Genomic DNA, 288358 nt, shown 5'->3' with positions numbered 1-288358 from the left:
AGAAGCTTTCATTTCTTCTTGAGCACTATTGGTTTATTAAACAAAATCCATAAAGTATCTAGAGAACTTGTATATAAAATGATCATCTACAATATGTTCTTATCAATGGGTTTATAACTTAGAAATCAAGGAAACATTTAGCACATAGGATACTTAAAAGGCTAACACATAAGATATTAATGAAATATAACAACAGAGGGAGTGACACTCTTAGGAGATTTACTAAATACCTATGATTGAGCAAGATAAAATTTACAGATGGAAACTTCATCATCTATGAGTAAAATCTAGATTTATGCCACTTTCTTAGGAGATCTATTAAATGTCTATGGTTGAGTAAGATGAAATTTACTGATGAAAATTATTGATGGAGACTTCATTGTCTATGAGTGAAATCTAGATTCACAGAATGGACAGTAAAAGCTTTAAGTAGAAATTATGTGGCTACCCATTCCTAAATAGATTTTATTCCATTAGAAGACTAATTTCTTCTTGGGCATTATTAATTTATTAAGTAAAAATCAAACAATATGAGGAAATAGTATCTAAACATGTGCAATATGTCCTCCATTATTAATGTCGATAGCCATTCTACAATGACATGTGTGTTAGTGTTAATGTTTATCTTTTCAGGTTAAATTTGACAACCATTTGCATTTTAAAATAAGGATATTTATTATAAACAAAGTATATTTTTGAAAATAGTCTAACAAAGATTACATAAAATATTTTTTTAAATTATAAACTTTAGAGATATAAATAATCATTTTTTAAGAAATTAAAATAAAAAATTTAAGCGAATGCAAAATAAATAAATGGAAATACATGAAAGTATAAATATTTTTACATGTAGTAAATTAATTTTAATCATTTTATAATAGATATATATCAATGTTTCTTTAAATAGATTTTTTTTTAATACATCTATACTAGTAGTTATGAATTATGAATCTTGAAACCAAGAAATTAAAAACAACAAAGGTAAGAGATGAGAATCAAGATGAAATTAATTTCATTTGTTGTTATGTATTCATTTCCTCGAGATGAATACATTGAAGATGCATGAGAATGACCTATGAAAAAAATAAAAAATAAGAAATTAACAATACAACTCCATTATTATTTTTCATAAAAGAGAGAATGTTGAGAAAGTGGTGGAATCATAGATACGAAAACTTGTCCAAAAGATTGGAACCAACCCTCTACAAAGAAAGAGAAAGATAAGAAATAGAAGAATGAAAATTCTATATCTAATCAATAGTTGCTTCTTGTCCACTTGAATCTTCATCCATTGCTAAAGAAAAGCTTCTCTCCTCTCTATGGGTGGAAAGATTCACTAAATGGATGTTGAAACAATTTTTTTATTTGAGTAATTGAGAAAAAAAATTAGATAGAGGAACTAGAAGGAATTGAAGCACATGGGAGTAATTCTCATGTTTTTAGGTTGGAAAGAGAAATGTATGGACTCAAGCAGGTTTATGTATGATGTTCACATATTGGAAATTACTTGAAAAGTGTGGACTTCATCAAGTGTGAGGAAAATTTGAACCTATACTATATTCAAATGAAGGGCTAAATTCTCATGTTATTGTTGTATGTTGATGAATTATTTCTCACTGGGTCATAGGAGCTCATAACACACTACAACCAGGAGCTTGCAAGAAAGTCAAGTTGAAGATGCACTACTTTTTGGGTTAGAGTTACGGTAGAAAGAGGGGGAGATCTTCCTTGGACAAGGAAAATACTTAATTAATACCTTGAAGAAATTCAAGATGGAGAATTGTAAGCCCATGTTCACACCACTTGTGACCAACTAGAAGAAGATTGATGCTTCCACATTAGAGGGAATGAGCCCAACTTTATACAAATATCTGATAGGATCTTTTATGGATCTAATCAAAATTAAGCTAGACATTTGTTTCACAGTGAACTCTCTTAGTTTATGGTGAAAGCTAAATGTGTGCATGAGATAGATTCAAGATATGTTTTGATATATCTTTGAAGCACAATTTCTTATGAGTTAAAGTATGTTTAGTGGGATGGAGTAAAGTTCAAGGGGTTTTATGATGTAGATTGGGAAAGTAGTACAATTGACAATACGAGCACTTCAAGGTGTAATTTTAGTTTGCAATCAGGAGCAATCTTTTGGTACAAAAGGAAAGAGAAATCAATTGCACTAAGTTCTCCAAGGGATGAGAATATAGCATTAAAAATATTTTCTGGACATGAGCCTTGATAACAAAAATAGTGAGAACAAACTTTATTATGAACAACTTTGTGATTATAAATGATTAAAACAAGTAAATTTTATATAGCTGGAAAATAAAGTTGTAGATTTGGCATTAAATTTTAGAATAAAAAATTATAAGAGAAGATCTACTAGCCATTGGCAATGTATCCCCTTTATTTTGGAAAAGAATGATTTATGTCTTCAACATAAAGAACATAACCCCTTTTTTTTGGAAAAGAATGATTTATGTCTTCAACATAAAGAACGTAGCCCCTTTACTTTGGAAAATAGTGATTTATGTCTTCAACATAAAGAAACATGGAAAAGGTGTAGTAGTTAGTGAATTTATTAGGAAATCAGACATTGTGGATAGTAAAAGAGATAAAAAATTAAAAACCTTCATGCAATAGCAACTTGATCACATGTATTGCATGCTACTAACTATCCAAAAATGAAATGAGCATGATTATTGTTCTTCCATCATTTTCCTTGAGAGGAAGAAAATGAGCTATACATAACCATCTATATTCATCCTTAGGCCACGCAAAAGCTTCATCCTTCTCATTGGACATTTGGGATAATTTCCAGGCAACTAGGTTGAATTATTGGAAGCCCATATGTCTTTATTTCACATAGGAGAGACTTCTCTTTTTGAAGGGTCTGGTACTATGAAATCTAGAAATTAGTTTTTCTACAAAGAAAAAGCTTCTTAAACCAGCTATATAAATTAATTTTTTTGATTCAATAAGATAATAAATGTTATTGTGAGATTGCTTGGCCAAGAGAAATAAGATAGCAAATCTGAAAGGCTTAATGTGGGACAAGATTGTGAGCAATTTCAAGATGTTGGGAAATAATTTAATAACCATCATCACTGGTGGTCCATCTCAAACATGGTGAGAGAAACTCAAGTGTGAGGCCAATATATCACAAGTGGTACATTGTACTAGTCAAATAGTTGTAAGTATACTACTTTTGCCAATGCATCTTGGTGTAGATAAGGCACCTGAAGTGTTCAAAAAATGAAACAACAAAGACATGGGGTCTACTATAATCTAAAAATATGCACTTGCATTAAACTATTCAATAGAATAAATATTTTGAAAAAAAATCACCTAAGTTGATGTGGACTACTAACCAATAGAAGTATGTGATTTCAATGAAGAGATAAGTCATCAAATTTATTTAATATAAATGTGCAATATGCATAGATGTTGAATACAATAGTCGGTAGAAGTATATTATTCTAGTCAACAAATCAATCTTTAGTTTTATTTTCATGTAACTTAGCTTCATAGAAACATATATGGCGAGAGTGCAAAATTAATATTAAGACTTCCAAAAGTTTGCAAAGGCTGAAATGTTACATTCTTGTTGAATTTTTATAATGAGAATAATATAAGCTATTGCAGACACTTTTTGATTCTCCATCACTTTGGCTTCTAGTTAGAGTAAGATTACAAACAAACAACTGCATTAAAGCTATGGCTAGAGTCAAAGGAATATACTTCAACAACATCCATTCACTTATCTTAATCAGATAGTTTAAGATGAGAAATAACAAGATTAAGTTGGTGGAAAATTACAAAATATCATAAAACCATCTAGCTTTATTCTATATATAAGGATCTAGATCATTGGATTTTGGAGACTACCAAGAATAAGTTGGAGAAAAAACACAAAATCTCATAAGACTTATGAAAATGATAATTTTTCAGTATTCAGTTGTGTTGAATATAATAGTATCTAGTATGTTCAATATACGACATTATAGATCATAGGTAGAAAATTAAATAAATAACATTGAGACACTTTTAAACAATAGTAGAGATGTGACGTAACAATGTAAATGATGTTTTAATGAGGAAAGACTTTGTTACTTACTTTGATTAGAGAGACATGGTTTGTAGTCAAGCTTCCTCATTCTTGCATAGGATTGTGTATGGATGGTTGTGCATTTTCCTAAGCCTCTCAAAGGTGAACGCTAGTTGGAGATGGAGGCCACTTAAGCCTTTCACTCTAATAAAGTTGTGAATGTTAACCCTTGTCTCTTTGTTTTCCCAATGTTAAACATAGCTTTTTGTAGAGTTAGGCCTTGAGATTTGTGTATTGTCATTCCCCATGCCATTCTAATTGGCAGTTTTCTTATACTATCTAGAGATACTAGGGTTATTGGCAACATCTTGGGGTCAACCTCATTCCATGGTGCAATAATGTAGTTGTATTCTAGTACCACTACATAGAATGGTAGATTAGGAGGCTTTGAGCCACATCTATAAACAATCTTGACTACCTCACCCAGTGCTCCATTTACAAGTCCTGCTTGTGTCCATATGTTTTTTGTTAGCATAATCTATTGGCCTTTGCAAAGTTACACTTGTGTTTCTAGTTATTCATCATCTGTGCTATTATTTTTTGTAGACCTGTCCTCATTGCTACACTTCGCACTAATAGGCAATTCATTTCTTTCAACATCATTTTGTTATTTTGTTTGACTAAGTCATTAGTGAAGAATAAGTGTGTTGCATTATCAAATTCCTCTCTTTTAGGTGATGTTATTCATACATAGGCATGTTTCATCAGGAGTTCCCAATCCTATTGTGTTGGTTCTACATTCTTATGTTTTGCAATGCCTGCCTAAATTATATTTCTTATCTCGATTCTCCTTGTTGGCAGTACAATGTTTGTGGGCTAACAATTATTGTAAACTTTTACCAAAGTAATCATGGTCCTGTATAGGCAGTGTATATGGGCCTATCCATTACATGGGGCAATTGTGCAAGGTATTCAACTAAGATTATGGAGAGGCCACCAAAGCAAAGGTGGTGGTTACAAGGAAATGCTTGGCATGATCTATTATCTATTTTCAACAATAATCTTAGACCTATAAAGCTGATTTCATCAATCAAGATATATCTTATGTTCTTTAGCTCTTCTTAAAAGGTTGTTAATGCATGTCCCTATAGTGGTTGTATTTCTTTGATAGGAATGCATGAATGTATTGTAGTCGCTTGTATGTTGAATGCAACAATGCTCGTTGGAGAAAGCATAAGTAATTGGGTGGACTCTTGTTGTGCATTACCATTTAGTACAGGTCTTATACAACCAATCATATAAGATTTTCCTATTCTTTCAGTGCCTCGAATGATCATTTACAATGGTATGCTACAGGCATCTTCATTATGACTAATAATTGTATTTAGTGCTAACTATAGCTGGCTAGATAATGCATATACATGAATCACATTACATAATGTTTTGTTTATGGGCAACAAGCTCTTTTTGGTAAGCTCTATAAACTTTGTTGCTATTTGGTGGAGATTGAGAGCAATCATAGTTTGGTCCCATTTGTTGTTGTTGTTGAATCACATCTTCCAAGCATTTCAAGATCATTCAAAGTACTAGAAATGTTGGTCCCATTTTTTATAGCATTTTCCATTCATTAATTTCTAGAGTAGTACCATTGTTATCATTTTTGTCCTCATCATCTTCTACATCTTCATTTATTATTGCCTCTGTAGTAAGACGTTCGATGTGCCAAACTATGTAGCTTTTTACATTTATTTGCTTCCAATTTCTTCCAATCACATCCTTTTCAAGGCCTATGTCTTATTCAATGTGGTGGAAATCTTTATATAGTAGAAATTTTGTCGAACAAAATATTTGAAACTACTCAGAGTCCTATTCTAGAGCATTTAAAAAATAGGGATACACACAAACAATGGCTTGTAGTGGTCTTCTTTTCCACTGGTTTTCTTTTTGTTTTGAATAGTAAGCAAATGACCTTGCAAATTTGAGTAATGTCAATGCCTCTAGCTCAGGTGGTCATTTGATGTAGTTTTGTATGTAGAAGCCATGTCTTGTTATAGCTCTCTTTATTTGGTCGAGTACCTTTCTGCCTACATTAAGGGAGGTGAAAGGGTGACTACACTCTACAAGAGGCAATTTTTGTAGCATTTGGTATGTTTCTTGCATGCCCCAACGTCTCAATCAACAAGTATCTCTGTCATGAATTTTATATATGTAGTTAGAGATAGATTACCTGTGTCTTGCATTGCACATATTCTTGATAACATGTTTGTACATGTTTTTGATGTTCTCTCTACCTTTGCAACATATTTTGCTATCTACTTGAGCACTAATTCTCTTGAAGTAATAGGTTGGTAGTCTATTTTGGCTCTCTAGATTTGGAACATTTGTTGGTTATGTATGTTTAGTTTGTCATCATTCTGTGCAGGCTCATACTTCTTATTTCTAATATTGTCAAATGCTAGTGTAGATGTGCTTTGTTCGTTCTAGGGAGCCTTATAATGACATTGCATAACTATCCCTTTTTTGCAAAGACATGTTGTTTCACTATATTTTGTGTACCTTTGGACATGATTAACAACCTCCTTATAGTCATCAAAAGGATCTATGTAGAATATTTTTTTTGTATCTAGCAAACATGGATTTTCATATGGTGATTGATATATTGTATCATTTCTTTCATTTGCCTTGCGGGGATTCCATGCAATTCCATATGCATCAAAGAATGCTCATGCTTTTTCAATTTATGTATCTTGATTTCAATTAAGTTTATCAACATTTGGTGCATTAGGGAGCCAAATGAACTCATGTATGTGTTTGGTACCTCTAATATGCCACTTTTTCCTATACTAATAATCCTTTGCACCTAATAGATTTTGAATTACTTCTCAAAAGATCTCAAATATTTTGTGTAAGTAAAGTGACATGGTGTGTGGGTTGTTTACAACATTTTCTAAGCACTAATTGTTTGATAATGTACTTGGTGAGGTCTTACCAATGAAGATTTGTTGGAGATCTAGCCATTTTGTATCTGTTGCACTTAGTGTGAAGAATAGCAAAGAAGGACCTAACTGGTGAATAAGGGTCTCTAGTTATGAGCACCACTTGTTCCAATATGGTCTAATTCCTCAAATAGAGGAACCAAAGTGCATAATCTCATCTACAAGTTATGTATTGGTACATTTTGTAGATGTGCTCAAAGCATTTCTATACTTGTCAATATATTCTCCTCCACATTATTTTTTATGAATATAGTTGCAATGCCTTGTGTGTGATGGTGTAGCATAAGATTGTGGATGAAGTATCTAAAACATGGATGCCTTTAAAAACTTTGGTCATGGAAGTGAACCAGGTGTAATACATACTCATGGAGTTCTATGTGCTTTAGTCATGGCTACATGTGTTGTATGGATTCAATTGGGAAGAGTGTAGGAAATGACATATCAAGTATCCCTTCAATATTATATTCATTTATTGGGGATGATTATATTTCAGGCCAACTGATAGTAGAGTCTGTGAGGTCATCATGCTATAATGTGTGATGTATTATTTCAACCTTACAACGTGCATTTGGCATCTTAGTAATGAACAATGATGTGTGAACCCTACTATCTCTAGGTTGGTCTTCATTTGTATCCATCTCGCTTTCTAGACCTTTGATGCCATCTACAGCTTCAATGGTGGTTAACATGGTGGACACATCTATGCTCTATTTTGGTAATGCAAGTAAGCTTCATCCATCTATACTTACATTGGCATAGTATGGATCATATTCAATTTTATAGAGTAATATATCCCTAACATGGCTCCTACTTACGTAGTAGTCATAACATTGTGTTTGGCTGTATTTTTCAGCACAATGAGTAAGTCCAATTTTGGAATTTGATGGGGAAGGACCATCATAATACTCTTGATGTCTTGTCTAAAGTGAATGGTGTGTCCTTGGTACTTGTATTGCCCACAAAACACTTGTATCACCTATATAACTAGGTTGACCCTAGCATTGAGAATTTCTTTTATTTGTGTTAATCTCTTCAAAACATCTGGTTGCTCATCTGGGTCCATGTTGTTCAACATTTTACTCTGCTCTCTCTAGAACATCTTTTTCATGTAGATCACAATGTAAATTTTTGGAGGGACATTCTTGGGTAGCTTTCATTGCAGAGTATGCATCTTTGTAGGATGGATAGTTTATCTATTCTCTGTTTGAATCTCCACATTGCAATTGTACTATCTTCATATTTACTTTATGCACCCTAGAAACCCACTGGCATCTTTGAAGTAGTACACGGTTGAGCAAGGAATGGTGGAAAAGGTGCTTGGTTGGTGGTATTTTCATTAGGCTATTTTGCATTTTCCAATTCCTTGTAGCATGCATGGTAATGCTTTTTCCTTATACTTTCTTTTCTCTATTGTGTTTGAATATCCAAGGAGTGGTATTGAATACATTCTCTTTTATTTGTACATTTGTGGGTCAATACATCATCTTCATGGAGGACATAATAGTCTCAATCTTTCCTTTGTGCTTCCTCTAGCGTGGATTGAATTTGAGGTCATTGTGTGCCTTCATACCTCAACAGTAGCTCCAATGTAGTATATGGTTCAACAAAGGATGATAGAAGATTTCTTTGGTTGTTTGTACCATTGATAGTTTGTTGTACATTTTCTTGTTCCATGCAATGTGTACACCTATGAACTAATATGTTGCCTTTATGTAGAACATAATATTCTTGATATTTCCTTCATCGATCTTCTATTGTAGGTTTAATTTTTTAACTCCATGACTTCTTTTCATTGTTGGACATGTTCATTTTTCCTACACTACAACAAATCCAATGTCATGATTCTTAAAAATCATGTGTAATGCATAAGAGATCAAAATGATTACAACATTATTATGTGTTATTTGTTATGAAAAGCACATGAAAATGTAATAGAATATTGACATTGGTGCATAAATGAAAAATTCAAATTTTAAAATATGTGCAATATGTAAGAGATCAAAACAATTACAACATAATCATGTGTTATTTCGTATGAAAATCACACAAAAATGTAATTGCGTATTGACATTAGTGTAGAAATGACAACTTAAAATTTTAATAGCCTCAGGTATTGATTATGTAATCTTTAAAGAAATAGAGAAAAGGTTATAACAAGATTAATTTGAACAGTCATTGTTAAATATGTAAATTCAACCGGCTACAAATGTGTTGTAGGTGTATGTATTGCCGCAGTATCAAGTTATGAATAAGAATATATGTCAATAATTTTCTAATATTAATCTTATTGAGATCAAGGTTTAAGATTGCATTACCCTCTTAAAACATACTGCAGTTCTCAGCTAGAAACTGAGAAATGTGTTCATGGTTAGTGGTTGTTTAATTATGTTAATTATAACAATAGCAATACATTCTATTTGGCATGAAATTATTTTAATGAAAAGTATATATAATTTTTTAGATTATGGTAAAAATAGGTTTTGAAGGGGCCTCAAAACCCTATAACAAAAATAGAAATGATATAACATGAAGCACAACTAGGTTTTATAAGGACCTGAAACCTATTGTATATAGAATTATTGAACAGGTCTCACAAAGAAACCTTAGTAGGCCCTCTTCCACTAGATTGTTCTCTAACAATCAACATCGATGCTTTCATATAGAAATTCTCTAGTGTGGCACAATAATTTATTTCCTTCATTTCATTAATAAAACATCTACTATAGCATATTGCCCCACACACCTTGAACTCACAGAAAACTAAAACTATGAACAATAAATGAATAAATATAAAAGACACAAAATCTGATGATTTTCTTGGAAGGTTGTAACATGGTCTACTATTAAATCAAGATCCAAAATATTCTCACCTATGGTAAATCTAAAATGCACATAAAAGCACATTTTCACCTCAATACTTGTTTTGAGGGTTATTATGAGTTTCTATGAGTTTTTGTAGCTAAATCACCCATAAGGTTGTCATAAACATTTTACAGCCCTATGAGGCCTTACCTGATCAGTCATAGTATAGATAAAATATTTGCATTATGACACTTCTGATTTGGTGTTTTGATATACTTTCAAGACTATAAGGTTATGTTATTTTAATATATGGATTTTTGATGATCCACACTTATGTATGCACATTAAGACCTAAATGATATAATTAATGATTTTGTTCATGTACTAACCTTTTTCAATTGCTTTGATAGAAGTTGAATTTGCAAAAATGCTTGTAATGTATAAGTGGGGATATGTTACTTGTTTTTTGATATTTGGGAATTGGATATTTTGACATTATTCAAGACTTAGTAGGACAATGGCTTATTTTAACTATGGATTTTGACATTTACAATAGTGTCCTGCATCTATGATATGTACTATGAACCTAATATTGTGAATAGAATAATCGAACACATATGGATGCAACTTTATGACATGATAGAATTAGATTATGATACAATGATTATGATTTAATGTGATATGCAGATAAATGTTAATTTGATAATGATGATTATAATTTAATGAGATATGCAGATAAAATGTTAATTTGATAATGATGATTATAATTTAATGTGATATGTAGATAAGTGTTGATTTGATTATGATGGTTTATGATATGTAGATCTTGGTATTTTAACATTTTGAATAACTTATTTGAAATGATTAGGAAAGGAAATTTAATTGAAGTATGTAAGTAAGATTACAAAACAATTGAAATGATATGCATTATGATATATATTTATATGACCTCCTTGGACTACTAATGCTCAAGTTTAATGTGTAGGAAGTGGAACCATAAAAATTTTGGGGGGAAACAAGATTCAAAACCTATGTGAATATAGTTTAACCAACACGAATCTTTGGAATATTCAAAAGCCTCGTTGTGAAAGTATTTTTCTTCGTAAATGTAAGTTTGCTTGTATGTGGAAATATTTAATCACAAAGATGCATTAGGAACATGTTGTGGTGACATGGAGAGTTTTTTTATGTGTCACTTGACACTGGTGCATTTTGTGTGTAATGACATTTCATTTAGGGTTTTGGTCATGGTGAAATTTTTCCCTAAACCTAATTACCTAGTTAATGAATAAGTAAACCCACTTGCCAAGGGGTGGGATGAGTCACAATCAAAGAAAATTAGAATGTGGACTTGGATTGGGTTTTGTGGGGTCATTAGGTAGTCCCAAAGTGCCTTTTATGTAAAAATGAGCTACCCATATGATAGTATAACATGTTAGGGACCTAATTTTGACCATGATGTTGACTAGATAGCCTAGGGGCCCCTTTACCCATGAATTCTTCCACCAATTTGAAAGCGAACTTGTCACATATGTTCTCTTCCAAATTCCTACCAAGTCAAATTTAGAAAATTTAGAGGGAGACAAGTAGAAGAGATGGTGTCTTAGTGTCTTTGCTAAAAAAAGATAGTAGGGAGAACTTATTAGAGAGTCTTGGACAAATTAGTGGGGTGTTCACCCACTCTCTAAGTTTAGAGATAGTTAGGATTTGGAGAAGGATAAAGGGACCTCTACAAAAAATATCATTTCCTTAGCTTGGACCAAGGTTGGTGTTTCAAACCATGTACATTTTTTTCCTTTTAGTATTGCATAGTAAACCTACAAGCATGGAGCATTTGTTATAGGATATTGCATTGTATTTTGAATCTTTGGATGGTAAATTTTGGTATTTTGCTGTGTCATTGTGAATCTTTGTACTATGTTGTGGTGGTATGAATGTGCATTATGTTTCATGAAACTTCTTGGTTTTTTCTTTCTTAATCCTTTTGGTTTTGATTTGAATGTCAAGTGTTGTTATGGGTGTGAGGGCTTCACTCACCCTTTGGGAAGGGAAGAGAAGTCTAGGGTGAAGGGCTTAGTTGGGCTTGAAATATAGTTGAGAACCTTGGAGTATAGGCTCCATTGGATTTCATATTCATTCATATCTTGCTTTGGGGGTGATAAGGGAAATGATGGTGTAGAAAGGAAGAGTATGGAGTATGGGTATTCAAGGATGCTATGGTTAATGGTAGTATGTTGGAGGATTTTTGGAAAGCCCCAAAAGGTCATGAAAATTATTTATTGTAGATATGTGATGATATGGAAAGTCTCCTTTTTGAAAGCACACCTTCACCCTATGTTCAATGGTTCCAATGGTGAATTAATCTGCAAGCCATGGGAGGGATTGTTTTGTGTTATGTGATATGTTCTATGCATTGGCAAGTGTTGTGTGTGTGTATCTCATTTGGACTTATTTCCCTTGCTTGGTGGGTGGCTTCATGGAAGCATAGGATGGGAGGTGAGTGTTTTTTTTGCAGGGTTTAAGGAAATCGTTCCTATGAAGAGGTTAGAGTTTTACTCTTGGCCATGTTGAAAACCAAGTGTGAAAAGGGACAAAACTTCCCATGTTATCTCATAATGTGTTGTGATGTGAAGTCTCCATTGTTGTTTTAATATGATGTAAAAAGAGATCTCCTTATCATTGTATACTACTGAGGTTGTGTAAGGTGAAGTTTTAGGAAATTGTATAGAGTTGTCTTTGTAAGAAATATTCATAGTGAAGAAGTAAAGAAAAGCATGTTAAAGTTAGATGATCAAACTTTTGCATATATGAAGATTTGTGCATTTAGTTTAAAGAAAAATCTCATGGGGTCCTCACATAGGGAAATCCTTGTAACAATTATTTAAGGTATATTGAGTAAAATCTTTGTAAGCTTTGCATTTGATGATTGATGAATTATGAATAAATTTTCTAAGATTGTATTTGTGCACAAGGTTGTATGGGAAGGATTCATTTGTTTCTATGAGTAATCACTTCCATATATGGTTCCAATCATCCTCAAATCTAATTGTTCTATGTATAGTTGTTTTCTTTTCAGATGTGTTAATAACCACCTTTTTGAAACATTTAAATTAGAAATTGTTCATTGAATTGTCCAAACTTGAAATATATTGCATCATTAGAAATATTTTAAAATTAGGTAGAACAAATGATAACACCAACTTTATCACTAAAATAATACCTTGACTTCATAGTTGGAATGGGTGAAAGTAAATCCTTAAATGACATAGTAGAAATCTATAATGGAAAAGTTGTTGTAGGTGCACTTTATCCTCTTTGGAAAATGTATGGGAGTAGAAATAAAATCACTCCCTATTACAGATCAATATTTTATTTAGAAAGCATATACCCTAAATCTTCTCAATAAGATATAATTAAAAATAGAATACCTTAGAGAAAAAAGGAAATGACATAATAATATGCTAACCTAGGTACCTAAACTATGTTAGATTTACATTAGAACTATGATTATATATGGCTCCTTGGGTGCAGGCACGTATGCATATAAAAGTCCTACATATATGTACAAGACATGAAGAACAAAATAATAATAATAATATAATGAATAACAAAATCCCAAATGTTAGCTCAAAATAAAATAATATAGCGAAACAATATTCATATATATACAACACAATTAGAAAAGTGGAAATGACCACTCACCCACTAAGGACTTCACATATTCCTAAGCACTTTTCAAAATATGGGAGATCATCCCAAAATCTGCCCATCCTAACATACCACCCTCCTTTCCAAACATGTGAAGCCAATGGATTTGAAAATTGACCACTTTTCCCTCCCTAAATGCATGGCATTGATATTAGAAAAGGACATTAAAAGGTGTTGGGGTGGGATAGGTTAGTAACTCCCCAAACTCAAATTTTTATGAAAGCTCACTTTCTTGTCAACAACTAGGTGACTTGTCCTTGTCTCATCTAGAGCCTATGTAAAGGGGTAATGATGGGGACCCTTATTCTAACATATAAAAGATCCCTTTTTCCTAGGCATCATATCATGTTGTATCACTTGCAAATGAGAAAAAGGTTTGAGTTTTAAACTAACTCCCTACCACATAACACCTAGGGAGGAGGAGATAGGTGTTGGGAAGTGGAGGAGTAGTTGGGTATTGGGAAATGGCCATGTTAGATTATAAGTTACCTTGAAAATCCATGTAAATTAAAGCTTTCAATTAGGTTCTTAAGGAGGGTGATGATGGGACCAAGGCCACATCACCTTGGAAGGGATAAAGGTGGGCACATGACCCCATGCATAGGAATTCACTTGGGAGGGAACAAAGAGTTGAGGATAATAAAGATTAATAGCGAACATGTGTAGTTCATGACCAAAGTCAATATTAAGGACATGGGATTAGTTGATTAGAAACTTAGACAAGTAATGATAGGAGTTTAGTGGTAAGTTAAAAGATTATGCTTTAGGTGGAGTACTAGCTTGGGTAGGATTAAGGTAGCTTAAATGTGTAGGTGTTTAGATTATTTATGGAATTAAAATATTATATTTAAATTATGTGTCAATGGTGTTTGAGAGATAGCATTGAGGTGTGAGTAAGTAATATCCAGTCAATTTATATTAGGTAGAATTATTTTGGGAAGGCATCTTAGGTAATTAATTATTAAGTGGTAATGTTAGAATCATGTTAATATTAAAGCCATATGGTAATAGTAAGATTTATAACTTAGGACATGTGTTAGTGGTAAGATGATTTAGGAATATATGTTATTTTTTATTTAATAATTAATTATATGTAAATTAGTAAATTTAAAAGAATAATAACAATGAATAATAATAAATAAATAAAATAAATTAAAATTGATAAATTAATTAATTAATAATAAAGACCATTAAGATAACAATTCCTTCTTTTAAGATTTAATAATTGATATTGTTTATGGCAACATAATTACATCAATCCTAAGACAAGTTATAACAGTCAATTTAAATAATTGGTATAGAATAACCTTATTCCATTTTGTATAGTGGAGGTTGGTTGGGAAATTCTTTTAAGGAGCTATGCTTCTTATATTTTGTTTTACATAGATAAATAAGTTCTTAGTATACAACCTAAGGGAACAATTAGTAATGAAGAAATCAAGTATATGAGCATACATATACATTCAAATTAGTTAGGAATAGTGGATTAATGGTTTAATAATTATATGGTGATATGTTGTAGTGATCGTTAACATTCTAGCTTATATATTTAACTACTTATTTTATTTATCATCATAATTGTAAATTTTGTTTGACATGCAAAATTTGATTTATTATTATACTATACAACATGGACAACCATTAAGAAGTTTTATAAGGAAAACAATATACGTATATGTAGTACATCATATGAAGTGATGAAGGCAATGATGTAGGAGATACTCATCTAGATTCCTTGTGTTGGTGTAAATAAGTATTTACTTAATACACTTTACTTAAGTTTACTTAGGTAAATGCATTATTTTATTATTTCTTAATTTGACACCTAGGAGTTTGTGTACTCTGATGAGTTGTCATGTTGACAACACTAGAGTTTGTATAATTAATTGAGTTGTCATGTAGAGAACACAATTATTCACACTCCTATTTTAGCACATGGTGTCTACAACATAATTTTAGATGCTACACCTTTGTAGGCTTATCCTTTCATCATTGCACTTACTCCTATGCTTAATGGAGGATAATCCACTTCTGGTGGACATGTGCCTTGTTGTAAGACTTATCAACATGTTGATTCCTAGGCATTCTAGAAGCATTCCAAAGGCCTTTATATTCAAGCACTCCTAGTGTACTTGTACATGATAGAACATTGAATTACAATAAATCAATTTTGGATATTATTATTCTGATCATAACTTTTTGGTCTATTCTTGTGCTTCTGCTTGAGTTCCTTGATCTTGGGTGATTTTTGCCCTAATGAAAATTCTTACATGGTAATTGGGCATAGGGAATTTCTCTTTACATAACCATTCAAGACCATTTTCTTGCTTCATCTCTTTGAGGACACCTTGACCTAGATCTAGTGTATCTCAATCATTAGAGCATTTAGAGCCAAAACAAACCTCACCACTACATTTAAAATGTTGATTTGGTGAAAATCAACTATAAATTTGCCTACCCTAGGCCATAGTCAAATTTGAGGCATTTTTTTTTTGCAAACTAACACTCAAAGGCCTGATTTGCAAGTATGGTATGATCTATTAGATTTTCAATTTATTTTAATTTAGATTGGTATTTTATTTTTTCCCTGCAAATTTTCAAAATGTTTTGGCCACTAGGCCTGCAAAGAATTTTTTTGCAAGAACTGGGCAGTGGCCCCCGTAGGGAATATTCCTTTGATCAACAAATTGTAAATTTGATAGCGGCTTTTCCAAATTTGGTGGCAACTAAACATATTCCAGCCAACAAACAACAACCAACACCTTTACTCATGGCATGCATTTAATTCTAACCATTTACATCAGCCATAGAGAAGCAGCCACTACATATCTTACCGTAGGCTGTCTTCTTTACCATTACCCCTTGCATACTTTATTTTTAACACTATTAAGTTTCCCCACCACAATAATGTGGGATTAAACACAAACTTCTCCACCACCATTTTTTTCTCCCCTAGTCGTCTGATCACCAGTCTAACCCTCGTCAATCCAAACCTTTAGCGCAGTACTGATAGTGGCATCTTAAAAATTTTGGTACTAAAGATCCACTCTCGACCACCAGCTATTGACCATCATTAGCACATCTTTGGAACTCGTGACACCAATCATCGTTCATTATTTAGGCCCTAGTGGCTCTTCTCATTAGTGCTTGATAGAACTTCCTGACCAATGGTGATAGCACCAGTTGTGCTCCTAGCCAAGTGGCTACAATACCTCTCGAAATGTAGCATTAGTACAAGTCCTAGCATCCATGTGGCCAAGCCCAGCCACCTTAGCAGGCTCGCTTACTCATAGTACACATCAGCTGTCAACCTTGCAAATAACTTGGCAACACGTCAGCATCCCAGTTAGCAGTACAATCATCTGCCAACTCACCTGCCACACGGAATAGCCATACTTGACACATCATCTCACCACATGTATTGTCCATACCTACCACGCATACTAGTGATGTCATTTCTATACAACTGACATCATCAAGGGGGCCAATTTTTTGTAGACATCAGCATTTTATGAGCCTAAATTTGATAGCCATCTGACCATCATTTTTAGGCCAAATAACACTACTGTGATGGTCATTTGACCATCAAATTTAACACAACATTTTTTTGCCCAAAACCCTCTCTAGATGTAGTTTGGATTTGATAGTCCAACTTTGGGAGGCCATCACTCAATCATCTGGACTCCAAAGCATGTGCAATTTTTTTATTCTGGGTAGAATTTCTTGAACTTTTTAGTGGTGCTATTCTTTTCTAATTTTGGTACACATATTTGTTAGAAATCATATTTTTGGTGACTATACTTATCCAATCTTGCATTTTGCATCTTCAAATGCTCCATACAGGCTCATCTGGACACATTTTCAAGTTCCATTTTTTTGAAAATGTGTAAAAAAAATTCTACTTTCCAGATCTGCAATTAGATTATAGGGTTGTGTGGACAAACATACTAGTTTTAGACTTAGGGCATTTTTTGCATTGTCTTGCTTTGATTACTTTTCAAAATAGGTGTACATCTGAGCTATAGTGCTTAGTGATAGATTTGAGTCTCAAAAGGCTGTTGTAAACAACAAAATTAGAAGTCCACTTTGTACATTTTTGACAAGTGACCTATTGTACATGCACTATCTATAAAGCACCAAATCATACATTAGGGGGAGTTGATTGGTTTTTCATTTTTTTCATTTTAGGGGGTTTATTGATTAGTACATCATGGATGAGGAAGATTTAATTATCTTGACAACACAAAACTATAAGTAGTGGAGTCAATTGGTTCTCACTTATCTTAATTAGCATAATGCATTACCATATGTGAAAGGACTTTCATACAATGGTGACATTGGTTCCATCATTTGTCATGCTCTCTTTCTACATATGGATATGGAGGTTATGGATTCACTTGATGACATGAAGTCAACTGATTTATATGATATTTGGATCCATCTTTGGGAGATGTATGGAGATCCACATATTCATCCATTCCCAAAAGATCTTTTACCTCCAGCTATAGCTGCATCCTCTCCAGATGAGATCACACCTCCTAATACTCTTGTTGCTACTATTGATCTAGTTCCAGCCATAGATGCTTTTGATTTAGTGTAACACAAAATACCATGTCTTCCTACTTTAGCTTCATGGGATGAATTCCTTCTAGACATTGAAGGTTTGTTCATGGAGTCTCACATTGAAGATGTGAGAGACATCATCAATGATATTCGTCTTCTCTTTGTTGAGACAAATACTTCATTCATTGCCATAGTGATAGGTTCATGTACTTCAGCACAACAAGGTACACCTTGTTTTCTAGCTCCAACATCAACAAATGACTTCTTAGCAGATATTTCAAGTTTTTTTGTGGAGTAATACATAGCAAATTTGAGAAACATCTCTGATGATCTACATATTCTCTTTGATGAAGCAGACTCTTCTTCAATTGTCACAAGGGCTCACTCTGACCCTCTTGTTCATTCTCTACATGATCAGTCTTCACAGGTTGATATGATTGTGGATCCTTATGTGCAATAGTTGCAAGAGGTCTCTTTATCATTTGAGGAGACAAATTGTTGTTTGAGACATGTTCTACATCCATCCTTGCTAGATCTGACATTGTTCTTTTCAATAACATTGGAAGGTGTGACTATCAACATTGACACAGGGATAGTCGAGTAGGTTTCATAGGCACCATTCATCTTCAGGATTCTTTCTACACATAGGGAAAGCATCTCACCTATACCTCTACCATTGTTTCTTCTAAAGGGGAGGAACATTATTGAATAGTCATGGATTAGCTTCTACATTGGAGTAGCTATCATTGATCAGCATTCTACATTTAAGGGGGGTACTACCTTGTCTCCTTCTTCTTCTCTTTTATGGGGGGGACTTTTCCCTCTTATGGGGTTTTGTCCTTCTACTTCTCTTTTGTATATACTTGATGTATGTTGTAATTGTGGGGGGGGGGGGGGTGTGTGTCTTGATTACTCCATCCATCCATGTATTTTTTTTTTCATCTCTCTTTTTGGGGGAGGGCTTTTCCTATGAGGTTTTCCCTCTTTCTCCACTTTATGAGAGATTGCATTGCATTTGTACATGGGTACCTAACATGGCCTAATAGCTGAGACCCATCTTGCATATTTATCCTAGCTTTTGTGAGCTTAAGTGCATTCCCCTAAGTTGCACTTAAGGGGGAGTGTTGGTGTAAATAAGTATTTACTTATTACACTTTACTTAAGTTTACTTAGGTTAATGCATTATTTTATTATTTCTTAGTTTGACACCTAGGAGTTTGCGTACTCTTATGAATTTCCATGTTGATAACACTGGAGTAAGCAACTCTAATTCAGCACATGGTGTCTACAACACTAGAGTTTGCATAATTAACTGAGTTGTCATGTAGAGAACACAGTTATTCACACTCCTATTTTAGCACATGGTGTCTACAACATAATTTTATGTGCTACACCTTTGTAGGCTTATCCTCTCATCATCACACTTACTCTTGTTCTTAATGGAGGATAATCCACTTATGGTGGACATGTGCCTTGTTGTAAGACTTATCAGTATGCTGATTCTTAGGCATTCTAGAGGCCTTTATATTCAGGCAATGGATATTGTTATTCTAATCATACCTTTTTGGTCTATTCTTGTGCTTGTGCTTGAGTTCCTTGATCTTGGGTGATTTTTTCCCTAAGGAAAATTCTTACACCTTGTAATAAGGTTGTTGGGGGTAGTGACCTAGGGGTATGGCTTGTGCGATGTAGATATAATTTATAGTATAATGTTAGCAAATTCTTTTGGAACTAGGCATTTAGTTAGGAATAGGTGACAATTAAATTAATAAGGTATGTTAGTAAATGGAATTAGTAGGATGATTAGGGAATGCATGATATTAATTTGGGGTCATTAAGATAATTAGGAAAGCTCTTAGTAAAAAGGATAAATAGAATTTTAGAGTGGCGAGACCTATTGATAGTAGTTAATAGGATAAATTGGTTTGTAGTGAATAGACTTTGAACTATAGGATATTTTTAGTAATTATAAAATAACTATTTTATATATAGGTATTAGTGGATTGATAGGCATATGAATTAGTAATGGTTAATTAATTGGTAATTAAGTAATGTTTTCTAGTTAGAACACATAAATTTATTAATTGGAGGAATATGCTATGAGTCAAATTTCTTAAGCACATCTTCATATTATCTTATTTATTTTTCATTAAATGGTATGTTTCCTGATAATAAGAAAGAACCACTAAATCATAACACATCATAGAATTAATGATAAATGGTTTAATTACCTAATTATAAAACATCTTCACAAAAACAACTATAGAACCATTATAACCACACCAATGTGGAAATTGTGTTTCACAATCACATAATTAATGACTCGCTTCGAGGATAGGATGTGAATTTTGATATGATAACATTACCTAGATAGTTTAATAGAACATTCAAACAAGTCAAGATTGATACACATTACTTATAGTTCACCTTTTTTTAAAAAAATGGTTGTGTTTTGCCTTGTTATATTTAGCACATGACATTGCAAAGGAAAAAAAGTTAAACTTTATCATATTGAAAGACCTTATGAAAGTAGAGAAATGAAACACAAAATCATATGCAGAGGGAGTGAATGACAACTGATGTGGAATGAATAATAGCTATTATTTAAATGTAGCTATAACCTATGGTAACAAAACTAAATTTTTCCTTCAATATAAAGGAGCCAATTTATTATTTGCTAAATCAGTCAAAGAAACAATTGCAACAACATAAACAATAGGAAAACCTTTAGGGCCCATTTGGTTCATGGAATAAGCAAAATTGGGTTTTGATTCATATTTAGGATTTGTCAAAATCAAGTTTTGTTTGTCAAAATTGGGTTTTGGGAAGCTAGTTGGTCCCATTTGGTTCACCTAGAAGATGAGTGGGAAGACACATCTTCTATGGTTGGTTTTTGGAATTGAAAGTGGAGTTCACAAAAGCTTGTCCTTAAAGGCCAAATTCTACATCATAGTCACAATTTGACACAAAATAAAGAGTGCAACATTGCATCCCACAAAAAATTAGATCCCAAAAGAACACATAGCCATTGATCACACACCATGCTCATGCAAATTTCATGTTCATGTCACAATTTCACACTACCCAAAAGGATTCAGATGTCATGGACAATACTTGTAGAATAAATTCAAATCGTCATAGATGAGACCTAGATAATTCTCATCGTTAAAGTAGAAGCACTAGTAGCCAGATTTATAATTACCCAATTCCATTCTTGATGTAATATTACTACTCATTTTGAATGTCTTCTCTAGAAGGAGCATATCCATGGGAAAGTCTAAGCTTTTCCAAACCACTTGTTCAGAATTCTTCTGCAACACCAAGTTTCCTATGTTGAGAAATAGGGTTTCCTTAATGCTGAGGCCTTTGGTGTTAGTCATTAAAATGGGATCTCAACTACATCTGAGACATGTTCATCATCTTTTATAAAATAGAGAGAGGAATCACATTCATTGACAATGGATTTATCTATGTTGGCATAGATGTACAGACATAAACCCTAGATAGAAAATGAAATGAACATAGTCATCCCATCTTGCAGAGTTCATCGTTCAATGTTAGACTACCCAATAATGTACATTGAACTTGAAAAATTGATCCATTTTAGTTTCATTCCAATCTTCAAAATGTTAAACCTAGAATTCAATTCCCAATTCCACCTATCTAGATGGAAGTGTGGCAACCTCATTTTGGGGAAAAATTAGAATTCCACAATTCTAATTCCAATTTATCATGTTTTCAATCCAAACGGTGAATTTGAAAAAAATGGGTTATTACTATTCTAATTCCAATCTAATTCCACAAAATAAACAAGCCCTTACTTACATAAAAAATAGACATTAGTATGTGCCATAAAGAAAATAACCTTATTCGTTCAAGAAAACTTTGTTTCTATTTTTTTATAGGTGAAATGAATAGGCAATCTATGTGTGATATTAGATTTAAAAATAATAATTAATTTTTCCTCTTATTTGATCGATATGCATTTTGTTACTCTTTTACGAACTATGTTGACTACCTATAGACATTGCTACAATTGTAGAATGCTTATTAGCAAAACAAATCTCCATTTGATTCACAAATATTTAGTACTTGAAGTTGTGGATGAGGATCTAATGTAGTGGTCAAGTCACAACATTAAGTTATTTATCTCATAGCTTTTTCATGTCTATTTCTACTCTTTACAAAGAGTATGGCTTAGTCTGATTTCTCTGATAACATGTAGCCACACATAATAGAGTTCAAACAGAATGAAACAAACATTGTATTCACATATCTACTTTGTATGTTATATTTTATGGAGTTTATAGTGAAAATAGAAGTGTTGATGAGACTCTATTTTTTAGTCCAGTTATAGAATGCCAATGTACAATGATGGATATAAAGCATGAAATGACTAACACTTGGCTACTACACAATTTCCAAAATAGAGGGTCAAACAATTTATGTACAATTGTCGTACAACTATGGATATAAAAGTGACATGTAACATGGAAAAAATTATCCTTGGATATGGCTATTTGTACTCAAGTTTTCAATATTTTTCATAATGTTGTCACTCTCAGCTACAAAATCTACAAGTTCAATTTGCTCAATAGTTTCCTTAAGTCAATCTGTCTTATTGTATATCCCTTTCTTACAAATTAGGCTAAATAAATAATCTTTTCTTAGAGGATCTCTTATAACTTGATAAACATAATTGTCATCTTCTCCTGAAGAATCAATAGAACATAGTTCTTTAGCAGACATCAAGCAGTTGAGTAGCAACCTCATCGAATGCAATGGCCCACATTGTATATGTGTGATCCTTGATCTTCATTTGTAGTGGATACCTATAATCATACTCAAAATGAGTTATATCACACTTTGTACACATACACTTCCCATCTATTTCCTCAGCGAGTTTTTTATTACACTAACATTCTCTAAGTTTGCAAGGGCAAGCTGGATAGTAAGGGTTGTCTTCCTTTATAGTTGTGAGAGTGGTCTTCACTATGTAGTAAAGGGGTTCAATCATGCACTCTATTCTTTCATGGATATCCAAAATTGTTACCCTTGCTACAGACCCCCTTAGAATGATTGTTCCAGGAATAAAAATATTGTAAGCTCCCTCCAATTTTACTGTACCAATTCGTGGTCTCTTGGGCCTCTTCAATGTTTGGTTCTACTGCTAATGTGGTAGCAGTCGATGTCATAACCACCTTTCCATTATAGACTAATTTGACTATTCATTACTACAATCATAGTTTCCCGATGTTGTTTATACTACTGATATATTTGATTACCCTCCTCCCTTGCAGTATCCCCCATAGAGTGACATATATATTGGTGCTAGAATTATCTAGTAGTCCTATGGTATGACATGTCACCTCTATGTTATCTCTTCGTCTTAGGGTCGATGATGGCCCCATGAATGTGATAACTCCAATGATGTCAATGATCGTGTTGTCACTCATATTTGTAATATTGATGATATGTGTAAAATGGAATTGATTCATCGGGATGGTAGGGTCATCTTTGAGGGAATAAATCATAGATTTCATTGACAATATGATTTCTACTCCACTATTCAACTTATTATACATCATATTTGTTGGCTTTACATTTCCACCTGAAAATAGTGTACATTGCACCTTTTTGTATATTCCCTCTTATCACCTTTATTTGTAACACAAGATGTTATAACCCATCTTTTCTGGTATGGATTTAGGTCTTTGATAGTGGTAGGAATGGTTGGCCTTTGGGTTGATATTAGTGGGCTTTGTATACCAAAACATACTCTCTGGCACTTTGTTGAGGTTAAATGTGAGGCATTGTCACTACGTATCATAGGTTCTACCTCACCTTTTAGTTCTTTTTTTATGGCCCTGTCATGGCCAATAAGTCTGTGATTTGTTTCAATAATTTGAATGCTCCCAAGGTTAGGTACCTTTCAAATTTAACATTTTAGTGCACAGTGAGTATAATAAGTGCATAATGATGAGGTTCAATTTCACTCACCTTGATTTAGTTATTTTTGGGCTACTATACATATTTAGTTGTTGTATCTTTAACTTGGGAATACCCTTAATAGAGGAGTAGTTATGAGGTATGTGAAATTGTAAAATGATAATATTCATTCTAATGTATGTGTAGCATATTAATGTGTAACTTAAATGTGAGAACACCTCAACAAGCTAAAGACATCGTTAACATCAAAACTAAAGACATCACTAATGTTAAACTGGAAGATTACAAAAAGGTGAGGCTGCTAACTAAGTCTCTTAAAAATATGCATACTCAAGCTTTCAATACTTACAATAGGAAAAACAAAATGGAATCTAACTACAAAAATCTTCTAATCTTTTTTATACATAAGATTCTTAAGTAATATTATAATATTTATTCTGATAATAGAGGAGTAGTCATGAGCTACATGGAAATGTAATATCATAATATTCAATCTAATGTATATGATGCATGGTAATGTGTAAATTAAATGTAATATCACCTCAACAAGCTGGAGACATCATTAATGTTAAAGTAGGAGATAAGGAAAGAGTAAAGTTATTGAGTAAGTCTATTACATAAAAGATGAAGACATCAATAATGTCAAACTAGAAGATTAGAAGAAGGTGAAGTTGTTAACTGAGTCTCATAGAAGTATACATACTAAAGCTTTCAATACTTCTAACAAAAAAAAAAAACTAGAATATGACTACACAATTCTTCTAATCTTTTTTGTACATAAGATTCTTAGGTAATATTATAATCTTTATTCTGATAATAGATGAGCAGTCATGATAGATTAGAAGAAAGTAAAGCTACTAACTAAGTCTCTTAGAAATATGCATACTCAAGCTTTGAATACTTGTAACAGGAAAGACAAAATGGAATCCAACTACATAATTCCTCTGATCATTTTTTGTACATAAGATTCTTAGGTAATATTATAATCTTTGTTCTGATAATAGAGGAGTAGTCATGAGGTAAGCGAAATTATAATATCATGATATTCAATCGGATGTATGTGAAGCATAGTAATGTATAACTTAAATGTAATATCACCTCAACAAGCTAAAGACAACATTAATGTCAAAGTGGGAGATAAGGAATAAGAAAATTTGTTGAGTAAGTCTATTATAAATATGGATATGCAAGCCTCTAATACTTATCATCAAAGAAAAGCTAAAGACGTCACTAATACCAAACTAGAAGATTAGGAAAAAATAAAGATGTTAATCTTCATTCTGATGATAGAGGAGCGGTCATAAGGTATGTGGAATTCATAATATTCAATCTGATGTATGTGAAGCATAGTAATGTGTAACTTAAATGTAATATAACCTCAACAAGTTGAAGACATAATTAATGTCAAAGTGAGAGATAAGGAAAGAGTATAGTTGCTAAGTAAGTCTATTATGACTATGCATACTCAAGATTCTAATACTTCTTTCAGGAAGACAAGATGGGTTGTGATTTATACAATTTTTTTAGGTTTTTCATACATAAGACTTTGATACATAATATCAAATATACAGATAGTTCAAAAAACTAAGATAAAAATTTCACATACAAAATCCATTGAAGGCTTATGCAACAAGATTCTGAAGAAGATAGTTGTTGTTTAGTATAATTTAGGATACTATTAGTGCTATACAAAAGCCTTTGAAGGCCATAAAGCTATAGTTCATAAAACTTAGATAATAATCCCATATACAAAATACATTGAAGGCATACACAATAAGACTATTAAGAATATTTTGATTTTTTAGTTTAATGTAGGATGCTCTTAGTGTTATACAAGATCTTTCAAAGGCTTACATAACAAGATTTCCAACCAACTCTCAGTGTTATACAAGAGCCTTCAAAGGCTTACATAATAAGATTTCCAACCAAACATTTGTTGTAATGCAACATTCAAGGTCATAGTGTTCCAACCAAACATATCCTACCTAGTGTAACACATGATACTCTTATTAGTAATGATCTTTGCTATACAAAAACCAAGGTCATAGTATTTTCAGCATAAGAAAATCATGCCACTTTTTTGAATGAAAAAAATGTTTGTTTCTTTTGATCTTTTCTATACAATATTCTTTGGAGGCTTATACAACAAGATTCCTATCCTAACCAAATATTTGTTGTTTAGTATCACCTAAAATACTCTTATTAGTGATGGGATTTTGAATACAAGAATTAAAGATCATAGCTTTTTCATCATCACAAAAGCATGTCACTACTTTTTAGAGCTAGACATATGTACAATAGTAGAGCATTATTTTTTGCCAGCATAATTTTTGCACTTAAAAACAACAACATTATTTAGTAACCATCAAAAACCATATTTGGCCTAATTGTCCTTTTGTGGCCACTTTGTTTCCATATATCTCATAAAATGTGCTTTGCATAAGGTTGAGTTCTCCATCCCATAAAATTGACTTTGGCCTATTTCTCAAGTTGTTTTGCAAAATGCTACAAGTCTCTTGTACATTACATATGTTGCAATGACTACTTGCTCTACCTTTTCAATACTACAGTTGTGTACAACAGTTTTCATAGTGCATGCCCACAATGGATCTGTGACAATTGCATCACAATTTTTAATGATGTTTTCATAAACAACCTCAATATCATTAATGTAGATTGTAGAGCCAACATCAAAAGTTGATTTTGCCTCTGAGGATGTAGTATTTATTGCCTGCTCAACATTTGGGACACTATCATTGCCTGTTGTGGGGACAATGATAATGTTGCCCTTGTCATATAGGTCATTTTCTCCATTGATTATGTTGATAGCAACAATGGCATCCTCATTATGTTTTCCCACCATCAGCTACTATCACAAACACAAGGCACACAAGTTAAGTTCATGTGAATGTTTGTAAAGTAGATCACAAGAGTTTATGCCAATATCTTATTGACTAATGATTGGCATGACAAATGACGTTCCCAAATGCAAAAGCCCTAATTCTTTTCAATAAACTTTATAGAAAAAGAATTACATTTGAATAGGGTCTATATAATAAATGATATGTATATAATGGTTCAACAATATATGTTCACCCATGTCCATTTTCAATGCAATATCTATCATAGAAATACCTAACCAACACCATTAATTTACATTAGGAAAATAAGTAAGAATTTTAAAAATTAGAAAGTATTATAACCGTTAAGAATCCCCAAATATGAAAAGGCCAAACCAGTGATGATGTAACATGAGCTAATCACCACAGAACCTATGAATTCCCCTTTGCCATTTGATAAGGTGTCTCAATAGGACAAAGATATCTTGATGTTGAGGAGAAAAAATGAAAATATAAGTTAAAGATGACCTATTAATTCAAAGACATGCAATACCTATAATAGAAATACCTAACCAACACCATCAATTTAGATGAGGAGAAAAAGTAAGAATTTTAAAAATTAGAAAGCATTATGACCATTAAGAATCATGTCATCATTAGTTTTCTGATAAATAAAAAAGGTCAAATCAATCACAATGCAACTTGAACTAATAGCCACAGAACTTGTAAATTCCCCTTTACTATTAAAAGATATATTAAAGATGACCTATAAAATGAAAACTAGTACTAAAGAAAGAGGTGTAAAGATGATTCATGCATGGGTTTGTTCTCTTGAAAGGGAGATTAAACATGAACTACAAAGTGAAATCTAGTGCTAAAGTAAAATGTGTGAGGATGATTCATGTGTAGGTCTATTTTGATAATCCTAGAAGGGTCAAGCGTAAACATGTTGAGTGAAGCCAAGGATGATAACAATGACTATAATTCAAATGAAACTACAATATAACCCATATGCAACAAGAGACATTGGAAGCACATGAAATGAATGACATATTGAGTTAGATACCAACACATCAAAGTAGACCTAAAATGACCCATAAACAATATTGACACATAAGAATGAACTTGAACTAACCTTAACACAAGAGAAAATTAAGAATTACCTCAAACAATTACCCTCTATTCTAATAAGATCAGTTGTGCAAGATGAGAAAAATGATATGTAACTGTGCAAAGAAAAAATACATTAATTGATGGGTAATCTTATTGATCATGAAGCAACATTCATTTGTAATAAGCTTGACCAAAGCACATGAAGTGAATGGGCTATTGAATTACCTACTAGTACATTAGAATAGACCTAAATTGACCCACAAACAATAATGATACATTAGAATAGACCTAAAATGACCTTAATAGGAGATAATTTGAAAGTGCATTAAGTGAATGGCCTATTGGATTACGTACCAACACATCAGAATATACCCAAAATGATATGTAAACAATAATGGCACATTAGAATAGGCCTGAATTAACTGTCAAATAAATTTAGACTCCTACTTGGCTCTTAATAATGAGAGGCCTCAGAAGCAAAAATTTCTATGAATGTCCTATTGAATTAGATACTAGCACATCAGAGTAGACCTGAATTAATCTGTAAATAATAATGGCACACATCAGAATAGATCTGAAATGACATAAATAAGAGATAATTTGAAAGCACATGAAGTGAATGGCCTATTGAATTAGGTACTAGCACATCAAAATAGTCCCAAAATGATCTATAAATAGTAATGACACATCAAAATAGGCTTGAATTAAGCATCAAATGATTTCAGCCTCCTAGTTGGCTCTTAATAATGAGAGGGCTTAGAAGCACAACCTTTTGTGAATGGACTATGGAATTAGATACTAGCACATTAGAATAGATCTGAATTGACTTGTAAATAATAATGGAACATTTGAATAGACCTAAAATAACCATCAAAAAATTTTAGTCTCCTACTTGGCTCTCAATAATGAGAGGGCTCTAAAGCACAACTAACTTGGACACACAGCTTTAGTCACTACATCGACAAGACCTGGGTGCATAAATAATTTACCTCAAAAATTGGAGGACTTGATTGCACAATTTATTTTAAGGATTTAACTACACATAGTGATATATCTTTAGGGAATGCTTGACCAAGTGACACCAATTAGGGAAACCCCAACATGGTTAATAGGGCCTTATAAATCTTGCCAAACAGAATTGATAGATGGCCATTTAAAAACTCTTTAAACATTGGTCAGGTTAGAAAATACCTAACAATCATTGCGCATCATGGGCCATCGTGGCTATATATGTTTGATTTAGCTTACTATTTTATCTTTGTATAATTTCATTTAGATAATCATTAAGTTCATTTTAATTGAGCAGTTTCCTATGGCTCTATCAACATGCTAAGGCATAATAATAATGCCATAGTCATCAACAAATAAAAATTGATGTATATGAAAGAGATCAGCAGTCCAAAGATACAAGAATTATGTTTAATGATGTATAGTATGTAGATGTAAGGTATAAATGATAATTATATTTTTTATAGAGGAATTCAATGCATGATAGTATGTTTTATTATTGTGAATTTGATAGAAGAATTCATAGTGGAGATTACTGGTCTTCCAATGGGTGGGATAAAATTTAGAAATGAGACAAGTATTTCAAATGCAACTTTCAAGAAATTTCTAAAAATTGATAATGAGGAGAAAAGGCTAGTGAAGAATGGGGATTTTTATGACCTAGACCAACTCAAGACTATATGGCAAGATGTCTTGTCCCACATTCATGAATACTTCATTCTTGATGGAAGATAAAAAAAGGGTACATAAATTTCATTTCGTATTTTTATACCATTTCTAGTATAAAGATAGGATGTCTTTCCCTCTGTATTTGAAGTTTTCTCTGCTGCATAGTCTTTAGGCCCATTGGAAGGAGTCTAGACCTATGCTTCATGTGGGGCTTATTCTTTTAATTAGAAATTAATGTAAGAGTAATATTGTGAAAACATCTCCTTTAATGGAGAAGAAACATAAATCACTTGGTAATGAGCATCATTAGAAGGTGAGTGCTAAGAAAATATAGGTTAAATTTGAGGAGGGTTTTAGTGATAGCAAGGGTTCTACGGAGATTAATATAGAAATGGGGGATTTGAACTCTAATCTGGATGGTTATTCTAGTAGCAGGGGAATTTCTGAGGTTAAGTTTGAGGAAAAGAGTAGTAAAGATAGGAATATGGAGTCAAAATCTCTTATTGAAGCTTCAAAATAAAATGAGGGGAACAAGAATGTTCAACCTACTCCCATTAAAAATGAGCTTTCTGATACTAAGAGTCTATAGGATATTGAAATTAAGAAGAATGAAGAAGGTAAAGCCCTTGTTATTAAAGATCAAGACCAGAATAAAGAGAATCTTAAGGAGATACTGGAACACAAGGGTACTACATCATAAAAATTAGATCTATCGCAAGGAAAACTAGGACATGACTAATGATTTTGGTAAAAAATTTGGTGAAGAGATCAGAGATGAAATTAAACTATCCTTACTTCATAAAGCCAAGATGAAATCAGATGCTACCCTCCAAGTGGACCCTTGGCTCTACAATGAAATAACTATTCTTAAGAGGAAAATGTGTGAAATGCAAAAAGATTTGGAAGAAAAAAGAACTAAGAGAACCCAACTAGAAAATTCAGTTGGGAATATTCTAGAGAAACTGAGAGAGTATGAAATGGAATTGTAGGTAGTTGGTCAAAGATAGTGGGAAAAAAATGAAGATGGTTACTTCCAACGTATGTGTCGTGGCTACTAGTTTAGGTAAAAAGAGCAGTGAGGATATCATGTCTCCTAAGGCTATGGTGGCAAAGATCTCTGGTGAACTAAGTAAAAGAACAAGATAGAGTACCAAGAAGGTGGTTGGAGAGGTTCTTGGTTCTATTGTGGAAGAGATCATTTAGAGTACAATGGAGGCTAGCAAGGAATTAGCAAAGGTTAAAGAGCTAATCTAGTTGTTGGTCTAGTTTGTTGGTTTTTGGTCTATGGTTACTGTGTTGGTTCTATTTTTTGTTGTTACTATCTTTTCCTACTTTTTATAGGGGACTCCAAGTTCCAGGTCCTTGTAAAACCTAGTTTTTTTGATGTATTATTTTGAACTTCAAGTTTCAAGTCCTTCTAAAGCCTAGTGATACTTCTCATATATCTTTTATTTCTGTAAGGGGTTTTAGGTCCCCTCAAAACTTGTTTTTGCCTTAATCTAAAACAATTGGATTTTTTGATCTTTGTATGTAGAAATAATGTTAAAGAATTGAGAAGCCAATAAAGAAAATTGTAAAAAGGCCAATGAGGCATAAATCTAGTGAGGCACAAGTCTAGTCTAGGAGTACATTTGTCATTGAGACAACATCTGTAATATACACCCATATATTTCTTTTCTATTCAATTTTCTAAACTCTTTTAGGCCTATTTCATGCATGTGCTAGTTTTTGCGATGTTTTATTTATAGTTATGTGACATTGTTTTATGACTCAGATTACAAATATATCTATAAAGAATTACTTGTTAGTTGATTATAGTTCACATGTTATTTGATGATTATGATTACTAGTGTATTAATGATGCTTTTAATGATTCTTAGTTAATTTGATTGCTCTCATGATGATGTCATATGGTAGGTCTCCAAATGATGATTATTATATATCTATACCTAATGCATTGTTATATCTGAGCATTGGATCATTTGAATCATGATTTATTATGGTACTTACCCTATACTTGCATTTGTATGGTGTGCATGTTTATTTTATTTTTCTATTGTATGTGTCTAATGTGGTTAAGGGAGAGAGAGTCGTAGTCACCTACTAGTTGGGATCTACATGATGTACCATTCTCTATCATTGATCGTTTAACTTAGATATGTATGCATATGTACATGCTCATCTTTTATGTAGGTTGCAACTACTTTCCATCTACTTCTATGAATTGCCAGGATGAACGTGCCCTATCACAAAAACTCAATGGTAAGAATGAGAACATAATGATCAGATACAATCCCAGTCATAGCATAAATACTTGTCCTAGAAGGAGGACTCGTATTTGGCTCTCTACTTTTTTCTAAACCCTAAGTTGTTCTGTGTGTATGTTGCTTGACTTTTTCTTTGGTTAGTTTTCCTTATGCATTTCATAGGGTTTGACTTTGTGATTTTCTTAGTAGATGCTTATTTATGATTTTTTGGATCACTCTTTGGTATTTGGATTATTAAATATTATTTGATTTAAAAAGCAAAAAATACTAAAATAAGATGGTATTTAATTCATTAGAATTATTTGAATAAATGATTAATTGGAAAGATTTAATTTAAAATTGTAATTTAGAGAACTAAATAAAAAGAATTTAAATATCAAATATTAAACATTCTCCCTCTAACTGATGAAAATAGAGAAATTATTAGGAGGAAAAGGGGTAGGCTTGCTCAGACGAGTGGTAATATAAAACTCTTCAAGATGGCCTGGATCAAAATGCCTAATTACTTCAAGGGCGTTCAAACTTTTATGGAGACAAATAAATAATCTTTCTCATGGACATGTTAAAACTAGCTTCGTGGAATGTTAGGAGTCTGGGAACTTCTGATCGAAAGTATATTGTTAAGAGATTCCTAAAGTAGGAAAAAATATTGATATCATGTTGATTCAAGAGGTCAAAGCAGTGAGATTTGCACTTGAAATAGCTCTCAAATGCATATGGAAGGATGCAACTGCCTTCACAACTAAGTACCCAAAAGGGAAGGGGGCGGGGGGGGTGTTGCTGCCATTCTAATATGCCCTAAATGGAGGAAGAAAATCATTAACTTGGGGAATTCACCCTATAACAAAGCCTCTTAGGTAGGTTTTAAGACTGCTAACTTTGAATATGGCATCTATTCAATTTATGCCCCTAATGACCATTATGATAGGATCAAGTTATGGAAATGTTTAACTTCTCTACCGAATATCCCATGGATATTAGTAGGAGACTTTAATATGGTAGAGAGGCCTCAAGATAAGTATGGAGTCCTTAAATTTGATTAGAAAGGGAATGAACAATACTTTTGGTTTAGAATGATAAACAAACTCAATCTCATTGACCCCCTTGCTGATTTGAGACATCATTCCTGGGGCATTTGGTTCACCTAGTTCAACTACTAGAGATGAGACAAGAGGATATACTCAAGACTTAATAGAGTTTATTTTGACAAGAATTTTTTCAGTTGCACCAAGCCCTCTGATTAAAACCTTTTCCAGTTCCTTCCTTTCTCTTTGATCATCACACTATTCTTGTTGAAATTTTCAAACTTGGTGCCCCATAGTCTAGTTTAAAAACCCCCAAAGTGATTTTCTCTTAATGCCTCTTTATTGGAAGACCAAGATGTTCTAGTTGCTACCAAAATTATACAGTAGTATAATTCAATCATTTGCAGACACAAAAACCCATATCAAAATGGAATCAAATTGTTAACACCTGGCAAAAACTATTTAAAACCATGGGGGAAAAAATCCAAGGATGGTAGAGCTTTGGAATTCTCTCTGATCAACTCATGGCAAGAGGTTGAATCTTCCCTTCAAAGCCATCCCTCTAACCCTTAAATTCTTGAGGATGTTACTAAAACTAAGCACAACCTCAGGGTACTCCAAACTAAGAAGATTTAGGGAGCTAGAGTCCACTCTAGAGCTAATTGGTTAAAGATGGGGGATAGAGGTTCAACTTTTTGCTTCAAAGTATTGAAAGTTAAGCAAGAAGAGGACAAAATTGAGTGTGTATATGAGAATGGTGACACATTTGTAGATCCAAATGAGCATCCTTTGTGACTTCACCATATTTTACAAAATATTGTTCTCCTCAAAAGATGTTGGTGATAATATGGCTAGAGCTAGGAGTAAGATCCAATCTATTATCCCTAAGAAATTGGCTAAGTTGGATTCCTCTCAACTGGAAGCACTGATCTCCCTTGTGGAGATCAAAGATGCCATATGTACCTTGAGCAAAGAGAAAGCACTAGTACTGGATGGGCTTATTGTGGAGTTTTTAAAGACCAACATAGATTAAACTAGCCCCACCCTTCAAGAATTATATTTTTTTTCCCAAGAAGAAGGCACATTGGGTCAAGACATCAATGCAAGCCTTAGAACATTAATTCATAAGGGAGGGGATAAAACCCTTATTAAAAATTGGAGACCAATTACTCTTTTGAATGTGACTTATAAAATCCTTGCAAAGGCCTTGACTTCTAGGTTAATGCACATCCTCCCTGAGATTATTAGTCAAACTCAGACATGATTTGTCAAAGGAAGATATATTTTGGAGAACCTCCTTACTTGTTGGGAAACCATGGACTGGGCTAGATGTTTAGAATAAGATATTGATATGCCACTTATTGACAATTAGAAGACATATGATAGAATTGAGTGGAACTTCTTTTTCTTGATGTTGAGGGCTCTAGGGTTTCTAGATACTTTTATTCATATGGTAGGTATACTCTGGAAGGATGCTAATGCTACAGTTGAGGTGAATGGAATCAAACCAAAATATTTTTCACTCTCAAGATCTATTAGGCAGGGTTTTCCCTTGGCTCCAACATTGTTTGTGATAGCCGCAAAATCCTTGCACTACATTCTTAGAGACAGTTCTCTATCCCCCAAAGTTTCAAGTCCCTTCTTATCAAATGGGAGTGAAATTTCCAACATCTAGTTTGTAGATGACACTAGCATTTTGTTTAAACTAGAAGAGACAAATATGGAGCACTTGATGGATGAATTAGATCTTTTTTGTGTTGCTTCAAGGGGCAAAATTTCCATCTCTAAGTCCATCCTCTTGGGAGGGGACACCAAGAAGCCTCCTTGGTGTAGCAAGTTTGGTAACAATTAGGTCAAAGAGAGAATCAGTGGTAAACTCAACAAATGGAACACTATGTACTTATCAATAGCAAAGAGAATCCAAGTCTACTAGAAAATCATTTCTTCTTACTCAATATACTTCTCCTTGACATGGCTCTTTAATGTCAGTCAATTTAATTTTTTGCAAAAAATCATTTGATATTCCTTTGATCTAATGGGAAGGGAACATGTAAAACCAATACTGTAAGATGGGAGTGGTGTACTAAAAGAAAAGAACTTGGTGGCCCAAGTTTGAAAGATTTGAGAACCCAAGGCATTTTCCTAGAAGTTAAATGGATTGCAAAAGAAACACAAGAGGATGAACCTTGGAAAATCTTGATCAAACATAACTTAAGTAGGGGACACCCATGTGGGGCTAAAAGTTGGAATAACTAAAATACTCTAGATTTCCTAACCTTGGAATATAAAATTGTGGTGGGAGGCTCTAATGTGTTTAAATCTCTATGGAAGATTTGGGAAAAAGTGAGACCCTTGCTTGGTATTATTTAGAGATTAAAGACTGGTAACATCTAGTGTGGTTCCAGTTCCATTTGGTGGAACTTGAAAATTAATTCTAAGCCTCTCGCTTTGGTGTAAGGATTTTCAATGAAGAAATGGGTTAAGGCTTTATTAAGACTTTTAATGATATTCTCAGCAATGGAAGTCTAGTGGAATGGCATGAGTTAAAAGATGGATTATCATTACAAGATTCTCATAGGAGAACATACAAAATGATTAGGAGTGCTCTTGAATCATTTGGGCTCATATTTGAATCTTTATCTGCTGATTCTTGTTCCTTTCAGTTGAGGCAGCTGACTCCTCCCTCCTACACCTTATTATATCAAAGTATATCTACTCCATCTTCTCCTCTAGTTTTGTAATCCTTGACCATCTCAATACCTGTTGGAATCTTTCCATCTCCCATGACAACTTGAAGAAGCTTCTTAACTAGATTTGGACCAGACCTATTGAACTAAAGATCATCTATTTTCTCTAGAGATTGCTTCTTCACAAGCTTCCCTTCAAAAAGCCTAGAGGTGAACCCAACCTCTATTATATTTGCTCTTAGCCAAAATGTGTGCTATGTGTGCTCCATGTGTTCTTTCACTATCCATTTGCCCAAGAAGTTTGGTAGTTGTTTGGGCTTTTTTTTTTACTATAATTTTTTTGTTGAAAACATTATATTTGGGAAAATCTATCCTAACAACAAAGAAATTAATTTGTTATGTCTATTCTCTCTTCATTTATTCTCTGGTCTCTTGGGAAATTTAGGAATAATAATGGTTTCTAGGGCAAAGATAGAATCCTTACTGAGTCTCTAAGGATACTCCTAGCTGTTGATATTGTTGCGTAGGTTACTACTATTTTCAAGCCTAAGGAGGAGTAGTTCAAGAAATTTATACAAGAAGGCAAAGGATTGTTGACCAAGAAAGATTTGCACTATAGCTTTACCTCAATTAAGAAAAAGGAAGGATGCAATTCATGAGATGATTTTAATATTCCCCTATCACAACTTATCAGAAGTATCAGAGAAGAAGGCAACTGGTGAACTAGTCAAACATCTGACAGGGAAGCTCTCCCCATGTCTTTTATGCCTTCCCCTATGTGTTTCACCACTTTAGACTCCAGTGGGGAAGAGGAGGAGGATTAACTTATATGCTAAACTATGATTTTGTATTTACAGTCTGATAGTGATATTGTATAAACTTTTTGTCTCAGTCAAGTGGTTGTGTTATTTTTTGTTTTGTGACGTTGCAGTAGGGTGGTTGGTTATTTTGTAAAGCCTTTATTTTCTATAATGATATGCTCCTTGTAAACCTCTTTTAATACTTGATATGCAATAGTAAATAATAAATAATGAATTTTTTTTGTGTGAATATTTAATTAATATTAATTAAAATTAGAATTGTACTTAAATAATAAATTCAAATTATCTTTATTGATTAAACAATAAATAATTACTTTTGACATGCTTGCATAAAAAATCAAGTGGGAAAATAAAATAAAAGAATGTAATTAATTAAAAAGTGAGCTAAATATGCATGAAAGGATTAATTAAATTAAATAATCATATTTTAGGGCTTTTAGAAATAGAAACCTTAAAAGGAGTTAGGGCTCTATATTAGAGGTTTTTTTATTCATTATTTCACACATAGGTTTTAGGGAGCAAAACTTAGAATTGGAGCAAAAGAATTGTTGAGAATTTCATAGGATTTGGATTTACATGCATTCATAGATTGTCTTAGATTTTAGCTAATGTTTTGAGGTAGGCTTTGAAAACCCATTGTATTAGTGAAAGATCTGTCTACTTTGTACTTTCATAGGTGATTGCATAAAGCTTATTTATTACTGTATTGATTTTTTGATAAGGAATTACGTTGTAGTTTTTGAAAATGAAAATTTATTAATTAAGAAAACTTGATTGAGAAAAACTATAGAAAAACCTAAAAAATTATTATGAGTGTATCCTTTTAAAACCATTTCTAATATAAGAGAAAATTCAATTATAGGAAATTGGAAGAAAATGAAAAATTGAACAACTAGAGTTTCAACTTTAAATTTGCCATCAGAACCATGTGATTATCATTATTTTCTAAATAAGGATAAATATTCTTCTAATATCTAAATTAATTTAGTTGCAATTTAAGTTGAAGAAATAAAAGATTAATTGAGAGGAAAGCATGTTGTAACTAAACTTATACATGCATAACAAATATGCTAAAGATAGAAAATTAAGTATATTATGCTTGCATGATTTGAGAGATCAAGGGCATGTGATAATACTAATTGTATATTTATTTTTATTTTATAAAAATATAATTTAATTTTCACATTTATATTTAAAAATAAAAATAAAAATAAATTATTATTTATTAATCCAATTTTTTAAAAAAATTAACTAATATTTTTTTTTTTTTTAAATTATCTATTAGTTTCTAAAATTAAAGATTACTATTTATTTGTAAAGTTTATGTTAGTATTAATAATATCTTAACTCTAGTTAAACTATTAGTAGCATATAAGCAATTATATATTTACTAATGCAAATGAGGAGTTAATAAATAAGTATTTGTAATTTTATTATATTCTAAGAGAAGTTATGGTGGAGTTCATTATATAATCACCTAGTTAAAAATATTTATTATTATGAAAGAAATTATAAATAATTTAATTACAATTGTAATTTCAAGCTTGAGTTATTTGTAGTTGCATTATGAATTTAAAAAAGAAAAAGAAAATATTAATATTAGACTTAAACTGAAGTCAAATTAATATTTAAAAAAATTAACTTGATATTAATTTTTAATCTAACAATATAAGTCATTTATGATTTAAGATTATTTAGATTAATAACATGATTATATTGTATGACATTTTATACGCACAAAGAGATTTGACATTTAAATATTTATTCATTTAAATAAGTATATTAACTTAACAATTTATGTAAACATGTATGTTCTTACCTTATTGCTAAACACTTTCTTGTGTCTCAATCTAAACATAGAAAACGATAAAATTAAACCATCTGGCTTAAAAACTATATATATATATATATATATATATATATATACATATACATATACATATACATATACATATACATATACATATACATATTATTTTTTTGTTATATTCTCTTTATAGTCTTGTGATGTTTTTTTTTTTGATGGTTTTCTTTGTGGATTATTTAGTTGAAAAAGTTAGGATGTGCACCAAAGACATATTTAAGTTTTCTTTTATGATGATCATTTGACTGTATGTGATGATGCATTTTATGATTGAAGCTAAAATTTATTTTATGAGTTATATTTTGATGAGCTCATTAATAAGAACTTGGGGATTGAGAACCAATGTTATTTTTTGGTGGCCTATCATGGAATCAAATTTGATCTTTATTACTTTTGTGGTATGGAACACAATTGTGATTTGTGAGTTTTTAAATTTGGATAAAGAATTATGTTACAACTTTGGAAAAGGAAAACTTATCGATCAACAAAACTTGAATGAGGAGAACTGTAGAAAAATGTAGAAAATTATGATGACTATATTCTTTTAAACCCTTTCTAAAATAGGAAAAAAAAAAAAAAAAAAAGAAGAAAATAACAATTGAACAACTAGGGTTTCAACTTTAAATTTGCTATTAGAACCATGTGATTATCATTAATTTTCTAAATAAAGATAAATATTCTTCTTATATATAAAAATTTTAAGTTGCAAAATTTATTGGAAAAATAAAATTGAGAGGAAAGTATGTTGTAACTAAACTTATACATGCATGTGAAAAGAAATATACTAAAGATAGATAACTAAGTATATTATGTTTGCATGATTTGAGAGATCAAAGGCATGTGAAAATACTAATTGCATGCTTATTTTTATTTAATAAAAATATGATATAATTTTTATATTTATATTAAAAAATAAAAAGTATTATTTTTATTAAAAAAATCGGTAAACGACCAAGTCCTTGATTAATTTTATTAATTCAAATAAATAAAGTACATCAACTTTACTATGTTTAAATGGACACTGGTAGGAAAGAACAGAGAAGAAAACCTCCAGTCTAACCCGAGATAAACATCCTTTATTATTACATCTTAAAAGGGGCATACCCTAGTCAAAACACATCTAATAAATACATTTTCGTTAATTGCAACATGAAAAGGGGCATACCCCTAACAATTAAAATCAGATTTGGCTACATTTTATCAATATATTTATCAAGCTCCACTTGAGCTGGAATCGAGTGTTGCCTATGTGCTGACATACCACCCAAACAAAGCATTCATCCCTCCTTCCAAGCTTTATCAATCAACATGGTTAGAAAAGTTTATAAAAAAAAAAGATAATGGCAGCCTTGCCAGGTCTCCAAGATATTCTGATTTCCTATATTAGATGATAAATATCTACCAATATTATAAAAGTCATAATACTTCTCCTAACAGATTAAATATCCACAATAATAGAATATTACCAAAATAAGTCCTACAATAAAGAACAAGAAAAGAATACGCACAAAAAATATACCACTATACACTCAAAGATCTTAACAAAATGATCCGAGCAAAGGTTAAGATAGAAACTAAGAGGAAACTCAGGGCTCCATCATATAAATTCACCATTCTAATTTAATCATGCAAACTAACAAACCACATTCTAATTACACAATAAAGAATGAATGAAGATATTAAAACCAGAAAAATAAAAAATATTGTTAGTTATTAATTTTGAAATTTGAAAAAAAAATTTAAATATATTTGAAAGAAAAATATTATTTATTAATTTGAAAAGTTAAATAAATATTACTCATTTATTTGTAAAGTGGATGTTAATATTAATGATTTATTAAGTCTAGTTATACTATTAGTTGCATATATGTGGTATTCCTTTTTATTAATGCAAGTGGGAAATTAATAAATAATTATTTGTAATTTTGTTATATTCTAAGAGAAGGTATGATGGCGTTCACTAGATATAATCATCTAGTTAAGAATATTTATTATTATGAGAGAATTTATAAATATATTTTAATTTAAAATTATAATTTCAAGTTTAAGTTAATTACAGTTGCATTGTAAATTAAAAGAAAGTAAATGTTAATATTGGACTTAAATTGAAGTCAAATTAATATTTTAAAAATGAAATTGATATTAAATTTTAATCTAAAATTTAAGTTGTTTATGATTTAAGATTATTTATAATAATAACACAATAATATTGCATGTCATTTTATATCCACAAATAGATTTGACATTTAAACACTTATTTTTTAAAATAAGTATATTAACTTAACGATCTATGGAAACATGTATATTCTTACTTTATTGATAAGACCATTCTTGAGGCTCAATTTAAACAGAGAAAATGATAAAATTAAATCACATGGCTTAAAAACTATGTGTTTTCTTATATTCTCTTTATAGTCTTGTGATGTTTATTTTTGTGATTGTTTAGTTGCCCAAGTTAGGATGTGCACTAGAAGCATCTTTGAGTTATCTTTTATGATGATTATTTTGACTTTATGTCATGATGTATTTTATAATTCAAATTAAGATTCATTTTACGAGTTAAAATTTGATGATCATTTATGAGAACTTGGATTTTGAGAACTAATCTTATTTTTAAATTACCCGTCATGGAACCATATTTGATCTTTATTACTTTTGTGGTATGAGACACAATTGTGATTTGTAATTTTTTGCGAAGGTAGCTCAAGTCTCCTCTCTAGATTTTCATTTGCCTCTAGTATTGTTTTATTTGTCGGATGTATTTATTGTTGACGATTTACTTTCATTGGCAGATGTTGATGTTCAGTTAGTTATTATACTTTGACATGTAGCTTTGACTTGAAGTGGTTATCTATCATTGACTTCATCTCTTAATTCAAGGATACTTGATTTATACATGGTATATGTATGTTGACTTTGGTATGTGGTGTTGGTATTGGATTGAGTGTCTTTTTTATTTTGTTATCTTTTCTTTATTAGAAGTTTGTTACGGTTGATTTATGAGATTATGTATTTTTTATTTCTTTATGATCATGAACATTGTACTTAAGATTTAAACTAATTAATATAAACTTCTTAAATGTGATTCAATGTGAAGGAACCGTTGAGGAATGAAATCCATGTTGTGTTTGTATATGTGTGATTGATGTGTATGAGTGTATTACTTCCATATTATTACTTTGATGTTGATTAAACATTAAAAATAATATTTTGGTAAACATTGTAACATGTTAGGTTTATTTCTCTTGGGTTCCCAAGTGAGGCATTACATTTGGCATCAGAGCCTGAGTTTCAACATTGGAAACTCTAGGTAGTTTGTGCACCATCACTTGAACAATTAGCAAAACGATTAAACAAAAAACATATATTGACATCAAACTTGGATCCAAACAATTGAACAAACAACTTTGAAATGAATAGAATTTTATAACATGAAACTTGAAAACTTATAACACTTTTTGATGAATTCTGAAATGTCATTCTTGTATTTGGGTGTTGGATGAGATATGGTTTCTAGGTCTAGCTTTATTTCAGTAATTGTTAAAGAGATTAATGTTGGATCAATATGGTTTTCGATTTATTCTTAAACCAAAATCATATTGTTCTTAGTGACTAAAAGTGTATAGCTTATTTGTACTAGTTTCTTATATGACCCTTTTGTATGACATTGTCGATAGTACGCTTTGACTTTTAGTTACACTAGTCATATTTATAGACTTCCAGGAGTAAGCCTAAGTCTAGGGGGTGGATATAATTCCCACCCATATGCTTCTTTTCTATTTGGTTTTCCAAACTCTTTTAGTCCTATTTCATGCATGTGTTAGTTTCTGAAATATTTGACTTATAGTTATATGAAATTATTTCATGACTTCAATTACATAGATATCAATAAAGAATTACTTAGTTGATTGTAGTTCACATGTTATTTGATGATTATGATTACTCTCATATTAATGATGCTTTAATGATTCTTAGTTAGTAAATATGATTACTCTCATGATGATGTTATATGATAGGTCACCAAATGATGATTATTTTATATTTATAGTGATGCATTTTTATATTTAAGCATTTGATGATTCTAATTATAATTTATTATAACACTTACCCCATACTTGCATGTGTGTGGTGTATATCTCTATTTTACTTTTTTGTCTAATGCGATTAAGGGAGAGAGTTGTAGTAACCTGTTAGTAGGGATCTACATGATGTACTACTCCCTATCATTTCCTATTTAGTATTTTAGATATATATATGCACATGTACATGATCATCTTTTATGTAGGTTGCAGACATTGGCTATCAACTTTCCTAAATTGCCAGGATGAGCATGCTCTATCACAATAACACAATGGTAAGTATGAGAAAATAATGATAAGATCTAATCCCAGCCATAGCATAAATACTTGTCCTGCAAGGAGGACTTGTATCTAATTGTCTACCCTTTTTAAACCCATGAGGCTTTTTGTGTGTATGTTGTTTGACTTTTGCTTTGGTTAGTTTTCCTTATGCATTCATGCGGTTTGACTTTGTGATTTTCTTGGCAGAATTCTTATTTATAATTTTTGGGATCAATCTTTGATATCTAAATTATTAAATTAGTTTTAAAAGGAAAAAAATTAAAATACGACGATATTTAATTCGTTAGAATTATTTTAGAATTATTTGAATATATGGCTAATTTAAAATATTTAATTTAACATTTTAAATAGAAAACTAAATTTAAAAATTTAAAATTTAAAATTATTTTAGTGTGAATATTTAATTAATATTGATTAAAGTTAGAGTTGCATTTAGATAATGAACTCTAATTATCTTTATTGATTAAATAATAAATAATTTCTTTTGATGTACTTGCATTGAATTATAAATTGAAAAAAAAAAAAAAAAGAGTTCATTTAATTAAAAAGTGAGTTAAATATGCATGAAATTATTAATTAAAATAAAATTATTACATTTTAGGGCTTTTAGAAACAGAAATCCTAAAGGGAGTTAGGGCACTATATTACAGGTTTTTCGGTTCATTATTTCACACATGGGTTTTAGGGAGCAAAATTTGGAATCAGAGCAAAAGAATTGTTGAAAGTCTTAGAGGGTTGGGATTTGCATTTATTCACAACTTGTCTTAGATATCAGTTGTTGTTTTGAGGTAGGGTTTGAAAACCCATTGTAATATTTCATTGAAAGATTTGTCTACTTTATGTCTTCCTAGGTGCTTTATTAATTTATTGTATTGATTTTTGGATAAAAAATTATGTTGTAGATTTTCAAAAGGAAAACTTATTGATCAAGAAAGTTTAACTAAGGAAATCTGTTGAAATTTTTTAAAAACTATTATAATTGTATTCTTTTAAAACCCTTTCTAATATAGGGAGAATTCAATTATAAAAAATTAGAAGAAAATAACAAATTGAACAACTAGAGTTTCAAAATTAAATGTTTCATTAGAACCATGTGATTATCATGAATTTTCTAAATAAAGATAAATATTCTTCTTATATCTAAAATTATTTAGTTGCAAAATTTATTGGAAAAAAAAAAGATTGATTGAGAAGAAAGTGTGTTGTAACTAAATTTAATATGTTTGTGATGATAATTATGTCATACTAAGTGAGCACAATGTAGCATTCAATGTGTGTTATGTATCATGCTCTAAATATTTGACAGTGAAGAGTCCTAGATTTAGAAATATGAAGAGACTTTTGGTTGTGATATGAAGAGTCTCTCAAAAAATTTCTCTTTGTATGTGTGATGCATTGCATCAAGTGGAAAGATTTTTTTTATTTTTTTTCTCTAGTGTGGCATGGTTATTCCCTTCAAGTTGAAGGGTTTTCCTAGGATAAGTTAGTGTCTTTTGTGCCTATTTTTTATTATACTTTTACCTTATTGTTGTTTAAAGCATTAGTTTTGGTCTAAACATTAACATTTGTAAGTGGGATGGATTCACCTTTCATTGTGAAGTGGGAAGAACCTTGACCAATTTTAAAAATTGTTGTTAAATCTCAAATGATGCAACCCTCTAAGATTATATTTAGAAAAGAAATAAATGTTATGTGATATTGAAATTGTATTCTTTATTTTTGCAATAGTTGGAACTACTAATATTTTATTAATGAGATATTGTTTCACATAGTAAGCTGTGGATAATGTGAAGCACCAAATGAAAGTGGGGTTTTGGGACTAAATTAAGTTATAAGTTTCTAAATTTGCTGTTATGTTTTTTTCTTCTATTTCCTATGCCTCTATATCAATAAATTATTGAAAAAAATTGTAAAAAAATTGTGATGACATAATGACAATGAAGGGGGGTTCTCATCAATAATCTTATAAAAGGGCAAAAATACTAAAGAGTTCAAAATCTTTTATATAGTTTTTTCCAGGAGCTTGTATCTATCATTTTTATGGATTGTGAGAATCTTTCTTATAAAATCAATGAATAATTCCATTTACAATTCATCCCCAACTGCAGAAGAGAACGAAAATCAAAGTATATATGAATAAGTTGCATAACATTGTTCCTAATTGCCAACTGATATAATACATGTAACTTCTAAATATCAACGCGCCAAATTATTAATTTGATTCATTTCTTCTGGAGATTGCAGAACAACCAGTGCTACATAGACAGTACTATACGAGTCCACTATTTTTAATAGTTGTATTCTTTTCTCCATTTTCAGCAATCTTCGTAGATGGAATGCAAGGGGAGATTCTCTATATGGCCATTCTACTGTCGATTGCATCATACATTTCTTTCTCTTCAAGTTCTTATGCTCTCATTAATAATAAAACCTTTAATTCCTCTCATTATGCTCTCATTAGTGTTAAAACCTTTCAACAAACCCAATTATGCATGCATTTTCAAGGTGATAATTGGGTTTGTTGAAAGGTTTTAACTACTTCCAAGAAAATGCAATTTTATAAAAGCCAAAATTAAAACATTTTTCAGCACCCTTCCTACATACAAAAAATTAGAAGCTTCTGAATAGGAGCATCCATCAGGGCATAATGCAGGGGGGTTTAATCAAGTACTATAATCGATAATTTCAGAAAGTTGCAAGCATTATTTATTAATTGATTGTTTTCTTATACTCTTGACTTGTTGAGAATGACTCTTTTGCTTTGTCAGGTGGGTTGGTGCTGAATCGCACCTAACTATTGTAGTTGCTAGAGAAGAGTGAGAAGTATGCCTTCATATTTACTTCTTGATATGCACTTTCTTATACTACATAGTCCTGTAATGCAAAGACCACCTTTGAACGGCAATGGTTCGTCCATATAGAACCTTCTACAATATAAGTTGTTTCAGGTTTCTACATGAGATTGTAGTTGCTTCAAGATAATTGTTTTTTATTTCTTAATATTCTTCATATTTAAAGTCTTTAGCATGTTATGTAAGGCATGATCCTTTAATAATAATATTGTAATATTTAGTTATAACGGTCAATTTAAGTAAGTTAGGATAGACTTAATACAAATTGTATTCTCTTAGTTGTCTTCTATTTTTCTTAGTAGTGACATCTTTTCTAATCTCTTCAAGGAGACTTCTCTGAAAATTCTTATTGCAGTTACTGATTATTAATCTCCTATCTTAAATGATTATTAAATTGTCAAAAATAAATTCACAAATAATATCAAAAAATAACACAACTGCAACTTCACTTATAAAAGATGGAAAGAAATAAGCAACACAAAGAACACAATATTTTCAGACAAATTGTCCTTGGAAAAACTCCTAAGGGAAAACCAGTTCTACAGATAGGGAATTATATTAACTTCACCAAATCAAAAGATACAAAATGTCTTGCCTCTCACTAACAGAACTTAGACAACCTCCTAATTTTTTCTGCTGATATTCCTTCGCTATTATCCCCAATACTATCACTGCGCCCTTGCTAACATTCCACGATAGTTTGCTATTACTACAAACTCATTTGCTAACACTACAAATGCTTCTACAAACTTCGTGTTCTCCAATGTCCCCCTCTGACCCTTGTTTATACTATTGTTGAAAAATCAACGATCGAGATTGATTCTAAATCGACAGTCAAGATTAAAACAACTTAACAACCCTAACCAAATTGGTTTCTAGTTTTTTCTAAAAGTGGTCAATTAATAAACAAATATGTGTTCCAACTCTAACCAATTTGTTAGTAAAACAATTACTTGTCAATTAATCACATATGGACGAACAGTTGTCCAAGTTATCCATCTTATGAAGTAAAAATTAGAAAATCATGTGACTTAAGGCATAGGCAACCCAAATCCAAGCCACCAATCTGAATATGCATCAATAATGAAAGATCAATAGGCAAAGACAACCCATAACCAAGTCATAAATGCAATCTGTAAATATAGATCGCTTACAACACTACATAACTTGTAGACCCAACAAGTCATCATACATATCCAAACCAAATACTGATAACCATATCATCATGAGACCAGTCATAAATATGAAATGAGTATACAATGACATCAAATCTTAAATCTCCAAAAATACAATGTCATAAACTCACAATGCTACCATAGTTAATATATATCATAAACTATTCAAATCAATATATCACCAAATAAATCATGTCAAACCTACACCCAATCTGAACTGATGAACACGACATTCCAAGAGCTTTCTATTGATTACTCAAAATTCAAAATCCAACTCTATATACCCAAATTATGCCCTAATTTGTCCTCAAAATAAATAACACCTAACTTTAGGGCTCTTAAAACCTAACAAGATATCCAAATCATAGAACCACACCTACACCAAGTTGTAGTGCTTTGAATTAACTTTCCAATACCTGTAAGAAGTCTAAAATCTGATATCTTGAGAGAAAGTTATGGTCATTTTACTAAGACAGTCTTTTTACCATTTTCACTATGATTTTTTTTTATGGCAAAAATTCTAACAGGATTAAATTTGACGGCCATCATGGGCTGAAACTAAAAAACTCTTGCATTTCCTTTAAACATGGCCAAACTACGATATATTATAAATCAAAATTTATAGAAACATCATCCTAGATCTAATAGTGAGGTCTGCTTTTACCCAGGAGGTGATTTCTACAAGCTCCCCCTAAAACCCTCATTTAAATGAAACATCCAAAAAATATTTTTGTCCAACAATTTCACATGCCCAAAATCTACTAATATCTCATCCTAACAACAAACCTAAAACTCTTAAATCTGCAATAAACAATTCATATATATTGCCCTTTCTTTTATCCTCTCATGCATTCCCATGGATTCAATCTAGGGTTACAATAATAAAATCATAGCTCTAATACCACTTGTAAGGAAACTTGCAACAAAGAGAATATAGTTGTTTCCACATAACCCATAATAGATCTTAAATAAATAAGCAATTGAAATCCACATGCAAAATAATAGACAATATACCCATAAAAAATTGTGACACAAGATATACCCTAGGAAACTCTCATTGAGGGAAAAACCCAACCTCTAAAAACATCCACCACCACGTATTATTCAGCAAAAAACACCATTACAATACAACCATGGAAGCCTTCAAAGTCATAGCCACCACCAAGCAATTTATGTGAACAAGCATGAATCCACGCATCACATGCTATGCTTCCAACCTTCACAAATGCTCCCTTAGCTAACCTATCAAGCCTTGTCCTACTTGTCTTGCTTGACTCTTACCTTTTTCCCTTTTGTCTTCTCATACCAACAACTACCCTTGTGGCTGCTTATATGGTAGTAAGTCTCACAAAAATACTAAGTGGTATTACATAAATCATGTGCTAAAACTATGTTCTAACTAACCCATTGACTCCACATTTAATATTATAAATTTAATTATTCTCTCCAATATTAAATAATTACATGAAATATTATCACAATGTTACAATACAACTCATCAAGTATATCCAATAGGAATCTTTACATGTTGCACGTCCATATAGGTTTGACATTACATAATAAAATAAAATAATACAATATAACAATATTATGCAATGTGTGCAACACCCATTATCTCAACATCTACAGTCTAATCTAACTTGGTCTGAGTATCTCTTGGAATATGACAATATGCCAAACTCCCAAATATTCTGAAGTGACCAACATCTAGCTTCTTCCCTGTGAAAGATTCCTCTAGTGTCATCTTCCCTAGTGCCTTGTGTGGAACCCTATTCTGAATGTAGACTGATGTACTACATGCCTCTACTCATAAATAACGAGGCATGTCCTGGTCATGTAGCATAGCCCTTGCCACCTCTAATATAGAACAATTCTTCCTCTCAACAACTCCATTCTATTGTGGATTGTAAGGAACAATCCACTCTCTTGATTCCTTCCTTGGTACAAAACTCTTAGAAGTTATTTCCTTTGTACTTGCCTCCATTGTCTAACTAAAGAACCTTTATCCTCCTCCCTGTTGAGTTCTCCATAAGAGCCTTGAACTCTTGGAACTAGCTGAAAACCTCATCCTTGGTCTTCTAGAAGTATATCCAAGTCTTCTTGAAGAAATCATTGATAAAAGTAACATAGTACTCATATCCTTTGAGAGACTTTGTTGACATCGGTCCACATACATCTTAATATACTAGATCAAGAAAACCTTTAAATCTGGTGTCACTTATAAAAAATGCTTTCACAAACTTCCCCAACATGCATCATTTACATACATCATTAAGCTTTGTGCTCACCTCTAGAACACCTATCACTGTCTCACTAAGCAATTTGAGTGCTCTATAATGAATATGGCCCATCCTCCTATGCCATAGCTCTTCAAGATCTTTAAGACTATTGTTGCTCATGAGTGCCTTAGGAGTATCAAACTGTAACCTATAAAGGCGACTACTCCTAACTCCAATAGTTATGGGTGATTTTCAATCCTTGTGCTTAATCAACATGTGTCCCTCTAAAGAGTACATTATACCCACTATCCTGAATAATAGATACAGAAATAAAATTCATACCTAAGCCTGGCACATGCAACACATCATGGACTGGAATTATCTTTCCATTCTCCCTCTAAAACTGAATAGTCCCTTTCCCAACTGAGTTGAGTTTGGACAAGTTTTCCATAGAAATCTAGATATTGGTGTTCTCCTCCTTATAACTAGAGAAGTACTCTCTAACTCCTATCATATGAAATGATGCCCCACTATCTATATACCAGATAGTTTGTGAGGTTGAGCTCACCATAAAAACTATAAGTGCAAATGCATCTTCTATTATATTGGAGAGTTCATCTGCACTTGCTAAAGTTGCCACCTGCTTCTTTGCATTCTTCCTTTCTAGGCAATCACTAACATCGTGACCATACTCGTGACATCCAAAGCACTTGACCTTAGAAAGGTTCTTCTTCTTCTTCTTCTCACTTTATGAATTCGATCCTTTGTTAGACCCCTTCTTTGCTTTCCCTTTTCTCACTAGGGCAATGTTTTCCTATTCCACCTCACTTTTTTGACTCTTGTTGGCCCCATTGACAAGACTTAGTCTAAACTCCTCCTGAGTGAAATCAATCCATAGTCAATCCCAACTCGGTAAGGTATCTTGTCCACTGACAACTTGAACAGAGACACTCCATTTCTTAGAAAACTCATTTAGGGCTATTCTCACTAGCTCATCATCACAGGGACTATCTCCAAAAATTGCTAACTCATCCTTGACAAGTCTAAGCCTAGTGAGGTAACTTGTAACGTCTTCTCCCTGGTTTATTTGGGTTTTCTTCAGCTTTTCTCCAAGAATCATCTTCCTATTGGTGGTAGCATTCTGATACAAATTCATAATGGCATCTCACATCTTCTTCATTGTATCTAGCTCCTAGATATGTGGAACAATATGATCCTTGACACCATCAAGGATTATTCTCCTTGCCTTGGCATCTTCCTTTTTGTATGCTGCAAGTTGTGTAGCATTTGTAGATACAACTACAACAATGGTAACATAATCCTTGATACCATTCTCTTCCAACAATAAAGATTAAAACAACTTAACAACCCTAACCAAGTCGGTATCTAGTTGCTTCTAAAAGTGGTCAATTAATTAACAAATATTTTTCCCAACTCTAACCAATTTTTTAGTAAAATAATTACTTGCTAATCCATCACATATGGACGAACAAATGTCCAAGCTACCAAAACTAACAACTTCTGCTCCTTTATTAAATAATGAAGATATTTGATAATTATTTCGTCTTTACTTTCATAATATATTATCAGAGCTATGGCATTATTTCTTATAGTTCTAAAGATGATTTTTTGGGAAGTCTCATGATAGTTTTTCTCGTCAAATATTGGTGGGATTTTTACTTGAAAAGCTAGAGAAGGTTTTTCATAATATCTTAACAATTTTTATAGTAAACTTAGTGGGTTCCTTAGCAGAAATTTTGGGATGAATTGTTAAACAAAAATTGTTGTCCCTTTTTGTTCTCAGAATTGCATTTTTTTTGGCACATAAAATTTGTACCACCTCTGTTTCAAATCATGTCCCTTCTCTTATTTTTTTAAGGGCCCACAACAAGGTGTTTGGTCATGAGTAACCATATTCTAAATTTTTTGACAAATTTTGTAAATCAAAGCTTTATTGGCTCTTCAAGACCACGTGACCACTTCTACAGGTATTTTAGCAAGTCTAATTTTCAAAAATTGTGGCTTGTTTCTCTACATTTTAGGGCTTCAACAGTTTCTTTTAGTCAACGGTAGGATTTCCTCATACTTTCTCAAGCATTTTCTTACAAAATCGAAGATTCAATAATGTTTCTGAAACTTTGTGATGACTTTCAATGGTATTTTTCCCAATTTTAACTAGAAAATCATGATTTTCCTAATTAAAACCAGAACAAGTATGATGAACATAGTTGTGAACCAGTTACGCTTGTTATGTCAAAATGAAATGCTTCAGATTCCTTTAAGCAAGTCTTCTACAAAGATTTGGAAACACTTGTGAGAACTGCACAAGGTAAGGCATTTATCCTGAAGAACATCATTTTTTTTTATCGTGAGGGATGATGTCTTTGCAGAATCAGTTGATGAAAATCAGAGGCATGACCAATGAACTACTATTGGTCACACAATGGAAGAAAACATTATGGTCAGAAATTATAATGCTGAAAAGCTTGCAATAGTCTTACAAGTTTTTCATAGAAATACTTAACATCACATTTACATATGTTATTTAAAGCTCAATGGCATCCAAAAAAACCTCAAACAATAGGAAAAATGGAAACAATAGATTAGTAGTAGCAGAAAATCACTAATTGCAAAATAGGTCTCTGTAGCCAAGAGAAAGGCAAACAGTCTCAAATAAAGGTGAAATAAAGGTCAAGGATAGAATGAAGACAATCCTAGGAATTTACAATCTATCACATGCCATTATAGTGGTAAAATTGGCCACATAAAGAGGTCCTACAAAAAGAGATTTGGCAATTGGTTATTCAACTAGGGAGGATCTAATGAGCACATGCTTATATTGGAGTTAATCTTTTGCTTAAAACCTTAGCAATTACAACAACAATAATGGCAAGTATGCAACATCTCCAAAAATAGGAACGCAAATGTATGTGGAGTCCCTTTTGGTATCAAACCATAGAGAACTGCTTGTATTTACTATATGAATGTAATCTCACGAAATGATAAAAGGATCTTATAGCATTTGCTAGTACCAAACAATTGAACACCAATCCCTACTTGCGGATTTTGAAAGGATCAAGCTACTAAAGACACCAACCCCAACAATTGTGCACCAACTTAGCAAGGTACAAAATTCTCTTTGTTCAGGAGGTGCTGACCTTATTCGCATTTTGAAAGAATGCTTCTTCAATGGATGAGGGCCATTTAGCTTTGCTCCTAAAAATTTGCTCATTGGGATGATATAAATTTTTACTTCATATTTTGCACTTTAATCTTTTTCACAAACATCTCCTTGCATCAAAAATAGATTATCTCTAGATTTATTCTTATGATGGAATATTTTTCCACATTTATCCAACTCTTGCAACACCCCCTTTGCTCACAAAAACACTTCTCTATATACCCCTTTTGGATGCCAAAAATCATTGCAATAAATCTAGAGGCCAATCAACCTTTTTAAAGTTTACACATTATTTGATCAGCCAAACACATTATTCAATGTTTTCATTCAAATAAAATCAAACTTGATCGTGCCACATTAACTGATTGGGGATTGCCAATATCTCGCACCAAAAACCACACCAAGCATCACAATTTATCTTGAAGGCAAGGAGAGTATTTGACACTTGAAATTTTGTGCCTTGTCAACCAGTAGGGGGTCAAGAGTCATCCATGCTTCATCCACATAATGAAAAACTTGCTAAAATAAACACCCAAAAGCCTTTATGTGAATTTTGAAAGAGTGAACAAAGCTACACCAAAACTAAGAAATTGTTAAGCATTAATCGTGTAGGCCAACCACCCTGAAAGCCAAGTCATTCAAGAGCCTATGGTTGGCTCCTCCTCTTCCCTTGTACCAGAAGCTCAATCCAGCACACACCAAATGCCAAATCTAATTGTTAGAGGGCAAATAATTGGTAGGAGCTTGACCCTTCACCATACCACATACCAAACATTCAATTTGCAAATGTTAGACATCATGTCCAATCATTGATGAGGGGTTAGACCAAATTGGGGGTCGAGGGTCAAGGGTTAAATCTCCCTTGTCTTTCTTTTCAAAAAAAATGAATTCAACAAACAAAAAATGGGAACTACGATCAGCTATGGGTATAGAAAATTTTGGTGGTCAAGGTTCAACCTTACCCCATATCAAATGCCAAAAACTGAAAAACTCTCTTCAACATTGAATCACTTTGACACCAAGGACACTTCGACAAGTTTTTTGCAAACTCATCCTTGCAACAATACATCAACCACTTCTAATATCAATGCCAACAACACCAAGCACCTTTGACATCAATACATTAATAGTAAACAATCGTTTACATCAATGGCAACATTTCCAATAGGATCTCCACCAAAGGCTTATGTCACAGAATATTTTCTAAGCAAGAATCAACCTTCAATTCTTTTTGAGCAACAGATCATTTATAGTTTTTGGGTTTGAAAAGTTTCTACAAAATCTAATCAACCAATACTGAAATAATGATTTTGATCTTGCTAAAAATCGATCTCCTTCAAATCTGGGTTGAATGTTATTGCTCAAGAAGTCTGAAATGAATTATGGTAATTATAATTTATCTCTCATCTAAATCAAGATTGCTACAAGAGCAGACTTTGGTAATTGTGTGTCTTCTATCTACAAACTTGTTCCTATTTTATACATAGACCTAGGATCTTGTCTTTCAATAAGACACATCCCTTCAAGGTCGGCCATCCATGAAACAATCCCTTTTCATAACAAATCAATGACCTTTATCATTTAACTAATAGTTAATTAGAAATCAACTACAATAGTTATTTTAAGAGGCATATAAGTATACCTAGTAAAATGCCGATCATTTAGAGTGAGAAGTATTTATCATGAGACAAGTATAAGGGAACTTATATGCATATCGGATCTATCTAATCAGGAATATCAAAACATTGATATAATCAAGTTATAAGGATTTAACGCTCCCTCTTAACTTGATAATATAAATGAGAGAAACATATCTAGCAACATTGTTTAAGCATAGAATTGTACTCTATATCTATCTGATTCTTCCATGCATATAGTATCATGATACACATGATAGTTATATTACTAAACCTGTAATATGGATTCTCACTAACACTTGTGATAACAATATTATATGTAATGCAATACACAGGATAAAATCTTGAGAATGATAAACTTCTTCCTTTATCCAAATTGTGACCCAAAGGTATTGGTAGGCCTATATTACAATATGTTCTTGAGTTCAAATCTACTAGTTCATAGGATAAAATATAGAGAATGATTGAATTCTTCCTTTATCCAAGTTGTGACTCATAGGCATAGAAATGTCTATATCACAATGTGATCTTGAACTCATCCAAATCCAATAGTAGTTCTCTAGTGTTCAGTGTATTATCTAAGAGATTATCATCTCTCATAATGTCTTTTATAAAGTGTTCATTATCTCAAAGATCGTCACCTCTTAAATAATGAATACAAATGGTGGAGCCCATAACAGTCAATAGCCCGACAATAATAATTTTAACTCAAAATTATTTCATTAATAATTAAAGAGTACAAATGTAGTATAATTCAACCATACCAAGTTTTTTTCCTAAAGCGATCTATCTTCACTCGAGAGAGGTTTGGTAAGAATATCTAATATTTGATATGTAGTGCAAATGTATTCTAATTTTACAATATTCCTATCTACTACATCTCTTACATAATGGTAAGGAATTTTGATATGCTTGGACTTGTCATGAAAAATTGGATTCACAAAAAGCTTGATGGAACTCTAATTATCACAATGAATAATAGTAGGATTCATGTGTTGACCAAATAATCCCACAAGTAGCTTTCTAAGCCAAACTGCCTCCCAAGAGGCCATTGTTGTGGCAATATATTTAGCTTCTATGGAACTTTGTGCTACTAATGTCTACTTTCTACATATCCAAGATATCATTATTGAGCCTAAACTAAAACAACATCCTAAAGTGCTTTCCCTATCAGTAACACTTCCAACCCAATTTGAATCTGTGTACCCATGTAAGTCCAAGTCAACCTTCTCGTACTTAAGCCCAAGGTTAAGAGTGCCTTGTAAGTATCTTATGATGTGTTTGACTACAACTAAGTGAATATCATTTGGCTCACACATAAACTGACTTGAAGCATTAATAGCTCAACAAATATCAGGTCTTGTATTTATCAAATGCATAAGCGACCCAATCATCTATTTGTAAAGAGTAGAATCTAGGAGGGTGATTCTACTACTACTTCCTTAAGTTTATGTAGATTAGTCTCCATAGGTATGTAGATCCACATTCCAAATCTCTTCAAGATGTCTAATGTATACTTTCCTTGATTAAGTATGCTGTTGTCAAAGTTTCGCCATGCTTCTAGCCCTAGGAATTAATAAAAGATTCCTCAATCTTTCATTTCAAATTCTTTGATTAGATCTTTTTTGCATTGATCTATAAGATGATCATCACCTATTATTAGTAAATCAACACATAGTATCAAAATTATCATATCATCTTTATCCTTTTTATAACAGAGATTTGGATCAGCTTCATTCTTGGACAATCCTAAATTAGAGAGATACTTATTAATTCTTTCATATCATGCCCTTAGAGTTTGTTTAAGCCCATAGAGAGCTTTCTTGAGCTTGCAAACAAAAAGACTTTAGGGTTATGAGTTTCAAATCTTTCAAGTTGTTCCAAATATAACTCTTCTGTAATATTTCCATTAAGAAATGTTGTTTTCACATCTATCTAATGTACTTTCCATCCCTTTGATGCTACAATAGCTAGAACTGCCCTATAGAAGTGCATTTGGCAATTGGAGCAAAGGTTTCTTCATAATCAATTCCCTCCTAAAAGAATCTCCTGGCTACAAATTTGGCTTTATATTTTACAATGCTACCACCGTTAGCACTATGCTTGATTTTAAATATCCACTTAGATAAGATAAGACAAGAGGCTTCTACCCAAAAATAATATTATAAATTTTGATCAATTATCATAGCTCTTGCTACTTCTATAATTATTCTATTTTTCCTTTTTTCTACCTCGTTTTGTTGTGGGTTAAAAGAAATAGGAAAGCCATGCAAATCATATTAGATAGGGTTAAAAATGAAATAGTACATATGTTAATGAAACATAAAGCAACATTTAATATGATGAATGCATTATTAAATGCATATGAGGTTAACAATGCAACTAGAACCCTTGCACCAAAAAGGCAACTAAATCTGCTTGTCAATTCACAAGTCCCAAGATCGAAACCTAGCTCTAATACCATGTAAAGTTTCTACAAATTCTGATCAACCAATACTGAAATAATCATTTTGAACTTGCTGAAAATCAATCTCCCTCAAGTCAGGGCTGAATGTTATTGTTCGAGAATTCTAAAATGAATTCTGGAAATTGGGTTGAATGTTATTGTTTAGGAAGTCTGAAATGAATTTTGGAAATTATAATTTATCTCTGATCTAAATCATCAAGGAGCAAATTGCTAGAAGAGTAGACTTTGGTAATTGTGTCTTCTATGCACAAACTTGTTCCTATTTTATACATAGACCAAGGGTCTTGTCTTTCCATAAGACATGTCCCTTATAGGTCGGCCCTCCATGAAACAATCCCTTTTCATAACAAATCGGCGGTCTTTATCATTTAACTAATAGTGAATTAGAAATCAACTACAATAGTTATTCTAAGAGGCATATAAGTATACCTAGTGAAACACCGATCATTTAGAGTGAGATGCATTTATCAAGAGGCAAGAATAAGGGAACTTATATGCATATCGGATTTGTCTTATCGGGAATATCAGAACATTGATATAATCAAGTTAGAAGGATTTAACAGGGATTAGCTTACTGTAATTAAAAAATTGAACATTAAATGAGGGTATTAAAATAATATTCTAATATTCAATTAAGTCATTAGAATGGACTTCAAGAATATTCCTAATTCTTTTAGCTATCTTCTGCTTCTCTTAGCAGTTAATCTTGTCCTTAGGTCTTTTCTAATCTTTTATACACAGAATCTTTAGCTCTTTTGTTAAATAACAAAGATCATATCAAATATCGAATATCTTGATAGTTATTCTCTGTCATTATTTTCCATTATCTGTGCACCAATACTGTAACTCTATTTTGACATTATGATAGTGTCATCTTTGGCTATCAAAATTCAATCTCAAATACATAATATTATAAACTCATGCTAAAAATTTCATGAAATAGAGTGATGTTTATCATGCTTTTGAGTTTAAGTATACGTTTCACTGGAACTGACACAATTTCAGTCAAATAAATGTTCCTATCAATCTGAAAACTACGAGTACGTCTACAATGAAAAAATTCCATCAAGAGAAAAAAAATGCTACTACATCATCTAAGATTTCAGTTCTACTATTTTTATGTTACCAAACTGGAATCAAGAGCAGGCTAAGTTGTATCACTGGAGTGTATGCAATTGCAAAAGATAACCTCTATTGAGATATTCATCCTGCAGTTTTCTATCAGATCCAAATGAGTGGAAATTTCTTTTATAGAATTGGCATGGAGATTTTCCTTATTTCAATTTCTGTTTTGTTATCTGTAGACCTATCAAACTATCAAATGGTATGCTTGATTAAGGAATGTGTTATTGTATCAGTAAATTGGTTTTGAGCAGTCTTGGAAATTTGTGAATTAAAATCATCTTATGTCAAAAAAAATTGACCCTGATTGAATGGCTTCGCAGCTTCAAACATTATGCTCAAAATGTATAATCATCTATTAGGCTAATTTCATACATATAGCAGTTGGAAGGCCTGCTGTCACATTCCAAATCTGTGTTTTCTTTAATTTGCATACTGTATTGGTTGGAATGTGTATCTAAATAACACCATTCAGCTGCTGAAATAGCTACACAGATATGTCATTGAGGGCCATCAATCCTGTTCTTTAGCATCATTGAACCCTTTCATCGTTACACATATAAGCGGATGAGTTAGTATATAACCATTAATATTTTAAATAAACATGAAAATATATAGCTAACCAACCTATATCAAATATTCATGCATTTGACTGCTTCCTCATTTTTTTTAATAGCATATCAAATCCACAATAGTAACACACAATTGAAATTGCCAAAACTATGACTATGGCATTCATAATAGTTTTGCCATTTCTAGATTAGGAACTAGCGTATGTTGAGACTTATTTTTTCTCATTTATTCGACACAATAGTGCAATAATGTCCATTATACAGTCAGCATAAAGCACCAGGATGAAATTCTTCTATGGATAATAATCAAACAAACACAAAAAATACATGTCTGTACAGAATAGAAAAAGTTTGATGAGAGAAGATTCTGCATACATGTACAAAACTGGCATGCTTAAGCATGTAAGATTGGGCTTTTTCCTGTGATGGTGAACTTGCATCTACCAAATGCCTTTAGAAAGAATGAGCAAAAATCATCTCAACTATCATGTATGTCTGTATATTTTAATTGAAAACTGAGATCAATGCTTGCATGCTCTTTAACAGTGAAGTAAGAATCATGTAGTATACATGCAGAGTTATAAGATTTAGAGTAAGCATTCCTTGAAACCCTTATGCAAGGCTTCGCTATCCAAATCTTTTCCAATAAAGATGATCTTATTTGTCCTTTTCTCTTCAGGTCCCCACATTCGATCAGGAGAACCATGGAAGATATCATGGACGCCCTGAACAAAAAATTTTTAAAAATTCTCGATTAAGAAGATTAGATAACTGAACACAGTGAAACCATCTCTATTTCAGAACAACAAGACTAGTAATTTGAATCTTATTCTTAGATAATAAATGCAAACATAGATTCAAATACATCAACACATCAAAACAGAGCCCAGAATTTTAACACTATCTACCAATACTAAAATCATGGCTAAACCAAGAAATATAGGCAGCACAAATTGTTTCTAGATTGTTGCATGCCATTGCCAAGGGATGACCTATTAGAACCAATCATCATAAACTCAAATCTGTTTTATATGCAATGCAGGAGAAGGAAAGGAAATGAAAGGTCCTTTTATAGTTCACGATACCAGCCATATGTTTTTGGTCTACATATGGTGACAGCAATTCGGGACTACCCCGTACGCCTTGCAGGTGGCACCAAACTGTGCTATACACAATGCGTACATATACACTACCCCCCAATGGGATTTGAGCTTGTGACCTCTCTTTCAAGAGTACAAGTTCTTCACCACTAGGTCAACTCAGGCTGTACAGGTAACTATGTACTTTACAAAGACTATTCATACGTTATTGACTTTACTTCCTATAAAAGTCAATGTTATATTCATCTAAGTATGTTCTCAGTGAATGATCAGCTCAATGGTCCCCAGCATCCCCAAGTCACAATATAAAAGCAAAGGGAAGAATCCATAAAATAGCTCTAAACTCAATCACAATCATTGCAATACGACTTGGACTCAGCAGAAAAATTGGCAAGATTTTTTTTTACTGCTCAGTTTTCAAGATTTTATAGTAAAACTTTCTGTTTTCTTTTGCAGACTCGACTGACCGACAGTCAAATCATAAGTCTGCTGAAACTTTATAAGTTTTAGTTATAAGAGTTAAAGATGCAGACTTGCTCACTCCCACAAACTGGAACAAAAAGTGCACATTGAGACATGCTGAATCTCAACAGTCTGCTCATAACTTATGAAAAATTAAAACTGAAAAACATTCAACAAGCTAGCCAAAATCTAAGAAGATGACTCAGACCAGTTTTTCTTTTACTTTCAGGATTTGAGCCTGGATACTCGATAGTGAGAAAGGGAGATCCTTGATTTCAAAGATAACACTCACCTGAAATACATATCGTTCCTTGAAGCCATCAACAGAAAGCACACCCTTCATTCTGTAGATATCATCACTGCGATCTAGTAATAATTGTCCCAACCACATATTCGTCTGCAAAATTGAGAAAAATAACTAGTCACAAGCATGGAAATTTTATATTAATGCTTCTTTTGCAAATTTTCAGTACTTTCTACTATAAGATGAATACGACACATTGTGATAAATTCATTCAGCATGGTTAAATAGTGTCATAAGGTACCATACAATGTCTATAATTATGGTGCAACAATATTCCCCATTTTAATCTACTTGGTAAATCTTCTGTAAGCTCCAGTAGAGTCTACTTAAAAACAAAAAAAATATAGTCACTCCAACCTGGGTGATTTTGTGAATCCTGCATTACAATCAAGATACATCATAGGTTCAAGAACAAGGATCCCTTCCACATACAAGTTTTATAGACTTAGCAACCCTCATATGCAGCATCTGCTCGCCAACTATGTGGCATTAGCATGTATTTAAATATGAACATCACTGAGAAGTAGGGTATCCATCTATGGGCTCCATTGCTACTTCTTGGTTTGCTACCCTGATAAATTATTAGCTCTTTTTAATTACATATAAGCTTTAAATCACAACCAACAAATTTTTGAGCATAGATTGTCGATAACAATGGTCACAGTGCTCATTAGATTAACATTATAGATGCATATTTTAATTTGAGTGTATTGCAGTTGGAAAGAAGTTGTACTGTCAAACTTTATAGCTTCTTTACAAAGAGACATGCCTTGAGAAAACTTGTGCAGAGACAAAAAAGAAATTTAGATAGCACAAGAAATTCAATCTCAAGTCACGCTCCTAAATAACAAACTTTTTCACAACAATTGCACCCTAATTGGAAAACAGATAACAGCAATACAGTTTTTAGAGGTTCAAACTTCATCTTTTAGACAACTCCAATTGCTATTAGACTTTACTCATTTATTGCAAGCCAACTCAACCTCAATATTTGAAACATAAGAGTTGATAAGGAGTTCCAAACATGACAATCCTTTTTGGATCATCTTTCTTTTTCCTGCAACATAAACATGTAGTTAGTTAAATCCTTTCCTTTAAAATTGCACCGTGCATCATGCTCCATTTGGCATAAATTCTAAAATGGTTTGTCGCCAACTAGAGTTTTATTTTTATGAAGAATAGTTGTTATACTTGTTTTGGCAATACATAGCCTATGTCAAAATAGTGAGAGCCAACTACCTTGCAAGCATGCATTGGTCTTATGAGATTTTGTGTGCGACTTAAGCAAAATTCAATTTAGTGTGTGTAAAGACATTATTAGGACATGCACAAAAAAGAATGTTTTCTCAAGGCAATGTGTAATTGCCTCTACGTTGTTTATCAAATGGGGATGCTAATCTTATAACAAGTTTTGTCAGTCCTTCCTGATCACTGTTATGACACTTCTACCCCATTCATATAATTATGTCTAATATATAGATTTCCCTTGAAAAATAAAAGCAAAACTAGGAAAAAGGAGTAAAAGAATAAAATGATCTCCAAAAAATAACAAATGATGAAAAAGTCAACCACCCTTTAAAATTAAACAAGAGGTGAATGGTGAAATAAGCCTTGAAACACAATAAAAGCCCTTTTATTAAGGGAGATACTAGGAAGAGTCTTATATACTTGTATATCATGTAAAATACTTTGTAAAGAATGTGTCAAAATGTAACTATATGTTTTATTAAAGGGTGTGATGGTCGGATGCTACCCTCAAAATATTTTACGAACCTGTAGGGAAAACTTGGAAAGTTATGATGTAGGTCACTCAAGGAAGAAGGTCGTTTCGTGGGCTATGTACATAAGAGGATCGTACAATGCATGTCGAACTCAGGGTATAACATACACCTATGATTCTCCTAGCTAGGACTGTCATGCACCAGCAAAAATGCATGTACACATGCTGTGTCAGATTACACATATTCCTTCCAAAGTGTGTCATAGCTAAGCAGGCCTAAAGCAGTGAGATCTTCTTGGGGCGAGTGTGGCCATTTCTAGAGTTGTCACAAAAAAGTACTACTTGACATTTTTTTGAATCTAAGTTTTCAATGCTGATGATAATAAACATTAAATATAACTTGTTCTACTAATTTCAATATTGAATTCCATACTTTTAATTGTTGATTTATTTACATATTCAATTGTTATTTCTTTTAAAAGAGTATAACCAAAAAAATATTATATGGTGTTGAAAAAAAGGTTCAATTTTAGCCTAGGCAATTGGAATTTGATAACTATTATGATCCCTTTCCCTAATTTCTATTATCTACGTTGTCGTTACAGTCGCAAGCATAGGTACGAGAACGATAAAGGTAAATTGTTTATGCACTTGGGTGCATGAGTTTGTGGACACACACATATGTATGCATGTGTCCAAAAAAATTAAAGAAGAATTAAAAAATGTTGAAGTAAATACATTTGATAGTATGCTATTTCTACTACTATTATATAGAACAATGTAATAATTTAAATAGGTAAGTTATCTACTACTATTTATCATAAAAAATAATATTGTCTAAATATTAAAACACTACAAATTATAATAATGTTGATAACATCAAAATTTTAAAAATAAAACAACACTACAAATATCACCATATAAATAAAACAATTAATACTAACATATAAAAAATTATTATCTAAACATATAAAAATACAATATGAATAAATAATATTTACCACTATAAATATTATTCAACGAACATATAAACCCTAGTTCGATGTGTGGGACATATAAACCCTAGTTCGATGTGTGGGCATATATACACTATAGCTTACGAAGTTGGTCGGCGGTCAAGCCTAGTCAAATTCATGAATTTCTCATAAGGGTTGTGGTTATGAAAAGAGTGCTTTGTGATTATCATAAATGATCTACACCATCCTATCTTCACAGAGGAGCTGATTGTGGCAGAAGAGGCCTCCGGATTCAACCACAATGGCCTTCTCAATGTCCCATGCAACATCAATCATTTCAAGAAAATGTTAAGGATTCGACCCCATTTAATTTCATCTAAGTATTTCTACGGAGTGTTGCAGCCTTCATTTTCAAGATTATTCAAAAAGCTGAAACAGGTATATGAGTTGGACGAATTTTAGTCGAATTTCAACAAACCTTTTATGCTATTTTGGAGTTCGCCAAATTTCGAATCTCATGCCCGAAATTCAGCGAACCCTGTGACTAAGCTTTTTGGCGCTCAACACTTGGGTATGCATGTGTACGCTCAGAGGCATACCTGGGCATGCCCAAACACTAGTACATACCAAGAGGTCCCCACAGGTGGACACGGTGCCGGTGTGAAATGCCCTAAGGGCGTACTAGGCAACATAGTCTATGACTAATGCAATTCTGTCACATCTATCAGCACCAGAAGCACATTGTCCTTAGCTAGCAGGACCTATCAGCAATACATATGGAGGGCGTTGCCTCTCCCATATATGGTCAAAATCGTGTGAAAGAGTGATCTCTCTTGATTTTTCTTAGTCTCCTTAAGACCATCAATTAAAATTCCTGCATCAACTTGCACAGTAAACAATCATTAAGCTGAACTTCCAACCCAAAAAAGAAGAATTGATGTTCCCTAAAAATGTCCAATCACCTATTGATTTTTTTCTGATCTAATTATTTGAGGAAAGAATCTAACTCAAGGAAGATATATAGAAGACTACAGTTCCATAGACACCTTAATAATACCCAAGGGCTATGTCATGTCATTTTGCCCCTCACATGCTGAGAAATCCAAGGTGTACTACAGATACAGCAGATTATATCATGTCTTCCGATCCTTTATTTTCAACTAGAAGGGTATATTTTCCTAATACTGTCGCCTAACTCCTAAATGCACATCTCCCATAATAAAGCCAAATTTTCTAAATTATGTTGGAAACAAATAGCTGAATTTACAGTCAAAATCTGTTGGAATGGCCACTTGAACACAATAATGAGGCCAGATTTTTCTCTAGGCACTCCCACAAGCTGATGCTAACCCGGATCTAAATAGAAACCCTCAACAATTGAAGCAAAAAACTCTCCCAAGGCTATGCAATTAATGCTCCTATGACATTTGCATCATGTAATAATATGCTTAGCACAATGATAGGATATGCCAAGATCTAGAATCCCAAAGACTAGCACAAGCAAGAGAGACAAAATGATATGATCAATTAATTGACTGAATTTGATAATCAAATGATAATGAATGTGTACAATGTAGATGTGCCTGAATATTGAGTTAATGCATAATAGCTAGGAGAAAAGCATGAGATAACCTATCAGTCACACTAGGTGGCATCACATCCACCAAAGGTAGATCATCCTCCATTGGACAATGAAGTCTGTGCAAACATTTGCAACAATTAGAGTATAATAATGTGATAAGTGCACTAAAGGTGGATCTCACACATAAAGTGGAAATGAGATAAGAACTATCACCACCTAAAGTGAAATTTGCCTACAGCATGTGCTAGAATAAAATGCAAACTCCAAGGTGTCTACAAACCAAACTCCTATGTAATGCATTATCCTAAGTAATGCTTAAGTAAATTGTAATTAGGAATATTTAATTACACCAACACTAAAGATTGTGATTGTGTTTATAATTTTAACTATATTCTTTTTACATCAACATTTTGAGTCATATTATCTCCTTTCGCTCCCCATCCTTATGATGAATCATAGAGTATGATTTGAGATGTCGATGTAAAAAGGAAGACATGGTTAAAACCAGAAGCTCAATCACAAAATTATGGATTGTGGAAAGCTTATGTCTTCAAGTGAAGCCTAATTTAGAAGCTCTTTAACTAGATTTAATATTACAAGTCTTGACAAAATAAATATGTAAATATTATTTTAATACCCTCCCTTAATGGTTTACAAACATATCCTCAATTGAAAAATACTGCAACTGTATTGATTCATCTTCAACAAGTTTATGGATGTAATGACAATTAAGCTCAACATGCCTAGTCTTCTCATGGACGACAATATTTTTTGCAAGTTTGAGCACTACTTGATTGTTACAAAAGATAGGTGAAGGAACTGCTTGAGGCGTGTGCATATTAGAAAGCATTTTTCAAAGCCAAACTGTCTCACCAGCTTCTTTAATAGTTTCCTGATATTCAGCTTCATTTGAGGAAAGAGCTATTGCCTGTTGCTTATTGCTAGTCCATGTGCCTGCACCTCTACTGGAACTGATGAAATACCAAGATGTAGACTTCTTGTCATCAACAAAAGCTTCCCAGTATGAATCTATGAAACCAATAAGTCTAGGATCATTTCTTTTGTTGAATAGAATCCCAAAATCAAAAGTGCCCTTCACATATTGTAGCACATGCTTCGTTGTAATCTAGTTTTCAACTTTAGGCACAGTTATGAAGCGAGAGGTGTAACTCATGTCAAAACTAAGGTCAGGTCTAGTGGCAATGAGATACATGAGACTGCCCACCACAGTTGCCAGAAATGTGGCATTTGCTTGCCGTTTCGCATTTCGATGGCAGCAACACGTTTCAACGCAAGAAACGCTCGTTTCTCAAGCAAAAAATTGAAATTATATTTGTAACTTTTCCAATAATATCTGTGATTGAGAGAGTGCACATGAGTTTAGAAATTCTGTCAATTAATGGAACATTTTGTTTCATGCTGAATTGTGACTTGTGTTAATTAATGAAATAATTTTTTTTAAGGAGAACTCCATTCGATTTTAGCAGTGTAATGTAATTTGGATGCAATCTTTTTGGAAGACTTTTATTTCAATAAAATATTTAATTTTGTATTTCATATTTAAGACTGAATATAGTTTTTTATTAATTAATTTAATATATAAATACAATTATGATAACTGATATATATATATATATATATACACGCATATGTTTCTTATAGGCAACTTTTGAATATTGCATTCTCGTCAGGTTGCCATTGTCGTCTCGTTTCTTGTTTCTTGTTTCTGGTAACATAGCTGCCCACTAGTTAACTAAACATGGATTCACCCACTAGAGGTGAATTTGATTTGGTAATCTCTGCGAGTGTGGATGTAGGTTTGCAATATTGCATCCAAAATGTGTCTAATAGACACCTTGCATCCAAAAAGTATCACTAAGGAATGCATTCTCGACATTCATTTGATGGGCTTTCCATCTAAACTGAGCTGAATTGGAAATTACAAGCCAAATGGTATTCATTTTGGCCATGGAAGCAAAAGTATCCTCATTATTAGTGCCCTCTTTCTATGAGAACCCCCTAGCAACTAGTCAAGCCTTGTACTTAACTTGATACAGCCATTTGCAGCCAATAGGCTTCTTCCTAGATGAAAGATTAGGAATGACCCAAGTTTTGTTCTTCAAAAGACTACAATGTTTTGCTTTCACAGTTTGTTCCCACTCAGGTATACCTTTAACCTCTGAGTAAGATTGAAGCTCATAAACACTGGTAACTGAATATTAGCCATAACAACGAAGTTTACTATATTCTATTGTTTGCTCTGGTTTCTACACAATCTACCCTCAATGAGCTCATGTCATGAGCCTTAATAATAATAAATAATAGATAATGACTATAAGATATAAACTAATTTAGTATCGATTCAAAGGAAAGAGCCTCCATTGTGGTACACAATATATTCCAATCATTTCATTTGTAATTTATATTTACTTTATTTACTAATTGTATGTGTAATCAAATAATACTCATAATATCTTACTCCAATCTAATTGTAATAATCATTATTAAAGTTAATACTAGTCATTCTTTATTAAATTAATAATGAACCGAATAACAAATGTAATAATAATAAACTTCAATGATTTGAATAAGTGATCGTCACTTTTTCTAATCATTGATCTTATTTAATCAACACTTCATTCCCAGATAAGGGCCATGGCAAAAGTATATAATGAATAATGTGCTGACTAAGGAAGGCATCGAATTCCATTACCTTGAATACAAAAGCTAAACTAAACAATATTCGAAAGCACAAATAACGATCAATAAGAATCGAATGGGGAAGGAACAATAAATAAATTGTATGTCAGTACAGATCCATTGAGCATTACAGAAAGAAGTTTAAAAGGAGAATTTCTTAGCAATATGACCCAAAATAAGTGGAAATATAAAAAATTCGAACATAATTTTTTTGCAGGGAATACCCTTGAACATTGGGCAAATAAAACTAAGAGAAAATGCCACAAGGAAAGGAAGAATCCATGACCAATGCACGTATATTAGAAAACACTCCTAGGTGTCATCGAGCACTTTAGAAAGCCACAAATGGGCAAAACATTCAATAAACTGTAGAGGAATTAAATGCAGAGTTAAATGTCCCATTACAGAAAGTAAGACACTGTAGTACTGCCACTGTGGGATTTGAAAAGACAACAAGGAACCAGCACATGAGACTCAGAGAATTCTGATTCTATCGGTCTGTAAGTAATCAAGAAATCAAATTTGACTTGGCAGGTGGAAGTCACATTCACCCAATCAAATGGGTCACATTAGTTATAATCGTACCCATATCACTTGCATAGTATATATTAAATTGAAGTTTATGATTTATAAATTATAATTTAGTTCACAATGATAATTTAATTACTGATTTATCCATTAGGAAGTAAAGATATTCCTTATTACCTATAAACTATAGCTTTCCAATAACATTGCAAATTGGATAATTGTGCACTTACAAATTTAAGTTTAATATAACATTGTCTTAGAATTGATAATTAGCGTTAATAACTATGACAAGATCATAGAACTCCTTTAATTCTGATTTCGTAAGGGAAAGAGTAATCTGATCACGTTGAGGCACTTGAATCCCAATATGGGCAAGAGCCATGAGGGAGCCTTGGGTAGACTGTTTCTTTCTTCGAGCAGCAGTAATTCTACCATCCATTATGCAATTTTGGAGCCTGTATGTTGCTAGTCAATTCAAATATGGAGAAAGACTTATTCTTCCTCAATATATGTGGGTGGTGCCCTTCACCAAGGGATGCCACTTTTTCATAATCATATATATTATTATTATATAATTATATAATAATTATTATATTTATGTAAAATAATATAATTACTAATATAATAATTATAATTTCAATTAATATTATATAAAATTAATATTGTATTGACAATAATCATATTATCACAACCTCTATGTCATTCTAAACGAATCCGACCATAGCTATAGTGACATCAACACTCCCTCTTAGCAAGGGAGGAATCCACTTAGGTTATGTCACAATGAATAGCCAAATAAAATGGATTTTGTAATAATGGAGTGATATTGGATAACTCACAGTAAAATAATTGATTAATTTGTTTATTTATTAATGTCTCTTATTTGACACATTGTTGTGAATTGGATATGTAAGCCTCCTAAAGCTAACTTCAACACTCCCTCTAGCTAGGGAGGCTTCCATATAAGGTTAAATCATAATAAATTTATCATTAAGGTTTACCATAAACATCATAATGAATTTATCTCCATTTGACATATCCTCGGATATCACCACATGTGAGATGATCATTTTGGATGTATTTACCACATGGTATGTCTTTAGATATCACCTTATGTGATATTCACCATAGTGGATTTAGAAAGTTACCTTTAGGGCATGTCCTTGTATACCACCATTTGTGCTTTCCACCACAATGGATTTTCAAATATCTACCATATGTCCTTGGATACCACTGTTTGCACTATCCTCCATAATCAATTTATGATTATACCATTATGGCATGCCCTTGAGTACCACCACATGTGCTACCCACCATAATGGATTTAAAAGGTTACCTTTTAGGCATATCCTTGGATACCACCATATGCAACATCCACCTTAAAGGCTTCTACGATATCTACCATTATGTCCTTCGATACCATTGTATGTGCTATATTCCATGATGAATTTATGGTATCTACCATTACAACATGTCCTCAGGTACCACCACATGTGCTACCAACCATAATAGATTTTAAAATATCTACGTGTGTAATGAATATCTATCACTTTATGAGATATCTATCTTATTGTTGTGAGATCATCACCTCACAAAGATATTCATATCACAGGTAAAAGGAAGTTCACCACAGATTCTCTCACATGTTGTTGTCATGATGGAACACACATGACATCCACCATGAACCATGTCAAAGGACCATAACTATTGCCAGAGGGTGAAACAAAGGCTTCCACCTCAAGCTTCTCTCTCATACATAAGAATGCATTACAAGGAATTGCATCTTGAACTTCTCCCTTGCAGAGAAGAACTCATTAAGGAATTGTACCTCAAATGTCTCCTCACAAGAAGAACTCATGACATAGATGTCAACCTTTTTTTGACCTTTTCATCTAGGATTGCTTCTGATGAAATGTAAAATTCCCTTTGAATCTGATATCAACCTTCTAACCTCCTTGTCCAAGTTTGCCTCTGATGAACTGTCAGACTCCCTCTGAATCTGATATCAACCTTCTAACTATCTCACCCAAGGTTGTCTTTGATGAATTGTTAGAGTTCCTTTGAATCTGGTATCAACCTTCAAACAATAAAAGAAGAATGGTCAGTAAAAACATGTTCAACTCAAGAAGAAGGGGAAGCAAAATCTAGTGCAGATTCAAATACAACTTTAAGGGCTTCGACCCTACAGAGTCTCCAAAGCCCAATTCAAGAGCAACAACTACTACAAATGATCACCTACTCAACTCTTGTCAAGTATCAACTTTCTCATAACATAAGCACCCACTCAAATAAGTTGGGCATCAACTCAAACAATTCTCAAAGCTCCAACCTGAAATAAATCTTTACCAGATTCAGCACCTTCTGCATATCTTTCTTATCAATGATCTTTAACTGAAAATATCCTTTCCTTCGTCTTTGACAACATTGTAATATATATTCATGAATTCCTCATAATGTTATATTTATTCATGTATTCATCATAATGGTATTTTCTACAGTTGTGCCTACCTTTCAAATGAAGAGAATATTTATAATGAGCACTGTAGGAAGTTTGTTTGTCGAGGTTACAAATTGTCATCTAACTGCCACACCAAACATAAACCTCTATCCATAATGAAAACTATTTTACTCATCGATACTAAATTGTTTAGAGAATTCGGAAGAAGTTTATATACTGATCATTACTGCTGGCCATTGTAACTTTCCAAATTCTGATTAATTCCAAGAATTAACATAAACAGAGATGGAAGTATATTTTCCTTTCAAGCACCTGGCACTAATCGGACAGATTACTGTCAACAGAATCATGAGTCATCATTTATAATTAGACAAATAACAGTTCACTCATGCATGCATATCTGTTATTCATTTTAAAAATTCAAAATGATATTGAAGGAGACTGTCGATACCAATTTTTTTGTAACCTTGCATATTATTGAATACTTCTATATAGAAGAAGAAACAAATGTATTATGCTTATTGGAAGATTGTCATTACCTTCTAAAACAAATTCCCCTTCTACCACAGTGATTTTGTCAGAGTTTTTTGTCCACACATAGAGTTTACTAAAATTGATGACGTCACATATGTTGTTTGCCTCTTAGTTGTTGATATTTGATAGCTTTAGTCGGATAAACCTCTATACAATTATATATGAGATAATTTATTTATATGTGTTTATAATAATTCAGATGTAAGGGTATTGTCTCACACACTCACACACACACACACATACACATTTGTTATTATTAATTATCTGATTAACAAATAGACATGCCCCTTGAAGGGACATGTCTATTCATGGCTTATGCTCAATATAAATATAAAAGGTTACTACATTTGAAAAACACATACCAAACATTATGGCAATGCTTAATACATTTGCAGTGATCCTCAGAAAAATAACATGGTATCAAAGCTTGGATGCAAATAAAAGGGAGATTGGGCATGATAATGTGGGAGCCAATGAATATTGGTTTACATGTATGCAAATTGGAGAAGCACAGCTGGCAACGTATGAAGAAGGGAGAAGCATCATTGGAAAAATCTGAAGAAACACACCAATCAAATTATCTAGGAAGACAAGAAAAACTGGCAGGAGATATAATGAAAGCAAAAGAATTATCAACAAGGAGGATAGTCTTAAAGAAATATAATGCTTGCCTAAATATAATACGACAACATGGACATTGAGTTTCAGTTGCAAGTGCATCAACCAAGACATCAGAAAGTAGTTAATGAGATAATGAAGGGAGCAGAGAAAGTTCACCAGGTTCGAATTGGGATTTCTGTTGTGGCCTCCATTCTGAAACATATGGACAACATCTCTGCCAGTTTGTAGTGAATGCCTTGAGATTTTGTGCTTCATGTTTGGTGTGGTCAAACACATTAAATGGCAAGTCAGCCATTTAGTCCCAGAATAGCTGAATCATCTGGTTGTTTCATTGTAAAAGGATCCATTTTTTGTATTACATGAACGAAGTCTACCAATCTCTCCAGGTTAAATCCGTCTTAGACTGCGTATGAATCTCAATTAGAATATAGATGGGCCTGACTGCTAATAAGTTCTATTTGCTTGAGAAAAATGCAAAATGTTACATACCCTTGTCAGCAACAATCGAGATTTGCAAATAAACGGGTCACCCATTCATAGACCTACACCATTAGCTCTCCAATATGGTGACTGTCGACCAACAATAACATGTCAAGATATGCAATAAGAGCGAATTAGGGAAAGATACTCAGAGGGCATACTTCTGGGAAGTCTTTAAAAGCGGACCCTCTATCGATATCGGAAGGAGCACATGACCCTCAAGGAGGTACTACTCCATAATGCGGTGGCTGGCCATATATGTTGGGCTATAGTATGATCTATGATTATCTTTTCCTGTGAACAAAATAGCAACTGGAGATGAAGAACGGGATTTAGAAAGCCCATTTCTAGATTAAAGAAGGGCGGTTAGACAATCCATGGAATGCCATCTGCAAGCAAAGTATAAAGGAAGAACCTGCATACCCTAGTCAAATACGGTGGAGATTAATTGAGCCTGATTTGAAGAGACACAAAGACCCGCGCCTTCTTGGCTATCGTGCATTCCATTGTTTCCAAATACACATGCTTGCTGATCAAATGAAGAGGCATGGACATCTACATCAAGGCACCAAAATTTCCATTCAAGGCTTGCATGGGTAAATTGCCATCTCTTCCAAACTCAGCATGTTGGGAATGCTTTTTACTCCAACCACTACTTTGTGATCATCGGGTCTGCAAGGTTGTCCAATACAATGAACATGTTGAACTTTTGAATGATCAAGCATGACAAGGGAATTAAGACTTGTTTTCTCCCTTTCATGAAACAAACACTAACCCACCACAAGAGATTAGTGATATTCGTCAATTAAGCATTAGAGAATCCACCAAATAAGTCAATAATGTTACCAGGGTTGGAGATAAGTATTAATTGGTTATTTCTTGTGAATACATGTGAATATAGATTGGGAAATTCATCACCTTAGATTATTATGTAGTATTAGTAAGGAAATTATATATTGAAAACATAGATTAAAGTATATCTATAGAAGATGGAATCTAAGCATATATGTTCAATGTATATATTTAAATTACACATTTATTATTTTGAAATATTTGTCAAAACAAAAGGATAAATATAATATTTAATAAATACTCGAATTTGACAAAATGATTAGATATTTAATTTATCTATTGGAATGATCTTATTATGCAGAATTTTCCTGAGAATTATGTTAGTCTCCCTCTTATTTTATCATTTCAATATGTACTATAAGAGCTATTTGCCTTGATCTTATCCTCTGAGTATTTTTTTTGTAGGAAAAGGGAGATTGATATCAGATTCAGAGGGAGTCTGACAATTCTTCAAAGATAAAGGAGCTCAAAAGATTGATGATTCGGAGGGAGTCTGACACATCCATATGAAAGAATGGATTAAGGATATGTTTCAGCTGATCTTTGAAGATTCTTGACCAAATCAGAATCAAAGGGAGTTTTGACTTCATGTAAACTTTTGGTGTCATGCGTGTGATTGCATGATTTAATGGGCCTACCCCCTATGTACATCATGAGGAAGTGACAACTTCCAAATGACCATCACTTGTATTTGTATAAGTTATTGAAAGGTGACGATCTTACAATAACTTAATTTTCTATTGTGATGGATATCTTACGATGTCTATGCAAATCATGATAGATTATACTTTGCAAGGTGGATGTTTATGCGGTAAGCATTATGAGAATGTGTATGCACATACCTTGTAAGCATTTTTTGAGTACATGGTGAATGTTATGCAAATTGATGTTCTAGAGGGCTATTACATGAAGTACATGGTGAATATCATGCAACTTGATGTTCAAGAGGCCATTACTCACAGTACTTGGTGAATATCTTGCATTTCAACATTCTGGAAGGCCATTTCTCAAAGAGTATTTGGTGAATATCATGCGTTGATATTCTGGGAGACCAATACTCATGATATCAGATGTGATATCAAAACTCATGATATTAGATGTGATATCAAACCTTATTTGAGTACTTGGTGAATATAATTTGTTGATATTTTGGGATACCAATACTCATGATATTAGATGTGATATCAAACCTTATTTGAGTACTTGGTGAATATCATGTGTTGATATTTTAGAAGACCAATACTCATGATGTCAAATGTGATATCAAAATGTTACTTAGCGTATTTGGTGAATATCATATGTTGATATTCTAGAAGACCAATACTCATGATATCAAAATGGTGGATATCTTCTAATCAAAGATATCCTTAAAATTTGTCAGTCCTAATGTTACCAATGGTGTAATATATGTCTTGTGCATATCCTCCCTAGCTAAGAGGGAGTGTTGATATTTGATAGTTTGAGTCAGATAAATCTATATATCCTTGTATATGAGATACAATTTACATATATGTGTTTATTATATTTGAGATATAAGGTTATTGTTATATGAGAGAAATATATATATATATATATATATATATATATATATATGATTAACTTTGTTATTATATTAATTATCTGATTAACAAATAGACATGTACCATGAAGGGACATGTTTATTCATGGCCTATGCTCAATATAAATATAAGAGGTTGCTGCATTTGAAAAACACATAACAAACATTATGGCAATGCTTAGTACATTTGCAGCAATCCTCTGAAAAGTAACATTAGTCTATCTGGTTAACACATCTAATGGACACCTTAGAATTGCCCAAAAACTAAACCAACTGCTAATAGGAATTTAGTCAAATAATTTGCATCCAACTCTTAATTTCTCCATTAAATGTTTAAACCCTTTTATGGCTTCGGAAATAAAATGTTTGTTTGTTTTTATGTCTTTGCATAGATTTGAAACCACATAACATGAACAAGAAGGAATTTATAATAATATGCAAACTGAAGATTGAACTACTGTAGAAATAATATTAATTTTCAACTAATAAAATCAAATACATAGCAAACTTTTCAACTCACTAATTACTCCAACATTATAACATAATTTTCCAGTAATGACTTCCCATCTTGCTACTACAATAATATGAATAGTGTCGCGCTATAGTGTTGCTACATTAAAATCATCCCTACACAATGGCGTAACCATTGGACAAGAAGCACGAATGATATAAGCAAACACCCAATCTGCCTGTAGCTAGAAATGCACCCAATGTACCTATTAATGAAGCTGATAGCAATGAATTCCAAAGGCAAAACCCCGAGGGAATGATGTCCAGAATGTCACAAGAGAGGATAGACATCCTTTAATGCCAAGAACAGATCTGCAACTCACACATCAATTTTCTTCTCATATTCCACTTCCGAATGAAGCCACTAACGCTCCCTTTTATTCTTTCTCCAAGAGTAGATTCAACTCACATGAGCAATGTGGGATAAAAAATGTGCAATATAAAACATATTAAAATAATCACTTATGTCTCTCTTAGGCACTCCTTTTTGATTTGCACACATTGCCATGAAATTTAATATTAAAGGAACACTTTAATATTTTACAACTAAATTAGATGTTACTTTAATAATACTTTAGGCATAAAAATATATTAGCTATCGGACTTTGAATAGCATGACTGATAGCTCATTGGAAAGCTCTCGTTGAGTAGTATCAAATTCAATCATCAAAACTAGCCTCCCCTATGTCTTGCTGACTTACTAAAAATAATAAGTATGCCTCAAACTAAGTAAATCAGCTCCGTTTCGTCCAAACTAGAGGTGACTAAGCCAAAATACTCTAAGATCCCTTTAAACCCTTCGTTAGCCCTCGAGAACATGTAGAACTAGGTTAACGCACACACACTTGGTCGATTGCTAAAGTGGGGACATTACAGTCCACCCCCCTTGAAATTGTTGGTCCTCAAGCAATCTCAGTCCAACCTACTAAATAACCTGCTCACTCTCCCATGTAGCATCCTCCTCCAGCAAGTCTTTCCATCTAACCAAATACTCCTTCACTATCCTGGTTTTGAGTTTCCTTTCTTAGGTGTGCAGAATAGCCTTAGGTACTAACACGCGCTTCCCTCCTCATCCAAAGGGGGTAAATCTATAGGAGCTACATTCTGACAGATGGCTTTCTTAAGCCTCGACACATGAAATACACAGTGCACCCACCTGCCCTCTGGAAGCTCAAGCTTATAGGCAACTTCTCCCACTCTGCGAATCACCATGTAGGGACCATAAAATCTAGGCTTCAGCTTCTCTGCTCCACTCCTCTTGAGCAATGACTGCCTATATGGTTGTAGCTTCAAATACACCATATCCTCTACCTCAAAACTGCGCTCTACCCTATACTAATAAGCATACAACTTCTGCTGATTTTGAGCTTGTTGTATGTTCTCCTTGAGCGCTCTCAGGATATCTTGACAATCCTGCAACAGGACTTTGGCTTTGGGCACTCGGTTGTTCCCCAAAACTAAATCCATGAGGTTGGGTGCTTCATACCCATACAATGTCATAAATGGAGTCATCCTGATGGTCATGTGATATGTGGTATTGCAACAATACTCCCCCATGTATAACCACGACCCACGCTCTATGTTGTGCAGTCGCATAGTTCTGCAAATAGCCTTCCACACATTTATTTACTATTTTTGTTTGCCCATCTGTCAAAGGGTGGTAACTCATACTAGGTGTAAGATCTGTACTGCACAACCTGAACAACTCCTGCCAAAAGGCACTCATGAGCTTGCTATCCCTGTCACTAACAATAACTCTTGGTATCCCATGCAACCTAAAGACCTCTCTGAAGAATAAATCTACAACCTGTGCTTCTGTATAAGTAAAAGGAATAGCAAAGAAGTGGGCGAACTTTGTTAATCTATCTATCACCACATAAATACAATCTCTTCCCTGCACTTGTGGTAAACCAGTGATGAAATCCATAGAAATACTTTCCCATTTCCTGTCTAGAATGGGCAAGGGTTGTAGTAAACCTACAGGAAATGTGTGCTCTCCCTTATTCTACTGACAAACTGTACACTCCCTAACATACTTTTGAACATCATCCTTGAGCCCTCTCCATGAGAACTACTCTCGGATCTGCCTATAGGTCTTGAAGACCCCTGGATGCCCAGTTGTAAGTGCATCATGAAATGCTCTCAGAATCTCCTCTCTAAACGTGATATAGGGATCAAATAAACTTGTCCTGAAATCTGATCAACACATCCAACACCGCATACCTGTCATCCTGAATGGTGCATGTAACTATCCCAGAAGCCCAATCACCTCCTACATACTCCACTACAATTTGATCTCTCCAATTCCCTTGAAACCTCCGCTAGAGCACATAAGTGAGGTCTCTGAGATAAAGCATCAGCAACCACATTTTTCTTACCTTTGACAAACTCTATATCAAAGTCATAAGCCTGCAATTTAGTAACTCATTTTTGCTACCAATCATTAAGATCATGCTCGCTCATGAAGTATTTAATACTATTGTGATCAGTTATGGCCAACATTTCCCTATCGTAGATAGAATTACTCATCTCAACTCCTCGATACTTCCTACTCTCAAATGTAATGGGGTCTCTCCTTTATCAATACTGCTCCTATCCCATCTCCTAAAGCATCACATTGAAGCTCAAATGGCTTCGTGAAATCAAGTAGAGCTAGAACTAGACAAGATGACATCACCTGTTTGAAGTGGTCAAAACATTTTTGCACTGCCTCTGTCCATGTGAAAGCTCCTTTCTTGGTAAGATTCGTCAAAGGTGCGGCAATCTATGAGAATCCCCTAATGAACCTCCTGTAAAAACCACATAAACCAAAGAGCCCCTTAAGCTGTGTGAGGTTTGTAGGAGTATGCCAATCCACAATAGCTCTAATCTTTTCAGGATCAACCCAAACACCATAGGCACTAATGTTATGCCCAAGGTAAAGGAGCTTGGTCATGCCAAACTCGCATTTTGATTCCTTGGCATATAATGACTCTCTATCCAAAATAGATAACACCTCCAAATGTTGCAGGTGCTCCTCCCAAGTCTTACTGAAGACCAAGATGTCATCAAAGAAGATCAAGACGAATCTCCTTAATTGCCCCCTGAACGCTTGGTTCATACAACTTTGAAATGTGGTAGGTGCATTGGTTAACCCAAATGGCATAACCATAAACTCAAAGTGGACATAGTGACATCGAAAGGTTGTCTTCTCGATGTCCTCTACCCTCATCCTAATCTGGTGGTATCCGGATCGTAAATCGATTTTGGTGAAGAAGCGTACACCATGCAACTCATCAATCATAGGAATGGGATACCTGTTTTTAATTGTTTTTTTATTTAGTGCCCTGTAATCGATGCGTGTGTGCATCGTCCCATCCTTCTTCTTCACTAGAACTACTACTAAAGTAAAAGGGCTTTTGCTAGACCTGATGTGCCCCATCTCTAATAGCTCCTTAATTGCCTTCTCTATCTCATCCTTGTGTTTCTTAGGATGACGACAGGGGGTAATCATGACCGGTTTGGCTCCCTCCTCGAGCTCAATAACATGCTCTATTCCCCTGTCAGGAGGAACCGCATGTGATATATCGCCAAATACTTTGGCATGCCTGTCAAGTATCTCCTAGATATCCGGTGGATGACTCTTTACCTAAGGCTCCAGTGGGGCTGGCGTAATGAAACACTCTGCTGCCCACTCTATGTCATTATGCCGAAAAAGTCTCTACATTCTCCTTAGGGAGACTACTCTTCAACTCCCATCCGAAAGTCGTCTGATTACAACAGTTCTTCCCTCATGCTGGAATCTCATATCTAGTTTTGCTAGGTTGAGTGTGAACTCAACTAGTGAGGCCATCCATGTCATGCCAAGGATGACATCATAGTCTCCCATGTCTACTACATAGAACTCATCCTCCAACTCATAGTCATCTCCAAACCAAATGTGAAGATTAGATATCTTTCGAGTGCATAATAATTTGTTACCATTAGCTACCATGACTCTAAACCCAACTTGCTCCTCAATCTATAAACCTCTCGTGGCTACCAACCATGCATCTATGAAGTTATGTGTAGCCCCAATGTCAATGAGAGAGATCACTTTTTGCGGCTAGATAGTACCCTTGACCCTAAATGTGATCACCTTTTGAGACATTGTCAATTGTGCCAACAACCTATCTTCCATAGGAATGATGTTCTCCTCTGGTGTGCTACTCTCAACCGAATCAGAGTGTTGATCCTCCCTCTCTAACTATGACTCCTCCGCTGAAAAATACTCCATTTGATTTGCCTTAGCCTTGAGAGGGCACTTATGATATAAGTCCCAAGGCTCTCTACACCGAAAACACAACTTCCTCCTTAACTCATTCAAGGTGTCATTATCCAACTTCCTATTATCCCCTTTTGGTTGTGCATCCTGGTAAAAAGGTTTTTTGTCCTTATCCTTATCCTTCTTCATATGTGAATCCCTCAACTGAAATCTGCTCTTAAAAGAGGTGCTAAGTCACGAGCCTTCTTAGTGGCCTCCTGTAATGTAGTCGAGTCATGCCCTTTGACCCAACCCCTCAAGGGATCTGAGAGTCCATCCATAAATAGCACTACTAATCTCCTCTCTAAAATATCTGTAACTAACACAACTAACCTCTGAAATTCACTGATGTATGTCTCAACTGATCCCCACTACTTGAGTTGTGTCAACTCTTTAAACTGTAACACAAGATCTTTGGTATCAAATCTCTCTATGAGTCTCTCAATGAACTCCTCGTAAGATGAGATTTGATTATGCCCCAAGGTTATCATGCCATGGTGCCACCACTCATGTGCTAGGCCATCCAAATGAATAACCGCATACTTGATAGCCTCCTCCTCAGGCATCGAATTCAGCTGAAAGTATGTATCTACCTTCTACACCCAAGCTCGTGCAGTCATCTTCCATGAGGCATCATAATAAGGTAAAGAAAGTTTCCCAACTTCCTTTCTCAGCTCAAAGTTTTGATTTCTCCCTCCTACTCTAGGCATGTGTCTCATCCTCAATTCCATATAATCTCTAAGGGAAATATCCACCTGAAACTCCAGTCCACTAGCCTCCCAGTCCCTCCTAAACTGACCCTATAACTTAGTAATTTGTGGTTCGTTTACTGGTTGAACCAGATCTCTGGGTGGGAAGGTGGATAGAAGAGGTCTCGAGCTCGCTGTCCAAGCTAGGCATGCAACATGTCTAAAGTTATCAGCCTCATTCCCATTGTTGTCATGTCCGTTATTATTACCATTAATATTATTCTCAGGACCATTGTTGCCTCAGCCTCCGTTATTATCATTGCCCCCATTTCCATTGTTTGCATCACCTGGATTAATATTAATGCCCATCTGTCTAGCCATAAGCTGCAACATCATATCCATTCGCCTATTCTGCTCCTGTTGCATATGCTGCCACTCCTCTAACATACCCAGTAACCGTCTAAACATTACCTCCTCTTGATTTGGACTAGCATTCCTACCTCCGCCTAGTCTTGTATTCCTGTCATCTCAGTCACCCATACTGGCAATCTTGTTCAAAGAATATCTCCTCTGTGTCTGTATGACTGGATTCTATGTCCACCTGCATGGATAAACTAGACTACTCGCTCTGTGAGTCTGAATCTTTGTTGTCTTGCTCTGGTATGGCGAAAGTTAATGGTCTCTATCGCATGCTCAAACATACATTCTAAAACTATTATATTTCAGACTTTAGTGTTTTGACATTTCATCAAACACTTTTCCTTTATCCGACTGTTCCAAATTCCCTGTAAGGCTTCCACAAGATGGCAGACCTTAAAGTTCTGATACCACTATAATGGACACCCTAGAATTGCCCAAAAACTGAACCAACTGCTGATAAGAATTTAGTGAAATAATTTGCATCCAACTCTTAATTTCTCCGTTAAATGTTTAAACCCTTTTATGGCTCCGAAATTAAAATGTTTGTTTGCTTTTATGTATTTGCATAGATTTGAAACCACATAACATGAACAAGAAGGAATTTATAATAATATGCAAACTGAAGATTGAACTACTGCTGAAATAATATTAATTTTCAACTAATAAAATCAAATGCATAGCAAACTTTTCAACTCGCTAATTACTCTAGCATTATAACATAATTTTCCAGTAATAACTTCTCATCTTGCTACTACAGTAATATGAATAGTGCCACACTGCAGTACTACTACAGTAAAATCTGCCTTCAATCAATCCAAGAGCCTCATAAAATCATCCCTTCACAATGGTATAAGCATCGAACAAGAAGTGTGAATGATATAAGCAAACACCCAATCTGCCTATAGCTAGAAAGGCACCCAATCTGCCTATTAATGAAGCTGATAGGAATGAATTCCAAAGGCCAAACATGCATCTAAGCCGACATTGTTTCCCCAAACTGTTAATTGACAATCCAAGCTTGTTCCTGCTCTAATACCAGGTTAATTTTTGACTGTATGTTTCTATTCAACTCATATATGGAGGAAGACTTATTCTTCCTTGATATATGTGGGTGATGCCCCTTCACCAAGGGACACCACTTTTTCTAAATCAAATATTTTATTATTATATAATTATACAAAAATTATAAATTATATATTTACATATTACAATGAAATAATTATTATACTATTATATAATATAATATTAGGTTTTCAATTAATATAATATACAATATAACTGTTGTATTGACAACAATTAAATTATCACCTCCATGTCATTCTGAAGGAATCTGACCATAGCTACAATAACATCAACAGTCCCTCTTAGCTAGGGAGGAATCTAGTTAGGTTGTGTCACAATGACTATCCTTGAATAGGTAGATTAAATAGATTTTTTAATAATGGAGTGATATTGGATAAGTCATAATAAAATAATTCATTAATTTATTAATGTCTCAAATAATACTTTATTGAGACATCATTGTGAATTGGATATGTAAGCTTCCTAAAGCTAAGTTCAACAAGCTAATGTCCATATCTTTTGGTACTTGTTGATTGTAAGTAACAGTGTATTGTTATTCTAGGCCTAAATTGCAAACTTCTATTTGAGATATTCCTTTAGAGTGCACCTTCATAGGGTATTTGGATGAATATTGACAATGTGAAAATCATTCTTGGAGGTTGCAGCCTTGGATGCTAGCACCCTCCTATGCCTAGTTGACACAGTGAAGCAAGGATTGGTTTAATGCTCAACCCATGATCAACATTGTCTTACATTATTAGAGTAAGATAGCTAGTTATTTGGTTGGAAGTGATTGAGAAGAAGTTGAAGTCAAGTTCGTATCCTTTGAATGAATACTGTAAGTCCCTTTGGGATAACCAGAATATCACATCATTAAAACTGAATGGAAGTCGACATAAAGAAGGAACCTTGAAGCTGTCTCATTTGATCATACAATTCATCTAGATTGTTTAGCATATGAGCATCTGTATTCAAGCGATAGCTGAGGATTTGGTGTTTCATCTTGGAATACTAAATATCCGATTTTGTATGTTGTGGTGGAACAAAACTCACATCAGAAATAAATGGTCGCATGGACTTATAAACTTGATGCTAGTATATTTCAATTCCAGACTTGGCTCACCTATAGCCCTAATCAACAGGCTAAGTGTGAAGAATTTTGTTCTGTGAAGACTTATGCTGGCAGAATGGTAGCTTTTTTCTCTATTGCGGAGCTCCAAGAAGTTTGCTCACATTTAAAATAAAGTTCAAAAATTCAAGCTTTTCCTTAAGACATCACAGACACACCTTGGGAGAGGTACCAAGCTCTGATAATGGAAAATAAGAAAGATTTGGGAAAATGCAGCACAGTCCGTAGGGAAATTAGATTCAGTGCTGGGGGGCCATTGTCCCAAAACATGGGAGCACATCTCCTCATGTAATATAGTCATGTATCCTGATTCAGATATTTCTGTAACCTATTTTGAAATGATGTCTCCATCCTTGTAAGTAAGTTTGTTACCATTCCTCTTTACCTGTCCTGCCCACTCTTCTTCTCCCCTCAGTCTTTAATGGCCTACTGTTGACTACGACATGATATCATGGTATTTAATATGTCAGAGTGCAAATACTTATTATGAATACTGTCTCCCAAAACTATCCTAGTATCTCTAAGGACCTATTTGCTGTGTCTGTGTCTTCTTTTCTATTTCTGAAAGACTCTATCATTTTCAATTTTCAAAACTATGCTGATAATAAACTCGTTATCAGCTTGTGTGGGCTTAAGTAGTTACATACAAGAGGAATCTATTAGATCTAAAAATAGAGGTGCCCTAATTGTAGTCAGCACACATAATATCAGAGGCAACGTACAGCCAAGTTACACCAGCTTCTGTATGTGAAGCATTTAGGTAGATTACATACCTTCCAAAGCACTTCAACTAATGTGAAGTCAATGTTTGTTTAGTCTCTGGCATGTGATGTGATATTTATTTAGTTCTAGAGATGATTAAATAATTTGACAATCAAAATAAAATTAAAAATCAGTTGCAAATTTTGTATGATTTGCTCCCATGCAACAATGCCAAAGTAAGATAGATAACCTTATTAAGATCTAAAGATCCATCACAGACAATTGCAACAGAAGAAACTCCAGGATCATGTACATGGTCATGTTCATGATGGTGACCATTGCTTTCATGTCCATGCTCATGATGGTGACTCTGGCTTTCATGTCCATGCTCATGATGATCTGCAAAACAAAAAGGGCAATTCCACCAATAGTTTAATTCACTTTGCCCTTGAAAGGAAAACAAAAGCATGGGAATATAAAAGAATGAATATCAAAGTAACACAGGATTGGTCACAGCACTTACACTTTATGTTTCAACATCAATAAATACACCAATATTCAAAAACTGAGGTTTGAACACCAAGATTATCTAAAATAATTTGTTTTCCTATTGGGCACTTTTCATCAAAAAATTAAACAGAAAAAAAAAATCAGAAGATAGCCATGCAGCTTAATCAGAGGGAAGAAAAACAAAAAATATCATATATATAGAGTAGTTTCTGAATAATAACTCATGAACATAGAAAGGACTTCAAAAGTGCAAAGCAGAAGGAATTATTCAACCTCCAAACTACTGATCACAAATGGTAGCAGTATCAATCATGACACTTCAGCTTATTAAAGATTTTGATCCAAACTTTAAAATTATGGATGAAACCCAGTAATTTAAGACTATTGTCTACTCATCTTTTGTAATGACCAACAAATCAATCTTCATCATAGGAGATCGGAATGAATAGAAATCATCAAATAAAACCATATTATGACAGTGTTCTGGTGAGCATAACTGGTCAGAAATGATCATTGATCTTAGACAAAGATGCAATACTTTTGTTATGCAAGGCGGAAGCCAGGTGGATGGATCAGAAAATGAGGAATATTTGCAGCCTAAAATTTGATTGGACGATTTGCATATTGTTCAGTACAAAGATCTCTATTTCAACAAACAAGAAAAGCAATCTGGATGACAGAAGTCAGACTCTTTGGTTCATCACAACATGCATTACCTCACCATAGGTTTCTGCATCAGATATTAACTCTGTATCAAAAAGATATGTATATGCATCTCACAATGCAAAATCCAAATCAATCTAGCAATTACAGTTATATATTCAGAGTGCGTCAATCAACACACACTGTACAATGTTCACAATTAACAGGCTCATAGCTATACACTAAATGAAGTAGAAAGTTATCTAATTTGCATACTAACATTCTCATTACACTATCATCTTCTGTTAGTGTGCTTAGTTCAAGACATCAAATAAGTTCAGCATTAATCACATCAAAATATTCAGTACATCAAAGAAGCTCAGCATTAATCACACAAAAATATTCTCACTGTAGCCGGTGTATATATGTGCAGTCCAGTACATTTTATGGAGATGTAACAGCAATAGAATTTGACACCGCTGAAAACTAAAATTTGGATAGAATCAGTAACTGATGATCCTTGAGCGTGTCCTTGAAATTTGTAGAATGGTTATTCACACAACATACAGAGTGCTATAACATAGATTCAATAATATCAAATGGAACATTCATTACAAGTACTAGCATACCAAGATGGTGAGAGAATATTATTCCTTTAAGGCCCATTTGGTTGCTGGAATAGGACTGGAATAGGAAGAGAAAATTAGAATATGTTTTATATTCGTTGTTTGGTACACTCAATCAGAATTGGGAATCGGAAGACATATTCCAATTTTGCCCCTAAAATGAGCATATGTCTATGCCAAAAAATATATGTTATTAGAATAGGTCATTTCTATTCCCAATCTGATTTTTTTTTTTTTTTAATTTAAATTTATTTTTTGTAACATTTTTTTATTATATCTATTTGTTTAAAAAAATGAAATAAATTATATTTCTCATTAACTTCAATGAATAAAAAAAATGAAAATAGATTAATTTTTTTACCATTATTGAAAAATTTAACCAAAAAATAATAAATTAAAACAAAAAAATTATGGGAAATATTTTTAAAAACACAAAACTTAACCTTATTCCTATTCCATTTTTGTACAACCAAACAATGGATTAACATATTCCCAATCGAACTCTAAGTGAACCAAACAGGATCCGAATTTCCCTTTTCTATTCCCATTCCCCATTTTTATTCCCATTCCATTTTTCTATTCTAATTTTTAATTCCTATGCCAACAACCAAATGGGCCCTTATTGATTATCAAAAACATGAGTACATCATTCATAATTCTAAGTTCTTATATAATGGTCCATTGGTTGGGAAAACCAACGGACGCATCCCCTCGCTTCTTAACAACCCACCTAACAAAGCTTAACTAATGCTAAGTACTTTATTATGTACTACATTTATCCCCCACCCTCCCCCCCCCACCACCCCAAAAAAAAAAAGTTGTCTTCCAAACGACTACCCAACAAAACAAAAAAACCTAGATTTCAAGTAGAGGGTTGGGAAGCCATCCCTATACTTGGGGCCGCTTGAAGTCGCTAAAGATCTCATTCAACTGTGTTTTGTTTGGCATGAACTCCCTGTAGAACACGCAAAGCGTCCATCTTTTTTGCCTCTGTTGTTATGATTCTGTATTCCAAGGCATCCTTTTCTACCTTCCACTTGTCTAGGAGAGCAACCTTTTCAATCTTCCACTCCTTAGCCAACCGCATTGCCAAGTCTTTTCCTTACTGGAGTTCTAAGCATGTCCTTCGGTATGCAACTTCCATGTCTGCCAGTGTCTGTATGAGAAGCAATTGCTCTTGAGCTAGAGGTATGGTGTAGCATTTTGTCCACTCTGCAGATATTTCCCCCAACCATTTCTACCCTCTATTTCTACGTAGCAATATATGGTTCCTCCGCAACCTCTAGTCATGGTTTCCTTCCATTCGTATTGCCACAAGCCACGTTCCTGTTCTATTAATTGTATACTATCCACCTCCCTTCGACTGTTGTCATGTCTGTGGAGTATGACAGCTGTGGAAACAACCCATAATTCCAATGGCTTGCGTAGAGTCAAAGGTGTGTGTATAGTTGAATGTGTGCGTACAGTTGAATGTGTGCATACGCTTACCCTCCTTCCTTGTGTACAGCGGAATGTGTGTGACTTGTATATGGTTGGATGTACACGTACACCTAAGACACGTTGGCAACTGACCTCCTTTCCTCCTACCCTACGGACTGTACCTTCCCCCTATCTACGAGCTTAGTCTTTTGCCAGTATATGTTGAACCCCGACCTTCTCTACTCGTATTCCACTATACCCTCGCATATGAGCTTTGGCTCCAATCTCCCCCTCGGCTCTTTGTGTATGTACAGTGCCAAACTTCCCTCCTCTGCCACTCACTCTAGTTGCTCCTGTACACCTCCTCTTCCTCCAACATATGGCCCTCTCCTCTCAATGTAGGGCCTCCTCACCGGCTGGATGTACGACCTCATTCCCAATACAATGTACAGCCTCTTTCCACGCTGAACGTACAGCCCCTTGTATGTGCTTTGTCTCCTTCCATACAATTGTGTTATTTTTGTGCTGCGTAACTTCCCTTGGTATAGCTGCTTGGGTGTAGTCATTTCTTTTGTTCTGCTGTCCTCCTCTATTTATTTTAATCCCTGAAGCGTTTGCTTGCACATGGTGTGACCATTTTGTGCCTCTGTTACTTCTTTTTGGGTGGTTGTCCTTTATTTCTCTTTTTATAACCTTCCTCTTGACTTCCTCCTCGTCATCTTTTATATTTATGAACTAGGCAAGAGCAGGTTCCTTTCTTTCCTTATATGGTTTTAATTTAGATTCATTAACAAGATCTTTTATTGGAGTATTCTCCAGAGTTGATAATTTGATGGCTCTATTTTCTTTTACTTTATAGCCTTTCGGGTACCTTTCTTCTAGCTCCATGTCTTCAATTTGTAACATGTTACATTCCAATTAGAATACTTGTTCTTGTTGATGCTCTCTGCTAGCATCCACTTCGAACATAGGATGCAAAGCCAAATATGTATCGAGCTTATGAATCCACATGCGAGTTGTAACTCTCCCAATTCTGTCAAAGTGCTCCAAAGTCATCTTACTGGCAACTTGTAACTCATTTTGTCGAAGTCGTTGTCTCTCAGGTCTCGACCTCACTCTGGAATGCTCTCGTTTCCAAGTCAGGAATCTATCAAAATTCAAATGATCTTTAATCGCCTGTGGTAAAGCATCACACTCTGTAAAGTGTGCCAGCACATCATCAGCAAAAGGAGTGACCTCTAGCTCAATACTGACCACATCCATCTCAGGTCTTAGAAACGTAGGCCTCTGCAGCCTATCATGAGCGCTAGTATGTATGTCAGCTCTGTCAGCAAATCCACCACAATCCTCAACTCGAACCCGATCTGCATCTCTATACCCAACACCATCTCGGGTTCTATCCTCAACTCGAGATATATGAGACCCAACAAACACATCTCGAGCTCTCTCCCTACTCTGTCCTTGAGGTAGTATTAGACAACTGTGGCAATACATTTGTCATCTGTTGTTGCCCGAATGCAATATTCATAAATGCTTGTTGGGCATCTCTATCAACCTCAGCATTTGTGGGTCGTAGTCTAGTGCCACTAGAACCACTCGAACTACCATCCGAACCAAACTGAATCTCAGGTTCTCCTTCTCTGGGAGGAGAATTACGTCCTCCTTGGGTATAGTGCATACCCAGCACAAACCTCCTATCATCAGCCATGATAGAAATATCAAATCAAAAACTAACCGCACTACAAACCAAGAACTGACCAAACTAAGCCCAATTCCTACAAGCTAGTAGGAAACCACTCTGATACCACTATAAAGACACAAACTAGTCTTTGGCTGTGATACTGAGTGTGACTAATTTCTTTGATTTATAACATCTTTTGCTAAGATCCCTTTTATGATTGTTCGATTTTGAATTAAGGAATTGCTTAAAAGAAAATAACATCATCAATCTGAAATTCACATCATAAGAAATTGAAATGTAATGCCCCGCCAAGGGATCCAAAGAATTTCACTAAGTTTACCAAACAATTTTTTTTTTAAACATGAAAGTAAAACCATTCATAACATTCGCGGAAGCAATAGTAACATTCAACTGAAAGTAAACATAACATACATAGAGATCACATTCTTTAAAGATCCCTTAACGTTGAATTACATCTAACATAACTAATCATCTAACATCACATACTTATGAAATAATAATGATACATCCAATGTTCTTAAACAATAGACAAGTATCCTTCTATAATTACATTTTAATTTGGCTCAATCATCCACTGTACATGTTACAAGTATGAAAAGCTTAAAAGAATAAACATCCATGTAAATAAAGTACATCATCATCTAATATTAATCCATGATGCAATTAAAGTACATGATACATCATCATAGAAGATATAAACATCCTTCATAAAAGATAACCATATATCACAAACATAATTAACTAAGTGCACGGTTCCTCCCAACCGTAAATAGCATCATTAGACCATCATGGATCCTAGCCATCCCTCCGTGCGTAACATTCCAAAGCACCGAAGAGATCATCGGTATTATCATAGTAGGAATGTCACTCCTAAAAACATCCTACTAACATGTAAAGTAAAGCATAGGATACCATCATCTAACATATGCAAATCATCAATATAAGAAACATACCAATAAATACATCCATCATAAGATATATCATCTATCATAATGCTGCAAAAACAGAATGAAGATAAATACCAACCAAGAATACTCCACCCACGGTGTCTTGGACGGATCTCAAATGATAAGAGTGGAAAATACACTACCACCCGACCACGTGGAACCTAAGTGGTCTACTCCCACCGTGCTGAGGAGATAATCTCAAGTCCCAAGCAGGCTATCAAAACCACAAAGCATAAATCTCTAATAGTCTAGGAATCTTAAAAGTATACTAACTCAAAGGTTCCATCACACAAAACTGACATCTAATTCCCAGAGGCACACAATGACATGTAGGAAACCTACTCTGCAAGCGGGAAATTGTCATCGCAATTATCATGTACAAGTTACCCTGGCAGTTAGCTAAACTCCACAGGTCCATACTGATCTCATGCGGCCACTAGTATCCTCTCATACTGACGAGGCATACTACGGAATGCACGGTCGCAACCATGCGTTCTCACTACTCCCATCCTAGCCTGTACAAGCACTCAAGGCATGGGCGAGAACATCAAAACAATTATCTTTTTAGGTTTATTTAATCCCCATTTAGTGTGTAAATGTTATCACTTATTAACCAAACTTACAATGAGTTACCCTGGTAGCCACTTAGGGCCCCGGCCCCCATTGCAAGCCACTTCCCAACTCTACAAGTAGATTACCTACCCTAAACTCATGGAATCATAAAATCACCACAGTCCTAAACAAGCGACTGTAAAGAAAATCCAAAAGATAATCCATAAAAAAGAATCATCAAATATCCCCAATATAAGCATCAAATATCCATAATAAGAATCATCAAATCTCCAAGATAAGAATCATCAAACCTCCATGAGCATCTGGAAAAGCATCCATAGAAAATCATGACCACAACAGTTTTCTATTGGCAACTGAAGGCATCACTGATAATCATAATAATCATTGGTTCTCAATAACCATCTCAAAATAAATCACAATATCTATTGGTTCTCAACAAGCAACCAAGAATATCTCAAAATCATACTGATCGAAGACTTCAAAATGGTTGAGTCAAACATGTCACAACATGACATCATCAATAAATAAATCCACATTTCAGTCTCATCATGGTGACTAGAAAATAATCCAAGGATAACTGATCGATGACTCAAAAATGATTAGCTCAGGTGTCTCATATATCTCAGCTTCAAACATGAAGACTGATGAACAATAACAATCAGTAATACAAACATTTCATAGAGCACACGATCACATTACCATGGTTGGGCTTATAAAGATCGAGACCAAATAAAATCAACATACCATCACATCTCATAACCCCCGAGCCTCTGGTAACAACCTAAGACTGGTTAACACTAGTCAACCCAAAAACCCAAAACAAGAAGCATAAAGAATACACAATGCAAACACATGTTGTAGTTTTGCTAAAATCATTAAGTGTAGAAGTTTCCAGTTTTCTGTTTGCAAGTATACTTTCAAGTGTCTTAAGTTTCATCATTTGACCTACAAGTCAACCCATTTGTTCCCCGATAGCATTATTCTTCATTATTAAGAATTACATCCTAAGAATATCTCAAAGATATATGTTCACTAAACTGATCATCTTTGACTTTTAATTAAATTGTTCTCTTTATTAAACCATAATCCATATTCTAGTTGATTAACTCTTCTTTTAAGGTTACTTCAACTTCCAACATAAATCAAAGGATCATTATTCGTTATATTATAAGAGGACCAATTATCATTCTTCGAATAAGAGATTATAACTTTATTAAAATGATCAATTGAATCAATCAATTCTCATAGGTTCACAATTCCATAACTTCTATCATTCTAATAGTTTTCAATTCAATATTACTAAGTCTCACCATTAAAATATCTAAGGTCATTATTCAAGTCATAAGACTTATCAACTTCGATGTAAATACTTCACAACTTTGCTAGAGGAATCGATATTAGCATATCAATTAAAACTCTATTACATAACTTTGATTATTAATTAAATCTAATTAACTTTAATTAATTTAATTATTAATTACATATCCAAGGCAACGTTCCAATTAATACAAGTTGACTAATAACTAACTATAATTTTTTAAGTCAAAAGTCAACTATAATTTAGTACACAAATAATCATATTAATAGTTCAATAATAATAACTTGTTAATATTTAATAACAAGCTATATTGAGAATCTTATTAATAAATCTATAATGACCACATTCGTCATTCTTTCAATGAATACTAATATTCCTTTGATAAATTCATATTATCATTAATCTTTTCTAATAAAACTCTATCGCACAACTTAATTATTAATATCATAGTTATAATATCAACTCAATGAATATCAATAGATTAGAAATCAATTATACTTCAAATCCAAAAACTATTATCTTTACAAAACTTTAATCATAAAATAATCTCCACTAGATTACTCTAATCGAACTATTTACACCATTATTTATTAATAGTTTGTTAGACCCAACAAACATTAATAAATAATAAACTCATCAAAACTATTATTAATTGATCTTAAAGAAACCTTACAAACTTCATTAGTTAATATTTAACTGATTCTTAGCACAATTAAGGTGTAACAATAAGTTATCTAATAATTCAAACGTATTAACAATAACATAACAATTCAAAACATAGCAATGTTATAATAGTGTTATAATGTAATAATGACTCCTTGTCAAGTACACCCTAATCCAATATTATTAAAGCCTCTTAATTCAAATCAACATAATATAGATTATCCTTTCTTAATTATTTAATAATACATTAAATTAAAAGTCAACCATTTCTAATCCCTGAATATTCAAATTAATAGTTCAATATCTCTTGCTGATTAACAAGTTAATCAAATCGACATCTCATATATAACAATTATCAACATATACACTTATAAAATAACAATGTTAGAGTTTAACATTGGAGATATATATATATATATATAAAATTAAATCATATACTCAATATATTTAACACATATATATATACCTATATATATATATATATATATATATATATATATATATATATTGATAAACTTTCAATATAAAAACGTTTCAATATAATGATTATTTCAAATTCGAAATATCATTATAACCAATCATTATATAAACCCATAAGTATAAAATCTTTTAACAATGCCATCTTTCAACACACAAACAAATCATATTAAAAGGGGGAAAAAAGCACATGGGAGGCTAAGCGATTTAATCGCTGCATCAAACATACGAGCCATGCGGCTCGCGGGTCGCAGGTACCACATATAATATATAAATATTTATAATTATCGAATAACATCGATACTTATTATTATCGCGTTTTATAAAATCGAATAACATCGAATTCGATTGAAACGAAATAACATATGAAAACCGATTACGATTTCATTTATATCAAATGTTAAAAGAACTCTTAAACAAGCATATATACGTGACCCGCGGATCGCAGGGTACACTGCGGTCGCAGGTACACTGCAAACCGCAGGTACTCTGCGGTACCGTAGTCCGTTTGGCATTGCCGCCGGCGGCGGTGGGAAAAAATCACGTCCCCTCCGCCCATTCACATTTTAAATTATATTTTTAAATGTTGCGTTTTATTAAAACGCCTTCCTCGATCGCGATGCGTCATTCGTTCTCTGTGAAATATGTGACATTCGAATTTTTAATGAAATATATATATGTATATATGCATACGTATATGTATATATACATATATATATTAAAGTATGTATGTATATATGTATATACGTATATGTATATATATATGTATATGTATATATATATATACAAAATTTGTTATCATTTATCACTGTATTAAAATATACATTTATATATATAAATGCAGATTTACAAAAGAGAATATATACTTAAATTTAAAGACCTTTTCTAAACAAGAATTTATTTTTTTCTTTTAAGTCATTGTTTTTCTAAACATATCCATTAATCTATCCAATAGGTTTAACTATAAATTTGAAATCATCATTCTCAATTTGATTCTAATTCGAACCCAAACCCGTTTAGATCTAATTTCTCCTTAATTGGATCTAGGGTTTTCTAATGTTTTCTTCTTAACCAAATAAAATATCTAGATACCAATTTCAATTATAGATTCAATCACAAGAGTACTCAGACACATAGACATGATGAAGACAGGAAGAAAAATAGTGCAAAGAGAATATGCGAATATCACGAGTGCACCTGGACACTGATGCTAATCCGTCATGCCTCAGAAGTCCATAGAAAATCTCTTCCTTCTCCATCATTCATAATCCCTCCAAGATCCAAGCCAACCGAATCCTCCAAGTGACTAGAAGTGCTAGAAGGAGCTTGGAAGCAAGTAGAAAATATATGAGCATATGAATCTTCTCCAATGCAAGTAAGCTCTGAAGCTTCCATTTTAGCTTGAGGCTTGTAACTTTCATTAAGCTTTCATTTTAAGCTTGCCCAAACACACTAGGAGAGCCTCTATTTAAAGGCCTCGAAATTGCATCTAGAGTGTCTTTAGAAACAACTAGAAGATAAGCATGCCAACCAAGCATAGGTCTTCTCCAACCTTCTAGATAAGTCTTAAGGTTGTAGACACCAGGTGCTCAAATAAAATGCTAACTTTTAAGTGTAGACAACTTGTACATTCTTAGAGTGCAAACTTCAGTGTTGTCTACATAACAACTCTCGAAAATTTGCCATCTCCTATGTGAACAAATATTAATATAATATTTAATTTACTCTTTCCAATTAATTTATTTATTTATTAAATCTCATGCACTAACTTTAATATCTCCACTTTTCAATCTTAATATATTTATATTTTAAGCACATGAAATCTAGCATCTTTTAATAATTTTAATATATTTTCCACTTTTAAATTTCATTTTCCAAAACTTAATTGCTAAAATATTTATTAGCTTTAATAATAATATTATTTAGTCATTTATTTAAAAATGAACTCCAAATATATTATTATTAAAATAAATATTGTCACATCCCAAATTTAAACTTTTAACTTTTATCTTCACATTTAATTATTTTATTTTATTAATTTTCCAATTAATTAAATAAAATAAATATTAAAATACCATATTAATTTTCCATTTAATTAAACCATTAATTAAATCTTTTAATTAGGCTTAATTAATAGAAAATGCATCAAAGACTCGCAAGGTGAAAATATGAAAATTCATCATAGCCAAAATACATACAAAATCAAATCAAGGGTTTAAATCACGAATTACGTCATCTGACGCATTCGGAGGGTACTCAACTCGGATACTTGTCCTAATTTTCCAATTAGAACAAATGGCTTAAAAGGTTGGGATTTGGACTTGGGAATTTATCTCCCCTCTCTTATCATTGAGATAGTGTGATAGGGTACGCTCATCCTGGCAATTCAGGGAAGTCGATACTCGGTACCTGCAACCTGCATAAAAACCACGCATGTACAAGCACAATATATACTAAACTAAACAGGCAATGGCAGGAAGTGGTACATCGTGTAGATCCAAACTAGCAGGTGACTATGACTCCCTTCCTTAACCACATCAGACACGCCATACAAAAGCAAACACGCAAGGCAAACACGCACACCATACACATGCAAGTATGGGGTAAGTATCCATAAGAAAACACATATGATAATAAATCATCTTACTAATCATCATTAATAACTGGAAGCAATGTAATAATCATCATCAATAATTGCGAACACTAAAAATAATCTTCATTCATACATGAAATGTAGAGTCTAAGTAATCTCATCACATAATAAACTGAATCCATAGCACAATATTTGATAGTCTCAAAACAATTTTGCTAACCATCAACATAAAACTAGCTCTTAAAAGAGTTCAACAATGTTAGCAAAATGCGAACTAGGGGCAAGCACTACATGAAACATCAAATGTCTTTATTTATTGCTTGCACAATCAAGGAAGGAACAAATTCAAATGAACCTGATTTTGAAGTGTATTGCAATATTTATTAGTATATTATGTCCTAAGCCAAAACGTTGAATCTAATGTCCTTAATTTAGCTGAGAGTAATCAGTAAAGAGCCTGCAATAAAGCTGAATGAGCAAAATGACCCTCAAAAGGAAAAGCAGTTGTTTTAGATGCAGAGCTGACCCATCCAAACAAACTATATACATCTGATAGCTTCAACAAGTCCATACACATTAACCACAGGTCTGCAAGTTGCACACATGCCTGACAGTGGAATTCCCAACTGCCTCCTACAGTCCTTGAAAATGCCAAACGCTATGGACTAGGTGAATTCCGAGTGCAACAGATTCCTCAATACAGTCCAGCAATCTTCCACGTGTCCCTGTACTTGGCCACCATTTCCAGAAAGTGAAACAGCATATGTATATTCCAACCGCAGGCTGATTAATAGTAATATTCACACTTAACTGAATTCCACTTGATCCTCTGCAAATCCCAGACGTTACCCTCACAGCTACACCTCCAAATTTTGACTCCTTTTAGTGTCAATCCCTCAATTCGACTCCTGTCGATCTTCAGCAATAACGTGACTTTCCTTCACTTGCTTGGACAATAATCTCAGTACTAAATTCCTCTTAGGCACGGTAATACAGTAGGAGGAATTAGAGCAAATTGCATACCTCAGCACAATTTGCAATATCAAATTCAGAACAAATTCCAAGACTCAGAATTCTCAGAATTATAAATTCAATCTCCCAGACACAGATAATGACAAATAGGAGATTTGACTAGTGAAACCACTATACTTCAACAGTGACTTTAAACATCAAAAACTCAAAGACCCTTATACTTCAGGAAAAAGCCACAAAGACACCAAAGAAAATATATTTTCAAAGTTTCCATAAAACTCCACCTCAGAAATTGTGGAAGTTTCCCAAAAAACTCAACACTAGAAACTTTCCAACTTGTTTTTTAGAAATATCACTTAAAATCATTATTATAATAATATAAACATTATTATAATAATGCAACTCAATGAATAATAAATAAATAGGAGCTTGTGCAATTATTAACCAGAGTAACTGCAGGTGACAACCAATTGCCAAGAAATCCACCGTGCTACCGAAAATAGCAACTGCCCATAATAGACTTACTAAAAATAGTAAGTAATCAACTGAGACCCCCAAACCACCCTGTCAGCTCACAAGGGTTGCTATGATGAGCTAACTCAATCAACTACATAGACTGGCAAAAAACGAGGACATTACATTGAGAGGATTCATTCGTTGCACTCCTTCCTTTATGGAGGTTGGTACATTGTTGAGCCCCTGCTACCTCTTGGCATTAGAGGTATGTGTAGTTACACATGGAATGAGGTACTCAGTTGGGTAGAAAGCATTTCCTTTTATGATAGCAGCACATAGAAGGCTATCCTGATTGAGTACACACATGAGATGTATTGGATTCCAAATGTCCATTTTATTGGTGTTTGGGTTCATGTTGAGTTGTTTTACAACTCTAGGGTTAGAGATGTTTACACCAGTGTAGCGCAACGGTTTGATATCAATAAAGTATTGGCTTTGAGGCAAATTTGGGATCTAGGCATTTGGTTCCAGTATACAGATGTAGATTGCTTGGGGGTGAGCAATCTTTGGGAAGAAAGGACTATCATGTCTCCCCTTTCCAAGGAGAGTGATTTTCGTTGCATAGTTAACCCGTTTAGCCTTGGTCCTGAGGGCTAACCGAGATTTCTCTGGGATTAGTTAAGTTTTTGGCCTAGGCAATTTCAATTGTTGGCCAATCACGGTTGTTCCACTAAAATTTCCAGACACTTACTATTTTTAGTAAGTCAACAGGCTCAACATTCTTGGCATTTTAGGGTTGGACTAGGAGCATCCTGTTGTGACCTTTCTGGTGAGCTATCACACATGCAAACAAAAAGGAGAATGCAAAGAGACACCTATTTGTGCTTAAAAAGGGAAGAGGGGGCTCGTTTCAGCATACTTGGTTTGCAATTCAAATTTCATTCTCTCTTGGAGCCCTATTTTTAAAAGTTTTTGCTTTCAAAATGCGAGAGGACGGAAATCCTTGAACTTGGATAGTGGATGCAAACCCATTGTTGGTTGGAGGCATCATGCAGTTGTTTCACATTATATTCCAAAGTTTGTGAAAATTTCAAATTAGGGATATTACAAAAACCCATTATGTTGGAGATATCACTTAGGTGTCTTGCTTTGTGCTTCAAATTCATATTTCAATTATCCAATCTGACTGTAAGTTTTGTGGCTACAATTGGATATTTTTGTTGTTGCTCAATTGAAGATTTAAAGGCAAGATCCATATTTTGTTTCAGAATCTTTTATTTGGTCTGATATATTATCTTATTTTCAATTTTATCTATTGGATTATGATAAATATGTTGCATGCAAATTTTTGAATTTCTGTGAAAATATTTGATAAAAATCAGAAACAAATTTTTTAAGGGGATATTACACCCCCCTAATTCATGACCCTACCACTCATCAATTCCCCCCTAACTTATGAGCCTACCATCCATCTTATCATCCAAACATGAACCCATGACACTAATTGATGCCAATTCCTTTACCTCTAACATGTGAATTTACCTTTACTAAGTCTCCCAACCTCATGATTTTGATAGCCACTGTCTTGTTGAAGGCTTATGCTTGCTCCTATTGTAAAAATATAATAGAATGCAATACTTTGATAATCTATTAAAAAACTAGTTAGAGATTACATAGAGGTCCATCTCCTTGTTTAAAGATTGAAGGATGAACCATAGTTGCCAACCTCAGTGAAAACTCACGAAGTACTCACCATAATTTTCGTCTAGCAACATGCCATAAAATCACAAGGACTTCTGATTTTTTTGGCAATTTTTTTTCAAAAACTCATTGAATACTAAACCAAAAAAATCATCTTATAAACAAAAATGTGCCAACACCTAATTCCTCTCATAAGTAATAAAATTATGTAGTGTGACATTAAGTTGTGTGGTTTCAGAGGCTGTAGTTTCAAGAGACCCTACAAGGGGCACTACCCCTTGATTCTATTAGAAGCATTGCACCAAAAAGCCCATGAGGGGCACTACCCCTCAACTCTTATGAGGGCATTGTCCCCTAACCCCCATGAGGGACACTGCCCCTCAACTCCATTGCAATCTCTAATCCTAGACCCTATTGGTTATTAGAATCTGTTCTCATATATGAAGTTTGACTACAATCATGTGATTTGGAGTAAGACTAAAATCGACAACTTAGACAATTACCTTTATCACTATTGTAATATCATTGATCAATGATAAAGTATCATACCATTATCATCAAAAATTAAAACATCATTATTATTATAAAACACAGTACAACTTTCACCTTTGCATAAGAAAGGTAGACTACAAATTATAGGTCATTAATTTGGTCGATTTAGAGCCATAGATATAGCCTTCAATGTAGAGCCAACTTGTACTAGACTACATGGATTAGGAGCTCTCCCCAACTTTTCACTTAAATAGGTAAGATGTAAAATATTGTAATATGTAATTTATGAATTATGAAGATGAATTTCAAAGGCAATCATCATACAACCATAATAGTTGTCAGCTAATTGATGTATCAAGATTCCACATGATGATGCAATTTTGGACTCAATTTGTATTTGAAAGAATCAATTTTGATAAAAAAACACTTTTTAACACATTCATTGACTAAATAGATATATTTTGTCATTGAATTTTGCAACAAAAAAAGCATTTCCAAACAAATTTAAGAATTTTTTTAAAATGTTGTCTTTGTGGAGTTGCATTTTTCAGTTTATCAAGTTTTTAATAAGCCTAATTCTACCAACTGGATGAAACCACTTGAATGGATAAACATGACATGACTAGCTCAAAACTAAGACTCTATAATGGTCGCATAAACGACCCATGATGATGTACGAAGACTATATACAAATAAAAGTGTTCTTGTTATTTATGATGTGTTTTTATGAATTGATGCCAAATCAATTGAATAGGAATAGAAATAGAAGAGAAGTAAATAATGATGATGTCCACGCGTCACATCAGACGTTGATCCTCACACAACAAGTCGAATGATGGCAAAGGCTCAAACAACTCACTGACGGGTATAGTGGGGTCACAGAGGGTGATCACAATGCCAGAGGAGGTGCACTGAACAGAGAGCATGGCTCACCTAACCATCCGCGACTGAGAAATACAGAAGATTTACTCGAAGAGACATGACAAAGGTTGAATCTAGTCAAGGAAATGAGGGAAGAATTTCTAAAATTTCATACACCATGGGTAAAGAATCCGGATAGAAGTGAAGAGGGAACCAACACAACTCTCGGTGTCGGAGGAGCATTAGTGCGGGGTGACCACTTTGTCCCTCATACACCATATGGACAAGTACAGTTTGATAGTCGAACAAACCTCTTTTCCAAAATGCCACAATGCAACACGGGTGCACAATGTAACGCACTGCCACAATCGACAGCACCACGAGTAGTACAATAGGTGGCACAACCAATAGTCATGGTTGGGAACAAACAAAGATTGACCAAGTTTACAAGCCAAGAAAAAGACCCTGTACAAGACTATCGTACATGCGAAACAATTTGGACCAATGAGGACGAGTGGATCAAATAGTTTCCTGCCACATTAAGGGAAGGAGCCATTGACTGTTATCCTAATGTGAACAAAATTGGTCTGATAACATGGGCAGACGTGAAGAAAGCGTTCCAAACAGAATTCAAACTACTAAGGGATGACAATGAGATCCTTGCCAAGATCTACAGCACAAAATAGGGGATTAACAAGTCTATCAGAGCCTACGAGCAACGACTAAAGGAATTAATGGGGAAAATAGAATCTACCCTAGCCGACGAACTAAAGAAGTGGTTCATCGAACGACTAAGAACTTCCCTCCGGAAGAAGATGAAGATTGTACCACCGACATCATATGAAAATGCATATAACTGTGCAATGGACCTCAAAAGTGAATATAAGACATCAAAGAAAATTAAGTCCTCAAACAATGAGTCCTCAAAATAAAGTAGTGAAGAAGAATCTAGTAAGAAAGTGCATGCCCTACAAAAAGATAATCAGAGGATGATGAAGGAACTTAAGGCAACGAAAGGAGGGTCAAGTAAAACCGAGGAGGATGAGGTGTGGTGTACGAACTGCAAGGAAGCCGGGCACACGAAACAGTCTTGTCTGAAGAAATCCTTTTGTGACATCTACCAGATTGTAGGGCATTCCACCAAAGAATGTCCCTATAATCTGAGAGTCAGAAACTAACAAGTGTTGTTAACACAAGAGCAACCTTCCACATATGGAACCAGCAGTCAACAAAATAATAATAATACTGCATCATCTGATGGCTACAGAATAACGGATGAGGAGGCAAAAGAAATAACAATAACAACAACAACCGCCCACAGATCTAGTACGATGCAAAAGGAAGGCCAATGATACAATGAAAAAATTGCCACCAATGGGGACATTTTGCTTGAGATTGCCAGAAGGTGGAAAATCCACAGAAACTATGTAAGTGATGCAGACTAGGAGACCACAAGCAGGCCAATTTCCCAAAGCCTAGTTCCAATCTCATTGATGTAGAAACATGAAATACAGAGGAAGACATCCTAGCAATTACATGAGCACAAGCAAAGAAGGCCATGTATCCTAACCCTCATACTAAGAAATAGAGTGCTCGAGGCAAAGGCCGAGATTAAGAAGGAAGTACAGGCCAAAAGAAACCTAGAGGATACCCTGGGTTCTTCTACTTGAGCCATAGCAGAACAAAATATATTGAGGCAGATGATGCAATTGGACGTACAGGTGAAAGTCCAGGACCTATTGGAAACAATGCCTCATTTAAAAGCAACATTGTTCAACAACCCAACCATCCCAATGAGTACATAGGGACAGACAAAGGTTCTTGGCGAATCTGCAATGGACCCGATGACACTTACTGTGAACAGCGAACGAAGCCCAGCAATAGTGGAAATCGACATTTTGGGCACAACACTGACCGACACAATTGTTGACGGTGGGTAGGTGTAAATGTCCTACCCGAAAAAACTTGTAAGAGCCTCAACAAGCCGACACTCTGGCCGCCAACCTTCAACTTATTGGGGGCTGACCAACATGGCATCAAACCCCTCAAAATGTTAATGACACAGCAAGTAAGAATCGAGACACAATCCTTCACATTGGACTTTGTTGTAATCCCTCTCAAGCGGAAGGGATGTAATGCCATCCTCGTGAGAGGGTAGCTGGTAATGGCAAAAGCACGCTATAATTGTTACATCCCAATTTTTGACCCAATTTCAAATGTTCATATAGCCGTTGAGGTTTCATGTTAAGCAAATATACAGTTGAAATTTGTTATAATCATATGAAATGGCAAGATGGTTAATCGTTATAATTTCATATGAAGATGGCATGCTAGTTAACCGTTATGATGATATTTTAAAGCTATTAGGGATAGTTGGTTATTTATCAGGAATTCATGGAAATTGAAAAGGCGTTAGCCGTTATGATCATTTATGATTAATAACTTGTTATAGTAATATGATTTAACTACGGAGAATTTTCTTGTAGGGAGCATGTCAAAGGGGTGGAAGCATTGTCAGAAAAGAATTGGGCACATGAGCATCACCATCACTGGAAAAATGGGTATGAATCTTGAATCGCCATGGTTGAGGACCTAGCGACTACATAACAGGATACACAAATTAGACACGCATGAGCTAGTTGGTCAATCAATAAAAGGTTAAACATTTTATCATAGTCCAAATACGTACCTTTAATGATTTATATTGATATTCTCATTAGTTCAATTAATACGTACATATGTATGTGCACATAGGTATAAAGTATGATGCCATCATAGTATTAATTTATACAAGCTCATATCTATTAAAATACGTACACATAAATATGTGTTTACCTTGAGAAGATATGAAGATAAAATAATCTTCCAAGTAATGCATGTATTTGGATATGCATACCTTAGTAGGTATGACCTTGGACAAATGATAATAATATAATGTTACCATTCAAAATTTTATATATATATATATATATAGGTATAATTTAATAATTATCATTTTCAAGTTAGTAACCTTCAAATTCTTCCTCATAATTATTTTTTTTTATAAGAGGCGAAAATGTACACTTGGCATCTTTTAACGTTGATTCAAGAAGTTGATTCTTCTTCCTTTTTATAACTGCTCAAAGAGTCACGGCTTCTTGGAAGCCTTTATATTTTTTCTAATGCCTTCTTTTATTTATAAGTTGGGGAGAACCAAAAACCGAAGTTCTACACTTTTACCTCTGCTCCCTCTTTTATTCATTTTTTATTTGTTGCGTATGGATTAAGGACTATTATGAGTCATAGCCTTTTATCTTATCAAAGCTCTACATTTGGATACGTATATCAGAAGAGCCGATTGTACAGAAAATCAAGCAGAACTTCATTCTTTAGTGATCAAGCTATGTGGTCAACTCTCCCGTTTAATATTGTTTTATGTTGACACATTCAAAATTGCAGATGTAAGAATAAATTCAATCTCTCATTGTTTGACTACGTATCGAATAGCATATTCGATGAGTCCATTTGCTCCATGATTAAGTCTAAATCAAACATATTTTGTTATGCCAAGACGCCTCTTGTTTCCAGTCGGACTTCATATTCAATCTACCTTCTTTTAAATTCTTAAGAAGTTCTCATGTCATAGAAATTGTATTATAATAGTAATGAGATTATATTATTCTTTTCACCTACTGAAGTTCAGCGAAGGAGTTGAATTACTCTGAGATTTAACACCTAGGACTCACCTGGCTGGATAGCCAAGAAAGAGGGTGAAAAGGTGAGAGAAAAACTGCAAGAATGTGAAACCAGAATCAAAAGCAATTCAATGAATTTATTGCTTTTAAAAGAATCATTAAATAGCTCATGCATGTCCACTTAATTTATCCTGTTGTCAAAGTCGAGTGGTGGGATTAAGTACCAAGATGCTCAATGGCTGACAAGGTGTTCTATGTCTATTTCGGGTAGGGAGGGACATTCTAGTTAGAGAAAGTGTGGTGATAAGTTGAAGGTCTATGGTTGGGTGGTTAAGCCTTTGACAATGTTTCCCCTCTCCACAAGATGTCGGGACGTGCATTAGAAAAAAATAAGTTAACCATTCAAACATTTATTGGTAACAGGTATTTTACTTTTATGATGTTAATTCAAGTAGAAGATAAGATGGATTGAGTTATATCATCATTTTCAGTTATTCCTTTAAATGAAAGCAACTATTATCGTCAATGTAATTGGCAACCAATGAGATCGGTTGATCTTCCAACTGGACATGGAATATATCTATATGCAGGAGATAGGTTATCTGATGGATTGATATTTCAGTCTTCTATTTATTTGAGTAATAAATATGAGCGTATTTTCCTAAGTGAATGTTATTGCCCTAATTGATATAGTGGTATGTGATACCCTAAATGATCCAATGGTAATTAATGTAATGACCCCAACCAGTTATAACTTTGTGAAACACCAAATCCTTCTCAAATTCAATTGTTTGACATTTTGGCAAACACTTTGCAAGCAAGCTCTGATACCACTGTAATATCCCTTGCCCAAACTGACTGATTTCAGCTCAAGGAATATTGTCAAACACTTTTATGTTGCCTTTCTCTTTTCCATGTTTGAGATTGTTTGATATAGTTCGAATGATGCTAAGAAATTTAGAATGTTCGCAAATAATATCACAATATCTCTCACAATGAACTAATATGTAAGTGCAGTTCTTTTTGGTATTTTTAATGCATATACATGGAAACTAGATATGGAATGCATACCTACAGCCAACTGACATTTTGACAAACAATTGGCATACAACTATTATGCTGATTATATATGCTATTAGATGGAGATTTCGTCAAACAAATGGTATGCAACATTTATCTCCTTTATTGAATTCATTCCCATGTACAATGTTGCTATGAATTTGCCAAGACAAATGGGCTTAAAATAATGACTACAGCAATGCCAAATCTGATACAAAGTTATCACTTACAACAGCACAATTATATGCCTAAGATTACAATGCTAACTACTAATAGTTGCAAGAGGAACCTGATAAAAGTGATGCCCACGAATGGAGGTGAAAGCTGCATAAATACTGTAGCGCGGCACTATTCACGTGTATTGTAGCAGCAAGAAAAAAAATGATTACTCATGGCTGCCAAAAATGAATCTTCAAGTCTGCACTCGACAATCCTCCAATATTCTTCAAACCCTTCGGTTATTCCTTAACTTTAAGCACAGATAGAACTCTAGAATGAAGCTCTCCTGAATGCCAAATTCAATGGATATTTCACCACCTCAAATGGTTGCAACACTAAAGAATTGACACTCTCCAATGGCTAATTGAAATCAGAAACCCTTAGTTTCTTCTCCCAAGTTCATATCAAATGCAATTGACAATAATCAGATGCCTAACAATGAAGCTCTTGCTCTTTTTCTTCACCCTTCTAGAAGGAAATAAAATATTATTTTATTGCACTCTCTAGAAGCTTCCCCCTTTCCAATACAATAATTAGTTGTGCTTCTAGAAAATGCACTCTCTAGAAGCTTCGCCCTTTCCACTACAATAATTAGTTGTGCTTCTAGAAAATTAAATTAATTAAATATAGTCACCTTTGGATTTATTTATTTATTGACTTTAATTTAATTTATTTCTCCTTATTTCTCCACTTAGCCTTCGGAGAATGAAAAGCTAAGAACTCCATTGAGGGTTTAAAAAATGGGGAACATTACAATTAATGCCCTAATTGATACAATAGTATTTGATGCCCTAGATGATATATATTGGTATTTGTCATTACGATAAAGTAGTAAAGCTATTTGTTCCTTAAGAGGTATTTTATGGACTAACCTGGGTTTTGCAGAAGCATCCTTAGACTGATTTCGGTTTTGAATTCTACGGTATGTAAATTTTCAATTCTTTGGTAAATTCATTGATGGTATCTTCAATTGTTAGTAATGAGATTTTCGTTTAAGTGATTGTAACCGTTCATCTCATTTACATGAACATAACTGATAAAACTATCTGCTTATGAATATGAAGTGATAACTGTATTCTTTGATATGTTAGTTGTTAGTTAAGACCCGCGCAAAGTGGTTATTACAATAATAGGAAGAGAAATACCTTTTCATTCGAGAAGGGGGGAAGAAAGTTTGTGATGGACCTGAAAATGCAATTGGTTGGAGAGGAAATGGCATCTTCCGCATATTCGGAATTTGACGACAGAGGAGATGAAGGGAAACGCAATATGGACCCCAACGATGGAGTATTAGAGTTGGAGGATGATACAGATTCTGTGGATGGCCTATTCCATTGGCAAATGAGTCATTACAAACTATTCTCTCTGTTGTGCAATGTGCTCAAAATTAAGGAAGATCTAAATGAGTTACCTCGGGAATTCAAAGAATATAAGGAAGGCGAGGCACGAGTCAAGGAGAGTCTTGCCCATAGGTTCTGCAAAGATGAATCGATAAGATACAAGGAGGCAAAGCTGAAGGAGATAAATCTTGGAGACAAGGAGAATCCGAAAATCATCCTAATAGGAGATGACTAGAATCCGCTATTAAAGATGGCGGCATTCAAAATCTTTATAGAGTACAAAGACGTCTTCACATGGACCTACAAGGATTTGAAGGGCGTACCTCCAAAGTTATGTGTACACCGAATTCCTCTAGTTTTCGGAGCCCAACTTGTGTGGAAAAGGCCATACAAGATAAAAAAGAATTATGCTGCAAGGGTAGAAGCCGAAATTGAACGGATGTGGGAGGAAGGTATTATCTTTTGGGTGGAGAGAAGCGAGAGGGTTTCACCAATTGTGATCTCCTTAAAGAACAATGCGAACCAAATTCGCATTTGTGTGGATTTTCGATGTCTTAATGCAATAAGGATTAAGGACCTGTTTCCCATTCCATTCACTGACAACATCCTAGAGGAGGTAGCAGCCATGAGATTTATTCTTTTATGGATAGGTATTTCAGATATAACCAGATATCCATTGCAGAGGAAGACAAATTGAAAACAACGTTCGTAGTGGATGATGGTGTATATGCATACAATAGGATGCCCTTTGGCCTTTGTAATGCATAAGCAACCTTCTAGTGCATCATTCTACACATCTTCGACAAGATGTCCACGGGAAACTTTAAAGCAATCCTTGACGACTGGTACATATTTAACGGAAAGGACAAGCATATTGCCACCTTAGGGGAGTCTATGGAATAGTGTCGTCGAGCTCGCTTAACACTTAACCCAAAGAAGTGTCAGTTTATGGTTCCACAAGAGAAGTTGCTTGGGCACATAATATGCCAGGGAAGACTGAAAACAAATCCTCATAAAGTGCAAGTGATAGTAGAGATGGAGGCCCCATGGATGTGACTAGCATCAAATCCTTCCTCAACCACATCGGCTATGACCGTCAATTCATCAAAAATTTCACACAAGTTTCATTTCCACTAGACAAGCTTACGAGGAAGGGCGAGTTGTACATTTGGAAGAAGGAACAAGGAGAAGCCTTTGAGGAACTGAAATCTAGGTTGTTGGGTACTCCTATTCTGGCATTCCCTAAATGGGATAAAGAATTTCATGTGCATGTCGACGCCTCAAATTATGCCATTGGGGCCACCTTGGCTCAAGAAAGAACCCATAGATTGGATCACCCAATATATTTCACAAATAGGTTGTTGTCGAATGTGCAAAAGAATTACAACACTATAGAATGAGAGTCCCTGGGAATTGTCTATTTTGTTCAAAAATTTAGGCACTACTTATTGGTGACATCATTCACCTTTTATGTGGACCACCAGACCCTCATGTATTATTCAAGGTAGGTTGAGTCGATGGCTTCTCTTACTCCAAGAGTCCACATTCAAGATTATCATACCACTAGGGCATACTCATGTGATCGTCGACCAACTATCTCAAATTAAGTTTAGCGAGCCGCTTGTTGGGGTAAATGATGACTTCCCAGATGTGCATCTATTTCATATTGCCATTCTCCCTAAGTGGTATACAAGTATAGGAGAGTATCTATCTACAACTCAATTTCCCCGAGAGATGCCCCTAGGGAAACGAAGGAAGTTGGTCCTTATGAGCAGGACTTTCCAACTAATAAACACACTGTTATATAAAATGGGTCCAGACCAAGTGCTGAGGCAGTGTGTGATGGAAGAAGTACCAAGTGTGCTTCAGAAAGCCCACAAAGAACCATCAAGGGGACATATGGGTCCCAACATGGCAACAATGTAGTACTAGCAATCTTATGGTGGCCAACCTTGTACAACGATGCGAGAGAATGGGTCGTCGGATGTGATACTTGCCAATGAGAAGGAAACCCCTCAAGCAAGACTTTATGCCACTCAACCCTTCCCATGCCCAGGAGCTATTTGAAAGATGGGGGTTGAGAATTTGTTAGACCCCTAAAGGCTACTCGTGCCCGACGATGTCAATATATTGTAGTGGCTGTTGAGTACTTAACAAAGTGGGTTAAAGTGTGTGCATTGCAGAGAATTCAGCACTAAGCATTGCAAAATTCATTTACGAACAAATTATAACAAGGTATGGCATCCCCATTTAGTTGACAGGTGATAGAGGTGGTCATTTTATCAATCATGTTGTTAAACTCCTACTACAAAATTCAAAAACCTTTCATATGTTGTTGAGTCCATACTATCCTTGGGCAAATGGTCAAGTGGAGTCAACCAATAAAAATTTGGTGGGAGTTATAAGTCTTGTAGAGTTGAGGGTGAAAATTGGGAAGAGAAATTGCCTTCATTGTTGTGGGGCTACCGTACTTCCAATAAGGTGACCACGGGGCAGACGTCTTTTCAACTTATGTATGAGCAAGAGTCAGTGGTACCTACCGAACTCATGATTCCTAGCCTGCGGATGGTGATTGATAACAAACTAGGAGACATGGAAAATGTAAAGGAGATACTCTATGCCCTAAACAAATGGATGAGAAAAGGGCAATGGCACAATGGGCAATAGACATGGCACAACAATGGACGAAACTCTAGTACAACAAACATCTTCAACGGATGAAATATACACCAGGTTAATTGGTATTGAAGTTTAACGAGGAAAATGAAATTAAACCTAGCAAATTTTGAAGTGAAATGGCTAGGTCCCTATATGATTCAAGAAGTTGCAGCTAATGGGGCCGTGAAGCTATAGACACTCGATGGCAAAGAAATTCCAGATGCGGTTAATGGCTCGAAGTTGAAAGTCTATCACCAAAGGCATAGAAGACAGAATCACCCCAAAACGCATGAATAATTTAGTTAAAGCAAAAAACCAAAAAAAGAGGAAAACAAAACTTTATAAAATTTATAATAAAAAAAAGGCAGACTTGCCGAACGATAACTATCACTATCAGTGAAGTCACCGAATGGTGAGACCAACTTTGGTGAAGTCACCAAATAGTGAGACCACCATCAGCTACAATCCTATGTAAAATCATATGCAACCCGTAGGTAAAAAGAGTTTTCGCGGACAATGTGCAAGATACTTAAAAGTGACGGACATGTGAGAAGCCCGTGGGAGTATAAGTGAATGCATCCACAGGAAACATTGGCATCAGGAGTATAACGGTGTAGAGTAATGAGTAACGATAATGGCATCGGGAGTATAACAGTGTAAGGAGTAACGAGTCAAGTATTGAAGTTGCCCACCACATAGGGAAACCCTACGGAAAGCAAGAGTTAAAAGACTAGCAAAGTCTCCATGGAAAAGGGCTGAAGAAGACATTAGAGAAGGTCGAGGAAACAATAAGGGCATTGAAGAAGGCCGACAAATTCCACAAGAAAGCACGAAGTTATAAAGACAAAGAAAACTCGGGAGAAGCTAGGGCCACAGGAGAGTCAATTTTAAGCGTACATATTTAGCAACAACAAATTAATAAGAACAGAGGAATAATCTGTCACCATTTGTGGAAATTGATATTGGGAGTTGGGGGGCAATTGCATCCACGCACAGGAAGGAGAGGTGGCATGCCCTAACTGTTTTTTTGCATAAAGACAAAACAAGAATCAGTTACAATATGCAATCAAAAGGGAAACGAAGGCATTGGAAAGACCAACTGGAAGCCGACAGTTCAAGCATGGACAAGAACGCAAGAGTTTTATCTTCAGGTGCTCGAGAAGTTTTATCTTTAGGCACTCAAGTTGCAGGCCAAATGCCAAAAGCATCTTCCAATAGCAAGAAGAAGGTTCGTCCAAGGATTTAACAACCTTCTCTAAAAGAAGCCATCACATATCTTACAGTGCAATTTGAGGGACTGAACAAGTTTGAATGTTGGTGATGGTGACAAGAGACACCTGACACAGATCTAGCAAAGCAAATATTACAACACACACAGGTATATTGGGCCATTCAGATGCCTGTATTTCCAATTCACCTGTTTGAGCATATCCTTCGGGTGATGATCAGAGCATACGATAGCCACAATAGGAGCACCTTCTTTCAGTATAGGAAGCATCCTACCACCGTTTCTTTCAGAGCCCCAAATTTCACGAGGGTTTTTGGCATTCCAGGACAGGGCAGACGCAAAGTAGAGATAAAGAATCATCTCCTCCAGGCCTTTTCTTATTTGTTCTTCATTTTTTCGAGGAAACCTTTCCACCACATCCGATTTCCCTTCCATTCACGTCATCACTCATTGGTATTAGCATGCTCTTCCCATTAGCAATACAATCTTGACTTTGTCTCTTGTGAGACTCCTCTTCAAAGACAAAGCAATTTTTTCCCTCTTCATGTCTTGTACAAAACATCTCTTTAAGGTACTTCCACTACTTTCTCCTAATATATGGTCGTTTTTATGTCTTTATTGTTATTTGCTTTGAATGGTTGCCTAGTTTTACAAGTATTTCTCAAGTTTTGATATAACCATGCATTCGTACCAGACCTAGAATAGTAGGCAGATCTGGGATGCACCCAAGAAGTAACTGAATCAGAAACAGTATCATAACTGAACCTGTACAGGTCTACTTGACTATTTAGCTGTGTCCTAGTGCATTTATTAGTGTCACAAAAATGATGATACAACTGAGTGACAATAATGAGTTATTTTTTATTAGAGATCACCTTATGGATCACCATCTAAAAGAGAAATAACAAAATACAAACATACTAGAGGGAGAAAGAGTCAAGACCCTCTCAACTTGATGAATAAATCCAAACATGCTTGTACTGCATAAATTGCAGATATCATCTACTAGCAGAGAAAATAATTACGAATATGTATTAATATGATGTAAGTGAATCTATGAAACTTTGATTTCCAAAAGGAACCAAAATTCTCCATGTGATACAATTGAGAGACCCTGGCTTGTGGTCTTGTATTAAAATGACTACACAAATTATTTGGTGTTTATTGGTGTGTAGGGAAACCATCTAACATTACAAAGAAATGCTGCAGGAAGACATTGGAGAGCATTAGTTAGCAACAAAACTAGTGTAAAGAGTGGTGTATTTGGATTGAGATGTTGAGACATGTGAAAACCTAACAAAGTTCAGAGTAAGGATGGGGAATTTGCTATTGCAAATAATTAAGAGATGGGATCATGCACAATATAGGAGCATTTTATTTGTAACTGTATTTAGAATTTGTTCATGCAAATCTAAATCTATTTTAAATATCTATTCACTTGAATAATACATACATACAAATAATTTGTAGCATTTATTCATGCAAATCTAAATCTATTTTAAATGTCTCTTCACTTGAATAACACATCCACACAAATAATTTGTTTCTAGTTTGGATAGCCTAAGGTAACAACAAGAAACATATATCTGCATTCAAGGGTTAAGAAATACTGATACTGGAGAGAGTAATGTGAATCAAAACAATCCAAATATGAATGAGGCAAGAAAGGATCAGGAAAACCCTCCTGAGATATTTTTGAGAATGAGCTTTGATGGATCTTCTAACCATTCTAAGGGATATCCATGGTGTGCTAGTGCAGGTTTTGTGCTTGGAAGCTCAAATGAAATTTGTGTATGGTATGTCTCTCTTTTTGTGTGTTAAAACCATTAATGTAGATGAATAAGAAGCACATATAGCAAAAGTGGCAGCGGCAGGCTCCCTAGGAATCGGTAATCTTATTCTTCAGGGATGCTTACTACTATGCAGATGGGGCTTCGCCCATTGGCATCAAATTTGCAATTGTAACATATCAGAATTACAGTTAGTTCAAATTGGTTGCAGAATTACAGCAAATTTCAGGGCACATCCAATGCCAATTCAGTGCTCTAAATGTCACATGAGATATCTGCCACCCTAATTAGTTTTAGCAACTTAGGAAGCTTTGTGGTCTAACTCCCCTTGTAGAAAAAGCATGTGTATAGCATTTATGATGGGTCCCTTTATAGTATTACAAAGGCCTTGGTAATTGTGGTGAGATTATAATGCAACAAATTAGCATATGGGTGTTGTAATATATATTATATATATAAGATATTTATCTTAAAGATGATTTACCATCCACAAGGTATCTCATGATAAAATCAATCCTACAGAAGCTACAACCTTAATACTCCCTCTTAGCTAGGGAGGATTTATAGAACACATTATGGTCTCAAGAATAAAAAGAGATATGATCTCGGTATGATATTCAATTCACTATGAAACTAGATTTCTCACCTTTCATAACACAATTGAAGTAATTTTCATTACTTTAAAAAAAACACCACCTTAAGTGTGGTCTATAGTAGCAACTATGGTATCCAGCAAGATCTGTCCCAAAGAACCATAACAAGTTCATTATCATGGTGTCCGACAAAATCCGGCCCAAAGAACCATGATAATAGGTCTACCATTTGTAAGATCATCACCTTACAATGGTTACCTTTTGACTGTTCGTTATCATGGTGTCCAGCAAAATACAACCCAAAGAACCATGATAACAAGCCTACCATTTATAAGATCGTCATCTTATAATGGTTACCTTCAATTTATATATGTCAATGAAAGATCGTCACCTTTCATTACATGTCATATGTGAAATAGTAACAACCACAAACCGAGTCAAAGGGTGGTACAAAGGCTTTCACCTCATTCTCTCAGAAAAATATATTACAAGGAATTTCACTTAGAACATCTCCTCATAGAGAAGATATCATTAACAAAGGATTGCACCCCAAAATTCTCCCTCTGAACAATGATCCAGGGAAGTTAGGTCCTCTAGTTACTCCAATAGAAACTCTCTTCACCCAAGGATGCCTTTCGAACTCCCTCTAAATCTGATATCAATCTTCTAACTTTCTCGTGGTAAATCATTACTTCTTCATTATATACACAGGAGTAGGCCCATCAAAATCATGCAATCACACATGTATTTCTAGACTCCCTCTGAGTATCAATCTTCTAAGCTCATGCGTTGCCTTCAAAGAAGTGTCATACTCCTTAATGTAGAAGGATAGTCATAATCTCAATCATTAAAGATATTCACTTCAAGATCCTCACTCTATCTTGATCATCAAATGACTGATGAATTCTCGTCTACACAATATTTGATAGCATGTGTAAGGTACCAACCTTCTTTTCCCACAAGAACATCCTCAGACGAGTACTTATCTGCCCATGAGGGTCATGGAACATCTCCTTACTAAAGATTGTTCAAGTGGGAATGAAACATTGGTTATTATTCCCCCCCACAATGTAAAATTCCCACTCTTGTATCTTTGAACACTTTTGCATCACATCAAATTTGACAACTTCTTTCTAAGTTCCAACTTGCTCTTTTAATCCATAGAAGCTCCAAACATTCATTAAGCTTAGTAGTAAAAGCGAATATGTCCTATTTTCTTAAACTCATCCACGATTCTTAATCTCCCTCTTTTTCCTACAAGAACATTCTTGGAGGAAAAGATCAAGGCAAAAAGATCTTTAATAGAAATACAAATAAGAGAAATACTACATTGATTAAATAAAAATAGACAAAGATAATAAGTATTTATCTACATATCAATATCCTTTTATTTAATCATTCATTAAATTTGACATTATAATTGTAATTGAAAACCATTTCTTATTACATTAATTACTTCAGATGGAGATGTTAATATCTCTCATACCCTATACTAAGGATTCACTTAATCTCCATGGAATCCATGAACAAACACAAAAGAATTTAATCATATTGATAAATTATTCATTATTATTATTATTATTATTATTATATATATATATATATATATATATATATATATATATATATATATATCCTAAATATTAATTTATCAATAAGAACATATTTACTATCTATGAGAGGCATACCTTCAACGTCGTGTCAACTTAACTTTTCTTTAAATGTGAGGTGGGTCATGTGCATTGTTTAGAATTGAATAACTTTTAATAATTATCTCACTTATATATGACATAGGATTCACCAACTCCACGTTGGCTGAAACACATTTTCACAAGTGATATTCAAAGTGGTCACTCATTCGCCCTTTGGTCATATTACAACCTCATTTGTAGTTGGTCTCCATCCCACATGCCAGACCACTTCATTCCACATATATGCTAGATACCTTTGATTGATCGCAAATGTACCAGCCACCAATGTTATTTTTTCCATACATATTTATTGCATATACTTTATGATTCTTGCAAACCAAATTGAAGTCAAAGTATAACCGTCATCATCCATGTTGCTTGACCTTTACTTCGGGATTTGTTCATTCATTATATTTCTGCCCATAAATATGTATATTCAAGCACTCAAGGAATTACTAAAGTGAGGTCTGCAGTGCTTTGACATTTGTTAAACAACCATTAATCTTTACAAAATTGACATGTTTTACCACTTCTTCCCGTTGCCAATCGCTCAAGAGCTTTGCACCAACGGCATAAGTGCCCAAGTGTGGATGAGTAATTTCTTCATGTACTATGATGACTTGAATTTCTTGTTAGGGCACGATAAGGTCACGTTCAGGTGGTTGTTGGATACGTTGATGGAGAATTCGTAGACTAAATATGCCTATATTACAAATTTGTGTTATGCATGGCTACACATAGGTTTGAGATCCAATATTGTCTCCCACATTGGTTCAACTTTGTGCTTCAATTACTCAACATCTAGATTCCTCTCTGTGTGCATGGTTGAATCGATTTTTGTTCATGATGGGTATAGATTGCACCACGTATTATCCCTATTTCTTTGTTCACATCACAATGCTGAGATTGTCGATATTTGTTTGTTGCTCTTTTATGGAGTGTAAAGTTTAATAGAGATTTCTCTGACAATGCTGAAGAATGTATATTTTGTTTCAGATGCAATCTCTGCAAATGAAGGATCTGATGTGCTCCACAATATGTATAATTTCAATGCAAATATGAGATACAATTTCCTTCCGATTTGATGTCAGTACTACCTCTAATCTGCTTGCATTAATCAATTTCGATGCTTGAAATATTGGGCAGCATACATATTTATACAGAAGTGGTTGGGTGTTTGGGTGAATGGGCATGTCTCCAAATGGAGACATGACCATTCACCGATACACCCGATCAGTGGTATGGTCACACCTGTTTGATTTAGTCATAACAAAACTAATGATTACAAGACTTAACAAAATCTAAAGCATTCGATTATGATCAAAATAAATACGATCATTTGCTGAGATCATTCTCAGATATAAACACAATAATTATATGCATAGTCGGTTATGAATGTTGCGATCACAATAATAATGCAGATTATATTCATGCATACATACATAATACGTATCGATATTCAAATCATATCGACATGTATATATACATGAGTATATTATCATATGATCAGTGCTATTGTCTGAACCGAAGCTACACGAGTCAACACGCCCTCTTAGCAAGGGAAGACAAAGTGCATTTGAATTCTTCTCATTATAAAAAGTAATATCCTCCAGATATTTTAAGAAAATAAAGTCTCATGATATTCTTTCAATTTTGTGTGTACACAGATATCAAGTCTCATGATATCCTCCATAAAGGATCATAGCATATCCATAGATATTAAGTCACATTATATCCACCATGAGTTTAAACATATTGATCTTCAATAGATATCAAGTCACATGATATCCATCAACATGCTCTTTTAACTATTATGATTTTCAAGAATATCAAGTCACATGATATTCATCATAATAGTAATCTAATAATTTAAAGGCGTCACCTTATATTATTAGAGTCAACATTTCAATATTAAAGATTGTCTCCTTTAAATACTGAACATAGGGTAAGCCCATGAGTCATAGTCACAAATATGACAAAAGAGTTTACACTTTAAACATCTTTATTAAATAAACAAATTTAAAAGGTTTGAGACTCAATCTCATTAACTTACATTTCAACCAAGCCAAGTTTCTTTCTGAAATGATCAACCTTCACTTTAGGAAGTGCCTTGGTAAGAATATTAGCGGTTTGATCATTTGTATCGATATATTCCACCTAAATAGCCCTTCTTTCCACCATGACTTTTACATAGTGGTAAGGAATTTCTATATGCTTGGATCTATCATGAAATACCGGATTCACAGATAACCTAATACAACTTTGGTTATCACAGTGAATAGTGGTAGGTTTCATAGGCTCACAAAACAAGTTGGAAAGCAACTTCTGAAGCCATACTACTTCTCTAGCACCCATTGCCGCTGCAATATGCTCTGCCTCAATAGAACTTTGAGCAACTGAAGCTTGCTTTCTGCAGATCCAAGAAATCAAAGCTATTCATAAGCTAAAACAACATCCTAATGTGTTTTTCTGATCTTTCACATCTGGCCCAATCAGAATCATTATATCCATGTAACTCCAAGGTGGTATTCTCATACTTAAGTTCATACCCAATAGTACCTTGTAGATACCTTAATATACGCTTCAAAGCAACAAGATGAATCTCACAAGGTTCACACATGAACTGACTCAATGCATTCACAGCATAGCAGATGTCAGGTCAAGTATTTACAAGATACATTGGGGACCCAATTATCTATCTGTATAAAGTAGGATCAACTAGTTTGGATTCAGCACTTGCTTCTTTTAGCTTGTGTTAATTGGTTTCCATAGGTGTAGACATAGGTCGACGGCCCCACATTCCAAGTCCTTTCAAAATATCAATAGTGTACTTTTTTTGGTGTAGAAAGATATTCCCAGACTTCTAACGAACTTCCAATCCAAGAAAGTATGAAGAATTCCTAAGTCTTGCATTTCAAATTCAGAAGCTAAATCTTTCTTACACTGATTAGTGAGATGTTCTTCCCCTCTAATCAAAATGTCATCAACATAAAGAATTAGAATTAGCATGTCACCTTTAGTTACCTTGAAGTAAAGATTGAGATCAGCCACATTCTTGGTGAATCCACGACTTAAAAGGTATTTGTCAATGCTTTCATACCAGGGTTGGGAAGCCTGTTTGAGTCCATATAGAGCCTTCTTTAATTTACATACATAGAAGGCACCATCATGTGTCACAAACCCTTTTGGTTGTTCCAGGTATACTTCTTCCTTGATTTTTCCACTAAGAGAAGCAGTTTTAACATCCATTTGATGGATTTTCCAACCTTTGGCTATTGCAATGGCTATTACAGCTCTAAGAGAGGTGTACCTGGTGATTGGCGCAAAAGTTTCTTCAAAGTCAATTCCTTTTGAGAAAAATCTCTAGCCACAAAATGAGCTTTATGGTTTTCAATGCTACCATCTGCAACATACTTAACTTTGAACAGCCATTTTGAAGATACAACAGATTTTCCCTTAGGTCTACGAACTATGTCCCAAACATCATTTTTTAGTATAGACTGATATTCCTCCACCATGGCATCTTTCCAAGATTGATGTTTAAGTGCTTTAGAAGTACTTGAAGGTTCAGGGCTTGGACTCTCACACATGAAAGCATTGTATGTCAATTTTCTAAGTCTCTTGCTTTCTCGGAAAGTCCTTGAAGGTGCTGCAAATCCATCTCCTTCTTGTATAGTTTTTCTTGCCCAAAGTGGTTTTTTAGAGTGATCAAGACTCACTTCTTGAGTTTCAAGATGGATCTCAGTTTCATTTGAAGTCTCTTCAAGGTACTCCCTCTAAATCAAACGTATCTAGGTCATCAGAAGTTTTGGCTCTTCCGAAAGCAATGTCTTCCTCAAAAATGACATCTCTGCATAGTTATATTTGTTTCTGTCTAGGTATGTAGACTCTGTATCATTTTACAGTTTCACTAAAACCAATAAAGATGCCCTTTCTTCCGAGAGGTTCTAACTTTTTCCTCTTCTCCTTAGGTACATGAACATACACAGGACATCCAAATATCCTTAAGTGATTGATGTCAAGTTTCTTTCCAGAAAATGCTTCTTTAGGGGTCTTGTTGTGCAAATATGAATGAGGACCTCTATTCTCAATATAGACTGTTGTGTTAGATGCTTCAGCCTAGAAAGACATACTCAAGTTTTGATCAAAAATCATACCCTAGCAACTTCTACAATAGTTCTATTATTTCTTTCAGCAACTCCATTTTGTTGAGAATTGTAGGGGACTGTGAACTCCCTCTTAATCCCAATGAGTTTGCAGAACTCTTTAAAAATTTCAGAAGTATACTCTTTCCCATTATCTGTTCTCAAAACTTTAATGTTCTTCTCGAAGGAGTTCTCAATAATTGTTTTGAATTCTTTAAACTTAGAATCTCTTCAGATTCTTTGCACTTAGGGAAGTATATCCATGTCTTCCTTGAAAAATCATCAACAAAGATCACATAGTACAAGAACCCTCCTATAAATGGTATAGACATGGGTCCACATAGATCAAAGTGTACTAGTTCCAACACATCTTTAGTTTTGCTCAAACTATGAGGAAATGGCTTTTTAGTGTTTTTCCCTAAGGCACAACCTTTACATGATTCATTGTGGATATGGCTTAATTTGGGCATTCTAAGTACTAACTTCTCCATTGATGTTAGAGCACAAAAGTTGATATGACCTAATCTTCTATGTCATATTTCATTTGAATCTGATTTCTCATGTACAAGTGCAAGGTTTGTCTTAGTGCATAGCTCATATATAAGCCTTGGTCTTACTCCTATTGTTAGAGCCTTCTTTATAGTTGAATTCTTAGGCCATGCTAGTACTTTACCTCCCATGAATGCAATTCTATAACCATCATCTTCAAGTGCGGATATAGATATTAAGTTCCTCTTAATACCTGGTACATAAAGAACTCTAGAAACTTGAATAGAACTTCCCAATTTCAATTTTATGGTGCAAGTCCCAATTCCTTTTACTGAATGTGCAAAATCATCACCATTTGTAACTTCTTCATCTGTTTCTATTTGCATGTTTTCTAGGTTATCCCGATATCTAGTGATGTGTCTTGAAGATCTGCTATCAACTATCCATGTATTACATTTGGTTGAAATCGGGCTGGACAATGCTGAATAGAAGGCATATTTCTCAGATTCATGTCCTTCATTTGACTTCTCAAATTTTGCAAAAGATGCTTGAGGTTTAGATCAATCGAGACAATTTATTGCATAATGTCTAAATAGGTCACATCTAAAACATTGAATTTCGAACAAGTCTTTCTCCTATTTAGATTGTCCTTTTGGTGTTTTTCTTCTTTCCCTTCTTATGAGAGTTTGTGTTAAGAACTTGAACGTCTTCATCTAAGGTTTTTTGTTTTCCCTTAATCATTAATCTCGATTCTTCTTGAAGACAGTTTGATCTTAAGTGATCTAATTTTGGGATTTTAGACCTAACACTTATTCCTTGTACAAAAGATTCCCAGGAGTTTGGAAGTCCTCCTAATGCTATTAAGGATAATTCTTGATTGTCAATCTCATAACAAAGTGCAGATAATTGATCTCTTAAATCTGTAACCTCATGAAGAAAGCATTTATCGTTTCTCCTTTATTCATGCTAACATTATTCATTTGCCTTTTAAGAGCAAGTTTTCTACCTGTATTATTGATTATGAATGCATTTTCAAGAGCTCAAAACATACGATATGTTGTTGTATGTTTTGCCACAATAGGTACTATGTGGTCTCGAACAATGTCCACAATTATCTTCATGGCCTTTTCATTTTTCTCGATCCATTCTGATTTCTCAAGATCATCTTTAGGTTCCTCTTTGTCCTCTCTTACAAAAGATTTCAATTTGTTTTCTTTTAGCAACATCATTATACGAAATTTCCATGATTCGAAGTTATCAGCACTTGCAAGGTGATGTTCGAATCTCAATACGTTTGTCATCTTTGTAGAGAGAATAGACTGTTTATTTTAAAGTAAAATCTGATCTTTATAAACTTAATGTGATCTCTCCTTAGCCTTGCTCTGATACCATGTAAAGTTTAATACAAATTTCTTTGACAATGCTGAAGAATGTATATTTTGTTTCATGTACAATCTCTGCAAATGCTCTGATGTGCTCCACAATACGTATAATTTCAATGCAAATATTATATACAATTTCCTTCAGATTTGATGTCAATACTACGTCCGATCTGCTTGCATTAATCAATTTTGATGCTTGCAATATCAGGCGGCATACATATTTATACAAAAGTGGTCGTGCATTTGGGTGAATGGGCATGTCTCCAAATGGAGACATGACCATTCACCTATACACCCGATCGGTTGTATGGTCACACCCGTTTGATTTAGTCATAACAAAACTAATGATTACAAGACTTAACAAAGTCTAAAGCAATCAATAATGATCAGAATAACTATGATCATTTGTTGAGATCATTCTCAGATATAAATACAATAATTATATGCACAGACGGTTCTGAATGCTGCGATCACAATAATAATGCAACTTATATTCATGCATATATACATATCGATATTCAAATCATATTGACATGTATATATACATGAGTATATTCTCATATGATCAGCGCTATTGTCGGAACCGAAGCTACATGATTCAACATGGAGTATTTCACCATACAACCACCATTGCTCGAAATGAATTTGCTATCATCCCTTATGCATAAGACAATTTGTAATGATTGAGATCCTCTCTTCTTAATGTGGTTGCTCAACGATGTGTAAATCTAGAAGCCTCCCACATTGGAGTCATCCTCCTATTATTTGATACACCTTCTGCTAAAACTGTGTATTTTTTTGGTTTCCCGAACTTCATCTCTTATACAAGGCGTTGAATTTCTAGGTAAAAAATGATCAATGATTGACCATCATTCCTTCTCATCTCCCATCTGCAAATTCTATATTTCCTCTTTCCATTTTTCACATTTTGCAGCCTGGTGCTCTGATACCATGTTGCTATTCTAGGATCATTTCTACAAATGTAGTAATATTGCCAATGTGATTAATGTCTTCCAAATGCAGATTTGAAGACTCCTAAATATGAGAGGAGACATACCTCTATAGTTAATCATCATTAGTTAATAAATAACTATATGTATAACTTATCTTTAAGCATATATGTAATATTAATATATTAGCCATAAATGTAATATATTATTATATAATAATATACAATGTATAATATATATAATATATATTATATTACATATATAATATATATTATATATATAAGATATTTATCTTAAAGATGATTTTCCATCAACAAGGTATCTCGTGATAAAATCGATCCGAGAGAAGCTACAACCTTAACAAGGGGTACTATAGATTACCTATTCAATGCCCTCATGGCGATCCTAGTGTGTATGATGTTATCCAGAATTCTGTTCAGCAGCATGAGAGGCTCATTCTTAGTATATGCTCTACATGAGTTGTCACTTAATGCATAAGCATCATCAATGGGCGCTGAAGAATGCTCAAGACCCTCATCATAAAAGATTATTTTTCATGGTCGGCTGTCCTCCATTTTTACACAAGTCAGGTTTGGTGATGAACCTTGTGAAAACAATGATTGGAAATGATTGGAAATGATATTCTTGGCATCTTTACCACACTATTCAAAAGAGATGATTCACTATGACTCCAAGGTGAAACTAACTTTCACGATACCATATCTAGCACTATGGGTGAGACTTCTCTAATTATTTCTTCCAAAGCATTTTGTTTGGATGTTCCTGCCTTCATCAAGGCATGCCCATAGAGGAATTTAAAATAAATTTATGTTACAGGCCGAGAAGTTTCTCCTCCATTTTTTAATAAAAACTAAAGAAAGCATTGCACAAAACTAGAAGTAACCCATTATAGTGCCAAGCTGGTGGCCTCAAATGACCATACTATCCCTTCTTTCTTGGTAACATCTATCACCATGCAAAACAAAGATGATGGCGATTCATCATAGGGTCTAAATGCCCTCAATCCCCTAGAATGACCTAGAGCATCCTCTGTTGAAATAGTGAATTGAAGTGGTGCTCCTGCTTTTCGGGCTGGTGACTGGTGTGTTTGTTGATGGCAGGGCTGGCTCATTGGATCGTGATGTATCTATTGATTTTGTGGAGTCAAAGTGTATATTTTGTGTCAAAAGAGTTGTGCTCTTTTGGTGATGCTATGGTTTAAGCATCTTGTTTTTCTGGGTATGGAGGTGATCTTTTATTGTGTTCTCCCGGAAGGAATCATCTCTTCCTGCTTACGTTATTGCCTGCTGTATGTTGTTGGTTTCTTTAGAACATAGGTTTCAAGCTGCACCATGGCTTGCAGGAAGTTTGGTATTTTGTTGGAGTTGTCGGTTTGGGTGTTGATAGTTTATTATACATCTCTATTTGCATTGTACTTCTTGCATTGGAGCCTTTTTGAAGTCTTAACTTCATCAGGCAGGGATCCCATGGATTTCACATCAAAATTATCTAAAAATATTAAAAACAAGAAACATAATCAAACAATGTTATCAAATATATACGTATTTACTGTTCTTGCGGTTTAAACAGTTCTGTGTAAAAGTTGATTTTCCATTTGTAAAATAGTGCATAATGACCGGGAATAACATTCATACAATGTTCTATGGAGATTGTTATATAAGGATAATTATTTTTTATCGTTGATAATTAGTCTTTTGAAAAAGAAAGTTTTTTCTCTCCATTGTCACAACAGTTGAGAACCAAATGCTTTTGGCAACAAGACTGAAGATTTCCTGTGCCAATAATATCTCAAAAGTTTAATGACAAACAATAAAGTTGATTGCTTCATTACAGTATGTTGTGATTCACAAAAAAATTGTGACATTGGAGGGAACAGTGATACTTGATACTTACCATGTTCATGTTCATGTTCATGATGATGGCTGTGGTCATCGTGATCTTCACTTGAATTTTCTGTGCGAACTTCAGATTCAATCCTAGAAAGGTAATTTAACAAAGAGTCAGAAGTCCTTAAAAAAATTAACATCGGAGAAATCATTCCACAGATTAGGGATGGCATTGCTCTTCCATACTGAACAAAAAGCATAGCATTTGAATAACACTATCATCAACCAATGGTAACTTGTGCGAAACAACATCTGTGAAATAGGCAGTTGTCAACACATTTAAAAAAATGCGTTACATCTTTAGGACTGGAGAATCCAAGGCCTCTAAATTCACCATGCAAATGAATGATAAGAAATCTATAATTAATGCTTCAAATTTTAAACAAATGCAATCCTGCAGCTACACAGCAAATTACAGAGGGGAACAAAATGTTGAAAAGAGATTATTGAACCCACAGATATTGATTTGAGGGTCTATTGCATCCCTTGACCAATGTGCAAGTTACCGCAATCTGCTAGCAAAGTGTGATCACATTTGTGCATAAACCAATATATTATTGAAATGGTACAAAAACATTCAATTGGATATATACCTTCTGAAAATCTATTCACCATGTTGAAAACATCATGATGGGATCATACAGCACATCATATTGCTTTGCAAAGGCTAACTTATTTTTGGTGCAAAACAGATAAGTATTAAGTGTGTGAGTGCATGTGCAGGAAACATTAATATCTTATTTTTTCTGTTTAGGAAGAAGAACTGCACCTTTCTAAGTCAAAGCCACCAATTCCAAGGACATAGTCCATATCAACAACACCAAACTTGGTATACTTAACACGAGCCAACCCATTGATCCGCTGCAAGTATAGAAATATTATGTAAAAGCCATGACTGAAGTAAGAGAATGCAAAGAGATAGCTTCAAAGAAAACAGCAAATCAATAACAAAGAAAGCTGGATTCTACAACTATGCTGTCAAAACTTAAAAGAAAATATATTCTTTAAAATAAGTAAATTGTAAATCAATCATGAATCCAACCAATGAACACAACATATTCAAATTTCAAACTGCTACTAATCTACATGTGTATGTAGATACTAGAAGCCTCCTCTTCCTGAACTTCTATGTTCAAGAAAAAAAATGAAATCCACTGAGTGAGAATAATAAGGATGTGTTAGTTAAGTACCGAGGAAGCTAACTTTGTCTGATGAAACCACTTACCTATATGTAACTTGTGGCCCATCTACTGTTTTCTGTTATTTTAAGTTCAAAGGTATGAATGAATTAGAGCAACTGCTTTTGCTTGCCCCACACACTTTCACAACAATACTTTTTATAAGAATCTTGTTGTTGGTCATTAATTAACATTCTAAACACAATTTGTACACAATATTTATTAGGGAATTTGGCTCAAAAAACAGAGTTTCTGATCAGAAGAAGAGTTAAGTTCTGAGACCCTGATTAGCACCACATCAGCTAGAAACCACTTCTCTGTCTACCATGAAGGGTGTCCACCAACAGGTTCAAACCAAACAGAAATAGGGTTGCTTACCTCACATTTCCTCATTGAACAGTATTCACTACACAGACTTAATATCAAGTCTCCTATAAAGTGGTTACTGCCAAATGAACCATTTTTAATCTAAACATTGATAGTGCAAAAAATTGTAACATTGTTGACAGTGTTATTTGTGATGAAGTGGGATTTACATCAATAAATATAGCAAAAATGTATCTTCATCCAAGCATCTTGCTAACCACTAAATGGTGCAGCTGATCTTTTCCTACTCAATGAAACTAGTTGGAGATTTGTCATGCCTTCCAAATGCACGAGACCTTACTTTCATCAACAAGCAAATCATATGCAAACTCTTCTAGTATAAAAGTTTATTCCTAGATAGAAAATAGGCAGGACTTGGAAAGCAAAAAAGAAATTTAGATCATTGTCATAAATTGTCAGTAATGGAATAAATGTAGGTTCTTTGAAAGACACTAATGATGACTTCTCCCATGAAGGATCTTCATGTAATATATATTAGGAAGTAATTGAAAAATATTTGTTTGTTATTAGCAGTGATCAAGAGATCAATTTATAAAAGAGACTAAACGATGTTTCCTTAAGAAACAATTGTAAAGAATAGAAACATTCTATTCTAGAAATAGAAAACTAAATATTAGAAACATTCTAATAAGATTACAGTAGAAAACCATTAGATACTAAACAAAGACAACAGAAACTATCTATTATCGTAATACCCTCCCTTAATGGTTAATCTATCCAGAGCATGAAGCTGTCAAAAAGCGTAAAAGGAAGTTTCTCTCTGCTGAAGGTGCTCCGCACTGTTCCATGTGGGCTGCGAACCAGATTGCTTAGATAGGGCAGCTAAGCGCTTCCGACAATCAACCTTCATGTGCCCAAACTTGTGGCAATAGTTGCATTGAATTTTTTCTTTCAAGAGCCTTTTGAATCTGGAGCAGAGGATGTCTACTAAGAAGATTGTTGACGGTACCTAGGATAATGCTTCAAAACTTTGTGGATGAGCATAATGCTCTAAAACAAATTGCAAAAAGCCATGATTTTTTAGGTGAAAAATCAGTCAAAACCCAACATGGTTTTTCTGGTGAAAAATCAATCAAAATTCAAAACCCAACATGATTTTTCAAGTGAAAAAACAATCAAAACCCAACATTGATTTTTCAAGTGAAAAATCAATCAAACCCAACATTACAAAGTTTCATTTTTTTTATGAAAAATGGTAAAACCCAACAGATAATTTTTGAGGGAAAAATTACAAACCCACAAAGGAATCCCACACAACTTTGCGAATTATAGAATCATACTTTTTTAAGGGTAAATTTATAAAAACCCATAAGAAACTCTTTTTAGGGAAAAAATATGAAAACCCATCAAAAAAAAATTTTTGAGGAAAGAAATTATGAAAACCCACCAGAACTTTTAAGGGAGGCACAACACGAGACTTTGCATGGTAAAGCAGCACATGCAAGTACATGCAACCCTCAAAAAGTAGTGACCTAAAAAATTTGAAGATAACCCAGAAAGAATATGTTGTCAGTTTCTGGATCGACTGGCTCGAAAATTGAGGCATGCAAATCAAGACACCTAGAAAAAACAGAGAACCTAGTTGAAATCTCAAAAAACCCACCAAAAATCTGTAAATATTAAAAATTTGATCTGGTACCAAAAATTAGGGTTTTGAACAAAAAGGCCTTGCTGCAAAAAACCCACAAAAAATGGTAGAAATGTACAGAAAAACAGACGGATCAGGACAGAAATGTGTTGCAAAACCGAATCAAAAGTTGGCGGATTCAGATCTCCCAGAACAAAAATCCTAGTTGGATCATAGAGAAAGTTGGAAGCAAATATGCATGTAAATAATTTCGAAAATAAAAAGCAGATAATTTCAACCGTGAAATTATAATTATTTTTAAAAAAATTTAGAGTATTTGCTCTAATACCATATTACGAAGTAATTGGAAAATATTTGTTTGTTATTAACAATGATCAAGAGATCAATTTATACAAGAGAAGGAACGATGTTTCCTTGAGAAACAATCATAAAGAATAGGAACATTCTATTCTAGAAATAGAAAACTAAATATTAAACATTCTAATATTTATAGAAGATTACAATAGATAACCATTACATACTAAACAGAGATAATAGAAACTATCTATTATCGTAATAATATCATCTCTACAAATCCTTGTTCTTTCACTTCTTCATTCCATGAACTCGCAGAAAGCTTTCACTATTCTGACACAAACTAGACCATCTTGATTATACGCTATATTGGGTCATCGAACCTAAATACCTTTTATAATCTCACATCAATAAATATAGCAAAATGTATCTTGCTCCAAGCATCTTTCTAACCACTAAATCGTGCAATTGATGTTTTCCTACTCAATGAAACTAGTTGGAAATTTATCATGCCTTCCAAATGCATGTGAGACCTTACTTTCCTCAACAAGCAAATCATATGCAAACTCTTCTAGTATAAAAGTTTATTCCTAGATAGAAAATAGGCAAGACTTGGAAAGCAAAAAGGAAATTTAGATCATTCTCATAAATTGTCAGTGATGGAATAAATGTAGGATCTTTGAAAGAAACCAATAATGACTTCTCCCATGAAGGATCTTCATGTAATATTATCTCTCCAAATCCTTGTTCTTTCACTCCTTCATTCCATGAACTTGTAGAACGTTTTCACTATTCTGACAGAAACTATTCCATCTTGATTATACACTATCTTGGGGTCATCAAGCCTAAATACCTTTCATAATCTCACATCATTAAATATAGCAAAAATGTATCTTGCTCCAAGCATCTTACTAACCACTAAATCGCGCAGCTAATGTTTTCCTACTCAATGAAACTAGTTGGAGATTTATCATGCCTTCCAAATGCATGTGAGACCTTGCTTTCATCAACAAGCAAATCATATGCAAACTCTTTTAGTATAAAAGTTTATTCCTAGATAGAAAAAAGGTAGGACTTGAAAAGCAAAAAGGAAATTTAGATCATACTCATAAATTGTCGGTAATGGAATAAATGTAGGTTCTTTGAAAGACACCAATGATGACTTCTCCCATGAAAGATATTCATGTAACATTATCTCTCCAAATCCTTGTTCTTTCACTTCTTCATTCCATGAACTCGCAGAGTGTTTTCATTATTCTGACACAAACTATTTCATCTTGGCTATAAACTATCCCGAGGTCATAAAGCCTAAATACCTTTCATTATCTCACATCAATAAGTATAGCAAAAATGTATCTTGCTCCAAGCATCTTGATAACTACTAAATCGCGCAGCTAATGTTTTCCTACTCAATGAAACTAGTTGGAGATTTATCATGCCTTCCAAATGCATGTGAGACCTTACTTTCATCAACAAGCAAATCATATACTAACTATAAAGAGGGCGAATACCCTTATTTCGATCCATTATAGAATGGAGTACAAACAATCTAAATGCATTATGAAGTTCTTGGACTTTGTCATTGAAGGTAGCAATCGACAAGGAATCTTCAAGGATTAATGTGGAGAAATAAAGTCAAAAGAATAAAGATTGAAACTCGGTGGTAAAGTTAGACAAGTTTGGAATACCATCTATAAGACATATTGACGAGATTATTATTGTTATAAAAATATCATGAGTGTCACGATAAATCTTCAGAGATGGTTTATTGTATTTGTTATAATAAAAGAGAAACAAAAATTAATTGATACAGAACAATCTATAACATACATGGAGCTCCAAATCATATGTCATGACTCAATACAATCACTAATTGAAAATAATATAGATATCATGTGCATAAGAACATAATTATATGTTTTCACCTTAGACTTTACCAATAAACATTAACAAGACCCTTGAAAAGAACATTTTGTGATTTGACACTAAAGTGTACATTTGGCAAGTTAGTAAATGTGTAAAGAATCAAACAAATCCATTCGCATTGATGGTTGAATAGTAATCAACAATTGGAGATGGTTATAAAAGATAACTCTCTTAAATCGGCAAACTAGTCGATCCTCTTGGGCATTTCTAAATAATAAATTTATGTTCTGCATAGCAAGTTGGAAGATGACATAGTTGGGGAAAAATGTATTGGTTCTCTAGTAATATACTTGCTCAAGCGTTACAGAGCATTACTAAGGTCAAACTTGGACGTGATATCTTACATTGATGGCAACCTAATTTAATGAAATTTATGCTATTTTTGTTATTATTGTGAAGATTCAAGATAAGCTTTTCATATTGTTTGCAATAGAAATGATACAACCAACTACAATCTATCATAAGGCAAAGATCTGTTAGAATGAAGCAAGTGTACAACATTTTAATTGGATCACATTCTTTTGTATTGAGGAGATTCAAGGTTTGATAAGAAACAACCTGATTGTCAAATGGGTGTTGCATACAAATATAACCATTGAAGATATTTTAAGGGCAACAATGAATACACTTGGATATTGCAAAGGAAATTAGGATGTGCTTTATACTTTGTTGAATAATTCAAAAGATCAAGAACATCAAAACTGTGCATATATAACAGTAGTTGTGGCTATAGTGGCATAAACTTGTTCTCTATTTACTATTCTGTCAGCCCTCATGAATGCATATCGGGTGCCAAATTTGAATGTTTAAATAGTGTTCTCAATTCACCATTCATTTCCTCTAAACATATAGGAGATGGTAAAGCACTTCATATACGCAAGACATCCTTGCTTGAATGGACCAACATCTTGTGCACAAACCAACAACAAAATGCAAGGTAGCCTTAGTTGCAGGATAATCTATGGAAGTTGATGAATCAGAGGATTGACACCTAAATGATGATTTCTGGAAAAAAATCTCTAAGATTACAAATTCAAATGAAACTTTGGACATCAATCATAATGCGTGGGTGAGAGACACTCTCTGTAGTAGTGGAGGAGAATGATGGTACGACCGTCATGAGTCACTGGACACAATTCAAATCTAGTTATATTCTTGGAGCAAGATATGCGTCCATGAGGGAGGGAGCAACTAGAGGATTTGCTTTACAGATTCAAATGAAACTTTGGACATCAATCATAATGCCTGGGTGAGAGACGCTCTTTGTAGTAGTGGAGGAGAATGATGGTACAACCGTCGTCATTGGACACAATTCAAATCTAGTATTCTTGGAGCAAGATATGCTTCCATGAGAGAGGGAGCAGCTAGAGGATCTGTTTTAATTGACTATTGAGGATTATATTGGTTCAGAGGGAAAAGATCTCTGTAGTGACCAGGAAACTGTGGAAATCAAGGAACAAATAGTAGATATCCAATCATGGTTGTGACATTCTTGGTGCTTTGTTTGATAAAAACAAGGTAGCAAAGAAAAGAACCTTACTATAGTCTCATGCCCTGGCTAAGGACTAGCTCTATGATTTGCCAACATAAGAGATAAGCATTTCACACCCTTAAATAATATTCATTAACTCATACTAAAGCATTGCGATGACAAATCTTGCATGCTTCCCTTTGAGATAGTTTAGTTTTTTATCAACGATTTGGAATGTCTTCAGAACAGATCAAGAAGCATAAGAAATTGCACTCAAGGGGACAAAAAAACTTGTTACTTGAAAAGTTAAGAAACCGAATTAAAGATGGACATCAAATTCAGAGGGAGTTTGATAATCTACCAAAGAAAACCTTAGAGAAGGAGGTCAGAAGGTTGATATCACATTTAGAAAAAGTCTAAGGAAACCTTTGACAAGAAGGTAAAGAGGTTGACACGTGAACTTGGAACTTCAGATAGAAGCGACATTATCATGAATGTTGGTGTCGCCAAGCCTAGGAATAAATCCATAGTGTATTATATTCACTCGTGTTACTATGAAATCAAACAAATACGTTTGTGCACGAGAGACTACTACAAATAATGTCATGATCAAAACAAAGAAAGTTGCTAGGTGTACCACACCGATCCTTGATCATAATGATTCAAAGGGAATAGACCATGGAGATGGTTTCTAGACAAGGTAAATTATCACTGAAGAATGAACGACAGATATTATTACTAAAATTAGGAAGCATCATCCACACAATGTGATAGCGTATATGTAAACCATCATATCCTTAATCTTAGATGAGGATGATGAAATATGGAAGCAAATGCGATCAGACTAGTTAGCCATTTGGAGAAAGGAACAAGTTGTATCACCTATTGCTTATGAATTCTCCAAAAGATTGATTGATCATGAAATTGAAAAGTGCAAGGAGCACATGATTGAAAATGAATTAATCTCAATGGGCTTAGGGATTGTGGGAACTCCCAAAAAAAGTAAGAACCAAATGACAAAGCAAACGATTTGTTTTACATGTCAGGACACTTGGACACCTAATCATGTTTGTGTGAATCATTATGAAGATAAGGCAGCCAAAAAAATTAGGACTAGCAATGAGTTAGATAAGAATCTGTTAGCATAATGCTGATGGTATTCCTCTCAGGGAGTATCCTAAGCATTGCTAAAACAATTAGGGAGATTGTTAGCATGATTGACATGTTGCATTCATGAATGTGTTTGTCATTGATGTCAACATAGTATTGTTTCCATAAAGACTGGCAAATTAGCAGAAAAAGAACAAGGTCATATGGGACAGTGTATTGATAATGGGGTTAAGCGCAGTTCAGCATATGTTCTACAATGTCTTGAGGATGTGGACAAGTGCACGTGCAGAGAGTTGAAGACATGTGATAGATATTCAAGGTTTATAGAGGACAGTGTGCAGACAGAGTACCTGAGAAGTGGTTTCTAATTTTTGGATTGTATCTCTTAACGGGGATAGAATCGTGATAAGCAAAGTTAAACAATGATAATAGATAGTCTAATGGTGATGTCAGCGAGTGTACAAGGTCAGAGGTCGCACGTGTGAGAGGTTTTAATTACTGTGAGCCGACAGTGGTTTGTAATTGTGAAAAGATGTAATGAATTATAATATCTTAATGAGGCCCTATTATAATTAATAGGCAAAGCCTCAAGGTCGACTCAGTGAATTATTTTGAGGATATTGTAAAAACCCTAACTGGCTTCTAGTTTAAATGCTGACACAACTTCTATTTTTTGACATTTTATGAATTTTATAAATCCTTTCAAGAAATTTAAAATGCCAATATGAGAAATCAGACTGTAACTAGAAATTAAAACCACAATGCAATTTATTTGGTATTATCATCAATCAGAATTACATATTATTAAATGGCACCTGGACTAAGATATATATTTGACAGGCCGTCTCACCAAATTGCCCTCCTACAGTCCACGTTAGCTTCTTATTGCCAATACCCAGCTGTATACACTTGTGTCTTCAATGTAGAAGGTTGTGAGAAGCATAGCATGCAAAGCTGGTGCTGAAACGTGGCTTCCAAATACTTCCCACATGGCTGTTAGAGTGTAACGCAGGCCCACAATTCTGATCGCAACCACTGCTGGTAATTATCGCAGCCCACAGCAGTCATTTACTGGACCCCCCGACCAGATTATACCAAAAAAAAAAACCAGCCCTGATTTTTTAATGGCAGGCCTCCTAACAGGTAACAGAAGTCTGTACTACTGTTTACAGGCCTTGTAGGATATATCGCAGGCTACCAGACTCAATCCTTCAATATTAACCAGCTTTCCAATGCCCAAATATGCAGATAAAATAAACCCTCAAAGTCTCACAATAATAGTCCTCCAAGAAACAGTAACACAGTAATGGAAGACACTAAATTATTTCTAAGAACTTATACATCCAATCTCCCAGTCACAGAAAATCACAGATAGGAGATTTAACTAATGAAACCACTATACATCAGCAGTGACTTCAAACAATCTTAAGAAACTCAGAGACCCTTATACTTCAGCAAGGGCTCATAATTCAAAACTCAAAAAAAAGCCACAAAGGCAACAAAAGCAAATATATATTCAAGCGTGTTTTTTCCACTGAAATGAGCTCTCATTTATAATCTTTCGTTGGCCAAAGTTTCCTAAAAAAACTCCACTTCAAAAATTGTGGAAGTTTCCCAAAAGAACTCAACACTGAAACTTTCCAACATACTTTTTAGAAATATCTCTAAATGTCATTATTATAATAATATAAATATCACTATAATAATGCAACTTAATAATTATTGAATAAATAAGAGCACATGCAATTATTAACCTTATTCACTATAGGTGATGACCAACTACCAAAGCCACCCACTACATTGCCAAAAATAGCAACTACGAAAAAAAGACATACTAAAAATAGTAAGTTCACAACTAGGACCCCCAAAACACCCTGTCAGCTCACGAGGATCGGTATGATGAGCTAACTCCATCAACTGCATAGACTAGCCAAAAAACAAGGACATTACAGATATGGTATAAATAAAGATTATTTTCCCTGTGATGAAGTGTGTAGTGCTATGTTCCCCAGGGATGTGTACCCGGCCTAAAACCAGGCGTTTCGAGGACGGGGACATCTTGGGGACGGGGGGGCAAGTATGTGACGTCTCCCAGCCGTCCCCAAAAAGTGGAAAAATGCAAGGGATGTCTCGAAAAATTGGGGACGCCTGAGGGGAAAAAGGGGGACGGCCAGAAGTACCTGGTACGGAAAGTGGACGTCCAAATGTCCCCTTTCTGTACCGGGTACTTCTGGCTGTCCCCCTTTTTTATTTGCATAAAATTAAAAAAGTTTAACATAAAAAAAAAAATTTAAAGCCTCCAACTTGGTCGGCCAAGTTGTCCCCACCCTTCCAAATGCCCTAAAAGGCAGTAGAGGTAGAATAGGAGCAGCAGGCTGCTTCATTTTTCTATGTTTTTTTTTTTTATGTTGAACATGAACATGATTATGATACATTGATACTTATGACTTTATGACAGCCCTCTACCCTTTGGGCCTATAGCTTTGGGCATATTTTGATTTTGATTTTCAGATTTATCATCTTTATTATTATGACATTATGATATTGACAATTGTTAATGTTCATTGTTCAGTGTTCACTGATATTGATATGCATTTTGACAATTGGGTACTAAAATCGGATATTATTTCCTAGATGGCATTCAAATGTTGTATTTTATGGTTCTATAATGTTTAAATGACATGTATATTTGCAAATTTCAATATATATTTTAAAATTTTCCTATATATATATAGCCATCCCCGTTTGCCGTCCCCCCCCCCCGGTCCCCAAAATCGCCAAAAAAATTTGCCGTCACGAAAACCCGTCCCACTGTCCCCTACCGTCCTCGTACCAAAAACTTGGGGGAACATAGGTGTAATGTAATTGTGGATGTGTAATTGTGCAAGCGATATTCGAAGTTGGTAAATGCGTGTAACCAATCATAGGGATCAGTGTGAAGCAAATTTGAAGATCTGGTATTGAGATTTGAGAAGCATTTGGTGTGGTATTGGCACAGTGAGAGGACAGAGAAAGAGTTCTAGTTGTGAAGATCAATTTCATTGCTATTATTCTAAAAGGAATAATACAGAGACCAGTTGGACAATGAGTTCAGTGGTCTTGCCCCTGAAGCTGTTTGGACAGTAGGTCCATCTGCATTCTACAATTCCTAACAGGGTTGGAATCTCCTAACAGGGATTCAAAGTCTCCTAACAGGAATTGATATGTACAGAATATATTTCATTGGCTCCAAACAAAGTCCATCCTCTTACAAGGAACTTTCATATTAGCACATCATTTTGTGGGTACCATCCCCACCGGGGTTTTCCCTCTGATCAAGTGTTTTCCTAGTTAACATATATGGTGTTACTGTGTAAGTGTATCTTCTTATGGTTGTTGATTATATTATTCACATGCTTAAGGTTTAACAAGGTTGATAAAAGTTAAATCGATCTAATAATTGGTTCATCCCCCTCCCCTCTCAGTTATCGTGGTGCACTTTACTTTCTAACAATTGGTATCAGAGCATCAACCCTTGAAGGAAAAGCTTAACAGCTTATAGATATCAATGGAGGAGATCAATTGTGGGTAATTTCAAAAAAGAAAGTCCTAAGTTTGATCGAGTTAACTATAACAATTGGAAAGAGGAGATGAACACACATTTGCTTTTATGGGTCCAGAATATTGGTAGATGACAAAGAATGAGAAGAAGATTGTGGAAGAAAGCAAACTTGAAGAACGCACTAAAGCTAAAACAGATCTATTTATGTGTAACATGCTTGTCAAAGAAGCATTATTGTCAGCTCTTCCTGAAAATGAAAACAGTCAGGTAAATCCTTAGAAACGTCTCATAAAATTGGATAACTTTGGAATCTACTTTTGAAGGTGATAAGCATGCTAATAGAATCAGATTACAAAATTTCATATGTTTGTTTCAAGATGCTAAAATGATGGAAGATGAATCTGTAAGAAGTTATATTGGTAGAATATCAGAAATTGTTGCAGGAATTAATTCTTGTAATGGATCTAAAGATAAAGATGAGATCATATGGAAGATCTTGAAAAATTTGACACCACCATTTAAGCAGACAATGTGAGCAAGTGATACCTTGCACTGAAAAGTTTACCAAAGAGACTCCTCTTGAAAGATTGGAAGCAGCAGAAGTGAGCTTGAAGCAGGCTAGAGATTTACCTAGAGTAGAAACCATTTTTATTGCATTAAGTGTTCACCCTTCCTTGTCAAAAAGTGCAAGCACTAGTGGAGATTATTCTAGCAGCAGCAGATCCAGATCTAAGGAGGACAAAAGGATTGAAGAACAAATTACCTTGCTTGTTCACGTCATATGATTGTTGACATGAATAAATTTGTTAAGTTCAGTAATCGTGATGGAGGGATTGTCAAAGTTGGTAACAATGCGGCTTGTCATATCAAAGGGATAGGATCTATTACTCTTGATGGGAAAACTAACACAGATGATGTTTACTTTGTTGATGGATTAAAGCATAACCTATTGAGTGTTCGACAGTTGGTTGATAAGGGATATCAATTACAATTCACAGTGAAGACATGTATTATCAAGGATAAAGATGGTAAGCTGATTGGCACTGGTACAAGATCCAGAGGTAATGTTTTTCAGCTTAATCCTACAAAGATGACATGTTTGTTTGCAGAAGTTGATAATAGTTGGTGTGGCAAAGAACGTTTTGTCATATAAACTTTGATAATATTGTGAAGGCTAGTAGTACATTTGTTGTTCGAGATTTACCGAAATTTGTGAAGCCTACTAATATTGTGTGCAAAGAATGTGTTATGGCTAAATAGAAGAAAAACTCCTTTCCTAGCAAGAAGCTTACTACAACAGCGAAATTGGAGTTTGTTCATACAAATCTGAGTGATCATACTAGGACAAGAGGATTCCACAGTGAAAGGTAATTCATGGTTTCTGTTGATGACTTTATTAGGATGTTGTGGGTAGCATTCCTTAAAAAAAAGTCTAAAGCATCTGAGAAGTTTAAGTTGTTTAAGAATGGAATTGAGAACAAGTCTGGAGTGAAGATTAAAGTTTTAAGGTCAGATAGAAGTGGAGAGTTTACCTAGAATGAGTTTTAACACCTTTTGTGAAGTCAATGGCATTAAAAGACAGCTATCAACACCTAAGATTCCTGAGCAAAATGGAGTTGTTGAGAGAAGAAATGGGTCTATAACAAAAGCAGCTAGAGCTATGATGTTTGAAAATGATGTATCACAAACATTTTGGATAGAAGCAGTCAATACAATAGTATATACAATGAACAAAGTACAAATCAGAAAAGGTACGAGCAAGACACCTTATGAACTATGGTTTGGACATGCACCATCAGTGAAGTATTTCAGAATGTTTGGAAGTAAATGTTATATTAAGAGAGACGATGACATTAGTAAGTTTGGTGCAAGAAGCATGAAGGTATGCTCCTCGGTTGTTCATTGAAAAGAAAAGCTTATAGATGTTTTAATTAGAGAACTAAGACTATTGTTGAGTGCGCAAATGTGAAAGTGGATGAGAAGTTTGGAATTAAAGAGAGAATGCTTGATTATAATTCTGATGATGAAGAAGTCAATCCTAAGCCTATCAAAGAAAATGTCAAAACTTACTTTGAGACTAACAATGATTTGCAGAATGATATTCAAGTTGTGGAACAGAGAGAAGAACCAAGATCTAAACCTAGAGAAGTAAGAATTGAGTCAATGACACCTACACTTGATAAGAATTTGACAAAGAATCACCCTACTAATTAGATTATTGAAAGCAAGGAAAAAGGAGTTATGACAAGAAACAGAATATTGAAGAATTTTGTTTGATCTCTCAAGTTGAACCAAAGAGTGTGTAATGTCCCCTTTTTGGGACATTAGAAATTTTAAAGACATATTCATATAATATTACAATTGACTATGAAAGTGGGAATTAAATTTATAAAAGGTCAATTTAATATTATAACGTGCGCTAAAAGTGACAAAGAGGGATAAGATGAAAGGACAGGGAGTCGAAGAGTCATAGCTTTGAGGATTAAAAAGGAGAGAGCTCATTCAATTGGACATGCTTGGTTTATGATTCAGATTTCAGTTTCTCTCTTGTGAGAGTTATTAGGAAAGCTTCAGCATTCATCCAGAAGGAGGATGAAAACCCTCGTGCCAAGAGGCAGTGGACGCAAACCCATTCTCCGTGGAGACGTCACTTCAGGTGTCTTGCATGTGCTTACAAGGTCTTCTCTTAGAATTCTAATCCGACTGTAAAACTGTGTTTAAGATCGGACTTTGAATAATAGCTATTATATTGTTGTTGTATAATGCAATAACATGTTTTAAGATATTTTATGAGAATTTACTAGTTTTATATCATTGGCTTATAATGCAACTTTGTATGCTTAGAGTTATGAATATTATTTAGAGGAAGAAACCGGGTAAATATCTATTGGGGATATTTTAAAGTGTAGATGAGGCATGCAAGGATGATCATTGGATTCAAGCAATGACGGAAGAACTAGATCAGATTGTGCAAAATGAGACATGGGAATTGGTTCCTAGACCTAAAGATAAGAATGTTATAGGAACTAAATGGGTTTTTAGAAACAAGATGATGAACGAGGTGAAGTGAGAAATAAAGCAAGATTCGTATGTAAAGGATATCACAGCAAGAAGGTATAGACTATGAAGAGAAATTTGCCCCTTTGCCAAAACTGAAGTAGTAAGGATGTTTTTGGCTTATGCAACAAGTAAGAAGTTCAAAGTGTATCATATAGATGAGAAGTCAGCATTTCTGAATGGGGAACTTGAAGAAGTCTACATTGAGCAACCTGAAGGATTTCCTTTGATAGCAGAAGGGGACATGGTATGCAAGTTGAAGAAAGCATTGTATGGACGAAAACAAGCACCTAGAACCTAGTATACGAGGTCGGACAAGTATTTGGCAAAGTTGGGATTTGCTAGAGGTACTGCAGATGGTAATTTATATTTAAAAGAAATTGAAAATCGCTTGTTGATTATTGTGATATTTGTGGATGACATAATCTTTGGAGGTAATGATGAAGCAAGTGACAAATTTGCTAATGAAATGAAGAATGAATTTGAGATGAGTATGATTGGTGAGATGAAATATTTCTTATGTTTACAAATTCACAATGATGGTATTTTCGTATCACAAAGTATTTGAAAGACTTGCTGAAAAGATTTGACTTGGAAAGTTGTAAGCCTATTGGTACGCCTATGATAATTGATTACAAGTTATTTAGCAAAGATGAGACACCTATAGTTGAGCAGAAGAAGTACAGATCCATGATTGGAGGTTTGTAATATCTGACTCACACAAGACCAGATATAGCAAATGCGGTTGGCATAGTAGCAAGATTTCAAGCAAACCCTAATGAATCACACTACATAGCAGCGAAGAGACTATTTAGATATTTGAAGGGTACACCTGAGTTTGGCTTGTGGTATGACAGATCAAATGACTTTACTCTATGTGCATATACTAATGCAAATTGGGCAGGCAGTATTGAAAATAGAAAGAGTACAAGTGGTGGAGCATTTTTCCTTGGAGGAAGATTGGTTTCTTGGCTGAGCAAGCAACAAGATTGTATTTCACAGAGTACAGCAAAAGCAAAGAATGTAGCAACAGCAAACAATTGTAATCAAATCATGTGGATGAAACCGATGTTGAAGGATATTGGGATAGAGTTTACAGAACCTACTATCATACATTGTGATAACACAAGTACAATGAGTATGTCTAAGAATCTTGTGTTACATTCTAAGACTAAACATATATCATTAAGTATCATGTTCTGAGAGAGAAAGTTGTTGAAAAAGAAATCAAATTAGAGTGTGAATACGAAATAGCCAATTGCAAATATTTTTATAAGACTTTGCCTAAGGAGACATTTGAGTATTTGCGAGGTACACTTGGGGTTATGTCATCTGCCTACTTCTGAGTAAATGATGCAAACAATGCATCACTCCAGTGGTATAGAGCACTATTGTGTATCTGGGCTGAATGTTGATGCTTCCTACATGGGGGAGTATCTATAATTGAATAGAGTCACTAAGGACTCTTGGTAGCTAGTATGAAACAATGTATTTGGACACTTGAGCTGGTTGAAGACTTTGAGAAGATGATTGAAATAATGATGCCTTTTTCATTGAGGTCAATGGGCTGGTTGAAGACTTTGAGAAGATGATTGACATAATGATGCCTTTTTCATTGAGGTCAATGGGGGGGGTGGGAATTGTTCATGAGATATTGATGTCAATGGGGAAGTATATCAATGGGGAAGAAGTGTGAACAATTGATGTCATCCATGTAAGAATGAGGAAGCACAAATGGAGAGTTGTTCCTGTGAGTTTCAAATTTGATTGATGAAGAGGATTTGATAAGATGAGTGCAGCAACAGCAGCGTTGGATTTGGTATTCTTGGAACTCAAATGTTTTTCATCTATGTTGCCATCAATGCCAAAGGGGGAGATTGATAGCATGAATGTTGATGGTATTCCTCTGAGGGAGTGTCCTAAGCATTACTAGAACAGTTAGAGAGATTGTTAGCATGATTGACATCTTGCATTCATGACTGTATTTATCATTGATGTCAACATAGTATTGTTTCCATAATGATTGGCAAAATAGTAGACAAAGAACGAGGTCGTATGGACTATGTATTGATGATGAGGTCAAGCGCAATTGAGCATATGTTCTGTAGTATGTCCTGGTGACATGGACAAGTGCGTGTGCAGAGAGTTGAAGAAGACATGTGATAGATATTCAAGATTTACAAAGGACGGTATGCAGACAGAGTACCTGAGAAGTGGTTTCTGATGTTTGGATTGTATCTCTTAACAAGGATAGAATCGTGATGAGTGAAGTTAGGCAATGACACTAGATAGTTTGATGATGATGTTAGCAAATGCACGAGGTCAGATGTCGCATGTGTGAGAAGTTGCAATTACTATGAGTCGACAGTGTTTTATAATTGTGAAAATATGTGATGAATTGTAATATCTAATGAGATCCTATTATAATTAAATGTGAAAGCCTTAAGACCAACTCGATGAATCATTTTGAGGATATGGCATAAAGGATGATTATTTTCCTTGTGATGAAGTGCATAATGTAATTGTGGATTTGTGTAATTGTGCAAGTGATATGTGAAGTTGGTAAATGCATGCAAGCGATCAAAGGGATCAATGTGATGTGAATTTGAAGATTTGGTATTGAGATCTAAGAAGCATTTGGTGTGGTATTGGCACAGTAAGAGGACAAAGAATGAGTTTGAGTTGTGAAGATCAATTACATTTCTATTATTCTGAAATGAATAATACAGAGACCAACTGGACAGTGAATTCGGTGGTCTTGCCCCTGAAGCTGTTTGGACAGTGGGTCCATCTGCCCTCTACAACTCCTAAAAGGGTTGCCACAACTCCTAACAATGATTCAAAGTCTCCTAACAAGGACTGATATGTATTGAATGTATTTCATTAGCTCCTAATAAAGTCTATCCTCTTACAAGGAACTTTTCTATTAGTACATCATTTTGTGGATATCATTCCCACCGAGGTTTTCACTCTGATCAATGGTTTCCCTAGTTAACATATCTAGTGTTACTGTGTATCTTCTTATGGTTGTTGATTATATTGTTCGCATGCTTAAGGTTTAATAAGGTTGATAAAAGTTATATTGATCTGATAAGTGATTCACCCACCCCCCCTTCCTCTCAGTTATCTTGGTGGAGTTTACTTTCTAATAGAATCTTATAGCTTTGTCTAAACAAAATAACACAAATACAAGTGATGAGATGAATTCAACTATTGTTAAAGGTATGGGATATAGAAACCTCTACATTGGTGACTTGGAGGATGCAATTGACACACATTCTGTTGAGGATAATCTTACTCAATGTGAGAGCATATTGGGATCTCAAGATGTTTCTTGAGTTGCCGAATTGGAAATGGGAATGAGTACAAGTACGTGGGTAGAAAATGTCTATAGGACAGAATCTTTTTGGGGTGTTGGGAGGGTTTTTGGTACATTCACACGCACGCACACACACACACACACACACGTGTGTTTGCATATTTATGTATAGATATGCAGCTAAAAAAAGAATTAACGATGTCATATACCAATACATATGCTAAACAAAACTATTACAAATTTCAAATTTTGAAACATATTATTCAAATTTCAATATGAAAAAGATCAAGCTAGAATCTCATGATAGAGAAATTCAAAGTGCGCTAATGAGCAGTGTAGGTCTTAAAAGCATCTAAACGATCAAAGGACAATCACTAAACATTTCAGCATTTACAAACACAAATCCCTTATGTGTACCCGTAAGAGATTTGTTTCAGAATCCGATTCCAATTCATATTACACCAAAAATTGCCTGAAAAGTCCCACAATTCAGCAACTTAGGATGTTTCCAAAGAAGTTTATGAAACTTCACATCATGAGAAATTGTTTAAGAATGATGACATAGCAGCAACCTTGTCTTTGCATGCAAATCAATCAAGCAAGGAGTTTGAGGCCTATGATGATATTGATGGCATTCCTGTGAGGTGTGATAAATCATGTGTTCTTTATAACAACAACTCACTTATGCATGATACTGATTTAGAGGACCAATCAAAGATAGCATTTCAGGATGACGGAGTTTTGAATGACCAAGCAAGAAATGCATTTCAAAATAACAATGATGAGAAGCACTATTTGAAGAATCAGTTGAAAGTTACTAAAGATAAGGTTGTTGTAGCTTTAGTATGTTATGATGACACTCACAGGATCATTGAGAATCTCTATAGGAAGGCTCAAATGGGACAGAGGCAAAGGAGAATGGAAAGTGATTATTTTTTAGATGGTCAAGGCAGCTCTTGAATCTATTAAATCAGATTATTTAAGGTTGTTTTCAAATGGAGATCATATTTCTAAAGGTTCCATAAATAAATGTTGATAAATTGAAACAAAAAGAGGGGAGGTTAATAGGCTCATCAAGGAGCTTAACGAAACTCCAGGAGTATTAGAGAATACACAAATTGCTCTTCAAGAAGTGAAAAAACATATTATTGCCATCAATCAATACAGGAAATAGGAGGGCAAAGGAAGGTTTGAGATTTTTCAAGAAGTGATTAAGGAACTTGATAGCATGCAGCGACTTAAGATCTGAATAGTTGTCCCCAAAGATCAAGAACAAATTTTTGTATCAGCCAAAAACCAATATGAGCTAGATAACATTCAGTAGGTTAACAATTCATTGTTTGAGGTGGCTACTGATTGGACTTTTGATAATCCACTCTTTGAGTTGGATGGGGAAGTTTTTTCAACTCCAGTGAAAAGAATGAAATTGATTGCATGATTTGACACCCAGGTACAACTCCTAGTAATGAGGGATGGTCACTCAATTCAAGTAGTGGATTAGTTTCCAGGGTTAGCTATGCTGCCCACTTATGGATCAGCCTACATATGAGTTCAGATCCAGATCTACAGGTGAGCTAGACGGATTCTTTGGTTCAACAGATGAGTGGTTCCGGGTTGAGGGTGAATGGTAGATGTGTTTTGATCAGATAAAAAGATTTTTCAGCTTCTTCCTTGCCCGTGATTTCTATGTACTCAGTGGTGATTTGGATTGTTTACTGTCGTGCTATTACATTCTAACATGGTTATTGACTTCAGAGTACTTGTGTACCTCAATACAACTAGTTGTGGGGCATTTCTCGGGCATGACTCAATTATTCTTCATGTCTGTTTGGGATAATTTGAGTTATTACAGTCACTTCATAACTCCAGTTTGTGTGCTTGCATTGAGTTGAGTTTGTTGGAATGCTCAATTTTCCTACACTAGCATTTGATGGAAAACTGTTGATGTCAGATTACAGTGGATGATTACAGTAGTACTTGGACCGTGATTGACAGGGTGTTTTATGAGGTGATCTCTTTTGAGTAACCTTGGCAAAATATATATCATGGCATTGGTCTCAACACTCTTAGAGTTTTCAAACCTATGAGAGTTGTTATACATTTCATCAACTCGAGTTAGGTTGATATGTCTTATTTTATGCCTATAATGAGTATTGTGCACTTCCATGGGAGATCACTAGTTGCAGAATTGTATAGTGATGATAGCTTCTTGGGATTCTATTATCTCTTCATATATGACGGTTGTGATGGCATGATAGTCCGGGATCCTGGTATTGACTTGCTAGGCACATTATTTTAGTGAGGGTTTGATAAGTGGCTTCTCAGTTCCAGGCATGTTACTTATATCAAAGTTGAGCAGCAGGTTGGTAGAGCAGCATTCTTGAGGTTGATGAGATCCAAGCATTTTGTTTCAGCATGCAGGTGCAGATTGCTTGGGGCAAGCAATCTTTAGGGAGGACTCCACTGTCCCCTTTTCTAGCCCATTAATTCATGATTTGTTGTTAACCTTTTTGGCCTTGGTCTTGTAGGCTAACCAGGACTCTACAGAGATCAAAGTGAGTGTTGGTCTAGGCTATTCCAGTTTTAGGGCAATCAAAGTTGATTAAGCAGGGTTTTCAGATACTTACCATTTATACTAAGTTAGCAAAGTTCAGTATTTTTGGCATTTTAATTTTGGACTTAAAGCAGGTCGCCGAAGTCTTTCTAACAAGCTATCACACATAGTTTTCCGGGTCTGATTGTTTATTTATTTTAAGGTCTGATATTACATTGTTTATTAATAAAGTGACTATTAATCAGATCAAAGTACATATTAATATGTCACTTCATTATTAACGCCATTCCATTCACTTAAGCGGGAAAGGATATTGTTAAAAGGGAATTAAAGATGAAGAGATGGGCAGAGGAAAACGAAGAGTCATGGGGCTATTCTTTAAAAGAACAAAGATAAGCTCATTTGCATATGCTTGGTTTATGATTTGATTCTTGTTCTCATGGAGAAACCGAAAGCTTCATCTTTCAACAGGTTTGAGGATGGAAACCCATTGTCAGTTGGAGACAGCATGCAGGTGTTTCGCATAGTATTTCAAATTTATATTTCTGGTATCCAATCTTCCTGTAAGTTTTTAAACTACAATTGGATTTTGCTATTGTCTCACTGAAGATTTAAATGCAATATTATTTCAGAAACTATATTTCAGCTGGGTGTTTTGTATTTTTGCTGTATGATTGGAATCTACTGCATGCAAACATTTGTTTTCAATTTCTGTGTTAAAATCTGGGGATAATATCCTTCAGGGTAATACATTTAACCTTTTAGTTGAAACAAGAAATTAATATCTTTTTTGTTTTTCTTCTTGGAGTGTTTGGTTCAGACTTAACAAGATTGAGTTGGATCTGCTTGTTTTCAGTTCTTGCCAAGCACTTATGATCATTGGTCCATGCATTCAAGCATTAAACAAGTTGTCTTGACCTGCCTCCCCACTTCTATCTCACACAAACAACATTAAATGGCTTATGGAGTTTATTGATCTTGAGGAATAAAGAAACCTATTTTAAAACTAGCCAATCAAGTCAATCAGAAGCATGATGCAAATGTTGATTACATTGCTTAACTGGAAGACCTATCATTTTTCCAATTTCAAGACAAAATTAAACCAAACCCAAATATGATTCCTCTCCAATTAGAAAACAAAGTTTGACATATTAAATCCATTAGAATGAGCAAAACAATTACTTCCAGACCTTTATCCTTTCCATCAAAGCTACTGTCTCTTCCTCACCAACCAGGTCAGTCTGCAATAAGCAAGAAAATGTCATATACATCATTCACAAGGTGAGTCTCAAATAATAACTTAATTCTGCATTTTGAGTGCAACAGAAAGATGAGAACATCAAACATACATTTCTAGATGTTTCAAATAAAGGTAATAAAAGCCATAAGTATCAGACCTTGTTAAGTATAATACGGTCAGCATATGCAATTTGCTCTACAGCCTCATTCACTACTCCTTTTGGCTTGACTTGCTCCAAATGTCTTGTTGCATTTTTTGCATCAACCAAAGTAACCACCCCATCAAGTTTGACATTTTCCGAAATCTTATCTTCAGCATAGAACGTTTCAATTATAGGTGCAGGATTTGCAAGACCTGTGAATTGAATTAAATGAGTGGAAGAATTAATCTTGTGAAATTTCAAAACAAATTAACATCTCTATTGGGACAATTAATTTTGACAACTTTATTTATCTATCAAGCTATTGCTAGATTGTTTTATCAAAACAAAGAAAAATGAATCCACTCAATCTGCAAATTTCTACGATGATCTTATCTCCATTATCTAAATAATATTTATAATTGTAAATGTTTTTTTTGATCGGTTATAACTGTAAACGTATTAATATTTGAGTGTACATTTGTATTTTATTAAAATTACAAGAAAGTGACGAGTCTATAAACAAATCAAGCTCCACATATTGTACAACCTAAGGATTTCTAGAGGCCATGATACACAGTAGAAAAGATCTAGCAATGGCAGTGCTTAATTGATTTACAGAATCTCAACTTCCCTTGCAAAACAAACGGTCATGGCAACTACTAGCTACATAAACTCCAATTATAATGTAAGCCATTCCATATTCTAACATCTATATAAGGCTATCCTCACTTCTCCCCTAATTCTATAATATTGCTGACGTTCCTCTGTTCTGATACATACACTCTCGTACATTGATAAAATTGCCAATATTGTTTACTGTGGCAATTTGTCAACAACCAGAATAAATAATAAACAATTTAAAATATAATAAATAAAGTAGATAATAATAAATTACAATTAAATAAGATTATAATTAAAATATAAATCAAGAATTACATTAAAATAATGATCAATTAACAATAATAGAATTAAATATAAAAATAATAAATAATAATGAGTCATAACATAATATAATATCAAGAACCATCGGATTAGATTGCCATATCCTCTAGTCAAGCTTGCTATGACTTGCACCAATCAGGATCGTGGAGGAAACGGTAAAACAAGAGGAGGGAAGGTTTAAGTTCCACAACGAATTTGGAATGGGAATCTAGCATCCCTACGACCAATTCAGGATTTGTAACTGTGGATATGACATCACATGTGGTCTGTTGTCTTAATGTCAGCACACGCGCGTGTGCACGTGCACACACACACATAGTTTGTGAACGTTGCCGTTAACATCTACACAGATGGAGGTAGTATTAGAGGAGGATCCGACTGAAACACAGTGGACATACAAAGAGACAAATAATCAAATCTGAATACCATTGAACAGAAGAAAGGACAAGGAGGAAGTATCTACACAAGCTGGCAAGGTCCTTAGCGTCAAATAGAAAGAGGACAGAGATATGTGCAATTTCTATTAAATATCAATGATTTGATATTTGATGAAAAGATATTTATAAAGGCAGCAATAATCATATTCAAAAATCAGCAATAACACATCATTACTACAACACCAATTAAAGAATGGAGGAATGCAATTTAATTAATAAAATGATTTATGATGCGTGGAATTAATGAGGGTATCCATAATTCTGGTCCAGTAAGCATAAGGTTACTAATCAAGTGCATTGATGTTGAAGGAGGTTGAAGGAGATATATTTAAGTCAAATCAATTATGAACAGGTGTGATCCCATGAAGAGAATAGATGCCTCTTATGATATTCAATAATAAAGGATATATAAAAGGGAAAGAGGAAGAAACAGATTTGGGCTATAACAACTATTATTATCGGTAACCTCTGGTCTGAATATGTGTAATTGGCATATTTGAATAAGAGGAGATAAACATAAATACTAATGATCAAATCATCTAGGAAAGATGTAAACAAAAGTACGAAACCTGAGAAGAGTAAAACAGAATAAGCAAGACAAGTCTGAATAATACAGATGTCTTAAGACAATCAATTTAGCAGAGATAATGTCAGTCAGCAGAAATATATATAAAACCAATAGCTACAATCACCATTGGGCAATCAAGAGATCAGAACTAACATCAGGCATAGGTAAAGTATTTCAATCAAGCACGAATCATACAAGCCATTAATACATAATCAATTCATTCCATTACATCCAATAATCAGCGATCAGACAATCACTACTCAAGAAACCAGCAATCAAATTCCACCAAGCAAGAAATAAATACATTGAATACAATTAGTTCAACCATAAATTCAAGCAAATACATTCCTCGACTGCAATTCAGTCATCAATGAAAGAAATTGCATAGTCATTGATTCAGATAGACACAGAAAATTTCTTCATTTGATAAACAAATTAAACATCATTATTGATTGCAGATTGGCTTAAGAGGAAGTAATCAATTTCATAAAAGACCTATAATTGATTGAGAGAGTCCATATATCAGACCAGATCAACCATAACCTAACCAAGTAGAGGTATTTTATGTCAATTGTTTATGTTTACTTATTGGAAATACAGTGACTATCCAAGCTATGCTTGGTGGAGGGCATTCTTGGCAAATGTTGAGATTGATCCAAGTCATGCTTGGTGGAGGGCATTCTTGGCAAATGTTGAGATTGATCCAAGCCATGCTTCGTGGAGGGCATTCTTCTGAATGTTGAAATAAATACAAGCCATGCTTGATGGAAGGCATTCCTAGTGAATGTCGTGATTCCAAAATGGAAATCAGAGAGAAATTATGAAAATATCTTAGAGACTGTATATATTAGTTGTGGAAAATACAGATGCATATGTTAAGAGGGATACGCATTGAGGGGTACTCATAAGGCTTCATAAGAGATGGAATCTCTTTCCAAGACTTGAATGGATATACCAATGTTGGTTATCCTAGAGGCCTTAGTGGAATCAAAATGAGATGGTGAATAGCTAAGAACTGTTCTAGATTGGCCATACGGCAGCTAGAGCCCTTTGGGGTCCCACCAAAGAGATAGGAACTTGATTTTGAACTCCCTAGGGATTAAGACGATTTAGTAGAGGATTTGGAAATAGTTCTTTCATATATATATATATATATATATATATATATATATATATATATATATATATATATATATATATATATATATATATATATATATATAGTATGCAATCTACCTACACTTGGTGCAGGTTTATTCATCAACAAATCAAGCAATAATCAACCTAGGAGGTGGGGACATTACATGCAGGTTCAATCTCATCACAGAATTGTGTTGTTCCATGCCAGGCCATACCCTGGATAGTTTACAGTAAATTTTTCGATGGGCATTTTTCTCAATTAAACAGTGGAGGGAAAAAAGTAGAAATAAACAATAAAAAACTAAAGTGACAACGCTTACTCTAAACAGCTTTTTCTATTTGCCTTTGAATTTCATTACCAATATTTGCATCAGTAGTAATCATTCACACATTTTGAAACTCACTGGTGATGTGTTAAACTATTATTTTGCTATTGTTTTAGTGAGATCCCTCATCCAAGTCCCAGATTAAGCAAATTTGTATCTTTTGATATGTATTCTGATATATAATGGACTGGCTATATTTTTCATTCTGCAGATCATACCAATAACATTGGCAATACTGATCTGAGATAAGGTTATTACATTTACAGCAAGTACATTAAGATTGTCAACAGGAAGACACCAGTCCATTATGTATATATATGTTAAAACATGATGTAATAGAGACATGACTCTATACGTTCATGTCTCAACATACATATATACCGATTCATTAAATTAACACTAAACAGTGTTATATATAACTCACAGGTTAAACCCAATATCAATGATCGTATAGCAAATGAAGCCACCCAATAACAATCGGAGATGGCACTTCAACATGTCTAGGGTGTGTGCCGATATAAATATAATCGGCAGTGTCAATAAAACAGTCGTGTAAACTAACCACCCGACTGTTATTGGTTAAACAGATAAAACAAAATCAAAATACTGCATTATAATTAGAATATATATATATATATATAACTAAATGTTTCAATACTCAACTGCTAACTTTCTTAACACTCCCTCTTTAGCAATGAGGGATTGAAACTTCTGTATACAATTGAGTAGACTTGATTATATCTGATGAAATATGATGTCCGGCAAAAAAATGGTCTGAATAACCATAATAATTGGTTTTCATGATGTTCGGACAAAATTTGGCCTATTATCATGGTGGATATCAATGCGTCCGACAAAGTCCGGCATATAACAATAACACCAATAATTTTCATGATGTCAGGACAAGATCCGGCCTATAATCATGATGGATATCAATCTGTGCAGCAGAATCCGGCATATAACAATGACACCAATAATTTTCATGATGTCCAAACAAGATCCGGCCTATAATCATGATGGATAATGTCCGGACAAGATCCAGCCTATAATCATGATGGATATCAATGTGTCTGGCAGAATACAGCATATAATGATGACACCAATAACCTTCAATACTTTTGGTATTTAAAGGTTGGTCATCTACTGATAAGATCGTCACCTTATAATAGAGACCTTTAATAAAGAATATGAAAGATCGTCACCTTTCACTTAACAAGTTTGCAAACAATAATTTAATATAATATTCATGAATATAATTTACAAAAAAATGTAATTACATATTTGTCATACCAAGTTTAGATCTAAAATACTCTATTTTCACTCTTGCAAGAGGTTTAGTGAAAATGTCAACATTTTGATCATTTGTGTTAACATGAATCAGCTTGATTACATTCCTGTCAACCATGTCTTTGATGTAGTGGTAAGAAGTCTCAATGTGCTTTGACCGGTTGTGGAACACTAGATTTGTTGAAAGTTTGATGCAACTCCGATTGTCACAATGGATTACAATGGAATCTAACTTCTTCCCAAATAATCCAAATAATAGCTTCCTTAACCAAAACTTTTTACATGCTCCCATGGAGGCTGCCATATATTCTGCTTCAGTAGAACTCAAGGCAACTGTAGGTTGTTTTCTACTAAACCATGACAACATTGCTGATCCGAGACTGAAGCAACATCCAGTGGTAATCTTTCGATTTAAGGAACAACCAGCCCAATTAGAATCTGTGTAGCCTTCAAGTTTGATTTCAACATTTCTGTACTTTAGTCCAAGACCAATAGTGCCACGTAGATATCTCAAAACATGTTTAGCCACGTAGATATCTCAAAACATGTTTAGCCACCATCAAGGGTATTTTCTTAGGTTCACATATAAAGTGACTCAGAACATTCGTAGAGTAACAGATGTCAGGTCTAGTGTTAACCACAAACATGAGAGATCCAATAATCTATCTGTAGAGGGTAGGATCAATAGATTTTGAATGTGTTGCTTCCTCTTTTAGCTTGTGTAGATTAGTTTCCATTGGAATTGCAAGTGGTTTGCTGTCCATCATCCCAAATCTATTCAAAATATCCTTAGTATATTTTCCTTGGTTTAAGAATATGTAATCTTCCTTTTGACATACTTCTAGACCCAAAATATAATGTAGCAAACCTAGGTCTTTCATGTCAAATTCAGCAGCAAGGTCTTGCTTGCATTTAGCAATCAAATGATCTTCACCTGTTATTAAGAGATCATCAACATAAAGAACCAATATAATCATATCTCCATTAGATATCTTGAAATAGATGTTAGGATCAACTTCATTTTTAGAGTATCCTAATTTGATGAGATAACTGTCAATTCTTTCATACCAAGCTTGAGGGGCTTGTTTCAAGCCATACAATGCTTCCTTTAGTTTACATAGATAAAGATTATCATTTTTTATCACGAAACCTTCAAGTTGTTCAATATAAACTTCTTCATTTATGACTCCATTTAAGAATGCAGTTTTCACATCCATTTGATGCACCTTCTATCCTTTTGTAGCTGCTAAGGCAAGAATTGTCCTGACAGAAGTAAAACAAGCAACTAGGGCAAAGGTTTCTTCAATAGCTGCTTTCTGTGAAAAACCTCGGGCAAAAAACCTCACTTTATGTTTCTCAATGCTCCCATTTGCTGCATATTTGATTTTATATAACCATTTAGAAGAAACAACAAATTTGGCTTTAGGTCTAGGTACAATGCCCCAGACATCATTTTGAAGTATTGATTGATATTCTTCAACCATAGCATCTTTCCATGCTTGGCAAGTTAGAGCTTCTTCAACAGATGTAGGTTCAGATTTAGTGAGCTCAGTTACTAGTGCAGTATAATATGATTTGTTCCCGGTTTTCTTGACTTCCTTAGTGATTTCATCTAGTTCAATATTATTTCCCTCAATCATTTTTCTTGCCCACAATGGTCTCTTTTTGGTATTAGAGATGTTCCTATTTTTTGTATCTAGTACTGAACTCATTTCTTCTGATATATTCTCCCTTTGAATTTCAGATTGTGGACTTTCATCTAAGTTTGTTAAAGGCTCATCATTTGTGCTTATGGATAGTATTAGAGTTGTGTTTTCCTCAATTATAACATCTCTGCTTACTTCTATTGATCTTTGTCCAGGAACATAGACTCTGTATCCTTTTGAGTTTTCACTATACCCAACAAATATTCCTTTCTTTCTTGAAGGTTCTAACTTAGTTCTTTCTTTAGGTATATGTATATACACAGGACAACCAAAGATCCTGAGATGACTTAAGTTAGGTTTATTCCCTGTGAAGACTTCTTCAGGTGTTATATTTTCTACGATAGAGTGTGGAAATCTGTTTTGAATGTATACAGCAGTATTAGTAACTTTTGCCCAGAATGAAAAATGTAGGTTTTGATCATGAAGCATAGCTTTAGCTGCCTCGACAATAGTTCTATTTTTTCTTTCTGCTACACCATTCTGTTAAGGATTATAAGGTACTGTATACTCCCTCTTAATCTCAACAGATGTACAAAAAGCTTTGAAATTTTCAGAAGTATATTCTCCCCCATTGTCAAATCTTAGAGTCTTAATTTTCTTTGACACTTGATTTTCTACCAATTCTTTAAATTCTTTGAATTTTGATAACACTTCATTTGATTCCTTAACTTTTAGAAAGAAAATCCAAGTCTTCCTAGAGTAATCATCAATGAAGATTATGTAGGAGTAACCTCCTAGGGAGAGAGTTGGCATGGGCCCACATAGATCAGAGTGAATTAGTTCCAGAATTGATTTGGACTTGTATTCACTAGTAGGGAAAGTTTTTTAATGTTCTTTCCTAGAGCACAACCTTTACATATACTTGTATGGGTAGAACTTAGGTTTGGAATTCCATAGGTGATTTTGCCTATCTTAGGTAGTGAACTGAAACCAATATGTCCAAGTCTCCTATGCCATATTTCATTAGAATTTGTTATTTCATGATTAAGAGCTTGGTTTTGAATATTACATAGTTTATATAAGGTCCCATCTCTAGTCCCGATAGTGATAGCATTTTAAAGACTCGTGTTTTTAGGCCAGTACAAGACTTTCTCTTCATTGAAAGTAACTTGAAAACCTTCATCCGTTAATCCAAAGATTAATATTAGATTTCTTTTTATTCCAGGTACAAATAGAACTTCTTTCAACTTTAGTGTAACTCCAGTCCTTAATTGAATAAAGCAGGTCCCAATGCCTCTAACTGGATGAGTGGAGTTGTCTCCAATAGTAACTCCTTCAGATCTGTAACTTTCAAGTGTTTCAAATTTGTCTCTGAATCTTGTTATATGTCGAGAAGCGCCACTATCTATTATCCACACACTTTCATTAGAGTTTATCTCACTTGACAAAGCAGAGTAGAAAACTAGATTTTCATCTTTCTTTCTTTCGGCTAAAGAGGCTAGGATTCTTTCCCTTTCTGGACATTTGCTGAAGATATGTCCGAATTTCTCACATTTAAAACATTTAACTTTAGAGAGATTAGTATTGTTGACCTTATTATGCTTTTTCTTATAGTCATGTTTCTTTCCTTTAAATTTCCTTTTCTTTCCTTGATGATTAGGAGCTAAGAAAAGAGCTTGATTTTCACCCTCTTGATTTGATACAATACCTCTAGAAATTAGTCTCGACTCTTTTGATGTACAATCAGTTTTTAGTTGATCAAATGAAGAGATTGAAGGTCTACTGACAACTTGAATGAATGCGTCCCATGATAGTGGTAATCCTCTGAGTGCTAATATAGAGAGTTCTTGACCTTCTGCTTTGTTTGCAATGGAATTTAAGTGATTCTTAATTTCAGAGATCCTTCCAAAATAAGATGAGATTGATTCTCCCTTATACATTTTAGTATTCATCAATTGATTCTTCCGAGTGATCAATCTGCTAGAGTTGTTTATTTCAAATGCATTTTTTATTGTTGTGAATACTTAAAAGGCTTTCTTCAAATTTGAAATGAAAGGAAGAATGTGATCCTTTACCGAGTCTATTATGATTTTCTTGGCTTTATTGTTTCGCCTTCTCCAAGCAATTTTTTCAATTCATCTTCAGGAATTGGATCATCCGATCCAATGAATGATTCTAGTTCTAGTTCTTCAAGAATTGTGGTAATCCGGATTTTCCATGAAAAGACATTTACAGCACCTTCGAGTCTGTCATCTACTCTCACATTATTTGACATATTTGCAGTCAAAGTAACAAGAATCGGAATCGGATCGAAATCGGCAAGGCCGAATCAAATCGTGAATCGGCCATGAATCGGAATCGAATCGGCCATGAATCGGAAAATTTAAAAAACCCTTGAAATTTAGTGAGTAACTTATTTCATAAACCCTTTATCGCTGATTCGATTCACCGATTCACAAAAAATCATTTGGCTTGAATCGAATCGCCGAATCGCGTGAATCGCATGAATCGCCGTGATTCTTGGAACTATGTTTGCAGTACTTTTGATAGTCCCTATACCAAGTAGGCTCTGATACCATGTAAAGTTTACTAGACCGTGTTTGGTGTAGACTTATCAAAGTGTTTGATATGTATTCTGATATATAATGGACTGGTGTCTTTCTGTTGACAATCTTAACGTACTTGCTGTAAATGTAATAACCTTATCTCAGATCAGTATTGCCAATGTTATTGATATGATCTGCAGAATGAAAATGATACTAATATATATAATAGAGGCATGACTCTATACATTCATGTCTCAACATACACATATAGCAATTCATTACATTAACACTAAATGGTGTTATATATAACTCACGGGTTAAACCCGATATCAATGATCATATAGCAAATGAAGCCACCCAATATCAATCGGAGATGGCATTTCAACATGGCTAAGGCGTGTGCCAATATAAATATAATTAGCAGTATCAATAAAACAGTCTAATGTAAACTAACCACCCGACTGTTATTGATTAAACAGATAAAACAGAATTGAAATACTGCATTATAATTATTAGAGTGAGTGTGTGTGTGTGTGTGTGCGTGCGCGCGCGCGTGCGTGCGTGCGTGCGTGCGTGTGGGTGTCTCTGTGTGTGTGTGTGTGTGTGTGTGTGACTAAATGTTTCAATACTCAACTGCTAACTTTCTTAACAATTATACATGCTTACCTAATAACTTTTGCATGCATCCTATTCCATTTAAATATCTGTTTCTTGCGACTCTTAGTGTACTAATAAATTTATCATTGAGCTAGTAGTGGTAGTTGCTTCTCTTCTCCTATTGAAGCTAATGAATTCTAGATCTTGTGAATGTAATTTAGTGATACCTTAGTCAACAGATATAAACAGTAAATCATTCAGTCTTAAAATTGCAAGCATCCTCTCATACTTTGAGATTATGCTTAGTGTTTTAAATGATACGATATGAGTAAGCTTATGTTATTTCAGCTATGTTACTATGTTGTAATAAGGATTGTGACTCAGTGTCCAGGGGAATTTCAACATGTCCTTCCTGTCTTCCATAGAATAATCCTTGATTGTTGAAAGGTAATTTTGAGAGTTCCTGAGAGGAAGAATTGGAGAGTTCTGATATATCTGATACTTTTGGAAGTTTCCTCGAGAACGTAAGTGTAATTCAAGCTTAGACTTGAAGACATTAAGAGAGTGGAGACAAGCTTGTACAAATGAGGAAAGTACTTTTCTTACTTTGTCTTGTTTTATTATTGCAAAAGAATATTGCACTAAGACTAGAATTAAGTAACATTGTCATGTAGTCATGATCTATTATAGTAATTTTTGGATTGTTCTTCTACTACCTATAGTAAAGCAAACCTGTAGAAATTGTACTAAATAACATAAGCTCACGTGTTTTCTAGGAATATACTTTTATCGTGATATCAACACTTTTTGTTGACTACTAGGTGTGTTAGCTTAACATCATCTGTGAAGATGGTACAATATCCATCCTCGAGAAGATAGCAACAGATATCAAAGTTCTCCCAAAGCATTGTGAAATCAGCATTAAGAAACTGGAGGATTCTATCTGCAGTGTTCACCAGAATTTGGAGATGGTGGTCAAGGTCAGCAATCTTCTACCTTGAATACTGCTGAAGGTCTCAATGTTTTGAATTATAAGGTCAAGAACCTCAAGGTTCCTGGTCATGGAGGCTCTTCTAATGGAGAAAATGGTGCCACTGTATGTAAGGGTCAGAAGGTTAATGTGAATACTTGGGATGTTGCTCAGGAAGGAAGTATTGCAACTTCTCAGGAGGCAGAGGCTTTCCACAAGGACCTGTTGCCATTCCAAGCTGGTGGAAGATCAATCTAAAGTTACAAGGGAGGTGTTTGATCTTCACAACCACCTGATCAACAAGGAATTGAAGGCTGCTCGCCTTTAAAAGGAGCTTCAATAGTGTCCTTTTCTCTGTTTTGTTTCCAATGTTTTGGCTATTAGTTTTCTGACACTCCACTGATAGTTTTCTGCTGGTTTGCTGCTGGATCTCTAATGGCTTCTGTTTAGCAGCTTTTTGTTGTAAAGGGTTTCAGGGACCCTTCAAATAAGTTTTTCCTTTAATTAAAATCAATATTGTTGGCATGCTTAAGTTAGTTAGGGCTATGGAAAAGTAGTAGAAAAGAAACAAAACAAAATAAATTAAAATTAAATTTAAAATTACTGTGTTGCATGGGTACTCCCTGTGACATGTATCGGGTACTAGTACACGTGCCCAAATACCAAGTACTCAAGGGGTACCCAGTGGAGAACATCATGGTTAAGGACCTTGATGAAGATTTGAGATTTCTGTTTCAGTTTTTTGTATGCATATCAGCTTGTTGTTTGTCAAGCTTAATTCAATATGTAATCAGGTTAAAACTTTGATACAATACTCATTAATGGTAAACTTTGTCACTATTTAAGTCAGAAGCTTATCATTTGCAATATATCATTGTTATATGATTTATGATCTTCTTGTTCATGTCTCTGCTTTGAATCTAAACATTTAGCATATAATATTATTGCATTTTCCAAATCTGCAACTGAAAATAATACATCACATCTGCAAACTTAATCACTACTTTTGTTTTGAAAACTTATTATAATGACTCATATTTTCAAATTATCTATAAATTACTAAATAATATTACAAAAAGTTTTTGACGTATGCAAGTACCCCCCCATCCCTATTTTGAAAAATAGTCATACCTGTACCCTTAGTACCCAAGTACCCCCGTCCCCATGCAACGTTGGAAAATCAGCTTAGTCTAGAACAATGACCTATCTAGTAGACAAAAGAGATATTCAAGACTTCTTGTGGCACACACACATTACAATTCTATCAAAAATCTGAAAAAAAGGTTGCGAAATTATTATAAGCCAGCATTTGTGGAAACGTTCCATTTGAGTGAACATAATTAATCTATCAAAATACAAGTCATACAACATTTTGGTAAATAAAAGATCTAAACAAGTTAGAGATTACAAGCTTTGTATTAAGCATAAACCTCTTCAACCATCCTCAAAAAGTGATTTATTTAAATATTTCATTATTTTGGGCACTTTAATCACATAATTATGCATCCAACATTTAAAACTTTCCATTTGCATTTCAAATAGCTATTATACTGAGGTGCCCATTATATTATTTCAATTAAAATGGTAACTTTAGTAAAATTAATTAAATATAGTTCGCAACTACACCTGAGTTACAAAAGCAGCCAAAATATATTGCAATAAATATATTGGAATAAAAAACAAACTGCACACGAATGACAATAATGATGAATGATGATAACTGGACCCAACCGAGTGACTTATTTTAAATAGACCCTCTCTCCAGGAATCTTGGTGAACACACCACAAGCCGGAAATGAAATCAAAAAGCATTATCTGAATCTTCATGACAGCCTCACTAAACCGGTAGCATCAAATAACCACTCAAATAAGGTTGGCACACACCTAGAAGGTCAGAGCCAATGGCAAAGTAAGAGAATCCCAAAATGACGATATTAGACATTACTGAGAGCATAATCATTTGACAGTTTTCTCTAGTAACGACTATGCTTATGAATCATAAATAATGACAGCAATGTTTCCTGTTATCAAAGGCAACAATAATGTTTTTAATTCACAAGGTTTTCAAACCCAATTATACTAGGTGTCTTCAAAATTGTACATTTTGGAAATCACAACAGCAATAGTTGCTCTTGTCCCTTGGCAACAGATCTAACTGCCATTCCTTATTGGCAGCTTGAAACCTTAACAGCTACTTACACCATTCAAGGTGTATAACCTATTTGTTAAAACTCTGGAGCAGAATGACCCAAAAATTGCAGGTGTGATGTTTTTCATGAAAAAAAAAATTACTCTACTGTGGCAGTGCCATCACCAATAAATATTGTGATATCTTGGAGAAAATGTTTGGTCAATTATATTTAGAAAATGTCAAAATATATTCAAGAAAATGTCACAATATAATCAAGAAAATGTCAGCTACCTTGCTAAGAAAAGATACCTATAACATGATAATTTAAGGATATCTGCTTTCTCACAGTCTCGATATTATGATGCAAGCTTAAGACACTTTTCCTTAAAAACATTCGTCTAGGGCAGAGAGGGTTCAACCCATGGATATGGAACAGCCTTGATTGCTCCAACAACAAAATAGGAGAGATTCGTATGTAAATAAAGAAGTCTGAGACCACTTACAAATTTAGTTAAAGATAAAAACAAAGTGAAATTCTAATATTTGGCTATGGAACAAAAGGAAATACTTGTGATGAAGCACATGCTTCCAGTGGCATCATTTAAGTTTTAACCTGCCCCACAATGTTCTAGACACTGCTAGGGCATGCCCTACGCTACAAGGATGCCCCCTAGGTATGTCTCAGACATACATAGGTCATACCCACAATGTCCAGGATGCCCCCTAGGTCTACCTAGGGCATACCTAGGCTAGGATCCATAGTTGCAACTATTTGAGATTTGTAAGGTGGTATAGGCATACCTTACATCATAAGATAAAACAAGATGTTAACAAAGTTTAGCTGTCAATCTTTTTCCCTAGATCCAACTTAGAAAAGCATTGCCAAGACAGAGTTCCAATTTAGGCTAAGAAAACAATCCTAGTGCTTAAATGATTATTGAAGCATTTTCTTATTCAATGTGTATGCTACTTATTCTTCATGGTATTTCTTAATTTTTCTAGAGCATGTGAATCTGCCCCAAAATGTTCTAGACATGGCTAGGATGTGCCCTACGCTCGAAGGATGCCCCCTAGGTATGTCTCAAACATACATAGGTCATACCCACAATGCCCAAGATGCCCCCTAGATCTACCTAGGGCATACCTACGCTAGGATCCAGAGTTGCAACTATTTGAGATTAGTAAGGTGGTATAGGCATACCCTACATCATAAGATAAAACAAAATGTTAACAATGTTTAGATGTCAATCTTTTTCCTAGAACCAACTTAGAAAAGCATTGCCAAGACAGAGTCCCAATTTAGGCTAAGAAAACAATCCTAGTGCTTAAACGATTATTGAAGCAGTTTTTAATATTGAAGCAATTTTCTATTCAATGTGTATGCTACTTATTCTTCATGTTATTTCTTAATTTTTCTAGAGCATGTGAATCTATCTTCCTTAGCTCTTCGGTATTAACATTTTAGGCTAAGAGTGACAAAGTAATTATATATGATTCCAATTCCACAAATTTACTGCATTTGCACATGTGCTTTTTGTCTGTGAATCAAGTTTCTGTTGTTTGAAATGGCTTTCTTGGTTTACTCTCTATGATTCTGCCAATAAGATTGATACAAGAGAAAACATATCCCAATGGTTTTAGTCTAATATTACTCAATGGATTTTAGGACATGATCAAAAGAGCTGTCAAAAGCAAATGCCAAATATGGACCTTCTCATGCAGCCTTTTTGTTATAGAGACCACATAATTATTTTACAAGTACAGAATTATTGATTTTCTCCTACATCGTGTTGCCCCTTGGAGAACCTCCCACAATTAGGGCATCCTCCACTAGCTCATTTTTGCAAGGAGCAATCAATTTGGATACTGCACGAGAGCAATTATAAAGATTATTTATGAAGTCATTTTAATGGAAGGGGCCAATTGACTTTATGGCTTCTAAATAACATTTTTCTAAAGGGAGGCGATTATTTAAATATTTTCCTAGGTCAACGTGAGCTCATGGAAAAAAAAAAAGCATTTAATGAATTAAAAATAAAAGAAAATGTAAAAGCTAAGTGATAAAGTTATAAAGTGTGTCCAATAGAGGAGAAATGGAATTCATTCATACTTAAGCATTTGTTTTTGTTGAATTGGTTGAGAGTTGGAGATGAGGGTTTGACTTTCATACTCGGAGAATTTATCAAATTCTTCCAAGTCTTGGCAAATTGAGATAGTTAAATGTCCATTAAATTGTGCTAGGCATTAGCTTCATGCAGAGGCCAAGATTGATATAATTGATTGCAGAATTTAGAGAGAAGATGCAATATTATTTTTCAGATTTGTTTGCAGAAGACTTAGGGACAGAATTAATGCAGATTGCTGCCAGCTATGAGACCTGCTTTTGGGATTAATGGAAGCAGCTGAGTCCTTTTGAGGCCAATGCATTCATAGGGAAGGTGACATTAGGGTTTAAGAAGGCATGCTTTGAGTGGAGGCTGCCTCTATTTTGTACTTGCAAGCTTAGGCATCTAGGACTGCATGAAGTTAAAAAGGATGCCTTTCAGATTAATATATTCAGCATCTTGCATTTGGAGGCTAGGTTCTTTGTTTACATTAAAAATTAAATTCATTGATGCAAGTCTTCGATATCGTAAACATTTGCAAATAGATCGTTGGCAAATAAATTGTTCCTTGTGCATAGCTTGAGTAATTAGTTTCCAATTCATGCTTTTTATTTCCAATATTGCTAAAAATATCCAAAAAAGCATAAATTCTGAAAAAGAAATACTTAAAAACAGAAAACATTGCAAAAATAATCCATTCCAGTGACAGTGTATCAAATATATAACCATTGGTGTTCTTACGGTGGTATAAAAGCGATTTCCTGTCATCCTGTATTACGATAATAGATAGTTTATATTATCTTTGTTTTGTATCTAATGGTTATCTATTGTAATCTTCTGTAAATATTAGAATGTTTCTAATATTTAGTTTTTTGTTTCTAGAATAGAATGTTTCTATTCTTTACGATTGTTTCTTAAGGAAACATTGTTCAGTCTCTTATATAAATTAATCTCTTGATCACTATTACTAACAAGAAAATATTTTCTAATTACTTAATTAATATATATCAAAGCCAATACTTAAAAATAATTCGACAAAAATTATAATTTCTTTTGAAATTATTTGTTTAAAAATTTTCAAAATTATTTCAGTCAATTTCTCTACAGCCCACCTTGCGTTTCTGCCTTGAGAAATTTGAATGCTAAGAAACATGTCTCCATTTTTTTTGCTGCAAATCACAACAACATTGTTGCTAGGGTTTTCTGCAAATCGCAACTGTGCCTGCTCAAATCGCGATTTTTTCTTGGGCATTTTTTTCTGCAAAATCGCAATTTTCGGGCATGCTTTCTTCTTCTACACAGCACGTGCTTTCCTCTTCTTTATGGTCTTCCTGCATCTGCAAACCACTGGCATCATTCAACATTGGAAAAACTCGCGTTTTGCTTTGCAAACTCGTGATTTTCAGAGGTCTGGAGTCTGCTCTTTCAAAGTATTGTTTTTGGTTTAGAAACCTGTCTCTATGCATCCAATCTTCATACTTCCTGCTGCTTGAACTAGACACCCCTAATCTGAACTAAATCAGACAATTCTTCTCCCTGCTATAACCATTTTTTCTGTTGTTTTGACCTCCATGGCTGCCGACCTGATTTTTTGCTCAAAACCCTAGTTTTTTTAGCTTGAAAAATTATTTTGATTTCAAATTCTTGGTGGGTTTTACGAGAGCTCAACTAGGTTATCATATTATTCTGGGTGCCTCAATTTTCGTGCCAGCAGATTCAAAAAACAACAACATATTATTTTGGGTTTTTTGAACTCTCTTTTGGGTCACCCTTCAAATTTATTGGGTCTCTATTTTTTGAGGGTTGCATGTACTTGCATGTTTGTTGCATGTTGTTTGCATGTGCTGCTTTACCATGCAAAGTCTTGTGTTTTATCTCCCTTAAAAATTCGGGTGGATTTTTCATAATTATTTTCCTCAAAAAAAAAATTTGATGGGTTTTTATAATTTTTCCCCTAAGTTTTTTTTATGGGTTTCTAGAAATTTTCCCTTAAAATTTTCTGATTTTGTAATTCACATAGTTGTGTGGGAATCCTTTGTGGGTGTGTAATTTTTTCCTCGAAAATTATCTGTTATGTTTTACCATTTTTCCTATTAAAAAATGAAGCTTTGTATTGTTGGGTTTTGATTGATTTTTCACCACAAAAATCATATTGGATTTTGATTGATTTTTCACCTCAAAAATCATGTTGGGTTTGGATTGTTTTTTCACCTCAACAATCATGTTGGGTTTTTATTGACTTTTTACCACAAATATCATGTTGGGTTTTGATTGATTTTTCACCTCAAAAATCATGGCTTTTTGCGGTTTGTTTTGAAGCATTATGCTCATCTACAAAGTTTGGAGCATTATCCAAAGTAGCGCCAGTAGTCTTCTCAACAAACATCCTCTGCTCCAGATTCAAAAGGCTCCCGGAAGAAAAGCATTCAATGTAACTATTGCCACAAGTTTGGGCATATGAAGCTTGAAAGTCGAAAGCACTTATCTAAGCAATCTGGTTTGCAACCCACAACGAACAGTGCGGAACCCCTTAAGCAAACAGAATCTGCCTTTTACGCTTTATGACAGCTTTGCGCTCTGGATAGATTAACCATTAAGAGAGGGTATTACGATAATAGATAGTTTCTATTATCTTTGTTTTGTATCTAATGGTTATCTATTGTAATCTTCTATAAATATTAGAATGTTTCTAATATTTAGTTTTTTGTTTCTAGAATAGAATGTTTCTATTCTTTAGGATTGTTTCTTAAGGAAACATCGTTCAATCTCTTGTATAAATTGATCTCTTGATCACTGTTACTAACAAGCAAATATTTTCCAATTACTTCATAATATCTTGTGGGGTTTGGAAATCGAGTACCCATGTGTTATATGTGAGTGATCAACATTTTGGCAATTATGTCAATCAAGGAAATAATCAATAGGTTAATTAAATAGGAAAATTTGACGAAGGTTACACCACAGGGTATGATGGATGATAGAAAGGATCCGGTGCATAGCATGTTTGAGGTCTATAACACTCTTCCTCAAATGTTAAGAAAGATTTATCTTTCTACCAATTTATGGACTTTCATCCAAAGCTATAAGGTATGACCGGTTCATCAAAGAAACAATATCATAGGATAGCTTGTGACTTGTTTGCAAGAAGAATTGGTTCACGTAGTGACAGGCAAATGGTGTTTGGTGGTAGGAGGGTGAAATTTGGGGAAGAAGTGAGCACTAATTGTTCCGATTTTTATAACAACAGTCATAATGTTAAGCCCACTCATGAGATAGCAGCCATTCCATGTGCAAAAGATGATTCCATGGAGTTACCCAATGTAGACACTCAAGATTTGGGTGTTAGAAATAAGTTATGTGATGCAAGTGTGAGCCACAGTAAATCTAATATTTCAAATCAGACCTAGAAAAGTAAATCAGAATTTTGAGTGGTCGGTGATTGGTCTGAAAGTTGGGGTTTGGATGGATGTGCAACTACCTTGGAAGAAGTGAGTGAAGCTACCATTATATCACCAACTTCTACATGACTAGTTGAGCCATTTGTTGAGGTGTTTAGCAATATGTTTGTGGTTGATGTGTGCATTGATGACAGCACACACGTTGATTATGAGATGAGTGATATAGAGAAAACGTCCTGTTATAGTACAAATAGACACAATCATGAGATTCACTTAGCGAACAATCCTTTGTTCGAGATGGATGCAACATTGTCTTATAGCAATCCAATTTTTTAGGTTGATGTTGATCACTCACCTGAGTGGAGCTAGACACAATTTACACCACCTACAAACACAATTCAGTTTCCTCTAGTAGTAGTAGGTGATGTTCCCCTGTCCACAAATTATGATGAGGATGTGGCTACATCAATTGCAGTTGCAAGTGTCGTTGATACAATAGGGATGAGTGCATCAGTTGGGAGCAGCAGAGAACCACATGTTGCACCAAGTTCTCTTGTAGCTATAGCTTTTGCAGGAATTGTTGGTGATGGGTCAAATGATAGAGTTTATGTTCAAAACTATGACAATACACATTTCGCTGAGGTCAGAGCTTTTTTATCATGACTGCATAGGGAAGAGTACTCATCACTACTTATCTAATCCACACACACAGAGTTTAATGATGCATTAGAGTGGATTAGGTCTATGGTTGTACCATCTCTTATAGGATGGCTAATGTCACCTACAGCGGATGAGATCAATGGCTGTAAGTTGAGTTACTTGCAAAGTCAGCACACCCATGGGAGCCTAGCAAATTGTGATGTCCCTTGGTAGAATGATTAGGAATTTGGAACATTTGTCTCGAAATCTTCATTTTTACTATGAATTACTATTTAGAAACTGTATATAATATGGGGCAAAGATAGTATAGTTTTAAGGACACTGTATTTATTAGACTCTTCAAGGGACAATAGTCTCTTATAATACAATTATCATTGCAATTCTTGAATGAGACCATATGATATACACCAGACTTGGTATACCAAGATTTCTTGTTTTATTCTTTCCTATATGTTCATTCTCTCTCCTATTCTGAGTCGTTTGTTTCTCCAAATCACCAAATAACTAAGTCTGTTTAACATTGGCTTTTATTCGCTCTTGGTGTTAAGATGTTTCCTTATTTTATAATTGATAATTTGTCTTCTTATATTGTATGGTATTCGATGTCTTTCTCTTTTGGTCATGCTTGAATCACCACTCAAAAAATAAGGATTTTTTTTTTGTTGAAGTTGTAGCTTCAGTCGAATTGAAGCATCTATTGGATCATATTGTATAAGATATGTATAGATGCATCATATATATCTGCATATACATATACTCCTACACACGCGCGCGCGCATGCACACATGCACAAATATATATATATATGTGTGTGTGTGTGTGTAAATTAATTCCGATCAATCCCTATTAATATATCTGATATTTCATAATAACATTGATAATGTTATCAAGCACCTTCCTTAAGAGTATCGGGTGTCATAGAAGCCGATGCACTTATATAAAGAAGGGATTAATATTAGTTAAGGTCATGCCACGTAGGGACATGATACTACATGGCAATAGCCACATAGAGTCATGTCTTTGCGTGAGCATGACTCTTGAAACCCATATATGTAACCGATCACTATTGTTTGAAGTTTTGAACAATACCAATCACTACGGCAGTATTCAATAAAATCAGCAGTGACATATAAATTATCATATCAACCTTGGGTCAATTATTCAAACATCATATTGATACTTAATCAAAAGTTTTATAAGAAAACTTAAATTAATTTGTAGCATTGCATCTCAGGTAATAACTAATTCAATCTACTATTATTCAAGCTAGTCTCTATATCAGAGATCCTGCTAACATTTACATGGTATCAGAGCCAAACTGATCGAGCATATATACTCGGTTATCATTAAAATTTCAGATTAAGTGAACCACATAAGACTAGAGGATAGACTTGAAAGTGCTTCAAACTTTGTTTCATGGAAAATTCGAATTATGATTATTCTATGAGAACTTGAATTAGATGGGTATATTGAAGAAAATGAGAAAATGCCTGAAAATGATCCAGATAGATCAACTTGGAAAAGACATAATAATAAAGCTATGAAGATCGTCATAGATTTTGTTAAAGATCACATACTTCTTGTCATGTCCCCTTTAAACTCCGTCTAGCAAAGACTTGTGAGTCAGCTTATTATGGGGTATTGTAGGCTGACAGGGTTGGATAGAGACCTAGTATGGTTATACAGTGTTGGGAATTTGGTGTTTTGGCAGTTGTTGTTCAGATTTGGAGACATTCCTTGTTTTTAGGAGGCAATTCCTAAAATTATGGGGGTTATTCCTACTTTTTAGAAGGGACGATCATGCCCAAGGTTGGACCTCCATGAGATGATTCCTTGAGTTCAGTTTCAAAGGAATAGAGTTTGTTTCTAAGTTTTAGGAGCATCATGAGATTGCTAGTGGATCCTTGATTTCCGACTTCAGTCACAGACAAGTGACAGGATGATTTCATGGTTTGTGGTGTCATTGGGGCATTTTGTAGCGACTTGGGATATATTTTAAATATTTCCTAAGTTAGCATTTAATAATTAAATAAGGCTAAGTTATAGCCATTTTGGAGTAATAAGGGGTTTTTTGGCCTCATCTAGATGCATACCCCTTGGTGTAATAGCTCGTTGGAAAGGTCTTGAACTTTTCTAAATATTTCTCTTTTGGCTCAGAGCATATCAATGAACAAATTTCTTTCTATTGGGAAAAAGGTCATTTTTTGGATACTTGACCACTTAAAAAATAAGAAATATATAATTTTATAACCCAACACCGCATGGAGACACTTTTAGGGTTTGAGCTAAGTATGAAGGGTTATAAGGAGGTAAAGACAAATTTCTAAGGCATTATTGACATATGACATCTTGGATTTGTGATTTGGGCTCTGATTGAGCTTTCAGCACTTGGGACGCCAACCCCACTTGCTTTGCCTCTTTGGGACATAGCCCCCAAACAATGGTGTGGATTCGTTGCAGTCAAAAGCAACTAGGAGATTGTGCATTGTTTCTTCTGGGGAACGCAGTATTGAGTCAAAATTTTAGCTGGGGTTTGGGCATTCTATCCACGTGATAGCACCTGGCAGCCATATTTCTTCCCACATGCAGCATTTGAGTGCTCGAATCTAGCCGTACCCTCCTTCTAGGTTCATATTTCTCCTTCACGCCTTCAGGTTGGGATTATCCTTGGTTGTAATCATCTGGATATTGTTGTAAATCTTCATCTGGTTGCAATTTAGATTTTATATTCAAAAATCTGCTTGAAGCGAAATTGCTTTGGTTGTATTTGGAATAAATTTTCAGAACTGGTTCATGTTATTGTACTTCTGTTATTACTTATTGCAAAATCACCAAAAACATAAAATAATCAAACCCTTCTACAACTTCCATCTAGCTCTGCAAGAAAATTTTAATAAACAGGGAACACAGATTTAAAAATAATAAAATTACAGCAGATCAGCAGAAGAGACCCATCAGGGATCTTTCACTTCTATCCATATCAAATCTCAAAACTGTCAAACTGCTCACCTTGAAACAACAACTGCTATACATCAAGATGAACAAAGGAGAGATCATTACATCTTATTTCCTAAGAATTGCAAAATTAAAAGATCAACTTGCAACCATCGGAAATCAGATAGATGACAAAGAACTATCTCTAATAGCCCTTAAAGGCTTACCCATGTCTTGGGAATCCTTTATTCGTGGAATGAGCTTTAGACCTGAACTACAAAATTTTGACCAACTTAAGAATGATTGCACACAAGAGGAGTCAAGATTGATCACAAAAGGAATGAGTCCAAATAAAGAGGGAGAAATTCAAGCCCTTCAAACTAACACAAATATTAAAGGAAAGAAAGGATTTAAATGGAAAGAGGAAAAGGTAATCAAACATACAAAAAAAGAGACTTGTCTAAAGTACAATGCTACAAATGTGACAAATTTGGTCACACAAATTTTGCCTAGAAAGGAAGAAAATTCAAGCTGCCCTAGTAGAAGTCAAGGATGAAGATTTAGCATTCTTTTTGGCCCTATCATGTGAGCTAAATAACAAAAATACGTGGATAATAGACAATGGAGCATCTCGTCATATAACTGGATTCAAAGACAAATTTGAAACTTTTAAAGGTCAATCTACTGAAGAAGTAACAATAGGAGATAACTCTACCTATCCAATAAAAGGAATTGGAACATGTTTAATAGAACTAAAAACCGGAATCGCTCTTCAAGAAGATAAAGTTCTATCCTGGCCCAAGAACTCCAATATTAAAAACGCAATCACCACTAGATTTTGATGGAAGTTTGTACAAACTTTGTAACCCTCAAAACCTAGCATTAAACCATGAAGTTTCAAACTCAAATGAAATCTAGCATAGAAGACTTGGCCATCTTCATTTTCGAGCTCTGTCATCTATAGAAAAGATTGTAATAGGTCTAACTAGTCTAAAATCTGATCATATTGGAACATGCAAGGGATGTGCCTTAGGAAAAAATGCATAAAGATCTTTTCCAAAAAGTGAACATAAATCTAAAACCGTACTTGAACTTATTCATAGTGACCTATGTGGTCCTATGTTAGTCTCTTCACTAAGTGGGTTCTTGTATTATGTAAATTTTATAGATGATTTCTCTAGGAAAACCTGGATTTACTTCCTAAAACTTAATAAATCAAATGAAGTGTTATCCAAATTTAATGAGTTTAAGCCATTAGTCGAAAATCAAGCTGGGAAGAAAATCAAAATACTAAGATCTGACAATGGGAGTGAATATATCTCTAAGAACTTTAAAGAATTTTGAACCTCTGTTGGGATTAAGAGGGAGTTCACAGTACCTTATAATCCTCAACAGAATGGAGTGGCAAAAAGGAAAAACAAAACTATAATTCAATCCGCTAAAGCCATGATGCATGACCAAAACCTCCTCATCTCGTTCTAGGCTGAAGCCTCTAATACCGCAATATACATTCAAAATAGATATCCTCATTCAATCTTAGAAAACATAACCCCTAAAGACGCCTTTACACGAAACAAATCAAATTTGAGTCACCTAAGAATCTTTGGATGTCCCGTATATATTCATATTTTGAAAGCAAAGAGAACCAAACTTGAACCCTCTGGAAAGAAAGGTATATTTATAGGATATAGTGAATCCTCCAAAGGTTACATGGCTTACATTGCAAAACAAAAATTATTGAAATTAGCCGAGATGTAAAATTTGAAGAAGATACTTCTTATAACTTCTCTAAACACCTTGAAGAATCAAACAAGGAATCAACTACAAAAATAGATGAGAATCCCGTAGTTGAGAATCAAAGGAAGAATGGTTCAAAAGACCATGAACCCCATCTCCAAATGCGGAAAATGTTGATAATCCTAAGAAAAGACCATTGTGGGAAAGAAAGGTGATTGAAGAAAACAATATAGAACCTGATGAGATATTTAGAGAAAGCAAGAATCCTCCAAAGGGTACATGGCTTAACAAAAACTATTGAAATTAGCCGAGATGTAAAATTTGAAGAAGATACTACTTATAACTTCTCTAAACACCTTGAAGAATCAAACAAGGAATCAACTACAAAAATAGATGAGAATCCCATAGTTGAGAATCAAAGGGAGAATGGTTCAAAAGACCATGAACCCCCATCTCCAAATGCGGAAAATGTTGATAATTCTAAGAAAAGACCATTGTGGGAAAGAAAGGTGATTAAAGAAAACAATATAGAACTTGATGAGATATTTAGAGAAAGCAAGAAAACTAGAATTCATTCATGCTATGTTACTCTAGTATCTGAACTAATAAAATCTAAACCTTCAAGTGTTGAAGAAGCATTATCATGTGAACTTTGGAAAGATGCAATGATTGAAGAATATCAATCTATATTAAAAAATGATGTTTGGAATGCCGTACCTAGACCTAAGGACAAACCTGTTGTCTCCTCCAAATGGTTATACAAAATCAAACATTCTCCAGATGGTAGTATTGAAAAATACAAAGCCAAATTCGTAGCTTGGGGATTTTCTCAAAAGGCTGGAATTGATTATGAAGAGACATTTGCTCTAGTTGCTTGATACACCTTTGTCAGAACTATTATAGCCATTACAACATCTAAAGGATGAAGGATACATCAAACGGACGTTAAGATTGTCTTTCTAAATGGTGTTATCGAAGAAGTACATACAGAACAACCATAAGGTTTTGTCACGACGAAAATTCCTATGTGTGCAAATTGAAGAAGGCACTCTATGGCCCTAAACAAGTCCCCAAGGCATGGTACGAAAGGATAAACAGTTATCTCACTAAATTAGGTTACTCCAAAAAAGAAGCTAATCCTAATATATATTTCAAAATATCAGATGGTGATATGATTATTCTTGTTTTATATGTTGATGACTTACTGATAACAAGTGAAGACCATCTTATAAACAGGATCTGGCAGCTGAATTTAAGATAGAAAGATCTTGGACTTCTACACTACTTTCTTGGGTCTAGAAGTATGGCAAAAGGAGTACCACATTTTCTTAAAGCAAGGAAAATAGACTATTGACATCTAACCAAAATTGGAATGATGGACTGCAAGCCTTTGACCACACCGATTGAAACAAATTTTCACAAGCTTAAATATGATGAAATTAAATTTTAACCTACTAATCCTACATACTGCAGATAGATAATCGGATCACTAATGTACTTGGTGAATACTCATCCTGATATTTGTTATGCAACTAATACATTAAGTCAATTCATGTGTGAACCTAAGAAGATCCACCTCATGGCAGCCAAGCACATCTTACGATACCTGTGTGGTACGATTGGACTTGGTCTTAAATATGATCGAGTTTAGATTCAACTTCAAGGGTACTCAAATTCTGACTGGGCCGACAGCTCCATTGATCATAAAAGTACTAGATGTTTTAATCATGGTTCAGTGATGATAGCTTGGTTTAGCAGAAAGCAGTCAACAATTGCTCTAAGTTCCACTGAAGCAGAGTAGATAGTTGCCTCCATGGGAGCTAGAGAAGCAATAAGATTAAGGAAGTTGCTAGTTGGATTATTTGGGAAGCCTTTAAAACATACAGTCTAAGTCACAAGGTTCGAGTTCGAATTTGAGTTCGGCAACTATGAAATTCGGATAAAATTCAAGACCTCAAAACAGTCCGAAAAAATTAGACATTAAATTCGCCTATATAAATTAATTTTTAAATACTATAAATAATAAAAATTTACATTCATATAAATATTATACAGAACAATATTGTATTTTAAATCGATAAATTATATCTACTACTATTTATCACATAAAATAGTAATATTATCTACATACAAAAAACACTATATAAATTATAATAATAACGATGTTGATAACATAAAAAAATTTAAAAACTAATATATCACAATATAATAATATTATCTAAGCATATAAAACTATAATATAAATAAAATAATATTTACCACTTATAATTATATTTTAATTCGACTTCAGATATATAGACTTAATAACATTATAAATTAAAGATGTACCTGACTGGCATTACAATTATTATTATACAAATAATAAAAATAATATTAACATACAAAACAATATATAAAAATATATTACAAATTGGAGTAAGATCATTCATGCATCCTATTGAAATCTCCACTTTATCTGATCGTGTTTGAAGCTGATGATGATTAATGTGTTCCACTTTTCGTCCATGACTTTAACGCGAAACCTTTGCGTAATGGCACTCTCAAAGACGATAAAAACACAGACATAAACCTTTGTGTAAAGCTCTAAGAGATGATAAAAACATAGATGGAAGAAAACACGGATTAATGCCTCTGCGTGTAGGTTAAAAAATGCCAAAAACCCTTGAAGACGTTTTATTGAAGACTGCTTGATATATCCATACGAATATTAGACGAACTTTAACGAATCTTTTGTGCTGTTTTGAAGTTCGCGGAATTTCGAACCTGATGGCTGAAATTCGCCGAACTCTGTGACTTAGCATATAGTTATGCATTGTGACAATTAGAGCTGGATAAAGTTGTTGGTAAATCCAGTTTTCCACAATCAGTCAAAGCATATTGAAATTCCTTATCATTATGTCAGAGATATGGTGGACAGAGATGTTCTTAAGCTAGAATACATCAGCACTAATGAGCAAACTATCAATATATTCACTAAACCTCTCTCTAAGCCTAAATTGGAACATTTCAAAGGTAACTTGGGATGATTCAAATGTGATTGTAAAAACTGAGACTAAATCTCAGAGATATATATATATATATACTTTGAAATGTTCCAATTTAGGCTTACAGAGAGGTTTAGTGTGTGTGTATATATATATATACACTTTAAAATGTTCCAATTTAGACTTAGAGAGAGGTTTAGTGAATATATATATATATATATATTCTTGATTTTTTTGTGTTAAAGAGTTAGTATCTTTCATATGTGAAATATGTCATGAAAGGTGACGATCTTTCATTGATGTATATTTGGAAGGTGGCTGTTGTAATGTGAAGACCTTAACAATAGCTTGACCTGTTATCATTACAGACTCGTTGTGTTGCTGTCTCGGAGTGCCAGAAATCACGATACTTGTCATGATAGTGATCATGACATTTTTATTTCTTGTTATCTGATAGACTACATTAACTTGCTGTCCTGGAGTGCCGGAAACCAGAGAACCTATTCTCCTGATAGGCATCAATGAGGTTGATGCCAGTGCACATATCAAGAGAATATGAGAGTATTTTGACAATTCACTTCTCCCTCCTATGAGGGACTGTTGAAGTTGTAGCTTCAATCGAATTGAACCATCTACTAGATCATATTGTATAAAATATGTAATGTGTGTGTGTATGTGTGTGTATATATATATATATATACTCTTACATACATACATACATACTATACATACATACATACATACATACATACATATATATATATATATACAGAAGTAAATTTATTCAGATTGATCCCTGTTAATATATCTGATATTTTATAATAACATTGTTAATGTTATCGGGGCACCTTCCTTGAGAGTATCAGGTGTGTCATAGAAGTCAAAGCACTTATATAAATAAGGGATTAATATTAGTTAAGGTCATATCACGTATGGACATGACCCTACATGGCAATAGCCGCGTAGAGTCATGTCTCTACGTGAACATGACTCTTGAAACCCATATATATAGCCGATCACTGCTGTTTGAACAATACCAATCACTACAATAGTATTCAGTATTATCAGCAGTGACAAATAAATTATCATATCAACCTTTGGTCAAGTACTCAAACATCATACTGATATTTAATCAGAAGTTTTATAAGCAAACTTAAATTAATTTGTACCATTGCATCTCAGGCAATAACTGATTCAATCTACTGTTATTCAGATCAGTCTCTCTATCAGAGATCCTGCTAACATTTACATTTTTATCCACATATCTATCTCCATATCAAACGCCAAATAGATGTTTCAACGATGCATTTGAGCTAACAAATTATTTCTTTTTCCACGTATACTCCTGTCGATTACTTCTCTCATTACCAATTACTGCCAATAGATATCTTGTGCTCTTACTATTGTTGCTTTATTCCATCTTTGGATGAATCGATATTTATCAGGGTTCTAAATTGTTGTCAATTGGATCTGACTGGACCTGCTTGGATCTGGATTTTATCCACACATATATTTGGACCGCCTATATTATCCTTGAAAACTGGATTTTATTTTGTTTCTTTTATTATGTTTGTATTCGAGTTGCTTATTCCTTCTCTTTCTACGTTGATTACTAATCCTTGTCCATCTGAGATGTATAGACAGAGCTAATATGTTTTCTTTTGCAGACCAATGGCTTTAGAAGTCTTCTGTGATATCTGTAACATGTTTCTTCTGCTACACATTATCATCTATCTGCCGTATCTTATGCTGTGATTGTCAGACATATTTTCCTCATCTCCTCTGATGATGTGGCTCCTATTTATGATACTGATTGTTGACTTCCCACATATAAAAATCACCCCTTGTAAAATTATTCCTAATCAACGTCTTTAAATCTCATCTTTTTCTTGCCAAATATGACTTGGACTAAGTATCATACAACGAATATCTGATTTAAATCCTCGTTATCATTTTATGCTATTATTTGTTTATATCTATCATTGTTATCTCTTTTATCATCATCATCTATTTAAGATCTTATTCTTATCATTAATTATTATATATAACTATTATTTATTTATTTCTTTATCTAGTATTAATTTAATATCTTTGTATTACAATTTATTAGTACTAATTGCGTTTGTCATAGATGAAGTTTAAATTATCTAATTGTAGATATTAATCATATTATTATCAATGATCATATAATATCATGCGATAATATTATATAAATTAATAATAAATAGATTAATATAGTTAATTGATTAATGAATTATATTATAATTCATTTTTTTCGTGTTTTTATTAAATTATTATTATTTACTATTAAGTTATATTGGAGGAAAATAGGGGACATGACAGTCCAGCCTTCCTCAAATTGTTTGTCCTCAAGCAATCAGATCCTTCGATGCAATTCTAATCCTAGAATGACAATTTCAACTTGAAGTCAGAAGTGTAATACATTCATAAATATAAATTTATCAACTTGAAAATATTTTATGTTTATCATATTATATAATTCAAAATAAAAAAGATAAATCATAAAACTTATCTTTCTTTGTTGTATCACTTTCTGTTGCTTGCTCCATGATGACTACTGAGGAACTATCCTTATGAACCATGGGGGAGACTTCATCTCTTTCCAAAGCTTTTAGGATATATGTACTTTTATTAATCCTTAGGTGAGATTTTATTTCATCCTGGGCCTCTCTGGAGATCCCTTTAGGATTATCCATCTTTGTAATACTTAGGAGAGACTTTATCTCATCCTAGGCCTCTATGGATATCCCTTTAGGATTATCCATCTCTATTTAATCCTTAGGAGAGACTCTATCTTGTCCCAAGCCTCTAAAGATACAATGCAATCTACTCTATAGTGGGGTGTCTTAGTAGTTATCCCATAACCACAACATAGTAGGGTGTCATACTAGCAGTTCTCCCTTGACTGCTACTGTGACAGGGTGCCCTCAATGACTTCCCCAATAGCGAGCCCTTAGCAATTCTCCCTCACAACACAGTAGGGTGCCCTTACCGCGGTTTTCCCTTAACTGTTGCTATAATTGGGTGCCCTTCACAATTGTCCCTTTATTGCAGCTTGGGTCTCTACTACAATAGGGTGCCCTATTGATTCTCCATTAATCACAAAGCAATAGGGCGCCCTTGCAGCAATTCTCCCTAACATGCTACAACTATAGGGTGTCATAGCGATTATCCCTTAATTGCAACCTCAGGAAGGTGCTAACAATAGGGTGCCTTAGTGGTTCCCCCAAATTACAATGCAGTACGATTTCCTTACAACAATTTTCCTTACTACTACTGCAATAGGGTGCCCTTGTGGTTCTCCCTTAATTGCCACTCTTTCCCTTATTTATATCCTTAAATGTTCATAAGAATAATTAACATAAATTTATGCATTACCAAATCCTTAGGTTGTTGTTCGTTCACCCCACAGTGTGACAGTTTGTCACAAGCCTTAGTTGATTGAGGTATTGCATTCAAAACTCCCCACTTGCTGTTTTGAATGTCCGTCCCACGTGAGAGTTGCAAGTGCCTGGCATGTTTTACGAGGTGACCTTTGACTGGTTTGTCAATTGTTCCGGCCCTAACCCCATCACCACTACTGACCATTGCTAGCATGTTCCGTTGTTTCAACTGCTTTCTCTATTCCACACACATTCGTGCATTGCTGAGGTGATTTCTGTTGTTGTTAGCGTTGGGAGTTATAAGGTGATGGCAGTTAATTGCCTTGGAGGGATAAGGAGAAGCTATGGAGTAACAAGGGATCGTTGACTGTCTACAGGAAAAATTCTCGGTATGTTGTGATGTGTTGTGCGGTATATAGTGTTGTGGTATTGAGGCGTAAATGTCTCATTGGATTATAGAAATGTAATGTTCTACCAAGGGGATCGGGTCCCCCAAATGTGATTCCACCATTTCAATCAATAATAATGTTACCAATCAAAAAAAATAATCCTTAGGTTGTTGTCGTCGCTATGGTCGACCATCCTCAAAGCTTTATTGACTTCTCATTCCTTCATGGTAATATATCTATACTTCTTGACTGTAATATGGATTCATCGTACAGTAGTGTATCCTTAATAAGATAAGGCATACTTCTTGACATAGATTTGCAATATCACATATCGATTTTTCAATCTCAAAGAAAGAATTCACATCTCCTTGTCTTCAAATTTTCCCCACAAGATGGCAGGATCATGCTCTAATACCACTATAATGTCCCTTGGTAGAATGATTAGGAATTTGGAACACTTGTCTCAAAATCTTCATTTTTACTATGAATTACTATTTAGAAACTTTATATAATACGGGGCAAAGATAGTATCATCTTAAGGACACTATGTTATTAGGCTCTTCAAGGGCCAATGGTCTCTTATAATACAATTATCATTGCAATTCTCAAATGAGACCATATCATATATATTCTATGATTTGATACTATACACGCTTGGTATGCCAAGATTTCTTGTTTTATTCTTTCCTATGTGTTCGTTGTTCTAAGGCATTGTTTGTTTCTCCAATCACAATATATCTAAGTTTGTTTACATTGACTTTTGTTTGTTCTTGGTGTTTGGATGTTTCCTTATTTTCTATTTGATAATTCAACTTTTATAGTGTACAGTATTCGATGCCTTTCTCTTCTGATCATGTTTGAATCACTGCTCAAAAAAATAGGATTTTTTTATGAACATATCTATCTCCATATCAAAAGCCAAATAGATGTTTCAATGATGCATTTAGGCTAACATATTCTTTCCTTTTCCACATATGCTTCTGCCAGTTACTTCTCTCATTACCAATTATTGTCGATATATATCTTGTGCTTTTATTATTGTTGCTTTATTCCATCTTTGGATGAATCGAATTTTATCAGGGTTCTAATTGCTGTCAATTGGATCTGATTGGACCTGCTTGGATGTAAGGATTTGATTCACACATATATTTGGGCTGCCTATATTAATCCTTGAAAACTTGATATTATTTTATTTCTTTTATTATGTTTGTATTCGAGTTGCTTATTCCTTCTCTTTCTATGTTGATTACTAATCCTTGTCCATCTAAGGTGTATAGACAGTGCTGACGTGTTTTCTTCTGCAGAGCAATGGCTTTAGAAGTCTTTTGTGATATCTGTGACATGTTTCTTCTGCTATATATTATCGTTTACCTGTCATATCTTATTCTGTGATTGTCGGACATATTTTCCTTACCTCCTCTAACAATGTGGCTCCTATTTAAGATATGATGGTTGACTTCCCATATATTAAAAAAAAACCCTATAAAATGATTCAAATCAATATCAATATATATATATATATATATATACATGTCCTATATTACTGGCAGAATGGAATGAAATTGAACAGATGTGTCTTTTTAAACCATACCATTTCTTGGACATAATCCCTCGACCACCATTTGCCATGCCTAGGCCTTTATTTTCAGGTAAGGTGTGTTAAAGTCCATTGATATGGGTCACTATATAGTATTACATTAAATGTCGATGTTTTTGGGTATCCTAATCAATGTCTTTAAATCTCATCTTTCTCTTGCCAAATATGACTTGGCCTAAGTATCATATAATGAATATCTGATTTATATCCTCGTTATCATTTTATGCCATTATTTGTTTATATCTATCATTATTATTTCTTTTATCATCATCATCTATCTAAGAAGATCTTATTATTATTATATTTAAATATTATTTCTTTCTTTCTTTATCTAGTATTAATTTAATATCTTTGTATTACAATTTATTAGTACTAATTACCTTTGTCAATATATAAGTTTCAATATTTTAACTTATCTAATTGTAGATATTAATCATATTATTATCAATGATTATACATTATCACGTTATAATATTATATTGATTAATATATGGTAAGCATAGTTAATTGATTAATATAATATATTATAATTTATTTATTCATTTCATTAGTAAATTATAATTATTTACTATTTAGTTCTATTAGAGTAAAATAGGGGACATGACACAGAGGACAAAGATATGGTTGGGTTACAAACACCTTCGGATATTCTTATCTCTACAGTAGGGGTGGAGGTGGATGCGAGTATAGTGTATTTTGGGACCACTACAGTTCAGGCGGGTCTCGTTGGTTGGCTTCACCACTCTGGGCATGGTGAATGTGAGCTCAGAGTTTGGCAGCAGAAGTCGGAGGACAGTCTTCCTAGCAAGCTTCTACTTGATATTTGGGATCCCTCTGGTGCATTGAGCTTTCAGACAAGGCTCATAGAGGAGTTTTGGTATGTGTACATGGTGTCAAGTACATAAAGGTTTTACTTTTGACATGCATGTGCATGATCTCTTTGACGTTCATAGTTCAATTGCGCATGTCTTGGACAGCGTGCATAATAGCTCACCTTGCGCAGTTTTCAAAAGCAAGATTTGTTAGCCATCTAAGTTGCTTCCCTATGAGATGTTCACTCCTTCAATATCTACAGTCGGATTTGTTTCAATCTGGGATGTTCTGACAACACTACAGGGTTAGTGTTAAAGGAGCTAGTTGGTGATCACATGGATATTACACAATTCTACTCTTGGGATCTGAGTGGACTGGTGTGTTTTTTTATTTTTGAGATTGCTTGGGGACAAGCAATTTCAGGTTGGGCGGGCTGTAATGTCCTCTTTTTTCGTGAGTGTCATCTTTTAGACAATTAACATATATCCTAACCCTCATAGGCTAATGAAGTTGTTCAGAGGGTCTAGTTAGCTGATTTGGAGGCAAATTCTCACTCCAAAGGTCAAGGATGTTTAGGATTGCTCTTCGTTTCAGTCAGATTGGCACATTTACTATTTACAGTAAGTATCTATTTTGGGTAAGTTTGAGTTGCTATCTTTAGCAAGGCACCTAGACACTTTTGTAACAATGTGGAGTTATGGTGACATTGAAAGATCTACCAATTGGGGACGTACTATTTATAGCAGGTCAAATTATGGTCAAAGCTATTTTTGGCAGGGGCACCTGGACTCATGGTATGCACAGTGATTGATTCATTCATTATTTGGCTCAATTTAGTATACATAATATTTATAGTAAGTCATCTATCTAGCATTTTCATATTTTGCAGGGCACATGAGGAACCTTGATTGGCCTCGGTTGCAGTATTTATCCTTGGCATCTACGTTGATCAAGTGTAAAGGGATTTACTAATTATAGTACATGAGGGAACCTTACTATTTTTGGTAAGGCAATTGAATGCATAGTGGGAACCATGGTTGACCTCCAAGTTCAGACGTGTTGGAGAGATAATGATTTCTTAAGGAGATATTAAAGTTTATAATGGCATTAATGATTTGATCATTATATTATAAAGTTATTATTTTAACTTTATAAAGTGACTTTTAAGTATGGGACATTATACATTATTAAAAGTTGCACCTCTATCACATTTTAACCTATGGTTGACAACAAAAGCAATTATAAAGGTTAATTATAAAGTCATTTTAACGAAAGGGGCCAGTTGATTTTATGGCTTTCAAAAAACATATTTTTAAAGGAGGCTGATTATGCAAGCACATGGAAAAAAAAAAGGAAATGCCCTTAATGAATTATAAACAAAAGCAAATGTTTAAAAGCTAAGTGATATTTAAGTTACGAGAAGTGTATTTATGAATTCTCGAGAGACTTATAAAAAGCCAACAGAGGAGAGATGGAATTCATTCATACTTGTGCATTTGTTTTTGTTGATTTGGTTGAGAGTTGGAGATGAGAGTTTGAGATCCAGGCTTGGAGATTTATCAAATTCTTCTGAATTTCAGCACTTTGAGGTGGTTAAACATCCATCGAATTGTGTAAAGTGTTAGCTTCATCCAGAAGCCAAGTTTGATATAGTTGGTTGCAGAATATAGAGAGAGGAAGCTATATTATTTTTCATCTGTTTGCAGAATTCTTAGGAACTGAATTAATGCAGATTGCTGCCAGCTATGAGAACTGGGTTCGCGATTAATGGCAACGGTTGAGTTCTTTTGAGGCCACCGCATTCATAGGGAAGGTAACGTTAAGGTTTAAGGAGGCACTTTTTTAGTAGAGGCTGCCAACGTTAAGGTTTAAGGAGGCACTTTTTTAGTAGAGGATGCCTCTAATTTGTACTTGCAAGCTTAGGCTTCTGTTAGCCGACCGGATGGTTCCGGCGATGTTCTGTAGCCGACGGTCCGGCGGTGTTTCTGTAGCCGACGGTCCGGCGGTAAATAGTTTGTAACGGATAAAATAATGGTGGCCGACGGACTCCTTCGGGAATGTTCGGCAGTAGTATTTATATCCAGTCCGGGATCATTGTAAATCATCATTCACTTACTATTGCGAATATTATGCTACTGTTCTGCTGTTACTTTCTGTATGCGTTCATTTACTTTACCTATACGGTAAACAGCTTCCAGAAATGCATTAAGTTAAAAGGGCTGTGTTTAGATTAGTATTTTCAGCATCTTGCATTTGAAAGCCAACCACTTTGTTTACATTCAATAAATTTATTGATGCAGGTCTTCAATATTGTAACATTTGCAAATAAATTGTTAGCAAATAAATTTTGCCTTGTTCATAGCTTGAGTAACTATTTTCCAATTCATGCTTGTTATTTTCATAATTGTCAAAAAAATCCAAAAAAAGCATAAATTCAGAAAAAAATTCAAAAATAAAACATAAAACACTGCAAAAACAATACATTTCAGACAGTGAATCAGGGATAGAACCATTGTGTTTCTTGCATATTACAACTGACAAGATTATTCACCTGCTCTAATGTCCACTCTATCAGATTGTGTATACCTCAACCAAATATTGAATTTTGTGAGCATTGGCTACTATGTATTTATATATTTTACTTTCAAAATATTTAAACCAATGAACCATTTAAGGTCGTCTTGTACTCAGAAGTTTCTCTCATCAATAGTTCACTAGTAATCCTCACAGGGTATTGAAATGGAGGACAGTGTCTTGTCTTAAGAAATCAAAATGTCATAGAAAAAAACCAAAAGTTCCATCAATAAATCCAGTTGCCATAAGAGACATAAATTCAGCAAGCAAATTTTCCAGTACCTGTTGTTTCTATTACAATGTGATCAAATTTGCCCTTCTGTTTTGTCACTAATTCTGACATCATTCGCACTAAATCACCTCTTACTGTACAGCATAAGCAACCATTATTCAGCATAACAATGTCCTCACTTCCTGACAACTGTGAGGCAACTAATGATCCATCAATATCAACTTCACCATACTGCAAGAAGAACAGAAAAAAATCAGTTCTTCTATCTGATGTTAGATATCAGTCTGAGTCAAAAACCCATAATAAAAAATCATCTGCATAGGTGCCCATATGAAAAAACACTATTCAGCATTTCCAACACAGAAAACAATTCCCATGCCAGAGTTCCTTTATGATTTAAAAGAAATAAATCTAGATACATCAAATCAATAAAATTCAAAGTATGTTTTCATGCCAACATCTTGGCAAAAGGGAAAGCAAAAATGAGAATGGATAACAGAATGTGGAAAGGTCCCTGACGGAGAAGGTACAAGGATTTGTTTATCTTTGCACAAGATAGGAAGGGAGTGCACAGGAGCAAAAGTGGAATACCTCTCTGACAACTGAACAAACAGGGCATCCATAAAAAGTTTTTTACCAACAGCCAGGAAAAACACAATCAATAGCATCTCTGTGGCTGAGGGAAACACAATTGCAGGGATTAACAGCAAAATCTTAAAAACAATACATTTGCAGAAACTCCTCCTGTGATCCTGAACCCACGACGAGTCACACAGATTTTAACTACCCATGAGCAGAGTCAGGCCTGACGGGTTTTCATGACCCAGCTGCCATGACCCGCCGGGTCCGTAGGTCAGCAGCCACAGGTTACCAGTTAAAATTTAAAAGAAAACCAAAAAACTTGGAAGCATACTGAAGAGTTTCCTGGTAGACCAAAAAACCCAAACAAAATGCATGTTTTGTAAAGAAATTATTATGGTAGCATCAATAGGTTTAAATACCATATTGTCCGCATACCAGGCAATGATGCTGACCCATGTTTATTGGCAACTCCCGAGGCAATTTGTTTATATTATGTTCAATTAGAGAAACATGCAAAAGATAAGGAAACTAAAAAGAGGCACTGGAAAGAGATAAATGCTATTGGCTCCCATTCATCTGCAACTGCATCCACATCCACATCTGTAGGCTACGTTGGAGAGGGTTCTTCCATCCCTCCCTTTCGTACGCAATGATGCTGACCCATGTTTATTGGCAACTCCCGAGGCAATTTGTTTATATTATGTTCAATTAGAGAAACATGCAAAAGATAAGGAAACTAAAAAGAGGCACTGGAAAGAGATAAATGCTATTGGCTACCATTCATCTGCCACTGCATCCACATCCACATCTGTAGGTTACATTGGAGAGGGTTCTTCCATCCCTCACTTTCATACTAGTGCTAGTGCTAGTGCTAGTGCTTCTGTTGTTGCTCCTAGTGGCACTATTATTACCTTTGGCCCTAGAATCAAAAAATCAAAGTTGGGCAGTTACTTTGTGCCATGCACTACTCCTAGTGCACAGCCCTCGCTTTAGAGCATGGGTTGGAACAAAGAGGTCCATGATGGTATACGAAAAGAAAATTGCAAGTTTTGGTACTTTTGCAACATTTCATTTGTTGCAACCAAGTAATTCTTTTTTATTTGATTGCTTCATGTTTAAAATTAAATTTTTAAATTTATATTTTGAAGTTTAACTTTGATTTGTCTAATGATTAATCATAATCTATTTGTGATAGACCTCCTTATTGGCAAGGCATGATATATGTTGTAACCATTTATAGGTAAGGCTTTAAAGCCCCTACTAATGCTGATTTATGTGGCCCCTCTTTTTAAAAATGGTTAATTAGTCGATAGGCTAAATTATATGGCATGATGTCTCACCCGGAACATAAAATGACAGTCAGATCACCTTTACGACCGCCCGGAAATATTTTACGACAAATCTCACCCACGCGCAAACGATGGCATATCCCATTTGTTGTTGGCTGGGTGCTGATTTTAACTGCACCGACAGAGAGAGCTTATCAATAAACTAGGGAGATTATATATATATATCCATTGTTATATTAAGGAGATTATAAAAGGGTTCATTTAAATGTGGAAACTATTGTAATGGAAAAATTCACCTTTCACCGTGCTTGGGAAGATTTGAAAGTTAGCTATAGAAGCAGGGACTTGGGCAAAGGACACCAGAAAGGAAAGAAAAGCAAATCTGTTGCGGGGCTGAGTTGTTGAGAAAGAAATTGCTGTTGCCTAACATATTCTGTGGAAATCCTCTGTTTGGTGTCAGATTCTTCAAAACTTGTTCTTTTTATATCACTTAAAATTTGTCTGGTGTGAGATATAAAGCTCCATGTTGTCTCGCTACAGAATCCTTAGGCTTCACATTGTGGCATAGTTTCTTCAAAGATAAGTTTGTTTTGGGTGGCAATAGTGCAAAGACCTTCACTCTGATAAAGCTTTTTCTTTTTACGTTCAGCTTGAATACTTTTTCTTAAGGATCAAGCATAAATTTTGCAAAGCTTTTTTCAAATCTGGAATGTTAAAATTTATGTTAGTAATCAGTTTGGGATCAGGTACATTAATTTAGGGTGGATATGTTCAGGTAAAATAAGGACTCTTAAGAGTGCTATATTTTCGTAATGATAGAGGATGCTCTGTTTTAAGAAAGGCAGCTCCAAAAGATATTTTGCAGTATAGAAAAGAATAATACAGAGATTAATTATAATGGCTTTTCAGTCTTTACTGTGGCTGATGAAGAGCACACAAATATACTAAGAGAGGGGGGTGAATTAGTATATTAATAAATTTGCCAATTTAGACTTCTATCCGAAAAATTGCTTCAAATAATGAAATTAACAATTATGCATTTGAACACAGTAACACAAGGATTTACGTGGAAATCCAATGCGGGAAAAACGACAGAAAAATATTTGCTTTTATATGTTTCTTTGATCTTTTACAAAAATTATAGGCTCCAACCTCGAGTTTACGAGCACCAACACAGTGGAAGCTACAACTCCCACAGTGCGCAGGCTTCAACCCACTGGAAGCACCTACTCCCACTTCTGATGTTAAATCTGAAACTCCACCTCTATCTTTGTTGCTTTAACAACTGATGATGGAACTTTATAATTTCTTTTGCCTTTGAAGTGAACCAATCCTTTTTCAATTGATAAATAATTTTTGGACTCCTCACACTTCTTTACAAATTCTGATTACATATATATCAGATTGGGAGGATCTGAATATATATTTTATCTCTGCTTTTCTCTCTGCCAAGCTGCTCAAACTGCCGACTTCATATTTTGACAAATAAAATATTCTTTATTTATAGTTGATATTTATTAAGAAACGTGACATTCCAAATCTAAGAGTCATCTCATTTCTTAACCAAATTAAATAACAATAGCATTATTAGTGATTTAATTTATTAAATGATGCTTTGTAATGGCCCTTTACCAATAGGCCACTAATAACCACTAATACTGAACTGTGAAATTTTGTAAAACACCTGGCATGCAAACTAAATATACTGCTGAAAGTAAAATGCTGAATAAAGGAAATCGTTGTGCAACAAATCTACTCAAATAACTGATGTAAAATAGTGCCAATATATTCATTCAATGATAACCAAATGCTTTTACATATGATATGCGGTTTTCATCTCAAGGTATTACAACATGGCACATTACAACAAACCCTTACTGGCTGAATGCAACTGAGAATTTCTTGTAACTACAAAATGAAATGAAAGAACTTGGATTGAGCAAATGCTAGAGACTGAATGTTGAAGACGAAATGATGAAAATGCAACTCCAAACTGCCCTCCAATTTGCTGATCGTACGGCTTGCAAGTACAGCCGTACATGTACGGACTGGTATGGCTCCTGGCAAAAATAAATGCTAGGCTAGAAGGTGCCGAAAATGATATAGAAATAATCGCCAGGCTCCAAGAAAAATTCTCCTAGAAAATAAAAATCAAACTCCCAGCCAATAGCGAGATATGAGCCAAAATGTATGTCCAGGGTAAAAATCAAACCCTGCTGAAAATGCCCAAATAAGCTCAACTTGAAGTAGCTGAATACCACTTCCAAAGTGCAACCCTTCAAAGGATATTTCACCTCCTCACTTATGCAAATCCTTAGGAAACTCCGTTCCCAAAGATCAAATGACAATCTGCAGACCAAGATGGTGCCACAAATGCTCAAAGAGAAAAGTACTGTAAACTCAAAACTTGGGATGTCCAAATGAGAGGCCAAGCACCCTATTTATTCACTTCCCTAAGAAGCCTCTAAGAGCTTCTAGAAGTATCCATAAAATATTCTTATGAAATCTCTTTATAATGCAATTTTATAAAAAGTAATTTTATAAAATAAAAAGTGCAACTCAACTCAAAATTATAATATTTTGGCCCTGCATAACACATAAAATAAAAATATAATAAACCCCATCTCTCCAAGTGCAAATAAGACCATCCAATACCCAAATAATCATTAGAACGACTCTCTCACCAAAAACATCTGCCTACGAGAGTCCATGATAGGCAAATTCACTAAAAAAATAACATGTCACTAAAAAGGGGACATGACAGTCCGCCCCTCCTAAAATTGCTTGCCCTCAAGCAATCTCAAAGTTGGATATTGCAAAATATCTTCTCCCTCCCATGTGGCATCCTCCTCGGGTAAATCTCTCAACTTCACCAAGTACTCTCTGATAGTTCTCCTACGGAGCTCTCTCTCTCTGCCAACAATGGTGTACTCAGGAACAAGAACCAATTTCCCATCATCATCCAATGGAGGAAGAACTGCTGAAGGCACAACATGCTGACCCAATGCCTTCTTGAGTCGTGACACATGGAAAACATTGTCCACCCTCCTGTCTGTTGGAAGCTCAAGCTCATAAGCCATCTCACCAATCTGCCTGATAATCCTGAAAGGACCATAGTATCTAGGCTTAAGCTTCTCTGACCCCCTCTTCCTAAGAGTAGACTGTCGGTAAGCTTGCAGCATGAAGTAAACCATGTCACCAACTTCAAAACTCCTCTTTGTCCTCTTCTGATCTGCATTCTGCTTATGCTGATTATGTGCTTTTGCAATATTATCTCTGAGAGCATCCACAATGTCCTTGTTCTCTTGAAGCAAATCCCTAGCACGAGGAACTCTAACATCACTCATAAGCAAATCAACAAAGCTTAGTGCATCATAGCCATATAGTGCTCTGAAAGGAGTCATCTAAATAGACATGTGATAGATAGTATTATAGCAATACTCACATAAATAAATCCATCTAACCCATGCTTTCTGCTGACCAACCACGTAGTTCCTCAAATATCCCTCCACCCACTTATTTACTATCTCTGTCTGCCCATCAGTCTGCAGGTGGTAATTGGTGCTAGGTGTGAGCTCAATGCCACATAAACGGAACACCTCTTGCCAAAAATGACTCAAGACCCTGCTATCCCTATCACTCACTATGCTCCGGGGTATCCCATGTAGTCGGAAAATCTCCCTAAAAAAGACTTCAGCCACCTGCACTGCCGTGTAAGTAGTAGTGATGGGAAAGAAGTGTGCATACTTTGTCAACCTATCTACCACCACATAGATGCAATCTCGCCCTTGGGCCTTAGGCAAGCCCGTAATGAAATCCATGGATATACACTCCCACTTCCTATCAGGTATGGGAAGTGGTTGTAGGAGCCCTGCTGGAAAGGTGTGCTCTTGTTTGTTCTGCTGACAAATAGAGCACTCTCTAACATACTGCAACAAATCTACCTTGAGCCCCTTCCATGTGACTCCCGTACTTGCCTGTATGTCTTGAAGTATCCAGGATGTCTAGCTATAGGCGAATCATGAAGTGCTCTCATAACAATATGCTTCACCTTCGATCCTAGGACTAAGAATATCCTATTCTTGTAGATAATCAAATTATCCACAAGTGTATACCTGGTATCGACAACTGTCCCATCGACAATCCTAGATGCCCATGAATCTCTAGCATACTCAGCAATGATCAAGTACCTCCAATCCTCTGATATCTGAATCATAGCATTGAGATGTGGTCTACGTGACAATGCATCTGCTACCACATTTTGAGTCCCTTTCACATAGGAGATGTCAAAATCATAAGCCTGCAGTTTACTAACCCACTTTTGCTGCCTGTCATTGAGATCTCTCTGTCCAAGGAAGTGTATCAAACTATTGTGGTTAGTTTTAATGCAAAACTTACCACCCACCAAATACTGCCTGAATTTAGCCAATGCATGCATAATAGCCAACATTTCCTTGTCATATATACTAAATGATCTCTCCGGCCCACGGAGCTTCCTGCTCTCAAATGTAATGGGGTGCTTGTCCTGCATCAAAACAGCACCTATACCCTCTCCAAATGCATCACACTGAAGCTCAAATGGCTTCGAGAAGTCGGGTAATACTAACACAAAGCATGTAGTCGTGATCTCCTTGAACCTCTCAAAACAAGCCTGTGCCTCAAGTGTCCAAACAAAGGCTCCCTTCTTCAGAAAATCTGTCATAGGAGCTGCATGGCGTGAATACCCACTGACAAATCTGCAGTAGAAATCACACAATCCAAGAAACCCTCTCAACTGTGTCAAGTTCTCTGGAGGAGGCCAATCCACAATAGCACAAATCTTATCAAGATCCATCCTTACTCCCTCTGCACTAATGATTGGACCCAAATACAATAGCTCTGTCGTGCCCAGATCACATTTGGATTCCTTGGCATACAAGGACTCCAGCTGCAAGATCCCTAAAACCGTCTCCATGTGCTCCTGCCAAGTCCGACGATAAATCAAAATATCATCAAAGAAGACTAACACATACTTTCTCAACTCGTGACGGAAGACCCTATTCATGGTGGACTGAAAAGTAGCCAACACATTGGTTAGGCCAAATGGCATGAGCACAAACTCAAAGTGCCAATAATGACATCTGAAGGCAGTCTTCTCAATATCCTGCTCCCTAACTCTGATCTGATGGTAGCCGGATCTCAAATCAATCTTCGTGAAATAACATGCACCGTGAAGCTCATCAATCAACTCATCAATCCGTGGAATGGGGTACCTATTCTTGATTGTCCTTTTGTTCAGCACCCTGTAATCAATGCACATTCTCAATGTACCATCCTTTTTCTTCACCATCACAACTGAAGAAGCAAAAGAAGACTTGCTAGGCTTGATGTGACCCATCGCAAGAAGCTCCTTTATGGTTTTCTCGATCTCATCCTTGAGTCTCTTAGGATGCCTGTACGGTGTAATCATCACGGGTTTAGCACCCTCTTCCAACTCAATGATGTGCTCAATACCTCTGTCTGGTGGTCTGCCAGGTGGGATGTCACTGAAAACCTTGTCATACTTCACTCTCAACCTCTGTATGTCTGGATGATACTCTGTCTTATGCTGCTCCCCCTGTGTAGGCATGAGAGTACATATGCTACCCACACAATGTCATCATGTCTGACTAGCCTCTCCAACCGTCTAAAGGAAATGGTCCTGATGTCTCCATTCGTGATGGCTCTCAAAATGTGTTGCTTCCCATTCACTTCAAACTTAATCTCCATGTCCTTCAATCTGAAGGTGACCTCTTCCAATGAGCGCAACCACTCCATCCCAAGAACAATATCCAGATCACCCATGTTGACAACATGGTAGTCCGCCTTGAACTCATAGTTGTTCAAGCACAAGGGCAAATTTCTAACCATCCTGTTACAGTTAAGAGTGTAACCATCAGCAACCTGTACTCGTAGTCCCTCAAACTCCTTAGTCATAATACCACGACGTTCAACAAAACGTGCATCAATGAAATTGTGCGTAGCACCAGTATCAACCAAAGTAATAACTTGCTGCCCTGCTAGAACACCACGTAGTCTAAAAGATCCTTCTTGCTGAATGCTAGACTAGCGTGCCTCTTGGAAGTGCAACTTGGGCTCCTCCTTAATCTCTGGAGCTTCTGCTTCTGCCTCGGGCTCTGCATCACTATGATCAATCTCATGTCCAAAATTATCAGAATCTGAATCCTTGTAGTAAGCCCACACAACCCTGTTAGCCTTCCCCTTAGGCCTCATAGGGCAATCATGATCTCTGTCATAGGGACACTTGCAGTAAAAACATAGCTTCTTCCTAAGCAAATCATTCAATGTCTCCATATCCAAAGGTGCAGTAGACTTACCCTTGGTATCCCCTTTTTTGCCCTTATTTTTATCAAACATTTTATTGTCCTTGAATGAAGAAGTGCTCCTGGAGGTGAACCTGTTGGAGGGTGCTGTGAGCTCCATGCTTCGTGCCTTCCTCATAGCCTCCTGCAATGAAGGGGGATCGAATGCCTTGATCCACCCCTTTAGAGGTTCAAACAACCCCTCAGTGAATAGTATAACCAACCTCCTCTCGGACACATCCTGCACCCTCATCGATAATCTCTGAAACTCACTGATGTAGACCTCCAAACTATCTGTCCGTCTCAGTTGTGCAAGATCATGGAAGAAGACCTTCGAGTCTTTCTTATCAAAGCGCTCTACCAATCTATCCACAAAATCCTAATAGGATGTCACCTAATTATGCTGCAATGTAACCATACCATGTGACCACCAATCATGTGCTACACCCTCTAAATGCAAAGTGGCATACTTGATAGCATCTGTCTCTAACATAGGCCTTAATGCTAGGAATTTATCTAACTTATGGATCTAGGCTTGTGCTGTCATCTGTCCACTGCCGTCGAAAGATGGTAAGGTGAGCTTGCTAGCAACTCATTGCAACTCACTGTCCTAACCTCCTCTCGGCCTCCAGTTCTGCTTGCTACACCTCATGTGCTCTCTTCTCTGACTCAAGTAGCGATCAAAATTTTGCAACTCACGAACATGTGGAAGTAGTGCCTGCTATTCTACATCTACAGCTCGAAGATCATACTAGAAATCCTCTGGTATATAATCCTCTACTACCTCTTGGGTCACCTCTCTGAGGAATGTAGGACGTGTAGGCTTGTTTGCAGCCCATGACCTGTGCCTAGGAGCACCCTATGAACCTGCTACACTCCTGTTATCCTGCTCTAGTGTTCCCCTATCCTGTTCCTAATTACGTCTGTCTTGTGGGTTCATGTGCTCAACCATGGTGGTGAGTGCTTGCAAAGCTTGAGTCATCCGCTCTTGTCCTGTAACCATTGCTCTGAAAAATTCCCTTGTTTCCAGATCCTCATTCCTATTGTCTCTTGGTGGGCTACGCTCTTGTCTGTCACCCATGGTGTATGGTTACCTGTTAAAATCTTGTTCCCTGTCAAACAAAGTTTGCCTGCAAGTGTAAAATCTGTGAGAGCCAACCCCGGGTGGCTGCATGTGATTGCTAAACCCTCAGGATGGCAGGATTTAGCTCGGATACCACTGTAATGGCCCGTTACCAATAGGCCACTAATAACCACTAATACTGAACTGTGAAATTTCGTCAAACACTTGGCATGCAAACTAAATACACTACTGAAAGTAAAATGTTGAATAAAGGAAATTGTTGTGCAACAAATCTACTCAAATAACTGATGTAAAATAGTACCAATATATTCATTCAATGATAACCAAATGATTTTACATATGATATGCGATTTTCATCTCAAGGTATTACAACATAGCACATTACAACAAACCCTTACTGGCTGAATGCAACTGAGAATTTCTTGTAACTACAAACTGAAATGAAAGAACCTAGATTGAGCAAATGCTAAAGATGAAATGATGAAAATGCAACTCCAAACTGCCCTCCAATTCACTAATCATATGGCTTGCAGGTACAGCCGTACATGTACGGACTGGTACGGCTGCTGGCAAAAATAAATGTTAGGCTAAAAGGTGCCGAAAATGATATAGAAATAATCACCAGGCTCCAAGAAAAATTCTCCCAGAAAATAAAAATCAAACTCCCAGCCAATAGTGAGATATGAGCCAAAATGTATGTCCAAGCTGAAAATCAAACCCCGCTGAAAATGCCCAAATAAGCTCAACTTGAAGTAGCTGAATACCACTTCCAAAGTGCCTTCAAAGGATATTTCACCTCCTCAGTTATGCAAATCCTTAGGAGACTCCGTTCCCAAAGATCAAATAACAATCAGCAGACCAAGATGGCGCAACAAATGCTCAAAGAGAAAAGTAGTGTAAACTCAAAACTTGGGATGTCCAAATGAGAGGCCAAGCACCCTATTTATTCACTTTCCTAAGAAGCCTCTAAGAGCTTCTAGAAGTATCCATAAAATATTCTTATGAAATCTCTTTATAATGCACTTTTATAAAAAGTAACTTTATAAAATAGAAAGTGCAACTCAACTCAAAATTATAATATTTTGGCCCCGCATAACACATAAAATAAAAATATAATAAACCCTATCTCTCCAAGAGCAAATAAGACCATCTAATCCCCAAATAATCATCAGAACGACTCTCTCAACAAAAACATCTGCCTACGAGAGTCCATGATAGGCAAATTCACTGAAAAATAACATGTCACTAAAAAGGGGACATGACATGCTTACATATTTTAATTTCACCCTTCCATAATTTTTTACTTTATTGGGCATTTATATTCATCCTGCTTGTTTAACCCGATATCTATATTAGATGCAGAATTTATTTGCTTGAGTCAAGGTATACGTTTTCATCATTTGCCAACATGATGTCATATATATTTTAATCAACTCTTCGCTATTATTAATCATAAGTTTTGTGACTCAAATCTGACAGTATCTGGTATATATCATTTTTATGATATTGACAACCCATTGCTCATACCTTCATCGCTATTGTAAGGAGTGGAATATTTTTATCAGTATCCTGCTGTATAGATTTGGTCTTTGTTCTGTATAATGTGCATCACAATCACAACATTTTATGCCAGATATCCTTGCATTCGAAAATGATATTTCATTTGTATAGACTCACGTGTAGACTGCTGCCGATGTCTGGACTGACTACCGTCTTTGACTGCACATCTCCTTGGTTTGCAGACTTATCTGCGTACAGGTCATGCTACTGTGATATCCATTAACATTTTTACTCTCAATTCAAAGCTGCTCCCAATTCCTTCCCTAGCAATTCATTCTATGTGAAATTTGGAATATATTTTTGCTTATGTGGTACTTCAAATATTGTTTGCATAGTTGAATCCATCGCAAACTTTGACAACACAATATAGGAACGAATCATTGTCAACTCATCGGGTTTGATATTACTATTATTTTTTAAAGTCTTTGACCCTTGATTTCAATTTGACTCAATGTAATCAAGCATCTGTGATTTGGTTCTGGGATTAGTAACTTTTTTATTATTTCTGCTATTTAGAGATAGACTTCAACACCATTGCTATCTGTGTCATTGTCTTTTGACGTGCATGTTTGGTGTATGGAGATTACTGCTGTTACTTGTCTTCTTGAATCAATATTGTGCCTTCCAAAAAATCTTATTTGCTTCACATTATTATTTATAATTTAGTCACTGTGTATGAACACGTTGCTGCAGTATGGATACTCTTTCATGAATCATCTTTGACTTATATTTTTCACCACTTCTTAGAATACAATACTTAGGTACAACATGATATCGGCCCTGCATGTATCAATTTAATTACTGACTTTTGTGGTTTTCTTATTTTCTTCTATATACAAACTCTGAATTATTACAGTGACTTGCTGAGTGGGATGACTTCAATGTTACTTTTATTATTGATGACAGTGAATTAATATCAGGCTTTATTTTGAGACATCTCCTTGATGCTGCTACTTTTATAGTCAATTTGTTAATGTCTCTCTTCTGCATATTTGATTCTTATTTCTTTGTGGCCTTTTAGTTATGTTCTCTATTTCCATAGGATACAAGCTTATACCAGTATTTGCCGTCAATGACAAATTTTCCATGAGATGATTATATAGAAAGGTTTAGATTTTAAAAATTAAAAAAATGTATAAGAGGTTTAAATTAATATTTGTAAATTAATTTTACCTTCTATTTTATAGATTAAGATTTAAGATTTTGTTACATAATTTATGGACATATAGTATTGAAATTAATACATATAAATAACAACTTGTTAATAAACAATATTAAAATTATTTCATTTAAAACTCTTACAAAATGAGTTAACCATATAATCTACATCTAAATTTATTTTTCATTTGAAATGAACAATTTAGAGTTAGTGTGCACCCAATAATTAGGAACAATTGCATAGTCTTCTTTATGGAAAAAAGCTTCTACGACCCCCAACAAAAGGAAATCTAATTGAAACAACTGTATTAAACATATTATGACGACTTCTTGATAGTATTCATTTGATTTCACACTGTCCAACAACAAAACTATCATGATGGCTTCTTTATAATATTCATTTTATTTCACAATGTCCAGAGAACAAAACTATCATATTATTTGTTCTACAAATATATTTTTGAGCTTGAGGTAAAAAAAAAGATAAAACGAGGAGTCATCATAAGTGGTCTAAAGTATTTCATTGTTTAATTATTGATGGTAAAACTAATTTACAAAATCAAACCTGGAGAAGATAGGTTCAACTTTTTAAGCAAGAGTAGAATAATCTTAAAAATAGGAACAAATTGAACTAAAAGTGTAAAGTATTTGTAACTTTCAGTGAAAATATTTTTCCATCTTCCTAATTCTATATAAGAACATGTTAAGAATAACAAATTTAGCTAGCATTCAAAAAATTAGTGTAATAGATAACGTAAAAGACCATTATATGTGACAATAAGAGGAAGCCTGGAAGGTACTTTGTGAGATGTGGAGAATTATAAATGTTTCAGGTTAAGATGGAGATTTCTCTAATTCATTACATCAAATTCGTAAAAATTAATCATAGGCTTCAAAAATGAGCAGGTTCTTTTTATAAATGTGACCCATAGTTATTTCAATTATAGGGATTTAAAAAATAATTTATGTAATTAGAAAATGCAAAACTAGAAGTTGAATATTCAAATTGTCAAAAAGTAAATGATGAAAAAAATATAAATCTATGTTTAAGAATGTATATCTAGAAGAGTAGCAAGAATACTAATTAATTAATAGTTTATAATCATATTTAATTTACAAAAAATCGAAGTTTATAAAAAAGATTTATAACGTGTAAATATAAATATATTTCATTCAAGTATTTAAAAATTTAAACAAACTTAAATAAATAAATGTAATGAAAAATTTACTAAACTACCAAAAGACAACCCTCTCTATCAAATTAAACACTATAACAAACAAACAATAGATAATGGTAATATTAGAATAATGGATAAAATTGTTATGGATAAAAAAATAATTCAACATAATCCTAATGACAAAGCACAAGAGATATAATACAAAGACAAAGCGGAGGAGAGGGAAGGCGAGGGAAAGAAAGAGGAAGAAAAGGAAGATGAGGAAGACAAGAAGGACGAGGAGGACAAGGACAAGAAGAATAGGAGTAGGAGGGAGAGGAGGAGGGGGAGAAGAAAAACAAGGAGGATAAGGAGGGGGAGGAGGGCAAAGAGTGGAAGAAGGGAGAAGGAGGTGGAGGTGGAGGAGGATAAAACGAGGTGGAGGGAGAGGAAGAGGAAAAGGAGAAGACAAAGAAGACAAGTCAGAGAAGACAAACAAAAAATTGCATTGACGATTGATCCTACTTCTAGTAAATTAGATGAGATTGTATCATAACAAACTTGGAAGCCTCTCCAACATCACCACAAACAATTGACAAATAATATAGGGTGTAAGCTGAACAAACCACTAAATTTAAACTATCCAAATTAATGAAATTGAAATGGTAGAAGTTGTTCCAAAAATACGACACAACATGTGGGTTATTGGAAACATATCACAATTCACTATGTGAATTAAACTATGATAAGTATTAGAGAATGAGAAAATTTTCAATATTGAAACATGTAGTCCACCTTTTTCAAATAATGCAATATATTTTTCTATTGGTGTATCCTTCACTTAAATAGAGGAAAAAAAAAGAGAAATTGACATTCCTATTAGTTGTCTAGCCTTTTTTACTAGAATAGTATAATACTAAATATATTTTGCTATCGGCTAAAATATTGCACCTATTTTGGGTGCAATTGCTAGTAATATGAAACTTGATCTAGAGGACCACAAATAGTCTTGGAGCCGAAGGGGTTGCAACATCATGAAAGATGGTTGAACGGATAGGAGGAATAGGACACTCCAAAAATTTCTTGTTTCTTGCGGAGGTGATTGATCATTCTACTCCCCTAAGTGAAATGAATTATTTAATTTATATTTTGGTTTGTTGATTGATCCATGATAATGATAATTATTTCGCTTTACCTTCAAGATCCACCATGTTCTTGAAGTCAATTGATGCTTCCTTACATATGAAGAATGCCACATACTTATGTGAGGATATTGAGGAAGTTATAAATGAGGTGGGAGAAGAAAATGCGGTGCAAGTGGTGACCGGTAATGCAGCAACTGATGTTGTTGCAGGTAAACTTTTAACTTTAGAAGTTTTGATTAAGAGGTATCTATGAATTTATTTAAGATTTTTTTAACACATCTAAAATTCTAATTAATTTAAAATTGTTGCAAGTAAACTTTTGATGGAGAGGCACCCAAAAAAAATTTGGTCTCCATGTGTGGCCCATTGCCCTAACTTCATGTTAGATAATATAGGAAAGTTTGAATGGGTCAATCATGTATTGATAAGGCCAAGCACATTTGCAAATTTATGTACAATCATAGATTTGTCCTTAGCATGATGAGGCAATACACAGGGCAAAAGGAGTTGGTTCAATCTGGAATCATGAGATTTGCCTCAAATTACGTCAACATTAAAATCCTTGTTCAAATCAAAGGCATCTTTGAAATGCATGTTTGTTGGCAAGGAGTGAATTGCCTCATCTCATGCTATGACCATTGTAGGGAATAATGTGGCAGAATGTATTTTTGATGAGCCAGGTTTGGACCCCTCGTGCAGCAATCATGTAGGTAAATATATTTTTGTTTTGTTTGCAACTTTGTAATTTTTCTTATTTTAAATTTTTAATGCACACTTGTGACTTAACTAATTTTTTTTAACATTATATGCAAGTCACTAAGGCCCTTGTAGTTCTCCAACAAGTTGGATGATGGGGAGAAGCCCCCTATGGGCTAGATATATGAGGGCATGGATAGGGGCCAAGAGGGCCATTAGATCCAAGTATGCAAGAGTTGAGGATATGTATGGCTCCATTTGGGAGATCATTGATCATTGATGGGATATGAAAAACCAGCTTCACAAGGCCATCCATGAACAACTTATTTCCTCAATCCATCATTTTGTTTCCTTGATAACTTCAAGGTGGATGAGGAGATTCTTAGTGGCCTATACACAGTGATGCAAAAGATGACTAGCAATGCAAGAGATAGATAATATAATAATGAACAAGGGGTGATTTTCATAAGCAATATGTGCAAGGACGCATAGACAAAATTGCAGGCAAGTAGAAATATATGTTAAGAATCTTAAGTTTACAGCTTATGCATTTTGATTTTATAATCTATCCTTGAAGTTCGAAATGAAACTATATTTTTTTCTTTTCCTTATTTCAAATAGACGGTGGTATATGTTTGGGCGTACACCCCAAACCTTCAAAAACTTGCCAATCATATTTTGAGTCCTTTGAGTACACCCACTCGAAGAGGCATAATAGATTGTTCGTGGAGATGTTGAATGATCTTATGTTTGTTCATAACCATCTTTGTGTTAGGACAAGACAAATCTTGGGTACTAACTCCTCTCCAATCACTCTAGCAGAGATCAATCTAGAGTATGATTGGCTCACTGAGTCTATCAATCCTGTCTTTATTGAGGACCATGAGTGGGTTGACCAGGTAGATAGAGAGGCTGAGGTTGTGACTATAGAAGAGGAAGAGGATAAACCATGATCAATTGCACTACGGCTAATGTTGACTAGAGTGGCACCTCACACGCAGCGCATGGCTTGTCAATCATCTAGGACCTACCTCAGCCGCATTTGTAGGAGGCAAATAGAGTACTCTAAGGCTACAACACCTGAGCCAAAGACTTGGTTTTGTTTACAGTTTACACATGTTTGGGAACATTTAATGTCACAAATTCCATTGATTTTATATACATTTGACGATATTTATAATTCTACATATCTATGTTTTCTATTTCCTTCACATACAATTTACATTTGTACTTACATGATGGATGTATGTTTATGTATGAGATAAAATTAGTTTCTAGTTGACGGTGTTTTAGTGTTTTTAAGCTTCATTCAATAATGGGTGCATGAAACAAGTTATAAATCGTGGAAAAACTCAATTTTTCCATTTTGTCGAGTCGTAGCCGAGTCATGGGTTGAGTCGACCTTGCCAAGTCATAGGCCAGTTTAAGTCATAGAACTTTGGACTCCTCCAATAAGAAAACCATTTAATCATTTCTTGGCTCTCAACAACTCAAATAGCATCAAGTCTCAAATCAAAGTCATCCAACAGACTGACATCCAAATGCATCTCGTGTCAACGCCCACAGACAAACAAATACCCATCTACTTCAACTCAACACTCATAGATGGACATGTAGGCATAAGGCTCAATCTGTCATTGTTAAGTATTTTACCCTGACTTATTGATATAAAGTTTTCACTTATTAAGAAAATCCCTTCCCATGTACAATCTCAGTCATTTGTGAACCGCAGTCCACGTAAGGAGCCCCTACACTCCACTATTCAAACACTACGTGGTAACCCATGGAAAACCCATAATGTGGAACTTCAGGAGTCAAAACAATGGAAGCATAACAAAGTTCACCACCCACCATAGTCAAATTTCCTAGCTAAGTTTAACTAAACTTTACTCTCACCATCAAACACCACAGCCTACAGGCATCAATTTAGATGCCCCAAGCAAGAAAGTAACCTTATGCCAATTTGAATGAGATAGCTTCCATTAGAATGCACGAAATATATACCCTGTCAACCATCGGAACAAGTGTGGGAAAACCAATGGAAGTAGACAACAACCTGGAGTAACAGATGGAAAGCCTACACCATGGTCAAAGTCATATAAATCTGTCAAATCAAATCCCAAAATTCATCTCCATTTCATTGAATTGGGAAAAAAAGTGCCCCAAAGAAAGAATCAACTATGGTTTTTCATCATAAAATACCCTGTGAAATGGACAAAGTGGAACAAATATCAGGAACATAAAAGCACTGATATCCACCACAGAGAAAGGAATCCCTAACCCTTCACCCCTCCTTGGGTAACATGAGACCAGAAGTTGACATATCGAGTCAAAGCTCCACAGAATTAGATACAATAAGGGAGCAGAACACGCAGTAGATCCAAACGCAAAAACTAGGGGCAAACCAGCAATTAAGTCTGATCAGGCTAAATAATTGAAAGATACTATAATAGAAGCAGAAAGAGAAACCCAATATCATATGAGACAAACAAGCATCTCACATTTTTCATTAAGTTTGGTAAACAAAAAGAGAAGCAGAAGAATGACAGATCAAAAACTGCAAAAAGAAGTACGAGAGGCTATTGATGCAGGTACACAAAGAATAGAAGAAATGTTCTCAAGGTAGACTCCCCTTGAACAAATGTAAAAGAAAGTCCATTGAATGTTAAGGGCATCACTGCCCCGGACCAAGTGCCTGTTAAGGTACTAGTGTCAGTTGTATGAACTGACATCATACTAACAACCAATCAGAGGTTGCAGATCAAGTTTCTCTTCTCTGCATAGCTTCAGCTGATTTGGCTATAGCCATTGTGTGTGTATCTAGGAGGCTAGGAATTCTCTAGAATCCTTACACAATTAAATGCATCCTGTCTATGTAATGTCCTGAGCCAAAATAATAATACAAATACAATCCTCAAACTTCCACAAACACTTATTATTTGGATAACAACAATAGCAAGTCAGATTAAAAGTACTGTTTATGCATCAATTATATCATACATTTTAAACAGAAAATAACAGTCATAAATTCTGATTTCTGTGTTATTAAAATAGTTATTTTATTACATTAAAGTGGCTCCGCAATAGCAGTAACTACGATAGCAACTAATACCGACAGCAATGGTGAACCCGATCAATACTATGTGTCTGGAGTCTATCCAATGAAGCTCATATGTGAACTCTGTGTGTGATTGCCCTTCAAATCATTAAGGTTTTCAGCCTAGCTTTCCCACACTTGAACACAAGTGCTCCAACAGATTCTGAAAGGAATTTTCTCAACTGTAAATCATTATCCCAAATGGAAAAATTCTCTCATTTATAACCCCCAGAAACAAAACACGTTGGTCACCAAGCACACCCACAACTTCAAATTTTAACAGTGATCATGGGTGAGAAACATTTTGATTTGAAAACTATGGTTCCAAAAATAAACAGCTAGAAACTATACAACACAGGTTGGGATGTTAGGAGGGCAACGGAAACACAGGCGAAGATATAGTGATTAGAGGCTGGCCATTTGACAAAGACATACTACAAGTCAAGGGAATTGGGGTCAAGCAATGGACATGCCAATAAGAGCAAGTCTAAAAGTCTGACAAAGACAACAGTGGAGAAGGGGACAAATGGAAGGCATGGACTCTTAATGTTTTTGCCCAGAAATAATGATAAATAGCAATAAAGAAGAACTAAATAGGTACAAAGGACGCAAGACATTTATCCTGGGAAGACCCTTCAGCTTGAAGGGAAAAACAGCAATAAAGCTGAAGGATTTTTCCAAGATAAATGTCCTGTGTCTTTTGTACTTATTTAATTCTTCTTAATTGTTATCATTATTTCTGGGCAAAAACATTGACACGAACTACCCCCATAATCTTCCATCCATCCTTGATTCCAGCACCAAGTAGAGTCTTCTCTTGCAGATAATGAGTTCATTGAAAATTCTGTACCTACTGTCCAACAACTTATCTTACAACACATTAATAGAAAACACGTTTATGACATACTTTGCTATGATTACAATCTTGTAATCTGCAGAGATATGGGACATGGAACAGAAATTGAACCTTCTAGACAATGCCTCAGCAACAACATTCTTATTCCCTTTAACATAATCAATATCGAAGTCATAGGATTGGAGTTCACTGACTGACTTATGTTGCTTCTTATTTAGATCCTTTTAATTGAGGAAATACCTCAAATGTGATCAGTTTTAACCACAAAGTAACCACCCACCAAGTATAGCTGAATTGACCAATGTGTGCATGATAGCCAGCATTTCTTTATAATAGATGCAAAACAGCCATTCCACCTCTATGAGTTTATAACTCAAAAACAAATTGAGTGTTTGTTTTGCGTGAGCATAGCTCCAACACTTTCTCCTAATGCATGGCATTTCAATGTTAAAGAAAGGGTGCAATCTAGAATTGCTAACACAAGACATGAGTTCATTACCGTCTTTAGTTTGTTGAATGCACATTGTGCACCCTTAGTCCACACAAAATCACCTTTCTTTGTTAGGTCAGTAAAGGGTGCAGCTAATTGGGACAGACCCTTGACAAAATGCCTCTAGCAGCTGCAAAGGCTAAAGAACCATTGCAATTCTGTCAAGGTATCGAACAAAAAAGAATTTGAGTTAGTTTTCGTAGTCGAAAAGTATCAATCTCACAAAAATTAGAAAGTGTAACGTGCCTACTTATTAAATCACTTTAGAAGGACGATATCAAAGTTTTGATGGTAGACTACTCCCACTAAGAGTCCATAAACAGTAGTTTTCCTCAAGGACATATTCCCCTTAGATTTATGTTATATCCTGAAAAAGGGCCAGCCCAACAAATAGCGTCAAAATGCCTCCACCCCAATGACCTCACCACAAGGTCCCTTGCCTTCTTTTATTTTTTCAACATCCGAGAATAAAACCTCAGATCCATTCTTAGGACCCATGCAATTCTTAGTACGCTGTGTCGTTGTTCAAGTTTGAAATTTGATTATTTACGTTTAAATTCCTTTCAATTGATTAAGTCTTGTTCTTTTGTTGCATAAAAATATCATTCAAGTATGAATTGTAGCCTTTCTGTTTTTGCATTGGTTTGTATTTCATTTTGGGGCCATCTATGAAACGAAATTTCCAAGTTCAAACTTTCACATTTCTCATTTAAAAGTTAAAACCTTTTGAAATCTTGATATTTGTATTGATACACCAACTTTGTTGTAGCTTTAATTTATAAATAGAAGCCTTTCTGTTTTTGCATTGGTTTGTATTTCATTTTGGGGCCATCTATGAAACGAAATTTCCAAGTTCAAACTTTCACATTTCTCATTTAAAAGTTAAAACCTTTTGAAATCTTGATATTTGTATTGATACACCAACTTTGTTGTAGCTTTAATTTATAAATAGATCATTTGTTCATGTTAATATCTAAAGAACTATGCTCTCTTGGAAGTAACATAAAGTTTTAATTTGTACGTATTCAATTATATTTAACTTTCATAATTTACATTAAGATGTCAAAAAATAAATTTTACTAAGTACTCCTACTTCTCCCCTTGTCTTGGCCAAGATTTTCTATTCCCGAAAACTATCACCTTGTCCAATCACAGAAATGTAGAAAAACACTGGCAAAAAGTAGGCTTCAGTATCTGCTTAACTAAGCTTTAAATATGAAGTTTTGGTAAATCTTAAGAATAAATTACTATGTATGTGTGTGTGTGTATGTATGTATGTGTGTGTGTGTGTGTGTGTGTGTGTGTGTGTGTGTATTTATTTATGTGTGTGTGGATGCATGTGTATGTATGTGTAGCCATCTCTCTTGTCATCTTGAAAATTTTGGAAAAAAACTTGTCGTCCCCAGAAACCTGTCCCTGCATCCCCACATACCAGAAACAATAACCAATTAAAAGCATGTTCTAACTGCTTTCCCCTCAATAGGCATTTAAGTCAGATCATGATCCTCGACCTACAAATTAAAGTGAATGTCAAAATTCATTTATTTGAGCATGGCTTAGATATGGAATAATGATTTGAATATCCACCCAATCCTTCTCCTCTCTTGTGTTTTATAAGAACACACTAAACATGGAAAACTGATAACAAAATTACAATAAGTAAGCACTTGTTACAATTCTCCATATAATGTGTCACAAAAGACCCTCTTCCCTTTACCATTAGATAGGACAACCACAATATTTTCATGTTTTGTACAAAAAAATTTAATGAAAAGAAAAATACAAACACTTCAGAACCACATATTTCTGAGCAGTAAACTATAAATGGTTACATGGACACTATAGAACTTCTACAATGCCAGAGCAACTCAAAAGTAATAAATATATGATAAATGCAGTAGGAACAAAATAAGAATATAGCTTCGAATACCTCATTTTCTATGACTGCAATCCGCTTTCCATGGTCAGACGTTAGAATATGATTGAGAAGAGTTGTCTGCAATACATTCACGACAGACCACACAATAGTGTCAAACAAAATGTTCTCGGATTAAATATCAAAACCAAAAACAACACAAACATAAAGGAAGAAGAATATGATTGCAATATACAAGATTGCAATGTCTCTGCCAGCAAAGCTAATAAAAAATATAATATCAAGGAACTTGGAAATCTCCAAAGAAAAACAATTTTTGATACTTGCATAATTTTAAAACAGCTATGGCAATTTTGGTGGAAAGAAATATTATATACTTAGCTAATTATCTCAACAACGTCTACATTTTTTAATTGATGATCATAAGAGTTTGCTCTAATGAATGTTTAGAACGTCACATCTACTATGAAAAAGGCTGTCCCAAAAAGAGTCATGTTCCAAACTTCTTTGAGTGCAAGCCTATAAGTCAAACATTATTTAATACTTTTTTAAGGACTTGTTTTGAATTTTTTCAAATATTTCATATCATAGGAAGATGATACACACCACCCTGATAGACCTTGCCCCTCTAGGGAGGGTATCATGATTAACAAAACTATTTCAATGATCAGACAAAATACTTAAACATTCAGTCATTTTTCCAAATAGCACCTTTCAGAATTTCAAATCTAGTTTACATAGTCACTGGGAGACTACGACTCCCCACCCTCCTCCCCCCCTCCCCCCCCTGGAGATGCGTCTCTCAATTCTTGCACATACCAAGAGACTTCAAATCAGGCGGAGACTTCATGCCAAAGTCTCCCAATGTCTGCCGCAAATCTCAAAAGGCAAAAGTGTTAAGTTTGTGGTTGTAGTAGGATTGATTCAATCATGAGATACATTATTGATGGTAAATCATCATTAGATAAATAACTATCTATATATCTATATCTATATCTATATCTATAGTTATTTATATTATTAATATAGTACCTAAGGATGATTAACTATAGAGACATGTCTCCTCTCATATTTATGAGTCTTCAAATCTGCATTTGGAACATATCAATTACATTGGCAATGTTAGTACATTTGCAGAAAACGATCCATGTTACTCAACATGGTATCAGAGCAATTTGTTGGGAATACTTAGAATACCAAAGTCTAAACTTAACAAAGAGTTGGAGAGGAAACCCTGCTATAAATTATTGGCATAGATATAATAGAATGCCTTCACGAGAAGTATATTAGAGCATTTGACATTCAACAAACTTTTCCAAACCAGAGTAACCGCATAATTATTTACAGAAGGCTCCTTCCACATATGGGTGACGACTGTATTATGGAGGAGAGGTCACAAGATTGAATCTGTCTGTTTCTTGGTTGTAAGCACTTGTTGTTTCTTTCTGGCTGCCATAGTGAAATTTACTTTGGCCCTTAAAGATCACATTAACAGAACCAAAGGGAATCTATTATCAAAATAAAAAATATTTGTAGTATTGTGGAGCCTCATATTCTAAAGTTTGGCAGAACAGATTTAACTAAACAAAGATATCAGACTATTATCAACAGCAAGAGCCTGTGCATCCATAATCTCATGAGAATATCAATAATTGCCATAATCAATTATCAAGGAAGCATTATCAAAATTACTTTCTTGTTGATATTGTGACCCAAATACTCCGACTCTTCATTCTGGATATGTGATAATTATTCATGAGCTATCTATGTTCAGTGATTCATCCTTATATGTTGATAATTTATATTGCATCTACAATGGGCATTTGAAGGATCTAAGCTGAGAGTTGTGTGAGATACATGAGCATCTTCTCGACTTGAATCATCTGCAAATATCGCAGTGGATGACCAAACTTAATGGACACTACCAATGTTACGATTGGAAATTAATGATGGTAGAGATAATAATCGTGGGCCTGAGCCTATGGAAATTCACTAGTTGAGTTTTCTTTTGCACAAAATATGGGAAGTTCATACTATCAAATGATATTGGTGGTCATGGACGCTGCGATTCAAATACCTGTCTAGAAGAATTGTTGTTGTCTTGCAAGACTACTTAATTTTAGGAGTACAAACAAGCAGCCAGGACTGAGTGATTAAAAATAATAATAATAAATAAATAAAAGTCTATCAAGGGATGCAATCGGTATAATAGGAAGCGATTGTTTGATCTGTTCTGCAGTTCCAAGTTGGAAACTAGAATAGGTAATTATTTGGATAACAAAGGTAACAAATAAAACAAACTATCGAGTCTTCAAATGGTCGCATGAGACATATTACTGAGTCAAATATGACGATAGACGTTAAAATCAAGATAGATACTCAAGTGATGTTGATGGCATATAAGGACATATTAATATGGGATCTAAGCCAATAAAGATAGTAAAGATTGTGTTTCCAGATTTCATCTATAGGCAGAGAAGTCTCCAAAATTCGTTTTAACAGAGTATCAAAGACCAGAGTTTAGTTTCGTTCTTGTTGCTGGGTGATTTGGAGAACAGATACTGGCATACCGTGGATAGGTTTAGAGAAATGGGCCTCAAACTATTGGTGCGATGATTTTGAATAAATGGATGCATCTCTCATGGTACCTGCAGTCAGGATCAAATAATTGTTTCAAACTAATTGTCGACAGAAATTGTTCCACAATCTACATTTACCACGGTGAACGCTTTCAAGTGATTATAGATAGCCGATCTGATTGCAGCAGTCAAAACATGACGAGTTTCATCAGATCTGCCTCATCCAACAGCCTACGTTGGCTAAGACATTTGTGTCTCGCACCTAGAGCTCATCCCATGGCAAAGTCTAATCAAATTCTCAAAAGTTCAAATTTCCACTACTGGAGACTACCTTTCATAATGAACAACAAAGTCAAATAATACAAATTATTTTTGCAGAGATAATGTTAATTTCCAAACATAAGAAAGTTTTGAGGCAGAAATAAATTTATAATTCAATAAAGACTATGGTTTCCAATAGAAATGAAATATAATTGCACCGTATATTTGGGTTATTAATTCTTCATGAACCTGTAAATATAAGTTTGGATGACACTCAGTGACAAAAGTATCTAAGGACTACATTCTTTCATCCAGCAACAGATCATCAGGAGGAAGCACTGAACAGGGGGGACATTTATTGTTTTATGTTAGAGTCACAATGCGAACTTGGAATATGAATGACAAATACAAGTTATAAAGAAGCAGCGATGAATGGCATAAGTGCAATAATGTATCTAAGCCAAATATATCCATGGCTAATAGACTATATCAGTCAGTTCATTTTACAGAGGTTTTTCTAAATTATATCTACAAATTTCAATGATATTTGGAGCATATAATTGGTGAAAGATATTCATTTGTGCTGTGGACATGACCTTGGACTATGAAGAGCATTCTTTGTACTAAAGTCATTCTTTCTCCACTAGCATATAAAATCATTTCATTGAGCATAAACTTATTAAGTCCTTAGCAAGTATGAAGACAAATATTATGGAGGAACTCTGAACAGAGGTTGATAGCCAAACCACAAGTGATAATCATGTTCGACTAGAGAGAAAATAATCAATGTATAAACTTCTCGACAAAAGACAATGGATATTCAGATCAAATCTTCAAATGAAGAAAGTAACTTGAAGATTGATGCCTGAAGAATAACTGTGAGTTGAAGACTATCGTGGCCTAACATTCCCTGGGAATTTTAATTATGAGTTGAAGACTATCGCAATTTAACATTCCACTTCAATGATCTAAGAATGGGAATTTTACATTGTGGGAGGAATAATAACCAATGTTTCATTCCCACTCAAACCATCTTTAGAAAGGAGATGTTCCATGACCCTCATGGGCACATACGTATTTTTATCCTTGAGTATTACATTTATCTACTCTTTGTAGTATCTCTTATATTTGTAGTTCTATACATACTAGAAGAGCTATTTGCCTTGATCTTTTCCTTTATGTCTGAGGATGTTTTTGCAGGAAAAGAATGCTGGTATACATGCTACCCAAATTGTGCAAACTCAATCTTATAACAATAGCTCGTCCATTTGGTTTGTGGAATTGTAAAATCCGAGATTTCTACAAACCCTGGTTTACCCAAATCAAGGTTTTGTAAATATTCATTCCCATTTTGGGATTTTACTTGAACCGTTGGTTTCACTTGGAAGATGTGTATGAAGACACATTTTTATGCATAAGCTTGGAGTTGAAGCCTGAAGGCAGACTCCAAAAAGTAGTCTAATACATTGTTTTTGCACTCCTCAAAAAACATAACCAGGGTTTGATTTTCAATTCCTACCTGCTAGTAGGAAGTCGGAAAACTTGGTTTTGAGACAAAATTAGAAGTCGTGTATGCTAATTCCATTTTTCCAATTTTGACACAAACGCAAAAAATTTCAAATCCGGATTTTGAAAAAGAAAATTCCTATTATCTTCCACGAACCAAACAGACCCTTAAAGAAGTTGTGATCAGGTTGTTTAAAGTGAGGCTCTTGAAGCAAAGATCTTTGATGATTGAGATTATGAGTATCCTTCTACATTAAGAGGGAGTATGACACTTCTTCGAAGGCAATGTAGGAGCTTAGAAGATTGATACTCAGAGGGAGTCTAGAAATACATGTATGTGACTGCGTGATCTTGATAGGCCTACTCTTGAGTGCAGCATGAAGAAGTATTAACTTATCACTAGAAAATCGGAAGATTAATATCAGATTCAGAGTAAGTCTAACAAGAATCCTTGGGGGAAGAGAGCCTCTAAGGGAGTAACTACTTCCCAGGATCATTGTTCAGAGGGAGAATTTTGAGGTGCAATCCTTTGTGAATGATATCTTCTTTATGAGGAAAAGTTCTAAGTGAAGTTCCTTATAATGCATTCTTCTCTATGAGAGAGAATTGAGCCGAAAGCATTTGTACCACCCTCTGACTTGGTTCATGGTGGTTACTATTTCACATATGATATGTAATAAAAGGTGATGATCTTTCATTGACATATATAACAGAAGGTAACAATTGTAAGATGACGATCTTATAAATGGTAGACCTGTTACCATGACAAACTTCATTAAGTTGTTGTCCCAGAGTGCCAAAGATAATGATACTTGTCATGATAGAGACCATAACACTGTGATTTCTTGTTATATGATAGACTATATTAAATTGTTGTCTTCGAGTGCTGAAAATCAAATAACTCATATCCTTCTAGGATATAACATATTATTACGGAAGTAATTGGTAAATACTTGCTTGTTATTAATAGGGAACAAACAGTCAATTTATACAAAAGAATGAGACCATGTTTCCTTAGGAAACGACCATAAAGAATAGAAACATTCGATTCTAGAGAAAGCAAAAAACGAAAGCAAACTACAGCTAACTAGATATTTACAACAGATAACCATTAACTAATGATAGACGACTTATCTATTATTGTAATACCCTCCCTTAATGGTTAATCTAACACACTAAGCTGTCCTCTGAATTTGATAAACTTATCAAGACCAAGAGGCTTGGTAAGAATGTCTACATCTGATCTGTTTTAGGAACATACTACAAATCTATAGTCTCGTCTTCAACCAACTGGCGTATGTAATGACAGTGAACATCCACATGCTTGGTTTGTTCATGGAAGACTAGATTTCATGCTAATTTGATAACGCCTTCATTATCAACAAACAGAGTAGTCAGTCCTACTGGAGATATCTACATATCCCCAAGCATCCGACGAAGCCAAACAACTTCACATCTTACCTTAACAGTCCCTCTGTATTCAACCTCTGTAGAAGAGAAAGAAACTGCCTGTTGCTTCTTACTGGTCCATGTGGCTGCATCGGATCCCAAACTGAACACATATCCAAATGTTTACTTTTTATCATCAACAGAGCCTGCCCAATCTGAATCTGTGAACCCACTGAGTTTAGGATTAGAACTTCAAGAGTACAGAAGTCCATAATCTGAAGTGCCCTTCACATAATGAAGCACACGCTTTGCTGCCATCCAATGATCAACCTTAGGAGCTGTCATAAAGCATGAAATATAGCTGACTACGAAGCTGATATCAAGCCTAGTAGTAGAGAGGTAGATGAGGCTGCCTACTAGTTGCTTGTATGTAGCATCATCAACAGAAGGAGAATTAGACTTTGTTGATAACTTGAGACCTTTCTCCATAGGTGTAGATGTAGGTTTGCAATCCTGCATACAAAATTTGAATTGAGAGATGAATATACCAGAAGACTGTTGTCAAACTTCAACACCTAGGCAATAATACATGAGCCCAAGGTCAGTCATATCAAAAGACTAGCATAAATTCTGTTTGATTCCCTGAATCAAAGATGTCGAACTGCCAGTGATGATTAGATCATCCACATAAATAACCAACAGGATGGTGTCACTGTCAATAGTCTTGATGTACAGATTTGAGTCTGAAGAACTCCTCTTGAATCCTTGATCACTGAGGTACTTACCAATTTTTATGTACCATGCCCGAGGGGCCTACTCCAAGCCATAGAGAGCTTTTACCAATCTGAGAACCTAATGGTATTTACCAACAACCTTGAAACTAGGAAGCTGCGTCATGTAGACCCCCTTATGAAGATCGTCATTCAGGAAAGCACTCTTGACGTCCATCTAATGGACCTTCTAGCCAAATTCTACTGCCATCACTAGGACTAATCTAACAGTGCTCATCTTTGCAATAGGAGCAAAGGTCTCCTCATAATCAATGCCCTGACACTAAGAAAAGCCCTTTGCCACTAGATGAGCTTTGTACTTATCCAAAGTACCATCCGATTTGTATTTGATTCTGTAGACCCATTTGTAGCCAATGGATTTCTTCCCTAGTGGAAGATCAAAAAGGACCCAGGTGTTGTTCTTCAGCAGGCTCTGGTGTTCAAATGTCATGGATTGTTCCCACTCTGGAATTCCTTTAGCTTCAAAGTATGTTTGAGGTTCAAACACACTGTGTATGTTGACAATGAGAGCAAAGTTAACAGAATCTATAGTTTTGCTCTTTTTCCAAGCAGTTCTCCCATCAATGAGCTCATCATCATGAAGATCAACAAGTGTCTTGGCCCACCACTTAGGCCAGATAGGAGAATGAACAACATTAGTACTAGGAGATGCTTGATCAACAGGATCCTCATCAGAAGAATCTGGATCAAACTTAGGTGAAGCATCTAAAAAGCGAGGTGATCCTGCAAGAGAAGCCAGAGGTGTCTGTACAGGTATCGCTGGAATAACTGGAGCTGCAAGAGCTACTGGGGCCCTCCGATCAAGTGGACCTAATGGAAGTCGAACTCCCAAATCATGAGCCATCATAGGCTGGTCTGTTGGATTAGGAACAGGAGAAACAGACATGAATGGTCCTCGCCACTCATCAAAGACTACATCTCGACTGTAGATGAGACAAGATGTCTCAACATCGATTAGGTGGTAGGCTTTGTGAAGACTGCTATATCCAACAAGCATGAGTTTCTGACTCTTGGCATCCAACTTGGTGCGTGACACTTCAAGGATCCAAACAAAAGCAAGGGAGCCAAAAACCTTCAAGTGACTGATTTTGGGCTTGCGACTTGACTAGGCTTCTTCTGGAGTTTTACCTTTAACCGCCACTGTGGGTGATTGGTTCAACAGATAAACAGCAGTGTTAACTGCTTTTTCCCAAAACTGCTTTGGAAAATGTCTGTGTTCGAGCATGGAACGAGCCATCTCAATGATTGTCCTTTTCCGACGTTCAACTACATTGTTCTATTGTCGTGTGTAGGGTGTGGTTAACTAGCGTTTGATGCCTTGTGTATCCAAGAATCTAGAGAAAGCATTAGAATAAAAATCCCCCCCATTGTCTGATCTAAGAGTAATAATAGATTTCCCAGACTCTTTTTCAACTAAAGGTTTAAACTTCTGAAAGATAGGAAATGCATCCGATTTCTTTTTAAGGAAATATAGCCACATTTTTCTACTGAAATCATCAACAAACAACAAAAAATACCTGGACCCAAGAACAGGAGTGGCCATAGGACTGCAAATATCGGCATGAACATGTTGAAGTACCTAAGAAGCTGGCCATGAATCGCCACTAGTGAAAGGTGTGCGATGTTGCTTCCCAGCCTGGCATGCATCACAAACTCCAAGTTGTTGAGTCTGAATCTCTAGCAATCCAAGAACAAGCTCATCCCGAGCAAGTTGTGAGAGAGAATGCACATTTAAGTGCCCATATTGCTGATGCCAAAGTGTGCTGACAGAAGATCGTCGAGTAGCCATAGCTAAGTCCTGAGAATCACCAGAATCAGTAAGCCTAAAAAGACCATGATCCTCAAGACCCACTGCAACAGTAGACTTAGTCGCCCAATCAGTGATGGTGCACTAATGTGAACTGAAGGCGACTACCAAGTGTGGAGAATGTCACAGCAATTGACTGACTAAGAGTAGATTTAGTTCCATCCCTGGAACATAGTACACATCAAGGAATATGAGATTCCTCCCAACAGACTGAATCTGAATGTTGAATTTACTGATAACCGTGTACTCTTCTTCGCCACCAAAAATAACAGAGTCTAAATAAGGTTGGTAGTTAGTAAATCAGTCTCTGCGGTGAGTGAAATGATGAGAGGCACTTGAATCAATGTACTAGGCAAACGACTTCACATGATTTGTAGGTCTTTTACATGAAGGCGTAAAAGGCAGATTCTACCTGCTCAGTGTGCTCTGCACTGTTCGCTTTGGGCTGCGAACTTGATTACTTAGACTGTGCAGCTAAACATTTCCGACATTCAACCTTCATATGTCCAAACTTGTGGCAGTAGTTGCATTGAATGTTCTTCTTTCTGGAACCATTTGATGCTGGAGCAGAAGACTTTTGCTGAGATGGCTGTTGAAACTTGCCTTTATCCGTCTAAAAGGATTTCGTAGCAAAGGCTTGCTTTGTGGAGGTGGAACTGGAGCTGCTACGAAATTGTTGTTTCCACCGATCTTGTTGAAGCAGCAGTGTGCAGAGATCAGTGAACTTCAAATCAACACCAAATGATGTGATGTTGAGAGTCTCGATAAAATGCTCATAGGATTTTGGTAAACTCTGAAGAGTGATAACCACAATATCCTCTTTCCCCATCTTGCGACCGATGGCAAGTAACTGATCACAAATTTCCTAAATCTGATTCAAGTATGCCTAGAGTGAGGTGCGCTCATCCATGACAATAGAAAACAGAGTGTTTTTCAGAAAAAAGGCTCTGCTTTTGTCAAAAGTCTCATGAAGACCTTTGAAATGTGTCCAGAACTCAACAACTATCTTGCCGGATGGAATCTGAAAAAGTTGATCATCAGCCACGGATAATTTGAGAAGCATCACTACCTCTCGATTATTCAAATCCCATGTATCTTCATCAGGACCCAAAGAAGTCAGATGCTTCGTAACACCTAGAACAAGTTGATCGGTGTTCCGATATTCAAAAATGGCGATGATCCACTGCTTCCAAGTGCCATAATTTTGACAATTGAATTTGGAGTTATGCTCAAGCAGAATATTTGTCAGAGATGCCATGGCACGTTTTTCAATGAAAATCTATTAAGGCATGTTCTTCGAGGCAAAAATACAAAAGACCTAGAAGAATCGTATGCTCGAGCAAAATATTTGTCAGAGATGCCATGGCACACTTTTCAATGAAAATCTGTGAAGGCATGTTCTTCGAGGCAAAAATATGGAAAACCCAGAAGAATTAGAGTGACCCAGAAGAGAGCTCGAAAAGCCTAGAAGGAATATGCTGTCGATTTCTAGATCTGTTGGCTCAAAAATTGAGGCACCCAAAAAAGGAAGGTAGCCCAATTGAGCTCTCGAAAAACCCGCCAAGAATTTGTGATCAAAATATTTTTAACCCCAAAAATTAGGGTTTTGAGCAAAAAATCCAATCACCGGCCATGGAGGTTGAATCTGCCAAAAAAGGCGATTTCGTGGATAAAATGGTCGACTTGGCAATGGCAGGTGTTTGTTTGGAAAAAAATGCAGAGCCGTCAAACAAGAACGACCGTTTTGGACCTCCAAAAAAGGGTGGATTTGATAGTTGCCAGGGTTTGTAAAAAACACAGAGCCGCAAGTTAGAAAGCCACAAATTTTGGTCTAGTCGCAAGTGGAAACAATGACCAAAGCCAAGTGCCAAGAAAAACGACGGATACCACCAGAGCTAAGAAAAATGACTAGTTCATTAGCAGTTATCAGTTGCACGACCAGAAGAAAAAACACGATTTGTAAAAAACGTGACACGAGTTTGAAATACATAAAACGTGTGCTGCTAGAAACCCAGTCTCAGAAACCCTAACCTGAGATTGTGATCTAATTCGAAGTTTGCAAGGCAAAAAACCCTAGACAGGTTTTAGATAATTTAACTGAAAAAATTTTGAAAAAATTTAAACAAATAATTTCAAGAAGAAATTATAAAAAAATTCGAAAAGAAATTTGAGTATTAGCTCTGATACCATATTACGGAAGTAATTGGTAAATATTTGCTTGTTATTAACAGAGACCAGATAGTCAATTTATACAAAAGAATGAGATGATGTTTAGGAAACAATTGTAAAGAATAGAAACATTCTATTCTAGAGAAAGCAAAAAACGAAAGCAAACTAAAGCTAACTAGATATTTACAATAGATAACCATTAACTAATAATAGACAACTTATCTATTATTGTAATACATATTATTTTGGTAGGCGTCAAGTATTTGATGCCAGTGCACATACCAAAAGAATATACATATGATGAATATCATATGATTAATATTTCTTGTTGAATCATACTTCGGATTATATCGAAAGATAACATCTAAGTCGATGGATTTATGTTGATATCCTTAACTATGTCATTCCAGGAATATCATACTGAGATGATATCTCTTCATATACTCAAAAGCATAATGTGTTCTATAACAATCCTCCTTAACTAAGAGAGAGTGTTAAGTTTGTAGATGTAGTCGGATTGATTCGATCATGAGATATGAGATACATTGTTGATGGTAAATCATCATTAGATAATTATTCTTATATATATATGGTTATTTATATTATTAATATATTAACTAATGATGATTAACTATAGAGACATGCCGCTTCATGAGACGTCTCCTCTCAGATTTATGAGCCTTCAAATCTGCATTTGGAACATATCAATTACATTGGCAATGTTAGTACATTTCCAGAAAACGATCCATGTTACTCAACAAAAAGCATATTTTAAAAGTAATAAAAATAAAACACTTTATTTTTTATTTGTTTACAATGTGAGTTTAAAACTATTTGACTCCATATGACACAATAATAGATGCATAAATGAAATTACTATTACTATTAGTGATTTGAATTTTTCATTCAATGGTTTTCTAGTTTATACTTCAAACTTCCCTTTGTTCTTGTTTTCAAAGCTCTATGCTAAGATCTTTCTTGGAATTTATTAAACTATATTTTAAAAAATTGTTGTCTGCAATGCTAGTCTCCTATTTTTCAAAAATAGTCATAGCATTACCGGTACCAATCTTTGAGCCCTCCAAGTCTCCATTTGACCTTACTATTTTAGTGCAATTAGTAATCTCATTCTATTTTTGCCATTATTATGGATCCTACTTTCTTTTTTCAAATTTTAGTTTCTTGATTAATGAGATGATATCTTGATAATCCAACTAAAAGATCAGAATCAATGTTTCATTTCCTTTCATTGAGACCCTTCACTTGAAAGATACTTATTTCATATCTTCTAACTCTTAATGGTGGCTTCAGCACTACCAACGCTTGATTGATCAGATACTCCTCTTGAAAAGCAGAAATTTTATTCCAAGGTTCCTTTATGGCCATGTCTTCACCATGTAGGATAGCTAAGTAGTCTATGTGATCAACTCAACAAGGGACATTTGCTAGTAAACAAATTTTGACACATATAATCAATTCAAGATTTTCAGATCTAATTAAAAATAATCAATTTCAATGCACAAAAACAAAGATCTGGATATATTATCACATAACTAACAATCATAGATCGAAGAATATCATTCGTGTTACTTTCAGTCTTCGGATCAACCCTATTCTAATTTGTTCATGAAAAATAGATCAAAAGGAGTTGTAGAAGAAATGAAACTAAATCTAAACGGAAAATGAAAAACTTAACTCCATTTATCAGATGTGAATGGTTAAATGAGATACCAATATTAGCATAGCAATATCAAGTATTTCACACAACGAATTACAATATTAATGCAAACATCTAAGTAATAATTTAAACAAGATCTTTCACAAGTTGCAGTCAATCAGATCATCATATTTCATGGGCAGATCTGAGAAACAAACTCTATAAATAGCACAGTAAAAGTATAAATCTCACCAAATTACTCAATTTGGATAAAGTGAAATATAACATACCATCACCAAGATCAGAATGTCAGTGGAAGCAATAGGCACATTGATTGATTTTAAAATTGGACAAATTACAGAACTCAATAGTCTTCACACTGAAAATGTGTTAGTTTAAAACTTAAATGTAATGCAAAAGAAACGTAACCCCTAAAACAATCTTTAAAAAGACATAAAAATCCGTAAATCTATAATGTCCCCTTGCCTGGGCCATTAATTTATGATAAGTCATTAGCCCATTTTGCCTTTGTCCTGTGGGCTAACTAGGACTTTACAGGGATTGGAGTGAGAATTAGACAGGCCAACCAGAGTTGTTTCGACAGGGTTTCCAAATACTTACTATTTATAGTAAGTCTACTATCTATAGTAAGTCAACAAGGCTCGGTATCCTTGACATTTCAAGGCTGGACTAGGAGTGTCTCATCAAGACCTTTCCGATAAGCTCTCACCCATGACCTTCTAGGTCCTACTCTTCACTGATTTTAATGCCTCAAGATAAAATGATTTATTAATAAAGTGACTATTAAATTAAAGAACATTATGTCACTATTATTATAAGAGCACTTTATTAAAGTGAAAATAAAGAGATGGAAAAAGGAATGTGAAGATTCAGGCAGAAGGAAAATGAAAAGTCACAAAGTTGTGCTTTAAAAGAAGAGGGAGGGACTCATGCTCAAAAGTTTGGATTATGTTTTGATTACTTTTCTATTGTAGAGTTTGGAAGCTTCATCTTTCAGCAGGTATGAGGATGGAAACCCTTGAACTTGGAGGTAGTGGACAGAAACCCCTGTTGGTCGAAGATATCATGCAGGTGTCTTACTTGGTGTTTCAAGTTCATATTTCCGGTATCCAATCTGGCTGTATTTTTCGGTAACTACCTTTGGATTTTGTCAGCATTCTACTTAATATTTAAATGCAATACCATTTCAGAATCTATTTTTTCACCTATGTATTTTATATTTTTTTGTACCTTGTGATGGCTGAATTGAAATATTTGCATGCAAATTATCTGTTAAAAATTGGGGTATAATAACCATTGGGGATATTACACTGGGGTATTAAAGCTGGTTTTCTTGCCAACCTATGAGATTCATAAGGTTTCTAACAAATTGATTCTAACGTTTTGAGATCAGTGTTGAGGACAGATTGGCATGAGAAATATAACAGAGACGTCATATTAAAAAATGATGATTATTGTGGTTGGAAACAAATATTACAGAACATCCAGAATAATGAAATTATATATATATATATATATATATATGCCATTTCTAATATTTGACAAAAATAATTGTTGATAGGGAAGGAGCTTATTTGAGATTTTATTTTGGAATAGAGTAATAGTCTTTTTGGCAAATATCATCCATTTGCCAATACACCTTATCGGGTTTGCAATTGTCAAGTTCAATGGCCATTGTAATATTTCATCAGGCTTTATTGTTTTAAAGATGGCGCTACCACTTAGGTGTGTAAACCCATATAAATGTTTAATTTTAAACCAGAGACTATAGTGGGGGCCCTTCATATTTTATGTCTTGGCATTATCAATTGGGTGCTAAACAATAGATATGCACCCTTCAATTGGTTCTCCGCAATATGAGAATATATTGGAGCCTTGGCAAACATTGGAAATATTTGTGGTTGTATTTATCACAACATATATTATTGCCCTTCATCATATGAAAGGGAGTTTTTCGAATTAATTTGCTTCTGTGGACTCAATATAACCACTACCGCGGGTATGCCAATCATGGGTATTGTATTTGAAGACTAGGTGTTGTGTGGTTAACCATGGAAGTTTACAGGAAACCTTTCTGCTAAGCAGACTATGAATATTGAGAACATAAAAAGAAACGTGGAGTTACAAGTTTTACCTTTATCCGGAGATGGAAATCTTTATCGTTGTTGGAAGTCACACAATAACTAGAAGGCTCAAATCTGTGTCAATAAATGTGCCGACATGTAGAGGTAAGAAGCTACGCACACAAGGTAGAGTATAATCATTGAGTATAGAAACTTGACGAGAAGAGCAGTTGTTAAGTGTGTCTACAAGTATCACGTGGTGGAAGAAAAAAACACCAACAGATTAAGTATATGATGTGACAAAGCACACAAGAAAATAGCATGAGACTATCTCTCGACACCTCATCGCTTCAGAAGCTAACACGCAAGAAGTAGTTAACAGTTTGACAAAGGAAGTTCGAAGACATTACTGATTTCTCTGTTGATCAGGCTTTGCTTGAATGTTGTGACAAAAAAGAGTTGTATGAAATTGAAAATAATTTCAATACAGTCACAAAAAAGCTTCGAGTTCATTCCCAGGACAACAAAGTGGTTCTATGGAATGGCAGATTGCTAGAGCTGAGTTTGGTGTTGATAATGACATGACATTCAAGAGTCTTTCTTGCCCCATTTATCCATGTATAGGTGACCGTGTAGGGAGGATCCTTCCGCTTAATTTTACGCCAGTTCATTAATGACGCTAAATCTATGTCCAGAGTTGTGGTTGAGAATGAAGGAAGCTTGTATTGGACGAAATCTGGTAACAGCTAAGTCATTAATTTATCTGCTTTTGCTTTCGTTTTCTATACTCCTCTGTTGTCAAGTGCATGCAAACATTTTGATATTTACATCTGAAGAACATTGGGTGGCAATTCTGAAAGTCAAAATGAAAATTATTGTGATCCACCTCAGTTCTGTAACAGCAAGCCATTCAATTCCAGCCTAGAACAAATATTTACTTGTTGTGTGAAGACAGCATGCAAAGTGTTCAATAAAGTAACCTTGCAGAATAAATGAATATTCTGAATGATATGAACATTCAAGTGTTTGACAAAATTACAAAGGAAACAACCAGTACACAGCTGCAAACTATTTGACAGAAGGTCCATACAATGCTTGTGAAAGCTTTAATGCATTATTCAAGTTAAAGCCAGTAGGGGATCATTCAGTTGTTTTCTAAAGTCAAGATCAGACGTGGGACCGAATCTTTGAAAGCTTTCTTTGCCATTTCAGTTTGCTGCCTATGACTGTTCTCTTCAAGATTAGTTCTGTCAATTAACAATTATCAGTTATGGGTAAAATGTCTTGTTTGGAAAAGGTTATGAAGATCGATCTTGCTAAAATACAACAGTTAGCTCAGAATGGGCAGCGAGATAATAGGAAAGAAGTACTCTGTATGTTTGATGAGTATAATACTCGTCAACCATGTGTTAAGAGCTACATACCCCAGGGATGTGTCCCCACCCAAAAACGGAGTTTCAGACATGGGGACATCCCCAGGACGAGGGGACGAGTATGGGATGTCCCCCAGCAGTCCCAAAAAATTCAAATAATGGACAGACGTCCCGGCGATGCCGCCGCAAAAAAGGGAGACAGACATATTACGAAATAATTGAAAATTATTTGCTTGATATTAATAGTGATCAAGAGATCAATTTATACAAGAGACTGAACAATGTTTCCTTAAGAAACAATTGTAAAGAATCAAAACATTCTATTCTAGAAACAGAAAACTAAATATTAGAAACATTCTAATATTTACAGAAGATAACAATAGATAACCATTAGATATTAAACAAAGATAATAGAAACTATCTATTATCATAATACCCTACCTTAATGGTTCATCTATCCAAAGCATGAAGCTGTCAAAAAGCATAAAAGGCAAATTGTGTCTCCTCAAGGTGCTCTGCACTGTTCACTGTGGGCTGCAAACCAAATTGCTTAAATAGGGCAATTAAGCGCTTCTGACATTCAACCTTCATGTGCCCAAACTTGTGGTAATAGTTGCATTAAATGTTTTTCTTCCAGGAGCCTTTTGAATCTAATGTAGAGGATGTCTGCTGAGGAGACTATTGAAATGGGCCTTTATCCTTCTAAAAGGATTTGGCAATAAAGGCTTTCTCTGTGGAGGTGGAGCTGGAATTGCTACCAAACTGTTGTTTCCACACCGATCTTGCTGAAGCAGAAGTGTGCAGAGATCAATGAACTCCAGATCAACACCAACAGATGTGATGTTGAGAGTCTCAATAAAATGCTTGTAGGACTTTTGTATCCTCCGAAGAGTGATAACCACATTGTCCTCTTCCTCCATCTTGCGACCAATGACAAGCAACTGATCACAAATTTCTTGAATCCTATTTAGGTGAGCTTGGAGCAAGGTTTGCTCATCCATGATAATAGAAAGCAGAGTGTTCTTCAAGAAGTAAGCTCTGCTTTTGTCAGAAGTCTCATGAAAACCTTTAAGGTGTGCCCATATCTCCGCAAATATCTTGTCGAATGGAATCTAAGAGAGTTGATCATCAGCCATGGATAATTTGAGATACATCAGCTTCTCTCGATTATTCAGATCCCATGAACCCTAATCAATACTAGGGCAGTCGAACGCTGTGTAACACCCAAAACAATCTGATCGGTATTACGATATTCAAAAATTGGTAAGAACCGTTGCTTCCAAGTTGCATAATTTCGACCTCTCAAGCAAGATATTGATCAATGATGCCATACCACGATTTTCAATGAAAAAATGTGAAAATCTATTAAGGCACATTCTTCGAGGCAAAAAATATGGAAAACCCAAAAAATTTGAAGGGTGAACCAAAATAGAGCTCGAAAACCCAAAAAGAATATGTTGCCAGTTGTTAGATCAGGTGGCTCAAAAATTGAGGTACGAAAATAGAGGCAACCGGAAACATTAGATGACAATCCACCTAAGCACTCAAAAAACGCACCAAGAATCTAGAATCAGAAAAAAGTTATGGTCAAAAACTAGTGTTTCAAGCAAAAAAGCAAGTCGACGGCCATGAAGGTCAAATATGCAGAAAAATTGACAAATCTAGACAAAAATGGGTTGCAAAACCAAACCAGAAGTCGGCAGATTTAGATCTCTCCGAACAGAAACCCTAGTCGGATTATTGAGAGAGTTGGAAGCAAATATGCATATAAATAATTTCGAAAATAAAAGGCAAATAATTTCAACCAAGAAATTATAATTATTTTCGAAAAAATTTAGAGTATTGGCTCTGATACCATATTACGAAGTAATTGGAAAATATTTGCTTGATATTAACAGTGATCAAGAGATCAATTTATACAACAGATTGAACGATGTTTCCTTAAAAACAATCGTAAATGACAGAAACGTTCTATTCTAGAAACAGAAAACTAAATATTAGAAACATTCTAATATTTACAGAAGATTACTATAGATAACCACTATACTAAACAAAAATAATAGAAACTATCTATTATCGTAAAAAGACAGGCATCCCCAGGATAGAAGGGGACATTACAGACATCCTTCGGTCATCCCGAGGACAGTCATCCATCCCCCATGAAAAGCAACACCCAAAACTAAAAACCAAAAGAGTTTTAAGTTTTTTTTACATCTATTTGCACATCTAGTGGGGCCCGCCTCTCCACTTGCCCTAAAAGGTCAAAAATGACCACGTATGGCTATGTTTGACATTTTTATTTCGAGTTTGAGTTTACAGAAGCAGGTTGGGGTTTTCGTTTTGCAAGAAGAGGAGTTGTTTTTTTTATTCCAAGAGCTTTGGCAGGGGTTTGAACTTCCTCTATTGTACACCAAGTATGAAAATTTTTATGCTTCCATTTCCCATTTTTTAAATAGATTTGCAGCTTGAAAGAGTCTTGTTTTTTTTCTGTTTTCATTGTAGTTCATATTTTCATTGCATATTTAAATCTCAAAACAAAGCATAATGAGCAACAGTGGAAGTAGTGGTGGTGGTGATGATGAATATGTAGTTGGGGGTGATATTGCTAGTACTGGGACTAGGAAAGAAGTTGAGCCTAAAACTGATTTATTTATATACCCTTCCACCATCATGAGCAAATATGCAAAGGGTCATTTCAATAGAAACGAACCTATTCTCCAATATGTCACACCTAGGCAACAAAGCAATAAAAAAGCAAGAGGGACTAGGGTGTGGGATTGTCATGTTTGTCTTGATGATTTTTAGGGCAGCTATACAACCCAGTGTGGCATTCCATGAAGTCAAAGCTCGTCCTCGGATGACTAACAAGGAGAGATTAGAATGCCAAAGATTGCACTTTGAGGCTGAAATGGGAGGGAAAAATTTGACAATGACATCACAATCTATTCACTCACAATCATCTAGGCATATGTCCTTCGCCATTGGTACTAGTGGCAGCCCCACTGAGACTAAAAAGAAGAGGAAGACAGGTATTGGTGAGAAGGGTTGTGGAAAGTTTGTTTAATGCATAGGCAAAGGAAGCTTGGGAGGCATCCATTGGTAGATTCTTTGTTGCTAATGGAATCCCATATCATGTAGCCCATTCCACTTATTTTAAACAAATGATGAAAAATTGACTATGAATCCCTCATTTGTACCCCTTGGTGATCAGAAGCTACAACCACTATCCTATATAGTGAGTACTCTAAGGTTGCTTTGTTGTTTGAGGATATGAAACGTACTTGGATTAGGATGGGCTTCTCTATTGTGATGGATGGGTGGACTATTGTTAGACATCGATCACTCATCAATATCATTGTCACATCCCCTGTTGGTTCTTTTTTTTTTTTAAACCATAGATTGCTCAGGAAAGCGTAAGGATGCAGAGTTCCAGTTCAGCATTTTGAGGGATGGCATAGACGTAGCATCAGCTAATGTGATACAAGTGATCACAGATTCTGCACGTGTGTGAATCAGTCAGTTTGATGGAAAAGGGTGCTTATAGGCACATCTTTTTGACCCCTTGTGTTCATGCGTTGAATAATGCATTGAAGGACATGGGGAAGATTGATTGGGTGAAACAGGTTAGAAGCTAGAGAAGTGCAATGTTTATATGCAAAACCACACTTCACTTGCTCTGTCTAGGTCCTCTAAGAAGGGAGTTCCTCAAACCAGCCGAGACAAGGTATGTCAATTTTAATAATAGTTAGTTTTCTTTATTTACAATTATTACAAATTTGCATATGATGTGTTTAACATTTAACTTTAATTTTTTCTATAATTGTCTTTATAGGTATTGTACATACTTCATCTTGATGGAGAGGATGATTGAGGTGCATAAGGCCCTCCAATTGATGAACGATGGTCCAATTCTAGGTCCACTGAAGGAATATTGATGAAGCAAAGGATTCGTGATGACAATTGGTGGTCCACAATGAAGTAAGTTGCTGATTTATTTATTAACTGTCAGTCTTTTGCTTGATGATTTTCATACTAACCTAAATAATTTTAATTCTGATATTAATTTTTGTTTGCATCTTGCAAATATATTTGCTCTATTGTACCACCCATTGTAGATGTCATTAGATAAGCGGATACAAAATTTCCTAGTCTTGGAGAGATATATGAGACTTTTGATAGCATGTTGAAGAAGATTGTTGCAGCAAAGGATCCTACAATGGGGTTTTATGAGAAGCATATTAGGCCTATTGTGATGCAGAGAAGGAACACAATAAATAACTCGCTTCATATGGCAATCTTTTCTCTAAATCCCAAACACTATGCAAAGTTGGGTGGAAGGGGCCTCCCATGTGATGATCCTAAGGTATTGGATGGCTTCACAAAAGCCATTGATAAAATGTATCCATCTCAAGAGGCCTCTACTCTTCATGCACAATTCCTTGACTTCTCCAAACTTTGTGGCCCAAACTTCAGTAAGCCACAAGCAAGGTTGGATAGAGTGGTTTTGGCACAAAAAGATCCCTATCAAATGGTGGACCTCGCATGGGAGAGATACACCAAAGTTGAAAATACTTGTCACTTGCCTCCTTGCACAGGTTGTTAGTTCCTCAGCTACACAAACGAATCGATTGAGAAATTCATTTATTCAATCCATCAAGCGGAATAGACTTACCTCTAAACGAGCAAAGAAGCTAGTGGCAATGCATCATGCTCTTCAACTTGCGGATCATCACACTTCAGTGTATAGGCAGACTCCAAATTTCTATGATAATGTTCATTGCTAAACTTATATTTTTATTCACATATTGATATACATATTGACAATTGAGTACTAAATCGATTATTATTTCCTAGAGGGCATTCAAATGTTGTATGTTAAGGTTCTATGATGTTTAAATGAGATGCTTTGTGCTTAGTTTCATATGAATGACATCAACATGTATATTTGCAAATTTCAATGCATATTTTAAAATTTTCCTATATTTATAAAGTCGCCCCCATTTGTCGTCCCCTTCATGCTAAGTATGAATGTTGATGGTATTCCTATGGGGGAGTCTCCTAGCAGTATTGGACACATGATACAGAGGTTGTGTGTTGCATTCATGAGAAAGTTTGTCATTGATGTCAACATGCTAGTAATTATGTGAAGACTGACAGTACAGCAGACATAATTTGGTTTTGTGAGTTCGAGGAATGCAGATGAGCTTATGCAAACTTGGGATAATGTTCTACAGAGTGTTCTGATGCTACAATTCGAAGCGTGTACGGAAATATGAAGAGAGTACAGAGTTATTGAAGATTTAGTAAAGACAACATTCAAACAAAGTTTTTGTGTAGCAGTTATTGTTGTTTGGATTGTATCTCCGAACAGAGATAGAATCTAGTCATGCAGACTTGGATAGAGGTAGAAGACATGATCAAAATGTTGTGGTCAAACACACATATCCAAATGAGCATCGAGTGAAGAGTTATAAAGACTATGAGCCGATAGTTGTTTGTAATTGTGAAAAGTGTAAAGACGTAATGTAACATGTAAATGTAATATCTTAAGTTGGTCCTCTATTATTATTGTAAATTGGGAAAGCCTCAAGGCCAACTCAATAATTTATTTTAGGACTTGGAATAAAGGAAAGATGTTTTCCTTGGTTGTAATCATCAATGAGATCATATTTTGTGTAATGTAAGTATGCGAACTTGTATGTGAGATCCAGAGAACCTGATAGTGAATAACTTTTGATCACAAAAGTGTTTGGTGCACTAAGGCATGGTGAGCAAGCAAAGTGACTATATTTGACAAGTTGTTGTTGGACAGTTGTATACCTGTATTATTCTGAGAAGGATAGTACTAAGGCTAGTTGGACAGTGAGTTCGGTGGTCTTGCCCTGAGGCTGTCTGAACAGTGGGTCCTTCTGTCTTCCTTAACAACTCCTAACAAGGTTGGAATCTCTTTAAAGGGAGTCGAAGTCTCCTAACAGGGACTGATATGTACTTAATGTATTTCATTGACTCCTAACAAGGTCCATCCTCTTACCAAAAACATTTATATAAGTACATCATTTTGTAGGTACCATCCCCACCAGGGTTTTCCCTCTTATCAAGGGTTTCATTAGTTAACATATTTAGTGTTATTGTGTATGGTAATCTTTCTATGGTTGTTGCATCTATTGTTTACATGTTTTGGAATTAATATGGATATTTTGAGTTGTTTTAATTGCATAACTAAATCATCCCCCCCAGTTATATTGGTGAACTTTACATCCTAACAATAGGTATCAGAGCATCCAGTCCTTTAAGGAAAAGCTTAATAGCTCAAGGAGATCTGTGGCACAATTCAGGAAAGAAAGTGTGAAGTTTGATGGAGTTAACTATGATAATTGGAAAGAAAAGATGAAGACACATTTGCAATGCATGGGTCCGGGTTATTGGTTGATTACTAAGAGAGAAGGATGTGATTAAAGGAAAAGGATCTAGTAACTTGTACTGAAGCTTAGAGATATGTATTCATGCTAAATATGCTTACTAGAGAAGCATTCTTATCAACTCTTCTAGAAATTGAATTCACTCAGGTAAGAACTTTAAGATTAGCTCATGAAACTTGGATTACTTTGGAAAAAACATTTGAAGGTGATGATCATTACAAAATTGGATATGTCTGTATCAATATGCTAAAATGATGGAAGATGAATCTGTATGAAGTTATTTTGGTAGAATAGCAGAAATTGTTGCAAGAATTAAGACTTGTGGAGGATCTAAATCTGAAAATGAGGTTATATGGAAGATATTGAAAAACTTTGACACCTGCATACAGACACAACACAAATGATTGAACAAGTTATTCACTTATCACCAAAATTTACAAGAGAAACTCTTCTTGGGAGATTACAGTAAGCAGAAATGTGGATGAGACAGAGTGGACAATTGCCTAATGTTGAAACTGCTTTCAGCACATTGAGTGTTCAGCCTATGTTATCAAAAAGTGCAGGTATTAGTGGAGACTATGCCAGCAGCAGCTGAACAAAAGTGGAAGAAGAAAAGGAGATTGAGGAAAGACTTGCCTTGCTTATGAAGAGAGAACCTAAAGGTAACAAAATCTTTAAATGTTGGACTTGTAAGGAATATGGTTATTATTCTTCTAAGTGTCCTAAGACGGTAAGAAGTACTAGAAATCACTTCAAATAAAAAAAACCTACGAAATGTCTTTTTGCAAATGATGAGGACAAATTAAATGCTAAGATACAAGAAACGAGAAGGAATTAATTGCTAAGGTAGAAGAAATTTTAAGTGAAAGTGACAATGAGATAGAATTTGTTGCTATTAAGGAGAGAGCCCTGAAAAAGAAGAAGATAGAGAGGAAAATGCATTACTATCTCAAGTCAAAAAGAAAAAATCTGATTGGATTATTGACAGTGGTTGTTCTCATCACATGACCAGAGATATGAATAAGTTTGTTGAATTCAATAGCTATGATGGAGGAATTGTTGAAGTTGGAAACAATGCAGTTTGTCGTATAAAAGGAAAAGGATCTATTACACTTGATAGAAAGACTAATACTGTTGATGTTTACTTTGTTGATAGTTTGAAACATAATCTTTTCAATGTTAGACAACTAGTGGACAAGGGAGATCAGTTGCAATTTACAGAGAAAACTTGCATTATCAAAGACAAAGATGGCACACTGATTGTATTGGTACACAAACAAGAGGTAATGTATTTCACTTGAATCCTACTGAGATGACATGTTTAGTTGCTAGAGTGGATGATGGTTGTGGCATAAAAGATTTTGTCATATCAACTTTGATAATATTGTAAAGATCAATACAACATTCGCAATTACAAATTTGCCTAAAATTGTGAAACCTACTAACATGGTGTGTAAGGGATGTGTGATGGCAAAACATAAGAAAAGTTCATTTCCAAGCAAGACATTTACTACATTTGTGAAGTTGGAGATTGTGCATACAGATTTGAGTGGTCCTACAAAGACAAAAACATTCTATGGTGAAAGGTATTTTATGTCTGTTGTTGATGATTTCACTAGAATGATGAGGGTAGCATTTCTTAGAGAGAAATCTGAAGCTTTTGAGGAGTTTAAGATATTTGAGAGTGGAGTTGAAAATGAATCTGGTTTGAAGATTAAATGTTTGAGATCTGATAGAGGTGGAGAGTTTACTTCAAATGAGTTTAACAATTTTTGTGAAAGAAATGGCATTAAAAGGTAGCTTTCAGCCCCTAAGACACCTGAACAAAATGGGATAGCAGAAAGGAGGAATGAAACAATGACAAAAGCAGCAAGGGTGATGATATTTGAGAACAATGTAGCTAAGATCTTTTGGAGAGAAGCAGTGAACACAGCAGTATACACTATGAATAGGGTACAAATCAGACAAGGCACTGGTAAGATACCATATGAACTTTGGTTCGGACATGCACCCTCAGTTAAGTATTTCAGAATCTTTGGAATTAAATGTTACATTAAGAGAGATGATGATATTGGTAAGTTTGATTCAAGAAGTCATTAAGGTATGTTTCTTGGATATTCTTTGAAAAGTAAGGCATCTAGATGTTTTAATCAGAGAACTAAGACTCTTGTTGAGAGTGCAAATGTCAGAGTTGATGAGAAGTTAAGAATTCAGGAAAGAATACTTGATTACAATTCTAATGAAGAGACTAATCCAAGGCCTAACAAAGAGAATATTGATCAAGAACTATTTTATGAGACTGAAATTGATTTGCAGGATGAATTTCAGAGAGAAGCACAAAGAGAAGAACCAAGATCTGCACATAGAGTTGAAGTTAAAGTCGAAGTGGAGACACCTAGCAAAAATGTGATAAAGAATCACCCTACTGATCAAATTACTGGAAGCAAAGACAAAGGACTTATGACAAGAAACAAGGTACAAGAAGAACTATGTTTAATTTCTCAAATTGAGCCTAGAAATGTTGATGAAGCTAGTAAAGATGATTTTTTGATTAAAGCTATGAAAGAACTAGAACAGATTGAAAAGAACAATACATGGGAATTGGTTCCTTGACCTTAGCATAAAAATATTATTGGAACTAAATGGGTATTCAGAAATAAGATGAATGAACAAGGTGAGGTTGTGAGAAACAAAGCAAGACTGGTATGTAAAGGTTATTCACGGCAAGAAGGTATTGATTTTGAGAAAATATTTGCACAAGTAGCTAGAATAGAGGGAGCAAGAATGTTTTTAACATATGCAACTAACAAAATTTCGAAGTGCATCAGATGTATGTCAAATCAGCTTTTCTAAATGGAGAACTAGAAGAAAAGGTATACGTTGAGCAGCCTGAAGGTTTTCGTTTGACAATTCAAGGAGATATAGTTTGTAAGTTGGAGAAAGCATTGTACGGATTGAAACAAGCACCTAAAGCCTAGTATGCGAGATTGGATAAGTATTTGATAAGTTTGGGATTCGCAAAAGGTAATGTTGATAGTAATTTGTATTTGAAGGAGGCTGACAATGGCTTACTAACTGTTGAGGTATTTGTGGATGACATAATCTTTGGAGGTGATGATGAAGCAAGTGAAGTGTTTCCAGTAGAGATGAAGAAAGAATTTGAGATGAGTGTGATTGGTGAGATGAAGTATTTCTTGGGATTGCATATTGTTCGAAACAAAGATGGTATTTTCATATCACAAGCTAAGTATCTGAAAGATTTGTTGAAAAGATTTGGTTTGGAAAGTTGTAAACCTATTGGAATTGGAACAGTGACAAAAGCAGCAAGAGTGATGATGTTTGAGAACAATGTATCTAAGATCTTTTCGAGAGAAGTGGTGAACACAGCAATATACACTATGAATAGGGTACAAATCAAACAAGGCATTGGTAAGACACCCTATGAACTTTGGTTTGGACATGCACCCTCAGTTAAGTATTTCATAATCTTTGGAATTAAATGTTACATTAAGAGAGATGGTGATATTGGTAAGTTTGATTCAAGAAGTCATGAAGGTATGTTTCTTGGATATTCTTTGGAAAGTAAGGCATCTAGATGTTTTAATCAGAGAACTAAGACTCTTGTTGAGAGTGCAAATGTCAGAGTTGATGAGAAGTTAAGAATTCAGGAAAGAATACTTGATTACAATTCTAATGAAGAGACTAATCCAAGGCCTAATTCTAATGAAGAGACAAATCCAAGGCCTAACAAAGAGAATGTTGATCGAGAACTATTTTATGAGACTAACATTGATTTGCAGGATGAATTTCAGAGAGAAGAACCAAGAATCTGAACATAGAATTGAAGTCAAAGTTGAAGCAGAGACACCTAACAGAAATGTGATAAAGAATCACCCTACTGATCAAATTATTGGAAGCAAAGACAAAAGAATTATGACAAGAAACAAGGTACAAGAACTATGTTTAATTTCTCAGATTGAACCTAGAAATGTTGATGAACCTAGTAAAGATGATTTTTTGATTACAGCTATGAAAGAACTAGAACAGATTGAAAAGAACAATACATGGGAATTGGTTCCTAGACCTTACATAAAAACATTATTGGAACTAAGTGGGTATTCAGAAATAAGATGAATGAACAAGGTGAGGTTGTGAGAAACAAAGCAAGACTGGTATGTAAAGGTTATTCACGGCAAGAAGGTATTGATTTTGAGAAAACATTTGCACAAGGAGCTAGAATAGAGGGAGTAATAATGTTTTTAGCATATGCAACTAACAAAATTTCAAAGTGCATCAGATGGATGTCAAACCAACTTTTCTAAATGGAGAACTAGAAGAAGAGGTATACATTGAGCAGCCTAAATGTTTTCCTTTGATAGTTCAAGGAGATATGGTTTGTAAGTTGGAGAAAGCATTGTACAGATTGAAACAAGCACCTTGAGCCTAGCATGCGAGATTGGATAAGTATTTGATAAGTTTGGGATTCGCAAAAGGTAATGCTTATAGTAATTTGTATTTGAAGGAGACTGACAATGGCTTACTAACTGTTGAGGTATTTGTGGATGACATAATCTTTGGAGGTGATGATGAAGCAAGTGAAGCGTTTCTAGTAGAGATGAAGAAAGAATTTGAGATGAGTATGATTGGTGAGATGGAGTATTTCTTGGGATTGTGTATTGTTCGAAACAAAGATGGTATCTTCATATCACAAGCTAAGTATTTGAAAGATTTGTTGAAAAGATTTGGTTTGGAAAGTTGTAAACCTATTGGAATACCTATGATAACTGTATGTAAATTATCTAGCAATGATGAAACACCTACTATTGAGCAGAGAAAGTACATATCTATGATTGGCGGATTACAATACTTAACACACACTAGACCTGATATATCTAATGCAGTTGGTATTGAGGCGAGATTTCAAGCTAATCCTAAAGAGACATTATGTAGCAATAAAGAGAATTTCCAGAGATTTGAAGGGTACGCCTGATTTTGGGTTATGGTATGACAAATCAAATGATTTTACCTTGTGTGCAAACACTAATGCTGATTGGGCAAGAAGTGTAGATGACAAAAAGAGCCCTCGTGGTGGAGCATTTTCTTGGGAGAAAAATTGGTTTCGTGGCTAAACAAGAAATAGGATTGTATTTCACAAAGTACGGCAGAAGCAGAATATGTAGCAACAACAAACAGTTGTAATCAAATTATATGGATGAAGCAAATGTTAAAAGATATTGGGATTGAGTTTTCAGAGCCTGTTATCATACATTGTGATAACACAAGTGTAGTGAGTATGTCAAAGAATCCAGTTTTACATTCAAAGACAAAGCATATATCTATTAAGTATCATTTTTTGAGAGAGAAAGTAGCAAAGAAAGAGATCAAACTGAAGTATATTAGTACAAAGGAGTAGACAACAGACATATTTACAAAACCTTTGCTAAAGGATACTTTTGAGCTTAAGATGTATGCTTGGGGTTATGCCCTAGCCTATTTTTGAGTAGTTGATGCAAGCGTTGGATCAGTCCAGTGGTAACAGAGCACTACTTTTATCTGGACTGGATGTTTGATGCTTCCTCTATTGGGGAGTATTTGTGTTTGAGTTGAGTCATTGAAGACCCTTGGTAAATGGTACTTAACAGTGTCTGTAGACACTATTTCATATCTTATGAAAAGAATAGACATAATGATACCTTTGTCATTAATGTCAATTGTAAAATCCCTAACTAGCTTCTAGTTTCAATGTTGATGCACAACTTATGTTTTTTTGACATTTTATGAATTTTATAAATCCTTTCAAGAAATTTAAAATGCCAATATGAGAAATCAGGCTGTAACTAGAAATTAAAACCACAATGCACTTTATTTGGTATTATCATCAATCAGAATTACATATTATTAAATGGCACTTGGATTGCAATATATATTTGACAGGTGTCTCGCTAAATTGCCCTCCTACTGTCCACGTTTGCTTCTTATTGCCAATACCTAGCTGTATACACTTGTGTCTTCAATGTAGAAGGTTGTGAGAAGCATAGTGTGCAAAGCTGGTGCGGAAACATGGCTTCCAAATACTTCGCACACGGCTGTTGGAGTGTAACGCAGGCCCAGAATTATGATCGCAACCACTGCTGGTAATTATCGCAGCCCACAACAATCATTTACTGGCCCCCCCGACCAGATTATAGCTCCTAGAAAAATAATACCAACCCTGAATTTTTAATGGCAGGCCTCCTAACAAGTAACGCAAGTCTGTACTATTGTCTACAGGCCCTTTAGGATAGATCACAGGCTACTAGCCTCAATCCTTCAATATTAACCAGCTTTCCAATGCCCAAATATGCAGATAAAATAAACCCTCGAAGTCTCACAATAACAATCCTCCAAGAAACAGTAACACAGTAATGGAAGACACTAAATTATTTCTCAAAACTTAAAATCCAATCTCCCAATCACAGAAAATCACAGATAGGAGATTTAACCAATGAAACCACTATACATCAGCAGTGACTTCAAATAATCTTCAGAAACTTAGAGACCCTTATACTTCAACAAGGGCTCATAATTCAGAACTCAGGAAAAAACCACAAAGGCAACAAAATCAAATATATATTCAAGCGTGTTTTTCTCAACAAAATGAGCTCTCATTATAATCTTTCGTTGGCCAAAGTTTCCTAAAAAACTCCACTTCAAAAATTGTGAAAGTTTCCCAAAAGAACCCAACACTTGAAACTTTCCAACACACTTTTTAGAAATATCTCTTAAAAGTCATTATTATAATAATGCAACTTAATAATTAATAAATAAGAGCACATGCAATTATTAAACCTATTTACTACAGGTGATGACCAACTGCCAAGCCACCCACTGCACTGCCAAGAATAACAACTACCAAAAATAGACTTACTAAAAATAGTAAATCCACAACTGAGACCCCCAAAACGCTCTGTCAGCTCACGAGGGTCGCTATGATGAGTTAACTCCTTCAGCTACGTAGACCTGCCAAAAATGGGGACATTATAGTCCTCCCTCCCCAAGATTGTTTGTCCTCAAGCACTCTGGCATCATACAAAAACCTCCACTGAGATCCCATAAGAAACAAGTGATGTCCCTGTCCTCACTGAACCAAGAAACAGTGACACAATAATGGAAGACACAAAATTATTTCTCAGAACTTATAAATCCAATCTCCCAGTCAAAGAAAATCACAGATAGGAGATTTAACCAATTAAACCACTATACGTCAGCAATGACTTCAAACAATCTTCAGAAACTCAGAGACCCTTATACTTCAGTAAGGGCTCATAATTCAGAACTCAAGAAAAAGTCACAAAGGCAACAAAAGCAAATATATATTCAAGCGTGTTTTTTTCAATGAAATGAGCTCTCATTAATAATCTTTCATTGGCAGTCTTTGCAGTCTTCATATGGTCATGGGAAAGATGTTAATGATTGCTCAAGTTTATTGATTGGTAGCTTGGAGGTAGAGGTATCCTACGAGGCTGCCTACACTAGTGCACTTGGTGGGCATGTTGATAGCCCATGTGAAAAGATTGCCCAATCAGCCGACGATGCAAACTCCATCTGTTATATTAAAGTTGATGGTTATATGGATCGGGTGAATTTGTCCCTATATGTGGTGTGAATTCTTCTTGGCATGGATCTACTTTTGATCATAGTGCTGTCCCTACATCCTTTACGCAATTGCACATGAACATTCATGACATTGATATGTGATGAAATGTATTCCCCTACCTCATGTATATCAGATTTCTCTCATACACCTACTAGTTCACCTAATTTGGAGAGTCAAATGAAAGCAAATGAAGTTTAAATAATTGCAATTGTATCATGATTTGATGACATCCATGGGATGATTGAAAAATACCTATAGAAGGAACAATTGGCAGGGAAACAAAAGGGGCTCAGAGAGGAATTGTCTCAATTGCCAGTGATCAAAGAAGGGCTGAAAACAATGAAACCAGATTATCTACATCTTCTTCACTTTGTGATTAATAACTAGGTCTTGTGGAGACTTATTCAGAGGCCTTGAGAAAGAAGGAAGAAGTAGATACACTTTCCATTGAGCTTAGAAATACTAAGGACACTCTAGAGTCTACCTTTGTGGCACTTCAGGCAATTGAATATCAAGTGGTTGAGCTTGGTCAAAAATTAACTTTGGCATATTCTACTTCAGCTCAACAATCAAATATAACAAATGAGGACCAACAAGTAACCGGGATTGATGAACTTCAGGTGGATGAGTTCATACAAGAAGATCCAATTAGCCGCAAAGAGAATGTAATGTGAGAGCATGATGTTGATTGTCAATCAACTGTGGCAGAGAATAAACTACATAATGATACAAATTACAGCTTTGAGATTAAGACTTTAACATGGAGGGAAAATCAATTTCACCAAGTTGAACCTCTTGTTATAGTTTATAAAAATGTGTACCCAGAATGGAATTAACAGCATAAGCCGCAAACAAGGTTGACAAAACGAGGGTTGAGAGGGATGAATATGATTCATCAACAATCAGTAGGCAGATTTTCCTTAGTAATGAGTCATTGACTGAGGTCAGTGTTTTTTATCGCAACTATACAATTAGGAGTGCTTGACATTTTCCTCTTGATCCACACATGGAGGACTTTATGCAGGTGCGGATTAGCTCAGGGGTTGTATCATCTATTATGGGATGAAGGATTGTCATCTTTAGGAGATGGGACTAGAGTGATTGTGGAAGATCAGTTGCAGGAACACTAGTCAGTTTCCCTCATACTAAAATATTATCAAGAGGGTTGGTTACTTCTATATTACAAAGATTTCATACAGATACATGGTTAAAAGGTAGTTCGGTGTCACTAGCTAAAAGTTGGATTACTTGCAGAGTCTGCACCACAGATGGAAAACTCACTTAGCAAAACTCACCAAGCCAAAAAAACTAGGGAAAAATTCTACCAATTTTTAAAAAAATCTCGAAGAAAAACTCGAGAACCTAAAATAGTAAACAACTTAAATTTAATTAAAAATACAATTTTTTGCAAAATCCATGAGAAGATGCATCCAATGACTTAATTAATGAGAATGCTAAAGAAACAAGCAGAGTTCATCTATGCTCCACGGGGACGTGTTTCTGGACCTTTTATGCTCGTCCCTGTACCAAGTACGAAAGAGGGACACAGATACCTATTTCCGCGATCCCCTGCGACATCCCGAATTGGGAAAAATGGGTACCGTCCCCGAAACTTGCAATTATTTTTGCTAGGAAACGAGGGTATGGAATCCCATACCGGTGACTCCATTCCCATCCCTAAACCGTCCCCTTTTACTAATGTCATCCCCTTTTTCCCAGCCGGTGACGACTAAGTTAAAAGCCCAAAAAAAATTATTATTATTTTTTCAATTACGCCCGAGCCCCACATGGACGTTGGAGGTTTCTAAAATAAGGGAACCCTAATGTGGCTTCAAATAACAAAAGGTAAATACTAAAAGAGCATTGTTCATTTGGAGTTGTTTGCAAACTGGGAAGAGGAAGAGGAAAACAGCAACAACAAAAGAGGAGTGCATTTTAGAGGTGCAAAAGGAAGTTTTGCCTTCATTTCTACTTCATTCCAGGTATGTTTTTTATTTTCTTTTTGTTTGATTCAAACTTTATTGTTGTTTGTTGTCATTTTTCAATTTTTCCAATGACATAGAAAGGGCATGTTGAATGAAACATTGAAATGTTTTTTTTTTTTTTTCCATAACTTGTAGTAGTACAAAACATTGTAAAATCCAAAGGCAAAAACATGAGCAGCAATGAGAGTGAGGGAAGTAGTGATAGCATAGATGTTGCTATGCAAGAAACTCAAGTGTCACATTTACAAAGACCAAGAAAAAGACCTAGACAAGCCATGTATGATGAGCCTAATATAGATGTCCCTATGAAAGATGTAATGCCTAATCCATTTGAGTGCCCTTCCAAAGCACTAAAAAAAAATGCCAAAGGCCCATTCAACCCTAAGAAACCTCTCCTACAATTTGCCACATAAGTAGACAACAATAAAAAGAAAAATTCGACGGGTAGGGGGGTAGTAGGGAATGGGAGTGTCATATATGTAAGAAGCATTATTTTGGGTGCTACACAAGAGTGTATTGTCATCTTTTATGGATAGGTGGGCAAGGGGTGAAAGGTTGCAAAAAAATTAAGGATGATCAAAAACTTGAGGCCAATAGGTTGTATGTGGAGGGGGAGTTATTGAAATCCAGAGGTGCTACAGGTAGCACACCCACACCCTCATTCACTCCCACACTCACTCCCACTAGCACTGTTAGTAAAGGGAAGGGAAAGGCCAAGAGAGATACCAATGTGGCTGCTTTATTTAACATATAAGCAAAAGAGAGAGTTGAAGAATCCATTGGCAGATTTCTTGTTGCTCATGGCATACCATATCATGTTTCTCGTTCCTTGTTCTATAAACAAATGTGCAAAAATATTTATGCTGTTGGTCCCTCATTTGTACCACCAGGAGAGACTAAATTACGCACCATCCTTGACAAAGAGTACTCAAAAGTAAACATTTTGATGGAGGATATGAGACAAACATGGATGAGTGATGGATGTTCTATCATCGTGGATGGTTGACCGATATCAAACATCAGCCACTCATCAATCTTATTGTCACTAGTACAGCAGAGGCCTATTTTCTTAGAGCCGTTGATTGTTCGAGAAAAAAGAAGGATGCATACTTCCAATTTCAGATTTTGAAGGATGCTATAGAAGAGGTAGGGGCTTCAAATGTTGTGCAAGTAGTCACTAATTCAGCCTGGGTGTGTAAATCAGCTAGATTAATAGTAAAGAGCACTTATAGACACATTTTTTGGACCCCATGTTGTGTACATGCATTGAATAACACCTTGAAGGACTTTGGGAAAATTGATTAGATAAAGACTATGGTCTCTGAGGCTAGAGACGTGCAAATGTTTATTTGCAATCATCATACATCTCTAAAAAAGAATCCCTCAAGCCTGTGGAGACTCGATATGCTAGCTACTTCATTTTGTTGGAGAGGATGCTTGAGGTCCAAGAGGCCTTACAATCCATGATGGTCAATGCAGAGTGGAATAGATGGTATGAATCAAGCACCCTGGATGGAAGACTTGTCAAACGAAGAATTCTAGATGAGAATTGGTGGACCACAACGAGGTAAGAAACTTAAATAATTGACATCATAATTGTTATTGCTGATTTAATAAAACATTTCTGATTTAAGCAGTTGCTGATTTTTTTAACATATGATGCTTCTCATTTGTAATTTTCTTTCATTTGCGGATACATTTGCTCCTTCATTGACCCTATTATCCAGGTCATTAAATATGTTGATACTGACTCTCCTAGCGTTGGAGAGATTTATGAGACTTTTGATAGCATGCTTGGGCAGATCAAACAAGCTATTGAAGAGAAGGAACCTACTTTGGAGTTCTATGAGGAGCATCTAAAGCCCATTGTAACGAAAAGATGAAACAATATGAACACTCCACTTCATATGGCAGCCTATGCAGTCAATCCGAAATGGTATGCACCAAGGCCTAGGAGAGTGCCTCCATCTAGTGATGAGGAGGTGAGTTTAATTTATGTTAAAGATTTCTGATTTTATAATACGTTTTTAAAAAATTTATTTTATTTGTAAAGTTTATAAACTCTAACTTCTTAATTTTTGTTTGTTCAATATAAGTGAAGGAGGGCTTCTTCAAGGCCCTTTCAAAAATGTATAATGCAGAGGATGCTGCAAACATTCAAGGGCAATGGCTTGACTTTGCCAATCTTCATGGTCCAACATTTGGTAGACTAGAGGCAAGGACTGATAGAGCTACATTAGCTCAAAGGGACCCTATTGGATGGTGGACATGGCATGATAGAGACGCACCTGAGCTGAAAAGCCTTGCCATCCATCTTCTCTCACAAGTTGCGAGTTTCTCTGCTGCAGAGAGGAATTGGTCTACATATAGCTTCATCCAATCAGTCAAGAGGAACAACCTTACCTCTAAACGATCAGAGTAGCTTGTGGCTATTCATAGTGTATTGCGACTATAGGAGCGACAGAGTCTTGAGTATCAACAGACTCCAGCACTACATTGGAATGTTAATCTTGAGGATGCATTGCAGATTGATGAGGATAACACACCTCCAGGGCTGCTTGGTTCTATCGGATGAGGACCTGCTGCCTACCCCTGCTAGTGATTCAGAGGAAGAGACTGATGATGATCTTGATTTAGATACAGATTTAGATTCCTAGAGGACAGCCATATATTTGGCTTTCCGCTTTGCAGATACATTATTGCTTTTGATTATTATGGAGTTGGACATCTCATTTACACTTCTAGTATTTACTTTCATTATGTCATTTTGATTTCATGCATGATGATGACACATTGATACTTGGAGCCTTTGGGCATTATTGCTAATTGTATGCGATATTCGGATGTATCATCATATCATATTCTCATTTTGATTTTAATCTTGATAGTTTTCAATTTCCATGTATTCTATGGTGAATGGTTTATCAATGTTATCATTGTTATGATATGCATATTTGAAATATATCTCTAAAGAAGTCTAATTCTCCATATATAAAAAAATTTAAATCCCCAATATTTTATAGTCGTCCCTTGAGGTCCTATCCCCTAAATTTTGGCTTCGACCCGTACCCATACCGGAAACACGTTCTCATCTCCTAAAACTTCCCCGTCCCAAAAACTCTGTGGAGCATAGGAGTTGATGACAGGAAGCATAATTGTAATATGTTTCAATAAAACTAAAAGTAAATACATCATTATAGTTAGTTTCTATAAAACTAGAAGTAAATACATCATAGTAAATAGTTTCAATAAAAGTAGAAGTAAAGACATCATAACAAAATAGTTTGAGAGTGAGTTTGAGCAATTTTGGCCTTGTTAGAAAGTAATGTTTGTCTTAAGTGTGAAAAATTGGTTCGGCTAAGTCTATCAAGACTCAGGAATATAGTATTGAAACCAAATGATTTGTGAGAAATTGTATTAGAATCATTCGAAAACCCTTCTTCCAGCTTCAATTTGACCTCAAATAGCCAAGATAGGTTGTGGGAGATAACACTGTGGAAGGCATGTTGAAACCTTTGGCTAAGCCTGGAATTTTTTGAAAAGCCTCAAAATCTAGAATCTACATTTTAACTCCTATGAAGTTGAAACCTATGTCAAACATCTTGACAGTATTTGTACATATATGAATTAAAAGATCATACTTAAACATTATAATTGTATAAATCCTCCAGTCCCTGAGCTGAAAAATGACCAAATCCTCCCGCACATAAGAAATAAGCTTCAAAAATGACTTTTTTTCTTTTAGACACTAAAAGAAAAGCTAGTGAGTTTTTTTCAATAACTTGCGAATTTTACTAGAAACTCACCAAAATAAATTAATGTTTTTGGCAAGTTTTTCTAGAAACTCATCCTCAACCCACGAGTTTTTCTCTAAAAAACTTGCCAAGTTTTAAGTACTCAATGAGTAGTTTGCAATTTTTCCATCTATGGTCAGCATATTTGTGGGACACTAGCAAAATTTGAAGATAGATGTGGGCTTGCAAATACCTTTGTTGATTTGTATCTCCTCATACAAGATGGACGTAAGCACAATTTTTGCTAGGAGTCCAGTGATGATAGGGTTAGCATTGCAGTTTGGGTGGGATCCACTGATTGGCTTCACCACTTCTAGCATGGTGAAGATGAGGTTAGAATTGAGCAACAGTAGTGTATGGATCTTCGTAGCATACTTCTATTTAGAGTTTGGGATTCTTTGGTTGCATTAGGATTATAGTCAGGGTTCATAGTTGAGCATTATAGCATGTTCAATGCGCTAAGAGGATATTGGTTCATCCTTGACTTTCTTGGATATATTTTGATTTTGATGGATTATTTTGGTGTGTGAGGGTTCGATGGTTGGCATCATGTTTGTCCTTGCACAGTTGTGAGAGGTGAGTTAGGTAGGCTTTCTAAATTGCTTTCTTTCAAGATATTCACTCCTACGACACCTATTGTTGTATTACTCCTTTCTAGCATGGCAATGTTATGATTGTGATAGTTGGGCCGATATTATTGGTTTCATTGCAGGTATTATAGAGTTAGTGGGTGACATCAAGGGCATTACATAGGTCTTCATTTGGGATCTAGGTGGAACACTCCCATGGGTGTTTATGTATCAAAGAGCTAATTGGAGAGACTTGTGTCATCCATTTCTTGAGAGAGGACAATGTTGGTCTCCCACCACTGCTTGACATTAGAGGTGTGTGAGATTACAACTGGAATGAAGTTCTCGATTGGATTGAGGGTGTTCTCATATATGATAGAAGCACATTGCCGAATGACTCAATTCACTAAGCACATGGAGAGTTTTGGGATCCTGGCATTCAATTGATTGGTGCATTGGTTTATTATGAATTGCTTCACAACTTCAAGGATGGAAATGTTCATACAAGTGTAGCACAGCAGATGGGTGGTGCATCATTCTGGAGGCAAATATGGGATCCAGGCATTTGGTTTCAACAAGCAAGTGCAAGTTGCTTGAGGGAAAGCAATCTCTAGGAAGGGAGGACTATAATGTCCCCTTTTCTGGGCCATTAATACATGATGTGTCATTATCCCTTTTTGCCTTGGTCTCATGAGCTAACCAAGACTTTATGGGGATCAAAGTGAGAATTGGCCTCGATAATTCCATTTTCAAGCCAATCAAAGTTGTTTTGACAGAGTTTCCAAATACTATTTATAATAAGTTGATAGAGCTCGGTATCCTTGGAATTTCAATGTTGGACAGGGAGTGTCTCACTGAGACCTTTCCAACAAGCTATCACACATGATCTTTTGAGTCTGATTGAACAATAACTTTTATGCTTGAAGATTAAATGATTTATTAATAAAGCGTCTATTTTATTGAAGTACATATAATTAGGTTACATTATTATTAAAAGAACACTTTATTCATTTAAGTAGGAAATGGGAAATGATATTTTGAAGTCCAATATAAAGAGACACAAAAGGAATGTGAAGAGTCAGCCAAAAGTGAAATGAAGAGTCACAGGATTGTGCTCTAGAAGAAAAGGGAGAGGTCCATTCTCATATGCTCGGATTATGTTTTGACTACTTTTCTTTTGGAGAATTTGGAAGATTCAACTTTCAACAGGTTTCAGAAAGGAAATGCACGAGTTTGCGGACAATACGCAAGTGTTTCACTTAGTGTTTCAAACTCATATTTTGGCATCCAATCTAGTACGATAATAGATAATTGTCTATTATTAGTTAATGGTTATCTGTTGTAAATATCTAGTTAGCTTTAATTTGCTTTCATTTTTTAAGCTTTCTTTGTTAGAATAGAATGTTTCTATTCTTTACGATCATTTCCTAAGAAAACATTGTTTTATTCTTTTGTATATAATGAACTTTCAATCTCTGTTAATAATAAGCAAATATTTTACCAATTACTTCCATAATATGGTATCAGAGCCAATGCTTCATTTTTTTCGAAAAATTATAATTTCTTTTCGAATTATTTGTTAAAAAAATTTAAAATTATTTTTGAGATTTTTTCACATAAACCCAACAGGGGTTTTCGTTCATTTTTTGGAGAATTACAATCATAAAAAATTGAACCAATATTACACTTAGCTAGGGTTTTTCAATGAAATAAATCATCAAATTTGTCTGAAAATCTCCAAATTGTGACTATTCATATGTGCCGAACTAGTGCCTATACATGTGTGCCGAACTTTGGTGTCGTTTTTGCTGATATAAGGCACCTCACGATTCTGCATTTCTGCAATTTCAGGTTGAAGAACCTGTTCATTTTGTGCTGTCCCTACCAAAAATGCCTCTTCCAACCCCAGCATCGCCAATTCGGGCTTTTTTTACAGCATTCTATCATTTTTCTTCAAATCCAAGCTTTCATGGCTACTGATAGTGTTATTTTCGAAACCCTAATTTTTTACCTTAAAAAATAAATTTGATTACAAATTCTTGGTGGGCTTTTTGAGAGCTCAATTGGGTTGTCGTCCATTTTCAGGGTGCCTTGTTTTGTGTGTGTCGATTTTCAAGCCAGCAGCTTCAAAAAACGACGCCATATTCCTTCTAGCTTTTTCGAGCTCTCTTCTGGGTCCCTCAGATTTTTCTGGGTCTTCCATTTTTTGCCTCAAAGAATGTGCCATGGCATCTCTGACAAACATTCTACCCGAACACAACTCCAAATTCAATGGTCACAATTATGGCACTTGGAAGCAGTGGATCATTGCAATTTTTGAATATCAGAACACCGATCAACTTATACTGGGTGTTATGAAGCGTCCAACTTCTCTGGGTTCTGATCAGGCTACATGGAATCTAAATAATTCGAAGGCAGTGATGCTTCTCAAATTATCCGTGGCTGATGATCAACTTTCTCAGATTCCATTCGATAAGACAACTACCGAAATCTGAACACATCTCAAAGGTCTTCATGAGATTTCTGACAAAAGCAAAGCTTTCTTTCTAAAGAACACACTATTTTCTATTGTCATGGATGAGCAAACCTCGCTCTAAGCACACTTGAATAGGATTCAGGAAATTCATGATCAATTACTTGCCATTGATCGCAAGATGGAGGAAGATGATATTGTGGTTATCACTCTTCAGAGTTTACCAAAGTCCTATGAGCATTTTATCGAGACTCTCAACATCACATCTACTGATGTTGATTTGAAGTTCACTAATCTTTGCACCCTGCTCCTTTAGTAAGATCGGTGGAAACAACAATTCCATAGCAGCTCCAATTCCACCTGCACAGAGCAAGCATTTGCTGCGAAATTCTTTCAGAAGGATAGAGGCAAATTTCAACAACCATCTCAGCAAAAGTCTTCTGCTCCAGCATCAAATGGTTCCCGAAAGAACATTCAATGCAACTACTGCCACAAGTTTCGACACATGAAGATTGAATGTCAAAAACACTTAGCTGCACAATCTAAGCAATCTAAATATGCAACCCAAAGCGAATAGTGCAAAGCACACTGAGCAGACGAAATCTACCTTTTACGCCTTCATGGCTAAAAGACCTACAAATCATGTGAAGTCGTCTACCTGGTACATTGATTCAGGTGCCTCTTGTCATTTCACTCACCGCAGAGACTGGTTTACTAACTACCAGCCTTATTCATACTGTTATTTTTGGCGATGGAGAAGAGTACACAGTTGTCGGTAAAGGCAACATTCAGATTCAATCTGCTAGGAGGAATCTCATATTCCTTGATGTGTACTAGGTTCAAGGGATGGAACTAAATCTACTCTCAGTTAGTCAGTTACTACGACATCCACACTTGGTAGTCACCTTCAGTTCACATCAATGCACCATCACTAATTGGGTGACCAAGTCTACTGTTGCAATGTGTCTTGAGGATCATGGTCTCTTCAGACTTACTGATTCTAGTGATTTTTAGGACTTAGCTATGGCTGCTCGGGTGGTCTTTTGTTAGCACACTTTGGCATCAGCGATATGGGCACTTAAATGTGCATTATCTCTCACAACTTGCTCGGGATGAGCTTGTTCTTGGATTGCCAAAGATTTGGACTCAATAACTTGGAGTTTGTGATGCATGCCAGGCTGGGAAGCAACATCGCACACCTTTCACTAGTGGCAATTCATGGCGAGCTTCTCAAGTATTTCAGCTTGTTCATGTCGATATCTAGGGCCCTATGGCCACTCCTTCTGTTCTTGGGTCCAGGTATTTTCTATTGTTTGTTGATGATTTTAGCAGAAACCTGGGGGTGTATTTCCTTAAAAAGAAATCAGATGCATTTTCTATGGTTTAGAAGTTTAAACCTTTAGTTGAAAAAGATTTTGGGAAATCTATTATTACTCTTAGATCAAACAATGAGAGGGAATTTTGTTCTAATGTTTTCTCCAGCTTCTTGGATACACATGGCATCAAATGTCAGTTAACCACACCTCACATGCCACAACAGAACAGTGTAATTGAATGTCGGAAAAGGACAATCACCGAGATGGCTTGATCCATGCTCGAACATAGACATGTTTCAAAGAAGTTTTGGGCAGAAGCAGTTAACACTACCTATTATCTGTTGAACCAGTCACTCACAGTGGCGGTCAAAGGTAAAACTCTATAAGATGCCTAGTCAGGTTGCAAGCCCAGAATCAGTTACCTAAAGGTTTTTGGCTCCCTTGCTTTTGTTTGGATCCCTAATGCGTCACGCACCAAGTTGGATGCCAAGAGTCAAAAACTCATGCTTGCTGGATATAGCAATCTTTACAAAGCTTAACGCCTGATTGATGTAGAGACATCTCGTCTCTTCTACAGTCGTGATGCAATCTTTGATGAGCAGCGAGAACCTTTCATGCTCGTTTCTCGATACAACAGACCAGCCTGTAAAGGTTCATAATTTGGGAGTTCGGCTTCCATTAGTTCACCTGATGGGAGGGCTCCAATAGCTCCTACAACTCCAGTTATACCAATCATACCTGTAGAGACACCTCTGACTTCTCCTGTAGGATCACCTCGATTTGTAGATGCTTCACCTGAGTTTGATCCTGATTCTTCCGATGAGGGCCCTAATCGCCAAGCATCTCCTGATACTAATGTTTGTCATTCTCCTATCCGGCCTAAGTGGTGGGCTAAGACACTTGTTGATCTTCATCATGATGAGCTCATAGATGAGAACTACTCAGAAAAAGAGCAAAACTACAGAGTTTGTTAACTTTTCTCTCATAGCCAATATTCACAGTGTGTTCGAACCTCAAACATATTCCGAGGCTAAAGGAATTCCAAAGTGGGAATAGGCCATGACATCTAAACACCAAAGCCTAATGAAGAACAACACCTGGGTCCTTTCTGATCTTCCACCAAGGAAGAAACCCATTGGCTGCAAATGGGTTTATAGAATCAAATACAAATTGGATGTTACTTTGGACACGTACAAAGCTCGTTTAGTGGCAAAGAGCTTTTCTCAGTGTCAGGGCATTGATTATGAAGAGACCTTTACTCCTACTATAAAGATGAGCACCATCAAATTAGTCCTAGCCATGGCAGCACAGTTTGGCTAGAAGGTCCATCAGATGGACGTCAAGAGTGTTTTCCTGAATGGTGATCTCCATGAAGAGGTCTGAATCAAATACAAATTGGATGTTACTTTGGACGCGTACAAAGCTCGTTTAGTGGCAAAGAGCTTTTCTCAGTGTCAGGGCATTGATTATGAAGAGACCTTTACTCCTACTATAAAGATGAGCACCATCAGATTAGTCCTAGCCATGGCAGCACAGTTTCGCTAGAAGGTCCATCAGATGGACGTCAAGAGTGTTTTCCTGAATGGTGAAAACCATGAAGCGGTCTACATGACGTAACCTCATGGTTTCAAGGTTGTTGGTAAAGACCATCAAGTTCTCAAATTGGTAAAAGCCCTCTATGGCTTGAAGCAGGCCCCTTGGGCATGGTACATAAAAATTGATAAGTACCTCAATGACCAAAGCTTCAAGAGGAGTTCTTTAGACTCAAATTTGTATATCAAGACTACTGACAATGACATCATCCTTCTGGTTATTTATGTGGATGATTTGATCATCACTGGCAGTTCGGCATTTTTGATTCAAGGAATCAAACAAAATTTATGCCAGTCTTTTGATATGACAGACTTAGGCTCATGCATTATTGTCTAGGTGTTAAAGTTTGGCAATAGTCTTTTAGTGTATTCATCTCTCAGTCCAAATATGCCAAGGCCCTGTTAGAGAAATTTTGTATACAAGATTGAAAACCTGCATCTACACCTGTGGAGAAAGGTCTCAAGTTATCCACAAACTCTGATTCTCCTTCCATTGATGATACTACATAGAAGCAACTAGTAGGCAGCCTCATCTACCTCTCTGCTACTAGGCCTGATATCAGCTTTGCAGTCAACTATATTTCACAGTTTATGACAGCTCCTAAGGTTGATCATTGGATGACAGCAAAATGTGTGCTTCGTTATGTGAAGGGCACTTCAAATTATGGACTTCTGTACTCTCAAAGCTCTAATCCTAAACTCAGTGGGATCATAGATTCAAATTGGACAAGCTCTATTGATGATAAAAAGTCAACTTCTAGATATGTGTTCAATTTGGGATCCGATGCAGTCACATGGACCAGTAAGAAGCAGCAGGCAGTTTCTCTCTCCTCTACAGAGGTCGAATACAGAGGGACTGTTAAGGCAGGATGTGGTTGTTTGGCTTCGTCGGATGCTTGGAGATATGCAAATGTCACCAACAAGACCAACTAATTTGTTTGTTCATAACATAGGCGTTATCAAAATAGCACGAAATCCAATCTTCCATGAACGAACCAAGCATGTGGATGTTCACTATCATTACATACGACAGTTAGTTGAAGACGGAACTATAGATTTGCAATATGTTCCTACCACATATCAGACTGCAGGCATTCTCACCAAGCCTCTTGGTCCTGATAAGTTTGTCAAATTCAGAGGACAACTTAACCATTAAGGGAGGGTATTACGATAATAGATAATTGTCTATTATTAGTTAATGGTTATCTATTGTAAATATCTAGTTAGCTTTAGTTTGCTTTCGTTTATTAGCTTTCTCTGTTAGAATAGAATGTTTCTATTCTTTACGATCGTTTCCTAAGGAACCATTGTTTTATTCTTTTGTATATAATGACCTTTCAGTCTTTGTTAATAACAAGCAAGTATTTTACCAATTACTTCCGTAATACAATCTTGCTCTAACTTTTTGTAACTACAATTGGATTTTGTTAGTATTCTACTACATATTTAAATGCAATACCATTTCAGAATCTATTCATCTGGAAACCTTGCGTTGGATGAGTTGAAACATTTACATGCAAATTATCTATTGAAATTTTTGTTGAACTTGGGGTATAATATCCATTGAGGGTATTACGATATCCACCTTAGTGCCCTACAATTGTGGATCTGAAAAGAGTTAACTAAAGCCAACACTAGACAACCTAATCTAATCTAAAAGTAACTACTAGTTACAAGATGAGTGGGCATACTCAAAGCCACTTCAACAAGTATTAACATAACAATCGATTTATCACTTTGAAAGAATCAAATAATTTGTAGTGAATTTGGACCAGATTCAAAGAAATTTTTCAAGCAAATTTGGATTCACAAGTGAGTTTTCAAGATTCTTTCTCATTTGTTTTAAAACCATTTTGTTTTGTATTAAATGCATCCAAGTTTATACAAACTCTCTCATACTATTTCCAATCTACTCTTAGCTCTTTTTAAAAGGTAATGAATAAGATCTAACACCAATTTTTAGCAAATTTTGCAAATTTTTCATAGTTTTCTCAAAAAAAATCATCATTTTTCTTTAAAAAATCAAACCTAACACTTTTTTTTGTTTTTTCTTTCAAGTCTCAGCTATGTTTTAAACTTATCTAAAGTTTAAAGTAACCTAGTTTGTTTGTAAATTTCTATATTAAATCTCCAAATTTGTACCCTTATTTTGTATGTGACATTTGTAGGTTGATTCTTCATCAAAAGGGCAAATAGGGATGCCTCTACAACTGAGTCTGTCAATGCCCTAGTAGATGCATGTCCATCACAATAAGTAGGAACATATTCTGAAAGGTTAGAGACAAAGCATGGGCATATGCTTTTGAAGGATCCACTTATAATATTGTGATATGCATAAAATGTGGAAAAGCTATTAGTGGAGGCATATCTCATTTGAAATACCACCTTGGAGGGATAATAAGGCACGGCACAAGGGTTTGTCAACTCACCAAGGATAAACTAAAAAGACATGAATGCCTTATTCTCTACTGAAGAAGAGAAAAAGTTACAAAGGGAAAAGGAAAATTGGCTATGGGGCCAGCCATTTCTGAGTTGCAAGGCATCTCAAGTGTTAAAGTTTTGCCCAAAAATAATGATAAACAACAACAAAGAAGATCAAAAAAGATACAAAAGGCACAAGATATTTATCCTAGGAAAATCCTTCCACTTAAAGGGAAAAACCTAGCCACACCAGAAAATATCTCTTTTATTGATAATAAAATGTTCAAGTACAATGCTTTTCACTTGATAGATTTGACAATAAACTAAGCAATCACATATATAGATTGAAATGAGACTCTTCATATTACACCTGAAGGTCTCTTCAATTTCCAAATACAAGACTCTTCATATTTCCAAATGCATGCCTCTTCACATGATGCAAGACACGTGTCTCTTTATGCTTTCCTACACAGGCCATAGTACACTCCCATCTTCTTGCAGATGCACACATATTGCAAATCCAATCACCAATGATTTTGGAATACCAAAAAAAATATAACAAAGAAGACTTTTGCTCCCCAATTTCCAATCACTGTACAACTTGGACAAACGACACTTGTACAAAGAATCTTTAAAATAGTGAAGACACCCAACTTTAGCATTTCCGACAAACATAGAATCTCACACAACCTCAGTACCCCACGACGCTCAAAAGCATCTATCATCGACAACTAAGATGTCACACATATACACTCGAGCCACCTCATCCATGAAGAAACCATGTCATGACACAGCCACCTTGAAAAAGGCATCCAAAATAAAATTAAAAAATGGAGATCGCAGACAAGGATTCAGCTCAAATAATAATTACAAAATGTTACAAATAATTGAGAGGTGACTTCCACTGAAGACAAGTCCCGAAAATATGAACAAAGAATAATAAATATGGTCTTGACAGAGTCTCGGTAGAATACAAGAACCAGCTTCCAATGATATGAGAAATAGGAACCAAAGAATGTAGATGAACATCAACACAAGAGAGCTCAAATAAAAATATGAAAGAAAACCAATAACATAGAACCATACAGCCTAATGTAGGAAGTCGGATGACATCTTTGGATGAAAACAAATCAAAGGAATGATAATCACAACAATTACTAAGAGAACCCAAAGCTGAAGATTGCCATTGATAGAATAGCAAGGAAAAAAAGATGCCTTCTCAAGCCACGATAAAAGAAAGATGCAAAGGCTCGAAGGGAACTTGAAATAAAGAACAGATGCAAGTAATTGACCTCTTCTTGCAGCTACATAAATTTAACACATCCAATTCTCATCAAATATACAAAAAAGAAAAGAGACTTCCTTCATTGCTGTAATCAAAACAGCTCAAATACCATGCTAAAATTTTGCCAAGAAATAATGATAAACAACAATAAAGAAGATAAAAAGAGAGACAAAAGACACAAGACATTTATCCTGGGAAATCCCTTCCACTTTAAGGAAAATATCTCTTTTATTGATAATAAAATGTTCAAGTACAATGATTTTCACTTGATATATTTGACAATACACTAAGCAATCACATATATAGATTGAAATGAGACTCTTCATATTACACCGAAGGTCTCTTCACTTTCCAAATACAAGACTTCATATTTCCAAACGCGTGCCTTTTCGCATAACGCAAGACACATGTCTCTTCATATAATATTATCACAAATAGATACAATATATAGGTATTATCTCATTTTCAACATATAACAAAATTAGAGGTAAAGATCTCTATTGCAGCTACTATCTTCAACATCAAGACTCCAATTATCTAATTTTTTAAGAATCATTTATTAGTTCACAATCACCATCATTAATTATCTACATTTTGCTAAAACAAAAATCATTTCATAATGTGGGTTGTGACTAGGTATCCCAAGCAACCTTCATGAAGAAGCACTACTTGAGGGCATAGTGGGCTTTCAACGTGGCCCATAGATCTACAAATCTACCATCCCCTTGGCTTCCACTTTTGTTGGTTCTAGTAAAAAACCACCACAACCATCTTCTATAGATGGCTTTTTTGTGCACAAAAACACTCCTAAAGCACAACCATTTCTGGAGGGTACTAGTTGGAACAACAGTGTGCATTGGCAAGTTGACATTTAATGTGCCAATTTTTTGGTTTTTTAACATCCCATTCAATGTTGTAGCTGGTCCCTATTGGCTGAATTTTGTGCAAAGAATTACTATGGCAAGAAAGGGCTATAAGACATCTACTTCTAAAGACTTGAGTGGCAGGTTAGTTCATTTGTTTTAATTTTTTAATGTTTTATAGTTTTACAATTTACTCATTTTTGTTCAATACAAGTATTTTTTAATCAAAATTGTGTACTTAATTTTATTTTGTGCTTGTAGGTTGCTCAAAGATGTTATTTCTAGGGCCAAAGATGTGGTAGGAGACAAAAGCTTACAATGGAAACAACTGACTACACTATCCTTTCAAATGGATGGATGGATGGAAAAAACCGTACCATCATTTCTTTTTTGGTTTCTTGCAAGGATCAAGTGATCTTTTTGAAATCCTTGGATGACTCAAACAAGATGAAGACAACTGAAACTTTGGCTCTAATTTGAAGCAAGTTGTGATGGAGGTGGGGGTTGCTCATGTGGTGCAAACAATAACTGACAATATAGCGGCATATGTGGCAGTGGAGAAGATCCTCCAAGTATAGCACACTTTTTTGGTCTCCTTGTGCAGCACATGTCCTTGACCTTCTTTTGGAGGACATAGGAAAATTGGGTTGGGTTAGATCCTCCCAACTGCTTCATTTCTTGAGGAGTGAAAGGAAAAATTTTAATTTAGCGGATACCATTATTTGAGCAAAAGGAATCAAATTCTAAAGAGCGAAATTCACCACTATTATCGATTTACAAACAATTGATCTTATGACCAATCTGAAGACTAATTTTCAATTAATGCTTTAAAGTATTTAATATTGCTAAAAACCTTAGACTTTCTATTGATCATAAAAATCCACTCTTTTCTTGTGCAATCATCAAAAAACGTAACAAAATAATTTGCTCCTCCTATGGAGGTTACCCCAATGGAACCGAATACATTGTAATAGACCAATGCTAATGGTGTGCTCTTCTTTTCATGTCCGAACTTCAAGAAGCTGACCTACTTCTGCTTGCCATAAAGACAATGTAGACAAAATTGCAAAACAATGGATTTGAGCTCCTGTAGTTGTTCCCTCGTGCATAACATCAAGGACTTTCTTGCTCATATGACCAAGCCTTTGATGCCATAGTTTGGAGTTGCTATCCACAAACTGTCATGGCTGCTCCCACTTCACCAATGCTTTCTACAATATACAAACTACCAACTTTGTCTCCCTTCGCAACTACCATAGAACCTTCGGTTTCTTTCCATCTATTAGTTAGAGTAGTAAGAAAGCCCTGTGTGTAGATTTAACTTACCAAAATCAAAATTCTTTTTAACTTTGGAACATGACACACATCTTTCAACAACAACAAAAACCACCCTTACAAGTAATTTCACATGCTTTAAAGGCTCCTAAATGTACCTCTCCAAACTTACCTTCTTTATATTTTGTGAAGTATTTTGTACATGGGAAAACATGGAATGAAGCATCGGAATCCAAAACCTAAAAATCTAAAATAGTCTTGCTTGTTGATAGTATCAACACACCATCATCCTTGTTGTACGTTGTATTTGCTTCACGGTCCCACACTCTATCTTGTGCTCTCTTATAGTTTCTACAATCCTCCTTGACATGGTCGACTTTGCCACAAAACCAGCAATTGCCATTTCTCCCTTGACTTTGATCTCCTTACCAATTTGGATCTCCTATGATGATTATTTCAACCTCTATTGTGGCCCCTTCCTCTATTACCAGTGCTTGCCACCGTTAAAGCTTCACCAAATGAGGACTCTTGATTTCTTCTTCTCATGTACTCACTAAGAAGAGTGGCTACCACATCACCATAAATCAACTTATTTTTATCGGAAAACAAAGTGCTCACCACACCATCCCAACTATTTGGTAAGGAACATAATAAGAGGACTACCTTCTTCTCCTTGTCTAGAGTCATACCAACCGAACTTGACCTATTAAAATATTTGATTCATTGATGTGATGGAACATATCAGTTCTTTCCTTTATCTTGAGCTTGTAGAGCTTCTTCGTGATGAAAACTTTGTTTGCAGCTAATGCCATTTCATATATGGCTTTAGGCTTGTCCCAAACCGCTTTAGTTGAAGTTTCTTTTGCAACATTGAAGAGAACGTTTTCGGATGGCAAAAGAAAAATTGTTGCCATTGCCTTACTGTCAAGTGTTTCTCAATCTTCATCTTTCATTGAAGATGGCTTCTCTGCTTTTCCCCCAAGTGCGAGTGCAAGATCTTGCTTTATCAGCAATAACTGCATTTGCACTTTCTAAAAACCAAAATTGTGTCTAGAGAATTTCTGCACCTTCAATTTTTCCATGACTTCGGAATTTCAACCACTGAAATCATGCCCATCAACTCTGTCTTACTCTGATACCAATTGTGAAGATAGTTTGAAAGTGCAAACAAGAAAATACAGATTAACAATAATAAAATCAACTAAATGCACAAGGAAAAAGTGACACAAGGATTTTATAGTTGTCGAACAATTTGACTACCCACATTTAGCAGGAGTCTTATTAATTCTCGTATATGTTTGTACATCACAGCTGTAGCTTAAAAAGGCAAATTGCATTACTCGCACACCTCCAATCATACATATTTATAAAGTCTCTCATGGAATTGAAAAGACTCTCATTTAAGGGAAAGACAATAAATTGGAATAAGAAAATAAAAGAAGTAAAAGGCTGTTGGGCTTCACACACCCATAAACATGCACACCAACTCAGCTACATGTAAGCTACAGTTAGACTTGTCAGCGTTTCAATATGACCTGATTATTGTTTATGCATCAAATATCTAACGCCTTGAAATTTAAGACAAGATTTATCTTAACGGTCATAGTTCTTGATAAATATCAGTTTCCTTTCTAGACTAATCCATTTTAGAAACCGAATTAAATGAACGCAGCAGCATACCTTCCCTGAACCGAGGAAGCCCGTGAGAATGGTTGCAGGAATCCGAGTATCGACCGGGTATTCACCTGAAGTTCCAGTGCTTTCGTCCTGCGCTGTTGTAGAGGAAGCCTGAGCTTTAACCATGGTTATGGATGAAACCTTATTCTTTCTCCGCGCTGCAGTTCGCAGTGTCCAGGTCACCCCAGGGTTTAAAGAAAAACATTTCAGATTACAGATTGTATGAGCGTTTTTACTAAAGGCGTTTGAAGGACTGTTCAATTTGCCGCTTGTATTTTTCTGCAACAAAAGAGCATTTCTATTCTTATGAATTGTAGTTACAGGCTGCGCCATTCGCATGTAAGACGCGCTCAAGTTCATGGCCATGGCCGCTACGCTGATAGAAGCACAGTAATCAATCGGGTTTTGCTGCAATAAAGAAACACGTCGAACTAATTAAAAAGGAAATAATCGTTGCAGGGATAAAGAAACGACAGGCATTATCTAATCAACATCTATTCTAGAATCGTCGATCTTCGAAGCCTCCACTGAAAAAAAAAAAAAAAAGAAATCATTTTGTTTTCATGTACTCGGAACCCAAACTAATTTAATGTGGGCAAACGTCCATTTTTGTTTTTATTTTTATTTTTGGATTATAGTTTTAGTGGCTTTGATTAATTTTTCAATATATATCATTGTAAATTTTAATTTATTTTAATTAAAGTTGGCTGGAGCTACATATATACATAGGTGAGAGTGGAACGAACTTGTTTTAACTTTTTGGTCATTTCGTTTTACTTTACATCAAACGTAATGAGAGCTATTCTATAATGATCACTAAGAAAATTGATTTTCTACATCATGCTAGTCTTTATATATGATTTTTTTAATAATGACCATACGTGAGATTGAACTCTTCAATATAATATTTTTCTTTTCTTCCTCACACTTTATTCCATGTACACTTGTGAAACTCTTAACATAATAAAAACCTTTTATCTCTTTGATATTTGTGGGGCATGTATCGAGTAGATATTATATATTTATCATTTATTGTATTGCTTCATCTTAGGTCATATTTCTTTGTTCAATGTGTCATTGAAAACAACTCAAGGTTTGTGTGATATCATAAGGAACCAAACTTTTTATTTGAACTTGTGATCAATTTGTGGATTTTTCGCACCTTGTTTCAACTTTGAGTATGAAATATCACTAGCCTATTATTTTCAAGTCATATACCACTATTGAAAGCACCAAAAGCCCAAAAAAGAATCTAGATAGTTTTCCAATCTCGTAGTTTTGTCTTTTTGCACCTATTTTGAAATTTGTAAAGGCATTTTCATCCTCTTAAAGATAGTTTGTTGTTGAAGTCAATCACAAGATATTCATGCTTCATAAATTTTTCAAAAATATTGTCTTCAAAATAGAACTTACATTGGTTATCCTTCCTTGTATTGGAGAAAAACATAAGTCTTGTTGGTGTTTGTTAGAGTAAAGAGTTTCTTAAGTTAAATTTAATTAATTAACTCACTTTTTCCTATTTTCACTTAAGCTAAACATAAGAATATTTTTTAGGAATTTAATAATTCTTTTATTTTATGCATGCATATTTTAAGGGTTTTATCTCTTTTATTAAGGATTGATCTTGTTGTAATAACTCATTCTCATTAATTCAAGTTGCATTTATTCTCTGAATTTCAATTGTTAGTGAACTTTCTTGTTTGAGGATTTTCTCTTGTTCATGGCAAATTATTTTTGTGTAGGTGAATATTGAGCTTGTGGGAATTCACGAGCTTGAATTCAATCATGGTTTTAGAGCTCCATACATGATGTTTCTTTTTTCTTTAACTTTGGAAAAAAAATCTCATAGAAAGGTTTTTTGTGCATCTTAGACAATTTATATCTCACAATCAAATCTAGAAGGTTTAAGATAGTCAAGATTGCCTTTTGTTTCACTAAAACTAGACATACAAGGTTGATTTTACAAGGGTTTGAATTTCAAGAGTTTTCTCTATTCCAGAGGGAGCCCAAAAATTCAAATTGCAAATAGACCTTCCATCACCTTTAGAGGGTCATTTCAGTAAATTTTGATATAAAATTTGACCTATTTCACTCACCTAATTATCTGGGAATAAGTGTACCCTCCTAGCCATACGGTCGCATGGGTATGAAGGCATGATTCTCAAAAAAAAAATTGCAAAGGAAAAATATATTTTTTGAGGCAATTGTCCTAATTATTTAATCACTAACCACTAGTGATTAGGATAAGAGTAGGTAAGTATCTTCCTATCGATCATGAAGGTAAGAATACCTATCATGATTACTATATATATATGTGCTACTACAATTTTTTTTTTGCCCTACTATTTTATGGGTGGTGGTGCGGGGGAAAGGTCTATTTTTGCTTCATCATGTAGAATCAAAATTTGCCACGGTAGAGATGGGTTGCTGGGGTATCAATATTCTCAGTATGGACCTCACTAACGAAGGTCTGGGTCTCATTTTGTACCTAGGTATGGATCTCTACCAACTGCTTAACCAATAGTGGGTACAAATAGTTAACCATCAAACACCTACCACTAGTCATCGGTGCTAGTTTTGCATATGGTGTTTTGGTCATATCTCGAGAAAGAAGAGACAATTTTTGGCAAATGAGATATCATCTAAAAAGCAATTCTAAGATGGATCTTTTTTTAATATATGTGGAATTTTCTTCTTTTTTTTGTTTGCTATGGCTTTCGCAATTAAAGTTAGAAGTTTTCTTTCTACCTTCCCAGGGGTAGAAGTTTTGCATTTAGCCTTGATTTTTTTTTATAGGTGTTGGAAATGTATTTCAGTGCTCTTTCCAAATATATATTCAATTTCATCAAATAATTTATTGTGTAGATAGAGATCAATCATTGTTGTATTTAACTTTTGTCCACTTTCCAACTATCAGGTGTGTGTGGGGGCTTGGGTTCTTGTATTATGAGGGTGTAATTATCACACTTGAAAGGAACATATGACCTACATTCTTATGTTGAGGTGGTTATGGCCCTATTTGGATGAGGTTCATCTTCAATTGGCTTGTCCATTTGAGGTCATGTAGTATCAGGATAGAATGGATGAAGTGATGGGGATAATTTCCCTGAATATTTCGTATAGTCTTTTGTTTCACCTTGACTATTGCACTACACCTTAAGCATGTGGACCATGTTTAAGACTCTCTTTGGAAACATCAACAAGTTCAAGGCTCTATGAACTAGGGTGCAATTGACTCCTTTGGCTCTTGATGCTTTTCCTACCATTGATGATTATATGATAAGGTTCATATCACTAAGATCGTTATTAGAAGGTGTTGGTGCTCCAAAGACATGTACAAATTACATCTATCTAATCTTTGTAGTCTTTATAAAATCTTTTTTTTTTTTTTTTTCCTCCACCATAGATACTCCAGGGGCACACCATAATGTGCCTTTTCTTGAGGTGTTTTTTATTCATATAACTCACGATGATCAGGTCAATATATCTTAGATAGACTCGCATGCTAGATCAAAGAACCATGTGCTGATAGCTTAAACATCTTAGAAGAAATAGGAGTAGAAATAGAAGCCACAAACCATAGAGACTAAGAAGGATTCTAGTTCTTAGTATACCTTTGGCACACATTATTCTAAGAGGGGGAATTCAAAGCAAGAAACACCCAATTATGCTTATTATATATGATGAGTCTTATTATTGTGAGAAGAATATAGATGGATATGCAATATAGGTTTCAAATTTGACAATATTCTAATGAAGAGATACAATAATATTTTATCTTCTTCTACTTCTTATATGTCTTCTTCTTCATCATCATTCTGAACAAGATGGACAAAATAGAGAAAAGGTTCATGCAATATGTGCAACCAATGGTACACACTCTTTTAGAGTGCTACTAGATTCAGGTGCTTCACACCATATGACATCTTCTTAATATTTATTCTCATTTTTTGAGGTTTCTCCAACCTTGCACATTTTGATGTGGAACAACACTATTGTCATTGTATGTAGGAAATGTTCTATTACATTAACAATGGTTTATTTGATGGTGTATTGTGTGTTCCATATTTTTCCTCTAATCTTCTCACAATCTTTCAAATGACTCACAATGAGACAGGGAAGACAGTTGAGGTCACATGAAATTCAATGTACATTAGAGGTAGTAAGACATGTAATATTGTTGCAACAAGGATGTTGATCATTTTTCTTACTTGTACTTTTTCTCTCATTTTGGTTCATCATATGTTGTGTTAAAGAATCATTCTCTCTCTTCATGGGAGCCTGTTGAGGTGAAGTTGGGTCACTTGAACTATCTCGTCCTCTTTCTGAAAGGGAATTCAATATGTAAAATACTATTAAAATATAAAATATAGATATAACTAAATAAAAATAATAATTAAATAATAATAAATTGGATTAAATATAATACATAAATAGTAATTAATAAGAAATTTGATAATAATATTATCTAATACATAAATAGAAAACATATATAATAAATAATAATGAGTAAGGATTAATATGTGAAAACAACATGTATTACCTTTCCTTCTAGATTGGTGAAGGGTGCTCCCCTTGATACCACAAACACATAATAGAAATAAAGAAATAACAACAATTGGCGAGAACAAAATAAGGGCTTCTTATTATCACCACAAATATGGAATTACAAAGTTTTGAAATACAATATGCAAACCCACATGGGCACCTTCCTTAAAATAATTTGCAACATATAGCTATGAACTATCACCTAGAGTTATTCTAGAAAATGTACAAGCATTCCTTAAATAGGCATTTTAAAACTGCCTGAGAAGTTTCTAGACATCAAATCCAAACCCTTGAGATCAACTAACTCTACAATTATATATAGAGTTGGCTTGATACACGCTTGATACTTATTTTGGAAATTTTGGTCATCCCAACTTTAGAAGGCCATAACTTTTGGACCATTCCTTTGATTGGCTATTATAACCACTTTTCAAAATCCTCGGCTTTTGATCTACAGGGCCCAACTAGTGTAAGCTCCAATCGACCCCATTTCAAAGCCCATCTGAGGCATCTACAGTCTTCAGTGGTGAGCCTGAAGTTTTTATACCAAAATTACAGACTAAAAATCTGCAATAAATCCATAAATACTCATGATATGGTACTAAGCCTTAACTAATAGGCTGATATATCCAAAATCAATGTCCACCTCTAAAATCAGGACATTTTGAGCTTGTATGTTTGACTTACTAAGTAACAAGCCTCCAGAAACATCAACTCTGCACTGAGACAACCCTTATTCAAGAAATAAAAAGGAATTATTTTTGGGTGATTTAAGATGCTCTTACACCCAGGATGCTCCTACATCATAGACGGTGAAGATATAATAATACAACTGACTTTTTTAATGTTCGACTTGGATATTAGCTTAATCCCAACAAGAAGTAAACATATACATCAAGGTAAGATCTTAGTCTAAAGATGGAAGATCGTGAATATTAAAAAGGATGGCATCCAAGCAGTCATTGATAGATACACTATAAATTGTATATAATGAAGCTTATCTATGACAATAAATGATTTAATGTCATAATCCATTATTAGTGATCAATAATAAAAATTTACATAACATTGATATCACCTCCAAGAATGGAGATATACAAAGTATGCATATTATCCCCAAGTCTATAGTTTGATGAATCATGAGGTTGTATATAATATCAAGAGATTCATATCACCAATTTGAGGAGTGTTTGATCTTCCATCAATCAAGAGAGTTCAATAAAAATATTTATTGTATTTGGGACTAAGAGCAAACAAAGTATTATCAAGGAGAAAGAAAACTCTATATTGTCACCCATATGGATGTTAACTAATCATATTAGCTAGGAAAATGAGTTGCAATGTCAAATGGTTCAACCAATAATTAATAGTGCAACAAAAAGTTTATAATTAAGGATTCAATGAAGAGATGCCACCATTCTCATATGATATATGAGAGATATTGCCACTTTTACAAAGCATTCATCCCAATTCAGTTTATTATTCAAATATTTTAATTTTGCAACTTCAAGTGGAGTTATCAGCTACTAAATTAATAAACCACATTGCATAGTCATAAAGAATCCATTTATAACAACAATTACATCATTGCATGAATATTGAGACAAAATCATAAACACTGATAAGTACAGAGAATTTCCATTGCAAGGAACTCTTTAGAAAAGTAAAAACCCTAAGGTAGATATTCATAAGACATCATCCAAGTCAACAAAATAGACAATAGAAAACAAGAAATAAGAGATATTGAAGACAATGATAAAAAAACAAAGATCAAGAACTAAGTTACAATTACAAACATAGTCAACGATGAACACATATACATAGAATTAATTTATAAGAATTTATTCCAAATTGATATTCTAGGCAATGGCAAGTGGTTTAGGGAGAGAATCAAATTTCAAAGAGAACTAAATTACAAAACTAACCTATATCACAAAAAGTAGAAAATTAAATAACAATGTAAATTTATCGAGGGAATATACAGTACCATATTTAAAGACAACCAGAGGTATGCATCTTTTGGTATTAATATATAAATAAAAAGTAAACAAAATTTTAATTTTAGAGATATTACCAATCAAGGAATCTTAGTTATACTTGAGATGAGTACTTTATAGTTCTCATAGAAACCAAGTAGATATTGGTAGAGAACATTAATTATGAATGTCAAGTTTGTCGTGAGAGAACTCACATAGATCAAAGGGCATTCTTTGTGAATACCAAGATTCTACATTGGAATCCATAGTGATATTTATGGAAAATCTATTAGAGGCAATATTTATTGTAGTGGTTAATTATATACATACATCAGAGACAAGAGGCTTGATTAGAGGTGGGATCTCTACCAAGTACTTATTTTTAATGAGGTCACTTGTTAATAGAGATCCCAGAGGCCTTATAAGAACATTCTCAATGTCATGGTTACCTAATTTAGAGTTATTCTCATTAGAGAATTAGGAAATCTAAGTAGAATCTCTTTCTAATGGTTAGATGGAGATAGTATGAGAACTAGAACTTAGATGATTTAATGATTATTTATCTTACTAATCACTAATAATTGTTATATTTATCTCTATGATCTACTAACTCTTTTTTATAATTTTTAGTGTTAAATAATCAATCTAGAAGTAGATACATTACATTAACCTCTGTGTTGTTCTTGAAACTAGTGTTGTGTCATCGAAACCTCTATCTCATATTGTGTTTACATTTTTTCAATTAGATTCCTCTTCATCTTTGTATGACATTGTAGATCCATACATTGAGTCACATAGTATAGTTGTTGAGGACATATTAGAGAAAATTCATCTCCTCTTAGATGATGGATTCAATGCATTGTTATTCCACCTTAATTAGATATTCCATTATAGGTTTCTCATACATTATCCTTAAAGCATCATCTAGGTCTTCCAGTTTCAGTTTACATTCTAGGATTTCCTCTTCTTTTCTATTGAGTTTGTTTCTTCTTTATTGGAGCCACATTTCTCTAATCACTAGCATCAGGGATATATCATTATGAGGGGCTTTTCATGTAGGAGCATTTTTAGTTATTGGAAATATTGTATCACCCAAAAATATTTCCTTTCAGGTTGTTTGCTTGTTTCCTATTCTAGTAGATCAGTTTCATGTTATTTTAGGTAGTGATCAATATAGTCAGCTCATTATATTATGTGATCTTCATGGCATGGTCTAGACATCATGATGATCATATGTTTAGACTTGCAGGTGATTTCAATATTTTTGGATAAATTTAGTTTGGTCCTATATTAGCTTTCCTATTCTAATGGCTAAGGTGGAAAGATTTTTCTTATCGTGGAGCTTCTTCACATGAAATGTTAATCGGTGTTTTATTCTATGTTATTATATGTGTGGTCAAACCTCTTGTGTGTTTGTGTGTCATAATGTATCTTTTTGGGGTGTTCTTAAGGACTTGGGTCCTAACCTAATTTCTTTATCTTGGATATTATTAATCATATAAGACAACTTATCATTAGTGATATTGTACTTAAGTAGCATAGTTGTTATTATTTAGGAATATGGAGAAGATAGGGGATATCTTGGAGACTAGTATCTACTTTTGTAAATAATCGAGCATGTATTCCTAGAATATAAGACTATATATGAATAGGCCAATTAGATGTAAATTTATGGTTCTTTGTTAATGTTATTATTGGTTTAGCTGGCTCAATCTATTATTTAGTACCAATTGTTGTTGATTTGTGTTGTGTTGACTCTAGCTACAAAGTTGGACATATCCTTGGGTGATTTATCCTTCCTTGACTGTGTTGAGTGGTATTAGAGAAGAGATTTGTTTTTGTGATTGCATATTCATTATCCTAAGCTTACGAAGTTATAGATTTTTTTTTTGTGAGGTGGAAGAACCATGGATCTAACCTACATCATCAATCTACTTGTGCAAGGTGGTTAGGAAGGGATTTTTTATTGAATATTTTGTGATAAAGATGGTGGGACCCAACTGGTCAAAGCTTTGACCTTGTGGAGTCACAAATCCATTTTTTATGAGGTGGTAGAAAAAGGATTTGACTCACAATTATAGAGGACTCACACAAGAGAACTTAAAAATAATTCTTAATTTGTATGAGTTACTTGGTGTGGTCAATGTTCTTGAGTTGTTGATTGTTGTTCCTTGGTAGCCCCAACTGGTGATGTAATTGAGAATGCTATGAATGTATGTAAAAGAGTCAGATGAGTTGTTATGTTGTCATTAATTTCAAGTCTTAACTGATTAGACATTGTGCTAATTCAGTAGAGTGGAAGAGGATTTGATTGATGAATAGGATTTGAAGAAAGTATGTTGATGAATGAAGTTGAGTTGTATGGAATTTAATGAGAACTTGAATGAGTTGGACAATGATAATGTAATGTTGGTTTGATTGCTCTACAATCATGTAATATTGTAATGTAATGATTTATTCAAGCTACTTCAAGTGAAAAGGTTAAAAGGAAGACAATATTCACCAAGTGACTACAATTGTCACTAAGCAGTTGACAAAGAAAGTTAAAGTTTAGTTTTAATCAAGAAAGTTTATAGTTAATTGAGTGATGTGTTACCTGAGTAAAATTTTATGTTCGTTGAGTAACAAGAAGAAGAAAAAGTTGAGAAAGATGGAATCTAAGGTCAACTTTTGGTAAAAATAAAGAATGTTTGAAAAGTTTGAAGGCTAAAGTCAAACTTTGTTACAAGATCTATAGTTGGAGAAATACAATGAAGATATGATGATGGAGATTAAAGAAGGTTAAGGATAAAAAAAAAGTTATATTTTCTAAATGACTAGTTGTAATGAATATGAGATCGACGATTGCGGTTAAGCAGAAAAATCTTGAAGAATATGGAAGCAAAGAGACTACTATTTAAAGAGATGTTGGAACAAGTTTTTGGTTGTTGATTAAGTTGTTGAATGGATGCAAATTGCTAGAGAACAACAATCTGAAAGAAGTAAGCTGTATCGAGAAGAGTGGAGAAAAGATAAAAGTAAAGTGCAAAGTAAAGTGAAAGAGAGAAGGAGTGAATCAACAAGACAAAGGTTACAAGAAAGAGATCAGAAAGAGACTGAGTAGAATAGGGATCAAGTAGAACAAAGAATAAGAAAGGTATTACTAAACCTAACAAATCATTTGACCCGTTACTTTCTAATCATTGTAGAAAATAATATCTTAATTGAGTGGACCTAACAAGTTTGTGAAATCCTATATGGTAACATCGATTAGTGATGTTTGTAATTCCTTTAGAGCAAGGCATTCTTTAGATAGGATCAATGAGTGATAAGATATAGATGATCTTTTGGTATAAATCCTCTAACCAAGTCACATTAACAATGTGTATGTAAAACTTTAACAAGGTTGGCTCCTACTAGAACTTGCTTCAGAAGAGTGAATTTTTTTGGTTGTCAATTGTAGGTGGTTTTTCCCTTTGCAAGGTTTCCATTAAAAAGCTTGGTGTCAAATGAGTGATTGTTGTTATGTTACAAGTTTATTTTTATTATATTTACTTTTTACTACAACTCAGTAACAACTCGGTAACAATAATGTTATAATTTTGATAGTTGGTAATAATAGAAACAATGAGTTAACAGTTTGATGAAAATTTATTATAAGAGTTACTTACAAAGTTGAATGAGATCACCGAGTAAATTCTTTTGAAGTTTATGAGTTTTATTGGTAGGATAATTGGATATAACTAATTCATCCCCCAATTATATATTAATTCGTATCAAAGCATAGTTCTTGGAGAAACAAGTTTAAAGGAACTTGAGCTAAAGAGCAAAAGATGTATAAGAGATAGGTAACAAAGCTGAATAGGGAGAAATTTTCTTCATGGAAAGACAAGATGAAGCTACATCTATCTGGAATTAGAGATAATGTTACACATTGATTGGGTAATAAATACTCTCCACCTATTGCTCCTATGACTATGGAACAAATGAATGAGAAGAGGAATCATAATAGCCTGATGATTGAGATTGTATATGCTCTTAATGATGTTGAGTTTGATGATATCAAGAACTGCACTAATGTTAAACAAATGTGAGACAAATTGGCACTTGCACATGGTGGAGATCCAAATATGTTGATAGCTAAAGTAGAATGTCTTAGAGGCAAGTATGATGAGATGGGAATGAAAGAAGGTGAGAATGTTGCACACCATGTGAGCCAAATCAAGTAGGTTATGAGTGTAATCAGAACTGCTGGAGGTATTATCAGTTAAAATTGTAAGTAAAGTTCTTAGAACTCTTCTACCTATCTATGCTAGAAAATTCTCTACAATTCAAGAGGTTAGAGCTACGACTTGTAATGTCTTGATACTTGATAGTTTAGTTGGTTGGTTAACTATATTTGAATTGAGAAATTATGATAACAATATGGTTTCACTTGGAAATGCTTTTAAGTCTTCACTAACCATTGAAAATTCAAAGAAAGAGAAGAAAAATAATAATGGAAGTGAGTCTAAATCTGAAGTTGATCTAGATGAAATCGAAGCATTACTTGCAAGAAGGTTACCAAGAGATAAAGGTAAGTTTCCCCTAATTTGTTTTAAGTACAATGAAGTCATTTTTTTATTTCTAAGTGTCCTAATAGAAGAAAAAGTGATAGAAATGAAAAGAAATACTACAAGTATAGGAAGAACAAGGACTACAAAGACAAAGGAAAGAAATCATGCTACATTGTTGAAGAAGAGCACACCGAGTCCAATACTAATACATAGAATGAAGTAGTTGAGATGGTATATGTTGCTATCAAGGAAGATCCCAATGTAGAAAACTATGAGAATGAAATTGCCCTTTTTTCACATGTGAGCAAGACTAATAAATGAATTATAGATAGTGGATGCTCACATCACATGACTGGTGACATAAGTATGTTTGAAAAATTTGAAGAAATTGATGATGGTGGAAATGTTAAGTTGGTTAATGATGTTCCACATCTAGTGAAAGAAAAATGATCACTAATGTTGAATGATAAAATTAGATGTGATGATGCTTGCTAGGTAGAAGGACTAAAGTATACTCTTTTGAGTGTTGCTCAATTGAATAATTTAGGTCACAAGTTGGAGTTTCAGAACATAAAAGTCAACATCTTTGATGATGAAGGAAATTTAATTGGAACTAGGATGCAAACTAAAGGTAACTTGTTTTTATCTTGATCCTACTGTTGAGACATGTTTATTTGCAAAATTTAAGGATGTATGGTTGTGGCATAAGAGGCCATGTCATGTAAATTTTGAGAACATGATGAAAGTTAGTAGAAAGAAAAGAGTTAGAGGCTTATCAAATTTGCAAATACTTGATTATTCTATGTACAAATAATGTCACCTCGGTATGGTGACAAAGTCAAGATTTTCAAGCAAGACATACACTTCTAATGATGTTTTAGAAGTACTGTATATCGACTTGCATGGACTAATTGGGATAGAAAGTTATTATAGTGATAAACATTTCATCTTGTTTGTTGGAGACTATTACAGAATGATGATTGTCATGTTCATGAAATTGAAATGAATCACATACTTTTGATATGTTCAACTGGTATAAGGTTAGAGTTGAGAAATAATTTAGTAAACAATTGAAATTTTTAAGATCTGGTAGAGGTGGTGAGTATATGTCTATTTAATTCACTAATTTTTTTAGTGAGCATGGTATTAAGAGACAATTATTTGCATCAAGGACACCACAACAAATGGAATTGGTGAGAGAAGAAATAGATCAATTATGGATTGTGCAAGGACATTGATGATTAAAAAGATGTTGTACAAATTTTCTGGAGAGAAGTTGTTATCATTGTTGTTTATACTCTCAACAAAGTTTAGTTGAAGAAAGGAACAAACAAAACACCCTATGAACTCTGATATGGTCATACACCTAATGTATGTTATTTAAAAACATTTGGAAGTAGGTGTTACATTCATAAGGATGCAAGGAATGGTAAATTTGATTCAAAAGGAGATGAAGTTATATTCCTTGGTTATTAATCCAAGAGCAAACCTTATAAATTTTTCAACAAAGCTACTAACAAAATGATTGAAAGTGCAAATGTGAGGATTGATGATTTTGTAGATAAGAACGATGTGGAAAGAAATAAGGAACCCAAAGATTACAACAAGATTGTGTATGTGTATGAACAGGCACTAAACACATTACTTGAGTTACAACAAAGATCTACCGAGCATTAGACAATGTTACCTGAGTTAGGGGTTGCCTTATCTGAGCACCAAACAATAAAATTCGAGGAGGAAATTAAGCTACTACAGAGTGAAGAAAATGTTGAAAATCATAGATCTAAACCTATATTAGCCAAATATGTGAGAAAGACTCACTTGCCTAAATAAATCATTAGAGACAAAAGCATTGGAGTGTTGACAAGAAGTAAATTAAGAGTCAGTACCTATTTGATAGTTGATTTTGAACCTAGAATAGTTAAGGCTCTTCTTGAAAATGAAGATTGGATAAATGTTATGAATGATGATACTGATTAGATACATAAGAAAATACATGGATGTTAGTACCAAGATCTCCAGACAAGAATGTGATAGGAAGAAAATGAATTTTGTGAATAAGCTAAATGAAAATGAAGAAGTGGTGAGAATCAAAGCAAGACTAGTTTGCAAAGGCTATGCACAAGAAGAAGGAATAGATTATGGTAAAACTTTTGCACCTGTGGCAAGATTGGAAGGTGTAAGAACATTGTTGGCTTATGATACCTACAAGAAGTTCAAAGTATATCAAATGGATAACAAATATGCATTTTTGAATGGAATACTTGAAGAAGAAGTATACATAGAACAACTAGAAGGATTTATTAAACCTGGTCAGAGGAACATAGTTTGCAAATTGAACAAGGCATTGTATGGACTAAAACAAGCACCAAGAGCATGGTATGAAAGGTTGCATTCTTATTTGATTAAGATTGGATTTGCTAGAACAAGTGAGAATACTTATATGTTTTTGAAATGTGAATCTGAAAGTATGGTGTTGATTGTTGAAATATCTGTGGATGACATTATATTTGGAGGAACTGACTTGTTATGTAAGACATTTATTGATCAAATGAGTAAGGAATTTGAGATGTCTATGTTTGGTGAGATCAAATTTTTCATTGGCCTACAAGTTCATCAAAAAAATAATGGTGTAGATATGACTCAATCTAAGTATGCAAAGTAAATCTTGAAAAATTCTTGAATGAATGAATCTAGACTATTTGGTACACCTATTGTAACTAGAGTAAAATTATCAAAGGATGACACTGCTATAGAGGTAAATGAAACATAATACATATTAATGCTTGGGAAATTATAGTATGTTGTACATAGTAGGCCAAATATTGCACATGTTGTTGCTATAGTTGCAAGGTTTTCATCCATTCCGAAGGAAACACACATGAGTGTTGTGAAGAGGATATTTAGATATCTTAAAGGAACTAAAGATTTTGTACTATGGTATAAACAAGTGGATGAATTTTCTCTTAAAGTATATATTGATGTTTTTGAGTATCTAAGAGGTAAATTAGGGATACTTCCCCTATCCAAAATTCACTAAGAGAAGATGTTATCTTTTTGGAGTTGATGCAAGAGTTCACTCTTTAGTCAAGTTGTTTCCTCAAGTTGTGAAGATGATTGTGATGAAATTGATGTAAAAATTACATGCAAGGTACAAGAAAAACTACATGGTTTTATAAAATTCACAGTGGAACTTATAATTACCTTTGGCATTACTTTCAAAGTGAGAGAGAATCAGTAAGTAGGATTAAGTCAAAGGGGAAAAAGTAAATGACTAAGATGGAGAGAATATGTATGAGATAAAGAGAATCAATAAGGATGGATATGTAAACAAGTAAGCGAATTAGAAAGATTGTTGTCAAAGTAAATGGTGATGTTGAATAGAAGATGATCATATCCGAAGGGGGAGAAATATTGAAGAAAATTTGTTGCAAAAAATCACAATGAGAACCTAGAGCTGAAAAGTTTTGTATTGTTGTCAACGCATACATTTGATTATTTATGCAATGGTTTGTAGTGTAAAATCGCAGATTATGTTTTTTCATAAATGCTAAAGGGGGAAATTATTAGCCCCAACTGATGATATAACTAAGAATGCTATGAATGTATGTAAAAGAGTCATATCAATTGTTATGTTGTCATTGATGTAAAGTCTTAGTTTAATAGACATTATGATAATTTAGTTGAGTGCCATATCATTTGATTGATGAATAGGATTGGAAGAAAGTATGTTGATGATAGAAGTTAAGTTGTATGATATTCAATGGGCACTTAAATGAGTTGGATAGTGATAATGTAATGTTGGTATGATTATTTTACACTCGTGTAATATTGCAATATAATGAGCTATACAAGCTACACCGAGTTATAAGGTTAAAGTGTTGGCAGTGTGCTAGTGTCCCTTGCAGGATTCGTGACATGGCTTAACCACCTTCTATGGTTCTATAAGACTATTGGTTGTATCGGGCATTGATAGGTTGATATTTTGGTACAATGACAACCCTGGACTTTCAAACAATTGGTATCAGAGCTTGGTCATAGGTTTGAATTTCATAGGCCATGGCGCGTGATGCTGGGAGGAGGATTGTTGGCAATGGGCCAATTTCCCTCATAGGATTTGTGACACGTCTTAACTGCCTCCTATGGTTCTATAAGACTATTGGTTGTATCAGGTATTGATAGGTCTATCTTTTGATGCAATAAAAATCCTAACCTTTCTAACATAAAGAAGGAAGATAATGTTCACTGAGTGACTACAGTTGTCACCAAGTAGTTGACAAAGAAAGTTAAAGTTCAGTGTTAACTAAGCAAGTTTAGTATTAACCAAGTTATGTATTACCCAAGTGAAATGTTATCTTCACCAAGTAACAACAAGAAGAACATGTTTAGAAAGATGGAATCTAAGGGCAACTTTTGGTAAAAATAAAGAATCTTTGGGAAGTTCAAAGGCTAAAGTCAAACTCCATTACAAGATCTACAGTTGGAGAAATACGATGAAGATTTGATGATGTAGATTGAAGAAGGCTAAGGATGAGCACAAAATTCTATTTTGTAAATGAATATATGTAATGAATCTAAGATCAATGATTGTGGTTAAACAGAAAAACCTAGAAGAATATGGAAGCAAAGAGACTAGTATTTAAGGAGATGTTGGAACAAGTTTTTGGTTGTTGATTAAGTTGTTGAATGGATGCAAATTGCTGAAGAAGAAAAGGTTAAAAGAAGAAAGTTGAACTAAGAAGAGTAGAGAGGATATCAAAGTAGAGTTAGGTGTAAAGTGAAAGAGAGGAGTGAATCAACAAGACAGAGGTAAGAAGAAAGAGATCAAAAAGAGATCAAGTAGAATAGAGATCTAAACAAGCAAGGTACTGCTAAACCTAAAAAAACATTTGAATTTTTACTTTCTAATCATTGTAGAATAAAAATCTCTTAATAGAGTGGAACTAACAATTTTATGAAATACTATATGGTAACATTAATTAGTGAATTTTGTAAGTCCTTTAGAGCAGACCACTCTTTAGATAGGATCAAGGAGTGATAAGGTCTAGATGATCTTTTGGTGTAAATCCTCTAACTTGGTTATATTAACAATGTGCATGTAAACTTTTGATAAGGGTGGCTCCTAGCAAATCCCACTTTAGAAGAGTGAAATTTTTGGGTTGCTAGTCCTAGGTGGTTTTTCCCTTTATAGGGTTTCCATGTTAAAAATCTTGGTGTCAAAGGTATTGTTGTTATGTTGCAAATTGATTTTCATGATATTTACTTTTTACAACAACTCAATAATAACTAGGTAACAAGAATATTATAATTATGATAGTCAGTAATAACATAAATAATGAGTTAACTATTTGGTGAAAATTGATTATAAGAGTTACTTGTGAACTTGAATGAGATCACTGAGTAATTGCTTTTGAATTTTTATTGGTACTAAAGGATTTAAAGGGATTGCAGGATAAATGGATATAACTAATTCACACCCCCTCTCAACTATATAATAGTTCCCAAGCTTATAAAATCTTGGAGGACCTATTGTGGAATGGGGGAAGGTAGATTTGACATAAAATTGTAGAATATTTGTGCAGGGATGGATATGAAGGATTATGTTGAAGGTTATGGACCTTGTTATAATTTAATGAGGCATCCTATGCGTGAAAAAATCATCAAATGGAGGCAAATTGAAGACATGTTCAATAGATCACCAATGGAGAGGCAATTGAATTGTTGTAGCCAGATCATCGAGATGAGGCAATTACATTATGGATTGACACAAATGTCGCTAGAGAAAATAATGAACCCTAGATGGCTAGGGATGATAATGAATGACTTCATATCTGAGATGAAGCATGAAAATATAGATGCATTGGGAGATATGCATATTGAAGAGGTGAAGTTGTTGGAAAGACATTTGTTGAATAAGAGTTTAGTAATGATGGAGCAACCAAGGTTAGAGATGTCAAGTCAACGTTTACCTATTAAGAAGAAACATGTTTGGCCTATTAGAAGGATATCTCATTAGAAAAAGATGAAAGTTAAGATTATTGTTGAGAATGAGGTAAAGATCCATGAGGTAAAAAAGTTTATGCATACTTTGATCTCATACTTTTTAGAGGTTAAGATATATGTGAACGAGGTTTCTTCTCATGGTCAATTGATTGGATCTAGTGAGTCAGTTGAAGATTGTCTTGTTGTTAAGGTTGACAATAATATTATTGATGTACAGGAGGTTTACCTATTTGAAGTTGAGAGGTTTACCTATGAGGTTGGGATTAAATCTCCTTTGGTTGATTTTGATAACCTAGTTGGGTTTGTTGAAGGTTTACACCTATTGGAGCTAATAGTATGGATGATTTTGCAACTAACATTATTGTTGTTAGTAGATGTGAGAGCATGAATGATGATGTACTTGTTCATCATCCTAAGCATTTTGTAGGTAGGGTTTTCATGTGTGATGATGATCCTATTATTAATGAATATTCATATACTGGTTTATTTTAGTTGTGTAGTGATATGTTGCAAAAGTCACCTACTGGATATGAAAGAGAATACATTATTTTCTTCATTGAAGTTGGTATTGGTCAATTTTATTTTGTGTAGAAGGACATTGTTGTTACATGTATTGTAATGAAATTATGGAAACATGAGAAATATTTACTTGATAGGACAAAATGTGTATGCTTAAGGATGGACATACTAAGAGTGATAATGAAGGTTGATTTGAGGTGGTGTACCTTACAAAAGTAGATTGCTATAGATCATGGAATGGGAAGTGATTTGTGTGCCATCTTAAATTGGAAGCACTCCAATTTAATGAAGGTTTAACACTCATTTAATGTGAGATCATCAATCTCCTTCTCTTTCATCCCTTTTTCCCTTTTCCATCTTTTCTTCTAGGCGGAATTGGGTCAAAACCTAATAGATCCTGTTTAAAGATCCTATTTTCATGTTGTTTAGCTCAATGTAGGATCTATTTCCCATAGGTCCCTCCTTTTCCTCCATCTATCCACTTGGAATCTACTCCTTACACCAAAATGAGATTTCCTCATAATCTGGACCTAATTTCTAGACCTTGAGACAACCCCAGGAGTTTATGCATTTGATTGAGCAATCAAGGGTGTAGTCCACCACTGATGGGCCAATTAGGGGCATAGTCCTCCCTTGACGGGCCAATCAGGGGCACAGTCCACCCCTGATGAGGCTCTATTTTGGCCATTTTCTCTGGGTCTCATGTTTCAAGATGTTTGGGTGTTAATTCCTACGTTTGTTAGCCTGTGGAAGTTAGTTAATTCTAAGATCTATATAAACCCTTCCATTTGATCCATTTTTCATATCTATCAACTTAGTATCCAAGCATCCACATGCTCTATCTTTCAAGCATTCAAGTTGTTGGAAATATCAATAGGTAAGATGAGTTATGGTTGTCATTTATGGAAACATATATCTTAGGATGTAATGACAAAAAATAATGTTGAAAATTCTATAGTAAGAGATAGAAAATTGTCTAAGTATTAGATAGTTTCATTAGTAGCACATAGATTGTTTTTTCTATAACAAAGGCTATAGAGATATTTGGCACATCTAAAGTTAAGGGAATATATATTAGAGTGTCATGATGATGTACCTAAGTGTACAGGTTAGTACAGATAGTACAGATAGAGATACATGCCAAATACCAGTAAAGACAGTATGCACAACAAAAAAGAGTACGTCAAGAAAAGATGTATAAGTGTTAAGGAATTATTCCAGTCATGAAATAATTACTTATGTTTGTAGGGACAACATCCTAGATGTTACCCTAAGTCAGTGTAACACATGTTTGTATCAAGACAACTACACAAGAGTTTTGTGAAAGCAAACAATCCAGAAAGTTCATATACAGTTTTGGAAGAACATTTTTTTCGATGCACTTGAAGGAAGAATGAAATCAGCTATAGTGTGTAATTAAACTCATTTGAATTAACCACCTTTTATCAAAGACAAAGCATTATAAAAATGGAATAGAAATTAGAAGTCAAGTTAAGAATTGTGAAGTTCACAAGAAGTAGGAAAGGTACTAAGGAAGCTCTAGTTAAGAGCACAAGTCATTTAATGATCAGATGAATGAGAATGAAGTCAAATAAGTTTACTGGTTAATAGAGTAGCAATTTCACAAATTTTGGTAGATGTGCAATTAATGCAAAGCAATATTTGAAATACTTAAAGGATGCAAACAAGATTGTGTGTATCATTCAGTCATGCAAAGCGTTAAGGAGCATTTCAAAGCGATTTGATAGCAAGCGAAGGAAAATTTGAAAGTGTTCATTGTGCAAAGTTGAAAGTGCCCTAGTTTTGCAAATTTTAGGTATTTTATGAAGTTTCCATGTATTTGAATCAGTTAAAATGGTGAATCCTATTGTTTCTATGTTCGTGACAGGCCAAGATATATACTCAAGAAGCATGTGTTCATTTCCCAATTTGATGATCCCTTAGGAGCATTTTCACAAGTTTCGAAACATGTTCTTCAGGTAGAGGATATTAGGTCATACATCCATCGTAAGTTTGAAAGAATTGGAGACAATGATATACATAAGGACCTTGACCTAGTGTGCTAGGGTGATTTTTCATTGAAACAAGAGTTCACACACTTAAAAAGAATTGAATATTGTGAACCACATATTCTTTGTGAAATTCGACAACCATGAATGGAGTATAATTATTCTTAGTCACATTCACGAAGGAATGTTTTGGGTTGGGGAGGTACCTATCATGATTGAAAATGATATAATTCATAGGTGAACTAGATTGTGCAATAAGGGTAGAACGTAGTGCCTCTCCAAATAGAGTTTTGTAAGCCACCCTGATGGATGCAACCTTGATGATCTTCCTTTGTGATCTTTATGCGAAAGTGAGTGATGTAAATGGATTATTTCAATACAATTAAATAAATGGTTAAATTAGGTGATTTAATGCATTTATCACTTCGGCTATGTTATTAAATGCAATTGCACTTGATCATGTTGTTTAGTGTGCAAGATTTATGTCCCTATCAATGACACGTGGAGTTAGTGATTTAGTTGTTCATATATAACCAATATTGTCCTTGTATGGTCAACATATCCTATTTAAGTGTTTAAATTAAAATTTTCAGTGATTTGATTAAATCTAGACTCATTTGCATTATGTGATTAGACCTATGAACATGTCTGTGCATTTAGAGGTTCACATTGTCACGAAGGTTGTTAAGGAATTTTTGTGATTTTGGGGTTTTTGTGCTTTATTCTTATTGATTTTATTTTCGGGTAGCTTTTCCATAGATGAATTACTTGGAATAGTCTATTTTCATTTGGGTTGATTTGAGGTTTAACTAGTTTTCCTTGTTATTTTCCCTAATCGATTATTCACTCAAAAAGTGAATAAGTATCCAAAGAGGAAATTAATTCCTCACTTCTCACTTTTGAATTAGAAAGTTCGAGAGTAAAACCCAAAATCCTCTTCATGAGGAATTATTGTTCTATTTTTTGTGGGAGATATGGGCATGGTATTGTTGTGAGATCAATCTCATTAGATCCAGCTCGGGGAGACCTTGGATTGCCGCAATTTTTTGCTGCTTCCGCTTGATTTTTATTTTATGGGTCAGATTCTCATTTTTCCCTTTTGGCTGTGAGGTAGGGCTCTACTATTTTATTTTTTCATCTCCATTTATACTTCTATTTTTTGTAGCCATTTGTTAGGAGACTGAAAACTAGAGTTCCCCTCCGTTTCTGTTTGCTAGTTTTGCTCGGTTGGATGGGTATGAACATTTTCCTTATTTTCGAGATGAGGGTTTGGGGTTTCACATTGTTATGCTAGCCATTTTTGCATACGATGTTCAAAACTGAATTTTATTGGGTTTTCATGGCTTTTGTGACCTAAGACCAAATGGGTTTTCTTTTGAAGTTTTCCAATTTTGGGGGGTCTACCTCGATTTGTGTGCAACACAATTTTCTTGGGTTTTCTTGGCATGATGTTGTTGTGGACCTGGATCATCCATCAGGATGCTAGTTAGATCATTTTTGTACTTTAATGTTTGCATTAGGATGTGTGCCACATCCTTACTCCCGATGTTGTCCTTGGTTGAGTGATTTTATACCTAGTGTTATTATTTCTTTTGAGACCTTGTGGTTATTTTGTGGACACTAGGATTCGTCTATAATCCATACTCTCGAATTGAGGTTGGTTGATTGAGTTCATGATGTTTAGTTTTGTTACATCATTGGGATTTGTGTAGAATCCATACTTCCAGATTGAGGCTAGTTTGAGTTCATGATGTATGGTTTATTGTTCATTGGGATTTGTGTAGAATTCATACTCCTAAGCTTGTATTCAGTTAAATATTATTTTGCATGTGTTCTCATCCAAACCTTGTTTTATGATCTTCATGATGGTGGTGCGCCACACACAAGCATGTGCATGTGCATTTGTCAAGTGACTTGTGAGGCCCAAACTCCCAGTTGAATTATGATGGAGTTATGTTCATTGGTGTTGGGTTGGGAACTTGCATTGCCTTTAGGCACTTATCATGTGATGAGCATGGGTATGTAGGGTAGATGTGTGGAGTGGCTTCTCTCATGTACTTCGACCCAAAAATTGCTGAAAAGGTAACATAAAGAGGTTCTAACAAGTGATAATCAAACTAATAAATGGGTACTAAAACTTAATGAAAAGATAAGGTTTGTAAAACCTGGCCTCTTGAGGGAGTTTATCAAAGGTGTGTGTCTGGCCTCCTGCGAGAGTTGATCAAAGATACTTTATGAGTTTGGCCTCCCGAGGGAGTTGATCAAAGGTTTGAAGTACTTGCATTACCCGATGGCAAGCAATGACACTCCACTAGAGTCTCTGCATAGTTATCCATATAGGGTTTGACCAGTAACTTGTTGTACTTGTATTGTCTCATGATCTTGGTTTATGTCATCTTTACTATCTAGCATGAGTGTTAGCCATGGATGCTATTTTGTGGGAGTTTGTGGTTGGATCATTATCTCCATCAACATGATGGGAGTGGACCTGTGGGTCTCACACAGTTGGGAGGCATAGCTACCTTCACCACTGCTTGGGACCTATGTACAGAGACGGTTTATTGTCCCAGTGTGACCATTGCTAGATGTTTTCACTTGATATTTTTGGTTCCAGAGTATATTTTCTTTTGATTTATGCTTTCATTGGAGTGCTTGGATATCATGTTTAGATGAAGTTAGTTTATTCAACACATTCTCTCATTATGATGTTTAGCATATGATTAGATGATGTTATTTTCTAGTTAGAGTATCTATTGCTTATTGGCTTAACATGTTAGATTTCTTGTTCTTATGATGTTATTACGCTTTATATTAGTGACGTCCTCATAAGAAAGTTATGACTATCTAGTTGGCAAATTGAGATGTTATGCATAGGGGATGGCTAGGGCCTTTGAGGTCTCATGATGCTATTATGGTTAGGAGGAACCACACACTTAGTTTCTTGTTTCAATATATTGTGATGTTGCTTTCAGTTCATTTCCTTCACTACTAGGTTTAGATGGTTAGATGCAGTTTCCATCTTTCAGACATTATGTTTGAGTGTCTACACCTCTATTTGTGGATCTGGTACTCCCTAGTGTAGAGGAACTATCTTTTCTTGCCATTTGTTCCTTATTTTATTGGTATGTTGTTATGGTTTCTCGTGCAAGATATTACTTCCTCACATGAGATTGTGGAAGTTTCGTGTGGTTCTCTATAGTTCCTTGTGTGGCTTATTGCACTTCCTTGCACAAACCTTAGCACAAGTATAATGCTTTTGGATGTTGAACCCAACACTTCCTTGTACAAGATGGTGTTACCTCGCATGGTTCTATGTACTTTCTCGCACAAAGAGGTACTTCCTCACACAAGACTATCAGTTTTAGATTCTCTCATGCAAAAAATAGAGGGCATCTCTACTATTTTTCAGAGAACTCAATTTGGACTTTTGAGTACCCTTTAGGAATGTTAGTGGTTCCATGCTTTGATAGATTAGAGATTTTATGTTTTGATGTCGTCCCTGGTTTTCATTCTTTAGTTTGGTCGTGTTAGTTGGGTAGTGGCATTTGGAGATCCGGTGGTTGCTGAGGAATTTTGGTGAAGTCTTCCGTTGCGATCTTATTGATCCTCGTATGTTGAATATCGTGTGCATCCTTACTTGTTTTAAAAAAAATTAATCTTGGCTATTATTTATCCTTGTTCCAAGGATCTCTGGGTGGGGCATTACATAGAAACCCTATAAATGAAAAGAATGTAAAGAAGATGCGAGAGACAAATCTGAGGAGAAAATTAGATGGCAGAAACATGAGGATTGACTTAATTAAGAAGACAAATGTGAGAGTGGTCAGCAAGATTATAGGCTATAAGATGAATCACAGTTCAAGATTGAACTCTATACCTGTTGGTTTCCTACATATATCCTACATGATGATAGTTGAGAAGGAGAATGTCAACATGTGTGACATATTGAGACACCCATTGTTGGATAACATTGAGAAGCTTAAGAAAACTAGAAGTGCATTATTTAGGTTTGAATCATTATTGATTCACCTATTCTTCCTAGTGATGAGGCAATTCCCTGGTATGCTTGATAGGGAATGAGATAACATGAATCAATGGACCATGAGCTTGGTAACACACCATTACAGAATACAGTTAGAGGAAATTGTTGTGGAAGACATTAGTAGAATGATTTAGAGAATTTTAATCTGCAATGAAGCATACGTACAAAATTCCACCCTCATAGGTAGAAAAGTACAAAGGGGACATATGTTTAATGGTTTAAACAAATGTGACTTGCATGGAGGTAGTTATACCAAGAGTTAAGTTCATAGACCCCATGGGTTATGAATTGAGTGAGTAAATCATTGAAGGGTATGCGAAGATCATGTTAGCCATCATTTTCACTAGGCTTAATGTCAAAAAATTTCTTGTGAAAGTGTTTTTGTTGAGCAGTGAGGATTAATTGTAGCTTGTTTCCATCCTTTGGCGAAACCATCATTTTGATATATTTTATCTATATTAATCGCCTTGGGTTTCCCTAAGTTTTCATGAAAACATTTTACCATAGCAAACCCTTGGTTTTTAAGTCTGCACTCTTCTAAACTTTAAATTTTCAAATAACTCTAAGGTTGGCACTTTACGTTAACCTTTTATTTCTAATGAGAGCTCATGGGATCTTAAGTGTGCAACCTAGTGACTATGGCTAGTCGAAGGGTCAAAGTTCTTCATCAAACCACAACATCTAACGATGTGACCCAATGAAGCAAGTAGTTTCCTTTTGATCGCCAAGTCATAGTAAATAATTAGTTAACTTCTTTTCTAACCATGATCAAGTGAAGCACTCGATGATGGCCTTAGTTGTGGGGTCACATAAATCAAATATTATGTTAAAATCTTGGCCATGACTGTGTGAAAAGGTTTAAAGGCTCATAGACAGTCTTTGATCATGGGTTCGCATGGAGTTAAGACTAACCTTGGGTTTGGATGAAAAAATGGTGAAAGGCAGTTGATCACAAGTTCAAAGGAGGTAATAGATAAACATGGGTTAGGTTCACAATGATGTAGCTACCTGCCATGTGGCATGATGGAACCATGATGTAGAGTAGAGTTAGACCTATCAATAGTTGACATGTGGTAGGTAGGGCCATTTTTGAAGACAATTAAAATATGTGTTCACATGTCGCGAGGTAAGGTTAAGTATTCAGTTCTTTGACCGCAACCATGTGAAAGGGTTATGGTAATGCTAAATTGCACAGTCGTGATGTTAGCTAAGCAGTAAGAGAATTAAGGTGTGACTCAATGATCAGTGTTATGAAAGTGCATAAAATGCTTGTTCGCCTAGTCACACCATCAAAAAGAATAAGACTTGCTAAGGCAACAACCCGAAGAGGACAGTTAAGAAAGGCTTGATCGTGTGGTCGCATGCCTAGTAAGAATAAAGTGTAACAATTATTAGAATGGTGCAACCAACCACCACATATGGGTGATCTTGTTGACATGGTAGTACAATGTAAGGGTGAGCTGGCGTATGGGAGATACCTAATTGGTCAAATGTATTGACTCTACTGCAAGGTTTCCAGTCTTAATGTTGTCATTAGATCTTCCATTATCTATAGTAGGCATTTCCCCACATTTTGAAAATGAGTAAGGTTTAACGAAAGTGGGGATGCACCCTTTTGCCATGTGTGCTAGTGGGCCTAAGTTTTAGTTGAAGTCAAGGTTTGCTCAGTCGCATGGTCGTGGTGGGTTAATGCTAAACTAGAGTTAAGGCCCTAATATGGTGATTTCCTTGTCATGCATTCACAAGGGTTAATATTGATTTAAACATTTGAGTTGCAAAGTCATGACCAAGGATGAATGATGCAGTTGATCACATGATCGCAGGTCAAAACAACAAGAGATAGAGTTAAGTTGCAATGAGGCAACTAAGGTTAAAATATGATTGTCACATAGTCACAAGTGGTTATCTTTAATCATGAATTTATGATGCAACAATCTGAAATGTCTTGGTTTGCATGGTCATTGGGATGAACAAAAACCATGGGTTAGAAGTCACGAAGGTGTGAACATGCCATCATATGGGAAGAAAAGATGATGTGGTTGTCAGTGTCAGAATGATGTGGTTGTATTAGAAATTTCTAATTGGATAGAGTTTCTGACAAGCATCGAAGAATATTCAATGATCTTCCAGTCGTCAGATGATGGAAATCAATGGATGGTGTATACTTGCATTTTGAAAGTGTGAGGAAGATAATGAAAATGGGGATACACCCACTTAATACGTGTCCTTGTAGGCCCAAATATAATGGATGCAATAGTGAAAGCTTTAACCTTTGTCACGATGTCATATGTTAACCTAGAGTTTCAGCTGTGAAGTAGTGATAATATGCCATGTTTGTATGATCATTGGTGTTAAAAGATAACTATAGGTTAAGGATGCAAAGGTGTGGCTAGCTAATGCATGAAAATATGTAGGAGATGATAGGGCTATTTTTTAATGAAGTTGATATTTTTGATTGATAAAGTTATTTTCCCTTCATTTGATACTTCATTTGACATAGTGCAGTTCAAGCCATTCAACAAAAATTCAAATGTTGCACAAGTGGATATTATTTGGCAGTCAATAGGGTTTTGACCGAGGTTGACGAAAATTTCAAAAGGAAAAATCAACATCGAATAAGCTAGAAAAATAAGCACCATTGCTCAGAGTTTCATGATTTGATTGGACCCAATCTTCAAGTGGAGTGTAAGGAATGTTGATGAGATCTTATGTGCTGGTAGCTTATCAAGAAAAAATGTTGATGGCTTAATTGGAGAACTTAAAACCTTGATGGTTAAGGTAGTTTAAGTTTTGATGATTAAGGCAATACAGGACGAGCAGATTTAAATGTGAAATCCCTCTAGTTGGTGTTGCTATACCGATTTTGCGGCTACTGTCCTGATTTTGATGCAAAGTGTATTAAATGCAATATCTTTTGCAATCTTTGTAGGGTTTCTTCTATTTTTCAATCAGATTTGATAGGTCCTCCCATCTATAGCTTTTTGCAATCATATTTAAGGATTTCCAGGATGACGAGTTAGGGTCAGATGTCTGTAGATTTTTTAGTTCTCATTTTTATAGTCCACCCAATTTTATTAGTTATATGGATATTTTCAATCTTGTAAACCTGATGAAAATGTGCATATGAATGATATAGTTGTCAAGTTCTAAGTTGTATTTTGAGTCCATATCAGTATTGTGTTCATTTTCGAAGAAAGTAATATATATATATATATATATATATATATATATATATATATATATATATATATATATATATATAAAAGGAAACTCTGCATATTTGTGTATCTGAGGTTTGTCTCCTTTCCAATGTATCTATAATCTTGAGATTGAAATGAAGAATGTTCTTTCAATTTAATGCAATTTGGATAGATTCTATACCTCTTATTGATTGCTTTTGATTCAAAGAATTAAGTAATTGCTTTCAATGAGTGGTAGGGTTTTGGATATATGAGAAGGATATGATAAGAATGAAGTTCAGATTTCACTATTGGAATTTTAGTTACAAGTCAATTAAATAGGTCCAAGGTTGTTGATTTTGACCCTATATGACAATGGATAAGGCATTGATTAATTGATACCAGTTTCAAGTTGATGGTTCTTATAGTTGCAAAATAAATATATCAATCACAATCAATTTCCCAATTTATGTAATGAAGAACTAAAGTTGTTGGTCATCACTTGTTTGGAATATTTCTCCTTCTAGTTATAATTAGGTCTTATGATTAGAGAGTCTATTTGCAAATCCAAGAAGAAATAGTGACCATAATCTACTATAAGTAGTAGGTTTGAAAAAGGAAGAATAAGTGAGTAAAAATGTGAAGAAAGCAAATCTTGTAACTTCATATCCTTGAGGTGCACCTGCCTTGGCCCTACAGAGCCCAAAGTGTAGAGAGTCTTGTGTACTTTTTTGAAGTTGGTTCAGAGATAAGATTAATCTTGCTAAACATAGGACTTAGCTAATCCTTAGGCTTGTTTTCATCTCATGCATCTTGATATTGGGTTTAGAGTATCTGGTAGTCCCAAAAAACCAAAAAAATTGTGACTCTGTTGGGGAGTTGCATAAAGAATATTGTTTAAGGAGCTATAGTTGTTGCTATTGTTCTTCCCAATGTCTTGTCTACAAAGTAAGGTTCTAATTGCCCAGTGTTGCATATTGATATTTTTTGGTTGCCCTGTTTCTATCAAAGAAAGTTTCCCCTGTTAGTTTTCTTAGTCCTAAGGTCATTTTCAAGTACTTTCCCCTTATAGGGTGGTGAATCAAGTCAAATATTTTGTACCTAGTGTTATATATTTCAAAATGTTCTAACCAAAGGCTGATAGGAAGAAAAATACCAGCGCTTTTGCTAAGACTAATCCAGAGATACCATTATGTATTGAATTTCCTATTGCAGGTAGAAAGAAAAAAAAAGAAAAAAAAAGTAAACTCTAATCCTACATGGATCCCTACAGGTAGTGTGCTAACCCACTCACAATACCACCTTGTGTTAGAAGGAGAATATCCTTCCAAAAGTCTAGAATTTGAAAATACTATGCTCTTGGGAGAGACATTCACCACTCCTTTTCAATAAAAGAGGGTATATATCATGATAAAAATGTGTCTTCGGTAGGGGATATCCCTTGTAAACAAAATTTGGTGAATGAAATGAACCATATTTGGATTTTTAGGGATAATGTGGATGTTAGTTTCAGTCCTAGATAGGGACCATATGTGGCAAATCTTATTGATCTGGATGATCTAGTAGATTCAAAAGCCACTACTATAGACCTTGAGGTTTTAGTTCTCGAACGATCCATTCTTAGGAGAAGGGTAATAGTAGAAGAGGCCAAACAAATCTATTTGGAGAAAGAAAAGGAACAAATTACCTTGAATACTTTCATTGAGAGAGATAACTTGCTTAGGAGTATGATATCCTTGAAAGAGCAAAATAAGAGATTAGAGGAGAAGTCTTCTAAGCTTCATTTAGATGGTTTTGGAGATATTTATGTCTTAAAATCCAAAATCCAAGAGCAAGAACACCTCCTTAAAGAGAAGGAGGGACATGTTATCTCACAAGTCCAACCTTATAGACCTATTGAACCTGAGGTTGTAGACTTGACTGAGAAAAATCCTGATAAAGGAAAAAGGAAGGTGGTGGGAGTCCAAATCAATGAACCTCAAAACTTGCCAAAGAATCCCACCATGTCTAAGCTTGACCTAGAATTGGAAAAGGCTAGAAAGGAAAGAGAAGATTTAGCTGAAGAGTTGGAGAAGGTAGAAAATGAAGCCCGATCTACTGAAACTTGGAGAAAAATATAGTTCATAAAATCCAACTCTACCTTGGCCTCTGGCCAAAATCAATCCTTACAAGTTATTCCATCTATACTTACTTGTGGACCCATATTAATTGACTAAAATATATCACAGTAAGCCCTTGCCTCATCCTTTGTTACTGGTATCTAGTTACCTATCACTCAACAAGTCCAAGTGCCTCAAATCCCTATTCAAAACTAGACTACTGGAGCAAGCACTTCATATTGTATGGGATTTTAGAGAAAACCTATCTATATGGGAAAAATACAAGCAAATGTCTTTCCTAGGCATTCTAGGTTTTCCACATCCTATCTCTAATGATCTGAGGGATAAGGTTGTAAAGTTTTTAGGTAACAATGCTATAACTGGTGAAGAACACTTGAGGAAATTGATTGACATGCTCAATGACTATGAGGTAGAACATGATGATGTTGTTATGAAGTAATTTGTGCACTCCTCAACTGAAGATGCTAGAGATAGGTTTAGAATATTACCAGATGATAGTGTAACCTCTTGGAATGATTTGGAAAAACATTTTAAAGAGCAATATATTGACAACACCAATGCTAGCTTTATGTTGAATGAGTTTAACAACATCAAAAAGGATGCTAATGGATAGGGTGCTAATGAATCTACTTTTTATTTTAATTTTAGATTTCAAAAAGGAATGTACAAGTTATTTCAAGTATTGAGATTGGGTGAAGATGTATGCCTTACCACTTATTTTAATGATTTTGATAGTAAGATGGAATATAGTCTTAGGGACAAGGATCCTTGAACCTTGAGGGAGGCTTATTAAATAGCTATCAATATTGAAAATAATAGAAGAGCCTCTGGTAAATTGGGAAGAAGGGATGAACCTAATTTGTTTAATCCTAAAACTAAGAAAGAGGGTGAAAGGCCTGCTACAACAAAAAAGATTGAAGAAGACACAATGGGTCAAGTGCTAAACTTGCTGAAAAATCCAAATCCATCAACAAACCAGATAAATAAATAGAGTACTAGTGATAAGCCTCAGTGTAACACTCCTTATAATAAGTAACCCAAAATGCAGAACTATCCTTATACTACTCAATGGAAGGATGGTAAGCCAATCCCCAATCCCACTCAAGCAAGAAAAGATAAAAATATAGCAGATCCTTTGCAAGGGAATTTTGTAAAGATGACAAATGATGTTCCTTGGTGTATTGCATGCTAGTCTCCTCACTCCCCTAATTACTATGCATTGGCCCAGTCTTTCTCTACAAATCAACAAGTGCAAAATGAAGATGTAGAGGAAGAAAAAATCCATGATGACATAGGTTGTAAAATGATAAACCTATGTGATAGGGGTGAAGAATCTAATTTGGAGGATGTTAAATATGATGTTGTAGACCAAAGGAATACCTATTAGTTACACCATCAATATGTATTTTTAGATAATGAAGACCATGATGAAGATAGGGTATGCAATACATTGGCAGATATAGAATACAAAAATTTAAGGAAACCATCCAAGGAGGAGATTAACAAAATCATTACTGAGATGATTGCTCAGGTCCATAACACATATGATTTGAGAAATAGAAATGTCAATAATGCTGTAGGCAAGTCATCTTGTATTTTTATCAAGGATATCACTCATAAGATGACTGATGAAAATAAGAAAGAGGATCCAGTGACTATGAAGGCCAAGGACAATAAGAACAAGAAGTGGGAGCCAAAGAAAAAGATGCAGTTTCATGGAGTTGAAACAACCAAAGCCAAGGTGCATGAAATGAAGGCAAACTTTGATGTTGTCAAACAAGTAAAAGAATATGCTATTCAAGAGCAAGCCATCAGAGGTAATCTTCACAAAACTCTTTCATATGATCCAGTTGATATGTTTTCTATGCTTGTAAAGGTTCCTTTATCTAAAACTTTTAGGATATAAGAAAATAAGAGTAAGGCCTTATCTTGGTTGAGTGGTATAGGAAGTGATAGTATTGTTGAGCCAGAATCATCCGTAGCACATCAAGTACTAGTAGTAATGAAAGACAAGGAAGACAAAGGAGTTATATCTCAAATACCCCAAATATACTTAAACAACTCCCCTGTAGCCTACTTGTCGGATATTGATCCCTTTTTCCTTAGCTTAGTCATAAATGGGAAAACTTTAAAGAATTGTATGATTGACTCTAGGGCATCAATTACTATTATACCTTTTAAGGTGATGGAAGCCCTAGGCCTAGAGGTAGATACCAAGCAGGGAAGATGTAGATCAATGAATGCTAGAGAAGTGTCGGTTATAGGTACAATCAATGCCCTACCTTTCAAGCTTGTTGGTTACCCTAATTTTGAAATGACCATGACAGTTATTGTGGTAGATATTCCTCCCCATTATGGGATGTTACTTTTTAGAAAATAGAGTGCTGCAATGGGAGGTAGCTTGCAATGTGACTTTTCATATGCCACTTTTCACATAGGTGATACATCTATCAAAGTTGATAGAGAGCCAAGAGTCACATACATATTTGAGGATAGTATTGATAAGGATGCCACTTATTTTCTAGATACTGGTGTCAATGCATTTAAGGCAGAGCTTGTTATTTAAGAAATTAAAAAAAACCGTCCCCCGATTGCACAAGAAGTGACAAATTGTTTGAACTCACAAAACTTATGGACCATGTACTTTGATGGGGAAAGTTCTAATGAAGGACCAGGAGTTGGAGTTGTCTTCATTTCTCCTAAAAAAAATACTTTTAGGTATTCATTTACCTCAAAATTTACATGCACCAATAATGTTGCATAATATGTAGCATTGTTGCTAGGATTAAAAGTTGCAACCAATCATGGTATTAAAAAGTTGCATGTTATTAGTGATTCTGAGTTCATAGTGTCTTAGATAAAAGAAAATTATGCCTCCAAGAACAAAATGCTGAAATAATATAGAAATATTGTTTAGGATCAGATAGAAATTTTTGATTCTTTTGGCATATCTTGGATGGATAGGAGCAAGAACAAGATGGCTGATTTGCTAGCTAATGTGGCAATCAAGCCTGATGATGTGTCATTTTCTGGTGTGTCTACAATCAAAATACAAAATATGCCTTCCATTCCTGATAATGTGGAAAATTGGCAAGTTTTTGAAGATGATAAGGATAAGAAGATAAATATCATGATTAGGAATCGGATTGCAGTGCTTTTGTGGAGATAGTAGATGGAAAACATACCATTTTTGGTCAGGAGATTTTGCAACTAAAGTCAAATAAGGTCCCTAAAGGTTTTTGGTGCTTGAGAGTGCTTTTCATAGTTAAGATAGAGTGAATTCAGAGGCTAAAGATAACAAGCCACAAGAGCTTGAAACAATCAATTTGGGCTTGATGAATCTCCCAAAAAGGTATTCATTGGTAAAACCTTATCCCCTGAAATTAGAAAATCTCTGATAGATTTGTGTGGAAGATTCATACATGTTTTTGCATGGTTATATGATGACCTTGAAGCTTATAGACAAGACCTTTTCCAACATGTAATACCTTTGAAGGAAAATGTTAAACCTTTTAGGCAAAAATAAAGACTTTTTAATCCTACAATAGCTCCTAACATGCAAGAGGAACTTATGAAGCTTAGGGATGGGGTATTATCAAACCAATTGGACATTCCTCATAGGTGTCTAATATGGTACCTGTTAGAAAGAAAAATGGGGACATTAGGCTCTATGTTGATTTTAGAAACCTGAATGTTGCATCTCTGAAAGATAATTATGGACTGCTCAACATGGAAGCCATGTTGCAGTAGGTTATTGGTTCAGAATTGATGTCCATGATGGATGGCTTCTTAGGATATAACCACGTCCTAGTAGATGAGAAAGAGCAATTCAAGACAACCTTTACTACACCATGGGGAACCTATGTCCATGTAAGAATGCCTTTTGATCTAATAAATGCAGGATCAACATTCCAAAGAGCTATGGATGTAGCTTTAAAAACAAATATTGACACGTTTATGGTTGTATATTAGGATGACTTGATTGCATACTCAAAGAAGGTTGAAGAACATTGCAAGCATTTAGAAAATATTTTTATCGAAACCTTACAATATGGTGTCTCTTTGAATCCAAGGAAGTGTACTTTTGGAGTAACAGAGGGAAGGCTGCTTGGCCATATTGTATCCAAGGAAAGGGTCAAGATTGATCCTAAAAGAGCAGTGACCATTGACAAAGTACCAAGGCCTAAGAATGTAAAGGTATCAATTTTCTAAGGAGATTTGTAACTAATTTTTCTTAAATTAGGAGACTAATCTAAAAAATGCTCAAGAAGGGAGCAACTATAAATTGGGAAAGTGAACCAACTGTAGCCTTTCAAGAAATTAAAAATTCCATTAAGAATGCACTAGTCCTTAGGACCCCTGATAATGGAAAGCTTATGCACATTTTTTATTTTGCATCTTTTCATACCATTGCAATAGTTATGTTACAACAAAATGAAGATGATCATGAACAAACAATTGTTTTCTTTAGCAAATCCCTTCAACCTGTAGAACTTAAGTATGAAATCAATGAGAAACATGCATATGCACTTGTTAAAGCTACCAAGGCCTTTATATGCTACCTAATAGGTGCTATTGTTATTGCATTTGTGCCTAGTGCATCAATTAAGGATATTTTCTCTCAACCAAAAGTATCTGGTAGAAGGTGTAGATGGATCAATAGAAGACAAGAGTTTGATATTGATATCCAGATTACCAAGTTAGTAAGAGGTCAAGGATTACCAAAATTAATGGTTCAATCTAATTTTGATGCTAATCATATTGATGTTGTGTGTGAGGGTCTCACATCTGATACATGTGACATTGATCATTATTACTGGTACAAAGATGTGATCTACTATTCATAACACATGCAAGCTCCACCTCATCTAATTGACAATGAGAAAAGGACTGTAAAGTTGCACTCAGTTAGATACATTATTTTTAATGGTGTCCTATGGTGGAGAAACTCTTAAGGTATACTTTTGAATTGCATAGATCAAGAAAAATCAGTAGAAGTATTGAATGACATGCATTTAAGAGTTTGTGGTGGGCATTACATGGTAAAGACTACAGCCCATAAAATCATGAGAGTTGGCTTTTGGTGGCCTAGCCTTTTTAAAGATACACAAATCTTGGTTAGGAAATGTGACCCTTGCCAAAGGTTTGCTAGAAAATTGAAATTCTTAGGGATTATCCCCTTGAAATCTGTTGAAGTGCAAGTCCCCTTTCAATAGTGGGGGATGGATTTTATTGGTGAAATCTCACCCAAGTCCAATAGTGGCTACTCATGGATCTTAGTTTCAAATGATTACTTTACCAAGTGGGTAGAAGTTATGCGTACAAGAAAGGCTACTAGTAAAGTGGTCAATGATTTCCTACTGCATAATATCATTAGAAAGTTTGGATGCCCTGAGAGAATTGTAACTGATAATGCTATGTGTTTTAGATATGAAGAATTTATCAAATTTTATGATATTTATAGTTGTGGACACCCAAAAATTGGCAAAGACCTAAAACAACGCAAAGTTTGATCAAACAACACAAATTAAGGATCAAATCAAAGGAAAACAACAAACTTTCAAATCAAGGATTAAATCAAGTTATTAATCAATCAAATCATCTATCAAATAAAAAAAGGAGCTAAATTAACTTTAAAAAGACGAAAAACAATTCAAGATCATAAAAGAAATTTTTAAAAAAGGGAAAAGGAAAAGACAAAAGTTGAAAATAAATGGAACATTTATTAAATCAATAAAGTCATTTATCCTCACAAAAGTGAAAATCCTCTTTTTAAATTTAAAAGAATTGGAAAAATCCTCATTTATCCTCACAAACTAAGTTTGTTAGACTCTTCCTCTTGGTGCCTTATGAGATATTTACAATTTCACCATTACCCCTAGTCAAAAGTGAAACCTTGATTCTTACTCCAACCCCTTCTAAAATCCTATAAATAGAAGGAGAATTCAAGAGCAAAAGGACCCAAGTTTGATGCATCACTATAGGCATATTTAGAGTTGTCATATTAGCATGTTAGCATTGTTATTTTAGCAAATTCATGCCATTTTAGTATCATTTTAGCATTGTTATATTGTTCATTGATATCATTTAACACTTGTTTAGGTCATTACATGCACATATCATAAGCATTCTAGGGTTATTATACTTGCATAATCTACATTTTACATAGATCTTGCATACATACTTGTATATCTGCATTCACAACATACTCTCATTCTAGAATTGTCACTAAGATGTTGGTCTGAGGGCTATCTTAGTGGTTGTAGTTAAGGAAACATGGGACATTCATAGAGTCTCTATTTGACAATGATTTCTTGGGTTTAGATTAGTTCATTGTCATTTTATTTGCACTTTGCTCTAAAGTCTCATGAATACGTAAATCCTCCGTGTACAAATTAGTGCCCACTGTGGGGCTTGAACTTAAAGCCTATCTATTTTTCAACCTTTTTTGCTAATCTTCTATTTCTATTATAGATCTGCATTTTTTTGTTGGTTTCTTGTGCAGATCTGATTGGTTGTAGATCCTAGAACATTTTGGAAGCTCCATAACAACAACAACAAACTCTCAAGGACATTCTTGAGCTCACAAAAGTTGGATCTAGAATTTTCCTGACACTACAATACTTCTGAACTCTATTTTAACACTTTTGAACATTCTTTTAACACATTTGAAGCTTTTTGTAGTGCATTTAAAGATTTTTGTAGTGCATTTAAAGTTTTCTATAATGCATTTGCAACTTTTCATAGCACATTTACAATTTTAAATAGCAAATATGGTACATTCTGTAATGCTAATGCTAATTTCTATAGTGCATTTGATTAAAGTCATAAATTGTTGAATCTAACTTACAGATCTGATTATTAGTTTCTTACAGGACTTTTCTAAACTGATGGAACTACCAGTCATGAATAGTGCATGACAGGAATGAAGACCCTCAGAAATGCACCTAGCCTTTGCTAACATCGAATCAGGTGAGTGGTTTTCAATTAAAGTGCGGCATTTCTAAGTTCAAAACCTAGTTTAATAGAACATTTGATCTCACTGACCTAAATGCAAGTAAGTCTATGCTCTCAACTATTTTGAGTTGTTCAGAATGCCAGAACATTTGTAAAGATCAATTGCAATCAAATTGGAAATGAACCAATATCTAGCTTAATTAGGAGCCCCTTGTCTGCTATAGTTAAGGGCTCATAATTGAACAACTTTGTCTATTATGTTTGAGAGATCAAAGTAGTAGGGCTATGATCTCAGTCTTCTAGAGTGATCAAATTCCCAAACCTATTTTTCATTTCTATTTTTCCTACTTTCTATTAGGTAGGTTTATTCAGTCGTAGAAAGGCCACCTCCTAATATTTGCCTTAGCAGGGTTGGTGAGAGGAAATGCCTTCCAATCTTGTAGTCTTAATTGAATGCAGGCCAACCATGTTTAAAATATAGTCTTCCTCTACTAGTCTCATAAGAGATTGTGCCAAACCTCATTAGCGTTGGTGGGAAGCTCTATGTCCCAGAGAGGTAAATTTGAACATTGATGGTTACGCACTAAAACCTAGTAGACACCAGTCTTAGACAACCTTGTGAGGAAGCCATCTCTTTCATTTTGTAGGTGTGTGCAAGTTTTATTTCATTTCCATTTCTACCATTTCTATGGCCATTGTGTGTGGATGTGTCTGTTGTAATAAATAATAATATCAATCTTTTAGACATTAATCCTTTCAAGAAGATGCAATGACAAACTAATACAAAACAGAGCTCAAAAAATGTTGAATAGCTTGAAACTATGCATCCAACCCACAAGGTAGTGCATTTTACCTCTTTTGTAATGTATTTACACCCTAAAACAATGTAAATGATTGATAAAATAACACACTTGAACATTTAAATAGCGCATATGCTTTGCAAAACAACGCTTGGTGAACTGTGAAATAGCACATATGACCAATGAAATAGCGCATTTGAGACTTTCTATAGTGCATTTGAGGAGAAACCTAAAAGAGAAGCTACTTACAAGTGCAATTTTCACAAATGAACATTAGATTTGGATACCCTTTTTTCTTACTAACATTCTACCAAACTGAGAGATTACGAAAGTGACTATCACCATTCTTCAAAGAAGCAATGTCCTAGTTCCAATTGAGATCCTTATCCAATAGTCGTTGTTATTTCAGCCCTGCATATCAAACCATAAATGAACCAAAAACACACATTCATTCCCTACCTAACTTCACAAGCTTGAGTTTCACTATTATCAACATTGTCGAACAACCTTTTCCAACATAGCTTGTTGCTTAATGAACTACAGTCTACAAGAAACTCTCATGTTTTCAAAATGCAAATGAACTAAAGGGATCTTATCTACATCTCATGCCACTGTGAAAAACTAATGTAGCTACAAAACCAAAATGATCACCTATACAAGTGAGTGAAAGAATAGCCAAGAAAACCATCAAATACACACAATCTTCAAACCTCAGTGAGCCTGTTACACCTACCAATTGTTCACCAAATACAACTACCCAAAAATCATCCTTGTTTAGTTAGAATTTAGAACCCTTTACTAAAATGGGGTCATCTAACACGTGGGATGAAAAGAACATCGAAACCAAAATTGAAGATTTTCAACAAAACCCTGAGCTGGTTGATATCATGGAAAAGATACTCGAAAAATACAAAGAATGCTACCTATTAGCATTAGCACAACGAGGTGCAAAATTACCGTCTAATTTTGACATTTCAAACCTTAAATGGGAGGAGGAAGAATCACCATTAGATGTTGTTACACAAAAATTACAAGACTTACAAGTAGAGATGGAAAGGACAAAAAGAGGGAAGATTCAACCTACAGAATTCAGCCCAGAGAAGGTATATCCCCTTCCTTTTGATAAGAGCATGAACTTCACACCTTTGCAAAATGTGCAACTACCAAAATACGATAAGTATTTTGGTACATCTGATCCTCAAGATCACCTTAGATAGTTCTATACTCTAAGTATGGAATTTTTCCACAATACAACTTACCTATGTAGCTATTTTTCAAAAGCCTAAGAGGGCAAGCCATGGAGTGATTCTCCAACCTACCTTCAAACATTAAGTCCTTTGACCAATTGGCGTCATCCTTCATGGCACAATATTCATATAATATCGAAAGGGAAGTTAGCATGATAGATTTATGCAATACCAAAAAACTCCCTAGAGAGTCATTCAAAGTCTTCTTGCAAAGGTGGAGACATACTTTTGAGAAGTACCACAGAGACATCCCAAACAAGGAGAAAACATACATCTTTGTTAATAGTCTCTCAAAACCCATGAATTACTGGCTCCAATTCTAAGGGCCCAAGGATTTTAAGACTACTTTAGAAAATGCGACTAAAGTAGAAGAGACCCTAATAAACAACGATATCATCAAGTTATCAAAAGATGGAAAAGGGTTCTCAAACAACTCCTCCCAAATGTACAATTCATCTAATCGGTCTGCTGATAAGAAAAAGTTGTGGTGGAGAAATAATAATAAAAATGCAGTCAATAATTGGGTAGTAGAGGCTAATCATGTTAAATCACAAGCTCAACCCCTTCCAAACCAGCAGTAGCCTAACATAAATAACACCAATGTAAATAATGGACCAAATCCACCTAGACTAGACAATGCTTGCCTATTTTACCGATGCATCATGACTATTCCTTCAACATCTAATCAACAAGTAGCTTATAATCAAGCTCCTCCTCTAAGAGGATATCAATCCTCTGACATACCCAAGGAGTATACACCTATTGGGGTGTCTTACAAGAGTGCCTTGCAAACACTCTTAACTGATGAACTCATTGTACTCCCTAAGGCCAAGCCCTATGAACCACAAGTTAAAGCAAAGTGGTGGAGTGACAAGCACTTTTGTGCCTACCATCAAAATAGGGGGCACTTAGAAATAATTGTTACGCCCTTAAGGGGGCTATACAAAAATTAATCAACAACAAAACTATTGAATTGAATAACCTCCACAACAATAAAGACCACACGACCTTCAAAAACCCTTTCATGAGTCAAGAGAAGGGTGAATCCTCAAGTAAAAATTAGAATGCATCTTCTCATGACAAGGTTAATTATTCTCATCATTTTGATAACACCATCAACATGACCACTGGATTTGGTGATGTCATGAATGTCATAATAATTAAAGACAAAAAAAAGAAACAATCATCAAATGTCATCACCCGAGGTCAAGCATCTAAACTCATTCTACCAAGGCCTAAAATTGGTTCAGACCAAGAAACTACAAGTTCTACTATACC

General features: G+C 34.7%; 1 protein-coding gene across 1 annotated transcript; it reads right to left on the bottom strand.

Moving 5' to 3' along the window:
• Positions 1-58146: 58146 nt before the first annotated feature.
• LOC149556671 (uncharacterized) lies at positions 58147-249555 on the bottom strand. The gene is made up of 10 exons (XM_089831091.1): positions 249149-249555; positions 200279-200344; positions 178944-179124; positions 143492-143688; positions 143285-143335; positions 122439-122530; positions 121677-121759; positions 82843-82991; positions 59798-59902; positions 58147-58668 (listed from the first exon to the last, which is right to left on the bottom strand). Exons 1-10 carry the CDS (start codon positions 249509-249511, stop codon positions 58531-58533), a joined length of 1425 nt encoding a protein of 474 aa, XP_089687217.1. The 5' UTR covers positions 249512-249555; the 3' UTR covers positions 58147-58530.
• Positions 249556-288358: the final 38803 nt, after the last annotated feature.

Source organism: Cupressus sempervirens, chromosome 5 (genome assembly GCF_028749045.1).
Source record: "Cupressus sempervirens isolate cs-2001-9-10 chromosome 5, ASM2874904v1, whole genome shotgun sequence".
In the NCBI taxonomy this organism is placed as follows: domain Eukaryota; kingdom Viridiplantae; phylum Streptophyta; class Pinopsida; order Cupressales; family Cupressaceae; genus Cupressus; species Cupressus sempervirens.
This window is presented reverse-complemented; position numbering and strand designations above follow the sequence as displayed.

What these genes read in the sequence shown, in the direction of transcription:
- LOC149556671 (XM_089831091.1), bottom strand. Translation starts at nt 249,511, where the DNA reads ATGGCCATGAACTTGAGCGCGTCTTACATGCGAATGGCGCAGCCTGTA. An exon ending in GCTTCCTCGGTTCAGGGAAG is followed by an intron (nt 200,345 to 249,148) that starts GTATGCTGCTGC and finishes AATGTATTGCAG; the next exon opens with ACAACTCTTCTCAATCATAT. An exon ending in GGTGGCTTTGACTTAGAAAG is followed by an intron (nt 121,760 to 122,438) that starts GTGCAGTTCTTC and finishes TTACCTTTCTAG; the next exon opens with GATTGAATCTGAAGTTCGCA.